Source organism: Eubalaena glacialis, chromosome 10 (assembly GCF_028564815.1).
Source record: "Eubalaena glacialis isolate mEubGla1 chromosome 10, mEubGla1.1.hap2.+ XY, whole genome shotgun sequence".
In the NCBI taxonomy this organism is placed as follows: Eukaryota; Metazoa; Chordata; class Mammalia; order Artiodactyla; family Balaenidae; genus Eubalaena; species Eubalaena glacialis.
The window spans coordinates 11,492,395-11,780,752 of NC_083725.1; the positions used below are offsets into that span (position 1 = coordinate 11,492,395).

Below are 288,358 nucleotides of genomic sequence, written 5' to 3' on the forward strand. Positions count from 1 at the left end.
AAATATAGAGTGAATACAAAGGGCACTCTAATACTCATTAATGAAAATATATATAATTGGTATAATCATTCTGGAAATAAATTTGGGAACATGCATCCAGAGCCTTAAAAATATTTGTACCTTAGTGATTCCTCTTTTATTAATATATCCTAAGGAAAAATCTGAAATGCAAATAATATTTTAAATAAAGATCTTCATGTATGAATCCTTTATAATAAAGGAAAATTGGATCCAATCTAAATGACCAGTACAAGAAAATGGTTTAGTAAATTATGATGTATCCATATGATGGAACACTTTGTAGTCACTAAAAATATATTTCGTCAGAATTTTTAATGACATGGAAAATGCCTCTGATGTTCCATTAAGTGAAAAATGTCATAAAATTATATGCTAAAATTTAATCTCAAAATTATGTACTCAATAAAAATAGAACAAAGTATCTCAATATTGTATTATTATTATTTTCTTCTTTAGTTTTTTTGCAGTTTCAGAATTTTCCACAGTGGGCATCTGCTACTTTTCAAATCAGAAAAAAAGCACCCATAGAAATAAAAAACTAAAATTAAAAACAGCTTGTACGGTGAGACCTTGAGTAGCCAAAATGCTCAGAGGGATGAAATGTTTCAGTGGATTTCATGTTGTGACAAACTAGAGATTAATTAGGAATACTTTCTGAATCTCTTTGCTGAAAATCAAGTCATCAGCCAACAGTTATTTTCCAAATACCTATTACATACTTCCTTCAGGGCCCTGCAGGCTATTCTTGCTCAGCTCAACCCAGGCACCTTGGGGAGATTCCAGACGACTGCGACTCAGTGAGTGCAAACACGTGTCTGTGCAACGGAGAAACCAGGGGAAATACACCAGGTACCCTGCCTGGCAGGACTACAATTCTAGAAGAAGAGGTCTATGAAAATTCACTCTGAAATATAGGTGCAAATGTTTAAAAAAGGGGAATGAGTTTCTGAAGAATAATTGCAGAAGAAGTAACTTTCCCTGGAGAGCTCAAGAAATGATGTCACAGGACAAGAGAAAAGGGAGTCTTGCAGAATGGGCAGGATTCTAACAGAAAATAAGAGAACCACCCCCACCCCCTCCCCAGGCTGGAGAGCCAAGATGGACAAAAGCACAGGGGCAGAAAGGAAGTCAGGGCATGTGTGGGCTCAAGAAGAGGTCTTCGTAGCAAGAGCAAGGAGTTTCTTGGGGAGTGGTGGGGCATGACTTCTCAAGGGCATTTAATTCACCTTCTAAATAGGTAACTGATGGACACAACTGAGTCTTTGCTCAATTATTATAGACGTTTTGGTGCCTCAAGCATCCATGGGAACATTAAAAACCACATTCCATAAATGCACATGTCAAAGGCATAAGATACTGGTCTAAATAATAACTGTAATCCCTTACCTTTGTATAGCACCTTCCAATTTACAAAGCTTTTCCCTATGGTTTATCTCATTTGCTCTTCACAGCCACCCAGTGAGACAAGCATTATTATCACCACTTTACCGATAAGGAAACGCTCAAAGAGATCTGATGAGTCATCCCCAGTGGGTGACAGAAGGAGTAAGTGACAGTTGGGTGGTTTCAAACCTTCCAACTCCATTGCATTGCTTTCCGTACTGCAGCTGCCTTTGAACCGGAGACACACCCTAGAAGTCCAGTTCTCTTTTACCTCATTCGGAACTTCACTGTAATCATTGTCATCATCTTCTTTCTTCTTGGATTATAGAGTACAGAGAGTTCTGTTTAGACTGGGTTTGGATTCTTCAAAGCAATTCTCTACTTTCAAAGTGCTTTCACACCTCATTTATCCTTACAACTTTTCAGGTAATTCAGACAAATTGAAAACTTTAGTCTAAATACACTAACGACAGAATGGGACGCAGAGGAGGTAGGAACCGGGAGGGAGAGGAGTTGCAAGCAGGAAGGAGCAGCCAATCTACTCAACTTTTTGACTCACTCTGTGCTACACAGACTTGGGCAGAAAAAGGCCTTACCCCCACTGAGGATGTTAAAAAGTACTTGTACTTTTGTCCTTCCCAGGTTGACAGACTCCTGGAAATATAAGAGGTACAAAATCCCTCTTTACAAGTTCCATTTCTGTTGCACCACTTTCATTACTGAAACCTTTTTCAACGTTTGGCTCCATAAGAAAAACAGTTCTGTCACGTGGTTCCAAGTAATCCTCACACTTCGAAAATTGAATACGGCTGCCAACTAATATCACAAGAACTAAATAGATGACATCTGGAAAGGAGGAGTTTAAAACCCACTGTTTCATTACCCCCACCTGTGCCTTTATAGGCAGCGTGAAAAGGAGAGGTGAGGCCGCAAAGGGATTCTCTGAAACTTACTTTGGAGGAAAATATCGGGGAAGGGTACATGTTAAAAATCAGATTTATCATCTGTCCACGTTGTCGTGATTTACCAAATGCATTTCCAACAGGGAGGGTGAAGCAGAAGGTTGCATATTAAGCCAGTGAGTTCAGGATGTCTTTACAGCCAATCATCTCCCCCCAGTACAAATCGTTTTGCTCCAAACATCAGGCTGGCTGTGGAATTGAGCTGGAATTTAATGAACAGATAAATCAACGATACTTACTAAGCATCTCCAATGCCCCTGCTCTGTGAAAATCATGGTTCAGTGTAACTTTGGGAAAGCCATTTAATATTTCTTACACCAGGTCTCCCCATCTGAGAAATTAGGATACTAATAATACCAGGTCTTCCAAACTGACAGCATTATTGTGAAGCTTAAATAAGGTAATATATGTGGAAGGGATTTATAAGTGCTAATGTGCCAGGGAAATGCAAAGTCACGTGATGATACGATGAAGCATGGGGTCTGAGCCTTGCTCATGAGAAGCTCGCTGCCGATTTGGAGGAACAAAGCATAAACATATCAAATGTAAGTTAACAGTGTAAGGATTAAACTATAGAAAAGACAACGTGACAGGTAGTTTGGCAAGATAATGTGTAATTATTTGCAAGGGAGAGGTACAGACGATGAGATTTATGAATGTAAAACAGGTAACAATCTCAGCGAGCTGGAGCGATGTGGACAGGCTTTGTGGGAGAAGCAACTCTGGATCTGGCCTTGGAGGGTGGGAAGGTTGAGCAAGAAGCATAGGATACCATCCCCACAGTGAACGTCCCCAGAACCAGGGGGGAAGAACACACTGAGATGGTATTCACAAACCACTCCTGCAAGTGGTCTACTCTCTTGAGAGCAATCAAGTAAGGTTCCACCATCATCAAGACCCAGAGTGAGCTTTAAAAGAAGCCCCTACGAGTTACCATAGAGGTCCAACTTGGAATTATTTGGCTGTCCCATACCCAAAAACCACCCAGACCCTCAAGCTCCTCTTCACCGCCCCCCCACCGCCTTTTTTTTAATGAATACAGCTGTGATTTTTCTTTATTTTTTTAAACTTTTTATTTTATATTGGAGTATAGTTGATTAACAATATTGTGTTACTTTCAGGTGTACAACAAAGTGATTCAGTTATACATATACATGTATCTATTTTTCAAATTCTTTTCCCAGTTAGGTTGTCACATAATATTGAGCAGTGTTCCCTGTGCTATACAGTAGGTCTTTGTTTGTTATCCATTTTAAATATAGCAATGTGTATATGTCAATCCCATCACTGCGCCCTTATTCACACTCACCTCACCCTGTCAAACTGTAGAGTGTCTTCCAGGAAGAGAATATAGTCACCCAGCATGGCATTCCCTACCTGAGGCAATCACAGTGTGTTCCACTGTGGTTAGCAAACTAAATTCCAAGTGGGAAACACAGAAGCAAAGATAAAGAGAGAGGAAACAAAAGAGGTGTCTCCTTTCAAAACCATTCACTTAGCGACGGCTGTGTTAGAAAAGTCTTCTTATTTATGAAGAGAGGTACTAGGTCACAGGCTAAAGTGAGGAGGCTGGGGAGTGTCCCTGAGTTGCCTAGGGCAAGGTGCTAATGCGGCCGAGTTCAGAGGCTCAATCTCCTGCCCATTCATTTCACAGACCAAAAAGCAGTTAACTGTCACCGTTTGCTGGACACCATCAGTAGAATCCCATCCAATCATCCCACTGGTGCAAAGTGTGGGTCATGACATAGTTCAGAACAAGGTGCAAATGGCTTCGTCCAACACGTGGCCGTGCCTAGATGCCTGGAAAGCAAGGCGAAGTCCAGGACACGATTCAATCCCTCCTTCCTCCCTCCCAAATGCTTTTCACCACTGGTCTAGTCACTGTCACCCAATATGTCAAAGATGTATCCACTCCACATCTTCACTCAAGCTCTGCCCCCCACCCTTTTGGCCTTGCATCTCTCACACAGAGCATCGGTTCAAACCTGCTCCTTTCTTCAGGACTTGAATAGTAACTCCGGACTCCTCTGCAGGGCTGGCCTGACGCCCCAGTCCCCGTGGTGTCCCACTATCTGAACTCTTGACACACCCACAACTGCCTTTCCTTTGTACCCTGGGATTACTCCCTTGAATTGGCACAGTGCTTTGTACACAGTAAGCTCTTTTTAAATGTTTAAGAAACAAATTCCAATTACAAATGGTAGGAATAGGGGGTGGCTAGAAAGAGCAGAATATAACTTTGTTTTGAGCTTATCTGTTTGGGGTATAACTACCTTACTGCCCCCAAATAGTACATCAGTAGCAGCATCAGTAATAGTAGTGGTAGTGGTAACAGTAGGAGGTGGCAGAGTAATAGCGTGTTAGCCCTTGGTTTCTTAATAATACTAGACAGGAGGAAAACACCTGGCTCTACCAGGACAGAGAAGGAGAACTAGCTATGGAACTGAAGCCCTTACCTAAGAAATTTGAGTAAACACACTGGACAGGGAAACATAGATCTTCGAGGCATAAAAATGAAAGAATCATCATTTCCTCACATATTTTTTTGCTCTTCTCCAAGATCCAGTTAGTCACAGGTCTTGTTGATTCTCCCTTTAAAATGTCCCCCACATCTATCCCCAATCTTAGATCATCCTCAGCCCTTACTCTACCTTCTCTGGACTATTCCAGAAACTCTTGCCTGGTCTCCACCCCTCTAGCTTTTCCTCTTGCTTAATACATCATTTCAAGGCTGACGATGACTTTATAACTCTCCTGTCTGAGTACGTCACTCTGGGCTTCTAAACCATGAATGCCTCCCCTCCCAATCCCCTAAGGATAAAGGCTGTACTCCTTAACATGGCTTCCTAACTTGGCCCCAAACCACATTTCCAGTTTTATTTCTCCCAATGGCCCCTCACATCCTACTTTCTAGATACATCCAACTGGTCCCCAAGCCCCAAACATAGGGTTTTTTTTGTTTTTGTTTTTTACATCCCCTTGTCTTTGTATATGGTGCTTTCTCTGCTTTGCTACCTCCCAACAAACTCCCAATCATCCAGTGAAGATCAGCTTAAAAGTTACTTCTACTGGGATGCTTCTCCGACCATGGCTCCATCCTGCCCCCTGACTCCTTCCTCAGCTTCCTCACAGAAGACTGTCACAGTTGTCTGCTCATATGACTGTACAATCCCACCAGACTGAGCTCCTGCAGAGGTGGGGCTGGGTTTTCTTTCTCTCCACATCCTGAGGGCCTGGTACACAGAAGGTGCTCAACAAAATGCTTGCTGTGTATTGAATGAATTAACCCAGGTGGGCTGTCCACTCCCATCAAATCCATATCCTACTCTGCTTTGTCCCTGCAACTGTATTCTTTGCCTTCCCCATATTTCACTGTGATGCATTAATAAGGAACGAGAAACGAATGAAAGTTAGACAGTGGGTATGAACAGAGAATACCAGGTCATTAGCAATCATTTTTTTGCAATCAAAGCATTTCTAGATCAAATCTATGTGTTCTGATTCATTGTCCTTTTTCCTCTTTTCCAAAAATCCAATAAGTCCCAGACCTTATTGGTTCTCCCTCTAAAATGTCTCCCACATTTTAGATCACTCTCAAGCCCTAGCCATATCTTATCTGGGACAAACCAGGAGAATTCTTTTAGCCTGAAACTCCTGGAAATGTTTTCTGATTCATAGTCCTCCATTATTGTAGAAACAGTACCTGGAATACTTTCTTGCCTCTTAGGTCTCTTTTAATGTCCCCACGGTACCTTCAAGGCAACAGGATAAGAGAGAGGGACACCGATCATGCATCCAGACAAAGCACTTTTAAGTTCCGCCTCATCTGCTAATTCACTGTGTGACTTTGGTCAACACATTTTCCCTCTCTGGGCCTCAGTTTCCTTTTCTAGTGTCTACTTGAAAAAAAAGCCTCCAAACTAAGCAAGCTTTGAGCTGGTCTTCTACCAGAAGGCACTCTCTGAGGAGTTTTCTAGCTCAAACACTCAGACTCCCAAGTTCTGTCCCTCTCCCTTTCCTGCTTGCTTGCTTCCCCCGCCCCGCATTTGCCAGTACCAAGTCTGACCAAAGCCTCAACATTTTATTAGAATTTATTTCCATGATTACCTTTGTGTCAAGACCTCCTACCAGAAATAGGAAGGGTGAATATAAAAGACCTGTTTCCTTCCCATTGTGTTTCCTCCTCCCCTCTGTAGTGAAAATGACCTATGTGGACAAGCCAAAATGCTTTCGAATTGAATTCACCAAAGTAATATACACAAGGTTTTAATTTACAGTTTGGGGTCTCCAGGCCCCTGCATATGAGTTCTATAAATGAGACATGGTGCTACAATAAGTCCCATTGGGAGAGGCTGGCCTTAGAATGAGAACAGCTGTAGAGCTATAATCCAACAAAGTCAGCTTCTGAATCAGATATGAATTATTGGTTCAGTCACAAAGCTATGGGTACGCTTTCCCTCACAAGCATTCACATATGGCCTTTGGCAGAAATGAAAATATCTTTCCCTCCATTACTGGGTTTGGTTAATAATGAACCTTTATTCTGAATACTTTCTTTTGCCTTAACTTCCTTTCTCTTTGTTCTCATTCTAATTTCCTCTAAGGCCTCCAATAACCAGCTACACAAGGTGAGGCTAAGAGCTCCTGGGAACATTTTAGAGCTAAGGGAAGCCAAGGCAGCTGAGAGAATTGTTCTCAGCCTTGTTTGTACACCGGGAACACATGAGGATCCTTCAAAAATCCCAGCACTAAAGTGATTCCAGTATGTAGTCAACATTGAAACCACTATTTTAAAGTCAATTATGTCTAAAACCACCAGAGCTTTTCTCCCCATCCCCAAACAATATGTAGGAAATATGGGTACGAAAGACTTCCTTCTTGAAGCTGAGACGTCTGAAAGCTTCAGGTCGGAAGACAAAGGCTTGTCTCCTAAACCAAGGTATGTAGCCAAAACTGCAAAAATTTTACCCAACTACCATAACTTCTGGAGTGTCAGCTTTCCGATCCTTGAAGCATTTGGTTGTGAAGTCCCAAGGCTAACAGGGAACAATAAAAAATGTAAAAGAGCAAAAAGCGTTAGGAATGGGAACGTGTGTTTCTCATACTACTGCTACGGAAAGGTGTGCTTCAGAAGAGATGTCTGAGGACAGGCAAGCAAGGGAGGGGGTACCCACTTAGCCAGCCAGTCAATTTATGAGGAGAGGGGAAAACCACATCTCCTTTACATCATTGTCCAGACATTTGTCATGTCTTCCCTGGACAGCTGCAGCAAACTCCTAATTGGCCCATCGTCCAGTACCACCCCTTGTCCTTCTTGAACAAATGATGTACGTGAAGCACCGTGCTTGGTGCCAGGACTCAGAGATAAATCACCCTGGTCCTCCCTTCAAGGAACTCTGAATCTAGCAGATGAGATACAAGTAAGGACATCATTGCCACAGTTAGGTAAGTTTTTTGGCTAGGGTATCAAAGGGGAGGATGCAGCAACTTCTGGCTAGAAAAATCAGAGAAGGTTCCAGAGCAGAGGTGATGTCTGAGTTGAGAGACATTCCAGAAAAAAGGCACAGCATGTGCAAAGACCCAAAGGTAGGAAAGATTCCGATTTATTATTGAAATCGAAAGGACCTCAGTGCAGATAACAAAGTAGCCGGCAGGCAGATAAAAGCCTGTCAGGACCAAGGGCTGAAAAATGAGGCGGGAACCTAATCGTGAAAAGCTACAATCCACGGTGCAGTGAGGAATTTGGATTTCGTCCCATAGTCGATGAAGTACCATTGGAGGAATTTGAGCAGGGAATTCGCATGATTATCCCTTAGTTTTAGAAGGCTCTCTTTGATAGCAGGCTGGAGGATGCCCTGAAAGAGACCAACCTTGGAGGCAGGTGAAGTTGATAGAGAATGTTGCCAAAGTCCAGGTGAGAAGATGAGGCCCAAATTCAGGTGGTAACAGTGGGACTAGAGAGGGAGGAAACTTTAAATGATTTGAATATTTATCCTGATTTCCTCCTGGACTTTGAATCTTGGTTTTTGCTTGTTTGGTTAGCTGTTAGGTTGGGTTTTATTTCTTAAACATGAATTGAGTACTCCCATGTTTTCACTTGTATCAAGCCTCACCACACCCCCTGAAATATAGGTATCAGTATCTCACTTTTACCAAAGAGGAAACTGACTCAGAGAGGCTAAGTAACTTGCCCAAAGCCACACAGCTAAAGGCAGCAGCTAGCCTGGTGCCCAGATTTTCTGGCTCCAAGTCAAGTGCTCTTCCAACTGCACCTCCACTAAATAGCCCCAGACTCTTTCTTGTTCTATTTCTTTCCTATGTCAGACTGAAGGCTGGCAGACAGACAATTTGTCTGGGCGTAACTTCAGTGGCTCAGAAGGCAGCTGAGGTAGAGCCTGGCTTTGTAGTCTGAGCAACCTGGGTCTGATTCCCGGCCTTGAACAAGAACACTGGAGCCTCAGTCTCCCCATCGGTCACAGCATCATCCTGCAGGGTTGCTGTAAGATTGTTGTAAATAAGATCAGAGCCGCCAGTACTATGCCTAGTACATAGTCTGTTCTCAAGAAATGGTACCAATTTTTCCCCAGAATAGTCAGGAAAGAGTCAAGCCATTACCAGAAAAGATGTCGTATATTTGACTTAGGAATATGGTAGTAAGGGCAGGAAAGAGACATAAACTAGGTTATGAAAAAAAATTTTTTTGCATGGTTTTACTATCTCTCCTGTCACCTCTAAGGCAATTCTTTCCCCTTCCATTTGTGTCACTGAGGTAGCTGGTGAAAACACCCCCTAACCCCCTCCCCAAGCAAGCATACTAGCAAGCCCAGGAGATCCTTGTGCTAAGCTACTTTACAGGGGTTTTCTGTTCTCTTTCTTTCCTGTCTCCTTTCACGCTAGAATTAAGGAACCTGTAACTTGCTGCTTATCTCATTATCTCCTGCCTAGCATTTTAATGTGTCGCTTCTAAAAAGACCTCATTGATATTCCAGTTATGCATGTGTTTGTTTGTGTCTCTTGGGAAAATTTGCTACCCATCTTCCAAGTTGAGCACCCGTGTACTCACAGCTCAAAGGTGGAGCTCTCTTTTGTAAAAGAATAAATAAATAAATAAATAAATAAATAAATAAATAAATAAATAAATAAATAAAATGGAGACCGTTTGACGATTTTGCATCTACAAGAAGCTGCAAATAGAGCAGCTCAAGAGTCTCAATCCAAAACCATGCACAAAAAGGCAGGTGAAGAATTGGGTGTCTTCCCGGGATGCTGGGTTATGCTGATGAATAATTCAAGCCTAAAGGCTCTTAAAAGGACACAGTTACCTGGTTTTCCAGATAATTAGAGACCACCCCTGACAAAAAGGTTTTAACCTAATTTAACCAGATAATTAACCAGATCATCCAGAAAAGAGCAAGCTTTTTATCCTGCCTAAATTATCCTGAGTTTCATCGTTATTAGGTAACCGACAACCTTCTCCACTTCGGGCTATGCTGAGTCTACACTGTGGACGGAGCTAAATCAAGCCTCGAGGTAGCAGGTGACATGAACAGGATAATAAGAAATCATCTTACAAAATCTAGTTGCCCTTTTCAAGCATTACAGATCCCGGCTACCTCCACACAAATTACAATGGGAGGCTTAGGGAATTATCTGTAACAAAACAAAAAAATCCTACCATGAGGACAACCTAGACGGGGTTGAGACCCGGTTTTACTGACTTTTTGCACAGATCGAATTACTTAAATAATGGCTTGCTTCATATTACTTTGCTATGTATTAACATTAGGAGATAGAAGTCGATGTAGCATTTTTGTGATGTTACTGCAGCCGATGAAATTTTCTCATTTTATTCATCAGCTTCTTCTTCCCCAGGACAATGCATTGAGATCTTCAAGGAGTTGGCCACTGCTGATACTAATGACATATTTACTGAATACCAAACATGTACATTTATTCAGCGTTTATTATTTCATTTAAACATGGAAAAGGCCCTTCAAGGTAGGTTAAGCTTCCCCCACCTTTCAGGGCAGTGATATATATGGAAATTCTAACTGTAATTTCTTAGGTTCAACCATTTGCCGTTGCTTCCCTTGTGCTAGTTGAATTGACAGCAAGAGACAAAAAAATTTTTCTACGTAACCACGGATTCTAGCCACCCATGGGGTTGAGACAGGATATTCACAAGGGAACTTACTTTGCCTTGACAAGATGTCGTGGAACAGAGCCAGATGTCCCATTAAAAGTCCTTTCGAACCTAAATGAGTTTGTGACGATGTGTGTTTATACGTGTGAGGATAAAACATACTGTGAGCATCCCTTCTCCTAGTGTATAAGCTGTTATCTGAGAATGAGGCACTTCAGGAGGCTAATTGAGCACTGGAGGCTGTCTACACAGGCAGAGCAGAGGGGAAATCTGGAACCCTCCCCATTCCCCACCTCACACGCACACATAAGCAAAACCCTGATAAATTATCCAGGAAAGCCAATTTCATCTGATAATGCATCAACATCAACTTCATGTTGCCTCTATAGACAAAATATTTTTACATTTTTGGGAGCCTGGGCTTCCAGATGCCCAGATACACCTTAGCTTATTCTGTGAAATGGTCCTCACGGTACTTCTGAGCATACCTCTGGCTCTGCCTGGTCTGCTCAGACAGACTCAGCCACGATGCTCCAGCACTGATTTTCAGAGCCTTCCTGTGCTGGCCGCAGCCATTTTGTCATTTAATAACAAGCATTTAAAAGAAAAAATAAAGGTGAAAAAGAATCACGTTAAAAGTCGACTCCGTATTTTATATAAAGATGTTTTTTTTTAATGGTTACTTATGATCGTTGGCCTTTTCAGATTAATTATGACACCGTTTTTGTGAGTCGCAGAAGCAATCTGTCCCCCAGAATTACACAGAAGGCCACCCAAGCTCCGTGTTTCCTGTTATCCGGCTGTAAATCAGTGTAACTTGCGGGAAAGCATGCCACAACACACGGATGGCCGGCCCGGCCTCTGTCACAATCAATGCCGTGCCCACGACTCCCCTCTTCTCGCTCCCCAAAGGGTCCTGAAAGAGGATTTGTCCAGGACCGCCGCAGCCCCGCAGCCTGCTGACTTTATAAAGAGACGAGGTGAAGTAACACTTTTCTTTTTAATACCCCGCGGTGTGGAACTGAAATTGCAGCCTGCTTCTATTTTCAGAGGCCTCCTTGGTAAGAGAATGTTTTTATCTGGAGATACAATGACCGTGGCCCATACTCTGCCGTTCCCATGAAGGCCTTGCCAAAGTCCATGAATGCTCGCTTTATGAATTGGTCTTGCAGGTGTTCAGGGGGGTATGTAATCACGAATGAATGGTCGAAAAACACAGAAAGTCTCGGCAGCCTCTGGCACCGAGAGCTGCTGGGCTTTATAATTCTGTGAGAAAACACACATGCGTCGAGAGCATTCCCTGGGCTCCAGTGTTGCCTCAGGCCAAATATTCGCCACAGTCCATCCCTGGGCTTGGTGGTACATTCCAGAAGAGAAGGGATCTGTATAAGTCGCCCTGTGGACCAAGAAGCTGGTAGCTCTTAATACGATTTTCCTGCTCTGACTTGCTACCGGCATGATTTGGGCCAAGGTACTATTTTTCTGCACACATGTAACCCAGCAGGCTAGAGTGTCGGGAGATTTTATGAAGACCTCATGGATGCCGGCGCAGGTGGGCTGGTCGCCCAGGCAAAGAAGGCATCAGGAGGTGGAGACCAAATGCCCTCGGATAACCTGCACATATCCTCGGGCCGGGGCAGGCCTAGAACTGCGGTGAGGAGTCAAGAATAGAGTGTTTTCTCAAGCAGGCTGCCTAATGGGGGAGGGGACTGGGAAAGACAGTCCTGCTACTGGAGGTCCAGAGAGCCCTGAGGCCTTAATTCTAAGTTGAATCTATTGTATCCCCTCCACCCAAGAAAAGCTACCTGAGAATCAGTGATGATGGAAAGAGGGTCACTATTAGCTAATCTAGCTTGTCCTTCCCAGCCTCAGCCCCAGGGAGATAGCAAAGATGTGGAAGAAAATCTTTGTCCTTTTTCTCACTCTCCCCACCTGCCCTTCCTCTCTACCCTGGGCTCCCTCCGAGCTGGTAAGTGGAAAAAAATCTCTGAGGGGGAACTCCATCAGCTCTCCAGCACTCTGGAAGGATGCAAAAGATGCAAGGGCTTTGCTGAGAGATTTCCAACTTTTTACCAGTACAGACTCAGGGCCACAGAGAAAAACAGGAGCCTAGCCTGGGAAAAACAGGACACTGGGTGGTAATAGGTGATACCTCCCAGAGGCCTCCATGGCCAGGAGCAGCCCAAAGCCCTGGCACCAAGTGCCTCCAGAGGCGCTGGTGTTGCTGAGAAAGAAAGTGGGAGCTGACAGCATGACAAGGTGCTAGCCCGGAGAGGGAGGCTTCTATTGTTCCAGCACCTGGAACTGAGAGCTCTCTCATGTCCAGAGCTGACAGGAGTGGCCCCAGAGCAGAGCTAGAATTGGAGTTCAGAAGCTGAGCTGTGAAGACCACTCATAAACATTGGGAAAAAGAAAACCTCCTGTACTTCAGGGATTAAAGAATTTTCAGGGCTTCCCTGGTGGCGCAGTGGTTGAGAATCCACCTGCCAATGCAGGGGACATGGGTTCGAGCCCTGGTCTGGGAGGATCCCACATGCCGCGGAGCAGCTGGGCCCGTGAGCCACAACTACTGAGCCTGCGCGCCTGGAGCCTGTGCTCCGCAACAAGAGAGGCCGCGATAGTGAGAGGCCCGCGCACCACCATGAAGAGTGGCCCCCACTTGCCGCAACTAGAGAAAGCCCTCGCACAGAAACGAAGACCCAACACAGCCCAAAAAAAATAATAATAAATAATAATAAAAAAAGAATTTTCAGATGTGGGAGCTACAAAGATAGTAGGCTCTCACCAAATACCCACCTTCCCTGGCTTTTCATACCTCTCCTAATTCATGTAACACCAGCATTTCCCATCACCTACACTGACACCCAAAATGCCAAAAGTATCCCATAGGTTAGCCTAGTAGTTATAATTAAGTGGAAGAGGAAGTCTTTGAATTAGTTAAATTTCAGAGGCACAAATGAAGACGTTCTATTTCCAAAAATATTCCCAACTTGGCTCCCTGACACCAGAAATTCCACAATTTGAAATGTATTCCTTTGGTTTAATCCAACGTTAAGCTACCATAAACATTAATTTATTCAGCAAATATCTATTGAATACCTTCTTCATTGCCATGCCCTTTACTGGGCATTAGATAAATGGGGGAAATAACATAGACAAAGTTTCTGCTCTCATGGCACTTAATCTCCATCAGTCATTTAAGAATGAGTTTGTCTAATCATTTCCTGAAAGCACATTTCAATAGAAGAAGGTGACTAAGTGAGACCACCTAAACGAGAGCAAGATGGAGATGGGCTACCCATGAACAGAAAGGCAAAAGGATGAAAAAGTGGTGGAACAAGAGCCACTGAGAATAAATTTCATTCATTCATTCATTCATTCATCCATTCCACAAATACATTTTAAGCATCTCCTTAGAGCCAGATACTGAGGGTAGATAACTGAACAAGAAGGACACAGCCCCCGCCCTCAGGGAGCTTATATCAGGTGTAGTCAGACACAAATCTGACTAGTGCTAGTCAGGGTGGGCACAGGGCACAAAAAGGGCACACATTTGGGGCACATAAAGCAGACTTGGAGAAAGGGGTGGATCAGGGAAAACTTCTTGAAGGGGGTGAAATCCCAGGAGTGAGGGTGGGGCTTCAGTATTCCTGAGAAAGGGAATTGCTTATGCAAAGTCCCTAGAGAGAACCACTGTGCTCCCTGCTCCACTGTTGAAAGGTGGAACATCAAAGTATAGGTGAGGTGAGAGTGCAGGTCACCTGCGGGTCTAAGCCAGAAGTTGGCTATGTTTCCTGTAAAGGGCCAGATAGTAAATATTGCAGGCTCTGTGGCCCATGTGGTCTGTTGCAACTACTCAACTCTGCCATTGGAACAGGAATTCGCCACAGGCGATATGCAAAAAAACGAATGCAACTGTGTTTCAATGATTATTTATAAGATGAGGCATTCTTATAAGTTTGGTCCATGAGCCATAGTCTTTCAACACCTGGTTTAACCAGGACTTGGAGCCAAACAGAGGCAGCTAAGGAAACTTCACCCACTGGGGTAGGCCTCCCTGCAGAGGGTAAAATTTGTGGCAAAAGAGTAACCAGGCAGGGAGCTGGGACATCTGAACTTGGGTCTTGGTCAGCGCACAAACTCTAGGATAATGTCTTCCTCATCTGTAAAATGAAAGAGTAGAATAAGGTGGTCTTTAGGGCCTCTTCTCTGAAAGTACTTAACCTGGGGCACAGGGATACCCCAAGGAGTCTATGGATAATACTGAACAATCCATGAACTTAGATGAAGAAAAAAAACCCCACATTTTTAGTTTCATTATTTTCCAACTGAAATACAGTGTTTGTTTTAATGACAAGTGTAGTCAACCAACCACAGTCATATTAGCAGCACCTATGATTTTGTGTCCAAGGGGAATCACAGTGATTTTCCTATCATGCTACGGTTGTAGCATATATATTGAAATATCATCTGTATTCATCACTTCTTTGAATTTATGGTAGCTACTGGATCTGCAACTAAACTTTGTTATTTAAAATGTGAGTAGATATACATATAATATCTATGGGGTTTTTTGATATTTAAAAACCATATTTCAATATAATTAGTTTTCTTTGTAATCCTATGTAATTTATTTTGCCCTTCAAAAAACAGTGTTCTGAGGAGTACATCTCCCCCAAAGTAGTTAACAACTCCTAGTCTAGAGTTAATGAATTATATTAATTTATATCTATCCTGCTGGCAAAATAGTCTTTCTAAAAAAGCGCCCTTTTCAGGGGAAGATGTGGCAAAGGAGTACTTTCTCACGTAGTTGAAAAAAAATGAGAATTGTAATAGTCTTTTTAGAAAGTAATGTGGCAACATTTCTTAAAAATTTCAAAATGCGTATATATGCTGTAATCTCACTCCTGGGAATTTAGCTAATATAAATAAAAACACCCATACAAAAAAAAGTAGATTGACAAGTATTGTTCAAAAGACCAAAAATGAACAAACAAACCTGGAAACAAAGTGAATGCCTATTGCTAAGGGGAAAGTTAGGAAGTGATGATCTATCCACACTCTGGAATATTATATAGTCATTCAAAAGAATGATTCAGAGCTCTAAGAGCTGCCCTGGTGGGATTTCCTGGAAGAATCATTGAATGAGGAAAGTGATACAATTTTATTTCACTTAAGTAAAATCCACCCTGACAAAGGAATGTTGTATGTGTATGATGTGTGTGTGATTACATGAGCATGGAGAAAAGTGAGGAAAGAAAGATAGTAGGGTATTCACGTGAGTTACGTGGGAGAAGGTGATATGAATGGAGGCAGGGTGGGGAGGAAGGAGCTAAGAAAAACGGAAAAGAAAGACCACACAACAAAGTGTATTATAATTGCATTTTGTGTTTATATGAAATTCTGTTTGTAGGGTTAAAAGAGAGATCATTCCATCCACCCCTCTGAAAAAGCTATGATACCAGATAAATGTAGGCTGAGTTCAGCCTCTCTGGTTAACTGTCAATATACTGAGTATCTTTTGAATCCTGCTTTGCTCTCAGCCGATGCCTGACATCTTCTGGCCGTGTACTCGGGGGTTGAAAAGATAAATCACAACACCCAACATGGTTTTATTTCACAAAGGAATATGTCTATTTTGATACAAACAACTCATTCATTCACTCATTCATTCACTTACACAGAACCATTAAGCGCCAGGGACGATGCTACACTCCGAGGATAAAAAGGATGGAAAGGACAGGAAGGGAGGAGTCTTGGATATTCTTTTCTGTTTCTAGTTTGTTTCTTTATAGTTGTTGTTCACTAAGGTCAAACATGTATTTTTTTCTCATTTCCTCTCCTTACGCCTTTGCCGGCTCACCAAACTCTCATAAAGATATAAGATTGATGCCCACGATATCACAGATACCAGCAGAGGCTCGCAGAGCAATGAATGCAAGTCCACTTGTGGCTCCTTTCAAGGTCAGGAGGGCGTGGTGTTGGCTCCGGCCAGTCGCCATGCTGCCCAGTGACCTACAAGCTCGGGAATCTGATCAGGCCACTTTGCAGAGGCCGTCCACGCCACCGACTGCCCATCAGTTTCTGTTCTGACGGCCAAGAGGGAGAACAAAAGAAGTGAAATGCCAGCAGCTTTCAGTCTCCTCACTCAATTTGATGGCCTTTTTGTTTTTTTACCTCCCCAGATCTATTCTGGGAACTGTTAACCAAAAGATAGACTGACTCTCTCAAACTGCCTCTTCTTAACTCTTAGGAAGACAAAGGCTCTCACCGTTTTCTCCTTGCACAGAGTGGAGGATGAGAAATAACTCGAGACATCCTGGGTCCTCTAGTACAGGTGGCAGGCACTACCGCCTAATAATCATTACAATTCCTTAAGGCCAGGGCCACACATTTCAAAGTGTTTCCATCTGCACATAACATTTCATAAGAGACAGGAAGAACAGGCGGTATAATTGGCAGGAGGCGAAGACGCTGAATCTAGGTATAGATAAGCAACTTGCAGGAGATGATAAACTAGGAATACTGGAATTAGGGGTCCAACCCAGGTGTTTCAAATAGCGACACAGGCGCAATCAACACTTTCCAGAAATTGGTGTAGATCAGCACTGCCCAGCAGGAATAGAATGTGAGGCACACATGTAAGTTACACATTTTCCAGTAGCCACATAACAAACTAAAAAGAAATAGGTGAAATTGATTTTAATGTTTTTATGTAACCCAGTATCCTTTCAATATTGTCATTTCATCATGCAATCAATATAAAAATTTTGATGAGCTTTTTTTGTACTAAGTCTCAGAAATCTAGTGTATATTTTATACTTAGAAGACATTTGAATTCGGACTAGCCCCATTTCAAGTATGTAATAACCACGTGTGTCTGATGACTACCATATATATAGGACATACGGCTCGTAGACATAGAAAAAGGGAGAAAACTAAGATGATAGGTTGTATTGCAAATCCAGTGGAATTCCCTTCAAAATGGAAATGTTTCACCAGAAAATGTGCTGAGGAAAGCCAGCGTCAGCCCCAAATGTGGAACCCGGCATCACGGGTCACCCAGGAAAACAGTATTAGCCCTCGGTAATGGAAGGAAGGCCTGGAAAGGTTAGGGAGAAGCTGCTCCCTCCAGGATGGAAGCAGGAGTAGACATACTGGGGTTTATAAACCCCTGTCAATAAGAAACCAAGCTCCACAAGAATTTTAAAACACAGTGAGTCCTGACAGGAAACTGACCTAGTAAACCAGACAAATTACCGCGGCAGCCCTCCCTGCCTATTTTCCACTCCAAACCCCCTCCTCAGCCCCATGAAACTCGAGCTGTTTGGAAGCTTGTGCTCAGCTCTCTGGAGAATAAGAGAGGGAAGACACACAGAGAGGCCGTGAGAGCTCCGACAGCCCAAGCCACAAGCCCTAGGTCACCTGTCTGAGAGCAAGTACCGGCGCGTGCACTCGGCAGCGGGGGTTAATCCTGATTTGCTGCGTGTCTCTGAGCTGGTTGGTTCCCCTCTCTGATCTCTTAGTTGCCCAATCAGAAAATGGCCATCATAATGCCTGGTCACCTGGGACCACATCCGTTCAGGTGGCGATTTCCTCAGGTAGCGGAAGTCCATTCGATGCCATACTATGTAAACTACCTTTGGATAAAGTGGCCTGCGGTGGTCACACTGGAATCCTTGGGACTTGATTCCTGGCAAGGAGGCCAGAGGGACACAGGAAGAACCACTGGAAAATGAAAATCATAATATAAAAGTCTAAAGCTTGGGACCTTCTGGAAAAATAGATTTGGGAGGCCTCAGCAAGCCAAGTGGGTGAGAAATAGCCTCTGGGGCTGGAATTTACTCCACCTTCATCTTCTGTGTAGACAGGAAGCCTGTGCTCCTGCTTGAGGATTATAAACAACACACCGTAAACTCAGACAAAAGTGGTGTCAAATCAGTCTTGAAATAGGGCACTTGGAATTATTGAAACAGCATGAACCTGCTTAGCTTGGAGCGGTCCCAGCACCTCTCTGAGCCCCATTATGTATCTACAACACAAGTCAAGACGTCTTCAGCCTCCAGTGTCATCTGAATCTTTTTCTGAGCCCTCTGTACATTCTGCCTGTGCCACACGCTCTTAAACACACACTGAAAGGATAAGTCAGTGCTTTCCATGCAGGACAATAAGGGGGCTCTGTTATCACTTTGTCCTTATGCGCGCTCAAAATGCCAAGGTGCTAGAGATCCATCCTGTGGGAAGGACCCGGAAGGCAGGAGCATGCTGGGGCAGCGCAGAGCAGAAGAGAAGGAGCCCCATCATTTAGGGAGCCCCCGAGCCTTTGCCAACCCAGGTATGGCTCCCCCGCTTCTACCTGCACCTGTGTCCTAAGCGCCAGCGCTGGGCCCCTTCCAGTCAATTTTTGTCCCCTCAGTCTGCAGAATTTCTCAAATGCTCCAGATTTTCTGGCTGGTTTAACAGCCTTATGGAGGGGTTAAAATCTCAAATTTAAACTGTCAAAGCTGTTTAAGGTCAAACAAAGCCTCAGTCATCTAACTGAATCCAGGTTCCTCTCAAAGATGCAACTGAACACCACCATCATTTGGTTTTTGCAAATTCCCCCTTTTCTATTGATGTTAAGAAACCTCGACATCATCCTAGAAGACAACTCAACATGCAATGAAAATAAAGGCAATTTCTTAGCAATACCTTACGCTCTAATTCATATCAGTCAGGGACACTCAAAACAGTGATTTCTAAAGAGAGCGGCTCTAACATAAACTGCTGGCACCAGGCTGGGAGAGGCTGTCAAGACACCCACATTTCTCTTGTGTCTTCACCCTGATTTCTGATATAAAACTGAGCAGTTTTCTTGAATCTCTGAGCCTCAGTTTCACTGCCTGTAAAATGGAGATAGCCACTTATTTTCTACCTAACAACATGTATCAATAATATAATATTGGAAAAACTTGAATTGAGAGGAAAAAAAACAGCAGAATAATAAAAAGGACTGTTATACATATATATATGTTCTTTTTAATATTCTTTTCTATTATGGTTTATCACAGGATATTGAATATAGTTCCCTGTACTGTACAGTAAGATCTTGTTTATCCATCCTATATAGGATAGTTTGTACCTGCTAATCCCAACTCCCAATCTTTGCTGTACAGCAGAAATTAAACACTACATTGTAAATCAACTCTACTTCACTAAAATGTTAAATAAATAAATAAAAATCATAAGAAGGACTGTGTTAGGATTATAGATGGATTTTTTTCTATCCCTTATTTTCCAACAGTTTTGAAATTTGATTACGTTAAAGAAAAAATTTTAATTTATTGTAACATTTAACATAAAGTAACTTGAAATTGATGAACTCCATGTGAGGGCAAATCGAAGTCAATTCTTAATTATCCATGTGCCACTGAATTCACAAAGTATTTTGTCTACACTCATTTTTTAAAATCCAAATAGGACTCCCCTGGTCACTAAGAACCCCTCTGTGGCTACCTCGATCAATCCATCCATCAAAACATGTAAATGTATGTGTTTATTTGGAACTGTGAATTCAGCATTGTGGAAAACGCTTGGGTGATATGAAGGGCTCCGGTCCTGCCCTGTCACAATGATGTTAGAAAAACAAGACTAACATGTGACAAAATACAAGTGACAAAACTGTGGCTATGACTAAAGGGCCAAACTGTAGGGAACAAACTCTAGAGGTGAACGAATACCCAGGGTGACCAGTGACAATGTTATAGCAAATTGGGACTAAGTGAAACCTTGAAAAATGGATAACATCTCTCTGTGAGATAGAAGGGAGAAAGGAGAGCCCCGCAGGAGCAGAAACGACAAAGCAGGAAAGAGAAACTAATATTTCCTGACACCTACTATTCAAAGGGCATTGTTGTAGGTACTTCACTAGGTAATCTTCTGGACTCCTTACAGCCGGCATGGGAGGGAGTCATTGTTAGTAACCCCATTGGACAGACAGGCAAACTGAGCCTCCACTATTGTGCTGTGTTCATGGGGTAATACAGGAACCTGCCTGACTATAGGTGGCAGGAGTGCCTGGTGACATAATGAAGCATGACCTAGAATAAAGAGGGACCAGATGATAGAGTTATGCCTTTCAATATGGCAGCCACAAGCCAATATGCCTATTGACGACTGGAGACGTATCTGCTGTGACTAAGGAATTGAAACAGGGTGAAACATTTTTCTGTTAAACAAAACTTTACTGTCTGGTACGACTACATTTTACTTTAACCACTGAAAATGTAGCTTCCAAATTGAGATGTGTAATAAGTATAAAATACACGCTGAATTTCAAACACTTCATGTGAAAAAGGAATGTAAAATAATTCATGAATAATTTTTAAGATAGATTAAATGTTAAAATGAGACTGTTTTGCATATATTTAGGTAAAATAATATATGGTAATAAAAATATTTCATTTATTTCTTTTCATGTTTTAATGTGGCTGCTAGAAAATTTTAAGTTACAAATGGGGCTCTCATTATATGTCATTGGGCAGTATGGATGTAGAGCTTTGAAACTCTGGGCATCGGTGAAATATAAGTTAGATGCCATAAGACATTCTTTTCTAGTGTTAGCCTGAGCTAATATTCCCTTGGATTATAAATTAAAATATAGTCCCAGTGATTTTAATTGCCTGATGTTTAGGATCATATGTAATCTTTTTCATACATTACACTTTGCAAAGCACTTTCGCATATATCATGTGAACCCCTACATCTCTGTGATGAGACAGAGTGAGTGTAATTACCCCATTTTACAGAGCAGGACGCCAAGGCCAGTTAATCCAATTGCTAGTGAGGGGTAGAGAGGGTTTCAGCCAGTTTTTCAGCTCCAATTCCTCATCCTTCCTTGGCCAGAGTCTGCCTCAGGACACCCTTGTCCCTGTCACTTTTGCTTGCACATCCCTGGGAGGCCTCCCCATGCAGCACCATTGCTCAGCAAAGGAGTCCAGATGGCTCTCTAGGAGGTCTTCTATGGACACACAGCCATAGCACTATATCAACTCTTGGTACACAAGAATAGTGTTACAGCCTCTGTGCCTCAGGTGCAGGCCTTCTGGATGCTTATATGTGGATATATATCCAGCTGCACTCCCCTCCCCTTTTCCAGCAGGCGTTGGGAACTGGCTGTATGGCTCCAACAGGCTGTTCAAGCAAGCATCTCCAGACAGCAAGAAACCACCAGCAAAACATGTCTCTGCTCACGCGCTAAGTAGATTGGCTACTTATGCAAGGCCCACTCGGATACGTGCACCAGCTTCCTGAGGACGGACGTGCTGCTTGCTTGCTCAGCTCTCTGCCTCGACAGCACCCTATCGGTAACTCCTGGCACAAGGGACGGGCTTAATAAAGGTCCACCCTGACAGGTAGACAGAGTCAGCAGCTTCTTTCTCATGTCAACCCAGAGAAGGTTAAGAGTGGCCGTGTTGCCTGGTGCTAAGTGTGTGTGTTCTGAAGCCAGACAGAGGCTTGAGTCAAGGTTCTGATTCAGCTGTTTGGTGCATATGTGACCTTGGGCAGGTTGCATAACCTTTCGGAGCTTCATTGTCCCGTTTTCAAAATGGGGATGATGGTAATGGTGGGAGTTGGTACCTATGGCTGAGGAGGTGAGGTGGGGCTCCAGTCTAGCTGGTACTCTTATCACCAGGCCACAAAACATGGTTTGAGGCAGTGTGTGCCAGAAAAGAGGGTCGCCATTCGCGAAACCACACACAGAGATGCTATCTACCCACCAAGCCTGTGCCCGCAAAGCCAAGTCTGCCCAGACAGGAGGTCTTTTTTTGTTGTAAAGATTCATTGTGCTAGATAATGCATGGAGTGCTCAGTCAGAAATGACAGTCTTTCAGCATGCCATCATTTAGGAACTGATGAAGCATTTTCTATCTTCATGGAACTTTCCGTACTTGATGTCACGGAAAGATGACAGCCTGGGCTCATAGCCTGGTTCACCCCTTTCATCTGCGTCTGCTGAGCCTCCATTTCTCATTTGTAAAACCAGAACAAGAATAACAGGACTTTTGTGAGAAATCAAGGAAAGGGTATATGGCACAGTGGTGGGCGTATGGCAGTCTCATGATAATTCTGAATGACCTTCACACTTGCTGAGAGAGAGCGAGAGAGAAGGCTCACAAGGAGAGGGGCCTGAACATCACACTGATTTCCCTGCCTTTGTCTCCTTTACTGATTCTCAGTTCCTACCCTACACCCCAGCTATGGAAAGTGGAGAGGCCTACCACCTTGTATTTGTCTATTAGAGAATTCACCTACTAGCAGGGCTTCAATCTCCACGTCTTTGCACATGGCACCCAACTTTTTCCTTGACTGTAACCACCCAAGTTGTAATCACATTGCTCTAACTGCCTGCTAGGTATTTTCATCTGTGAGATCAATCAGTTCATTAAATTCAAGTCAGGCAGAAACTAACTGACCATCTTCCTTCCAAAACCTCCAACATCTTCTCCCCTCTTCTCTATCCACTGGTGACCTTGCTCCTTATTTCACTGAGGTAGCAGCGATCAGAAGAGAACTTCTACGAGGCCCACCACCAAATCTAATAACCTAGTTGTACCTGTATTCACATCACTGTCTTGACAGCAGTTCCCCCCTTATCTGCAGGGTACACATGCCAAGATTCACAGTGGATGCCTGGAACCATGAATTCTACCAAACCCTATATATACTATGTTTTTTTCCTATACATACATACCAATGATAAAATTTAATTTACAGATTAGGCCCAGTAAGAGATGAACAACAATAACTAATAATAAAATAGAAAACGTATAACAATATACTATAATAAAAGTTATGTGAATGTAGTCTCTCTCTGTCTCTCAGAATATCTTATTGGACTGTACTCACCCTTCCTGTGATGATGTGAGATGATAAAACGCCTAGGTGATGAGATGAAGTGAGGTGAATGATGTAGATGTTGTGAAGTAGCATTAGGCTGCTCCTGACCTGAGGATACATCAGAAGAAGGACCATCTCCTTGGATCATCAGCCATGACAATGCTGAGTTTGGATGTCAAGAGCAGACTGTGTCAATGGTCGGGGATCCCAGGCGGGATGGAGTGGGATAACATGAGATTCCATCAAACTACTCAGAATAGTGTGCAATTTAAAACTTATGAATTGTTTATTTCTGGAATTTTTCCATTTAATATTTCCAGACCATGGTTGACTGGGGATAACTAAAACCATGAAAAGCAAAACCACAGATAAGGGGGGCCTCTGGTATCCCTATTACCATAGTGAACTGCCTCTGCTCCTGTCTCCCAGGCCAACCCCTTCAGTTCTCATCCTCACTTAATCAATCCTGTCCTCTCTCCTTAATATTTCCTTCTCAAATGGACTATTCTCATCCCATCAACCTACAAACTTACCAACAAATCCCCTTCCCATTAAAAAATTCCCTTGACACCCACATCACCCCCATTCCTCTGCTTACTTTCCTAACAGACATCCTCAGAATAATTATGATACTTGTTGTCTCTATTCGTCTCTCATTTTTCCCAGGATCAACTTCTGTTAGGCTTTTCAGTCACTATCAGCTAAAGGAAATATTCTTGTCACCAGAGACCTCCAGGTTGTCAAATCTAGTAGCTACTTCTGGTCCTCATATTAATCAATTTAAGATCAGCATTTGACGTAGTTCATTGCTCTTTCTTGAAACACTTTTTTCATCTGGCTTCTACCATGGCCCTCTTCCTTGGATCTCTCCCCAGCTATTGCCTATTCTTACTCAATCTCCTTTGCCGGTTCTTTATCATCTTCTCAACCTCTAAATCTTGGAACATATGGTCCTTTTTCTCTTCTCACTCCCCTGGTGTTCTCACCCAGTCTCATGGATTTAAAGGATATCCAGACACTGAAAACTCCAAAAACTACATCTTCAGGCAAGAGTGCTTCTCTAAACTTCACAGATCCATATATACAACTGCCTACTTGATATTTCTTCTTACAAGTCTCAAATTTAATATGTCCATTTTAGACACAACTTCTAACACACACACATACACCAGCCTGCTTTTCCCTGAAATATCTCCATTTCAGTTTCTCAGGCCAAAAATCTTAGAGACAACCTTGACATCTCTCTATCTCTTATACTTCAAATCCAAATCATCAGGTCTACCTTCAAAAAAGGTAATTCAGAAGGTAATTCGCACCACTTCTTCCATTATCACCCTAATCTAAGCCACCATCCTGTCTTCCTGTCTGCACATTAGTGTAATAATTTCCAATAAGATCCCCTGCTTCTCCCACTAAAGTTTATCCTCTACACAGTGGGCAGAGTGATACTGTCAAAATAAGTCAGCTCATAACACTTTTCCATTCAAACCTTCCAATGGCTTCCCATCTCAGAGCAAAATTGAAGGCCCTTTCCATAACTTACTAGCTCCCACCTGATCTCCAGAAGAGTCCCTGCCCCACCTCTCTGATCTCATTGCCATGACTATTCCCTTGCCCACTCTACAACTTCCTTGCCACATATATGATCTCCTTGCTGTTCTACAAATTTGCCATACCCACTCCTACCTCAGATCCGTCCTATTTGCAGTTCTCACTCCCTGCATGGTCCCCCAGAAAGTTGTATGGCCTGTCCCCTCCCTGATTTCTCTTCCCAAATGCCAACTTGTCAGAGAGATCCCCCTTGATTACTTTATACAAATAACGCCATCTCACCATCACTCTTTTATGCCTTACTGAGCTTTATTCTCCATCACACACCCACCACCATTTGACATGTTATATATGCATGTGTTTATTGTCAGTCGGTCTTCTCCTACTAGAATATAAGTTCCATGAGAGTAGAGGTTTTGTTTCTGTTCACTGCTGTATCCTCACACCTATTAACTAACTAACTAATTAGTAATTAATTAAGAATTGTAGGGACTTCCCTGGTGGCACAGTGGTTAAGAATCTGCCTGTCGAGAAATTGTTTCTGGGGTTCAAGATGGCAGAGTAGAAGGACATGTGCTCACTCCCTCTTGTGAGAGCACTGGAATCACAACTGCTGAACAGTCATCAACAGGAAGACACTGGAACTCACCAAAAGAGATACCCCACATCCAAAGACAAAGGAGAAGCCGCAGTGAGACGGTAGGAGGTGCACAATCACAATAAAATCAAATCCCATAACCACTGGGTAGGTGGCTCACAAACTGGAGAACACTTATACCACAGAAGTCCACCCACTGGAGTGAAGATTCTGAGCCCCACGTCAGGCTTCCCAACCTGGGGGTCAGGCCACAGGAGGAGGAATTCCCAGAGAATCAGACTATGAAGGCTAGCGTTATTTGACTGCAGGACTTCAACAGGACTGGGGGAAACAGAGACTCCACTCTTGGAGGGCACACACAAAGTAGTGTGTGCATCAGGACCCAGGGGGAAGGAGTAGTGACTCCATAGGAGACTGAACCAGACGTACCTGCTAGTGTTGGAGGGTCTTCTGTAGAGGTGGGGGGGTGCCTGTGGCTCACCGCAGGGACAAGGACACTGGCAGCAGAAGTTCTGGGAAGTACTCCTTGGCATGAGGCCTTCTGGAGTCTGCCATTAGCCCCACCAAAGAACCTATAGACTCCAGTGCTGGGTGGTCTCAGGCCACACAACCAGCAGGGAGGGAACTCAGCCCCACCCATCAGCAGACAGGCAGATTAAAGTTTTACTGAGCTCTGCTCACCAGAGCAACACCCAGCTCTACCCACCACCCATCCCTCCCATCAGGCAGCTTCCATAAGCCTCTTAGATAGCCTCATCCACCAGAGGGCAGACAGCAGAAGCAAGAAGAACTACAATTTTGCAGCCTGTGGAACGAAAACCACATACACAGAAAGAGACAAAATGAAAAGGCAGAGGGCTATGCATGAGATGAAGGAACAAGATAAAACCCCAGAAAAACAATTAAATGAAGTGGAGATACGCAACCTTCCAGAAAAAGAATTCAGAATAATGATAGTGAAGATGATCCAGGACCTCAGAAAAAGAATACAGGCAAAGATTGAGAAGATGCAAGAAATGTTTAACAAAGACCTAGAAGAATTAAAGAACAAAACACATAGAAGAATTAAAGAACAAACAAACAGAGATGAACAATACAATAACTGAAATGAAAAATACACTAGAAGGAATCAATAGCAGAATAACTGAGGAAGAAGAACAGAGAAGTGACCTGGAAAACAGAATGGTGGAATTCACTGCCATGGAACAGAATAAAGAAAAAAGAATGAAAAGAAATGAAGACAGCCTAAGAGACCTCTGGGACAACATTAAATGCAACAACATTCGCATTATACAGATCCAAGAAGGAGAAGAGAGAGAAAGGACCCAAGAAAATATTTGAAGAGATTATAGTCGAAAACTTCCCTAACATGGGAAAGGAAATAGCCACCCAAGTCCAGGAAGCACAGAGAGTCCCAGGCAGGATAAACCCAAGGAGAAACACGCTGAGACACATAGTAATCAAATTGACAAAAATTAAAGACAAAGAAAAATTATTGAAAGCAACAAGGGAAAAAGGACAAATAACATACAAGGGAACTCCCATAAGGTTAACAGCTGATTTCTCAGCAGAAACTCTACAAGCCAAAATGGAGTGGCATGATATATTTAAGGTGATGAAAGGGAAGAACCTACAACCAAGATTACTCTACCTGGCAAGGGTCCCATTCAGATTTGATGGAGAAATCAAAAGCTTTACAGACAAGCAAAAGCTAAGAGAATTCAGCACCACCAAACCAGCTCTACAACAAATGCTAAAGGAACTTCTCTAAGTGGGAAACACATGAGAAGAAAAGGACCTACAAAAACAAACCCAAACAATTAAGAAAATGGTAATAGGAACATACATATGGATAATTACCTTAAACGTGAATGGATTAAATGCTCCAACCAAAAGACACAGGCTCACTGAATGGATACAAAAACAAGACCCATATATATGCTGTCTACAGGAGACCCACTTCAGACCTAGGGACACATACAGACTGAAAGTGAGGGGATGGAAAAAGATATTCCATGCAAATGGAAATCAAAAGAAAGCTGTAGTAGCAATACTCATAGCAGATAAAATAGACTTTAAAATAAAGAATGTTACAAGAGGCAAGGAAGGACACTACATAATGATCAAGGGATCAATCCAAGAAGAAATAGCAATTATAAATATATATGCACCCAACATAACAGCACCTCAATACATAAGGCAAATGCTAACAGCTATAAAAGAGGAAACCGACAGTAACACAATAATAGTCGGGGAATTTAACACCTCACTTACACCAATGGACAGATCATCCAGACAGCAAATTACTAAGGAAACACAAGCTTTAAATGACACAATAGACCACATAGATTTAATTGATATTTATAGGACATTCCATCCCAAAACAGCAGATTATACTTTCTTCTCAAGTGCACACAGAACATTCTCCAGGATAGATCACATCTTGGGTCACAAATCAAGCCTCGGTAAATTTAAGAAAATTGAAATCATATCAAGCATCTTTTCCAACCACACTGCTATGATATTAGAAATAAATTAGAGGGGAAAAAATGTAAAAAACACAAACACATGGAGGCTAAACAGTACGTTACCAAATAAGCAAGAGATCACTGAAGAAATCAAAGAGGAAATCAAAAAATACCTAGAGACAAATGACAATGAAAACACGATGATCCAAAACCTATGGGGCACAGCAAAAGGAGTTCTAAGAGGGAAGTTTATAGCAATACAATCTTTCCTCAAGAAACAAGAAAAATCTCAAATAAACAATCTAACCTTACACCTAAAGGAAAGAAAGAAAGAAGAACAAACAAAACCCAAAGTTAGTAGAAGGAAAGAAATCATCAAGATCAGAGCAGAAATAAGTGAAATAGAAAGAAAGAAAACAGTAGCAAAGAACAATAAAACTAAAAGCTGGTTCTTTGAGTTGATAAACCTTTAGCCAGGCTCAACAAGAAAAAGAGAGAGAGGACTCAAATCAATAAAATTAGAAATGAAACAGGAGAAGTTACAATGGACGCGGCAGAAATACAAAGCATCATAAGAGACTACCACAAGCAACTCTATGGCAATAAAATGGACAACCTGGAAGAAATGGACAAATTCTTAGAAAGGTATAAGCTTCCAAGACTGAACCAGGAAGAAATAGAAAATATGAACAGACCAATCACAAGTAATGAGATTGAAACTGTGATTAAAAATCTCCCAAAAAACAAAAGTCCAGGACCAGTTGGCTTCACAGGTGAATTCTATCAAACATTTAGAGAAGAGCTAACACCCATCCTTCTCAAACTCTTCCAAAAAATTGCAGAGGAAGGAACACTCCCAAACTCATTGTACAAGGCCACCATCACCCTGATACCAAAACCAGACAAAGATACTACAAAAAAAGAAAATTACAACCAATATCACTGATGAAAGTAGATGCAGAAATCCTCAACAAAATACTAGCAAACAGAATCCAACAACACATTAAAAGGATCATACACCATGATCAAGTGGGATTTATCCCAGGGATACAAGGATTATTCAATATCCTCAAATCAATCAGTGTGATACACCACATTAACAAACTAAAGAATAAAAACCATATGATCATCTCAACAGATGCAGAAAAAGCTTTTGACACAATTCAACACCCATTTATGATAAAAATTCTCCAGAAAGTGGGCATAGAGGGAACCTACCTCAACATAATAAAGATCATATATGAGAAACCCAAAGCAAACATCATTCTCAATGGTGAAAAACTGAAAGCATTTCCTCTAAGATCAGGAACAAGACAAGGATGTCCACTCTCACCATTATTATTCAACATAGTTTTGGAAGTCCTAGCCACAGCAATCAGAGAAGAAAGAGAAATAAAAAGAATACAAACTGGAAAAGAAGTAAAACTGTCACTGTTTGCAGATGACTTGATGCTATACGTAGATAATCCTAAAGATGCCACCAGAAAACTACGAGAGTTCTTCAATGAATTTGGGTAAAGTTGCAGGATACAAAATTAATGCACAGAAATCTCTTGCATTCCTGTACACTAACAACGAAAGATCAGAAAGAGAAATTAAGGAAACAATCTCATTCACCATTGCAACAAAAAGAAGAAAATACCTAGGGGTAAACCTGTCTAAGGAGGTAAAAGACCTGTACTCAGAAAACTATAAGACACTGATGAAAGAAATCAAAGATGACACAAACAGATGGAGAGATATACCATGATTTTGGATTGGAAGAATCAATATTGTGAAAATGACTATACTACTCAAAGCAATCTGCAGATTCAATGCAATCCCTATCAAATTACCAATGGCATTTTTTAGAGAACTAGAACAAAAAATCTTAAAATTTGTATGGAGACACAAAAGACCCCGAATAGCCAAAGCAATCTTGAGGGAAAAAAACGGAGCAGGAGGAATCAGACTCCTTGACTTCAGACTATACTACAAAGCTACAGTAATAAAGACGATATGGTACTGGCACAAAAATAGAAATATAGCTCAATGGAACAGAATAGAAAGCCCAGAGATAAAACCACACACCTATGGTCAACTAATCTATGACAAAGGAGGCAAGGATATACAATGGAGAAAAGACAGTCTCTTCAATAAGTGGTGCTGGGAAAACTGGACAGCTACATGTAAAAGAATGAAATTAGGGCTTCCCTGGTGACACAGTGGTTAAGAATCTGCCTGCCAATGCAGGGGGCATGGGCTCATGCCCTGGTCTGGGAAGATCCCACGTGCTATGGAGCAACTAAGCCAGTGCACCACAACTACTGAGCCTGCAGTCTAGAGCCTGCCAACCACAACTACTGAAGCCCATGTACCTAGAGCCTGTGCTCCGCAACAAGAGAAGCCACCGCAATGAGAAGCCCACGCACTGCAACAAAGAGTAGCCCCCGCTGGCTGCAACTAGAGAAAGCCTGCAACTAGAGAAAGACCCAACACAGCCAAAAATAAAATAATAATAAATGTATTTTAAAAAAAGAATGAAATTAAAACACTCCCTAACACCATACACAAAAATAAACTCAAAATGTGTTGAAGACCCAAATGTAAGACCAGACACTATAAAACTCTTAGAGGAAAACATAGGAAGAACACTCTTTGACATAAATTACAGCAAGATCTTTTTTGATCCACCTCCTAAAGTGATGGAAATAAAAACAAAAATAAACAAATGGGACCTACTGAAACTTAAAAGCTTTTCCACAGCAAAGGAAACTAGAAACATGACGAAAAGACAACCCTCAGAATGGGAGAAAATATTTGCAAATGAATCAACGGACAAAGGATTAATCTCCAAAATATATAAACAGCTCATGCAGCTCAGTATCAAAAAAACAAACAACCTAATCAAAAAATGGGCAGAAGACCTAAATGGACATTTCTCCAAAGAAGACATACAGATGGCCAAGAGGCACATGAAAAGCTGCTCAACATCACTAATTATTAGAGAAATGCAAATCAAAACTACAATGAGGTATCACCTCACACCAGTTAGAATGGGCATCAATCAGAAAATCCACAAACAACAAAGCCTGGAGAGGGTGTGGAGAAAAGGGAACCCTCTTGCACTGTTGGTGGGAATGTAAATTGATACAGCCACTATGGAGAACAGCATGGAGGGTCCTTAAAAAACTAAAAATAGAATTACCGTATGACCCAGCAATCCCACTACTGGGCATATACCTAGAGAAAACCATAATTCAAAAAGACACATGCACCCCAATGTTCATTGCAGCACTATTTACAATAGCCAGGTCATGGAAGCAACCTAAATGCCCATTGACAGACAAATGGATAAAGAAGATGTGGTACGTATATACAATGGAATATTACTCAGCCATAAAAAGGAACGAAATTGGGTCATTTGTAGAGACGTCGATGGACCCAGAGACGTCAATGGACCCAGAGACTGTCATACAAGAGTGAAGTAAGTCAGAAAGAGAAAAACAAATATCATATATTAACGCATATACGTGGAATCTAGAAAAATGGTACAGATGAACCAGTTTGCAAGGCAGAAATTGAGACACAGATGTAGAGAATGAACGTATGGACACCAAGGAGTGATAAAGGGGGGGTGGTGGTGGCGGGATGAATTGAGAGATTGGGATTGACATATATACACTAATATGTATAAAATAGATAACTAATAAGAACCTGCTGTATAAAAAAAGTAAAATAAAATAAAATTTTTTAAAAAATTGTTTCAAATTTTGCCTTTATCACCAATGGTTACATAAACTTGTTTTGTAATTATGTCAGGATGATGTAAAGATTAATCTGTTTTTGATGATAATAAAAGTGAAGTAGAACTTTAAAAAAAAAAAAAAAGAATCTGCCTATCAATGCAGGGGACACAGGTTCAATCCCTGGTCCGGGAAGATCCCACATGCTGCGAAGCAACTAAGCCTGTGCGCCACAACTATTGAGCCCGCGCTCTAGAGTCCGTGAGTCACAACTACTGAGACCACGTGCCGCAACTACTGAAGCCCGCGCGCTCTGGGGACCGCGTGCCACAACAAGAGAAGTCACTGCAATGAGAAGCCCACGTACCTCAACAAAGGGTAGCACCCACTCACCACAAATAGAGAGAGCCTGCACACAGCAATGGAGACCCGGCACAGCCATAAATAAATGAAAATTTTTAATATTTTAAAAAATAAATAAAAGTACAACTTGGGCCTTTTAAAAAAAATTGTAAGAGATCTTTTTTGATGTGTCAAATTATTTATAACTCACCCTAATCCATGAATGCTAAGGTTGCTTTTATCCTTGCCCATAACCCTTTAAGGATCCCCCACAAACTACAGGACAAAGTCCAAGCTCAACTTGGCATTCATGCCGAACCATCATCTGGTGATTCCTACCTCATGGTCTCCCCCTTCTCTACATGCATCCCTCCCTATGAATATGCCTTTCTCCTGCTTGCTTCTGCTTATACTGTTCTTCACCCTCCTGGGATAACTTCTCTCATCTATTTACCAAACTCTACTCACCCTTCAAAATCTGGATCAAGACCCACTTCTCCTTCAAGGACTCTCCTAATCATGCCACCCAAAAATGAACATCCTCTGCTCTGTCTTCCCATAGGTCTCACTGTTGGCGTTAGTCATTTGGCATGTAGCACACCCTGATATTTATTGATCATTCATTAATTCATTTAACAGATATTTATCTCATCAGGCCTCTATAATATATTAGCAATATTCTCTTTCCATACTTACACTTCATCTATTTGTTTATGTTATAAATTCTTCGGGGGAGAAAACTAAGATTTTAACCTTATTTGAATGGCCTACCAAAAATATATATATATATAACAATCAAAGAAAATGTGGCCTGTTTCATGCCTCTATATTGTTAAACATATTATCCCATTAGCCTGGAATGCCCTCTCCCCAGCTCTTATTATTCTCATCTGTCAGGCAAATTCTTCCTACTCTTTTTTTTTTTTAATTTATTTATTTATTTATTTATTTTTGGCTGTGTTGGGTCTTTGTTTCTGTGCGAGGGCTTTCTCCAGTTGCGGCAAGTGGGGGCCACTCTTCATCGTGGTGCACGGGCCTCTCACTATTGTGGCCTCTCTTGTTGCGGAGCACAGGCTCCAGACGCGCAGGCTCAGTAGTTGTGGCTCACGGGCCTAGTTGCTCCACGGCATGTGGGATCTTCCCAGACCAGGGCTCGAACCTGTGTCCCTTGCATTAGCAGGCAGATTCTCAACCACTGCGCCACCAGGGAAGCCCCTTCCTACTCTTTAAATAGAAGACTTAGGCTGATCTGTCCTTCCTCTGGGTCTCCTCTACCTCTAACATATTGCTCTTATCTGGCTCTCATGGTTTTCTTGTCTGTCTTGTTTGGTGAATGATTTCCCCTCCTAAAACCACTAACAATCATATCCTATGGTATATTTAAGTACTTTACATTCTTCACAAGAAAAGCACTAATTAAATCCATGCAGGTGTTGTAGTCATTGTTTTGCCCAATATATCTATGAACTTTAAATGTACATTCTCATGATTAGTTCCTTATGTATCTAAAATGTGTTTCTTCCTTTTTTACCCTCACAACATCCATGTGAAGTTGCTATGAAACATCCCCATATTGCATTTGAATTAACGAGTCCCACAGTTTTGTGTCTCTATTTTGTTTTACATATTGTTCCCCTTGCCCACAATGCCCTAAGAGTAGAAAGAGATGAAGTGAATTAGTCAGTAGAACATACTCAATACACACTGAAGGTCCCTATATTATTGCTCATATCTCCCATTCCTTGGGTATCGCAAGTGATATTTAGAAACAAAGAGGAATTAAGAAGCTTGATTATAATACAAATTCTGAGAAATCCTGAAGATTGAGAAAGGTGATGTTAAGCATAGATAGCCTATAGTGGTTAAACTGGCATTTTCTAAGCAAACTACCTTGATTCAAATTCCAGCTCCACCTTTTTCTAGTTGAGTGTCCTTAGGTGTTATTTTATATCTTTTATTCTCAATTCCTTTGTCTATCTAGTGAAGATAATAGAAGAAACTAACTGATAGTATTGTGATGACTCAAAAAGAAACATACATAAAATAATTAGCATGCTGCCTGGCACAAAGTAAGCATTCTGTAAGTAACTAGATGCTATTTATAAATATTATTGTGTCAAAAGACCAGAAATAGACATATATCTTCATACTTAAAAAGAAAAATAAATTCTGGAAACAGCTTAATAGTGAACATGATATAGACAAAATCCTAGAAAATATTATTAAACAATGACTTATGAAGAGAAAGAAGTGATCCCTTTAGGTTAGTATGTGTTCATTATGACTAAGTCAAATCCACCAATCTTATTTCCTATTTGAAAAGGATTATTAGAGTGATTATACCTAATGAAGGTAGTGTATCTTCATTTTTTTTTTTTAAAGATTTTTTATTGATTGATTGATTGATTGATTGATTGCTATGTTGGGTCTTCGTTTCTGTGCAAGGGCTTTCTCTAGTTGCGGCAAGCGGGGGCCACTCTTCATCGCGGTGCGCGGGCCTCTCACCATCGTGGCCTCTCTTGTTGCGGAGCACAGGCTCCAGACACGCAGGCTCAGTAGTTGTGGCTCACGGGCCTAGTTGCTCCGCGGCATGTGGGATCTTCCCAGACCAGGGCTTGAACCCGTGTCCCCTGCATTAGCAGGCAGATTCTCAACCACTGCGCCACCAGGGAAGCCCCTGTATCTTCATTTTTTGTAATGTTTTATTCTCTTTGGTAATTTCTTTAGAAGAATATATACAAAATGAGAATTCTGTTAGGTAAGCTGGTTAAAAATATATCACTGGCCATGATATCAGGTTTGTCCTCCTATGGTAAATAATTAGGAAACTAGACAAAAGCAGCGAAACTATCATTTTCAGACATTAGAAAACAGGCAGTGCTTGATTGTGATCCCTAAGAGATGCAAACTAGATGAGCCCTGTGGTAGGTGAGGCATTCTGTCTGAAAGCACTTCCAAGGCCATGGTACAGAGAGAAGCAGCCCAACCAAAGCATAGTAGTCTGGCTGAATTGAGGAGGTAGAGATCAGTGTTTGAGTAGGCTGAGGCAGCTGGAATTTGTGGAATAGAATACCATAGAAAAGGAATCTACACAAGAAAAGAGATCCAGAAATTTGCATAGTGATCCTCTTGAGTCTTTCATTAAGTACTAAGCTTCATGTGCTCAAGAAGAAGTGCTATGAGGCCAGGCAAAGAACAAATACCGAGGAGACATAAACTAAACATTTCTAGAGCTCACATGAGGCTGGGAGACAGTCAAGTTCCAACCAGCCCCCATGGAGAGAATTTGTTGATCCTTGGGGCATTCAACAGAGACTGAGAAGGGTCACACCTTAGAAATATGGTAAAACTATCCCATGGGTAAATTTATTTTAAAATAAATAAACCTACTTTTTAAAATTATTGAAGCAAGTCTCAAAAGGATCAGGCTGTTCCACAAGTAACCTAACAGCTTGCCACAAGAAAATTCATCACTCCTTAAAAGAAAACAACACAATCTAGACACTAAACTAATGTTACAATCACAATCTCGAACACCAATTGGACACCCAACACCAAGAATTGCTTGATATGTAACCCAGAACCAGTAAAAATTTTTTAAATAATACAAGAAAAACAACAACAGAACACATAGAAACAATGAAGGTAGCAGATGAAGACTTTTAAATAGCTAATATAAATATGTTTGAAGATTTAAAGGAAAACATAAAAGTAATGAAATAAATTAAAGAGATGAAAAAGAAGCATAATGAAACTTCCAGAGCTGAAAAATATTATATCTGAAATTAAAAATTTACTAAATGTACTTACTTAATAGCAGATTAAGTACCACAGGGAAAAAAACAAGCAAACAAAAGAAAACAGTGAGCTTTTAGGCAAGCAACAGAAAGAGAAAAAAAATTGAAAACAAATGTTCAACTCTTAAGACAATATAAATCAGTCTAATACGTGTGTAAGTGGAGCCCCAGAAAGGGAAGCATAAAAGAATATTTAAATGAATAAGTCAAAATTCTATCCAACTTGGTAAAAATTATAAACCCACAGATCGAAAACACCCAACAGAGAGCAAGTAGAAAGAAAAAAATTAGAATCATCATAGTGAAACTGCTATAAATCATAGGTAAAGAGAAAACTGTAAACATATCCAGAGGAAAAAGACATATCCAAAGAAGTAAAGTAAAAATGACTGCAGACTTCCCCCAGAAATAATGCAAGCTAGAAGGGAATTGAATGACACCATTAAAGAAAAACAGTCAACCCAAAATTCTATATTTATTGAGAATATTCTTCAAAAATAGAAGCAAAATAAAGACATTTTTAAAAAAGCTGAAAGAATGTCACCAGCATATCTGCACTCCAAAAAAAAAAAAAAAAAAGTTAATGAAATTCAGGCTGAAGAAAAATGACACCAGATGGGAACTCAGATCTACATGAAGAAATGAAGAACGCCGAAATAGTAAATGTATGAGTAAATACAAAATATATTTAAATATATTGAATTTGTAAATTAAAACATTCCTCCAAATAAACTCCAACCTCAGATGATTTCACTGGTGAGTTCTAACAAACCTATAAGGAAGAAATAATATCCATCTCACAAAAACTTTTTCAGAACACAGAAAAATGCCAACTCATTTCACAGGACAGCAATATTATGATACCAAAACCAAATAATGAAATTACAAGAAAAGAAAATTTCAAACCAATATCCTTCAAAAATATAGACACAAAAATCTTAAAATATTAGCAAATTAAACTCAGCAATGTATAAAAATAACAGTGCATCATTACTAAATGAGGTTTATACCAAGAATGCAATATTGGTTTAACATTTTAAATTCAACCACTGAAATATACCTTAGTAACAAAATAAAGGAGAAAATTTTATAATTATCTACATTTCTTATAGAATTTGACAAGCAGATTCTAAAATTTATATGGAAATGCCAAGGGTCTTTAATATATATAGTGTAATTTTAGATAAAGAACAAAATTGGAAGATTTATACTATCTGATTTCAGATTCACTATAAAGCTACACTAACAATGCAGTGTGGGATTGGTGTGAGGGTAGCTATACAAATCAGTGGAGAGTACAGAGGGTCCAGAAACAGACCCACACATTATTTGGTCAGCTGGTTGTTCAACCTTTTGGTCAGTTAATTCAAACAGTTGAATTACTAAGGTAATTCAATGGAGGAAACAAACAGACTTTTCAAAAAAGTGGTGTTAGAATAACTGGAATTTGTGGGGGAAGCCATAAATCTTGACTTTTACTTTACATCACACACAAAAAGTAACTCAAAATCAATCATCAAACTGAACCTAAATTTACAACTACAAAACTTCTAGGAGGAAACATGGGAGAAAAATCCTATCAATCTTTCGGCAGCAAAAATTTCTTAGGGCAAATAAAGCATTAACCATAAAAGAAAAAATGATAAATTAAACCCATCAATATTTAAAACTTCTGTTCTTTGAAAGACACTGTTAAGAAAATAAAAAGGAAAGGCACAGACTGGGAGGAAGGAAGGAAAGGAAGGAGGGAGGGTGGGAGGGAGGGAGGGAGGGAGGAATAGATTTCTCTTTCTCTCTCTCTCTCTTACAATTTGATAATGAGAAGATGAATACAAACAACCCAATTTAAAAATGGAGAGAAGTCAGGTCAAGCCACATGTGACAAAGCAAAGCAGAAACTGGCAGAGGGACTAGGGGATGGGTTTTTTTTCTTTTGGGGTTCTGCTCTACAACATCAGTGATAGAAAAAATTTTTTTAAATAAAAATGAACACAGAAGATTTGAACAGCCACTTCACAAATGAGGATATATAAATGGCCAGTAAGCTTATGAAAAAAAGCTCAAAATTATTAGTCATCATCAAAATAAAAATCCATTGCACAATGAGATACCACTACACACAATAACAGGTGTTGGTAAGTATGCAGAACAGCTAGAACTCTCATACATCCCTGGTGGAAGGACAAAATAGGACAACTCTCTGGAAAACCGTTTGACAGTTTCAAATAAAGTTAACACATATTTAACTTATACCCTAACAATTCCACTCTTAGGCATTTACCCAAGAGAAGTGCAAGATAATGTTCATGCAAAGACTTGTACAGAAATGTCTGAGACTGATTTAACCACAACACCCAAATGTGGTAATGAGATAACCCAAATGTCCATCAACAGATGAATGAATAAAGAAATTGTGATAGATTCATATAATGGAATACTCCTCAGAAATAAAAAGAACAAACTACCAAACTACTAATATAGGCTGCCACATGAACGAATCTCAAATATATAACACTGAGTAAAAATAGCCAGACACAAAGAGTACACACTGGATGATTCCATTTATATGAAATTCTAGAACAGGCAACACTGTACTAATCAATAGTGACAGAAAACAGGGTTGCGGTTGCCTGGGTCCAAAAGCAGTGAAGATTGCCTGCAAAGAGACATGTTAGGTAATGAAAATGTTCTATATCTTGATTGTGGTGGTGCTACATGGGTCCATACATATGTCAAAACTCATAAAAGTGTCCACTTAAAATGAGTTCATTTTAATGTATGTAATGTATATGTAAGTTATACCTCAATAATGTTGACTTTAAGTAATAAGATTTTATAAATTGGATTAAAAGTATTGGGTTTTGTCCTCAACCTTGCCTGCTTCTGCACTCTTATATAGCAAGATATCATGTTTTGTTTTGTTTTCTCCAAATTTGTATTGTGAAAAATTTAAATACACTGGAAAGTTGACAAAAAATCCAGTACAGTGAGTACCAAACACCTAGCTTATGTACTGTCCTTTTTTTCTTTTTTTTCTTTGGATAGAACACTTGAAAGTAAGTTGTAGACATTTTTTCACTTCACCCCTAAAGGCTTCAGCATGCATCTCTTACCAATAAAGATTCTCTCCTACATAAGCGCAATGCCAATAAAGAAATCATGTTTACCAGATGGATTGGTGACACATAGTTGGGGGAATGTCTTATTTGTTTATTCAGCAAATATTCTTTAAGCAGCTACTGTGTGCTAAATATTTAAGGCTATAATGGTGAAGAAAAAAAGTGAGGTCTCTATTCTCATGGCATAATCGTCTTATGGGTGAGACAGATATTAATCAAATAAGTGGAATGCACAATTCTAAGATGAAGGAAACCAAACAGCTCTGTGAGATAGATCATATAGAAAGGAATCCGACTGGGTGCCTAATGATGAGTGGGTAGGATTTATCTAATGGAGGGGTCCATTTTGCATTAGGAAGTCTGAGTTGGGGCGGGAAGCATTTTGAAGAGGCTAAAGGAATATCCGAGTTCGGAGCTCTAAGAACAAGGCAGAGAGTGCAACAAGATGAAGCATGAAAGACAGGAAGCCGTGTCCAAGTACATCCTGAGAGCAACGAGAGCCCCCAGAGGGGTCCTGGGCAGGAGCGATGAGGTCAGACCCTCTGGTGGTGGTCCAGCGCTGATACAACCGTCCAGGTGAGAAGATTGGCTGCTTATACTAGGCCAATGGCCATGGGGAGGCAGAGAAGTGGATGTATTTGCTAAATAGGGGGTAAAATGGGTAGCTCTTGGTGAAGGTTGGACATGGGGGATGAGGGAGAAGGAGGGGTCCAGGATTCCAGCCAGGTTTCCGCCTGGGACACCTCCATGGGTGGAAGCATTCTTCACTGAGACAACTACACAAAGGTGTAAAAGCAAATTGAGAGGAGGGTGGAGAAGACGGGAGATGTATGGAATCTAAAGTACCTGGAGGACCCTGATACGGGAAGTCCCAATTACTGGCACCACCTGAAGTTTGGGAGAGCTGGGCTGGAGCTGTACTACAGCCACCATCAGGACAGAACAAATCATCAAAACCTCTGGGAGTAACACATATACATGGAATCTTAAAAAAAAAAAAAGGTTCTGAAGAACCTAGGGGCAGGACAGGAATAAAGACGCAGATGTAGAGAATGGACTTGAGGACCCGGGGAGGGGGAAGGGTAAGCTGGGGTGAAGTGAGAGAGTGGCATGGATTTATAAATACTACCAAATGTAAAATAGATAGCTAGTGGGAAGCAGACACATAGCACAGGGAGATCAGCTCGGTGCTTTGTGACCACCTAGAGGGGTGGGATAGGGAGGGTGGGAGGGAGGGAGACACAAGAGGGAGGAGATATGGGGATATATGTATACATATAGCTGACTCACTTTGTTATAAAGCAGTAACTAACACAACATTGTAAAGCAATTATACTCCAATAAAGATGTTAAAAAAAAAAAACCTCTGGGAGGATGAGATCACAAAAGCACAGCTGCGCAGGGAGTAGGGCCCAGGACAGAGCCCAGAAGAGAACCGGTAGATAAGGCCCCGCCAGAGGAAGCAGGTTCCACAAAGAACCTGATAGAAGGAGAGCCCAAGAGGTGGGAGAACAGGCAAATGTTATACCACAGGGGCCAAGGGAGGGAAGAGAGCATTTCAAAGAGGATACAATTGCAGACGGCACCCCTTCTAACTCAAGGTTCCAGACCCACGCAGGAGGCCAGTGGGAGGGTAGTGATAACGTCTCACCCGATCGAGTACTTACTGTACGTTCTAGACACTGTTCTAAGCACCTTCCGGGAATCCTCTGATTTGATCTCTGCAACAGCCGCAGTGGGTGAGAACGGAAATAGCACCGCTCTAGCTCTCCTGCCAGAGCCGGAACTAATACAGGACTCCTGGCTCCCATTCCAGTGCCCCTTCCCCTATGCCTTTTCCTTGGCCCAGACCATCTAGCCATCGATTTCTCCCAACTGCTCCCCTCCCCCCACCCATTCTCTGCACCACGGAACGTGGTGTTCACCAAGACATCTGAGACTTTGGACCTCTAGGTCTCCGTCCTGGCCCACCCTGAAGCCAGCTCACTCTCAGGCCAGAAGAAGAGGCAGCTGTCGAGTAGCTTCCAGGGGAAGAGCATCTATTCCTGCAGACACCGGCGCAGCGCCCCTCCCAGCCCCACCTCCATGATGCAGTTATTATTCCACAGCTGGTGGCAGAACTTCTGCAGGAGTTATTATCTCTGCAACCTGAGGCGGGGGGTTGGGGGGAGGGATGGACAAGGGGGGCAGCTCTAGCTCCGTCCCCTGCACTTCTTCCTCTCCCTAGTCATCCCATCCCTCAGATTGGCATCCTTCTCTTTCCTTCCCGGGCCTTATATAGTCATGTGCTTTCACAAGTCCCAAGGCAGACTGTCTGCCAACCCCTCTAACCACTCCGCTGCCAAGGCGATGGCAGAGGCGAGTTGCAAACTCCGCGTCGGAGCCAGACACCGAATATATCTATTTTCTGCTTCTCCAGCAAGGCACCCGAGACGGCCTGGGGACCCTGGGTCCCTTCCCAGCTCGTGCCACAGGCACTCCACAGATGCTTACAGGGACACCAGGATGTCGGGGGCGGGGGGGGGGCAGGGGCCTTGGTGCCCAGGACTGAGGGAGTCGGGGGCGGGCTGGCTCTGCCCGGTGCACTGGGACGCGAGCAGGTGCGAACCACCGCGCGGCTCCCTCTCCCCGCAGTGCGCGCAGGGCTGCGGCTCTTTGTGTCTGCGGCTCGCCTCGCAGTCTGCGCTAGACTGGGTGGGGTGGGGAAGCCGGAAGCGGCAAATCAGCATCTGGGTCTTGAAAAATGCCTAGAAGTGTGGACATTTTCATTAGAAACCCTCGCACATTTGGGGAGAACAAGTCTGCCTGGCCAGCAGCCTTCCCCTCCCGGGCCCCCTCCCTCCCCCACGCCCACTCCCTATCGCCCGGCCTCCCCCCTCCCCGGTCATCTGGATCTCGTTGTTCTTGCACTTCCCCAGCTGCCCTTCTGCATTTGCAGCCCTGCACGTGCACAGACACACCCGTGCTCATGGCACCCACCCTGCGGGCCCCTTAACCGCCACCACCTCACGCTGCCACTCACAGATCCGTAAGGCAAGGATTCCTTCCCTGGCTCCAATCCCCTTAACAGAATGAGCCCTTTATTCCAAAGGAGGAAGAGAAAGGGCCTTGGGTGTAGTTAACAGGAGCAAGAGAAGCTACCAGGAAGGCTTTTTGTATGGGAGAGTGCGTGGGCAGTTCCTGTGGTTTGGGATGTTTTAATCATTTCTCCCCAAAATATACTATATGAACAATCTATTTCTCCACTTTGGGGGCTTCCCTGAAAGAAGACTGTTAAAAGGAAAGTTCAGAGAACACAGTTAACAGTATGTTTTCCCCTCACTTCACCTAAAGGCCTTTTGCTACATTCAGTTACTGTTCATTTTTTATTTTATAAATGTTAACCGGTGTGCTGAAAAAACAGAGGCAAAAAATCTAGGACATTGTCGCTTTAAGAATCTAGACTAAAACACCTTAAATGAACTCTGCAGCAGACAGATGAAAAAAAAAAAAAAAAAAAGGCCCTTCTCTGGTCCTTGCTGCTTTTGCCATTATTCATGATGTAATTTTTCAGGTGTTAGTTTGGCAGAGAAAGATTGGAACAGGGCTTGTTGCTAGGACATGAATGAAGGAGAGGAACCCCATTGGTTCTCTGGGACTTCACGGGAGCCAATGGGAATGAAGGGGATGTAGGTGGAGGGGGCGGGGAGTCAAAAAAAAAAAAAAAAAAGACTCTCCGGCTGGACTGTTCTTGTATTTGCTATGCTAAAGTGGGGTACTGTAACTTTATGGGGTTTTTTTTAGGTCTGTGTGTAAGGTGTGGGTGGGTAGTGTTGTCCGAGGGACTAATGCTGAAGAGTGAGCAATTAAGAGGCAGCTTTGTTCACACGGTCGTGCGTTTCACTAATAGCTCACTGTCACCAGCAGTCTGGAGCAGTCTGCAAACGAGGTTGGGCACATTTCACACCCTTACCCTGCAGAGCCACACACCGTTCGGGGGATGCAATTATGCTAGAGCTGAGTTGGGAGGTGGGAGTGTGGGTGGAGCGGGGCCGGAAGATTTCCCTGGTCTTAATCACCATACGTGAACCCCAAACAACCTTTGGCAATGTAAGTGAAACAGTTTTGTGTAACGTAAACCGGGGGCTCATCACGTTCCCTGCCCAAGGCTTCGGAACCGCCTCCCGACTCGCTTCCCCTGGCCTCTCAAGGGGTCACGGCAAGATCTGGCCCAGCAAAAGCTCCAGTTCTGATAACAACCACGTGTAGGCACAGTTCGGCCGAGAATGTCACCCGGCTGCCAGACCCGGGCTATAAAACATTCACCCACTTAAGCCGTTTGAGTCTCAGTCTCCTGGCTAGCAAAGTAAGCAGTTTTGTGTGCCAGTCATGCTCAGCGGCTCGATTCTAGGCAGTTCCTTGCAAACCTAGGCAGGAAGAGAAGCTTTGATCCCTGCAGGGCCCCTTCTTTCCCTCCATTGACTGCATAGACTTGACAAGCATCCACCTCCCTTGCCATATTCCATTGTCTGGGCTCTGGCTGTAACCCACACCTTTTCTTTAATAAATGTGCGGTGTGTGTGCTGTTGGGTGACTTGAAACACGCATGCAATAAATTCACTTCTTATTGGGTTATAGACCTAGCCAGTTTATTTACACCCTGGAGGGGGCCCTACCTCTGCCAGATTCCTAACTTAAGAGATTCTGTGGCTGGAATCCAGCAATATAAAAGGATTTCTCCTTGTAATCAGAGCACTTCCTAAGACCACAGGCAGTTTCAACCAATTAACATCTCTGATTGCAACAGAACATTTTAGGAGACTCAGAAGGACCAGGAGGGTTTTCAACCATAAGCCTTTATTGGGTCCATGGCAGGAATTGATCTGATTATTGATTTCTTTCTTGTGGATTTCTACGACTTCTCAAGATTTGGGGGGAAAGAGGGTGGGACATGAGCAGTAAATGGGAGGAGACAAAAACAAAAAGGGAGATTTTTAGATAGGTCTTTCTTATTCTTTCAGTCGCACAAATCCCAGGCTCCGCTCACATCCACCCCTCCGCATTGATAGAGAACACAACTCCAAGTGCAGACCCTAATTGCAGTCCTTCAGGTGACAGGTAGCTTGTGTGCTTCAGTTCAAAGCCAAAGTGGAGGTTGAGTAAATCTGATTTCAGACAGTCAGCATTTCAAAATAAAAGCGTTCAACCTTAAGCCCCAAAACAGGAGGCCTCCTTGCAGCCTTTTACCAGGAATCCTGTGAGATGTACTTCAGTCAAGGTCTCCACTCAAACCTCACTTTGTTCTCAGTCCTCGTAAAACCTCAGACTGCTTACAAAGCTGCCCCGCCTGAACCAAGCAGAGGCTCCAGAGACCAGTGCCAGGGAGTGTGAAATGCATGGGAACGATGTTGCAGCCAGCCCGCATTGAGGGGTGGGGGGCCGGCAGCCCCCGAGGGGGACAAGGAAGGTTACATGGTGTCTTCCTTCCCTATATCTCAATGCATTAATTAATCAGGGGCCCTTTTATATATATTAGGGAAACGGGTAAAAATCATAAGATCTGAGCTCTCCCTTTCATGGAAAAAAGAGAGAGAGAAAAATATGGGTCCAGTTAAACAATCAATATTAGAGCTCTCTCATTTAAGTAATACAGATTGTATTCAAGGCCGGGCTCTAACTTCAAGCCTCTACATAGCCAGTTTATGTATTATTAACCCTGTACAAAAGCTTTGTCATTCCTTGGTGCAAAGAACTAACAAAGGCCCCCGAAAGTTAAGAGATCTGCTTGGTGATCCCCAGGCTGCCTGGGTCAGGAGCCAGGAGGGGACACCTCCACTCTGAGCAGGAAAGGGCCCTCCACCCACAAACTTCAGAAAGGAACACATTTTCATTGTCTCTGTGTGAACTGTAAGCTAATTATGTTTTCCTGCAAGGGCAGCAAATTATATTGATTGTACAATAAAAGCTATTGTCATTCTCAGTATATTCACCATGACTCAGAAAGATGCAAAAATACTGACTTGCTCTAAATAGCATTTTACTTTTCTCTCCAGACAGCAGTTTTTAAGACACAGAATGACCAGAGATAGTTTTGTTAACCAGTCACAGGGAGGGAATGTGTCAGCAGAGATGAGAGTTACGGGTATAACCTAAGCCACCATTTGTGAATGACAGAGCGCCCTCGGGGGAAGGATACACATCTCAGACTTCACGAAAGAGTTAACCTGGACTATTCCATATATTTTTTTTAAATTCCTTAAAACTCCCAGTAGTACCTACAGTAACAAGAAATTAACAAAGCCCACTGACATGTCTGAAAGGAAGGTGATTAATTAAAGTAATTAGGCTGCACTGAATTATTAAGATATGAAATCTTCTGTAGGGATGACCAAAAAAGGCAGAACATTTTTGCAGTTCAAAAATTAAAACCATACTCCGATTCATTAGCTGAGATGGGAACTCACACGTTTTAGCCTACAGTCTTATTCACAGATGTGTAAGTGACTAATATTGCACACTTTTGTAATGGTTCTTGTAAAAAGAAAAAAAAAGGGAAAGAAAAGAAAAGAAACAACAACCTAACTTCAATTATTTGATTGCTTGTAGGACAGAGGAGATCTTTTGAAAGAATGACAACCAGCCTTTCGGGTTTACTTTGAAAATGCCCCCAGGCTTTGAAATGCCAGGTGTGTTGGGGCTTGTGACAAAAGTCAGGCTGGGGACAGTGAAGGGCAGAGAAGCACCTCTTGACACATTCCTCAGCTGTGTCTTCAAAGCAGTCGATGTCTCCTTCCTTCATACTAAATCAAATCGAACTCCTTGGCTTGACATTAAAATCCCTAACTGTGATGCTCTTCCCCAGCCGTCCTGACCCTAGGAGACCAGCTCCAGGTCAGTCAGGCAAATCCCACTCCCTTGTTCCAAACCATACTCACTTCTCCTTCTACATCCCCAGGCAGCTTGTCCCCTGCCTGGAATATCCTTTATTTCTCTCTGATCCACCCTAGTCGCCCCACCTCTCAGAACCCAGCTTCAGATCCCCACAAAGCCTTCTGCTTTCTTCTCCCAGATCTTCACATGCAGGACCTAAGCTGTCTGTGATTTAATTGCAAATCTGACCATGTCTCTCCCCTGCTTTAAAACCTTCTATGGCACCCTCTGCCTTCAGAATAGATGCTCAGACAAATTCGCTCCTCTGGAATCTGGCCCTAGCCTGTTCCCCCAACCAGTGGGTAGTGGTGGTTAACCCACTTTGGAACCAGACCGCCTGGGTGAGAACCCAGCTTTGCCATACCCGGGTGCGACCTTGGGCGATTACTTCACGTCCTTGAGCCTCAGTTTTGACAAAGGATTATTGAGATGATTACAGAGTTAATATATGTGAAGCACTTAGAATGGTGCCTGGCATATTCTTGGCACTGGATGTGTATTTCTTATTACCATTATCATTAATATTATTTCTCCTCATCACAATCCTGCCCTCCAGCAAACTATTCACTATTCTATTTGGCTTTTCCACCAACATCCATTGTTTAAAGTCCATCAAAACCTACTTATCCCCACGCCCCACTCTAATACCACATTCTCCAAAATTCTGTCCTGGATTCAGCCCCACTAATCTACCCAGGGTTAGACTTCCTTAGCACATGATCTGTTTCTCTGATGAGGCTTAGCATCTCCTGCTTTATAACACAGCTTTGCACAGTAATTGAGGGGAGGGGCTATATCTATCTTTATATCCACTCTCCACTTGTAGCAGAAACTGTTAGTGCTCAAACATTCCAGGTGTTCTATATTTTCCAGCCTCTCTTGCATGACTTTGGGGTCATATGACTGGTTTAGGTCAACAGACTATAAGCAAAAGTGGTAGATGTCACTTCTGGGCTGCAGGTTGAAAGCCAATGTGCCTCATCCATCCTTCTCTTCCCTTCTTTGGAAACCTTAGAGGTCACATGTCTCCCCAGAGTGCAACTAGAAGATGGCAAGCTGCCATCCATATGGATCCCTGAATGACTGCGTGGAGGTGATACTCCTGACGACCCTTGTTGGATGTGTTACCTGAGCTAGAAATAAACTTTTGTTGTGTTAAAGCTCTGAAATGTGTGCACTGCTGTTACTTCAGCATAGCCTAGCTTATCCTATTATACCCCACCCACCACTTTTCAACACTCAGGGGACTTAGCACATAGAGAGTATTAAATATTCAAATGCTGAATGAATAATGTACAAAATGACTCTTTAAAAAATGTCTTTTCGTTTAATGTTGCTCAATGCAACTTCAAGCATTTTATTTTGACTCCTTACTTAGAATGCATACCCTTTGTGGGTTTTCTCTGTTGGCCAAAGGACCTACCATAGCACTGAACATGTGCTCAGTAGGACCTGGTGATTAATGAAGGGTCAGCTTCTGTTCACCAGCTCACAAGAATCCACTCCATCTGAGACCAGGGCTTGGTAGTAAGAGCTGTTTCCTCCAGAGCTACTTCTGACTCTATGCCTTACCAGGGTTTAGTGAGATGATGACTGAGCCGTGCAGTGACTGCCCAGCTCCAGAGACCACAGTTCTTCAGTTGAGAGGACAAAAGAGATAAAACTGTTTTTCAACACTTTTTAACCCATACCTCATTAAGTCGAGATTTTATTAGGGCTTTTGCTAAGCAGTTTATAGTGTAAACATTCACTTTCTAAACATGAAAGTATAATGAATATATTTCTGAAGAGTACCCCTTTTTTCCCTCCTTTGTCTACTCTAAAGATTCTGATACACACTGGATGGGTAGAGATGTAGCTCAGCCCCTGTAACAGTGCAGTTTTCTACCATCTTCATCCCAGAAGGATGAACCGGGAATCACATGTGATTCCCCCACCCTCAAAGAGCCTCTGACTTTGGTGGAATCTAAAGAACCAGGTTCAAGTCCCAGATCCACCTAGTGGGTAACTCATCACTTCTATGTCTCAGTTGCCATCTGTAAAAAGGGAGGGGGGGAAAAAGGGTCCTCTTTCCTTCCCTCCCCCTTAGGATAGCAAGGGATGCAATGAGAAAATGTGTTTTCCTGTTGGTTTCTTAATAAAAGCCCCTATTCCCTAGAACATTCATGTAAATATACAGGACAAAATCTACCTTTTAGGGCTGTCACGTATATCTGGAGTGTATGTTTTAGCTGTCAATGAGAATACAACACTCAGAAATCTAGGCATCAGGCTCCTCTTCACTGTCAGGGTCATGGGAAGTTTTCCCACACAAGGAAAGACTAAAATAAAATAGAATAGAGGCAACTCAATTCAGAAGAAGAAGGGTAAACTTTGGGGTTTCTCTATTGACTGGGGTTTAAGAAAAAGCATTAGTTAAGAGGAGGAATATTTGGTCAACTCAGCTGGGGAAAGCTTTCCACTCTGGGGTCATGCCATAAAACCAAGATGCCATAAACTCAAAGCCACCTCTTCCACTTGAAAAAGAAAAAAAAAAATCTGAAATTCTTTAGAGGGAGGATAATTCAAGAATAGACATCATCTGGGGTGAGATAACCCAACTAAACCTGGCTCCCTTCCAGAATATCAGAAGCTTATACAGAGCATCCAGGATTCAGGTAATCACCATCATCCTGACTTGGCCAATCCACCAATGGTAGATTACGCCATGGGGCCCGGGCACCTCTCAACTATCCTCGTAATTGGTTTTCTCCCATTCCAGCTGCTCTCAGAGCCTCTAAATGCCAGTTTGTCCTGTGGGGCATTGCCCCCGAGTGGACAGACTAGCTTAGAGTTGCCAGGGCCACCAGGATGCCCAACTGCTCTAAACCCCTAAATGTGCAAGTTCAGGACATCTCAGAGGGGAAGGGCTGGCTGAAGGTAAGCCCTCTCAGCCAGGAGAGATGGGCTCATCAGGTCACTGCTTAAAATGTAACAGGGAAGCAAAGCTGGTCTCTTGAGCCAGGTGGGAGCCAAGGCTGGTAATTAAGAGGTAAGTGACACTGGAGCCAGTGGGCTGGGAATTAACCAAGCAGATGGTGGAGGTGGAAGTGCAGTTGCTCCCCAGCCGAGTGCCCTTGTGCACAAATGACATTGCTGGTTAAGTGTCCTGCCAAGGCTCCAGCTCTTCGACATGGCAATGCAACTGTCCTGCCTCCTACTGTATGGAGACAAGTCAGACCCACTCCTCCATCTCCCCCAAAGCATGTCAGAAGCAGTGCCTATCACAGCCATAGAGGTCTCTGCTTGGGGGACATCTTATTCTCCTACTTGATCTTTGAGATTTCTTTCCCATTCATTAGACAGTGAGCAAGTACCAATCATGTGTCTGGCTTTGTGCTATACCCTGGGGACTCTAAAATAAATAAGACATGATTCCTACATTCAAGACGTTCAGACTAGTAAACTGCATCATGCAGGTGATACAGTTTCCAGGAGAGAAGCCTGGCATGTTGATAACCGATTTCCTCTGAACACTGTCTTCTCTGGCTCTGAGGATCCCACACTCACCTGGTTTTACTCCTCAATCGGTGGTTTCTCCATTTCAGTTTCCTTTGCTGAATCCTCCTCCTCCATATCTCTACATTTCAGAAAGTCCCAGGGCTCCTTTCCTGGCCCTCTCCTCCCCTGGGTGATGTCTGACCTGGTGGCTTTAGGTACCATCTACTGACAATTCCCAAATTTCTATCTCCAGCCCAGACCTCTCTCCTGAGCTCTATTTCATGCCTGCAATTGCTCCCTGGCATCTGTGCTTGGCTGCCTAATAGACATCTCCAGCTTTCTTATTATTTACCTATTGATTGCCCTCTTCCCCAAATCTGCTCCCACCTCCACCACCAAACAATCGCTCCCTCGGTACATGGCAAGACTCAAGTTGCTCAAATAGAAAACCCCAAAGTTATCTCTGCCTCTGCCACTACTCTCATGTTCTTTCTCCAGTCCATCAATAAATCCAGAATAAAATCTAGCACCCGCTGCTTCTCACCACCTCTTCTGCTCTTATTCTCATAGTGGTTGTGGATCCTATCCCCAGAATATGCATGTATGCAACCTTTTCCATATAATTTCAGTGATTTCATAGGGGGAGGGGTTTAATCAATAGATTCCAGGTTAGGAACCCAGGTCATTGGCCACTATAAATGAGTGTTTCCATCTGTTTAACAGTCTTAGATGTTAAGCTACTTAGGGACAGGAATCCTTCATGTAATTATCTCAGTAGGGCACCTGGCACAGTGCCTCCTACAGCTAATCCCTTAATTAAGTCTTTTTGAATATAATATGGAGAAGAAAATTAAGCATTCATCCAATAAATATTTATTGAACACATACCATGTGCAGGGCCTGTGCTGGTTGTCGTGGGGTTTACAAAGATTCAGACAAAACATAGGAAGAAAGTGAGTCAACAACACAAGAGTGGCATGGACAGAAAGGAGAAGTCAGTTCTAGCTTCAGGGTCCAGCGTTAGCAAAGATGCAGGGGTGAATAGGACAAGATAGGTTTGTTGAAAAGTAAGGCAACCCAGCCTGGCTAGAACAAAGGGATCGTACAGGGACTCAGTGGGGCCGAAGTTGAGAGGTAAAGAGCAGTGGAAATAACTCTCAAGCAAAATCTTCCTGTGGCTGAGCTGGCAGGAAGAATAATTTGTCACTATTCAAAAACCATCAAATCACTGAAAGGTGTGGAGCAGCCTTCTTTATTGCCCGATTTTCGTTTGGAAGAAAGAATATGGTTTAGGTCAAACCACTTAGAGGGTAGTGGGGCATTGGGGTCCTTACAGAGGGCACTGGGGTATTGATGTGCTTAGACATGTACTATGTGTGTCATAGGTGTGTGCCACGGCCTTCTAGCATGACTGTAAGCTCTTTGAGGGTGACTATAATAATAAGCTCTCATTATGGCAGTAGTTAAGAGCTTACAAAACACTTTAACATGCATTATCTTTTCTTAATCTTTAAAACCTCCCACTGAAAGAGCTGTTATTCTATCCACATTTTGCAATGAAGAAATTCAGATTTAAAGAAAGGGAGAAGGAATTCAGGTTATTGAATATCTACCAAGTACCAGAGTTTGTCAAAAATATTTCATTTATTCTTCACTGAAATGCCACAAAATAGTACGAATATTCCTAATTTACAGGTGCAGAAACCGAGGTTCAGAAGAGTTGAATAACTTGCTGATAACACAACAAGGAAGTAATACAACCGGTCTATGAGAATGGGGCTGGCCCCCTTACCACTAGCAATGAGTACAGTGCCAGACATGTGGCAGATGTTTAATAAGTACCACTTGAATTGGTGGATTAATGGACGGCAGGATGGATAGTGGGACGAAGTGGCTAGTGGGGAGCCCCTTCATTATGACACAGAACACAGAACCTTCTAGAGTCACGGTAACTCAAGAAAAAGTCCTTGCAGGAAAAAATCTGGGAAATATGAGCAAAATTGACTTCAAACTTATCACTCTCTTTCATCTAGGGGCACTGGAGCTCCCATACACAAAACTTACCTAGCATTTTCTTTTAGCCACTTTGAGAATCCTGCTTGTCTGTCTTTTAATGGGTCTTTACCCTGTGCCCACAGTTCCAACTCTCTGTTCCTGATGACGGTGGACCCACGGCATCCAAGCCAAGGGAAGAGAAATGTCCCAAAATAATGAAAGTAGACCATTTATAGCTTTCTTATCACCGGACCTCTAAGTGGCATGCAGAAGGATGGCTGTTTCTGAAGCCAGAGAATTTACAGATAATATTTCTAAGGTCTTGGTAAATCGAATTTACAACCACTCTTCTTTTGCATAGCACCTTTCCTTTAAGATATTCAGCTGATTATAATCACTCTCACTCCACCCATACTCCTACTTCCTGGGATCTCCTTCTCTATACCAATGTATCTGATAGCATCTGAGGATGAAATCAGTTCTGTGGTCCTAAAGAAGTGGGAGCAGAGATGAGATCTAGATCTAGAGAGCCTCGAGGAGCAGGATCAACGTATAATGTATAATTTTGTGCTCCCATAGTGCCTGGTACAGTGTCTCATTCATGAGAATTGCTCAATAAATAATCACTGAATTTCATTGAAGTGAACCAAAATGGTTCTATGAATAGTGTTCAGAAGAGGGTATGGTATGTGATTCTTTGGTCAGAGACTTAGTCCCTTGTAGGGGGAGGACTCTTGTGCTTCTAGTTTAGGAAGGTGGATAAAGAGATGAGAAGCTCTCTCTATCACAAGGTGGTGTCCCTAAGCCCAATCAGGTTGCCAGGTGTCCATTCTTGGTCAATGGAATCAGTCACCAAAGCCACCTCATGTTGTCCTACATGGGATTTAAGCTGCTATTTGATCCAGCATGAGACTTATTTTCTACAAGAATCCCACAGACATGGTCAGCTTAGTCCTGAATTCAGAAAGCACTGGAGACTCATTTCCTACCCTTCAGAGATAGAGCCTAGGAGTGGGGGGCAGGGACAGAGGATACTTTGAAAAGAGTAATCAAGGAAACATTGTCCGGACAAAACATATAAGCCAACATAATTACCCGCCATCTGTTATATGGACTAAGGATGGTTATTTAGTGATCAGAACAGACCCCATGTTTCCTGGACAAGGCTCTTCATGGAAACTGCTTTGTGTTCTGAAGTTGGTTCTTTTGATTCTCTGCACACAATTGACTGGTATGTGAAAGAGAGGTGAAATGGCCATGCCTCTGTAGATGTGATGACAATGCATTTCCCATATAGACTGGACAGGAATACAACTCTAGCAATCTTTTGATTTTAATTAGTATTTGCTGCATATTTGGTTGACCTGCTAGTGCAAAGGGCCACATGTAAGAGCAAAGTCTGATTACTATGGTTTATGACTCAACTCCTTTCCCAAGCTCTGTGTTGACACAATTTAAAATCCCACTGCAATTTCAAAGGCAGAGTTGATCTCTTTTACATGTATCGGGAAAGCAGCTTCCCAGAGGAACACAACTGGAGATTCTCACTGTCTTAGGAGCCATACTTAAAACTCACACTGATACAAATAAACCCAGAGATAGAGCTTCAATAAGGTAGACTCTCTGTGACCTGTTTATGGCTGGTGGTTCCTACACAAGTAGTCAATTCTCAATTATGCACTCAAATAAGGGACTAATAGTGCAGAAATCTAAAGGGATGTCAATGAAAAGATATTCCTCTTTGTCCACTGCTTTATCCACTCACTCTTTCAATAAGCATTTTTTGAGGACCTACTACGTACCAGGCAATGTGCTAAGTCCTGGAGATTCAAAGCTGACTAAGACATGGTACTTGCCCTTTAGGAACTCATGATCTAGTAGGGGAAATGGACAAAGAAAATAATCACAGCACAGTATGATAAATACTATATACAATAAAGGTACACAGATTTGCTGAGAACATGAAAGAGGAATGCTCTCATCTTCTGCCCTGGTGACGTCCCACTGAGTCTAATCCAGCTGAGGTGGGTCCCTGGCATGAGCTGAGCAGCAGCCAGGCCACTTTCCTGCAGCCATGATCCATGGAGCCAGCAAACCAAGCTAATTTGAGGAAACCAATGAACCTGAGAACACTGACTGGTTACCGTAGCAAGCAGAGCTTGAGGCAAGGATTGAGAGCTGAATTGTGGAGCCTAAGGACTGGAACTCCAAAAAGGAGATGAATAAGGGGCAGTGGGATAATTCTAGAGAAAGGTGTAACTGGCTGTTGTCAAGAGTGGCCTTCCATGCTACTCACTACATGGACGATGAGCACGAGTGAGTGTCAGGAACAGGAATGCAAAAGGAAAGAGTGACTAATTCTATCTGCAGAGGTTGGAGAAAACTTTAGAGTTGAGTCGCGTATGCTGGTTTTGAAGCATCAGTACAAGTCCGCCATAGAAAATTCACTAATTAGATAACAGTGTTGATGCTTATACGGCAAAGAGTTGTGGATGTAAGATGAAGAATACATTTGGTTTATCTTAAGGTCAGATTTTGAAAATTTTTCCTACGGCATTCAAGGCCACGCATCATCTGACATCAATCAATATTTAAATCCCAGGGCATCCCTTCACATACCTATTATCTTCCAGATACACTGGACAACTTCCGGCTCTGTAACTTTGCTTCTACTGTCCCCTCAGCCTAAAATCCCCTGCCTTGCCCTTTTCCTACTGAAATTGTACACATCTTTCTATACCTAACTCAAATATTGCCCCATCCAGGGAGACTTCCCTCACTACCACCAACGCTTCCCCCACCCCCCAGGCCCCAGGGAAAATGAGCCATTCTTTATTCTGGGCTTCCAAGACTTACTACTTACACCTCCACTGGCCATCCATTCTATTCTGTCTCTGATTCAACATAGTGATTCACATGGCTTCTTGCCCTTGATAAAGAATAAATGGTAAGTAAATGGTAAAATCCTTGAGGACAGAGGCACTTCTTTTTTGTCTTGCTTTTTTATTTTGAAAATTTTTCATCTACAGAAAAATTGAATAATTAGTCAATGAACATCCAATACACTCCATCCTTGATTTACCAATTGCTAACATTCTGGCACATTTGCCTTTTTTTCCCTGAATCATTGGAAGATAAGTTGCCAACATCATGGCATTCATCCTGAAATGCCTCTAAGGATGAGGAGTGCCTCCTATACAAAGGTAATACTATTATCACATCCAAAAAATTAGCAATAATCCCATTATGCAGTCTACACTCAGCCTTCCCTAACTGTCTCAAAAATGTCTTTTACAAGCTTTCCCCCTTGGATCTAGGATCCAGTCAAGGTTCACACATTGCATTTCGTTATAATGCTTCTTTGGTCTCTTTTAACCTGGAAGAGTTGCTCCTGGGTATAAGCTTTTCTTACTCATCTTTTTTTCTTTTTTAAACGTAGTAGGTATTTAATAAATGTTTAATGATGGAAGAAACAGGTGGATGGACAAATGAACCCCAGTGATGCAAGATTCCTGGGCAGTTCGTCCAAGAAGGGACAGAATTCTACTGAAGGGACTTACAAGTGTCCTTTGTGAAACCACCAGGCACCGGGTAGGGGACCAAGTCATCGTCTGCCCATAGCTGCTTCTCTTCAGATTTCCACTTTAATCGTCATGAACTAGTCCTTAGGCCACTGGGGAAATGGCTCTAGAGTAATTGATTTAAGGAGAGAAAAGAATTTGGTCCCTCACATCTGACCAAAGATGGGGAGGTCCCAGAGAGCAGGGACTCATTGCAGAATGTCAGAGTGAGAAGAGGCCTCAGAGGTCATGTCCAGGAGAGAGAACTCAGGCCCAGAGAAGTACAAGGGCTCCTTCAAGGCCACACAGGGAACCTTTGCCCCTGACTCCTATCTAGCTTCCTTTCTACTTGACCTGGTCACCACGATGATATCCAGGATCTTTGCCTCTCTTGTTCCCAGTGACTTATGGTCATTCACTCAACCTATAAGCATCACAGATCTATTCTCTGAAACCCTACCTCAAGGGATGAGCCAGTGACTATTCCTTACCCCAGCAGGATGGAGTTATTTCAGAGGGTGCTTGTTGCCCCCAGTGGGGAAAGACGAGAAGCAAACAGCATCTTAAACAGTCACAGGGAAGGCTGGCAAGAACCAAGCCCTCGGTCTCACCAGCCTGAGAGGGGGGATGGCTCCGCGTTCACTTGGCCTCTGTCATCTACTTAATCCTAAACATGATGCTGAAATTTTCTAGGGTCCTCTTGCCTCACCCATAAAAACAGATCACTGCAGAGCTGTTATTACATGATGGCCTTGTGCAGGCGTGAATTCCATTTGGAAACAGAAGTGATAAATCACGGACATCAGGGTGCGGGGTGATTCTCGTTTCTGAGTGTATGCATTTATTTAAACCAGCAAAACTGAAAATTCCTCAGGAAGTATTTGCTCTTTCCAAATTTCTTAGAAACAACAGTGACACAGGTTTGTGGTCATTGGAGAGTTTCACTGAACAGGGAAAAGTGATAGTAGAAGAGGTGATTGGCTCAGTGATTGGAGGAAGAGGTTCAACCATCACTGAGGAGCTAGAGCTCTTATACAGAAATTCCAGGCTTGGATTCGAACTTGAGTGGCTTTGGCAAAACCTCTTAACTTTTAGGAACCTCATCTAGTTGGGATAGAAGCTCATCAAGTTGGGATAGAATCACAGTGATTTTTTTTTAACTTCCGGGTGTACATTAAAATCATCTGGGGGCAGGGGGACTGCGGGTTAAAATTACGCCGCCTGTCTCCCACCCTATTTCCATTCTGATTTCAGCATCTCTGGGGGAGCATCCAGGTGATTCTTAAGTAGCCAGGGTTGAATAGCTTGGATTATAGAATCTCTAAAAGCTGATTCTCAGAAGGGAATAAAGTTATTGTGGCAGTGGAGAGGAATACTGGAATTTCTCAGCTATTCTTGGTGTACAAAGACTGTGGTAAGTATCGTGCTCACTTGTCTGCTGACTGGATAATCTCCCCAAGAGGAGCATCTGCTAGGATGGAGGTGCAGCTCTCACCACTGACCATCAGCATCTCCCCAGCAACGTGTAGGGACACGTGCATTTTCCAAACTGAGAGGAAAATAGTCTGCAGCTTGGACCCCTAAACATTATGGAGGTGTTCAGCTAGCCGTGTGGAGGTCCCATCACCCTTCCTATGTCTAATCCAGGCAGTGGGGTAGCCGCTGGAGTGGGGAGGGGGGAGTGCGAGGTCCCAACCACATCTAACAAGATGGCCGATCAGCCTGCTTGCCTGCCTGATGCCAGCACCCGCCACCAGCTCCTGACACACAGGACACGAAGCATCTGCCAGACGGGTGCCGGCTTTTGATCAGGAGCGTGTTGAGCCAGAGACCTGCAGGGAGACAGCCAGGCTCCCCGTAGTCGGCTAGCAGGAATCTCTCTGCAACCTCAAGGGAGGTGCTTGAAGAATCTGAGCACAGATGGGAAAGTGGGGTGCAGGCAGGAGGAGGGCGGCCTCATGACGGAGGCTGTCTCCTAATGCCAGGCTACTCCGTCTCCGCTAAGGGAAGCAAGGCACCCTTTCCTGTCTGATGATCGGAGCAGGATTCCTGGGCTGCCTGAGCACATGTGTTACTCTTCCCCAGGGCTCGGTGAGTCTCTTAGCCTCAGCTGACACGTCTGTAATACCCGAGACCAGCAGTGTGGGTGCCCGGTTTCCTGGGTGTCAAGCACCAGGGTGTGGCAGTGACCGACTGCAGCAGGGCTGTTTACAAGACACTGGAGGCCTCCAGCAGGTCCCCTGGCCAGACAACTGCACCATGTCCTGCGTTTTCTAACTGGGTCCTCCAGGGCCTTCTGCTGGTGTCCTTAGGAAACCCAGTCTGGGTCCCTAGCTGGAGACTAGGGGTACCCCTCACAGCTGTGTTAAAATACTGGCCCCTCCTCCCCGGCCCCCTTCCTGAGCTGCCAGGCCAAGTGTAAGCAGAGGCCCATCCACAGGCAGATAGCATTTTGTGTCTCACGATAGCAGCTACATGACTTGAAGGGCTCTTCTCTTAGAAAACCAAATGCTCACCGGTTCTGCTTATTTGCTCTAACCTTCAAAAGCCCAGAGGTCCCTTCCTAGTTCAACAAATAAATCCAGTTCCATTCTAGCAGACTTCGACCCACAAAGTTCTATTGTTACGCCTTCCCTGAATTTCCCCCTGTTCTGTCCCTCTCAGGCACCTCAGCCCCAGGCGGCTCACCCTTCTTTCGTTGGGGGGATAAATCAACCTCTGGGTTTTTGTGCGCATTTTTTTTTTTAAATTCTTTCAAAGGGTAAGGAATGTTGACACCCCCTGAAACATGCCTCTGATGTCTGGTTAGACTTCAGACGGCTGTATTTGAACATGTGCTGACGCAATCGGGCAGATTGGGTTAAACCAAATATTACAATTGCAAGAACTCATCTGGAACTAATAATTTTGAGGCCACCAAAAGTAAAAGGTCCCGGCTTTGGGCCTGGCCAGCGGCAGAGGCCAGGCCGGGCCGATGCTGCCACCTGCCGGGAGCGTGGGGAACAGGGCGCGCCGTCCTGGCCTTCCTGTTTTGTTGGGGACGCACTGGCTCCCACGCACACACGGTCCCCAGCCTGCCAGACCAGGGCTATTTTAAAAAGCTAGCGCCTCTCCCCAGCCCTCGGTGTAAAGATAGCTAGTCTGGCCGCCCTGGCTTTGCTCTGGGGAAGAAAAAAAAAAAAAAATCCTCCCAATTATAGAGCCCGGGCTGGCTACAAAGGCAGTTTGCACTTGGCTCCCGATGAGACATGTGCCCTTGGATTAAACAGATCACGCGTCAGTGGCTCACTTAGGAGGAAGGCTCGTTCAAGTAAGAATTTTTATTTTGCGGGGGATGAAGCGAACGCACATCTCTGGGTTATGTTGGCACACTGCTGAACTGCAAGTCACATGCCGGATCCAGAAATGATGAAAACATCTGTTTTCGCTTTAGACCAGCGAGGCTCCGGCTGCGGTGCGGAGGGGCGGGGCAGGGAAGGGACGGGCTTTGCTCACCAGCGCCATCTGCTGAGCCTGGTGTAGAAGCGCGTGCGTCCCAAGCACACTGCGGCTTGACGTTCACCCCGGGAAGGGGGAGATCAACAGGTGCGGGGGGGAAGGGGAGGGTCTGTGCCCCGGCGATCACTCTCCTTGGAGGACAGCCCTGATTTTGCCCTGGAGACTGTCCAAGTCCGTATTGCCTCGGAGTGTTCACAACAAAGAGCTTTGTCCCTGGGGACGGCTCTGGGGCAGAGGAGGAGGAGGGAGAAGCAGCAAATGAATTCCCAGGTTGGGAGGGAAGGAGGTAAAGGGGGAGGGGAGTAGCTGGTTGGTGGTTTGCAGACACTAAAATTTGCTGTTCCTTCTGGCTGAAATCTACCAGAACAAAGGAACCGCACCTCGTCTCTAGGAAAACTCCCAGCTGCACTTCCCCCAGCCGTCCCTCTTTCCTGCCATGGTGGCTTTTACTCTAAATGTTCCAGTATTCACAGAGACTATTCTGGTGAGGCCGGGCTTGATCAACCCTTGGACGTAAAATCCACCCAGCCCGGTGTGAATGGAGCGCTGGTGATGGGTTCTGAATAGGAGCTATACTGACAGCCAAGCCACCGCATTTTTTCAACGTTCAGCAAATATTTACTGCCTGCCTGCTAGGTGCCCAGCACTCAGCACAACTATCTGTCATACAGTTTTTAAAACAATACAAATATGTCAGAGGAAAATGTATGTTTAATGTCAAGTCAGTGTCCATGACAAATGACAGCTGTGAGTTCAGAGGCAGGGAGGGGATTCCAGACCCTCAGTCGACCTTTTTCTCAGTGTTTGGGGGCAATTCTGAGAAGTCTGATTCTCCCAATCATCGCTTGTGTAGTCTAATCCCCTAAATAACTGATTTCAGTCAACCCGTGTCAGCCTTGACCTCCATTCCTCCAGCTTTAAAGTCAAATCCGTCTCTCCAGTTCCTGGGGAGCTCATTGCCAGAGGACAGCCCTGCTAGGGGACCATTCAAACTGCATCCTATCACCCAAAATCAGAATTGGGTGGGTCCTAGACTTGACTCCCAGGCATCATCCTTGGGAGAAGCAAAATTCCAAGATACAGCTATGTGAACAGAGCTCCCCAACAAGACACAGGCTGTGAGGGGTTAATCTACAGGGGAAAGAACTGTGGTCAAATGTAAAGGTCCAGGCTCGCAGATCTCACTCAGTCCCTTTACCTCCCTTGACACGCATCTGCTGAACACACCCTCAGTTCTCTGCTGCCTACTTTTGAGGTTCCCAGAAGAGGAAAGTCTGCTAATACGGACTGGAGTCAATCTGTCTGCTCATCTTTTCCCACCTTACCTATAAACTCCCCAGTTCAAAGGGAAACTGAGGTTTTCTACTGGGGCTCAGTCCTTCCCATTCTTCCATTTCACCCCCAAATAAATATAGAAAGAGCTGTCCTCTGCATGGGTCTTTTGAGCATGAGCCCTTCTCCTTGCTTGGTGCCCTGCAACAAACACTGTACTTTCCTTCACCACAGTCTTTGTCAGTAAATTGGCTTCGCTGCATGACAGGCGAGTGGACCTCAGTTTAGTTCAGTAACACCACCATCTAAGGGATGAGTCAGAAAGAGTTTCATTTCCATTTCACAGCTGGACAAATAATATGAGAACCAGCTCAGTCTTCACAGATCTTGCCCTTCTCTAGCTGTATCTCCAGTGGCCTTATCTGTTTCCATAGAAACCAAGTTCTTCAATGGCTGGGGCCCAAATTCATCCTCAAAGCTGCTTACAAGTCAAGCCTGCCCTGCTCTGGTGGTGGAAAATTACTAGTTCAGGGGAACCATGCAAATCAATACAATCAACTTCAGTTTTTGTTGCAGGCCTTAAGAGATTAGAACATGAGACTTTGTTTTAGTCTGGTTTGATATTGATCTGCCCTGGAGAGTTCTGATGAATTTTCTTTGTTTTGTGAACTGGTCACCGGCCCATATTTCTTTTCTGGACTCTTCCCTTGACTTTTTCTTCTTTGCAACAGGTGTGTGTTTTGATCCATGGGGGGGCTGGATCTGGAATGTTTCATGCCACAGGGACATCTTTGAGCACAGAAGTTAGGGTGTTTTGGCAACATTCAGCAAAATAAAATCTCTGAACTAGACTCAAAGAATAAAGTAGAAAACTGCGGGTGAAAAGATGTGGAATGAAAATAAACAGTAGTCATTTTGTGCTTTACCAGGTGTAAGGTGCCAACCTCCCAAACTATTCTTCCAGTCCTATCTAAACTCTCTTTTCCTCCTTATAAAAATAAATTCTATGGCCCTACTTCACTCCATACACCTTGGTGTGATTCTCTTCACACAGAGAAATAACCTTTGTTCAAAGCTCCGCTTTTCTAAGCTGTGCTGAATTCTGTATGATCACTCGCCACACATAAGATTAACACCTCCTTTCCAGCTCCAAATAGACTATAATCCAAAAGCTGCTCTTTAAATAGAGGTTTCTCTTATGCTTAAATTCCTAAATAAAAGAAACATCAATGCTACTGCTACTCTCCCCAGTTAAATCCGATTTGCAAGATGTGCTGCCTGCTCAAAAATCTGGGTGTGAGCTGGAGCCTGGGCTCAGGAACACATTTGGGATTCTCCAGTCATCCTCTATCTGGAGGGCCCTCCAGTGGCCAAAATAATACCTGATATAAACAAAGACCACCAAAGCGAGTGGTTACAACAAAGGCGGGGGATGGACGTTTGCCTGCGTTGAAAATGCTGCCTGTAAGCCCCACATTTTGCCCCATAGAGGTGTGTGTCGTTTAAAGAAAGTTAAGACAGAATCACAGCTCATGAAGGGCAGACATTTGCATTACAAAAGGACCCTTCATTTGATAGAGAGGCAGGTTTGAACTCCATGAAATGACAGCTCCCTCTAATTTCTTTAAGATTCTATTGAATTTGCGGAAAACAGATTGACACGTTCCAGAATGCATCTGGGGCATAAAACATGGTAGATTTGAACTCGATCTGCACTACTCAACCCACCTCACCCACATTTCCGTCTCTGAAAACCTCATAAGCACCCTGACCATGAGACACAGGAGAAAGTGGAAGTCAGGTCACCTGGTAAGATCTGAATGCTCAGTGCAAGTTCAAGGTCCTCTGAGCCCAGAGCTGCCTTTCTGGAGCACTGTGAGAAAAACAGGAGGTTGCTCCAATGTGCTTCCCTCTGGACTTAGAGGATACTGCTGGTATTCCAGAAGAAGACTCCAGAAGGTTTTCCAGAAGAAGCTCTGCCATGTATTAGAATGTCATGAAACCGAGCACCCTCCCGGGTACAAAAGCCCCTCCATGCTACACACACACACACACACACACACACACACACACACACGTTTCTTGTTTGTAGAAAAAAAGCTTTAGTCTCCTAAGCCTTCCCTGAGTTCCAAAGAGCAGATTCAAACAATTACGAATTAGGGAAGTGAAGGAATGGAGAAACAAAGGGAAAGCAGCCAGGAGACAGTTAAGTCAGCGATAAAACAGTCCTAGTTCCTCCTCAAGGGATACACACAACAATCTGCTGCAAGTCTTTGAGTTGTTCTGCAGGAACTAAGGCCCCCCTCCACCCCGCCCAGGTGGAGGATGGTGACGACATGCTGACCACAAGCACGCAGACTCCAGACTGTTTGGCACCAGAGGGCTGATTAAGATTCCTGGAACACCGCCCTGTTACCTCACCACCAGCCAATCAGAAGAAAGTCATGCCCCCTGCAGCTCTCACCCCAAATGTTGTCTTTAAAAACCCTTCCCTGAAAGCCACCAGGGAGTCTGGGTCTTTTGAGCACGAGTTGCCTGTTCTCCTTGCTTGGTGTCCTGCCATAAACCATCCTCTGCTGCAAACGCCAGCGTTTCAGATAGGCCTTGCTCTGCTTTGAGCACACGTGCCCCTCACCCGGAACCACCCCCAGCACGGCCCACAGCAGCCACACCCAACTGACTTCCCTCCACAGACCACAGCCTTCACACACCTGCCCTCACCCCACCCCCCATGGGGCAAACTCCTACTCATTCCGCAAGGCCCCGGTCAAGTGCCAACTCCACGCTGGCACCTTCCCCAACTTCCCCAAATGTACGGCTGTTCCATCCCCTTCAGCCTCCATAGCATCGTGTCCCTGCCTCTGTCAGGGCGCTTGGCAGTGCTGGGCCCTCCAGCCTGTGGATGGCGGGGAGCCTGGCTCCTCCTTTGTCTTTGCATCCCCAGTGCTTAGCGTGGGGACAGCTGAGTGGACGTGGAGTAAGGGGGCTGGGGTTGGGGCCAGCATCCCCCCTCCCAGGCCACTGCACGCCACTGCCAGGTGCTGGGGGAGGTGGAGTGGGGGGGTCCCTCCCCCCAGTGCAGTGTGCTGGTGATGGAGGGGGCATTCTCCCCTCTCCATCCCTTCCCTCCAGGTCAGACACCCAGCATCAACCAGTCCCCCTCTGCATCCCAGTGACCTGGGTTCTCTCTTTGCGCTTTCAGCAGCAGCAGCAAACATGGAGCAGCAAGTGTTACCAAATCTAAGTTGAGGCCACTCACCTGCCGTGCCTGAGGCCACTCACCTGCCGTGCCTGAGGCCACTCACCTGCCGTGCCGTGAAGCCCATTTGCTGATGCCCGGCTGTGGTGAAATTAAGTGCAGCGCTTATCGCAGACGCCGAGCAAGGAGAACGTATGACTCATGCTCGGAAGAGCTGAACGCCAAGGAAAGGGTTTTTAAAGGCAAAATTTGGGGGTGGGGCTGCAGGGGGCATGACTTTCTTCTGATTGGTTAGTGGTGAGGTAACAGCGTGGTATTCACGGAATCTTAATCATTAACCTCCTGGTTTCAATCATTCTGGGGTCTCAGTGCTCGTGGTCAGCATGTAATCACCATCCTCCACCTGGGTGGGCGTCTTAGTGCCTGTTTACTCAAAGATATGCATCAGATTGTATATTCCTTCAGGAGGAATTAGAACTCTCATTGCCGAACTATATTACCTTACTTTTCTCACATAACTGCTTTTCCTTTGTTTCTGCATTACCTCACTTCCCTAATTAGTAACTGCTTGAATCTGCTCTTTGGAACTCAGGGAGGCCTAGGAGACTAAAGCCTTTTTCTACAAACAAGAAGCAGGGAACACGGAGGGCCCTGCAGGTTCCTGCTCAGTTTCAATCCCCCCTTTTTTGATACCCCTCAACCTTGAGGGGAACAGAGATGGGACGAGAAAGGGAATAAAGTTTTGTGCAGAGAGGTTAATCATAAACTCGGCAGGGGAACTTGGTTTTGGGGGGACTGTTTCACGAGCATCTGTCTGGATGCTGTGCTAGGCTGGGTCCGGCTCGCACTAGGTCTCTCTCTGGAAAGTATAGAAAGAGGAGCCTGAAGACGGCTCCTCCACACCCTCCACGCCCTGCTCAGCCTACACTAAGCTAGCGTCCACACATCATGCCCCAAAAGCCCTCTTGTGAGGACACCACTGGTCTCATCTAAAATCAGGGTCCGCCTCGCAGGGCTGTGGGGAGGACAAGAGTCGCTCTCCTAGACAGCGGTCATAGTTGTGGCATTTCATAGGCGTTACCTAATGTATCTAATGATCTAATTTCATCCTCGCAGCAACCCTATGAGGTGGTGCTAAAGGATCCTTATTTACAGGTGAGGGAACAGCAGGGCAAAAAGGGGCAAGACACTGAGAGTCACCAGCTCCCCAGACAGGGTTCCAACTCAGGCCATCTGAGCCCAGACCCTTGACCACATGCAACTCTGCATGAAGGACTGCCAGGCACAGAGGAAGTGCCCCGCAGACGCTGGTCATGGTTCCTTGAGGCATTTGCCAGGACTGAATACTCCCTCCTCCGAGGGCACCTGAGGGCTCCAGTCTGGCTTGTCCCAGGCTCCTCAGCTTTGGGTGTTACTTTGAGATCTCTTTTCACTCCCAACATCTCTCTCTCTCTCCAGGCTTTTATCTCCACCGACCCCTCTAACTCTGACCATTCTAGATGTACCTCTCCAGCAACCATCTCCAGCCCAGCTCGGTCTCTGAGCTCCAAAAACTACCTAAACCTACAGCACCTTCCAGCTTCAAAGCTCTTGCACATCTGTTTCTTTAGACCTCCCAACACCCTGTGGTGTCAGCTTTGGTATCACTCCATTTGATGGACAAGAAAACTACGGCACTAGGGAGACTTGACAAATGGTCTCTGTAGTCACATGGCAAGAACTGCAGCACCAGGACGTCACCTCAGCCCATGCTCTCTCCCTGAGTTGGACCTATCGAAGTGGGCTAGTAGTCTTCCATTCATCCTGCCTTCCATTGAGGAAGTCTACATATAAAAAGCAATAGCTCAAAGGAAACAAGGTATGACATTATTAATAAAATGTGGATACACAGCCAATGATGCACTCTTCTCCTCGAAGTAGGGTTTCACTGTTTCTCTTAGAAGCTGAACTGGAGCCTCCTTCCTCCCCCAGTGTAATCATGGGATACCCCAGCACAGGCTTGACCACAGGCTTTGAGAATTAAGATGGGTTAACTCCCTAATTAGCTGAGCTCTTAAGCAAGTCACGTAACATCCTTAGCCTCCGTTTCCCCTTTTATGAAATCACCTACACCATCTACACAAGACTCATAAGTGACTTGCCAACCCTGAGGTTTATTCTCTGCTGTTCCAGAGGGCAAGCATCCTATCTGTCTTCTTTTACATTATTCTCCCAGAGGCTAATGCAGGACCTGGTACAGAGGAAGTGCTCAAAAAATATTTCTTAAATGAATGTTGCTCTGGGGTCCAGGAATCAGGTGCCTGACTGACAGGGAGTTTTGAGTCTTGCCATCCTTGAGCTTGACACCTGACATTAATCTTTGATTTATTTGGGAACTGCCCAAATCCTCGGAATTCTCTCTTCTTCTGCCTGATACCTATCTTAGAGACCTGCAGACATTTATAAGAGATTCCAATGGGGGCTCAGCATCTATTCACATAAAATCCACATGTCCTACCTTCCAGCTCTTGCAAAGCTAGATGCTGCAGTTTAATATTTAGGGAAACTATTTTGCCACTTAACACATCCCCTGCCCAGTTGAAATGGAGAAAGTGTTCACCATCCAACACTAAATATTAATACCTCCAAGGCTCCTTCCAAGCGCTTCTTTTCCTCCTACCCCATCACCCAGAAACACGCAAAGTGATCCCACCACCTCGCTTTAGACCATCCCCTTCTCTTCCTCAGAACTCAGACACATCCCTCTTGACGAGTCAGGTTACTTTGGGACCAAACACATTCATGTGACAACCACGTTTGCAAAGCACCTTGTGCTTATGCATCTGTCTTATGCTCTCCTGTCTACTTAACGCTGTCCATTTTCTTTGATGGGATGCATTGAAAGCTGTTCCTCCCATATTTCCGAGTAGCAAAACACTCAATAGGGAAAAATGAGTGAGCCAGAGATAATGAAGTGACTCCAATAAATCCTCCTATGAGTTTCACTAGTACAGAAGATGAGTCAAAGTACTTCACTGTGATGATAGGTAGAAATGCAGCTGATGGCATGGTGGTCCTCTGGTTCCACTCGTCCTCAGAGTAAGTCTATAACAAAACTGTTTATAGGGACAAAGGGGAAGAGGGTATCAGGCCGCTTTTGAGATCTGCATTCAGGTTCGCCTTTGTGGCGGAACCAGGACAGACAGAAGTAGCAGCGCTTTGGGAAACTCTCCCACGTGAACTTGGTCGTATTCACGACAATAGAACTGTAACCAGATGCAATTGCTCATATGAAATAAAGTGACAAAGGGACACACACCACATGTTAACAGTGGTTGTCTCTGGGATTAGCAGGAAGTCTCATTTTCTTCTTGGTGCTTCTTTCATTTTTCCCAAATTTCTATAGTGGATACAAACTCCTCTTATAATCCAAAAAATAAAACGTTTAAAAAGGTAAACTGGTTAAAATAAATTCCAAATGTATATACCCAAATCAGGCTCTCAAAGGGTCACTTGGAGTGTCTGTGTGAAAGAATTAAAAGCACAGACTCTGAAATCGGGATGCTTGTGTTCAAATCTCAGCCCTGCCTCTTACTAACTGTTGTGTACCTGGGCAAATTTCTTAACCTTTCTGTGCATCAGTTTCCTTATCTATAACATGAGGATAATAATATCTTCCTTACAGGATTATTGTGAGGATTAAATTAGTTAATACACAAGAAACCCCCAGAACAATGCCTGGCATAAAACAAATACTTATTTGCTATTATGACTTATTGCCATAGGACTACTATTGGTCAAAATGTTTAGGGACCATCTTTTGGGAGTATTGTATTCAGGGTCTTAAACACATTCCCTTGAATCATTTCAATGGGATTAAAATTTCCTCCTTTGAAGATGTGCCAATTCTTGGGAGCAGTCAAGCTGTTTGGGGTTCGAAGTAAGGTGTGTTTATGAAATCAAGGGCTCGATATTCTTGTATTGTTTATCTACCGCCTATGAAGAATTCCATAAAACACACATGCACACATACCCCCAGGTAATTCAGCACCACCTAGGGTGTGATCAATCCCTGGGTAACTAATAGGTTCTGCTTCTGCTAGAGAGAGATCGAAAAATAAAGTTTAATTATGAGACCTCTTCATTCAATTGATCTTGAAGGCTTTATGTACTAGCATACAACCAAAGGGCAAATTTCATAAAAGGCTGATGTACATTTAAATTCGAGCCTTTTTTTTCTTCCTCAAAGTTTGCTGATGCTGAGTTTTAAGTATGATATGTCATTGTTTTCACACAAATATTCCCAAACGTTACCAGTTGTCATCTGGCGTTAAATAGGGTTGCGACATGACAATGATAACATTAGCATTTTTAAAAGCATAACATCATTGTTCTTCTGTAAATTGTTGCAGGCTCAAATTACCCTACACATAATCTTTTTGAAAAAATTAATGGGGCACTGGCATCAAAGCCAGTTAGGGTTGTATAAAAAGAATGGCAGCCACCTCCTTTTGCTGGGACCCTACTGGTCTTGTGTGAGCCCAATTAGCGCCCTAATGGGACATGGTGCAATTGTATGCTCCACCGTGTACATAAATAAAGGTGAGTAAAATGTGCACTGGACATCTTTTCCCAAGATGCAAAGGATTTTGATAAAATCTAACTGGGTTGTCGCAAAGCAAAAGAATCCTTCGTGTTTCTGATTATTGAATTCTTAAAAAAAAAAATTCCAATTTAAAAAAAAGGCTTCATTGATCTAGCATCAGTAGGAAATATTGTGTTCCACATAAATGATTTTGCAAAGCACTGAAGTTTACCTTTCTGTCTCCAAATGTCATTTTTAATCTTTCTGGTGGAAATCTTTTAAAAATGTATTACCTCTACCCTTGAATTCCCTAAACAGTATTACTATTACAGACTTCTAATATTGTACCAAAAGGGCAAAGTAGCATGGCGAATAAGAACACAAACTTAAGAATGGAATAAATCTAGGTTTGAGTCTAGATTCTACCACTTCCTACATGTGAGATCTTGGAGGTGTCACTCAGCCTCTTGTATGAGCAATTGTCCTCATCTCTTAAAACAAAGGTTAATTATCTAAATCACAGGATCACTTTTAGAATTTTAAAAAAAGTTTATAAAGAGTTTAGCACAGCAACTGGTAAAGAACAGGGGCCAAACGGAAGACAACCATTATTATTTTAATCAAGTGGGTAATGTAACTTGTAGGACTCTGTACCTTTGGGGCCCGATAGGGTCTATAATAAATGACCCCGACAAACTGCTGAATTCCTTTATCTCTAACAGAGGTTTCTGATAGTCTATATTTTCTGATAGCTTTTCATTTGTTGTTGTCAGGGATTCTGCCTTAATAGTCTTTTTCCATTTTTAATTTACTGTGGGCTAGGGAACCAGAGACTCATAGCTGACACATGTAGGCAGAGTTTGAGGGCTACATTGTCACCCCAAGGACTCATAAACAGTATCCTCCCAGGGTTAAACTTTAAAATCAACACATAATAGGCAGAAAAATCTTACAGAAACACGGCTCTCAAGCCAGGGAGATATTATTATAGCCCAGTCTGAATGCCTTGTTAACATCAGCTACAGAATGTTTTGGTACGGGGAGGAGTGAACTCAACCACAAAACAAAAAGATGACTCAGGGTGCCAGACATGGGCAGTGCCCAAGCCCTGTCCAGGGGAAACTGGCAAAGGGACTTCAAGGATTAAGATCCCATTGGTAAGACCTTCTTAAATAGAAATGGATACAGGGAGTATCTATATCCTGAAGGTTTCAAATACTAAGTTCGTACGGAGTAGATTATTCTTCTAGTGGAACGTCAATCATTCGTTGTCCGTTCAGTATTTATTGGGCGACCACTATTCACGCCCGGACCCCTCCCACTTTTACTCTGCGCCCAAGCTGAACAAGCAACCTTCTCGTCGTAACTGGCTTCTTAGGTAGAGCTCCTTACACGGGGAGAATGTACTGGCCACGTTAACCTGCTAAGAGACAGGGCGATTTCCCGAGGTGAATTAATAAATGGGTGTTATTTTGTTGCATATCAGTCTCAGGAGCTTAAGGTGCGTTTGCCGTCGAGAGAGAACCCTCTATCGTATGTCGACAAAACCCGCTATCTAAGCCTGGAACCTAAGGGCTAGGCCATGACCGGACGGTAGGTATCCCCTTGGGATTTTTCTGGGCGCTTTGCACTAGATTGAGGGTGTTCACCCTGACACTGAATGGTGACAGGAGACAGGGTGGCACAGTGATACAGAACAGGAGCACTGTTCTATTGAAGCTGGTTTTGCCATTTACTTTCCGGTTTCCCTTAGGCAAATTACTTAACTTCTCTGAGCCTCTTTTTCCTCATCTACCAAATGGGATGATAAAACTTGAGATTGATTCTGGCTCAATATTTAAACAAAAGCAACATCCCGGAAGATGCTACACCAAAGCGCCTGCCCTCTCCCACCCGTTCCATACTCTCCAGTCCTGACTTTGTAGGTCCACCTGCCTTTCATCACTGATCAGAGGCAAGCGTGGCATCCCTCACAGACTTCATCGCCTCCAGAAGCCTCCTGAAAGCGCTCTTTGACACAGAGCTCATCATACCACTGTGCTTTCTTCTCTCAGATTTGAAAATTGCCTTCTTAGCAAATTGTCTCTTAGCAAAGGTAGTTACAGCTTTAAGGGAGCCACTTAGTTGTCTGGCAGAATAACTTTATTTACTTCAAAACAGCCACCATACCTCCCCTCTCCTCAGCCAACACAAGTAGACATCGTGTTCTTCGAGGATCCACCATCTGAGACCAGCTTGTTAATAACAAAATTATTCCAGGTCTTAGTGTTCTCTTCTCGATGAAATAAACATGCCTTTAAAACAGACAAATCAAATGGTGTTCGGAGACTGTATTAACCACCTTTATTGCACTCCAAAGAACAACTCGAGACACGTGTAAAGAGTGGATTTTCAAAGAGGTGTTTTCTTGACCCAGTTAAATTTTTATTCAGTGAAAAAAGTTGACATTGAGACAAAAATGATTTAAAACTGTGCGACAATATAGTAAAATCTTCAGCATAAACCAGTGATTTGGAAACTTATTGAGGCAACTGAAATGATAAATATCTAATTTCACTTTGGAGAGAAGCAAGTATACAGTGTTTCACTTTAAGAGCAGAGTAGGCCTTTATTTTGCTGCAAATACTTTTGATTTTTGCCTGTAGGTTCTAATAATTCATAACAAGAGTCTTTAATTGAGAAATGACATGGAATATCAGAGAATACTGTTCTATTCCAGCATTCGTACTTGTCCCATTTGAGCTATTACACATGAAACTAATACCGTTCTTGGGTTACTTGGCTCTGATGATTTAATTCAAAATATGGCTGCTCAAAATTAGTGGGCAGAAACATATACACGACCCATCCTCCCTCAACCCATGTTTGCTGGGGGTACCCCTTCTGAAAACATGCTTGCCATCTGTGTACCCAACAGCACACATAATCTCTCACTATCTGCTCCATACCTCAGTCTTGCATAGAAAGTAATCTATATAAACTTAATGCACTGGCTTTTATTACATAAAAATTGTACCTGAAAGGCAGCACACGCTTCCTTTAAGAAAAATAATGCAATAGGAACGTCAAGATACAATATCAACACGAGTGAAGATTCTGCACAGCATTTTGGAGTCAATCCCTAAAATCAATATGGAAGTGGTATCTGGTTTGCTGACTTCCCTGGATCCTTTCTTTGAGGGACCCCCAATTCTCTGCAAGGAAGAGAAACGTCTCAGGGATTCACTGTGACATTCTTAGTGGGAAAGCGACCAACCAAACCCGACAGCATGGGGTTTCTGCCCTTAAGGAAGTACTGAGAACATGACCTCACTAGATGGAGAGTTACCACTAGGTGAATATTTGAAGGCAGGATTGTCCAGTCCCCCTGCCCAAAAATGTCCACTGGTCTGAGAAGTTCCTTAAATTGTTGGAGAGCTGCATCTAGTGGGTCACACATGTTGGGCAGAGAGAACATATAGCTGTGTGTTGCACATCTGTCCCCCACAAATATCCCCAGTGAAACTACCAGAGATGGAACCCCAGGAACCCCTCTTCCCAAAGTCAGAAGTTTCAACCAGTTACCCAGCTTCGTAACTATTTACCCAGCTTGCCAGGGCAGCCAGCAGTCGCGGGAGCGTCTCACCTGCCTGGAAAAGGGTCTGCATAGGCATGGCCTCTCCCTGGATTCCTCTGCAGAACTCTACTCTCTGTTATTTTATCCACACGGACCCACATCTCATAAGGCTTGAGGGGCATTCAATCCATCAAGGGGCAAAACCAACTTCCAGAGGAAACTTATACACAATCCCCCGCCCGCCAAACTGTAGTGGTCCACTCGTGGTCCATCGACCACATGAATGTGGGCTTCTGAAATTCTAATGCATCCTGGAAGAAAATAAAGCCCTTTCCCTGTACAGTGTGAACTTTGGAGGTGGCATCTCCAACGAGGTACAAAAGCCCCTTCTTCAAAGGCTCCAATTGGTCACAGTGAAGACAATTATCTGGTCACCTTCAAAGGCTCCACGGAGTTTCTGTTCTCATTTGCTCTTGTCACTCCCACCTCGGGACTCTTGCAGACGGCGTATATACATCAAACCTCACAAAGCTATGCAGAGGGAGGTGAGAGTGCGTGCTTCAAAAGTTCATAAAAATAGACAATTTCCACATAGCTCCATTTATCTAGCTTAGTCTTCGGGAACTTAGCTCTTCTGTTTATATAAAATACTCTAGCCCTAAAAGGCTGCTTTTTCTCCAACAGCCCAGTAGCATTTTCCAAGGAGAGGGGTGATGGCCAGTCTATACAGTACGGTGCACTAAGCATTGGCAGGCACTGGGAACAAGACTCGGAAGCTCAGAAATATCTCAAGTTGCCAACTGGAGACATGTGCTCTGTAGAAAGGCTTGCCTATGGAAAAACTGAATATAAAGTCTCAGAGCCTTTGATATCAGCTTTCACAAATGCCACCAAAAAGTTGGCAGAAAAAGAAAAGAAGAAAATAGACTTTCTAGTGGTTCGATTAAATGACTTGCCTCCCACCAGATCATTCATCTTTCAGTTACTTAAAGTGCGTATTTATAAAAAGGGGAGGTGGTAGGGCTCGGAATTTTGAATGAAACTCCACGGTAAGACAAGATAAAGCCAAAGAAATTCCAGTCTTTAAAAACATAACACAGGAAAGAGATAGAAGAAAAACATGCTGGAAGAAGGCTTGTCATTTACCACCACTCACGACATACTAAACGTCTACAATTGAAAACACTCCTCAAACAGAATATATATATACACAAATAAAATGTTTTAACTAAAAAAAACTTTAATTGGCTCTTTGTTTCCCAAACACTCCCCAGGTAGAACAAAACTATGTTATCAGCCAAGAATGATACTTCTGGTTAAAAGGAAGCAAATACTTGTGAGAAGGTGATGCATTGCATCTAAGAGGAGATGGGGTTTTGACAAAGCTTGCAGATGAGGGACACATATGCAGAATCATGGCTCTGGAATATCCCCAGAGCTCACTGCTTCTCGTTCAGGAAGAAGTTCTGCAGTGAGGTGCATACGATAGGCGTCACAACAACGCTAGACACTGCTGCTAACAACACTAGGTCTCGAGAGTGGGCACCAGTCCCCAGTGGATTTCACACACCTGCCAAGTGGCCACGGTTTGAATACAGGGGAGGCATTGAAAGGCAGAAGGATACAGCCCAGCTTATTTTACAGAGCACATCAACTCTAGCGTTGCCACTACCATGAACTGGATCGAATGGTCTCAAATTCACACACCTCCTGTCTCTCTGTAAGAGTGAAGAGCATTTTCTCTTTAAACTGGGCAGGGGTACAGGTGAGGCAGGGGGAAGAAGAGAAGAAAAGAGAAGGCACTGACCCAATTCAAAATGACTGCATATATCAGTATGGATTTTTAAGGACAGTAAGCGGCCACCTCAACACAAACACAAAACTTTACATTCGACATTCTTCAGCGGTAAGTAAAAACAAAACGAAACAAAAATCCCAAAAGGAAAAATTAGGTACTATATCTGCCAGTGTAGCTATCATGGCACAAATCTAGAACTCTCTCCCACAACCAGAGCAATGTTTTGCAATGACAATGACACCAGTGTATAATAAAGCAGTGTTATCATTTTGTAGCTTTCAAAGCTACATCTTGTACAGAGGCGTGTACAGTAAGAATCCATCCATTAATATGAGAGACGAAGTTGTTGCTTGCAGGGCTTCCCGAGCTGCAGCTCTGTTTAACTGAAATGGAGCAATGACTCCACATGCTCTCCTGCCAAACACCGTCGTGTGACACACGAGTGAATAAAAATGGATTGTTTCTGGAATGGCAACAAAACTGCTTCTGTTCCCCACCCCTCAACCCTATAGGCGAGGGGCTCATAACATGTGTGGTGTCAGATGGCCACTAAAGCCTTGCCCTATACAGAGTTCCAATAAATTAACAAAATAACACAAAAGAACCTTCCCCCGTCATACGCCCAAACACTTTCACAGAAACTAAATGCAAAAAAAAATTTAAATTTGAGCATACTTTCGAGGAGGAGGGATTCTACCCGTCACTCTCGAAGTTTTTATTAAATACATTTCTGTGTCTTAGAAAAATAAAAAGAATGGCCAATTTATTGAACCAAAATTATCTCACAGACTTAAAAAGCATGCCCAGTAAGCACAGCCCTGTAAGACTACACTAATATCAAATCAAAGCAATTTGGTTACTAAAATCAACCTGGTTTGAAGTTCACAGTTGATTACGACAAAGTTTATTCATTCCTTTCTTTCCCCCATTTTTTTGTTTTGTTTTGTTTTTTTTTTTTTGGCCCATATAAAAATAACATATTGCAACTCAAAGTGCATCTTTTAAAATAAACCATCAACTATCTTTATCAAATAAAATATTTACACCATTTGGTTTCTAGTGAGGAGAGCTCTTTTAGGCTATCACCATGGGGACGTCGTCCGAAAATCCAGTTATCATCGGAGCGTCTTCATCGTCCTCCCCTAAAGGCAAGACAGTCAGTCCTTGGTGAGTTCCGGGGCACTTCCGCCCAACCCCACACCCCACCACTGACCCTCCATCCCTACAGCACAAGCCCCAGCTGGAAAAGTCAGCAGCAGAGCCAGCCAGGCACAAGAATCGATGCTGAAACCCAGCCCAGCTTCTCTCTGACACTCTTGGGTCACCTGTTCCCCATCAACAGGTGGCCAAGCTTATTTTCATGGTACTTGAAATTAACCAAATAAGAAAAGTAAATCTTTGACGAGAGAGGATCTTATTCCCTACCCCAAGGTCCAGTGGGTGGCTTAGGTGCCCCAATTTGAGTTGTCCACACCCTATGTTAGCACAGTGAACGTCACTGTCTGTTTTCTCCTTTGAACCCACACTGCTCATGAAGAAAAGGATCTTAGAGGAGTTTAAGCATTTAACCAGACTCATGGTCGTCCCCTCGTGGGCCCTGGTACCATCCTGAGCAACTAAGTGCTGATCTGCTTTCAGTGATCACTGCACGGCACCATGGTGGGTGGATTCCTCTTGCCCCCAATAACAGAAGCAAAGAACCCACCAAAGAACCCACCCTATTCACGCAAGGCAGTCCAAGCGCCTGTGATAAAACAAGAAAGGAAACTGAGAAGAAAAGGGAGAAGACCTAATAACGAATGATCAGTGAGCAGGGAATACGTAAATGTCTGCATAAACAAAACAAAACTGTAACTAGTTGACAGAAAAAAATAAATATGTAAACTCACATTCAGCACTCTGAGTTTGGACAAGCCCAAGTTTGGGGAAGGCCCCAAAACACACCTATTTAATTACATTTATTAAGTGGCCTACTTGCTCCATTAGCATTTAGGAATTTGAGCACACAGACATTTATAAAAGGAACATTTCCTTCTCTTCGCCATGCCATATGCCACCGATACGTAAAAGAAGAATGGACACTGAGGTTGTGCTAGCCATCAGAAAGAGAAACAGCAAGATGGGAAGGGCTTCTTTGGACAGAAGCCGATGGGGAAAGCATGGCTTTTTGTCTAGACTAACATCTCCAGAGACGTCAGGCCTCCAGGTCTGTGAAGGATGAGAGGGGTCGGAAATTCTTAAGAATTTGCCAATACTTTGGGAATACCCAAAGCCCAGGGTCTGCCCATCCTTCCTGTAAAAGGCAAGCTCCTATCCGTTCTTTCACGGAACTCCCTGTCTCGGGCACACTATTTAAGAGAATGCTGGTATTTTAATTTAGGAGCAACTTCAAAGCAAAGGGCTCCACCTGATTCAACCCAAAGCAGTGGGATCACTGGTTAGTAAAGCACTCTGCTAGCGTCAAAAGATGAGCTCAAGGCAGGCGTTTCCGCAGCAAGCCCCTGGCTTTGTGGGGTCTGCCCTGGGAGGAAGAACCCTGTGCCCTGCCGCACTCACCCAGGTCATCCCCCGAGGAGAAGACGGCCGAGCCCAGCCTGGAGCTGTAGTGGCTGTTGGCAAAAGCGGTGAAGCTGCTCTGCAGCCTCCGATGCTTCGTGTACAGGATGGCAAACCCGACGCCCAGGCTCAGCAGTATCAGGAACAAGATGGGCACCACCACGGCAGCAACGTCGGTAGATCTGGCAGCCTGGATCGCTGATGCATCCCCACCTGCCAAGGCAAGAGGCCAACCCGTAAGCCTCCCACGTAAGGGCGGGAGAACGGACTGGGCAACCCCTCACTGCCCCACCCACCCCAAAACGCCAAGAGCTTGCAACACCTCCCCGAACCGCCTGCCCGGTGTGGCACGTTCCTGCACGTGACGCCTGAATGTTTCCCGACTCCTTGTCATGAGTGACGGAGGACAGGCCTTGTGCGTGCAAATACGGTAATTACATTAGGCTCCTAATCACGGCCTCGTTGGTTATTTAGATAATCTCTTGGAAGGGAGACCTTTGTTGGGGTACCAACACTGATTTCATTAGCGTTATTACTTAAGACCGCTTGCTTGCCTTACATAAGAGGACGTGAAATCAGACCACTAATTAACGAGATTGCAATTATTTCCCCCTACTTGGCACCAAAGTCACTCTGAACTGCAATTACCTGAAGCTCCATTAAGTGATACAAATGAGATTCCTTTACTGCAATACTGACTTAACAGCTCATGAAGTTTTATGAGGTTTTTTAACTTAAATAAGAGAGAGAGAGAGAATCTTTCCATATACATTTAACATTTTTTAAAAGCTCTTTGCAAAGCCATTTGGGTCTCTATAACCTAACAGTAATGCTCCCTTCCCACTGTTTTAAACAAATACTAGCTTTATCATGATGTACTGACAAAGTTGTAGCAACAGGGCTCTGGGGCAAAGCCATCTCCCTGTTGTGTTAGAGCCAGCCTTCCCGGAAGGGGTAGATTTTTATGTCATAAATCCTGGGAAAGTCTGAACCTGAGGCAGGAACATGGCTTGCAGGAGTCAGTTTTAGCTAAGGAAGCAAAGTGGACTTCCTCGGTCTCCATGAGGAACTTCATCAGGCTTGAGGTTGTTCCCTGGTGCAGGGCGAGGTGGTGCAGGCCAGGGCTCTGCCTTGTGGAGCGAGCTCAGGAGCTGCCCAGGGCTTCATCCCAACAGGTCCTCGTAAAGATGGGCCAGAGAGCAGCCATTTCCTGTGAGCCTGATCTAACAATTCAATAGCCGTGTCGTTAATCTCCTGCACTATTGACTTACTGGAAAAAACTCTCCCAAATCTCGGTTCACGTGTCCCAACCTAATCCCAGCTGTGAAGTGGTAAATTGGGGGAAAGCTCTGGGCTGGATCAGTTAAGAGGAAGCCAGCGCGGTGGAGGCGGCAGGAATGAGTGAGCTCCTGTCCTCACCCCGCCTCCGAGGGGACGTGAACATCAAGGGGCAGGACGTGGCCCGAGAGGTCTACCTGAGACATTCTCCCACCTGACAGTCTTGGTTTTACAAAGGTAGCGGCAGATGTCCTCACAGCAGTTTTCTCCAAAGTCTATTTCACAGGTTGCTAATAGGTTTTACTTAAAAAGGAGGCTCTATTTAAAAAACACTAGGACAACAAGAGTTTGGTTGTTTGTTTGCTGTAGAAACTTCTCAGAACCTCAAACATGCTACAGTTCTCCAAGAGATGTGGTGTGCAAGGTTTCCCTCTTTTAGGGAGATGCCAAGGATAAGGATTCCACCAGAAGCCACGCCGGGAAGCGTGATGGAACATATAACAAGTCTAACATAAGATTCTGAGCTTAAGCACTGGTTAGTTCTTGGCTGGGAATAAATGGAACTACAAAGGCCAGTGGCAAAACATTTGTTGAAATCCTGGCTAAGCTATTCCAATCTGAGCAGAACTTCCATGTAAATGGAAGGTTCCTCTCCCCTGCCATCAGCACGGCCCGACACTACTGTCTGTGAGTGTCCAGAAGACAGAGATCCCAGGTCAACTTCAGGCTTTGATCTGAGGCTGACGGTGAAGATGAAGGGGAAGGCTGGGAAATCAGGGAGTCTGTGATGAGATAATCTACTGACTTGCAGAATCCTAGGGAATATTAGCATATTCGAAGCTCTGAACAGTCCTCCAAAGAATAAAAACAAAACTCAATAAGCTAGTCCTTCCCAAGCAGAATCTCCTTTTTAAACAAAACCTCCCTTTCTTCTGCTTTACATTCAGAATACGGTCACCTTAATAATCCCAGCTCCTCACACCACGCCTGACTCAGGAAGTATTTGTTAAATATATCAGTGTCTGATTAAACTGATGCATAAATGATTTTCCTTTGAGCTGCAAGAATATTTTAAATGCATTTTAGAAGGACACATGTTCATCAAGCCATGCTACATCCTTGATATATTTCCCCGGAATTGAAGATGGAAATGGGCAGCAACAGCAACTTACCAGATCCCAACTCATCATAGAGCAGGACAGCAGGCTCCCCACAAATCTGGCTGCCAAAAAGGCATCGTGCTTGGACAGTGAAAGTATAATTATGACCCAATTTCAGGTTGGAGATTTTGAAGAAATTGTCAGTAGTATTCCCAAGGTAAGCTGTGATATTCATGGCACTATCAAACATGTGTATCTCGTAGCCCTGAAAACAAACACAGGAGGGATTGCTCAGGAAGTTAAATAAGGAATCTGACAGCTGCTATTACTGGTTCCAACTTTGTGAGCTCCTTATTGCAGACATTTATAGATGCTAAAGCAGTGTGTGTTTCGTACCAGTTCTTTTTACATTAGCACTGAGATATCAGATTCAGAAAATGGGAACTTTCTCATCTCCAACATCTCAAATAACTACCCACTTCTGAGCCACACAGTAGAAATGAAAAGCACAGACCTAACAAAAGCCATTTTAACAAATACTTCAGTACAGAATTCAAAGTTCTGGTCAGCAATCCACTTATCTCAAGGAATATTAAATGAAACAAAGGATCCAGACAATACAGTAACAGGTCATTGAAATGAGATTGGACCAATAATAAATCCAAGTTGCAGCGGACTCCAGGCACGGGGTAAAAAATAAAAACAAGACATTTCTCCTTAGAACAGCCTATACAAACTCCACTGCTGGCTTGCAGCTCACTTCCTATCTCCGTGCTTTCTAGCTCATCCAAGCTGATCTCAGCCCCAGACCAGCCTGGCCTTGAACTAAGCAGCACTGCAGCAGCTCAGGCTCTGTTCACTGGGGGAGTGTGAAATAAGCATCCTACTTAGACTGGCTTGGGGAGAGTCTTGGACTCCTGTGCTGGAAAAATCCCTCTTGGAACAGCCCTAACCCAGCATGCTGGCTGGGATCAGGATTGACTCCCAGACTTCTCGGTTGATCTCCAAGTCTTCCAGTGTCATAGCTACCAGCACCTCCCCCCGGGAAAACCCCTCCCGTCCTATTTCTACCCACATATTGGGCCCCACTGCATAATCATGGTCTCCTGGTTCTCATTCTGTTGACCTGCCTCTTCTTTGAACTCTTAAGTCAGGAGGAAGGAAGAAGGACCCATTAAGCTTATGCTGGAACCCTCCACTGGGAATGGAATACTGACTGCAAGCCCAACCTTTATAAAGCTGGGCTCCTGCCACGCTGATGACAATCGGCTGCCCAACTGGGTCTCCCAATAGTACCTGCCTGGAGTCCTACTCCTGCCTTCTTTTTTATAAACTAGTAACTAGCATTTATTACTTTCTATCTAATATATACGTGGTGTAGGACATTTGCAAAATACATAGGGGATAAAGAAAAAAAATGTAAATGATACAAACATCAGCCACCCATAATTTACTTGACCAACCTTCTTCGAGTGGGCATTTAGGGTGTGTCCTCTTTCTTACTGTCATAAATCAAGTTCTTTATGCACACTGTTTCCTTAGAGTAAAATCCTAGAAGAATTGCTGGATCAAACGATGTAACACTTTCAACGTTTCTGATACCTATTGCCAAAGTGCCTTACAGAAGGTTGAACCCATTCATATTCCCAGAGCACTCCTCTCCCCAACTATGACTCATATTGGTACTACCCTCCCCCAAAACTTTTGCCAATTTAATGGGAAAGTGCTGTATCTGTGCCGTTTAGATTACCAGTGAGGCTGAAACTTTATTTTCTTTTGCTCACTGCTGCTTGAAAATTTTTACCTTGTTACCTGTTCCTTATTCAAAATTATAACACAGTTGACCCCTGAACAATGTAGGGGTTGGGGCCCTGACCCTCTGAGCAGTCAAAAATCCGAGGATAACTTAGAGTGGACCCTCTGTATCCTCGGTTCTGCATCCTTGCATTCAACCAACCACAGATGTTGTGGTACCATAGGTTCCACATATAAGTGGACCTGCACAATTCAAATCTGCGTTTTGCAAGGGTCAATGTGTTTCTGTTTTGAATTGATCTGAAAGCTTTCTTTACACTTAAATATATTAACCATTTATATGTCACAGTTGTGAGAGCTGTGAGAATTTTCAAATTTTAATTTAGCTTTGCTTCTGGCATCACACTGGGACGATTTAGAACTGTAGGCCTCTTTGCCAACGCTCTACCCCGAGGTAGCCACGGTTGATTTACTGTGTATCTATTTAGCTCACGCTTTGCTGACAATGGGGCCAACCCAGCTCCACTGGAGAATCCATCCACCCTTGGATGGCAAATCTATTCCCAGGTGCCACTCTCCTCCTCCTCCTATCTCCTGCTGTGAATACAGTAATTGGTCTGCTAATCACAAAATGAAACAAGGTGTTTTTCATATGTCAACAGACTATCTTCAAGCACTTCCTGCTCACTGGAAAGAAACTGGTAAGATTCCAGGTTGACAGTGCAGCTCGGTTCCCCAGTACTGAAGCCACAGCCCCGCCTTCAGGCTGTTTGGGAAAGATGGGGCCCCAGTCCAGCCTCAGGAAGCACAGTGACGACTCCAGCCCATTTCCCTATCTTTCAGGGGACGACAAGTTCAGGATTGAAAAGTGCTTAGTGCAGAGATTCACATCTTTAATGGGCAGTATAAACATTTCACTAATTAGCAATCCCACAGAAAATGGTCCTTTAATTCTCAAGTTCACTCCCCTGCCCTATTCTTTCTTTTTATTCTGTGCCAGCATGCTGTTAACGAGCTCATCTCCAAAATGGCATTTCAATTGGATTTCCAAAGTCACTGAGAAGGAGGGAGGAACTTACCCTGCTTTCATTAAAATGCTTTTCCTTCAAAGCTAGGCTTTTCCAAAACAGAAGAACATGGTCATTTTCTGTTATGATTTTTAAGGCATCAGGTGCTGATAATGAAACTGAAAATTAAAGATGAAGTAGGATGCAGTTAGTGGCTGAACATCTGAGTCTCCGTTTTCTTGTCTGCCAAGGGTTGATTAAATAATGCTCACCTTGAAGGGACGGGTTAAGGAAGGAATAATACACATATACCGCTTAGTATACAGCCTAGCACATTGCAGACACTTTAACTGGCATCTCTTTTGTTGTTATAATATCTTTAGCCAAGAAATTTGGACATTACCTAGACTCAAGGATGGCCAAAAACAAATGGGGTAGGGGGAGGAAGGGATGGGGCAGGATGGAACTATGTTCAAAGTTTACCTGGACTTCTGCTCTGGTTCCAGTCTGCTTTTGTGCTCCAAATGCCAGAGGCCTTAGAGCTCAGGGAGGGGCTAGGGAGCTCGGTCTGAAGACAGAGCCCTGGAATGACCACAGAGTATGGCCCAGGCCCACGGTTCACACTGCCAGCCTCCGTTACTGACACTCCTGATATTGCCTGCTGCTGTCCGAATAACTGAGCTTATTACTTGCTCTCTGAACTTGAGCCTGACTGCTGAGCCAGCCTGGAGCTGGCAGCAAACCCCCCTTTAATCTGCTGCCCAGTTACTGGTCTCTGTCCATTTCTGCATATGATGTTGCCACAAGGAACCATGACGACTTCAGTCCAGGTGCCCAGATGCAATGCTTGGCTTTAAGTGGCAAATATTCAGTTTTATTTCCTAACTCTCTTGGAAATGTCAAAACCAGCTAGGGGAGGGGAGACTAAAGGAGATGGAGAATATGGAAAACGACAGCCACTCCCCAGCCCACAGTGTCCCGGCCACCACCCTGCAGCCCAGATCCTGGGACCCCTGCACGGCTCTGCCCCAGCATGGACACTGCGGGTCGTCTTTGCACTTCCTGTGCAATTACTGATAGAAATCCCATGTCTTCAAAAAAGTAAAAAATAAAAAAGGAAAAAAAGAAATCCCATGCCCAGAGGCGTTCTAGCGGCACTGGGAACGCCTTGCTGGGTGAGGAGGCCTCCAATCGCTCGTCTGCTTACCTGTGGTAATTTTGATACTGGAGTCTTTGCTCATGTTCCCCAGCTGGACAATGATGTGGTATTTCCCTCCAGGCTCCAGCTTGTTAAGGGCGTATTCCATGGTACTGTTGCGGGATTTTACCTTGTAGCTCCTGTCACTCTTCCTTATTAGATCTTTAACTGCAATTGCATACAGCTAGGACAAGAAAAAGACATTTTAATGGCAATCAGGAACCTGGAGTTCTTTTCACTCTTTGTAGTTCAATGGTGGCCCACGTAACATAAGTATGTCAGTGGTTGTGACCCCCGGCAACAATATTTCGAGCCCCAGCGTCTGACTCTGTTCTTTGGAAAGTCTCTGGGGTAGTCATGTCCAACCTTATAACAAGTACTCACTCCCAGATTTGTGCAGAGAATTGTCAGTTTGATCCACCTCCCCCCCTCCCCCCCAAAAAACAACTCTAGGGAAAACCACATTTGTGGTGGCAGCAGCAGGTAGGTTGGAACATGCAAGAAAAACCCCAGTTCAGTGTTCAAATTCTCTATCTCCACCACTGCCATAGTGTCGGGATGTTGTCAGAGGGGAACAATGAATGAAAGTGTTCAATCCCAGCTCTAAGAGACAAAAAACCCCATTTACTTTCTCCCAGGTTGCTTCTTACATCTATGGGGACAGGGAGAAAATAACAGGACAGGGAGTAAGCACAGGCAACTCAATCATCAGGAAGAAGCTGAGAGTCCAGAGGAGTCTTTGTGACCAAGCATTTAAAACCACCCACCCCTGGGATGGCAGGAAGGGCAGAGGGCATGGAGGTCAGAGCAGCCTGGGCAAGGGAAAATGGGAGATTTTTTCTAGAATCAGTGCCTCTTCCTTTAGGGCATGGGCCAGCAAACTTTTTTGTAAAGGTTCAGAGAGCGAATATCTTCGGCCTTGAAGAATAGATGGTCTCTACCACAATTACTCAACTCTCTTGTTTGTAGCATGAAAGCAGCTGTAGATAATGTGTAAACGAATGGGTATAACTTGGTTCTAATAAAACTTTATTTAGAAAAACAGGCAGTGGGCTAGATTTAGATTTGTTAGTGAAGGCAGAGAAAGCAGAGAAAGCAGAGAAAGCAGAGAAGGAGGGACAAACCAGTATGGCAGCCAGGAATACTGGAGATGTGACAATGAAGAAGAGGCACCTGTAAGGACCCCGTCTTTGACCAGGCAGCAATAGGGGGAGACCTCCTGCTGAGCTCCAAGCACCAGGCCTAGGTTTCTTGCCCCATTACAGGACCCACCCGCCCCCGAACCAGACCATGTGTCCCCTCACCAGGTCCTGGTCAGGAGAATCGTATGGGGATTCCCACTTGATGACGGCGGAGGTTTTGCCCGTATGAACCACGTGCAGGTGACGGGGAGGAAGCCTGCTATCCGGGATCATCCTCACCACGACGTAGTCAGAGGACGGCCCCTGGTAGGGCGCCACCACCCGGACCTGAAACAAACACCACTCGAACTCATGCAGTTGTCACCAAACCACTGTTTCAACAAAACAGTGACATATGGATACAATTAAAATTCAATGCATACAAAAAGATGTAGAATAATTCCCCACCTACCCCAGATCTCTAATCCATTTTCCCAGAGGTAGTACTAGTAATGATTTTATGTGCTTCCTTCCAGAAATGTCCTACACAAATATAAGCCCAAATATACGGGTATGTATGTATAGATACGTACTTATATATGTGTGTACTTATGCATGCATGTATATGTGTAGCCTACTGTTCTTAATTTTTTTTTAGACAAATGCGAAAACATTACACATATTATTATGCTCTTCGCTTCTTTTACTTAATAATACAGCGTGGAGATTTTTCCAAATCAGTACATTTGGAGTTTGTTGTATTTGTGTTGGATGGTTGCACTATACTCCATCACAAAGATAAGCCATAAGCCTTTTAACCAGTCTTCTCTTGATAGAAATTTGTTCCAAATCTTTTGTTTTCACAAGCAACAGTATACCAAACATGTTTTTCCATATACCTTGGCACACATGTAAAAGCATGTAAGCTAAATTCCTAGAAGTGGAATCTGACAAAAGCTTTTATTTATTCCTGTGACCCATTCGCCAAGTTCTCAATCCTGCACTAGGGAGCTGTAGTTGGTTAAGTGGCCGTTCATTCTGTGTTTCAAGTAAAAACCTGATGCTTGTGGAAAAGAACCATCCTCCCGTGTCTCTCTCTCTCTCTCACACCCCCTCTCTCTCGCACAAATACATACACACACACGCACGCACACATGCATCGCACGTGGATCCTGGAATCCACATCTCCAGCTCCCCAGGTCCTGGGTCTGAGCTAGGAGGCCAGCAATTAAGACATCCTCAAAAAATAAAACCTTCTTCTGTACTCCTGGCACAGGAAACTTACCAGAAACAAATACTGCTCTTCCCCACTGACAAGGACTGTTTTGTTGTGCTGTGATGTAGTCAAGCTCTTGGGGTTGCGATAGAGGTCAAGAAAGGACGTGGCGTAGAAGATGCCGTAAACCTGGTAAAAGGAGAGAACAGAAAAGGACACCAGTTCAGTGGCCAGTGACCTCACTCTCATGAAAGCCCTAATTTAAGACCCGGGGAACCGCTTCAAATGAGCTCACAAAGAATTCTTCATTCAACATCTACTTCATCAGCATTTACAGAGAAGGCACCCTGGGCCAGGCAGTGGCTTCCCACCTACAAAGATAAATACGGTGCGGACTCTCCTCAGAGCTTGCTTTTTTGAGGAGAGCCAGGCAGAGAAGAAAAACAGAAGTATCAATAACAAGATGCAAATATGGAAGGTTAGATGCTATACTAGAAGACTGCATAATAAACTGGGGAAAAGAGGGGGTGACCAAGGTACGAAGGGGATAGCAAGTGTGCAAGCTCGTGGAGGGGGCATGGGGAGGGAGGGCGGGCACTGCTGGCTGCCTAGGACGTTCCCATCCTCCCCTCCTCCCTCAGTAGAATCCTGGTTCTTAGTGAGAACTGCTACCTGGAAACATGCCTACGCCCACACCTCCCTCCAAGCAGCAGAGGCCACGTGACAGGGCTGGTCAACAAGATGTCAGCAGATGTTCCAGGCAGGACCTCGGTGAGGACACATTGAAATGCAGGGAGCGGTGTCCTTCTTCCGCCCTCCTGCTGCCTGGAATATGCAGGGTGATGTGGTCCAGGAGGCCCCATGGACTGCAAGGTGATGCCACAGGCTGGAGGTGGCAGGGCCTGGGGCCCAGATCACACTGTGCTGCGGCTGTAGAAGCTCCCAGATGGCTGAACTCCAAACTCTGACCAACTTGTAATTAGGAGGGAAATAAACTGCTGAAAGCCACGGTTACTCTCCATTCCTGTTCTATGCGCCCATTCTTAACCCTAATTGGTACACGTGGAGTTTAAAGCAGGAGGTGGGAGTCTGATGGCCTCGTAGAGGGGAAAGTGGAAGCTGAGAGCATGTTTCTAATGGGGGAAGCATGAGGAAGCTTCCTTTGTAAGGTAGAAACAAAGGGCATTTTCTCCAAGAGCATATGAGCAGGCAAAAAAGGGGACTTGAAAAGCGTACAAGTTTGGAGAAGCTGTGGGGATGAAGGGAGCCCATCAGGGACATGCAAAAGGACCTGTGTGTCTCAGATGAGCAAATGGGAATGGAACCTGTTCCATAGGGGAAGGAGAGAGCTCAGATGGGATGGCAGAGGGGGACCCAAGGCGCAGGCAGGCCTGACCCCAGAGAGGACAGGCCCGTGGCCACCATGGGGTGGAGGCTTCAACCAGGAGCCAGGAAAGGGGTCCCTGGAGCCACGGAAGCCAGGGTCTAAGAAGGCCCCACGCAGACAGTGATGGGGGCAGCTCTTGCGGTGATGACGGCAGCCCTGAGTGAGACCCCAGCGTCCGCAGTGAGATGAAGACGGGCGGAAGCTGAGAGCTTCGTCCAGAGGACTCCACCGGCCCCTGACCCTCGGAAGGCTACCATGAGTGTAAGGGGTCTCTCAGCAAGGAGGAGGCCGGGCTAGGCTCCTTCTCCAAGTTCACGTGTGATGAGACACTAAAAATAAGTCACGGGCCAGTGTTCTGTACACGACGCCCCACTCTGTGCAGACAGCTGGGGGTGACAGGTGGGCAGGCTCTGAGTTGGGTACTTAAACAGAGACAAAGGCCCCTCTGTGATAAGGGTCTACTTCCAGGTAAAATGGAGACCAGGGGTGGCTCTGGGCATTCTCATCTCTGTCCCTGCCCCAGAGTCAGGTTCTGGAGCGACAGAAGAGACCAGGCTGTTAAATCAGCTGGACCTGAGCTCTAACTCGGCCTGCTGCTTACTGACCCTCGACTTTGGCCAGTTACTTCGCCCCTTCTGAGCCACGGCACCTCACTGGTGGAGCAGGAACGTTTACCCCACAGAGCTGATGAGAGGAGTAAGTGCGAGGCCATGGATGAAGGGTGGGCATCGTGCCTGGCACACAGTGGGTGCTCAGTTAACTCCAGCCTCTCCTTCCTTCTTCACGGCTGATCTCACAATTACTTGCAAACCCTGGTTCTTTCCCCATGAACCAGTTCTGCCCCCAACGCACACTGAGGATGCCCTCAGAAGACAAGACGCACACCAGTTCCCCCTCACCAGCCACTGACGATTCACTAAGGCTCAATTACAGATTTAGTTCCATATGCTTTTCCATTTGGAAAACCCAGAAAACAATCCTTCCCTTCAAGAACTTACAAACTAGTTAGGGAGATGAGAGTAGACAGAAGATATCAAATCGGATACGTAGTATCTAATGAAACATTATGCTGTATGGCATCAACTCTAAAGATTTAGGAGCTCGTAAGGGAAAGAGATCCAGTAGAAGAGCTAGGATTTGACTACACAGCAGGAGGAGGAGGAGGAAGGATTCCAGGGAAGAGAGAGCAGACGCCATGGTGCAGAGGCAGGAGGGGCATGAAAAGAGGCTTGGGAAGGTGCACCTAAAAGCAAAGGAGGGCGCACACTGTGGAAGGTGGGAAATCAAAACCAGGCTCAAAAAGAAGCACAGATCTAATTCCAGTGAGTCAAAATGCATACATGAAAACAAAAGGCCTATATGCAAGTAGAGCCAGCATCCTGGAATGAACTGGGGCGGGGCGTGTTTGGGGGGACAGAGAAAGCAACCTGTGGGCGGGGGATCCCGTAGGTGAGGAGGGGCTAGAGGAGCCTGAGGCATGGTCCTCAGGTGCGATACTCATTGTCCCTGCAGGTGACTTCTCACCCATCCCTAGGTGAGACTCCCAGCTCAGGAATGTGTCCCCTCCTCACACTAGGTCTATTCAGCAAACAGCAGGGGGCTCTTTGTCTTGGATGCCAGGCCAGGATGCAGAAAGGGATGCTGGGGCAGGATGTCAGGCGCCTCTAGAAGGTAATCCAGAACTGACTACAAGGGTAGCTTGTGTTTGGGGTGAGAAGAAAAACAACAGCAACAGAGGGGGAAGCCCTGGGGGTGTCTGGTGGCCTAGTGCCAGGGGACAGTCCATCCCTGCTCTGCAAGGGTCATCCTGGCTGACTTACCACATTCCTGGGGCCGGTCCAGGTGCATTCCACCGCCGTCTGATTGATGGCCTTGGCTTTGAGGCTCGGGGCGGGTGGGCGGACTCCTCTGGTCGTGACATGCTCAAATGCCAGAGGACTGTCCCCCAAGTCAGTCTTGGCCCAGGCAGAAATCTCGTAGGTTGTATGAGCTGTCAGGTTGCCAACTGGGGAAACAGGGACAAAGGGCTGGGGGCGGCAGTCAGGAATACATATCTTTATACGCACACCCTATTTTTTTTAATGTAATCTCTCCATTTAAGTGAGCCCCACATGCTGTAGAAGTTTTATTGCTTTACAAATTCACTCGGCGTGATTTATTAATGACTACTGCAAGCAACACACTGCATGGGCATGGGAAAATTCCTTTTAAAGCTGCCCATCTGGGGATATAAATTGGTACGACCCTCCTGGAGAGCCATTTGGCCTTGTGAGAGTCTTGAAATCCTTCATAACCTTCAGTGCAGTTAAATGAGAGGGATCCAAAAATTTGTGCAACCAGGATGTCTGTCACAGTGTTTGTTACGGTAGAAAAAAGTATAATCATCTGACTGCCCAGCAACAAGGCAAGAGTTAAATAATGTGCATCCATGAGCTTCACGTGCATTCCATGAACTATTACGCGGCCACTAAAGGTTGTTTCCAAGAATATAATGAAACTAGAAAATCCTGTTATTTACATTCAGTGAAAAAAGCAGGATATAAAATTATATATAGTATTATACAAATTTTATTTAAGAAGATATAAAGAAATCAATGAGGAGGAAAAGTATTAACTTAGGAAATACCCAAAATGTAAAAGTGGTTTCCCTGGGAAGTGAAATGATAGGAAATTAAAAATTTGATTGTACCTTTTTTGTTTTCTGAATTTTCTGTAATAAACATGTGCCCCCTTTCTAATTAGGGGAAACGTTATTAAAAACTAAAAGAGCAGTGAACAAAACGGAGGATGTGCTAAGAGGACAGCCTTCGGAATCAGAAGGACTTGGGTTCAAGGCCCAACTCTACCCTTTGCACTTGTTGAAGTATTCAAACCCTCTAAGTTCATTTCCTCGTTGGTAGGACGGAGGAAAGTGACAGCACTTATACCAGCTGGCTGTTGCAGGGAACAAAAAAAGAAAATGCCTGTAAAGTGCTCAGCATGACGCCTGGCATGGAGCGAGCCCTTCGTGTGTTTCAGGCAAAGGCTGGTTAAGACTTTTGTTCCCGACTCTGCCAATTTCTATTGGTGTAATGTTGAGGCGATGAGACCCCAGCCTTTGGAATTAGAGAGGTGTGGCTTCCCATCCCGGCTCTGCCACCTTCTGAGGGAATCACTCAGTCCCTGCACCTTGTTTCCTCGTCCATAAAATGAGTAGATCCCACCGCACTATTCTGGAGGTGTTATGTAAAACAGCACACACAGAGTGCCCGGGTAAATGCCTGTATACAGTAAGTGCTCAATGTTAGCTACCCTGCCGCACAACCTCCTTAGGCAGCCTTCGGGGCCCTCCCGCCAAAAAAATATACTGTATATAACACAGCGCCTGTCAGGATTGAAAGTACTTTGCAAACAGACTAGAAGCGAAGAGTAGAAGCTCCCATGTCCTCTTCAACATTCACAAGCAGTCTTGGCCAATGAAGGTTTTGTCTCAGAAATAAATTAAAATCCTTCCTTTAGTCCATTTTCAGATATGAGGATTTTAATTGAGACTCACTATCTGTACAGATACAAGAGGAACTGGACCCTCTTCCTTCCTTCTCTCCTTCCTTCCTTCGCTCAGTCTGTTGGTCCATTCGTTCAACGAATGTTTACTGAACGCCAGTTATGCAGCAGGCCCTGTGCTGCCTTGTATCAGCAAAGAAGGAGCAAACCAGGGCAGTAAAAAGAGAGACAGGTAACTAAACCCAGGAACTCTCTCTTTTGGGAGGCAAAAAGCATCTGTAGAAGGTTAAGCTGGTTTCATTCCAGTGTCTCCTCCTTTTTAAGCCTCCAACTTCCATGAAGAGACAACAGGTTAGAAGGGGATTTGGGGAACCACCCAACGGATCCCTCACCTGGACTCAGGAGTCACTGACAGCATCCTCAATGGACAACACCTGCCCACTCAGAACGGCTGCAGAGAAGACCTCCCCACCTGTCCCGGCGCCCCACACAAGCTCTACTGCCAGGAAAGCATCGGTCTAGCCTTCCCCCTTACACACCGACCAGCTCCAGGGCGCTACCTTTGTGTGACAATATGCTTCCTCGGAAGTTCAACGTTCTCTTCTCCTGTCTGTGGGTGTCGAACGCCCAGAAGATGTTCACCACATAGCCATTCACCTGCCAAGAAGCAAGAGCCATGTTACATGAACAGTACACACTCACAGAGCTCACCAGACACTAAAGGAAGATCTTTTCTGTTGTTCCTCGGGTATCTCCCTTCTTACAATGGACGGGCTAGTCCTTTGGATTCTTAAACCAGTTCCATTTGTGCTATCATTGAATACTTATACTCCCTCCTACTTCTAAAAACAAATGTGAGACCATTTACAATACAACATATAGATTCAATGACACAAAAAATTTAATAAATAATAAAAGGACAAGAACCAATTTAAAAAGGCAGAAAGAAGGGAATTCCCTGGCGGTCCAGTGGTTAGGACTCCGAGCTCTCACTGCCGAGGGCCCAGGTTCAATCCCTGGTCAGGGAACTAAGATCCTATAAGCCGCGTGGCACAGCCAAAAAAAAACGCAGAAAGGATAAAAATTGAAAAGGTAATTAGATTACGGAAACTAAGGATCAATCTTAGCTCAGGTGGTCTTTGCAGTCAAGGCCAAGAGGTCAATACAAAGGGGGATTGCTTAGATCTCTTTTGTCTAATAGGAGCAAACATATCCATGGGTCAGGAAAGACTACCTTTTCCAAGTTCTGAGCTCACAGAAGGATTTGATGTAAAGGTCTTTAAAAATATTGGCCAATGCACCAAATTAAAACGTTTTCAAGAGCAAAGACTATAGAGACAAGGTCTACACAAGGTCATTTATGGCATCAGCTGTCTCTGAAGCCAAGGGCATGACACCAAACTGTAGTTTAGTCAATGGCACAGGCTGTTGCTCCCACCACAGCTTCACAGACAGGGAGGGATGTGAGGAGAGACAGACAAGAAAGAACCCCATGAAAGGTGTGTGGCAACTTGAGAAACCAAAGGGACACAGATAATCATGGTGAAGTTGGTCAAGCAGATGGACCAAGCGGAGGTGAGGAAGGTGCTAGAAGGGGAGAATATTAGGTGGATCTAAGTGGATATGCTTCCGAGGTATCTGACTCTCTCCTAAGACTCACTCTTGGGAACCTCTGCATTAGCGCTCAGCACCAGGAAATCCAATAAAGCTGAAAATTACAGGGCATACATATTCTGTTAACACCGACTCTTTATTTGCACTGTAGCTGTGAACCATTTAATTATATGGTAAAAAAAAAAAAAAGGCACCAGGCTGAGGCAGAATAATTACATGTGAAGACTCAAGTTGTTCTTCGTGGTGGGAGGACTCAACCTAGGTGCGGTATTTTAGCTTCGCTGGATCAAGTCATTCACTTTTCTTAATCTTCCCGTCCTCTGCCGTATTGGTTCCCATGCAAAGTAAAGCCCCACCCAACTGCTGGTTTGAAATTTCCACGTTACCTTGATGTCAGTGTCCACGGACAGGGTAAAGCTTAGAGAATTTTCACCATAGCTGTCAATGTGGATGTCTGGGGGTGGGATCACTGAGAACAAAAAAGGGATTCAAAAAGAGAAACCAGGTGATGAAAAGGGAAGAAGGCAGGACTTCACAGTTTTCAACTCAAGAGACAAAGCAATCTTTCAGTTGGGGAAGAAAGGGCATTTCTTTGGCTGCTTCTACTCTTCCCTTTTACCACTGTTGTCCTCAAGCTGAGGTTGGGTCCACAGTTACCTGGTGAACACATAACTATCTTGGCTCGGTCAGCTATCCTGGCAATTAGGTCGAGCAGAAAAGTTCCATTATGTAAATGTCCCTCATTAACCCAGCTTCAGCCTGGTTCTGAAAGGTACAGGGATCACACTGAGAGCCACCTGTATTGGCACCAACAAATTCCCAGAGGGCTCAAGTCCTTTTTGAAGGTTGACGGCAAGCTAAATCTTAAGTCCTAACTTGTAAATGCGCATGTGGCAAAATGGAAAGAATCTGGGCTCTGGAGTCTCACAAACTGGAGTTCAAATTCCTGTTGAGACACTTGCCCCGTGTGACCTGGGGCAAGTCACCTGTCCTCGTTAAGCCTGGAGATGCCCTCTGTACTTCTCAGAGGTGGAAAAATTCACTAAAATAATGCATGTCAAGTGCCTGGCACTCAACTACAGTTCCCTTTCTCTCCCGTTCCCACGACAGATTAAAGAGCTGATGAGCCACTGGCATTCTCAAAAAGATCAGAGCTCAAGCTGGGAGCTGAGGGGACGAGGAGAGGGCAGCAGAGAGAAAAGACCCCTCTTGGCTCAAGTGGTGAGCATCATGGTGGTCACTGTGAAGGTCTACCCACCAGAAACCTGACAGTGTGCTGCCAGGCATAACCTAAGAGGGCTGGATGCGATCAGCATCATCAGAAGATACGATTTAAATGGCCGCTCGTGTATTAGACTCTCAGCACATATGCCTCTTACACTGGCAAGGCAAGAGAGACTCAAAGGAGTGCCTAAGACTTGGTGGCAAAGAGAGGTATCAAAATCTGGAGGAGTCTCTCCAGATGATCAATGAAAGTGGGCTTGAGGAAAACACAGTAACCAGAAGAAGAAAAGACATTAGGAGCTTCAGGCAGCCAGCTCAGAGCAAAATGGTTCGGGTGCTGCTGTAAAGCTGACCTGGATTATAATCGTGGTGGCTGGGGGCAGATCACAATCCTCTCCAAGTTCCCTCAGCTACAAAAGGAGCATAAGAATACTCATAGGGTTGATAAGGATCAAGAGAGATCAGTTCATGTAAAACAACCCGCACGGTGCTTACTACACAAGCAGTGCTCAAAAAATGGTGGCTTTTCTCACTGCTGTTATAATTAATCCACTGCGTTCACCAATGAAGGTGGTGATTCTGGGTGACACCACCACTGTTTTGTACCCCGTCTTCTTACCTTATTAGGACACGAGGTCACAGACAGATCACAACTCACACTTTTTGACTTGGCACACAGTTGCCTAACACATGCCCTAACCAACACACATATGAGGAGTTGGGGTTCATCCTCAAACTCATATTAAGGAAGTTTAAGAGAAGCAACCCCCCAGTGAGATATTCAAATGCAGGTGTGACTTATGACGAGGAATTCAAGGTACTACCTGTTTTTTTGATGACCTTCCAATGTCCCTCCTTTTCAGTATGTATGGTCAGTCTGTTCTGACTGACTTTGTAGAGGAAAGTAATACCACAATCAAAACTCTCGGGGAGTGTGAACTCGGTACACTTTTTCCAATACCCACACACTCCCTGCTCTGCAGACTGGCTGGCTTCACTAAGTTTAGCTGCCCCTGTCCTGATCTCAACGACACCATATTTTACAGGCGACCAGATAGTGACTCTCCATGACCCAGAGCCTATTTCTCACAGGCTCAGATTAAAGTAAAATTCCCCAAGCACGTTCCAGGCGACACTTCTGGCTTTAACACCTGCCAATCCAAAAACGAAAGCCCCAAACGCCAAAGCTACAATCAGGAAGACGAGCTGGTCCGTCTCCCATAGAGTGCCAGAGCCTTCGTTTCACTTGCTTCAATTCACTCACTCATCCACTATTTCATCAGCTCCTACCCGACACCACCCTCGAGGCATGTGTGCAAGGCAAGGAGCCCCGCCCGGCAAGCAGGTGGTACAGTGGTTCAGGGCACAGGCTCTGGACTCAAGAGATCAGGTTCCAATCCCATCTCTGTCACTTGACTGACTGCGTGCAAGTGACATAACCTTTCCAGTCCCTTATCTGTTCTTATAGTTGTTCTGAGGGTTCAAAGAGATGAGCTGGTGTATGCAGAGCAGGTCCATGGCAAGTCGTAAGCCATGACTCTGATCAGCTCAAGCGCTAGAAACCACTACCTAAGCATCGTCGGTCGGTGCCCCTGGGGCAGTAACAAGGGTCAGCATGGCACTCTCTTAAAAACACCACAAATAAACATGGACAAGATCATCTTTATCTTGGCTGGGAAGGAAGGACTCCTCCTATTTTGGCTACTGTGCCTGAGAACAAGGGCATGAAGGCCTCTGGAAATCCCTTTGTATGTTTTTATTATAACAAATGCTCAGTTCTAGAAGGAGGAATACCTTCAACAGTCACCCCAAAAGACTTCGTGTGTAAAGCACTATGGAGACGCCCACAAAAGTGCGTGTGTCGGGGAGAGGGAGGCTGTGTGAAGTTTTCTGGTCTCTGCTTCTTCATTTTCCAGTCACACTGAAAGTTACTTCCAAAGGGTTATTCTATCTTGTCTAAATCTGCAGATGCTGGAATCATTTACCTTTTCCTTTTATGGTGGTAATGGATTTAGAATCGCTCCAGTTTCCTATTCCACGACTGGTCACTGCAGCCACCTTTCAAATCAGAGTGCGAATTAGTATGAAATAAAGGCAACATACCACACAGTAAGAATCCAGAGTGAGCGAAAGTGGTGAGGCTTTGGCTATAAGGGTGGAAGAAATTATACACAGAGGGATTCAGGAGAGTCAGAGGCCCCAGCCACTGAAATAAGACAGGGAAAGAGACAACGGGAGGGAACCTGGGTAAAGGGAATTGTGATAGCACTGAAATTATGAGGGAGTCTGTGTATACACTTAATGGTCTCAAAACATGTTTTGCACAAAATCTCTTTTCTACTGAAGATGTTGATAATATATTTCATAAGAACCCGACAATATCATTTTCTAAATGCTACTTATCATAGCTCTGCATCTCCCTGCAGCTAAAAATAAGCAGAAAAGAGGTGGGTGCAAAAGTAATTGGAGCTGGAACATTAGCAGAATATCTGGGTTAAAAGCAGGTAAAGCTGCATTACCATCAATTGTTGGTTATCTGAGCAAAGTCTGATTTCAAGTTCTCTGTGGCCTTGGTTTACGGGACTGAAAGAAATGACAAGCTTCCAGAGCAACAGGTTGGGCATTGAGCACACCACGAGTAAGCATCTCATAAAGGTAGGCACGGAGTTCTCATGAAAGGCCAACCATCTCCCCATGTTCCAAGACCACCTGGACGGCTAAAACGCGTGCGAACACTCACTCTGACAGTGTACTGAGCGTTGACCAGTAGGTTCCTTATTTCTGTCAAGTTGCTAAGAGCTCTCTGGGAGGCCCACATCTTGGAACCACTCCTGCTGTACTCGACCTGAAGTGAGGAGAAAAAAAATACTATGGACAGGTAACCAAAGGTCTGGGCATCCCGACATCTTGCAAGGAGGCAGGCGGAGAGAGGGGAAGGCGAGATGCCAAACGCTCCAGAGGATGGACAATTATTTACAAGGCGACAGCAAACCACGCCCCTGTCACACAGAGCATGCCTCTGCTCTGCCAGCCCCGGCAGTCTCCCGCACTCACCCGCGCACAGCCCGCTGCCACAGGGACTTACGATGTACTCCCGAATGAGGCCGTGGCTGTGGGCGGGAGGGGCCCAGCGGCCCACGATCACTCCTTCCACTTCCCTGTGGAGCGACAGCTGGAGGCTCTGAGGGGCGTCTGGCACTGGAAGAGAGGCAATTCAGGGTTAAAATCCATCTGCATAGCCATCAACTGGAGGAACTTCCCTGAGCTTAAAACTCGGACGAGAAAGAATCCAGAGCTGGCAGTGGGACCTAGCCACTAGAAAGCGCTGTTAGCTGACTGAACACCTTTCCTCTCTTCCAGAATGCAAGGCCTGCTTGCATTCATCACACATCTAATGGCTGCACATATCGGACCACGGCTCAGCGAGTCTGACGCAGGCCGGGGGCTCACAAGGGCTGCGGGACAGAATCACTTGGGCGGGCTAAGTCACCACTGGCCCTGGGCTTTGATGCTGAGATCTTAATTGTCAAGGATGGCGTCTGCTGTCCTGAACTCTTGTACAACCAGAGAACCACTGGCGTGGCTACAAAGAAATAAAACTTACTTTCTCCCTTTTTTTTGGCCATGCCGCGCAGCATGCAGGATCTTAGTTCCCCGACCAGAGAGCAAACCCATGATCCCTGCAGTGGCAGCCCGGGGTCTTAACCACTGGACCGCCAGGGAAGTCCCAAGACTTACTTTCTAATAGCATGGAACTTCTAAATTCAAATGAAGGGACCCCCTTCAAAGTAGGCTCCTTAATAACTTCAGTGCTGGCATTTCTAAGACCTTTCGGGATCTTCCCTTTTGCGACTGCCTTCAGGGCCCAATTAGAAACCACACAGAAACCAGCTACAGTGCTTTCCAGTCAAACTTCATTTTGACCGCACAGTAGTTATTCATGTTGATAATCCGCTGAAGATGAATATTAAGGGTTGAACTGTATCACCTCCAACCCCAAATTCAGGTGTTGAAGTCTTAACCCCCAGTACCTCAGAATGTGTATTTGGAAATAAGGTCTTAAAAAAAGTCATTAAGTTAAAATGAGGTCATTGACCCTAACCCAATATGACTGGTGTCCCTATAAGAGGAGGAAATTAGGACACAGACACACACAGAGGGCAGACCACGTGAAGACGGCCGTCTGCAAGCCAAGGAGGCCTCAGAATGAAACCAACCCTTGACCTTGGACTCCCAGCCTCCAGAACTGGAAGAAAATAAATGCCTGTGGTTTAAGCCACCCAATCTGGGGTACTTCATTATGGCAGCCTCAGCAAGTGAATACAGTGAATGTTCATCAACAAGCCATGGCCTGCAAGCCCTTGGAGGGCAGGAACTGTGTCTTATTCATCTGATTCTCCAGTGTCTAACCTAATTCCTAAGCAGTAGTAGGGACTCAGCTACCACCTGTGGAAAGAAGATCAACGAATGGGATATTTCAAAAATGGTTCCACTTAGAGTTTAGCTAAGCTAGCCCATGGTATTGCTGCCTCAGCATGCATTTTATTTAGACAAATAGGCTAAGGGGGCCTTAAATTGACATTAGCCCCCAAGCAAGCCCTGGATCACAGCCCAAAGAGTCACAAGCAAATGCAAATCCCTAACATGACTTCCCCAAGGGCCCTTGTGATAAAGTCTCCCCACCTCCCAGGACCTTCCCCCTTGTGCTCCTTAGGTAAGACTCCCAAGAAGTTTACCAAAATCCCCCTTTTTTGGTGTGAACTGGCCAATCCAGCCCTAGCCCAGGAACTCCACGGCACTCCACCCACAAATCCTAAGAAAGGCGTGTGCCCCAGGTGCTGCTGTTGTTCTCTGCCTGCACCCTGCCTTGACCTCCTGCGTGGCCCCTTGAGGCGTGCGTATACCGCCTTCAGAACCTGGGAGTAATAAACTTCTCTATTTCACTTTCCCTGGTGGGCTTTTGCTGACTCTCTGACACTCTCTCTGCTCTACTGAACAAATGTTATTCTAACAAAGTCATAACTCATAGATTCTTTTTTGTTTGTTTTGTTTAGCACTTCCTTAATTTCCTTTTTTTTTTTTTGAATTGAAGTATAGTTAATGTACAATGTTGTTTTAGTTTCAGGTGTACAGCAAAGTGATTCAGTTTTTATATTTATATATATATATATATATATATATATATATATATATATTCTTTTTCAGATTCTTTTCCACTGTATATTGAGCATAGTTCCCTGTGCCATACAGTAGGTCCTTGTTGTTTATCTATTTTATATCTAGTAGTGTGTATCTGTTAATCCCAACCTCCTAATGTATCCCTCCCCCCCAATTTCCCTTTGGTAACTATATGTTTGTTTTCTATGTCTGTAAGTCTATTTCTGTTTTGTAAATAAGTTTGTTTGTATCACTTTTCTAGATTCCACATATAAGTGATATCATGTGATATTTGTCTTTCTCTTTCTGACTTACTTCACTTAGTAAGCACTTCCTTACACTCTGGCACTACCAGATGCTCCAGGCTTATCTTGTAGATCTCCTGCCCCAGGCCTGGATTTGACCATTTCTTCAAGGAGCCCTGTGTCCTTTTATTGAAGAAGGCATTAGAAACCTAAATCTGAATGATAGGTATGCTCAAGGCTATTAAAGTTTTTCTGGGCCTTCTCAGCTGACAAAGCAAGGAAAAGTATGTGTGTGTACTAACCTGTGCACATACACATATCTATACATATTTTACGTGTAACCATCTACACGCATATTAAGATAAACATGAGTTCATGTTAACATCTCCAAATGTAAACATGGTTCTGATGGCAACTGCAAATGAAAAGTTCACAAAACCTGGGGAGCAAAGATCACGGGAATAAGCACAGTCACCCAATGTCGACTACTGTGAAGGGGGAAGAACTAGGGAACTCTCTATGACCCAAGGGTTTTGGTAAATTTCCTTAAAATGAACCCACAATACTTCTGACAAGTCTCATACATTAACAGTGATGATCTCCTAAGTACCAAATACTGGGAAACACCTAGAGATGGAAGGTAGAGGTAGAAAGAGGGCAATGGTGGGCAGAAAAACATTATGTGTGGTGATCATTTTGTAATTATAGAAATATCAAATCACTATGTCATACACCTGCAACTAACACGGTGTTGTAGGTCAATTATACTTCAATTAAAAGAAATCATGTTAAGACATTGAAAACAAACGTATGATAACCAAAGAGGAAAGGGGGAGAGGGACAAATTAGGAATTTGGGATTAACAGATACACACTACAATATATAAAATAAATAAACAACAAGGACCTACTGCACAGCACAGGGAACTATATTCAATATCTTGTAATAACCTATAATCGAAAAGAATCTGAAAAAGAATACATACATATATGTGTATAACTGAATCACTTTGCTGTACACCTAAAACAATGTAAATCAACTATACTTCAATAAAAAGAGTTGTACTGAAAAAAAAAAAAAAAAGTGACATAATAAGAACAACTCAGCCAGGACCATAAAACTTAGCCACATAGGAAGCACAAGTACTTTTATTCCTACGCTCCTGAGCATCCTGGGAAACTCTCTGAAAATCCCACATAAGGTCCTGTCCCTGCCATAAAAATAAGCTGTTGCACTTACATCCTTCTGGAGTCCTCAAGGTCACGAAGTCATTGGTGCTGTGCACCTTGCTCAGACACTGGACCTGGACTTTGACCTGATACGTGGTGTCTGGCTTCAAGACTTTCAATATTGTGTTTGTTTTATTGCTGTGGGTTTCCAGAGTCTTCCATATGCTCTCTCCAACCACCCTGGCCAAGAGAACAAAGATAGCATCACTTCAAAGCAGCATGGGGTGGCTGAGATGTCTGAATCCGTCAAAAAAGAGCTGCTCTGTGCACACACATAGTTTATGGAACATCCAGTGGCAATAAAAACATCATTTTCTCCCACGGCAAAGATGGGACCCACCTGTAGTAGACGTTATACACACAAGATGCAGAGGGCATTTTCTTGGGCCGCATCCAGGTCAAAGTTACATCCCCAGAGAAGTCAGCTGTCCACTGAAGATTCTGTATTTTGTATACATTTAATTCCTCTAAAGAGAGTAAGGGGAAACAAGAGAAATTGATATCTTATAAATCTTGGATTTCAAAGGACCCAAGAGGTTCCTTGGTTTTAGGCAGACCTACTGTGATGTGGTCAGGCCACCAACATTATCTTAAGACACCCCAGAAAAAGAAGAGTTCAGACCTTCCTATATAACCTTTCCCAAGGTCTCCTAAATTTCCAAGCATGGCATTTCTCCTTGCATTTCACCTCCTTGTCTGCACTGATTTAAGCCTGATTCTCAACAGAGAACGCTACAAATCCAAAGAAAATGTCATGGCAGGATCCATTACTGCTATAGATTGAAACGTTTGTGTCCCCCAAAATCCATATGCTGAAACCTCATCCCCCATGTGATGGTATTAGGGGGTGGGGCCCTTGGGAGATGATTAGGTCATAAGGATGGAGTCCATGAAAATGAGATTAGTGTCCTTGTAAAAGAGGCCCGAGAGAGCTCCCTCACACCTTCCACCGTGGGAGGACACAGAAAAGACAGGCTGTCTATGGACCAGGAAGTGGGCCCTCACCAGACCACCGAATCTGCTGGTGCTTCAATCTCGGACTTTCCAGCCTCCAGAACTGTGAGAAATGAGCTTCTGTTGCTTCTAAGCCACTCAGTCTGTGGTACTGTTATAACAGCCCCCAAATGACTGCTAAATGCATTCCAGACAGAAGGATGGAGTTCACCCCACCACAAAGCCTGACGCTCTGTGGGAGCAACGATGCCTCAACACGAGGGATGTCCTTCCAAAGCCAATCTAATATACTCCAATATAAAATAAAAATTTACAAAAACTCCTATGAAAGATCAAGTTAAATTGTTTTATTTGCATAACAGAATGCACTACTGTAATTAAGCAAATCATAATTCTAAAACACTACCTAATTTTTCATAAGTAGTATCTTTTGATTAAAATTATCATTATTTAAACTAAAAAAAAAACCCATTCTAAGATGTAACTATTATATATAGGATGAATAAACAACAAGGTCCTACTGTATAGCACAGGGAACTATATTCAATATCTTGTGATAAAGCATAATGGAAAAGAATATTTTAAAAATAAATAAATAAAAGGATCCAAGTACCAATACAAGGACTAAAGCAAAAGAAAACAGAACAAAAAAACAAAAAAACAAAAAACACCCAATCTAAGACCAACGTTTCCCTGAGAGGGGCGAGGTGGGCTGAGGCTGCATCAGAGGCAGGACTGGGCCTCGTCTCACCCGCAGCTCCAACAGTGAGCAAGAATCTTTGCATTTTCAGACTGAGGAAGAGCTCCAGAGGGTTCGACCTCAGGGCCTACCCAGCAGGGCCGAGGGTGAGCCCGGGGTCCTGGGGGGCCACACTCACCGCTGCAGGCGTGCTCGTCGCTCTCGTCCGAGCAGTCCAGGAAGCCGTCGCAGCGCTCGGAGAGCACGATGCAGGCCTCGCCGTCCTCGCACCGGAACTCCTGGCCTGTGCAGGTCAGGGTGCTGCGCGTGGCTGCAACACACGAGGGGCCACGGTCACCAGAGGTTTCTCGTGTTCGGGAAAAGGGAACTCATCAGCTTCTGCTTCAAAAGACCCTCGGGATGGGGGTGGCGGGGACCCCACGCTGGCTCGCTAATCCCTCTTCATCTGACATTGACCAGGGGAATGTGCCTTCAGGAAGGGCCAGAGCTTTGGCGTCAAACAAACCAGGGTTTACATCCTGCTGTGTATGAGCCTGAGCTAACTGTTTAATTCAGGCGCACCTCGTTTTACTGTGCTCAGCTTTATCATATTTGGCAGATAATTGCGTTTTTTAACACATTGAGGGTTTGCGGCAGAGCAAGTGCCATTTTTCTAACTGCATTTGCTCACTTCATGTCTCTGTGTCACACTTTGGTAATTCTCACACTATTCCAAACTCTTTCATTATTACTGTATTTATTATGTTGCTCTGTGATGAGTGATCTTTGATGTTACAGAAGTGTGGCAAAAAGATTACAACTCACTGAAGGCGCAGGTGATGGTTAGCATTTTTTCGCCATAAACTATTTTAAAATTAAGGCATGTACATTATTTTTTAAACATATGCTATTGCACGCTTAACAGACTACAATATAGTGTAAACAGAACTTTCATATGCACCAGGAAACCAAAAAATTCGTGTGACTCGCTTTATTGCAGTGGTCTGGAACGGAACCCGCAAAATCTCCAAGGTCTCCCTGTAGTGCCCAAGTTCAGTTCCCCGGTATAAAAGTGGGGTGACACCTCCATCTCTATTGTGTCTACAAGGACCCAGTGAGATCAAGCACCTGGAATACGCCTGACTGAGAGCAGGCATCCACAAGGTGCAGCTCTTCCTCTACGGTACTTATTCCCGATCATCTGCTCCTATTGTTAATCTGCAGTCCAGAATGACCCTCTGATTTCTGGTTTGAGTGAGACTAATAAAAATGAGATGAATCACAATAGTAAAAGGCATGTCTATTGTATGTAGTCTTTTTAATTGTTTAGCTTTTCAAAGTATTTCCGCAGACAATGAAATAACGCAAATAAAGAGCACTGATGAGTTAAGAGTTATGCAACTCGTTGGCTAGAAACCATAATTTGATGTTCTCTCCAGTTTGGAAAGTAGATTTAAACTGCATGAGAGGCTCTAAAAAGGAAGCAATGACAATGTAACTGCAAATGATCCTAAAAAGAAGAAAGATGAGAATGGCTACAGAAACCGAATCTGCCACCCCAGGTAGGTCTGCACCAGGTCCTGGCTCAGGTACCTTGGGCCTTCATTATAGAGACTCACACGTGCCCGCTCAACCCTGGACAGGGAGAGTTATATCAGAACCCAACCCCACCAGTAAAGAGGGTCTAAAATTAGTCTTGCTCCTCCACATCAAAGAAGTCTATGTTCAAATCCCTGGAACATGTTAAAGTCACCTTATAAGGCAAAAGGGACTCTGCAGATGTGATTGAGCCAAAGACCTTGACATAGTTGACTTAAGCCTGGGTTACCCGGGCAGGTCCATCCAATCACACAGGCCCTTAAAAGCAGAGACCCCGGGGCTTCCCTGGTGGCGCAGTGGTTGAGAATCTGCCTGCCAATGCAGGGGACACGGGTTTGAGCCCTGGTCTGGGAAGATCCCACATGCCGCGGAGCAACTGGGCCCGTGAGCCACAACTACTGAGCCTGCACGTCTGGAGCCTGTGCTCCGCAACAAGAGAGGCCGCGATAGTGAGAGGCCCGCGCACCGCGATGAAGAGTGGCCCCCGCTTGCCGCAACTAGAGAAAGCCCTTGCACAGAAACGAAGACCCAACACAGCCAAAAATAAATAAATTAAAAAAAAAAAAAAAGAGACCCTTTCCCAGCTGTGGTCAAAGAGGAAGATGTGAAGACCAAAGAAGGATCAGAGAGACGGAATGTTGCTGGCTTTGAAAATGGAGGAAGGAGGCCTCTAGAAGCTGAGAAAAGCAAAGAAACGGATTCTGCCCTGGAGCCTTCAGAGGACCCAGCCATGCCTTCATCTTGGTTTCAGCCAGTGAGATGTCTATCAGATTTCTGACCTACAGAACTGTAAGATAATAAATGTGTGTTATTTTAGGGCATTAAGTTTGTGGTAATTTATTACAGTGGCCATAGGAAACTAATACACACTTGAAACATTGTAATTTGCCCAGATCTTACATTGGGGATTCTACCTCGGTTTCCTGAGTTCAAACTGCAATTTCTCCACTGGGACTCAGAATCAGACTCCTCCTAGCTTGTGCTCCCCACCCCACGGAAATATACACACAATGTTCCATACAATGACTCTATCCATACTAGAAGAAATCCAAACAGACCACTAAACCATGGTGGTTATCCGACAGTAGAGAATCTACAACAGTGGTTCTTTAATAGTCTTCTGGGGAACGTCTAAAACATACAGATTCCTAGGACCTGCCCCAAAGCTACTGAGGCAGAAACACGACACTGGGCGTGTGTCGTATTTACAAGCTCCACAGTGATTCATCAGAATTGGCCAGCACTGAGGACTTCTGTTCTAGAACAAGGTGATCCTGTTTTCTATCTGAAGCACTGCATCCACTTCTGAAAACCACACTTTGAGATGTAGGTAGAGAAACTGGATAATGTTCTCACGAGAGCAACCAGGATGGTCAAGAGGAACAGGTAAAGGATCCTGGGAGCTTTTACTAGAGATGAAAAGATACAAGGTTTGGAAGTGGGAGGCGGGGGCAGAATACTATAACAGCTGTCCTCAACTGATGAGTTTCCTTGTGAAAGAAGGATTAAGACTTCTCTGAATGTCTCTAGGATGGAGGTACAGAATTCAGTTTTTTAAAAGAATGCTCTAATATAGTAACTCTCAATGGGAGAAGGAAAATATCGAAACCACTTGTGAGGCTTTTTACAAATCATAATCCCCCATCCCCTGGAGAATCCTTGTATCATACAGTTCTGTCATTTGTTGAGCAAAAATTGGTTTGCCTGGGGGAGCTTGGATGGGGGGCTCGGTTACATATAAAACTGCATTAGAACATCTAGAAAAGGTTTGAGAACTACTAGTGAACAGTCTCAGAAGCCCAAGATGGAATTCATCCATCCATCCATCCAGTGAACATTTATGGAGGTCCTACCATGAATCAGCTGCTATTCAAGATGTTAAGGATATGGTGATGTGTCAAACAGACAAAGGACCTACCCTCATAGAGTTTACCTTCTATTGAGAGAAACAGCAAATGAGTAAACAAACGAATATGTTACTTTAGATAGTGATGAGAGCTACAAAGAAACAGAAAGACAGTAATAGTAAGAGAGTGATGGGGCCTTTATACAGGAGAGTCAGGGAAGGACTCCACGCTCAGAAGGGGATTGTTTTGGAAAATACCAAGATCCCCATCACAGAATTACTCCACTTGGTAAGATTGTGGTAAAATATCATCAAAGAACAGCTGAACAGTAAAGTTGGAGGATGTTTGAGGTTTCTTTATGAAACATGTCTCAATATGTTAAAAGGGAGAAAACATAGTTTTTAGAAACTGGGAATAAGGCTGTCATTAATCTCCAAAAGTTCTTAAACTGATTATTAAACAAATGATTAATGGGCACTTAGAACAGAATGTAGTGGCCTTCAGGGGCCCGCTTCTCTAAGAAGAGGCATGTCACGTTAATCCCATTTCCTTTGCTGATAGGGTTATCCGATTAATGGATTGAGGAAAATTGTAGATAGAGTACACCTTGATTTTAAGACCCTAACCAAGCAACATCCTTATGTATAAGGCAGATTTGAAACAGGCTAAAGAAACTTATTTAAAGAATACCCATTAATGAATTAATCCCACCCAGGAGGAAGGTCCTATTTCATTTTCTCTTTGTTAATTATGTTTAATGTTCTTCTTACTATACTTATCTGGCTCAGATGTTCCTACTATTATTTTGGTAAGTGTTGGATCAATCTGCCCTGTTATTTTAACGTCCCAAAGGCCCACTTTGTTCACTCTTTTAATGTACGTGCAGGATTTTACACTAATCCCCATTTAATTTCTCCGTGTTATTTTGGAGTATTCCTCCCTACAAGAACTTTCAACACGGTTTGATGAAAAGATCACTATTTTGTACAAAAAAATATTGAATAAATGCCCCAGTCTGTTACTGACGAGGTGACCCTCTTTGAAGCTTAACTTTCCTATCTCTAAAATGGAGATAATACCAGAATTATTATTATGAGAAACAAAGCAGAAGCACAAGACATCCTGCTCTCCAGAAGTCTTCCCTGGGGGAGACAGCCCCGCCGATGACTCACGGCAGTTGGCCTCGTCCTGGCCGTCCTGGCAATCCTGATGACCATCACAGCGCCTCCAGCTGGGGATACACTTCTTCGGTTGCCGGCACTCGAACTCAAATCGGTCACATCGCCCGAGCTGGGTGGGAGTGGAGGCAGCAGTGACATTTGCTAGAAGAAAAGATTTTTAAAATTCACTTTTTAGTACTGAGAGGCTGGCCAGCAATAGCGACCTATTGGGTGTGTTGGAGATCTCGGTGCTTTAGGAATTACGACGGGGACCTGAACAGAAATGTGAGCTCTGGTGAAAGACGGCAGGTTGACGAGACACAGGGATCTCATTCTTCTCGCTCTCAGGCCCAAACTTAGTTGAAGACTTTGAAGACAGAGGTGAGTAAATCTTGCAGAAAGTAGAAAAAGAAAAGATTAAAGAAACATTTTTTAAAGTTTTAAAAAAGTAAGCAGACTAGATCAGGAGATTCAACATATTACTGACGAGAGTTCCAGGAAGAAAAAGAAAAGAGAGAAGAAAATACTAAGGGATATTTCAAGAAAATTTTCCAAAACTAAAATACGTAAATTTCCAGAATAAAAGAGGACATCAGTGTCCACCACATTAGATAGAAAGAGACCCACAGCCAAGTACATCACTGTGAAATTTCAACACTGGTACCAAAAGGAAGATTCTACAAGCTTCCAGACAGTAAAAACAGATTACATATAAAAGATTCAAATCAAAATGGCTTTGGATTTTCCAAGAGCTGCTTTCTGAAGACAGAAATTCGAATGTCTTTGAATTTCTGAAGGATATATTTTTGTTTTTTTTTACAACCTAGAATTCCAAACCCAGCCCAATTACCAATCAGGTCTGAACACGGAAGAAAAACACTTTCAGACAAGCAAGGCCTCAAATATACCTCCCATGTACTCTTTCTCAGGAAATTTCTGGAAAATGTGCTCTACCAAAATGTGGGATTAAACTAAAAACCAAGAGGAAAGACCTGGGATATAGAAAAAAGGAGCTGCAACGTGAGAGAAGTAAAGTGAGTCCTAAGGATGGAGAAGCAACCTCCCAGAAGATACCTGTGCCCCAGACAACCCGCACAAACCAGAGAAACTCAAGACCTAAACACCTTGAATGAAGGCCATCATCACCGTGTCCTCGGGCACCATATCATCATATTCACCTGACAAAGCTACCAGAGGGTGTGCTCCATCAAAAAAAAGGGAGTAAACCAAGAAAAAGCAAGACACAAGGTCCAGGAAAACGGGGAATCTAAATCAGGAGAAAGGCAAAGAGAATTCCAGGGAGGGCAGTGAAGCCCCAGGGTAAGGACAGGCAGCAGGCTGGGAGAACAGTCAGCCCAGATAGGAGAAGCCAAGCTCCTCTTAGAAGGACTATCTCCAAGGGAAACAATGGAGCTGAGAAATCACCTGATACGGTGACCTTGTGGAAAGTTACACCAAGAGGCTGCTGAAAGGGAGGAAGCACCAGCAAAAGATACAAAATAACCTGAGCCAACAAACAACAACAGAAAGCAATGATTAGCTTTGGGATACTGTTTGTATTCCATAGTTGGATAACTGGATTTTCAAAGGGCCTCTCCAACCCCCAGAAGCACTGTGCTAAAACAAAGTGCATGGAGAAGAGTGAGCGAAAAAATGAGGCCAGAGGACTGGGCCAAGGCACATCATGGCGCTTACACCTGGACAGTAAGGGCACCATCAGGGGGGTCCAGGCTGCGAGAGGATATAATTACGTATTAGTATGTATTAGGCTTCTTGGAAGATAAATCGCAAAGGGGGAGACATGAGGCAGAGAACCCAGTTCAGAGAACTGGGTTATCCAGTGAAGAAATAAGATCTGAGAGCTAGATGCCAATTTAACTTTACCTGGGCAACATACATAAAAAAGAATTCAAAAAAGCTGAATGCAGCATCTAAACAGGAATCTGCTCATTGAATTAGTCCGCATTTGCTAGAGTTGGTTAATGTCCTGCTCGGTTTCAGTAACCAACAGGCAATTTTGAGAGAGGGACAATCAAGTTACTACATAGAGAGATGGGCCTTGGGGAAAAGGGCAGAGATAGAAGGGTTTTTTTCCATTTGTTTTAATCTGAGAAGCATTTATGGGGCACTGGCTATTTGCCTATTATTGTGGTAGGCAGAGTGGGAGATTCAGACTAAAACACGAGGTCCGGCACAATCGCTATGGAAAGGAAAGATTTATACACGTGCAATGACCAAGAAGCAACATGTGGCTGTTTGTAGTTAAGCGTCAAAAGGACAACAGGGCAAAGTTCAATGACACTGGAAAAGGGGTGGACATCAGCTAAAGAACTCAATGAAAGCTCTGTGGGGGTGGGTCTTGAGAGGGGGAATAAAACCCTACCTGCCTGAAAGAGGAGCCTCAATCTTTAGGCAACCTACCATTCACACGGGGACCTCCCGGGCTCCAGGCAGAAATTCTGATTCTATAATTTTATAAACACCTCAAGTGATTCCATTACAGGTGGGCTTCATGCTGTACTTTGAGAAATACTGACGACATATTGAGGTCTCCTTTAACTACGAAACCGGTGTCTCTGTCTGCCCTGACCGACAGTGGGTTTCACAGAGAGGGAAAGTAGGGGGACGAGGTCGGGTCTGATAAGGGCAAAAACCCTACTGGAGGAATCTAGGCAGAGAAGAAGCAGGTGTGTCCAGGGTGGGTGAGGAGCCCAGCTTGCAGAAGTGAAAAGTAATGGCAAGCAAGGAAAGGTCAGCTCAAACAGGGCCTTGAAAATAGGACTCAGGGGTTAGGGTCTATCTTCTGGACAAAAGGACAAGTGGAAACCAGTGATGATTTTAAACAGGGAAGAGATGGGATGAAAACAAGTCTTAAAGGAGGAAAATCAGACTATTGACCTCTAAGTTTGCTGAAAAGAATTATGTAAACCATGGCAAGCAAAGATCTATTATTTTACTATAACTGAGTTTGAAATGGAAACCTGTTTAGGAAAGGATACAATTCTGCCTGCAGTTAAGGGTGTGCCCTAGGCGGCGGTCTCACGGTTCACCAAGACCTCCAGCAATACAGTCACTCACAGACCTCCAGGGCCTCTCTGTGTTCAGCCACTAGATGGCAGTGCTTACCCTTCTTTTAATAGGATGGCCGCCAACTAGCAAGCCAGAAACTCAGGTTCTGTACCCCGCCCCAAGAGTTTAATACACACAGACACCTCCCCTATAATTCCCATGGTAACCTCCTGTGGAGAGGAAGCAAAGGAGACTCAACCACAGCCAAGGAGGAAAGCAGGGCGGCTGGCCTTTCCCTGCAGGAAGATCAGAGGGCAGGGATAGATGACTTCTGAGTTCCCTGGGGTCTCCCTGCTCTGGAGGTGAGAAGGGGCCTGGCCACAGAGCAGAGTCCCAGAGGGCAGGATTCTGCCCTCAGCCAGGCTGTGCCCAGGGTGTAGCCCCAGAGGTCCTGTCCTTAAAGCAGGTGCCACGGGCCAGGGCCGGGTCCAGCACTCACCAGGCGAGGGGCAGCCTTCCTCATCCGAGCCGTCTGCACAATCTCGGTACCCGTCACACACCCAGCTGTCCATCACGCAGGCCCCACTGCTGCAGCGGTAGTAATTGGGCAGACACGTAGAGGGCCCGGGAGTAGGGGAGGGAAGAATATGTGAATCTGAGGAAAACACCAAGCAAGGAAACCCAAAATGTTACAGGAAGCTTGATCTCAGACCCAAATGTGTCCCAAAACCTAGTATGGATGTCCCAGATTTAGCTGCACCAGCCCAGGGAGGCCGGTGTCAGGCACAGTTCTGAACAGCGAAAAATCATTTATGATGGGGTGTCAGAACAGACTGTATTCTCTTCCCTTCTCTGGAGTGGGTTCACCTTACCTATTTGATTTGATTTGGGCTAACATTCGGATGAGTTAGTTTTCGCAGGGGCTCCTGCAGGCTGGTGGAAGGACTCGGAATGCACAGGCTGGGTGGGAGAATTGATTCCTACGGAGGATAAACCCTGTTCCGCTTAACTTAACCCCAACCATCCTGAGACCAGCTCCGGGACCAGAACACCAAGAAGGAAAGGGACGGGCACGCCGCCCGCACCAGTGCTCCCCTGGCGTGTGTCACGTACACATAAATGTGTCACGGCCCGTGCCGCCCAGAGCGCTCGTTACAATGCAAACGCTGAGTCAGGAGCGAGGCCTCGGGCGGGGTCAGAGGCTGCGATTCTAACAAGGAGCTGTGGGTCTGCAGGCCACACTCGGGGTAGCCAGGCTCTGAAGTCCTCACTGTGCCCTGGAAAGCGTAACCCTCGGAACAGGAGAAATCAACCGTGCTGATTTCACAGTGGGAGGGGGAGAGAAAAGAACTCAGAGAGTTACCCCCCCGCCCCCCCCCCAAAAAATCCCTGCCTAAGCCAGGCACCAAAGAGACAGAGCTGGATTCTGTGTGAACAGGTGGGAGGACGCTGGCAGGTCTCAGCGATGGGGCTGCCCCGGACCCTCACCTGCACAGACCTTCTCATCAGACCAGTCCCCGCAGTCGTTCTCCCTGTCGCATTTCCACCTGTTGGGGATGCAGTGCCCATTCTTGCACTGGAATTGGAAGTAGTGGGAGCAGTTGGGGGCCTCCGTGGGGTTTTCTGGGGGGTGAACCGCATGGTCAGTCGTCTGCCCCGCACGGTGTGAGCACAGAGCTCCAAGGACACACAGGCCCCTCACCCAAGGCAGCCCACCCGACCCTCCCAGAGAAGGACAAGGCAGCTTCCCGGACCCATCGGGAGACAAGGGCATATCCACAAACAAAAGCCCACCTTCCTGGATTCCATCTCACATTCCCTGACCTACGCCTCTATGTCTTGCTAATGATACCCGAGTTTTAATTTTGACACTTCACCAAAGGAATGACCTAACTACTGATGATAACGTGATGGTGACAGTCATTTCTATTATGTTGTGGCATCTGTAACCTTTACAGGGGAGGGGGAAGCACATTCCAAAATATTTATCATAATTCCTCTATCGTATTCCTTATATATAACGTGAACTTCCTAACTGGGGAAAGAAAAGAAAACGGAGTAAATACTCCCTAACCCCTGCTAGGGGGTAGGTTCTCACTTGAAGACTCAATTCCTTACACGCAGATTCAAGAACTGGCAGGAACTATGGCTGAGGAAGGAGATGGTAAAGCCGGTGGCGGAATGGGCCAAGCGCCCCCTCCTTAACTTCAGGCGCCTTCAACCCGGAGATCAGGGAAGCGAGGAGGCAGATCCCAGGTCTCCTTACCACAGTTGGCTTCATCAGAGTCATCACCGCAGTCATCCATCCCGTCGCATTTCCAGATCAAACTGATGCACACTCCGTTCTGACACTGGAAACTGAACTCATCACACACCTTGTGGAACTCGGGGCCTGGGACTAGGGAAGGAACAAACACCCGAAAAATCCAGATTGCTTCTGCACTGAAGAGTTCAATATAACACTGCTGCTTGGAAACGAGAGGAAAGAACAAATGTCCTCCACCAAGAGATTGCACGGCTGAAGGATCCCTCGAAAGTGAGTCAGTTGAAGGCCTGGCCCCAGCAACTCAGAATGCAACTTGGAGATAAGGTCTTGAAAGGGGTAATTAAGTTAAAGTGAGGTCATGAGGGTGGAGCCCTAATCTAACAGGACTGGTGTCCTTATAAGAAGAGTAAATGAGGACACAGACAGGCACAGCAGGAAGACCAGGTGCAGACACAGGGAGAGGACGGACATCCACAAGCCAAGGAGAGGGGCCTCAGAGGAAGCCAACCCTGCCGCCATCTTAACCCCGGATGTACAGCCTCCAGAACTGTGAGAGATTACCTTTCTGTTGTTGAAGGCCCCCAGTCTGTGGTCCTCTGTTTTGGCATCCCAAGCAGACTGACGCAAGTACCTACTATTGAGTTGGCCCAAAAGGTCGTTCGGGTTTGTCCGCGACAGTACGGAAAACCCCGAACGAACTTTTTGGCCAAGCCAATGTCATACGCGCAGGGCAGTGCTGGGGACAGGGCTGCAGCAGTGAACGAGACGAAGACCTGCTCTCACGCACACACGTTCCAGCTGGGGGAGGCAGTCCACAAATTAAGTGTACAGCGTGCGAAGTGGAAGTGAGTGCGGTGAAGACACTGCAGCAAGGCAAGGGGGCCACTCAGTGATGGGGGCGCAAGAAAGCCTGTGGGTGAAGTTGACATGTGGGCCAAGGTCTCGGTCATCCTCTGTCCTCCCCTTTATCTGTACAACTAACAAGCAAGTTTCCGAAGCAACAAAGGTGAGCTTTCTCAGAAAAGGCAAGACTGGACCCTCAATCAAGACCTTGTAAACTAGATGGAGGCACGTCCCCAGGCAGCCCACCACCCCTTAGTCTCTCCAGTGCCTGCGAGCGACCCCCCCCTCCCCCCGCCCCACTCACAGCATCCCGCAAACACGGCATCCTCGTCCGAGCCGTCGCGGCACTGGATGATGCCGTCACACACCATGGACTGGAAGAGGCACTGCTGGCGGTTCTTACACACGAAGTCCATGAAGCGAGTACAGAGGGGCTCTGGAAGGGTCCAGCAAGGGAAAGAGGCCGTGAGCCCCCGGGGCTGGAGGCCTCGTGGGCTCTGGGAGGATGCACCCTGGCCAGACGCGCATTCGGGAGACGGGAATAACAGGCACAGTCACCGAGCGCTTGCTTTGCGCAAACCCTGAGCTTTAGTACATCGTTAAACTCCCAGGACAATATGATGAGAGGTTTTACTCTCCTGTTTTCCAAATGAAGCACAGGGGATGGCAGTGTTAAGTATTTTGCCAAGAGCACACAGTGGATGAGGGTGGAGCCAAACCTGAATCCCAGAGCTGCCTGATGTCAAAGCCCATGATCTTAACCACTATCAATAAAATACTGACTCTCCAATATGGGGCTTGGCAAACTGTTTCTATGAAGGACCGGTGTTACAGACTGAATTGTGCCCCCCCCAATTTATTGACTGATTGATTGATTTCTTTTTTTTTTTTTTTTTGGTCATGCCGCGCAGCTTGCAGGATCCTAGTTCCCCGACCAGGGATCGAACCTGAGTCCTCGGCAGTGAAAGCACGGAGTCCTAACCACTGGACCGCAAGGGAATTCCCCCGCCCCCAATTTATATTATGTTGAAGCCCTAATCCCCAATGTGACTGTATCTGGAGATAGGACTTCACAGAGGTAATCCAGGTTAAGGGAGATAAATCAATTGATAAATTGATCAAAAGGATCAATAGGAGTGGTGTCCATACAAGAGGCACCCGAGATGCAGGCACAGAGGAGGCCACGTGAAGACACGGCGAGAAGGGGCCTTCAGACCTGAACTGCCACACTGGCTGGTCCCTGGGTCTCCAGCCTGCTCTTCCCCAGGATGGGCACCACTGACTCCAGACAACCTTTCCGGGTCCAAAAAAACTGGGCATAAAAAGGGTCACTGGGCCTAAAACTGTTACCCGAGTGATAGTCAGCAACTAGGAAAACCAATGAAGTAGGAGAAATAAGTGTCCAATTCCAAACCATGGGTCCATTCACAGGACATACTACAGCTGAACAAAGATGATCATGGACCATGACCTAATTCCATAGTCACCCACCACGGCTCCCTCCCTGCTCTCCTTCCCCCAAACCGCACCTCCCCAACTCCATCCCTCTCAGAGCCCTGGTCGAGAACTTGGGGTCACGGCATTTACAAGCTAACTGCAGGCAGGTACTGAGGAAATGAAAGCACTTAGTCCAATGTGTGCCCTTCACTCACAGCCACAAGGCGTCCCCCAGGCAGGGTGAGGACTCACCACAGTGCTGTTCGTCTGAGCCATCCGAGCAGTCGTGCAGACCATCGCAGTGTTTGCTGGACGGGATGCAGGTGCCATTCGGGCAGCGGAATCCGTTGCACTTCTTCTCTGGAATGTGATTCAAGAAGCAGCAGAATAAGGAAACAGGCAGGCACTCACATCATTGTTTGGCCAGGGGGCTGGGGAGGGCGCGGGTATAAATTTGTGCCACCCTACGGAGGGCTATCACTATTACAGATGTATACATACGGTGACCCAGCAATGGCACTTAAGAAAAGTAATCTACCTACACGAGTGAAAAATAACGGAAGCACAAGGTTATTCATTGCAGCACTATTTGTAATAGATTGAAAACCACCTAGGTATCCGTCAATAGGGGACTGTGTGATAAATTACTGTACACAGGAACACTAGCCTGTTACAAAGAGACTGAAGAAGCACTACGTAAAAACAAGTCCTAGATATACAGTTATGTGGAAGACCAAGGTACGTGGCATACCACATGTGTAAAACAGGACAAGAACACGTAGTATATTTAAATTTGTATATATGCACAAAAATATTCTGAAAGGATACACAACAAAGGGAGGGAACTGAGCAGATGATTCTGAAAGGATACACAACAAAGGGAGGGAACTGAGCAGAGTTTTCTCACCTACTCAAAAAAAATATTTTTTTTTTTTTATGAAAAGTAAAAGAAAAGCTTCAAGTGGATGGAAAAAAGGAGGACACTCTTAAATCACTCACCGTCTTAATTCTTCAGGAATTGTAAACCGAAGCCCTTTTGGAGAAAGTTTGTCCCAGAAATGTTAAGAATCTTAGGTTCCACACTTAGCATAGAATTCTTAGCACTAGGTCACCCCTTCTCCTGAACAGAGAGCTACTGCCAGACGTGTGGCTTAAAAATCACTTCCAGCAGGTCAGTTGCAAACCCAGCCCTTGGTGGAATGGTCCCAGGAGGATCAGGGATAAGGCAAGAAAATGCGTTTTAATCCTGTAAAAAGTCATCATTCTTAGGAGACTGTTCAAAGGACATCAAACAGAAACAGTAAAGGAGTACCATGAGTTGGGGAAATAGTTAATGTCACTCAGCATAAAAAGGTTTTTCAAAAGTATAAATTTTAAATTGTACAAGACAAATGACCACTCACTAAATTAGTGAAAACAACTCAAAAGATAAAATCAAGGGAGGCTTGGGGAAACATACCATATATTACTGATGGAGAGCCTTTCAGTATAATCACTTGGAAACAAAATCTGGAAATGCTTAATGAGAACCATGGAAATCGATCAGAACCTTTGACCCAGCACTTCCATATTGAGGGACATACCCCAGGAAGTACCTCAAAGGAAAACGAAGGCTTCATTTCCAAGGACACGAACAGTTTTACTATGCATGACAGTATGAAACTGAAATTACTCAACCAGGGAGGGACTAAATAAAACTACATTATAGCAATACAAAGAGAAAAGGCATCTGCCATGAAAATGCTAACCACAGAAAAATACAGATGTATGGAAACATCTTTGTTTAATATTGTGCCATGAAAGGAGCAGAATATAGAACAGCATGCAGACAATGACTACAACCCCATGAAAATTAGGGATGTATGGTATGAAATAACAGAAAAGATGTATATTGGTCTCTGCCCCTGGTTACTGGCATCAAGCTCCTAAAACCCTTATAATTTCCTGGGTGATAGGAGTGTCTTTTGTTCTAATGAAGTGACTGGGGGGGCTGGTCATCAGAAAAGCCACGCCATGATTAGAGGCTTGGAGCTTTCCAGCCCATCCCCACTCCAGGAAGAGGAGAGATCTGGAGACTGAGTTCATGATGGATCATGCCTAAGTGATGAAGCCCCACCCCCAAATCCCGAAAGTAGGCAGTTCAGACCGCTTCCAGGCTGTTGAACACGTGGAGGTGCTTGGAGGGTGGTGGGGCTTGGAGAGGGCGTGGAAGGCCCATGGCCTTCCCCATACCTTGCCCTGGGCTCTGGGCTCTGGGCTCTCTTCCATCTGGCTGTTCACCTCTCTCCTTTATCATAACCTTTTATAATAAACTGAAAAATGTTGTTTCGCTGAGTGCTCTGAGCCATTCTAGCAAATTATCAAACCCAAAGAAGAGGTTGTAGGAACCCAGATTTATAGCTGGTTGATCAGAAGAACATGTGACAACATAGGACTTGTGACTGGCATCTGAAGTGGGGGAATGTCTCGTGGGACTGAGCCCTTCCCCTGTGGGATGTGACACTGTCTTGAGGAAGACAGTGTCAGGATTGAGTTAAACTGTAGGACACGCTGGTGTCAGGGAATTGCTTGGTATGGAAAACACACATTTGGTGGCCAAGAAGTGTCAGAACTATTGTGTGTACAGAGTATTGAGACTATAAGGACAAAACAGGGAGTCTTTCCCACAGACACACGGCAAGAGGATAAGGAGAGAGAGCTTTAAAACTATTTGGTGTGTTGGGCTTCCCTGGTGGCGCAGTGGTTAAGAATCCGCCTGCCAATGCAGGGGACACGGGTTCGAGCCCTGGTCTGGGAAGATCCCACATGCTGCAGAGCAACTAGGCCCGTGTGCCACAACTGCTGAGCCTGCGCGTCTGGAGCCTGTGCTCCACAACAAGAGAGGCCGCGATAGTGAGAGGCCCGTGCACCGCGATGAAGAGTGGCCCCCCCTCACCGCAACTAGAGAAAGCTCTCGCACAGAAACAAAGACCCAACACAGCCAAAAATAAATAAATTAATTAATAAATTAAAAAAAAAAAAGAAGCTTGGATGACTTAATAAAGGCTGTTCCTTTAAAAAAAATAATACTATTTGGTGTAAAAGGGGAAAGGTAGGGGGAGGGATAAATTAGGAGGTTGGGATTAACACGTACACACTACTATATATAAAGTAATCAACAAGGACCTACTGTATAGCACAGGGAACTCTATTCAATATACTGTAATAATCTATATGGGAAAAGAATCTGAAAAAGAATAGATACATGTGTACGTGTAACTGAATCACTTTGCTGTACGCCTGAAACTAACACAACATTGTAAATCAGCTATACTCCAATATAAAACAAATTTTTAAAAAATTTGGTGTGAAAAAGCATTTTAAGTATTGTGTTTGTATGGCAGCTATTTTGTGGTAAATTTCGAATGATTATCTCAGAATCCTTTTTTAAATAGATCACACTGAAAAAGGTCTGCCTTAACGAGTGGTAAGCCATTTTCCCAAGAGGCCATAACAGAGACCTCTTAGCCATAAAATATGCCATTTATATAGGAACTGTTGGCTAATTTCTGGCAGAGCACTGGTAATGTGACTGCATTTAGCACTCCAGGTGGGTTAGTGGGTTTCTATTTCTTTTCTTCAAAGTTGTTATGGACAAGCAGTGAGGCAACCTGCTTGCCCAAGAATTAAGACTACATAACCCAGGCCTACACATTGCACGGCAGTGCCACACAGAAATTGCGGGCTCACTAGTGGTCAGAGTGGGTACCCGGGCACAGCAGGACACTAGTCCATTTCCTGGCCTGTCTGTTGTCTATTTTCCTGAACAGCAGACATGGGAAATGCTCTGGGTGGGGGCCAAAGCATTTGCATTTACCACAGTTGACTGGATCTTCATCAGAACCGTCTTGGCAATCCATGTCACCGTCACACGCCCACCGCTGGGGGATGCAGTGCCCGTTGTGACACTGGAAGTTGGAGGCCTCACAGGTGTGATAGATGGCTGCCAGCGAAAGAGAAGAGAGAAATGGTCAAGACGTCCCTCACCTCTGTGCTCCCATCACCATCAGGGGCCAAGTGGAGAGGAGGCTTGTACTAGATCACAGGTATGACCTGGGGCTGCCCTTAAGGTGGAATGCAGCCTCCTGAATGGGCAACAGCTTGAGGCTCTGAGTTTATCAGTGTTACAAGCACAGATATACATGTTAAAAAATCAGTCACTTTCACAACAACTTATGAGGTAAGAAGGATTCCCCCTTTTACAGATGAGAAACAGGCTTAGGACACTAAGAAGCTCCCCCACATTCACAAAGATAATGAAGTCATAGCACCAGGGCTGTCCAAATCCAAAGCCTGTGCTTTCTCCACTCTACCTGGCTACTTTACCTTCTCACTCATCCAGATTCTGCAGGATAAGGACAGGCAGTGTGTGCTCAGGGGGCTGGGTCCTAAAGCTGGTCCCCACTGTGTGGAGGCCTCAATTTCATCGTCTAGATTCATATCTAAGGACCCCTGTAAGTTCTGAAAGGCCATGATTTTATAATTCTAAATAAACCACCCAATTTGAAATGTGGAAAACCTCAGGTCTGAGGAGAATAAAAGATGTACCCAAAACCTAGAATTATCTAACTTTCTGGACAGTTGAGAGAGACATCTACCAGCCAATAATACGTGGCGTTCTCTACAGTCATTAAAAGAAAAAAAAAAAAAAAAAGTCAAGTGAAACAGAGCCACTGTTATAAATTAACAGGTTCATCTGCATACATGGGCTGAGGCCACCTGGAAGTCGTTTAGAAAACGTCCCAAAACCTCAGTCAAAGACTATTTCAAATGCATAGTATCTGCTTCAACCCCAACCAACACAACTAAGGGCCTTCTGCATCAGATTTCCCTTTCCTCCTCTGACACAGAGAGCAGTTTGTGTCTGTTTGTTGCTGAAAGCCAGGGCTGGCCTTGTTTACAACTGGCATAAAATAATATAACCAAGACAGACGGGCTCTCTTGGTTTAACTGTGCAGACAGGACGTTCTAGCAACAGAAGGAGGCAAAACAAACAAAAGTGGGTTGTTGAGTGCACACCATAGTTATTTATTCAATCGAGATGGCTGGTAATAGTGACTCAAGGGTTGGGAAAACGGGCTTCCAATGCCCTCTAGAATTTCTACTGCCTTTGAGGCTATTTTTTTTGCAATAGTCTGAAATACAAAGCACCTGATTTTTCAAACCACTTTACAACAAACAGTTGTCCATCATCTGTTGTCTTATCTCCTCAAAGACCAAGGCTATATCCGGTAGCATGCAAATAAGTCTACAGGAAGTTTCAATATTTTACAGCCTTTGGCAATCAGAATCCATTAAACATCTTTTTAAAATATACTTATCTCTGATAAGAGGAATAAGTGTATCATGCATGTTACATGAGCTTTGCCCCAGTAACAGCCATTGCCTGGAATACTTCTGATTTATTGGTTTTACAAATCTGACAGCCCTTTAAAAAATTCCTCACCAAAGCCTTGTTCGCTTTCATAAAAGATACTGTCACCTAAACTCATTGCCATACTGATGTACTTGTTATTATTCAGCCTATGCATTTTAATTCCAGTTGAAAACAATTTCAGAGCGTTAGTAGAGTTTCCAAATGACAATTCTGGGAGGCATGTTTGAGATCTCCAGATTCCATCACAGAAGCTGAGCCAAGAAAGACTAATTAATTTGCACCATTTCATTCAAGTGGCCAGGTAGGGCTGGAATGCTTAACATATTCCCTTTTTCTGAATTTTTCTGTCTTCTGAGTAACTTACTAGCTCTCTGACATTGAGTGTCTGATGAATGATACATGCTCAATCGATAATATTTTTTAATTACAAGGATGAAAGAGATGGACTTTAATACAGACTAAAGAATTTGGGGACGATGAAGAATCCTTTGCATAGCAGGATTCATTGTGACTCTAAGAATAGAAAGGCTAATGGGGCAAATGATCATGAAATTAGAATACCAGGGTTTCTAATAGAGACCATTATCCTCCTACCTATTCTCTGACTTGGGCAGATCTCTCCTGACTCAGCAAGACCCTCTGTGACACCTGATCCAAAGCATTAGCCAAATAAAAGTGGGGCAGAAGAGATGAATTAATTACTGTGACAACAAAAGCACTGCCTTATTATAAAGCACTGGACTATTAGGAATGAATGAGGAAAAAGAAATGCTAATATCAACACAACTTGAATGATTAATAATGTAAAAAAATAACATAAAGCATAAAGAAAAGCGCACTCAAAAATAAAAGGCAGAATTTGAAAAAGAATCAAATAGAGGGACTTCCCTGGTGGCGCAGTGGTTAAGAATCCACCTGCCAATGCAGGGGACGTGGGTTCGATCCCTGGTCCAGGAAGATCCCACATGCCGCGGAGCAACTAAGCCCGTATGCCACAACTACTGAGCCTGCACTCTAGAGCCTGCAAGCCACAACTACTGAGCCTGTGTGCCATAACTACTGAAGCCCACGTGCCTAGAGCCCATGCTCCACAACAAAGAGAAGCCACTGCAATGAGAAGCCTGTGCACTGCAACGAAGAGTAGACCCCACTCGCTGCAACTAGAGAAAGCCCACACGCAGCAACGAAGACCCAATGCAGCCAAAAATAAATAAATAAATAAATAAATTTAAAGCACACATATAGTACACCAAAAATTATATACACACAAAAAAAGAACCAAATTGAAATTCAAGATATAAAAAACATAGCCATGGAAATAAAAACAGCTCAGTGGATGTGTGAAACAGCAGATTAGATCCAGCTGAAAAGAGAACTGTTGAACTGGAAAAGAAATCTGAGGAAGTAACTCAGAGTCTAGCACAGAGTCATAAGGAGACAGCAAATATGAAAACCAGAGGCATGAACACCAGAATGAGACAGTCCAGCAAATGGCTGATAGTTGCTGCTGAAGACAAGAGTAGACAAAGTAGCAAACAGATATAGCTGAAAAGATAGTGGCTGTAATTTCCCAGAATTGATGAAAAAGATTAAATCCTCAGATTTTAGAAGGAAAACAAATAGGATAAATAAAAATACTCCCACACCTAGGTAGGTGAAACTGAATAACAAAGACACAAAATGCAAAAAACCTAGAGACAACTGGAGAGAAAAGAATGTCAGACTGTTGTTTGAACAGATAATCTGAGAGGAGAATTTAAATCAAGACAAAAGAGGCCAGAAAGAAAGGGAATAATTCCATCAAAATACTTAGGGAAAATTACTACAAATCTAGAAACCCAGATCCATCAGAATTCAGTTTTGAGATCAAAATGAAGACATGTTTCTATAAACAAAAACTTGAAGTTTACTACTCACAGATTCCTGCTACAAGAAACACTGAAGGATGTGCACAGAAAGGAAGCATTAGGTACAAGAAGCAGAAGTGGTAGACAGGTAGGTACCTATAAATAAGTTTGGTTACTAAAAAATAATGATGACTAATTTTAGGATTTTTAAAGCGTAAAACTAAAATACGAAGTATTTCGTGTTTTAAAATACTAAATATATGCTAAGTATGTCAGTATTGAAACTGTGGTCAGAGACTGGAATCAAAGCAGGTCTAGGGGAGGGGAAAGATATTAGGAATACACATAAGATGTCTAGGGCAACAGCTAAAAGAACAGAAATGAAACGTTTACGTTCAAAATCAATGTGGGGGGCGGGGGGGCGGGCAGAGGGATAAAGGAAACTCAATTCCATGGAAAGCAAAACAGGGGGAGGGGAAGAGCCAAGAAAATGCCCGGCACAGACCATGCATGAGAGCTGAGGCCCACAGGAAGTCAGTGGACCCATTTTCTTTGGCTCTGCAGGTGACTTAATTTACTAGGCCAGGAAATGAACTAACCCGCCACACATCAAAATGAGCTCACATCTGACCCCCGACTATTCTGAGATGACGAACAAGGAGAATCATCTTTAAAAGGTTTGGAAGCACAGCCATTGGAACAAGGCTACAGTTGTGGTGCAAGCACTCTACACTTCCCCAGGTAGCCCTGCCAGAGAAAACCAGAGATAAGACGAGGAGTCTGCAACAAGCCCACCCACAGAAATGAAGCTGTTCATTCTTTGTGGAGGATCGACACATGCACCTAAAACACAAGTTTGACTAACATGCTTGTGCTAACAAGATGTTCAGTCTCGTTCAATACCTCAATTTACAAACGGAAATGCCCAGGTGCATCCCTCTAATTTATTAACCAACTATCTGCCCAACTCAAAGCTTCCGAACAGCACTCATATGCTTCCTGGGCTGATGGCAGTTCCTCTACGGACCTTGGTTATTCTTCCTTCTGCGGGCCAGGCTTGCACCCGGAGAGAAGCAATCGCCTGCAGTCCTTCCAGAAGCAGAGGCGCAGACTCCAAGACTGCGCCAGAAAAGATACGGGGTTGCGGGGGGTAAGTTTACGAGGGGGTGGAATCTGGTAACATCACAGATCAGCCGGTGTGATGTACCTGGCCTTTGAGGAGCCCCGTTTACTCCTTAAAGCCATGTAAGGTCACCTCTAAAGTAAAATGAATGGAGAGTTACAGTTGTGTACAATTACCCAATCAACAGAGGTTCTCTGAACTGGGCACTGGGAGAATATAGAGGAGTAAAAGATCATTTCTGCCCTTCACAAACCAAATCTAAAGCAAAGCATAACACACTGATATGTAAGTGTGGGACATGATAACAGATCTACTTTTTATTTGCTTTTACAAATTAGGAGGCATGCTTTGAGCTCCCGGATGCTGGGCGGTGTGTAAGAACTGCTGGGGTACTGTGGGGGAAAGGGAGATTAAGACACGGGACTTAAGGGATTTAATTCGCGAGAGTGAAGATCCATTAACAGTGGATGGCAAAATGAAGCCTGAATGACCAGATCTGCCCTCGCCACAAAAGGGTTAAAGGAAACATCTTTACCTCCATCACTGAAGGGATTTAGGGTAGAACCGAATGACAATTTCTAGAGGAGGCTGCAGAGAAAATTTACTCATCAGAAGTGGGCTTTGTTTTCCTGCCTCCACAACTTCCCCAACGCCTTGCTCTCCCCGAGTCCACCATGATGTATACGGCCCGCGTTCATTCATTCATTCACAAAAAGCAGTGGAGTGAACGTGAGTGAACTTAACACCCAACAGAAGAATTACAACATTACTTCTACCTTACACCACCCAGCCTTCCTCTCATACTCTAATGTCGTTCCCAAATTTATTTTCAATAAAATCTTACCCAAAACAGGTGCAAGCACAATTTAAGCTTTCACTGTTTAGGGAACCCCTTGATGCTGCATTCCAAAACACGAGCTAGTTCAATGCTACTCAGTGTATGGTCCCCAGACCAGGGGTCAGTCTGTAAACTCTGTTACTGGTCCTAAGGAAATAAGCTTGAGCCAAAATGTAAATCAACTCTATCACTCAGGAGACTGTTCAGTTGAACATGTTTTCATGGCAAGACCTTCTCAGTGAAGGAGGCAGAGAGTTGGTTAAATTTTCGGCACAAGCTTATCATAGACCAGCTCTCTGAGAAGCACTGATATCGTTGGTTTCTAAGGTCCGTTTCTTAGAGCCTAGATTCTGCGATCACGCAGGGCTGCAGTGCTACCCAGCACACGAGCAGGTAAGTGCCGCTCAGGGAGTCCAGGGAACACTGACCAGTACAGTTGGCTTCGTCAGACCAGTCTCTGCAATCGTTGTCCCCGTCACACACCCAGGAGGAGCGGATGCACATGCCAGAGCTGCAGCTGTATTCGTCAATCCGGCACTGGTGCATTTCTGCAGGTGAGACCACAGACAAGGATCTGAGCACAAAAGCTTGCCTGGAATTCTGTCTCTGAGGTCAAAGTTCCTAAGGGTTAGAGATGCACCCAATATCCCTATTATCACTGATGATCCAGAACGCACGCATGAAGACTTTAACCAGGGATGGGAAGTCCTCGAGGATGGTGCCCAAGTACAGTTGGCCCTCTGGATATTCACGTTTTGCATCCACAGATTTAGCCAACTGTGCATTATGTACTACGTTTACGATCCATGGTTGGTTGAATCCGTGGATGCGGAATCCGTGGATATGGAGGGCCGACTATGGGACTTGAGCATCTGTGGATTCTGGAACCCACGGTGGGTCCTGGAACTGATCCCCTGTGGATACCCAGGGATGACTGGAGTGCGCTGCAAATGGGGCACAGGTGTGCTGAGATCCTGACACCTCACACGCTGGCCACCAGTTGCCTCTAGGCAACAGCGGCCTTGGCCATTTATCTTGGTGCACTTTACAAATATCATTTTCTATGCTTCCTATGTTGGGAAGAAGGTTGGGAAGCAATGCTCTGGCTGCCCAGAAAGCCAAATTTTCAAGAAACAGAGGACTTCCAGAGACAGAGCCTGTGGTTTCAGAACAGGAGTAATGAGAATGCCGAGTGTGCTGATCAATGTGAGATGGTCAGCTCAGGGAAAGAGAGATCACTGCTGAGCTCCCAAAACAGAAAAGCTGGTGACTTCCTGTGGGTAGAGCTCCTGGGATGCTGGTCGGTGGGGCTGTCTCAAGAAGGGTGGGGGCCGGAGACAAATGAACCAGGGCAGTCTGACCAGGACAGGAGGGGCAGCTACACTGACAGCATCTTTTGTAGGCCCTGGGGATACTAACAAAACAGAATTTTCACATGGAATTGTAAAGATTCTAGGAAAACAGGAGTAGCCAAGCCCGGGGGCCCGGGGTGGCTGCCTCAGTGAGAGAGGTTGATGGTGAACTGGGAAGCAGATATTCATGAGGAAACAGTCTGGAGACTCACGAAGAGGACCTGGATCTGAGGTAGGGACCACCTGAGACCTTGAGGTGGACTCAGGCGCACCAGCGTGAATGGACCATGAACAGAGAATCTGAGGGACGGACACCGTTTAATGGTCCAACATGTGTCCAGTGAGTGGGTGAGAGGACACATTAGAAACAGATAACCACGTGGTGATTCCTCCCGACGAGAGCAAAACTGGCTGCACACGTTAACCCTCTGAGTGCAGAGGGGGACGTGGGAGGAATGAAGGGAAAACAGTGCAAACCCCAAGGACTGTTTCCTGGAACTTCGTATTTTTACAAAGATGAAGGAAAATTATGTAACCACTCCCCCCCCAGAAAAGTGCTCTCAGATCCAGGCTAGGAGCATTTCCCCCACTCTCCTTATTTGAGTCCCAGTGAGTCAAACCCCCCGCTTGTGATGATGCAGGCCCCGTCCGGAAGCACACGCACAGCTGGACTGAACCTGCCCCTGTGTACAGGCAGGGAGCCCACGGGGCCTCACCGACCCCTCGCAGCAGCGGGGTCAGCATCCGGCCCCCACTCGCACTCCCCTCCAGGCTGGGGCACTCTGTGTATTGTTCCCTCCCGTGACAGTCAGCAGCTACGGGTTTGGTACCCAGAGCCCATCAACAAAGACAGGGCTCGTGAAACTGACAGGGGAGGATTATGCAAGAAGAAGGGCGTGGGAAACACGGTCCCAGTTCCCTTTTCTGACACAAACTAACTGTGTCACCTTGAATAAGCCCCCTGACCTCTATGGACCTCAGGTGTTTCATCTGGAAATCAAAAGGACTGAACTAGAGAATTCCCACCACTCCTTCAATTGCAACACACTATTTCCCTAAATAAAAATTTCCATTCAGAAAACAGATGCTAAAACAACGTTTGTACCATCCACTGACTTCTAACAGGGTTTACTGAATTAGATCAGTTAAAAAAAAAAAAAGAAAAAAACAGTTCACAAAGGTATAGCTCTGAGTCTTCAGGAGGCTAACGTCACAGTTGCCCAGAGGCGTGCATGGGCTAAGGCTGTATAGCTGTTAATAACTGCCTGAATTCATTTAGAAATCTTCCTAATTCTCACACTCATGTGTACAGCATCTCTGCAAGGAAGCAGGGTCCATCACTTTATGAATGAATCAATCCTACCATGTGAATGGAGGTGGCCATGCAGCTGATGTCATAAATCCCTCAATGGCTTTCAGAAATCCTCCATTTCCAACCCGTCCCATGAGCCAGGGTGCTGCCCCCTCTGGAAGAGGATTCCTGGACATCACGTCCCCTTACCACAGTGACTTTCATCGCTATTGTCGCCACAGTCATCCTCAAGGTCACATTTGTAGGAGAGTGGGATACAGGTCCCAGACTCCTGGCAGCGGAACTGGGTGTCCAGATCACAGATGGTAGTAGCTAGGATGGGAAAGAGAGACAACATGCTCATTAGGTCCAGTCAACTCCCCCCGAATACAAACATCCCACTGGAAAGCCAACTGAAAAAGAGAAGGAAGCAGATTTTAATTGTAATATGAATTTCAACAACAGAATTGAAACCTAGACTTACAGGAAAAATAAACTGCGTGAGAACCTGAAATTCACAACCAAGGGAGATAAGGGCCTATCTTTCCATGGACGGCTTCCAGGTCCGAACAGGGCTGGGAAGAGTGAGAAACCGTCATTGAGCTGGGAGACAGCATGATGCGGTTACATCAGGGGTCCCTGGTTCCGGTCCATGGCCTGTTAGGAACCGGGCCGCACAGCAGGAGGTGAGCAGCGGGTGAGCAAGTGAAGCTTCATCTGTATTTACAGCCGTTCCCCATCGCTCACATTACCGCCCGAGCTCCGCCTCCTGTCAGATCAGCGGTGGCATTAGATTCTCATAGGAGCACGAACCCTACTGTGAACTAGGCATGAGAGGGATCTAGGTGGCGCGTTCCTTATGAGAACCTAATGCCTGACGATCTGAGGTGGAGCTGAGGCAGTGAGGCTAGCGCTGGGGAGCAGCCGCAAATACAGATTATCGTTAGCAGAGAGGTTTGACTGCACAGAGGCCATAATAAATCAATGCGCTTGAATCACCCCGAAACCAGCCCCCCGCCCCCTGTCCATGGAAAAATTGTCTTCCACGAAACTGGTCCCTGGTGCAAAAAGGTTGGGGACCGCTCCACTAGATAACCTCCTAAGATCCCCTCAGAAGTGACGGTGTCTTCCTAAATAAATGGCAGAAATACCTTCATCTGGAAAACTACCATTAGGAGGCCCAGTTTTACACACGAAGCTGGGTCCTCACCATACAGATGACAGAGGGAGGGTGAGGTAAAATTCTGCAGCAGGAACAGGGGCCCTGCAGTCAGGCGAGACAGGGTTTCAAATCCTGGCTCTGCCTCTTCCTCTAGCAATTAATTTTAACCTTCCTGAGCCTCAGTTTTCTCCACAGCAAAAGGAAGATAAGGTAACGTGCGCAAGCACTTGTGATGACAGACACAAAGACCAGACAGGGGTCTTAATTCCACCAGCCACAACTTACTTCGCCCAACCCCCCTGGGCTTCCGTTCCCGCTACTGTAAAATGGAGAGAATACCTACCCTCCTGGCATTATTATGAAGGTCAATAAGAAAACAAGTTTGGGACCAGCACCCATCCTTAGGATGTGAATATAATGGGCTCTAAACAAATGTCACTTCTCCTCCCATCCTTCCTCTCGCCCTTCTGCCTCAGAATGTGAACATAATTCGGTTTTTCTCCCCCTTCTAAACAGAAATTATCTGGGTTTAAGCATAAGCCCTAGAACCTTCCAGAAAAGGCTTTGGGAAAGAAGGCTGCTCCTAGAGCAGCCAATCCACAAGGAACGGCGTGACAGAACAGAATCCTGGGATGAGGGTGGGGAGCACCAGGAAGTGAGAGGCGGGCGGCAACCCTGCAGTCAGACGTGCCCGGCCGCTTTTATTTGCGGCTCCGTTTCTTCTCCGTAATTGAATTCATGGTGGGAGGCAGGGGATGAATGCAGAAATGACAAGACTGCAGGGGATTCACGTCAAAACCCCCAGTGGCTGACAGCCACCCAGGGCAGGAGTCTGCTGAAGAGGAAGGGGGATCTGCCGACAGCATCCCTCCCACGTCTGCCCTTGTTGCCACGCCTCTCCTCTTCCCTGGCAGCTGACGGGATGCCTCGTTTAACTTCCAGACAGCATTGCCCAGCCACGGCCTGTCCCCTCCTGCGGCCCTGCCCAAAAACAGGGTGCCTGCCCCCTCCTCGATAAGGGAGACCCTCAGGAAGGCTCAGATAAGCACCACCCTCCTGGCTCCCAGGCTCCACGTTTTATACCCTGCACCCCTCACCTCTGTCACATCTGACTAGTCCAGGACCCGAGCCACGGGGAATTGCAAGAAAGCAGAGCAGAAAGCAAGTCTCAGGGGCTCGGGAGGGTCAATCCCGGCTGACATTTGCACCAAACCAGGAGGAGCGCAGAGCCAGCTGCATACTTCACTCCGAGGAGAAGCTTAAACTCTGCATGGGAACCTGTGAGGTCACAGCTCAGGGGCTGTGGGGAAGGAGATGGAGGGAGGTCTTCCTCGCAAAACACTGAACCAATATGAGACCCCAGCTCGTCCATCTAGTAGAAACCAAAGCCCAGGAACCCAAGGAGGAATCCCGAGCTACTGGACACGAGGTCACCTAGTTTACAGCTCTCTGCTTCAGCTACGCCTCATTATGTCTGGGCAGTTTTCTTGCAATGTGTTAACTCTAAGAAGTGTCTCCTCGCCCACCCTCTTCCGTAACAAACTCCTTTGCAGAATCTGCTCCAATGATGTTAATATCAATTAATGTTTGTAAGGAGCTTTGGCTATTCCCTCACAAATATCACACCTTCCTGAGACCCTAGTAGGTACAGGAGGTTTGATCAGTGTCCCTTTTGCAGAAAAGAAAAACACATGGAGAGGCTAGTGCTCTCCCAAATCTGCTGTTGGTAAGCTCCTCTCCTTCCGTGTGAAAGGCAGCCACCAAGGAAACCAAGGAAAAATGATAAAGGTTTGGTAATAACCTCCTATGAGCCAGAAAAGGCAGTACATAGGATTGCAGGGCCCAGATGAGTTAATGAGTTGACTGTTTCTAAAGTTGCTTTCTGGGAGGAGGGGCATAGGAACCGGCATGTGCTCTACAGATGGCTGGCAAAATATCTTCGCCAGAGGCAAGGTGGGTACACAGAGACGGGACACACCCATTAATCTGTCCTTATAGCACAAAATGATAAATGAGCTTCTGGATTTCCAAAGGAAAATATGTGAAAGAAGAGAAGCCTTCAGACTGGTCTCTGGCTTCCCTGCTCTGGCCTTTCTCCCACCTCATTCATTCTGCCCACGCCTTTATCTTTCCAAAGGCAAAATCTTATCCTGTCATTTCAACGGTTCCAAACTGTTCTTCTGATAAAGTCCAAAGGTCCTTGCTACTCTGGGCCCCAGGCACCCGTCCACCCTCCCCTTACCCCATGGCTCCCACGCAGGTTTCAATAACCCACGCTGCTTTCCTGCCCATGCAGCACACGCTGGCCTCAGGGCTTTCGTCCATGCTGCTCCCTTGCCCGGAACTTTCCTCCCTCTACCTCTGCTTGGTTCACCTCTGCCCACCCTTCCTAAGGACCTCCCCAAGTCTGATGGGGGCACCCTTCCTGAAGCTCATGGCGCCGCCCCATCACAGCACTCATGGCTCGAATGTACCTGGCTGGTTACTTCTCTGACCCCCGCTTCAGACTGTAAACTCTGTGTCCACTTTGATCACCAGTTTATCCCCAGGCCTATCACAGAGCCTGGAACACATGGTCCTCAATAAACACGTGTTGAGTGAACGGGTGAACACATTACTGACTGACCCCTCCTTAGGAGAGGATGTCGAAGCTACTAAAAATTAACTGAAGAAAGATGGCCAACTTCGCGGTAAATAGATTATCCATTATAAGTAGTTATTTGTTTGTCCTTAAACCCTGCTAAACAGAATCACATACTTTTGTAGTTGGACCTTAGAAATTACATAGTCCAAAGATGACATCTACGTGCACACATACCAATGTTCCCACAACCCAGGCCAAAGCTGGCATCACCAATTAGAACAACCTCTCCTGAGCCTGGCAGGTAGCCGGCACCAGCTGATTGCAGGTAACAAGGTAAAGCCTGTTTCCCATCTCCGAAAAGGCTAAACATTAAATTTATAAATCAAGGACTATCACCTGGTCACCTGCCCCAGGTCGCCAGCTCTATTCACAGTGGAAGAGCCACAGTCAGAGCCCAGACTGCCCGACTCCCAAATCAGCTCAGTTCCAACCATGCGACGCTTATTTGTAAATCTCTTGCAATGAGTAGCTAGCTTACTTAAGTGGGTTTGCTTTAATTAATAATAAATATCTAATATGGAAATGTGTTTTCTCCAGCCGCTTCAATGGGCATCACTGATCATGGGGGCCCCAGACTGCAGGCCCCACCCAGGCGCGGACCAGCCTTCTGAGTAATGGGAAATGCCTATCATCCCGAAAACTCAGCCAAGCGGGGACTCACGGCAGTTTCTCTCGTCGCTCATGTCCCCGCAGTCGTTGTCAAAATCACACCACCAGATGCTGTTGATACAGTTCCCATTGCTGCACCGATACTGGTTGCGGAGACAGGTGTTCTCTGGCCATCGGGGGAGACAGAGGAGGAAACGAAACCAATATCATCCTTCCTGCTGGACCACAAGGCTTTCTCTTTTGAGTGTCCATTTGTCTTACTCAAATAACATGCCTTAGACGGCAAAGGGGAAGGGGGATGCCGCACACACGTGCCCGCCGGGAAGCAAGCATCCAAGGAGGCCCCCTTCTCTCCTCTTTTAATTAAAATTGGAGAAGAGGCAGCTAGGAGCGTCAGAGGGGGTTACGATGATGAGAAAGGAGAGTGATGGTGCCAGGTGGGTCTAGTGGATACAGTGGGTCTAGTATCAATGTTATAATATACTAATTTCACAAGGAACTCCTTAAGGGACTGTGTACAAAGATCCAAACATATATTCAGTATACCTATATAGTTTATACATACTATGGTCATATATATTCACATATATTCCATTTATTAACCAGGAGGGTTATGGAGATTTGCTTTACATATTCTTGAGGATTTTTTTTCTACCCCATGACTTCTTCAAAGCAAGCAGTTACAATTCCTCACACTGAAAAAAATGCACTGTTTAGTCGACTGGGTCGAGAACACGTGATGACTGGCCTCCCGTTTGGATAACCAAAGGCATTCTGACAGGGATATAGAGAGGCCCTCTTCTTCCCCTGCTGGAATTCAGTGTTCACTCCATTTCTTTCCAAACAACTTTAAGATGATGTCGAGAGCCTGAAAGAGAGTCTCCTGTGTCTTAGAAGAAAAGGTTCATTTTCTTTCCGTTTGTATTTCTTGAGAGAGCCCAGAAGGCCACTTTGGGTAAATGGAAAAACTAGACAGGAAAGAAAGATTTAGCAGGTTTTCAGGGGGAAAATGTTAGAATCCGTGTTGAAAGGGGGGGTGGGATGAGGCCGCTGCAGCCACTTGGCCAGGGCTTGCGAGGAAAGACTCGAAGTCCTCTGCACTATCGGCTGGAAAGTTCAGACGTTTCCAGGCTGGCAGGGGGCGGGGGGCAGGGGGCGGGAAGCTGCTGGATGAGACGTGGTGAACTCTGAAGGAGTCTGACCAGTCCCTTGCCCAAGTCAGGTGGTCCGACTTACGGAAGCTGGAGAAGATAGATGTGGGGCGTGGATGAGAAGAGGAAGAGGTGGGAAAAAAAAAGAAAGGGGCACTCAGAGGAAAGCCTGCATCTCCTGACATTAATCCTAAAAGCAATTTTTTTTTAATTTTTAAAAGAACAGCATGGGCCTGTTCTGGATGAGGACTGAGGGATCACGGGCCTTGGAACCTGAACCAGGATGTCTGTATCTAGGGGGGTTTAATTTCTACCTTGGGCATTTTTAATAACCCCAAACATGAGTGCATCGAGGACACCCGGCGCGGGGACAGAAGGGAAGGGGGATGGTGGGAAAAGGAAAGGGACACACCTTCTTTGACACATGTGTGGTTCTTCAGCTGATAGCCGTGAGGACACTCACACATCAGGTCCCCGGACGGGAGGATACTGCCAGACACACCCTCTGGACACCTGCAGCTCCTAGTGTTGTTGGCCTTGGGCAGACACAGCAGGCTGCACGGCCTGGACGCACAGGTGGTGCTTCCTGGAAAGGAGACAGATGGCGGTGGCCAGGTTAGTAAACACCAGGGTGCACCAAACGCAGGCCTGAGACCCAGGGCGACCTCCTCCTTTTACAGACCCAGCAACACGAAGCTCAGGAAGAGAAAGAAGTGGCGAGTGTGAGCCGGGCCCCAGCTGGACCAGATGGCCCCGGAACCAAGCCAGGCACCCACCAGTCCTCCTGGGAATCTGAAATCGGGATGCTGAGACACCACAGGGTAGGTGGGGAGCTGGATCCGGGAGGAGAGTCATGCCCCATGGGTGTCACAGGTGCTGCAGGGCATCACAGGTGCTGCAGGGCAAGCCAAAACCTGTACAAGTCAGAGCCATGCAGGTAAGATCAGTCTGCAGCGTCAGGAGGATGAAGCCGACTTATGGAGAGAAGAAAGGATGACACCAGGACGAGGGAAGAGGGAGGGGGAGGGAGGACGGCTTTGCCAGGCGCAGCCCCAGTCCCCACTGGCGCACCTGCACCTCCTATATTGGGTTCCTTCCTATCCCCCTTCATTCTTTCCACAGCACTTTTTACTTGAGTTAGCTTGAGTGAGTTTACTATACCTTGTGACCCAAAAGCCCTTAATTAGAACATACACCTGAGAAACGACAGGGCTCGGACAAAAATCTGGGCCTGCCCTTCTCGATTCCTTTGAGCCAGGGCACAGCTGCTGAGCTCAATGAGGAACCAACCAGAGACCCATTAGGCAATAAAGCCACATGCAATGAATCCACATAAGGACCAGTTCCTGTTGATCTAGCCCACTATTTCCCATCTTTTCTCTGGTTCAGCTTTCCAAAGAGAGAGCCAGCTGGAGTCCATACAATCCTCCACTGCACTCTCAAGGGAGGACTTTTGTGGATGGGCAGCGATGGAAAAGGTGTTTTCTACCCTCCACGTCTTTCTAGGAAGGGGAGAGAGGACCCATAACCATTTCCGAACAACTGAAAATATGATGCAACTATAAAGCAACGTGAAAGCCACGTAAATTAAGAAATGTATTTTTTCCTTTTGCCTGTGACTACTCATCACCAAAACTGGGAAAAATAAACATAAATGCTTGGATAAAACTCAACTGATAAAGATTCTTCAGCTGTGCCATCTCATGGACAGAGAACCCCACCAGAATCAAATCCAAGAAATCGGTTTTCAGCCAGCCAAGATCTGAGCTATGCCACGCCTCTGCTGGCCTGCTGGTTGGGAAACAGGGTTCATTAATGACAATCAGTACTCAGATGGGTGATGACACACTCAGAAGCCTTGGATGTGTTGGCACCTCATCGGTGTTTAACTGGCATTACACATAAAAATAAAAACCCCCATGGTACAGCAACAGTATTGCTTTCATGCTAAGGATCCAAGAGCACAAGGCATTACCAAGTAGATAAAATACACACATCCACAGGGGGAGATCTGTATGACGAAACATTCAGAAGGGGTTTGCAAGTGACTCCATCAACCTATAGGCTGGATTATCATAGTGAATAACCTGCTGACTGGAGCAGAAATGCCAGAAACCAGCTCCCCCTCATCTGTTCCGTGGGCAGACACTGTCCCTTTATCTCAAATACACCTGCCGTGGGCTGCAGGAGGGAATGTTGAGCTGCCAGTAACGAAAACAACCCCATCTGAGGTTCTGGAACATGTTCTTTGTATTCAAAGGATGCTGTACTGTTTGACGTTCCAAGAAATTGAACAATAATAGAATATTTGAAAAATACTCAACGACAGGAGTATTTTCACATGCGTCGTGTCTGTAAAATAACACAACTGACATTTTCACATGCAGGGCAAATGTTCCCACCCAAAGAAGCAAGAGGCGAAAGTACAGTGCCCAAAGGGAGATGCAGTAATTCAGGAGATTGGTCTCAACAGACTTGAATGAATCTGCAGCCTGAGAGGCAGGGCCAGGGACAAACCCCAACCTAGGCAGCCAAGTCAATGACCCCAAGAGTTAGGCAGGGCAGGAGTGTGTGGGCAGGTCCAAAGCCACAGTACAGAAAATGGGAGTGCTAGTTACAGAGAACCCGTGAGAGCACGGAAGGAGGATTCAGCAGAGTTCCACCACAACACAGCTAGAGACCCCTCACCCAGGATGCCACAGCCTTTTGTGGGCAAGGTGGGCAATGTGAAGAGTGGACAGCTGACAGCCTTCATCTCCAAAGATGTTCCTTTAGAAGACCAAACACTTAGCCCCACAGTGTCTTCACTAGGCATAGTCAGAACATTTTTAGACTTCCTCTTTGGAAAATTCCCCCAGAACCAGTTTAGGAGCCAAAATTGCTATTATCTTGGTTAACTATCTACATACTTGACAATTACCAAAATCAAATCCACCCCACATAATAAACATCTGCCTTCATTATAGATATTGAAAAGCATGTACTTACTGCAGGCTCTGAAGGAGAATTCCAAGAACTCCAAAATATTTTAACCCATTATAGCATCAGTTGCATACATTAATAGCCTTGCAAAGTAAGCTGTTTTAAGGAAAAAACACTCTCTATGAAGAGTTAATTTTCCAGTAACGCTGTGTAAAACACAGCCAGGTATAAAGACAAAAAATGCATCTGTTTATAACCAAATATCCCAAAGAGACACTTTGCAAGTGAACAAAATTCTTATCCTAAACAAGAATCAATCAAAATCTAGTACTTCTCGATCACCGTTGTATCCCACGGCACTGCTAATCCAACAACAGATCATAGACGGAACAGAGCCTGATGGTTTTATTGAAGTTCAAGCTTTGAAGTCAACTAGGCCATGGTTCAAATTCTCACCACTTACTATATGTGTGATGGAGAAAATGTACGGAACCTGACTTCCACATTCTCATCTATAAAATGGGAATAATAATACACGTGGACTTGGGAAAGGTTAACTGAGGTTATATAAGCCCACTGAGCAAGTCACTGTGGTGCTTATGACACAGCAAAATTCCTTAGGGTAAATGTCGTTATCACTTTACACATGACTAGTACAAAGTCCTGTGTGTGTTAGGAGCAGACAACAAAGTTAATAAAGCTTGACTGGCACCAGGGATTGCCAATATCCATCGTGAACTTGCAATACTCTCAGTGTCTGACAAAGCAGACAGGATAGAGCAAACAAGTTCAAGGCCAACAGGCACCCACTGCACACAGGCAGTGCTGGCAGCCAAGTGCCACTGCAAATGCTTTGATTTAACCCAAACCGGCCTGAGAGATGACAAACTGGCTTCACTGGCCCTGTGTCTGCGGGCAGGAGGTCCCCGGGAAGCAGGAGACAGGCCATGATTTCCCCTTTATGTCTCAAAGAGTCACCTTCCTTTAAACTAGCCAGAGTAGCTCCGGGGTCACAGCGGTGACCGCATGGCAGCTGGGATGAAGTGACCGGCCAAGACTCGGGGTGGGGAACCGGGGTTTACAGGTTCATCGGAACACAGTGTTGCAGGAGCTGAGGCTGTGTGATCAGCCGACACAGGCTGACAAGCACATGTCAAAATGCAGACCTGCTTTTCTGGACGGGGAGGTAACTTGAAGAAATGCTGAGAATTCCCTCGGCTTGCCAGCGGGGCGAATCAGTAGGGCTGGGTGTCCTCCGTCAAAGGCCCTGAGACTTCAGCCCCTGGAGCTGGAAAGCATGATTCCTTTCTCTCTCCTTACTTCATTCTTTTTTCTTTTTTCATCTTTTTCTTTTTTTTATCTCTGCATGTGCGTGTGTGTGTGTGTGTGCCCGCGTGTGTGTGTGCGTGTGTGTGGTGTGTGTGTGCTTTTTTTGTATTTTGTCTCTCTGCCCTATTTCAAAACAGGCACCTCCTCTAAGAAAGAATGTGACTTCTCTGTCTTGTGGCAGAACTGGAACAAAAGCCCAGCTCCTAAACAAGGGAGGGGTCCTTTGGGAAAGCTAATTCACATCTGAGATTTTGTTCCCTAATCTAGAAACCATGGATCATAATACCAGCCCTGCCCACCTCACGGGTCAGCTGTGAAGCCATAACAATAATGCAGACTTCCATTTCTAGGATACTTTATAGTTTTCTAAGCGTGTTCTCATGCTCTCTTCATTAGTCCCCAAAGGATAGCAATGATATCTATAACCGTATTATTTCCCCTCGTCAATTTTCTCTTAGCACAGGGCCAGCCAAAAACCACAAGACAATATCAACGTTCTAGTTCAAAACAGGAAACCTAGCAGTCTGTCAATAAAGGAGAGTCAGCAGACCCAGGATGCTACTTAATCCTGCTGAGATAAAGAGGGCTCTTCTTAAAGGGACTATTCTTCTGGGGAGTGCCCAGATCCCCCTCCTCTAGAATCAACAGTATGGCTGGGAGATAAACAAGGGGCAAGGGCAGTGCAGTAAGGAAGAAGGTATCCTACTGAATAGTCTCGGACCCCAGGACCAGCCAGTCAGAGCCTTGCAGCAGTCCTTGAAGCCTCAGCCCACAATCTTTCATATACCCATTCTCCACACCCACCAGCAACACTCCCCACCCCCATCCCTTCTTCTTTCAACAAGTATGAATTGAGCAGCTACTGAGTGCTGGTCATTGGTAAGATTACTGAGCAAAAACAAAGACAGAATCTCCTTCTTCATGGGGTTTAGAGTTTCACAGTGGGGACAAGCGAATTAAGTCATCACATAACTAGATCTCGCATTGTGAGGGAAGTAGGGCTCAATGAGCAATTGGTCATCTGAGCAACCAGAGAAGACGGGACTCCTGTCGGAAGCTATGCACCCAGCACAGCGTCGCTCCCTGTCAGGGTGCCAAGCGGGGATTAAGTGCACACTGGGCCTCTCCAGCTGCAACAGAAGCCACACCACCCATCAGTCTGGGGCCAAAGGCAGGAGGAGGGTGTAATTTACCCACCGAGCACCAGCGTTCCAGGCAGGCAAAAACATGCTGTCTTCCAGCTCTTTGTGTATCATTAGAAAAGAAATTAAGATGTCATACGAAGAAATTAAATAATGCACATGTTGTCATGACAGGCTGCCAGATGCTGCTTGATCAGAGACTGCCCACACCCAGCCCCTTTCAAGAGATCAACTCGATAGAGATTAAGGAGGAGATGCTGCCTTACCGGTTGTTTTTCCCCGGTAGAAAATCTTCAGGTCCATGGGCCCCGTGAGCCGGCTTGCCAGAATCGCCATCTCAGATCCACTGTATTTGGAAGCTCGGAATATGCTGAGCTGTGACCAGTCATCCCAGTAGATCTCATTCTAAAAAGGAAACCTTTGTTAGTCAGCTCTTCTGTCTTTTTTCTGGACCCTCATTCAGAACAAGAGCTCCATCGTGCAGCGGACACCTAACATTCACTGGCTGAATGATCAGCCTGATCAAGATTTGACTTAAATGCAAGAGTCAGCGATTTTATCCAAACCTCACCAAATAACCACACTGAAGGAACCACCCAAAAGAAACTATCCAATAAGCATCCGATAAGTTTGACCACAAGTTGAACCCTTCCATAGAAAATCTGAACAACAATTTTGTGTTCGAGAGTCAAAGCACAAGTGACAGGTCATCCCCCAGGAGGCAGAGGTGGGACAGGGCTCATCTCAAGACATCAGGGAATGAAGAGAGCAAACCTCACAAGAGACCAAGACACAGAGCCAGGGACTTCCCTGGGGGCGCAGTGGTTAAGAATCTGCCTGCCAATGCAGGGGACATGGGTTTGATCCCTGGTCCAGGAAGATCCCACATGCTGCATAGCAACTAAGCCCACATGCCGCAACTACTGAGCCCACGTGCTGCAACTACTGAAGCCCGCACACCTAGAGCCCGTGTTCCGCAACAAGAGAAGCCACCGCAATGAGAAGCCCGCACACCGCAATGACGAGTAGCTCCGGCTCACCGCAACTAGAGAAAGCCCGCGTGCAGCAACGAAGACCCAATGCAGCCAAACAATAAAAAATTAAAAAGAAAGACACAGAGCCAAAATGAGGCTACCGACCCTGAAAGGCAAGCCAGGAATTTTCATGGGATGCAACCTCAAACTTTGAAAGGTGAACAGTGAGTACCCTGGACCCCTGGCAGCTCTGTCTGGCATCCCTCCCAATGGGCAGAAAGAAACCGCCTCCAATTCAGAAATGAGCTGATTTTCTAAGTTACATAAGCATCTCTGCAGAAACCCGGAGACAGCAGCCTCTACAACTCAGTCTGCTCCTCACCTACACTGACAGGTTGCCCAGTGCTGGGACAGGTGAGGCCCACCTTAAAGACAGCAATGGCGTAGGGGTGTGGGAGGTTGTCCAGGATGACGGAGCGCTGCTGGCCGCCGAAAGTGATCCGCTCGATGCAGTCCAGGTAGGCATCCGTCCAGTAGATCCACCGCTCGTCCACGGCGATGCCATTGGGCCACTTCACATCCTCCCACACAAGACGATAGGCAGCCGAACCATCCATGTTGCTCCGGTAAATGCCAGGCCTCAGGTCCCCCCAGTCGGTCCAGAACATCACCCTGGCCAAAACCGGGGAAGAGCACACATCCCATCAGAACTGGGGAAATGGGAGCTCAAAAACTGCTCCGAAGAGATAAGAATTCAGCCAGTTAGTTCAGCATTGTTATTGTAACCTCTAATTCTAATACGTAAAGCCACTTAATTACTTGACCCCCAAATTCTTTTATTGGAATTTATCTATGGATATAATCAAGTTATGCAAAGACAATGTACAAAGATGTTCATCACAGCATTGTTGTTCATACTAGCCAAAAAACTATATAGGTGTGTATACACATATATATTTAGGTGTATATACATGTATACACACAAAAATGTTGATCTATAAAGTGATACATTATGGTACACACAAAAGAATATTATGATGTCTAAAGATCTACATGTGGGGCTTCCCTGGTGGCGCAGTGGTTAAGAATCCGCCTGCCAATGCAGGGGACACGGGTTCGTGCCCCGGTCAGGGAGGATCCCACATGCCGCGGAGCGGCTAGACCCGTGAGCCACAACTACTGAGCCTGCGTGTCTGGAGCCTGTGCTCCGCAATGGGAGAGGCCGCGACAGTGAGAGGCCCGCACACCGCGATGAAGAGTGGCCCCCACTTGCCGCAACTGGAGAAAGCCCTCGCACAGAAACGAAGACCCAACACAGCCAAAAATAAATAAATTAATAAAGATCTACATGTGCTCACATAAAACAATCTTCAAACCATATTAAATATTTTTAAAACACGCAGAATAGTAAATATCCTATAATCTTTTCTGATACGTGTGTGTGTGTGTGTGTGTCTGTGTGTGTCTGTGTTTAAAGGGCATACACGTGTACATGGGTAAAAATAAACTCTGAATGATAATTGTTAACCAAGAAACTGTTAACAATGATTACCCCTAGGAAATGTGAGGGTGAAGAGTTAAGAGAATGGAGGAAACAAATATTTTTCATTTCATAAACTTCTACTCTCTTTTAATATTTTTAATCAAATGCATATCTTATTTTCAGAATTTTCTTTTAAAAATCGATCTAATTCTCAATCATAAATGCTAGAAAGCCTCATCCAGAATTTCCCTTTTAGCTCTGTTTCCTTAAGTTAATAATAAATTAATAAAAAGCACCTCTGCATTTCCCAAGTGCATACAAATTGCTGGTAAGAAAACACAAGCTGGGGGGCAGAGAAAAGAAGCAAGGGGTTAAATGTGTGCATCACACGTTAAGCTCAAGATAAAGACTCCCTACAATATCCAACCAGGCCTGACTATGTCCAGAGAGACTTTTAATACTACCTTTTGTTAGAGAAACACCCCACAGCTGTGAGACATCTGGGTGCCTACAGAGATTCTGAGGCTTGCTAATGGAAAGGGGATGGAGTTAGCTGCCCAGGATGACTAAGCCATGGTTCCAAGACTTGCAGGTCATAGATTATTTCAACCACAATCATTAGAAACAAGTTTTTGTAAAGCAGTTTGCCTTTCCATGAGAATCTGTCTGTTGCAGCATTGGACACCCATGGATTTTCTTTGGGACCACACTTACCCGTCTTGGGGCACGAGGACCAGAGCCCTGGGCCGATCAAGCACAGAGGAATTGACGATCGTGAGTCGGAAGTCGCCATCTGGATTCCCCACCTGACAAATAAAGGAGGGGAAAAGGCCAAAATGGGTCTGAGCTCCTTAAAAGACCCACATTGCAAAGTTTCCTACTTGGCTCCCGCCTACAGATGGGTCCTTTTACGGCCACCTGATTCCCCTACAGACTGACCTGGAAACCTGCCCTGATCTCCAGCCAGAATGAGTTCTTCCCTCCTCTGGCTCAGGTGACAATTCTCACACAGTCTGACAGCGGAGCCAGAGCCACCTGTGCCCCCAGTTCTGGGGGCTTGATGACCTGCACGAAGTAAGTGCTCGCTGTGTGTTTACTAACTCCACCCGCCTCCGGGGCTCCAAGCTCCAAAGCCACCAATGGCTCTGCTTTGTCCACAAAACAAATTCTCAACGTCACCGCCTTGCCGTTTAAGAGTCTCCACAGACTCTGCTCTCTCCACATTCTCTCCTCCACACAGGGAGGCTGGTCCTCTCATGGCTCCCCAAGCCTGACATACCTGTCTGCTCCCGCCATATCCACCCCCAGGCCCACCTCCTCTGCTGACCCTTCCGAGCTGCCTCGATCAAGGGGCAGCCACTCTTCTTACACCGTTGCACACACAGTGTTTGAGTTCTACCCTGTGAGCGTGTGGACACTGAAGCTTTACCTGCACCCTTCTAGCAGAGCGCTGACCACACTCAGTTAAAAAAAGGAGTGGAAGAGTAATAACAAGACCACCGACGCACCGCTCAGCGCGTGCCCGGCGCTGTGCATCTTTCCACGCCCTTCTCTCAACCGCCCCGTGAGGGGAACACTCCAATGATCCCCTCCTCGATCAGGGCTCAGCTCAGATGTCCCTTCCAAGACACTTCCTCTCCCCAGTCACACAGTCACATTGCCCCATCTGACGTTCTTTGCAGCACGTGGCACCAATAGGATGGATGGACTTATTTCTTCATGATTTTGCTTCCTCCACTAAAACCTAATCTCTCTCAGCACAGGGACGTGTGTGTCTTGCCTCCTGTGGTATCATCATGACCTAAAACCATACCTGGCACAAAGCGTGCCCGAAAACAGCAGTTGTCAAATGATTGAGTGGATAAAGGAATCCTCATCTTACAGATGAAGAAACTGAAGCTTAGAGGGGATAAGAAACTTGCCCAAGTCACTTAGCTACTAGAATAAAGACTGAACCCAGGTCTGTCTCTCGAGTTTGTGGCTTTTGTCATGCAACTTCTCCCATCTCTCTGGGTCTCTCTGCTTCTACTGTGCCTTCCAGTAAACCACAGGTCATGTCTCCCCAGTGAAATCAGTATAAAGAGGTGCGGAGGCAGTGCCCCACTGCCTCAGCAGGAACATGCAGGAGTTGAGCATGCCCAGGAGACCATGACTTCTTACCTTCCTAGTGCCCTGCGGAGCTCAGGTGCAGACAGGTGAAGTGAGGATACGAGAGCACCTACCTTACAGGGTGGCTGTGAGAAGTGAATCAAATAATTCATGCAAAGTGGTTCCAGCAGGGCTCCTCATCATTAATAACAATGATGAGGATGGCAATCATGATATTATCTTCATTATGCTAACTGATGGCATAATACTCGAGTGTGGATGTCATGGCATTATAATAACGCTACTGTATTATTATCATCATTACTGTTACTACTCTATGCTTCTGCTAGCCCAAATGTAAGTATTCAGGTATCTTAATGAAATCTGTTTGACAGATTCAGGCACCCTGTTCGCACACGGGACCTCCATTCTCTGCATTTCTCAGGGAATCTCCAGAGGAATTAGACACACTGGCTCCTGCTTCTGTGTCAAATCTGGCTCACAGCCCAGGGGCTCCCCTGCTTGCATAATTAAGGACATACCTCAATCTTTTTGAAGCCAGAATCCACCCAGTAAAGTAACTGGCTGAGGGGTTCAAAAGCCAAGGCTTCTACTGTCTCCAGGCCAGAACTGATGATCACCTCTTGCCCTGTACTCCCGTTCAAACAGAGGCGCTGATGAGAAAGAAAGAAGAAGAAACGGTGTGCAATGTTCAAATGACCTCCAGCCAAATCAGTCCCTTTGATGGGAACCCACTTATTCAATTGGCTTGAATGGTGAGGGCGGAGGTGTTTTATATTCGTAAGTGTTCCAGATGCACGAAGCTGGTTTTTAATAAAAGCATTTCTAAAATGGATTATGGCTTCCTGTTTGAAGCAGAATAACTAAACAGAACTGAATCTTTTATATCACCTTGCATTATCATCGTGAACACCGGTCACTGAGCTGTGCTGTATCACAATAACGAGGTGGAGATGACCGAAATGCATGAGTCTGTCTGCTTTTAAAATAAACGAAACCAGACTGCTGTTATTTTTAAAATCCTGTGTCTGCTTTTTATAAAAAGTCTTTCCTCCCTCGGGAAGCTCCTAGCCATCAGGTGCTATCGCTGGGACAGTAACGGGCAGTAGTCACTGCCACCCCTCCACCAAACCCCTCGGATACCCGGGCCCTGTAAAATTTCTGTTGGGTTGGAAGTCCAGATAAAACTTGCTGGAATTGCTTTTCTAAAAGGATTAAATAGGCAATGAATAAATATCAAATAGCTCTCCTTTAAAATGCATGGGTCTGAGTGTACGGCCATCTATCTGGCCTGCATGGCGACCTTTACAGCTTACTTCCTGGTTCTTGACCGTGCTCAGAATAGCTGAAATGGATAATTACGTGAACTATGGAGAAGTCAAGTGTTACTATACCACGGCTTGGAAAGAAGGATGCTAACGAGGCAGTGGGTACGATAGGGAGGGACTAATAGTGCTACATACCGAGTCCTAAAATCTTCCCAGCAGGTAAAGGGAGACCTCACTTATAAGCAAGACCGCACACTGGGGGCTCCCTCTGTCCTTCCTACAAGGACAGAGGTAGGTAGGGAAAGAACATACTAAAACAGAAAACTGAAAAGTGTCATCCGTTGGCCCTGAGAGGAGTTACAACTTAAAAACCTCCACTACCCATCTCCTTAGGCCACTCTGAAAGAAGCTTACCAGGACCGGGCAGTCACGAGGCACAGCCCCCCGAGCAGACCCAGAGTGGACGCACCTGGATGATGTCCAAGGCCAGGTCGGACCAATACAAGCAGTTGCGCTCATAGTCAAAATCCAGGGCCACCGCTGCCCGCAGGCCGGTGAGAGGCAGCTGCTCGGTGGCTCCGGAGGTCAAGTCGTAGCGGTGGATGGACTTACGCATGGCGTACAGGATGAACTCGTTCTCCTCTGCACAGACACACAAAGATGACAGGGGGCTGGACCTGGGGATGCTGAACAGGTCCTCGCACGTCTGACCCTCTTTTTTCTCACCCATAAACCTCAGAGCCACTGCACATGGCGTGGGTCAAGTGAGAAAGTAGGAATCCAGACTCAGAAGGTGGGTAAAGGAATCACATTTCTGCCTTGGGCAAGTTTCTTAAACTCCCGTGAATCTCTGTTTCCTTTGCAAAGTGTCTACTTGCTACATTTTTAAAAAATCTAGATTCCCTCCAGTAATCATGCTCCAACAGCTATTCTTCAGAGCTCGGCCTAAAAGTTTTGGTCACACTTGACAAAGTAATTACACAGATCAGCACGTTCCTCCTCGTCACAGGACTGCATCACGTGGCATCGTAATCTTGTTGACTAGAGACCCCAAGTCGCTGAAGGCTTACAGCTAAGTTTCCTAATCTATTTACTCACCCATTCAATATTGTTCACAATGACATAGAGCAATTATATCACCCTACGATATTTTCAAAGCAATAATACATTCTTGGCCACCTACAAAATGTTTTACAACACAATCATCACAAAGATTCTATTTCTACTTAAATACTTACACAACGTACATACTATGTACCAGGCATTGTTTGATCCCAGTAACAACTGTATAATGGAAGAGCTACTATTAACTTGATTTTACAAATGAGAAAACTGAGAGCAGAGAGGTTAAGTAACCCACTCAAGGTCACACAACTAGTAAGTGGCAGAACCAAGACTGGAACTCAGATGGTCTGGATCCAGAGTCTATGTTTTAACACCCAGTGGTGTAACACCGATGGTGCCATTTTTCAAGACATAGAAATAGAAGCCCAGAGTGCTTAACCCAGAGACTGACTTAACGTCAGACAACTAGGAACGTGAAGAGCTGGTGCTCTATCTCTTCCACTTAGGGAACAGCCTGGAAAACATCCAGATTCTTCCAAGGGAATGGAGATGAGCGACACACCTGCATCCATATCTGAGGCATCCGTTGTGACAATATGTTGCATCTGGGACCGAGTTGCAAATCTGGATCCCTCTGCTACATGCCTGCACGGTGACTGTGGTTGTTTTCTCTCTCTCATCCCATTCATTCAACGAGTTAACATGTCCTAGCCACCTCTGCTTTATAAAGGCTTCAATATAGGTAATGCACCCCCAAAATATAAGTCTACCTACAATTTTTTACCAAAGGTAAATTTGCCTTCTTTTCCTTCAGTATTACTTCACTTCAAAAGTATCTAAGCTACCACCACATGATAACAAACCCCTCCCTTTGGTTTGCAAGAAAACCTGCCCACTGTAATTCCCAGGGGATGGAATAGTCAAGATGAAAAGTGCCGAGCTTGTAAATGACGTTGGAATCAAGGATTCTCGTGGCAGCTGCCACGTGGAGACGCGGAGACACATTCACAGCAGCAAGCCCTTCACCCCACATCTCTCTATCATCTAGAAACCTCATTCTGTTGCTTTGGGTTTTTTTTTTTTCTTCTTCTAACCAACTAGTGCCTTTTGAGTAGAGTTTGAGTCCTGAAACACCTGCCTTAGGATTGGGTGTAGAAGAACAGACAGCATTTTGTGTGCAATTCTTAACTTAGAAAAGAAATAGAATTCTTGGTTAATCCCAGCCATACACGAGCCCAGCCTAGAGATGTGCGTTATTATCCTAATCTCAAAGGAAGAAAAATTACTTCACTTTTAAAAATCCTTCCAGATGACCAGATTACCTCATCTTTGCAAACATATTATGGTTCCACATTAGTCCTATAAAACCATCTTTTCCTTTCTTGGTACATCCCTGCCTTCTGTTCCATGCTTTAAAAAAAAAAAAAAAAAAAAACATTTAGGAGGTAGCCTACACTACAAATGAGATTTTCCCACTTCATTCCCTATTCTATCTTCTCCTATCAGAAGAGAAAATAGCTTTCCTACCAGTTTAGACAGTTTTAAACAAACTGTTTTGTCCCTCGCTGAATTATCTTCAGAAATATTTATTACCAAAGTACCTACTCCAGCCCCTTAAGAGCGATCACTCAAACCCTGCTCACCCAAGCCCTCATCAATAACAGCTCTCGTGAGGGGACTGTCTGAATATTATCTGCTCATTTGGGGGAATTTGCTGAAGCCGTGTTCTTTTTAAGTCTCCACAGTGAGGATGTTAATTACTCGGTAATGATGGAAGATTAAATTAAGGGACTAACGAGCTTAGCATGAAAAACACCAGGGCAAACTGGCGAGCAGTGAGCGATGGAGAGGGCTGCTCTCCCCTGCCCGCGGAGGACAAGGCTGCTCGCTCATGCTTCCTCTGGCGCTGATGGCTCTTCCATCGGACGCCACCACCACCAGTGGAGCCAGCTCCAGTCACGCACCTTCCCCGAGAGGCATGAGCAGGAGGGAGGGCTCCGCGGGAAGAGAAGCCCTACGTGAACAAGACTAGAAACAGAGCAAAGAAAGGAAAGATGCTAAGAGATTAGCTCTTTGTTAAGGTATCATAATTTCACGTCTGTATTACAAATACCTCAACATGTGCCATCACCACCAAATCAACTTGAAATGTTTGGAACACATTATACCTTTATAGCATGTGCACCTGCTCCAAAAGTTTCCCCCAATGAGCATGCATATGATCACCTCAAAGAATGGGAATGATGCTCATCTGCCACTTGAGTGATGGCCAAGGAAGAGCATGAGGCTTAGAGTCTGAATTTTAGCTTTGTCACTTACCAGGTGTGTGACCTCAAATAAATTGTTTAACTCTCTCCTCTGAACACGCTTCCTCATATTAAAAAAAAAAAAAAAATGGAGCTAATAATAATATCTGCTTCACTGGGTAGTTCTAAGGACTAAACTGCTAACGCATGGAAAAGTACATTAAAATGTGTAAAATTCCATTAAAATATTAGTCATAATTATTGTTATAAAAATTAAGATAGATCACTTAGCTATTTCCCAGAAAGCCATGAGTCTCTTTCTATGACAAACAAACAGATCAAGGAACACACAGAAGGCCTAAGGGTGCCCTCAGCCCCCCACGCCTAGAATACAACAGATGCCAAATAAATATTTTTCAATGAACAAAAGGGATGTCCCTCCGAAAATGTCTTCCATTCTTATAAAAACATAAGGTTATAAATAAATGTTGTTTGGATACCATGCTTAAGGGGAAACGGGAGCTCTGAGATGCCCGTAACTTCCATTCTTTCTCTCCAGGTAGTTTGAAGAGCTGGGTTGAGATCACGGGAATGCTTCAACAATGTCTCGACAAGACAAAGGGAAGAAACCACGTCTCACCTGCCAAAGGACATGGCACCAGCTCTCCTTCCAGGCGTACTTCAACATCTCCTCCACTGCAGGTGTCCCCAGAAATCTTCCGATAGCTGTCACCCACCCCCCCAAGAGCAAGAGGTCAGAAACATCAAAGAATAGTCATAAAGGAACATTTTCCCATCCATGGACAATACAGCTTATCTATTCATTTTCCTACAGAGCAAGAAGAAGGAAGTTGAATCATTCCGAATTGTTTCTGCCTGTAAATAAATTAGGCAGCCCAGACAATTTGGAGCACTGTCCCAGGCGAGAGTTTCGCATATACCGTTGACCCTTGAACAGCTCCAGGGTTGGGGGCACCGACCTACCCCCCACTGTAGGTAAAAATTCATGTAGTACTGCTACCTCTACCTCAAAATCATAAATGACTCACCCAAAGGCAGGAACTCAAATAGTCTGAATAGAATCAGGACTAGAGCCCTAGTTCTTTTGATTCTACATATTGTGATCTCTCATCGAACACAAACTTTCCCCCACCTTAACTTAAAGATCCGTACAATGAAAATACAGGTATTGTATTTACTGAAGAAAATCCACATGTAAGTGGACCTTATATTCATTTCAAATGTGTACTGTTCAAGAGTCAACTGTATCTCTTCAACACAATGCTCTGAAGACGTGCACTGGCTGAAGTTTATGACTTAAGAAACAACTGGAGGGCTTCCCTGGTGGCGCAGTGGTTGAGAATCTGCCTGCCAATGCAGGGGATATGGATTCGAGCCCTGGTCTGGGAGGATCCCACATGCCGCGGAGCAACTAGGCCCGTGAGCCACAATTACTGAGCCTGCGCTCCGCAACAAGAGAGGCTGCGATAGTGAGAGGCCCGCGCACCGCGATGAAGAGTGGCCCCCACTTGCCGTAACTAGAGAAAGCCCTCGCACAGAAACGAAGACCCAACACAGCCATAAATAAATAAATAATAATAATAATAATAAAAAGAGAGAGTACATGGAAGGGGAAAAGAAAGGCTTATTTAAAAAAAAAAAAAAGAAAGAAACAACTGGAGTTGCAGAGAAGCTTACAGACTTGCATTTTTTTCCACGGGGGCTAGGGTGGGGAGAAGAGTTTGCAAACATTGCAGTTTTAAATATTCCCCAAGCTACCTGAAACCTGTTACCTTGGAATTCTGTCATTTAGAATATGAAAGGAACCCAGGTGGTCCTCTGCACCCCCCATGCCAAGTACAGACCCGCTGTGTCCCGGACATGGCAACCTCTGTGAGACGTACCCTCTGGTTCTCCTGTAAGCAGATCCCACAGGACAAGGCACAGGAGGGGAGTATGACTTCCCAGAAAACTCAGGATCTGGAACACAAACCTCTAATAACAAATCTTCACTCATCTTGAAGCCGAAGTCACTGAAAAGGCAATTGGGGCTCGGTAAGGCCGCTGGTTGACACACTTCAGGTATTTTGGGACCCTCCCTTGCGACGTCCACCCTACTGCCCACCACCTGTATTGTAAGTTACTCAACGTGTCCCTTTAACGAATACTCACTATTTTACACTAATGCATTTTCAAAAGAAACTTTATAACAGAGCCGTAATTGGAAAACCATTATCATATGCCATAAATAGACAAAAATGAGACAGATCATGATGCCAAAGACAAAATAATACTGAATTTTTTTAGCTGGACCCAGTTCCCTGCCCAGAGACTCTGGGCCTGCCCTCTCTTTGTTAAAAGCAATTGGCAAATGTGAAGAATTACTAGCACTCAGTGAGACTTTCTCCTTGACATGACTGGAGGGATTACAAGAGAAATTTAAAGGAACCGTCTTTTTTCTAAACTAAGGATTCAATGTTATTTAAGAGCATGTCCACCTACTCCCTAAAATCACCGTGGGGGCCTCCTCGTGCACTTTGGGACCTAGACCTTGAGTCCACAGACCTTCTGCAATTTGGGGACCACATCTCTTCCACACTGGCCAGCTAGCCAGGCAGAGCCCTGGGGTAGGAAGCAGGGGTCCCAGGTCTAGTCTTGGCCCTGCCCTTGTCTGCGTGACTTGACGGCTCTAAAACGAGGCAGCTGTACTTGCCAAGGTCTGGCCCAAACCCTAAACTCGTAATCCAGTGGGACTTTCCATGTTGATGTGCTTTACCCAAAAGCCTTCACTTACTCTATCAAGTATAACACCTACTACAGGAGACGTATTAACAGGTACAGGGCAAAGCGGTTCGTGTACATATTACATCACAGTCTACATTTAGCACCCTGTAGAGCATTTTTCAGAAGGGAGCAGTTTTATTACTGTACCAACCACGTTCCATTCATTAAATCCGGTAAATTTTTATGGAATGGCTGCTTTAAACCTTTTGGGGGACCAGGCAGAGCATTAATTACTCCAATGGCAAGGTACTCTTCTTGGGCAGTTTTTTCAAACTATAGGTCATGACCTAGTGGGCTGTGAAAGCACATTGGAGGGTCCAGACCTGCTTCCTCCCCTCCCCACAAAGAAATTGCAAAATTCTTCGCACTTGAAAGTAAATCTTACCTCATAAAACTTCTGTTTACATAGATGTGTGTACGTGTCTACATACACAAATATGTGTAGGTACAGGATCACACTATAAAATACATTGCTTACTAGGAGTTGCAGTCAAGAGTTTGAAAACCACTCTTATTGGCAACCTGGGGGAATATGAAGATGTAAAAGAAACTACTCCTGAAATCAGGGAACATACAGGCAAGTAACTGTGCTTCCCAGGGAGGCCCGAAAGGACTCCTGGAAGTAAGTACAGCTGTCCCTCAGGAGCAGGACTAATGGAGAGACACCGGGAGCTCGCCGAGTCTCACTTCCTCTCTTCACGTCCATGTCCAGACCCTGCCCTCCCCACTGCCACAGGCCAGTGCCACCAAACCTTTCCAAGAGCCATGCAGTCAGGCTGGTTCCTTTCTAGAAGCTACAGCAAACAGAGGAACTACAGGATGCCCTGAAACACACCCTTCATCATTTGCATGGTCATCACCCCACAATCCCATCTGGCCCAAAGCCCAAGTCCAAGAGGGGCAGGGCAGGCCGTTCCCTGGTCTCAGCCTCCAGTGGGTTTTAGCTGAGTGGGTGTGGTAGACCCATGGGGGCCAGGCCCCTGGCTTTTGCTTTTGGTTGTTGCTATTGCTGTTTTGGGGGGATTTTAGAGAAAAATGATGATGATTTTAGAGAAAAAGCATAATAGTGGTCATCAAAAGAAAAATCAAGATTTGTTAGATTTTCTCACATATTTTTCATTTTGTCTTATTTTCAAGTATTTAACGGGGATAAAAGAGGGAGGAGAGAGGGCTCGTAATCTTTTCCATGATCAGGGCCCCCAAAGTCTCAATCCAGTCGGCAGGGATACCTCACACCAGCAAAATCCCTCCGATTAGCATTACCATTTAGGGTTCTCTAAGGGAGGGCAGAAGGCAGCAGAGGGGCACTAAGCGGACATCACTGGGAACATTGAACAGCTCTGCGCTTCTGCCATGAAAGCGTCTACGTTGTTATCTTAGGGCCACACAGCTTTCGGAGAGGATGCTCGTCTTCAGCTGTCTAAAGCCTTGCTGCTCTGAGGGTAGCTTTGCAGAGAAGCAGCCTCAGGGTCACCTGGAGCCTGGGCGACTGCAGGGCCCCAGGACAACCAATTCAGGACTTGCATTTTAATGAGATCCAAGATGATTCACATGCACCTTCAAGTTTCAGAAGCACTGGTCTAGGACCGGAATTGCCTGAATCTGGTTGGCTGTTTTGTAAATAAAGCTTTATCGGGTCACGGCCATGCCCATTCATCTAGGCGGCAATCTCGATACATAGGCAGAGCTGAGTAGCTGCAACGGAGACCACACGGCCTGCAAAGCCTAAAACGTTTACTCTATGGCCCTGTTCCCACCTCTGGACTAGAACACATCCGAGGTTTCTGGCTTCAGTCAAGGTAAGTGTGGCTTCCCAAAGCAACCTTTGGTTTCTTTATGCTTCGGCAACCACTGAAAAACGAGTTATGTGCTTATGATCAGTGCCCATGCTCTACTGAGAGCCCTGCAAATCTGGAATGATTTCACGTTGGATCACAGACTTGGGGGATTGTCTACGGGCTCTGAGACCCTATGTCTTTACTGCTAGCATCATCTTCCTAAAGCTAAGCTCTGTTCCGGTCATCAACTCTCCTCAAAAGCCTCCAAAGACACCCTCCTGCTTACAGAATATGGTCCACGCCCGAGTCTCCACCCCACCGTATTCTCTCTCTTCTCAGCCTCATCTCCACTCACTGACCCCCAGTCATACACCCAACAAGGCATCCAAACTAAACCACCAACTACACTTTCCTGTTTCCACACCTTCACGCTGCCGCTGCATCTTCCTAGAACGCTCCAGTCACGTATCCAGATGCTTCTTCCTTAAAGCCCATCTCAAACAGTGTTGCCTCCAGAGATTTCCTGATTCCCCAGCAGCAAATCACAGTCTCCTCTTTCCTATCAATAATCCCAGTAAAAGCACCCGTTCTTCCTCCAAGGTACCTGCATCTTCCCGTCTCCTGTTACAATGATTTGTGTGCATGTCATTTCTTCCACAATGTCAAGCAGTGCCTTGGATATTTTACTCAAGGACTAATGAATATACAAATATAAATATATATAAGACACTAACCTCCCCTCGTTTCAGACAAAGAAACAAATTCCCTCTAGAATAGGGCTCCTAACAAAAAGAAGTTATCTACAATTGAACCTTCAGCGTGTTCCTTTCTTGGGTTGCCCTCATAGAAACAAATCCCAGAGTGATCTATTCCTGCATAAATCACTGCAACTTGCCTGGGTGTCACACCTCCACCATATCACACGGCTGTAACAACTAAATGGAATAACCTACATAAACAGTGCCTAGCACGGTTCCGGGTTCATAAGAGATGCTTAATAAATATTTGTTTCCTATGATTCCCTCCCTTTCTTCAGGGGAAGGGACCACGCCCTAGTCTGTTTCCCACACCGGTGAGTGACCAGAATAGAACTCAGTCCCTGGCATGGATGTAGAACCCACCATTCATAGTCCTGTCGGGTACAGGAGCAGTTGGACAGGACCACCGGCCGGTCGAAGTCTTCTCCGTTAAAGCACGTGGCGTGGGGGATCCTTCGTTTGAAAACAGTCTTGTGCCCCAGCAGACACTCGCTGCCCCGCTCATCAGACGGGGACCACAGCTTGTAGTCGTTCTCTGTGCAGGGGACCCCTGAGGAGGAGGAAATGCAGCATTACAGGCAGACCCACGCAGGGTTTCCTGCCCTGCCCGCCCCGCAGCCCAGCCAACCACTTCCCATGTCTCCCGTTACTGCCCAGCGGGTGTGCAGGCCTCCGGACCCAGCCCGCCCCTCTAATCAGCCGGCTCTGAGGCCGGGCAGCAGCCCCTGGTGTCCCCTGAAACACGGACGTCCATCTGAGAAAGCTGGGAAGAAGCAAGCATCTTTGGTGCTCGCTGTCTACACTTCTGAAAGATTTTAGCAGATTCTGCAGTTTCCTTTAGAAGTAGGTGCCCAGAGGCGTTTATCTCCAGGGAGTTAGGTAGAGGCTGAATCCCTGAGAGATGGTATCACTCAGGAGTACCGACCCCTGCCTGCTTCCTGAGGCAGCGTGGACGCATCTGGTAGTATGGCCCACGAGCAAGAGAATTCACTGTCACTGCTCGGAAGGTATGGGATCTTCATGAAAGGAGGCTGAGAATTGGTCAGACAACCTGGATAGTCACTCCATCTACCCAAATCCACTCGAAATTTAAGTAGAATGGTTTCTACAGGAATTCCAAAGTACATCAATGTCTATACTGGTAGTTTATGTCTTTTTTCATATGTGTGTCTTTGGTCAGATTAAATGCTGCCTGAAACTGATGAACTACTGTCAACTCAACACCATTCCAATCAGCAAGCATTCATTAAACCCTTACTGACAATAAGGTTATCAGGCTGTCCAGTGGGTAGAATATAAATATGCACAGGGCAGGTTCTTGTGTCTAAAGACTGTGATCTAGTTGATGGGAGAGGACACACCCAGAGTGACAGACACAAATTTGTAATTCAAGGTGTGATGAATACACGTATGCTAGGGACACAGAGAAGAGGGGAGAGATCTTTTGGTTGGGATTAGCAGTCAAGTGCATTGGATCCTGATCCATGAGAAGGATTTCAACGAGTGGAAACTGAATCCAAGGGGCCTTCCAGGCAGCTGGAATAATGTCAGCCAAGACAGAGAAGTTGCAGAGGGCAGGGTTACGTGGGGGTGGGGAAGGAAGAAGTATGTTGAGGAGGTTCACTCTCCCTGCTCACTTATTTACAGGTCCTGGGTCTGGGCTAGCAGATGGTGACGAGACCCCAGACAGCTCTGAGAGGACCCTGCATCACTCACTAGGAGTAGTTACCCACTGAATTGGCCAAACTGGAACTGCTAATTTGGAAGAACGTTTTCCAAGCATTCATTCATCCACATGTTCAGCACACATATACGTAAACCTGCCCTGTGCCCGTGACCACACAGGAAATGAGGATACAAAAGACAACACGTGGCCCTATTAACAGCTGCCCGAGCAACTGCCTCTGCATCTCTCATTCACTTACTGCATACGTGCCCATCTTCTTCAATGGATCACAACCTCTTCCCAGGGCACAGTATCTACGCTGATGCTTTGGTCAATAGGTATTTCCATGCAAAGGGCCGAGGAGGCAGCAGCTTACCCAAGGCATCCGTGGCATTGACCTGGAGGATCAGCCAGCTGTGGATGTTCTCTTTGTTGGAGCCAAAGATGGTAAAGACAGTGCTCTTCTCGCCAGGCTCCGTGAGGAGCCCGTACACAAACACCGGCTTCTCGGAGAAGACGAATGTTTTCCAGGTCTCCCCTTCGTTGGTGCTGTACCTGCCCAGATGCAAGTAAAAGGATCCTTGCGGTTAAAGTCTCCGGGGCAAGAGCTTGGTTTCCAGATAACATTCATCTGTAAGAGGAACCAGGGCTCCTTGGAGAAGTGGCTGATCCTGGGCTAAAGCCGGGCAAGTTTAAGGTTGTGCCAGAAAGGGGGGAAGTGCTCACAGATGGATGCTGATGACCCAAAAGGACATGGGAGCCACCTTGATGGGGCTCCAACTGGCCAGTCTGGGAAAATATGAACTTGACAAAGAGAAACGATGGTAACAGATAATACACTGAATGAAAATAGGGCATGGGTCTCTAAATGATACCAAAAGGGAAGAGAAAGGGAAGAGGGATTTTTTTTTTTATTATACTACAATGCTACCTAATAAATGTTGAAAACAATGACAGAATGGGAAAAGTGACTGTACTCTAACCCCCACTGTAACAACCGAGTCAGACAAGAGGACCAGAGTGTTCACACGGTCTAAAGATATCAACTCGCAAAAAAAAAAAAAAAAGATATCAACTCGCACTCACTGCAAAGGGGGAAATGTAATTTACAGTGGACAATCTGAGTTACAACCCTCGACAAACTTAGCATCACTCACAGTGGTTCAACCTGACATCGTGTACCTCCTGGATAAAGCACTGAGGATACCACATCATCTAGGCACCACTATTCCATGCGATTGGACAAATTCAGAATGTGGAACTTTCTACATGACAACTGGTCTGGATTCTTCAAAACATCAAGGCCATGAAAAACCAACCAACCAACCAACCAAAGAGGCAGAGGGCTTGTTATAGATTAAAAGAGACTAAAGAGGTATAATAACCAAATGCGATACGTAAACATGGACTGAATCCTGGATTAGAAGAAAAAACAGCAGCTACAAATAGTAAAGGACAACTGAGAAAATATAATAGTCTGTAAGTAATACTGAGTTCATGATCATTTTCTTGGGTGTGATAATGGCATTCTGATTGTGTAGGAAAATACCCTTACTTCCTGGAGATACGTATATGTTTAAGTATTTAGCTATAAAGGGGCACAATAGCTGCAACTTTCCTTCAAATGATTCCCAAAAAAAAGGGTGGCTGGACAGATAGATGGCTGGACGGATGGATGGATAGAAAGATGACAGACAGGATAAACAGATGGCAAAAGCAGAGCAAACGGACAAAATGTTAACAACTGGTGATTGTTACGGGAGCTGTAGGGGAAGGTTACATGAGTAATTTTTATACAATTTTTCCAACTTTTCCCATAGTCTTAAAAATTAAAAAGTTGGAGGAAAGCGTGTCCTGAGAAAAGTCTCCAAGACAGACTACATCAGAACGAGAGAGCAAGCCCTTGAGAAAAAAAAAAAAAAAGCACCACTGAAGTAACTGTATTGATTTCAAATTATCTTTTGTATTGAAGAGGAGAAGGAGGAGAAGGAGAGGAAAGTGTGCCTGATATTTGCTTCATCACCCAGTAAGCTGGTGAGATGCTCACCATGAGAAACCACTCCATTAAGAGGGGGTTCATTAGGGTCACAGAGCTACTGGGTCTCTCGAATCCAAATTATATACAAAACTTTTCTTTCACTTTTCCCATGTTTTTGAGATATCAGTTTTACTCACTCAGGATCTTAATACTTGATGTAATTCTTTTTACAACATCATTCAATCCAAACACTTCCTCTTGTCTTGAGATTACTAAAATCGGTACTTCTGCAAGAAGTGCTATGGGTTAAACCTAGTGGTGGGGCTACAGGGCAATGGGGACTAAGCAATCTCCTCCACAGATCTTCCTAAGAGGAGAAATTCTCTTCTGGCTGATATGCTTTTGGTTTCAGCTAACTCTGAAGCAGATACGGGGATAAGGTAACTCATTCAATCTCTTTCGTGTAGCAGGGTGATGAGCTAAAGGCTTAGCGCCATCTTTAAAGCAAACTGAACCAGCAGAGTCAGCGTATTAACCAGACACTATGGGAGCTATCCGTGTGATGATGCCGGAAGTCTGCCTATTTGCACATTGCCTAGGTAATTCTACTTAAAAGCTCCTCGAACCCGAGAGAACCTCAGGAAATGAATCATCCCATTTCTTGAGAAGTTCCCAGCAGACTCTGACCATAACATATTAACGACACTAAAAAGCAGGTGCATGGCCGAGTACAGCCTTAAACCTAAGAATAAACTGTGCATTTAAAAAACAGCGCTTTTTCAAAATTTTGGAGACATGGTAGTCACATTATCAACTGCCAACAGTTAAGGGAACATCTGTTCTGGACCAACTTCTGACCTCCAAAGGAGAACTTGTGCTGGTGAAGTGAAAGTGACAAGAACCTTGCAAGAAAACAAACCAAGCCATCTTTATATGCCTAATAGTCGTGAAAGAGGACGTAGGGCCCCAGCCCTTAGGAACGGAGAATTCAAAACGTTCAAACAGAAGTATAGACATAATCTCATGGCCAAAGCTCTCAAGAAGATGGGACTATAATACAATAATAACATAATACAACCAAAGATACACTAAATAAGTGAAGCAGTGGTAGACACTCAATTTAAAACACCAATGTGTGGCTGGAGAGAAAGGTCCTTGATGAGCTCAGACTTTTAAAAAAACATATTCAAGATGAGCAAAGAGTCATATTAACCAAGGGCAAAAACTTACAGAGCAGTAGCGATCTGCTAATTAATCCTAGCTGTCATTCTTACAGCTAGTAATCTGCAGAAACAGTGGCCAAACAACTCAAACTCAAAGTAAGTCAAGGATTATGCTTCAAATTACCAAAATAATTGGGAGATCAGTGGGCAGTGAGACGTGGCTTGGTTACCCAGCAAGTTCTATAAAGAATGAGAAATGGAATAGGCTCATCCATCTGACGGTTAATGGTATAAATAGGAAAGACAGAAAAAGAGGCAGAAGTAGTTAGTCAACTTCTATTTTGGTTTTGTCTTTTTTAAAGAGAATGATCTTCAAACTGGACAAAGCAGGAAAAAAACATGGAAGTTAAAGGAAAATGAATGCAAAATAAAGCACATTCTAGGGAACTGAAAGATTTAAAGGTATGATTGCAGAGCTCCTTTTAATAATCTCTAAAAGAACCACGAGAACAGGTAAAGATCTCAAGACTAGATGAGAAAAAGTAGTTTTATTTCCCTTAAGAAGAAAAAGTTGTGTCAAGAATGGAGTATGAAATAGTTGATTGGAGAGAACTTAGACACGAAGGAAGTCGGAGCTGGGAGCTCAAATTGTTTCACACACAAGTCACAATAAATGAATCCCGTTTCCTTTTCTCAGGGTAACTTGATTTCAGAACAGGGTAATGATATAGGGCAAAAAAAAACTGTCTTAGGGTTTTTATTAGCAGAAATTGAGTGTCTAGGATCATGCTGGTATCAACGCCAATGTGACGCATGTTTCAGGCTGCTGGGGACAGATCTGGGCTCTTAAAGCTCTGACATTGTGAGGAGGGCCCAAAGGAGAAGCTAGAGGGTGTACATTCAGGATCCTGCAGCACAGGAGGGAAGGAACAGGGGCTGTTTGCCATGGAATAGGAGATGCTCTCAAGAGGAGAGGGAGGGGTCCTCATGCATCTGAAAGGCTTTCAGGCAGAAGAGAAAATATCTGTTGGATGTATCTCCTGGAAGCTGAGCCCACTGCATAGCAACGGGAGTGAGGAGAATTTGGGCTTTCTCTGACCTGAGAACTTTCATTCATAAAGGAATGGATGAATAAATACTTAGTGCGTGAACAAATGAACAACAAATTGTCCGAAGTGAAATGGAAGCTCCTTTTGATTTGGCAAAGTCCCCATCACTACGATTATTCAAGCAAAGACTTGGGTGATCATCCATCACAGATGACAGAGAGAAAATTCCTGCAACGGGCAGTGGAAGACAGAACCAGATGATGTAATATGTCCAGATCCCTGCTGGGGATCTCCCCGTGGACATCCCACAGCCACTTCAGTTCAACTTGTCCACATCTGCACTCATCCTATGGCCCTTCAGGCCAACTCCTTTTCCTCTGCTTTTCTATGAGTGATATGATCATCTTGCCCTGTCACCCCCCCAACCCCCCGACACCGTCTAGTCAAAAAGCAAGTCCTGAACGCTTAGTCCTCAAAACGCTTGGTCCCCACCTAAGCAGCATCTCTCACCTCCAGTCTTGGTGCTTTTAAATTCATGCTCCTCAACTTGCCAGAGCCATCTTTCTACACTAGCAGTGTCATTCCCCTATTTTTAAACCCTCAGAGGGACCCTGTCATTTCAAAAGCAAAGTCTAATGTCTCTGGTGCGGCGTGTAAGGTCCTCAGGGGACCTGGCCCCTGACCACACAGCTACTGCAAGCCTCATTCCTCACCCCCCCCCACCCTGAGATTTACATTCTGTCAATACTAAAGAGCTGCACCTTGCACTCTGATTCATGCTGGTCTCTGCTCAAGCTCTTTCTAAACCTGGGGTGGCATTCCAACATTGCTTTTTACCCTTGAAGTCTCAGCTCAAGTTTCCTCTCCTCCCAGAAGCCTTCTCCTGTCTCCCAGATAGCATTACTGGCCCTCCTTCTGTGGCCGCCCCGCACCCTGTGCTCACCTCTATCTTACACCTGTAATGGAGCAGGACCCTATGGGACAGACCCCTCCCCTTGGTCCTCTGCTACAGCGCCTCTCTGACATATCTAGATAACAGTATATGATGCACATTTCCTGAGTTGTTTTATAGATGCTAAAACCACCACCAACTGGAAGACGTTAACTACTTGATGACCATGAGCATGGAGTCTACTGGAGCCTAAGGATTGATAATGTTAACCCCTGTGGCACCATCCTGTTACCTCATCATCAACCAATCAGAGAACTGTGCAGGGCTGATCACATACCCTGAGACGCCCCTCCCTCACCTGGCCTTTAAAAATGCTTTGCTAGGGCTTCCCTGGTGGCGCAGTGGTTGAGAATCTGCCTGCTAATGCAGGGGACACGGGTTCGAGCCCTGGTCTGGGAAGATCCCACATGCCGTGGAGCAACTAGGCCCGTGAGCCACAACTACTGAGCCTGCGCGTCTGGAGCCTGTGCTCCGCAACAAGAGAGGCCACGATAGTGAGAGGCCCACGCACCGCGATGAAGAGTGGCCCCCGCTTGCCGCAACTAGAGAAAGCCCTAGCACAGAAATGAAGACCCAACATAGCAATCAATCAATCAATCAATCAATCAATCTTTAAAAAAAAAAAAAATGCTTTGCTAAAATCCATCAGGGAGTTCGGGCTTTTTGAGCACTAGCTGTCTCGGACTCCTTGATTGGTGCCTTACAATAAACGCTGCACTTTCCTTCACCACAACCCAGTGTCAGTAGATGGGCAAGTGGACCCAAGTTTGGTTCAGTAACATACCTACTATATTTAAATGACCTGATTTTGCGAGCATCTTCTACTAGGGCTGCTGTTCATCAGGAATAAGACCTCTTACTCACTTTTCTGCCCCTGGCACACAGAGGGGCATTAATTAATGCTTTTTTGTTAAAGGAAATTAAATGAACTGCACTGTATTTTCTTTTTTTTTTCTAACCCCATCTCTCAGTTTCTCAACAGTTAAAGGTTGATAAGAATACCTGTTCCTCTATAACTCACAGGGCCAAAGACACCACACGGGGGTGAGAACGAAGTGGGGGCGGGACTGGCTCTCTCTCCAACCATCCAGGTAAGTTACTAGGAGAGGAGGTTCCGCAGCCACGAGGACAGGTTAACCGCCATCTCCCACGTTCCAGAACTGTGAAGCTGCTTCCAGAACTCAGATCCAGAAAAGACAGCTGCTCTGCTGGGTCTAGTCTTCGCAGTGGCTTTTCAGGACTCCCCAGAGGGAAGCCCTATGAAATCTGAAATCTCCTATGAGGAAAGATGCTTTGGGGAATGTCCAAGGTATTATTAGTAACTACCAATATCATTATGCTGACAGGCAAACCGCCAGGAAGAAACGGAGACTGATCTCATCCCTCACTATCAAGCCGACAAGCTTGGGTCTGGGTCCGTTTTTGGTCAGAGTGCGAAAACACAACAGCCCCTTCTCCGAAAAACACTGATTCTACACAAGAATGATCTGCATCCCCTGAGCAGGTTCACGGTGACAGCATGCTGAATGAAGGGGTAAGTGACTCCCAGAAGAGGTTTCTTGTCTATTCATTTCAGACATGTAGAAAACAGGAGCAAAACAAAGCGTTCCACTTCTTACTCTCAATTTCAGTTAACAGCAACAAAGAAAACAGCCTCAGTGGAGAATCAAGGCAGAAGCTGAAACAAGTAATCATGAACTCTTAGTTAACTATACTAATCAGGGAGAGAAAGACATGAATTATTTAAAAGAACAACCAGGGACTTCCCTGGTGGCGCAGCGGTTGAGAATCCGCCTGCCAATGCAGGGGACAGGGGTTCGAGCCCTGGTCCGGGAAGATCCCACCTGCTGCAGAGCAACTAAGCCCGTGAGCCACAACTACTGAGCCTGTGCTCTAGAGCCCGTGAGCCACAACTACTGAGCCTGTGCTCTAGAGCCCGTGAGCCACAACTACTGAAGCCCGCGTGCCTAGAGCCCATGCTCTGCAGCCTACAACAAAGAATAGCCCCTGCTTGCCACAACTAGAGAAAGCCCGCATGCAGCAACGAAGACCCAATGCAGCCTAAATAAATAAATTAATTAAAAAAAAAAAAGAAAAGAACCAAAAAAAAAAACACCCCAAAACTTAACTCTTACGTTAAGCAATGTTCCACCCTCTGTCCCCACTAAACCTCTCACTAGGGTTACTGTTGTTACGGCTTCCTCCCTAAGGTTGGATAAGCTTTGGGTCGGAAAGCTCTTCCCCCAGCCTCTCCTTCCAGCTGGCTCAGAAACATCTCAGAGCCACAGTGGGGCTGGACAGCTCCCAAAGGATGCCTCATTCACCTCTGCATCCTCGGTTCCTAGAACAACATCTGGCTCCTTGTGGATATTCAACAAATGTTTGCGTAATTGACCTGAAATGATGCTTAACAGAAATATGTTCCATTTCCATCCAGCGTGGACCTGAACTCTTGACAGTCACATTCTCACCAGATTGCACACATCCGGGGACCCCTACTCACGTTTGAGCTCCAGGGACTATCATTTACAACAGAGCATAACGGAAGTGCCCCCACCCCCGGGGACTGTACGATTGCCATGCTACCCCACCCTTTCCAGTTTTATAAACCAGGAAAAAAATAAGCAATCTTGGAAGACTAAGTGTGCATGACCTATTTATTTGAACAATCAAATATTTACTAAGTGCCTGCTAGCCTGCATAGAATAGAAATCCTTGTCTACAAAGACCTTGTTAATGAGTTGAGGAAACCAGGCATATAATGAAAAGGTAACTAACAAAAGGAGGCAGCATGCGATGAATGCCAAATCAATGAGACAGCCGCCAATAAATACTATGAGACTCAAAGGAGGGAGCCATGGCCATGGCTGGGGAGACCAGACTTAGACGTGTCTGAAGTCCTAGACCAGCAATAGAAATCCAGGTGAGTCAGAAGCAGCCTTCACTCATGTGGTTTAAGGATCTGAATTAATTACAATATTTATTTCCTGCTTCTCTTCTGATGAAGCTGATAGCACACAGGTCAAAAGCAGAGCAGCATGAGAAGCAAGAAAAAAAAAAAAAACAACTCTGTGAGCAATATACAAATGCCAGGTGGCTACACTACACAGATTTTGGGCAAGCTCAGACTGATATTTGGGACACATGCACCTGTCAATAGGAGGCCTGAACATATTCTCATATTTGCAAATGTTTTATTTGAACCATACCTACAGACACCTCCACATGACCTGTGCAAATAGAGGGATGCTAGAGGGTCCATATCCTTAAAGTCTACCACCCCAAAATCATTGTTCAATGTCTGCCGAGGGCACTGTGATTTTCTGGCAGCAGGTCTATTTTCCTGATCATGTTTTCCTGCAGCTAGCTAGCAATGACGCTGCGTTCCCCGAGCACACATGCACCGACAGATGGTGTAAGAGGACCAGAATCACATTAACTACTCCAGAGAAGCCAGCTTGGAATGCAAATGTAATCTGGAGGAGAGTTAAACAGGGAAAATCAGGAACTGTCTCTACAGTCTGACTGCCACACACAGAATGAAATGTACTCCTAGGGAGCCACACTACGTCCCCTACCATACTTCTCAAGGAGCGTCCCGAACATCACATTGTGTACTTGTGTATCTCACCACTAGTGGATGGACTCCTTGAGAGTGAAGGAAAACATCCTATGTCTCTTTAGATACACATCACCAGGCACCATCAGTGCTCGCGAAATGTGTGAGATGGGAATTAATAAATTAATGGATAAATAAATGACGACACAAATGTGGGAAGCATGTACCCTGTGACTGTCCTCATTTGAACAAACGTCAATCTGAATGGGGACACAGTCTGTTGCGTACAAACAGGACTTCTTCTGACTCCTGGCTCTAAAGCAGCCGCTGACCAGAGCTGCACAGACCAGAGACCAGCCAGGTGGGGCACAGAACACCGGGACTTTGCTTCTCTCTGCTTCTTAGAGGCCAGGTCGCTCAGCACATGTCCAATTAACCACAGGGGAAACCAGCTAAGAGCTCTTTTTTCAAACCACCCAACTCTCTCTCTTACTGCTGGCCCTGTTTCTAAAAGGAGCCAAGGAAAAGAAAGCTTTCTCCCTTGCATTAAACAAGATGATTATAGGAGCCCTCTCCCCCTCCTTTAGCAATCTGTCTCATGGGTTCAGCCCAAAAACAAGGAGAAATGAGAGATAGTCTGCCCCGACCGAATGTTAACAAAATTAACTTCTGTCCTAGCTCAGACAAAAGTAATGAAAGAATTGGTTCTGATAAAATCAGACTCAAGAAAGCAGAGCTTACTAACTGTTGACATTTTTGCTTTTCAGAGGAATATACTGCAAAGAGTACAAAACGTGATTTAAAGACCTGAGTGCTAGTCTTGTCTGTTATTAACAAAGGGGAGGATCTTGGGCAAGTTACTTTACCTTTCTGAGCCTCAGTTTTCTCATCTAGAAAATGAAGTCATTAACCCCAAATGTCCTTTCCAGGTCTATCTGCAAGCACCCCAAAACCAAAGGTATCACAGTAAAAGTCACTTGGCTATCAAGTAATATGTATTCTGAAATTACTACTCATGTATCATTATTATTTATTATTATCATTACTCATTCTATGAGTAATTCTGTGTGTCACACACAAAGCAAAGAAAGACAAGTTGAAGAGACTCTAGTTAATTTTTTAGTCATTATTAATTTATATTTATATAGAGTTGTGCTTTTTCAAATCAGTAAAATTATTTCATTTGTTCTTCTCTGAGATAGGAAGGGCAGATTATCATTCCCACTTAATAAACAAGAAAAATTTAAGTAATTTCCCAAGGCACAAATTGTGCTGTCAATAACCTAGTGCTACAGAGATAATCCACTTATAATCACAGAGTTAAATTTCTGGGAGAACAGTATGATGTTAAAAAGCTTCATCAGAAACACTTACTTCAGCTCGTTGGTTTCCATGCCTTGGGCGATGGCCACGATGATCCCGCCATGGTCTCCCCATGTGTAGTAGTGAGGTCCAGGAAGAGCCTGAAGAGAGAGAGCCAGTGCTGATGTCACTGCCATGGAGATGGCCGGGCATAAATGGTACACACCACACACACACGTGAACACACACTCAGGCACACACATGCACACACACAGCAGGGATATCAACCACCTGAATACAATTTTTCCGTTTCCAGAGAACTTCACAGCCATTATCTCATCTGATCCACACAACCCTGGGGCTGGGCAGAGCAAGTTCTCACGTCCCAATATTTTTTTGCCAAATGAAGAACCTGGAGTTCCTATTAAAGTGGCAGACTGTAAACTGCAGAGGCAGGAGTCAAACCCACATCTCTGACCCTCACCAAGCAGCTATTAAAAATTAACCAACTAGAGTTCTGGTTTGACTGTGACAGTATAAGCCCACTACAGCCCATCCTTCTTGTTAATTACAACTAAAAAATTTGGACAAAATATTCAATACAAAAAGACAGCTACCCGAGGATGCTGAAAAGTAAACAAAATAAGGCAGCTTATGAAGGGGATTTAAAACCTGGAGAAACTACCCAAACAATTGGGGCTTCCTGGTACACCTGTGCCCTGAGGGAATGCCCCAGCCTAGAATACGTCAGTCCCAGCCAGGCAGCTAAACCTTCAATGGAAACTTTCTGCCTATGGAGTCAGGAAAAGAAGCCCCTGCATGACGGAGAGAATGTAGATGGAATCCCAGAGGGGAGAGCATGAGGAAGTAAACCCTCTAATTCTGTGGATGGACTCACATATGTTTCAGCCTAACCCCTAAACTGTATGTGTGTGGAACAGACCCAAACTAGCACAGAAAAGACTTAGCAATCTGAACTGAGATCTCCAAAGAATGCAAGACAGAAGTTACAGTCCGAATCTGCACAGGTTCATTACATGCTAAAACAAAAACAGCAACATCCTCCAGAAGATTTCATTTCATGTCCGGGATGCAATCCAAAATTACTCAACATACAAACGGATCGGTAAAAAGTCTCCAATTCTCCAGGGAAAAGACAATCAATGGGTGCCAATTCCAAGATGATCCAAACGTTGAAATTACTAAAGACTTTAAAACAGTTCTTATAACTGTGTTCCCTGAGGTAAAGGAAAACACACCTGAAATGAACAAAAGACAAGAATTCTTCCCAGAGAAGTGGAAACTATTTTTTTTAAAGGAATGAATTCTAGAACAGGAAAATAAAATATTTGAAATAGGAAATTCACTGATGGGCTCAATGACAGAATAGAAATGACAAAAGAATTAGTGAATTTAAAGATAAATACAGAACAGTAGAAATGATCTATTCTGGGACTTCCCTGGTGGTCCAGTAGTTAAGAATCCGCCTTCTCAACCTAAGTGTCCATCATCGGATGAATGGATAAAGAAGATGTGGCACATATATACAATGGAATATTACTCAGCCATAAAAAGAAACAAAATTGAGTTATTTGTAGTGAGGTGGATGGAGTTATAGAGTCTATCATACAGAGTGAAGTAAGTCAGAAAGAGAAAAACAAATACAGTATGCTAACACATATATATGGAATCTAAGGAAAAAAAAAAAAAAAGGTCATGAAGAACCTAGTGGCAAGACGGGAATAAAGACGCAGACCTACTAGAGAATGGACTTGAGGATATGCGGAGGGGGAAGGGTAAGATGTGACAAAGTGAGAGAGTGGCATGGACATATATACACTACCAAACGTAAAATAGATAGCTAGTGGGAAGCAACTGCATAGCACAGGGAGATCAGCTCGGTGCTTTGTGACCACCTAGAGGGGTGGGATAGGGAGGGTGGGAGGGAGGGAGATGCAAGAGGGAAGAGATATGGGAACATATGTACATGTATAACTGATTCACTTTGTTATAAAGCAGAAACTAACACACCATTGTAAAGCAATTGTACTGTAATAAAGATGTTAAAAAAAAAAAAAAAGAATCCGCCTTCTAATGCAGGGGACATGGGTTCAATCCCTGGTTGGGGAACTAAGATCCCACATGCCGCAGGACAACTAAGCCCGCATGCCACAACTAGAGAGCCTGTGTGCTGCAACTACAGAGCCCACGCGCTCTGGAGCCTGCGTGCCACAACTAGAGAGAAGCCTGAGCACCGCAACGAAGAGCCCTCACAGCTCAACAAAAGATCTCACGTGCCACAACTAAGACCCGACACAGCCATAAATAAATAAATTTTTTTAAAAAAAATGATCTATTCTAAAGAACATACAGAATAAAAGACTTAAAGGAAAAAAGCCCCAAGAAACTGTGTGACAATAACAAAAGGTCTATGTATAATTGGAGGCCAAGATGAACAAGAGAAAGGGACTGAAGCAGAAAAAATATTTGAAAAAATAATGGCTGAAAATTTCCCAAATTTGGTGAAAAAGATAAATTTATAGATTCAAGAGATCGGTGTCCCAAAAAACAATCATCACGAAGAAAACCACACCTAGAGACATCAGAACAAAACTGCTGAAAACCAAAGATAAGGAAAAAATATCGAAGTGTCTTAAGGAAAATGACACAATACATACCAGAAAATGGTAACAAATGATTATAGATTTCCCATCGGAAGATAGCACATCTTTAAGGTATAGACACACCTTGGAGATACTGTGGTTCAGACCACCACAATAAAGCAAATACCAAAATGAAGTGAATCATATGAATTTTTTGATTTCTCAGTGCTTATGAAAGTTATGTTTGCACTATCCTGTAGTCTATTAAGTGTGCAATAGCATTATGTCTAAATAAAACAATGTACATACCTTAATTAAAAGTGCTTTACTGCTATTAAAAAAAAAGCTAAGCATCATCTGAGCCTCCAGCAAGTCACAGTAGTAACATCAAAAATCACTGAACATATATCACCATAACAAATATAATAATAATAATGAAAAAGTTTGAAATATTGCAAGAATCACTAAAATGTGACACAGACACAAAGCAAGCAAATGCCATTGGAAAAATGGCACCAATGGACATGCTCGATGCAGGGTTGCCACAAACCTTCAATTTGTAAAAAATACAATATCTACAAAGCACAATAAAATGAGGTATGCCTCTATGGAAAGAAAATTACTATCAATCCAGCATACAGTATCAAACAAACACATCCCCCAGGAATGAAGGTGAATTACAGAGATTCTCAAATGAAGGAAAATCAAGAAAAGGAAAACCAAGAGAACACATAGCTAGTAGATCTGCTCCACAACAAATGCTAAAGGCATATCGTCAGGCTGCTGTGAAATTTACCGAGGGAAACAGGGATTTTCAGGAAGGAAGGAAGAGCAAGGGAAATGGTAAATATCTGGGTGAATATAAAAGACTGCTTTTCCTCTTAAGCTCTTTAAAATCCATATGATGATTAAAGCAAAAACAAAGACATTGCTGAGTTTTTCAATATGTGTCAATGTGATAAAAAATGAAAACAAAAAAGTTGGGAGAAGAGAAAAAGGATTTATTTGGTTGCAAGGTTTCTAAATTTTATGTTAAGTGTAATGTTATGTTAAATGCAGTATCAATTCAAAAAAGACTATGAAAGATTAAATATATATGCTGTAATCCTTAGAGCAACCACTAAAAAAATAATAATACTACAAAGAAATATAATCAAAAAGATAATACTTAAATAAAAATAGAATACTAAAAATACCTAAATAATACAAAAGGAGGCCATAAAGGAGGAACAGAATAATTTTTAAAAATGAAATTTAAATAAACTAATACATAAAATATTAAACCTAAATCCAACCATATCAATAATTATATTAAATGTTAATGGTCTAAGCATTTAGTTAAAAAGCAGAGCTTATCAGTATAAATTAAAAAGACCCTCACTATATGCTGCCTATAAGAAACACTTCAATGTAAAGACACAGATGGGTAAAAAGTAAACGGATAGTAAAAGATATATTATCCAAACAGTAAACATAAGACGGTTAAAGTGACTTTCAGTAACAGATAAAAAAGACTTCAAGACAAAGGGCATTACCATAGATAAAGAGGAATATTCCATAACGATAAAAGGGACAATAAATCAGAAAAAATCATTATAAATATGTACATAATAACAGAGCGTAAAAACACATGAAGCAATATTGATAGGATTTAAAGGAAAAAAAGACAATTCCACAATCATAGCTGGAGATTTTACCACCAACAATTTACAGAACTGCAATATATAGCAATTTATGGAACTAGCCCCCCCAAAACTGCAATATATAGCAATTTATAGAACTAGCCCCGAAGTATGTAGAAGGTCTGAACAAGTATCAACCGCCTTCATATAAATAACATCTGTTGAACACTGCATCCAACAACTGCAGAATATACATTCCTTGCTAATGCACATGACATATTCACCAAGACAAACCACATGTTGGATCACAAAACAAGTCCCATTAAGTTTAAAGGACTTGAAATCATATAAAATGTATTATCTGACTATAAGGAAATTAAGATATCTATGAAAATATCAAATATCTGAAAACTAAACAACCCTTTTCTAAATAACTTATCAGACAAAGACAAAAAGCAAAAGGGACATTATGAAGTGATAAAAATGTTCTGGAATTAGATAGTTGTGATGGCTGCACATCACATCACTTGTGAATATACCTAAAACCACTCTACCATACACTTTAAAATGGTACATTTTATTGCATGTGAATTACATCCCAATTTTAAAGGGAGACATTAAAAAATATTCTGAACTGAATGACAACAAAAATACAACACATCTAAATTTGTGGCATACAGCTAAAGTAGTATTTACGGGGAAAATTAGAGCTGCAAGTGCCTACATAAGAAAAGATCTAAAAATCAATAACCTAAAGTTATACCTTAACAAGCTACAAATAGAAAAGCAAAGTAAATCCAAAGTATACAAGGATAAGGGAAAGGTAATACTACAGAGGAGAAATCAACAAAATAGAAAACAGACAACAGAGAAAATTAAAGCCAAAAGCAGGTTCTTTGAAAAGATCAATAATATTGACAAACCACTAGCTAAACTAATCAAGAAAAATAGAGGAAAAAATACACATCACCAATAACAGGAATGAAAACAGGTTATTACCACAAATCCTACAGACATTTTAAAACATTAGAAAATACCTTGAGTAACTTTAAGCCAACAAATTCAATAACTTTAGATGAAAGGACAAATGTCTAAAAATATACAACTCACCAAAACGGACATAAGTAGCAGAAAATCTGAATAGTTCTCTATCTGCCCGACAAACAATTTCTAAACAAAAACATTCCCAAGAAGAAAACTCCAGGTCCAGATAGCTTCACTGGTAGATGATTCAAGAAAAAAAAAACACCACTCTTACACAAACTTTATCAGAACATAAAAGAGGAAGAATTGCTGCTCAGTTTGTTTTACCCTAACACCAAAACCTGACAAAGACGTTTCCAAAACAAACAAACAAACAAACAAAAAAATTACCGAGCAATATCTCTCATAAGTAACACAAAAATCTTTTAAAAACTACTAGCAAATCAAAACTAACCTTACAGGGGCTTCCCTGGTAGCACAGTGGTTAAGAATCCGCCTACCAATGCAGGGGACATGGGTTCAAGCCCTGGTCCGGGAAGATCCCACATGCCGCAGAGCAACTGAGCCCGTGCGCCACAACTACTGAGCCTGTGCTCTAGAGCCCGCGAGCCACAACTACTGAGCTTGTGAGCCACAATTACTGAAGCTCACACACCTAGAGCCCATGCTCTGCAGCAAGAAAAGCCACTGCAATGAGAAGCCCGTGTACCACAACAAAGGGTAGCCCCCGCTCGCCGCAACTAGAGAAAACCTGCGTGCGGCAACAAAGACCCAATGCAGCCAAAAATAAATAAATTAAATTAATTAATTTAAAAAAATACTAAACTTACATTAAAAGGATAATACATTGTAACTAAGTAGGGTTCAAGAATTATTCCAGTAATTCCAGGATAGTTTAATATTGAAGAACCAATTAATGTACTACACCATATTACATATTACATTTGTGATACTGTGATATAAGAAGAAATATAAACTTTGGTCTTTGTCTGGGCTCCTGGTGAGAGGTCCTAAAATCTTTGTAATTTCCTAAATGATGAAGAGCAATAGGAGCACCTTTTGTTCTAATATTTGGTCTTGGACCCCAGTTCCTGACACAGAGCTCCTCAAACCCTTGTAATTTTCTGACTGATGGGGGTGACAGGAGTGTGCCTTACACAGAGCTCCTACAGCCCTTGTAATTTCCTGGGTGATAGGAGAGTCTCTTGTCCTAATGAGGAGACTCATGGTGGGCTCCTGGACAGTATGGGGGCTGGTCAACAGAAAGACTAAGCATGATTAGAAGCTTGAAATTTTCAGCCCCACCTCCATCCTCTCAGGAGGACAGAGGGGCTGGAGAGTGAGTTAATAATTAATCACGTCTACGTGATGAAGCCTCCATTAAAATAGATAAATAACAAGGACCTACTGTATAGCACAGGGAACTATATTCAATATCCTGCAATAAATCATAATGGAAAAGAATATGAAAAAGAATATATATATATATATATATATATATATATAAAAAACTGAATCACTTTGCTGTACACCAGAAAATAACACATTGTAAATCAACTATACCACAATTTTAAAAATAAATACATAAAGTCAAATGATTAGTAAAAAAAAAAAAATCCCTAAACTGCAGGATTCAGAGAGCTTCCAAGTTGGTGAACACATCCACATGCTGGAAGAACGGCACACCCCAACTCTACGGGGACAGAAGCTCCATGGTTGGGACCCTTCTGGACCCTGTCCTATATACCTCTTCATCTGGCTGTTCATTTGTATCCTTTGAAATATCCTTTATAATAAACGGGTAAATGTAAATAAATATTTCCCTGAGTTCTGTCAGCCATTCTAGCAAATCACTGAACCCGAAGAGTGGGTCGTGGGAACCCCCAGTTTATAGCTGGTCAGTCAGAAGTACAGGTGACAACCTGAGACTTGCAACTGGCATGTGAAGTGGGGTCAGGTGGGGCAGTCTTGTGAGACCGAGCCCTTAGACTCTGGGTCTGTGCCAACTCCAGCTAGCATGTGTCCTGACTGAATTGTAGGACATCCAGTGGGTGTCTGGAGAGTTGGAGTACTGCTTGCTGTGATGGGAAAACTCCCACACATTTGGTATCAGAAGTATTCTGAGAGTAAGGAAAAAGAGTTTTTCCTTTAACATAATACACCATGTTACATATTACCATATTATTACATATTAGGGAAGGGAAGAGAAGGAAGAGAGAAAAGGAGAAATAAAACAAGTAAAGATCAGAAAGGAAGAAATAAAACTGTTCCTATTTGCAGATGATACGACTGCTTATACTGAATCTACAAAACAACTACTAAAACTAATGAATTATTTTAGCAAGGTTGCAGAATATAAGGTTAATATATAAAAATCAATTGTCTTCTTATATACTATAGCAAAAACTGAAAAATGAACTTTAAAGAAAGTCCCATTTACAGTAATACCAAAAAATAAAAAATCTCTAGGAATAAAGCTAACAAAAAGAAAGTATACAAGACCTCCACATTGAAAACTATAAAATATTGCTAAGGGAAATTTTTTTTAAAAATGGCGTAACACACCACATTCATGGATCAGAAGACCCAGTAGTGTTATGATGTCAATTTTCCCCAAATTGATCTATAAATTCAATGTGATCCCAGTAAAAATCCCAACAGGAATTACAGAAATTGACAAGCTGATTCTAAAGTGTTATGTGGCAACAAAAAGAAAAAAATACCTAGGAATTAACCTACCTAAGGAGGTAAAAGACCTGTACGAAGAAAACTATAAGATACTGATGAAAGAAATCAAAGACGACACAAAAAGATGGAGAGGTATACCATGTTCTTGGATTGGAAGAATCAATACTGTGAAAATGACTATACTACTTAAAGTAATCTACAGATTCAACGCAATCCCTATCAAATTACCAATGGCTTTCTTCACAGAACTAGAACATAAAATTTCACAATTTGTATGGAAACACAAAAGACCTCGAATAGCCAAAGCAATCTTGAGAAAGAAAAACGGAGCTGGAGGAATCAGGCTCCCTGACTTCAGACTATGCTACAAAGCTACAGTAATCAAGACAATATGGTACTGGCACAAAAACAAACATTTAGACCAATGGAACAGGATAGAAAGCTCAGAGATAAACCCACGCAGCACCTATGGTCACCTAATCTATGACAAAGGAGGCAAGAATATACAATGGAGAAAAGACAGCCTCTTCAATAAGTGGTGCTGGGAAAACTGGACAGCTACATGTGAAAGAATGAAATTAGAACACTCCCTAACACCATACACAAAAATAAACTCAAAATGGATTAAAGACCTGAATGTAAGGCCAGACACTATAAAACTCTTAGAGGAAAACACAGGCAGAACACTCTTTGACATAAATCGCAGCAAGATCTTTTTTGACCCACCTCCTAGAGTAATGAGAATAAAAACAAAAATAAACAAATGGGACCTAATTAAAGTTAAAAGTTTTTGCACAGCAAAGGAAACCATAAACAAGATGAAAAGACAACCCTCAGAATGGGAGGAAATATTTGCAAACGAAGTAACTGACAAAGGATTAATCTCCAAAATATACAAACAGCTCATGCAGCTCAATATCAAAAAAACAAACAACCCAATCAAAAAATGGGTGGAAGACCTAAATAGACATTTCTCCAAAGAAGACATACAAATGGCCAAGAGGCACTTGAAAAGATGCTCAACATCGCTAATTATTAGAGAAATGCAAATCAAAACTACAGTGAGGTATCACCTCACACTGGTCAGAATGGCCATCATAAAAAAAATCTACAGACCGTAAATGCTGGAGAGGGTGTGGAGAAAAGGGAACCCTCTTGCATTGTTGGTGGGAATGTAAATTGGTACAGCCACTATGGAGAACAGTAGGGAGGTTCATTAAAAAACTAAAAATAGAACTACCATATGACACAGTAATCCCACTACTGGACATATACCCAGAGAAAACCATAATTCAAAAAGACACATGCACCCCAATGTTCACTGCAACACTATTTACAATAGCCAGGACATGCAAGCAACCTAAATGTCCATCAACAGAGGAATGGATAAAGAGGATGTGGTACACATATATGATAGAATATTACTCAGCCATAAAAAGGAACGAAACTGGGTCATTTGTAGAGACGTGGATGGACCCACAGACTGTCATACAGAGTGAAGTTAAGTCAGAAAAACAAATATCATATATTAACGCATATATGTGGAATGTGAAAAAATCGGTACAGATGATCTTACTTACAAAGCAGAAATAAAGACACAGACATAGAGAACAAACATATGGATACCAAGGGGGAAAGGGGGGTGGGTGAATTAGGAGATCGGGATTGACATATATACACTATTGATACTATGTATAAAATAGACAACTAATAAGAACCTACTGTATAGCACAGGGAACTCTACTCAACGCTCTGTGGTGACCAAAATGGGAAGGAAATCCAAAAAAGAGGGGATATATGTATACGTATAGCTGATTCAGTTTGCTGTACAGTGGAAACTAACACAATATTGCAAAGCAACTATACTCCAATAAAAATTTTTTAAAAAAGACACATGCACCCCAATGTTCATTGTAGCACTATTTACAACAGCCAGGACATGGAAGCAACCTAAATGTCCATCGACAGAGGAATGGATAAAGAAGCTGTGGTACATATATACAATGGAATTATTACTCAGCCATAATAAGGAATGAAATTGGGTCATCTGTAGAGATGTGGATGGACCTAGAGACTGTCATAGAGTGAAGTAGGTCAGAAAGAGAAAAACAAATATCATATATTAATGCCTATATGTGGAATCTAGAAAAATGGTATAAATTATCTTACTTGCAAAGCAGAAATAGAGACACAGACGTAGAGCACAAACGTATCGATGCCAAGGGGGAAGGAGGGTGGGATGAATTGGGGGATTGGGATTGACATATATACACTGTTGATACTATATATAAAATAGATAACTAATGAGAACCTACTGTATAGCTCAGGGAACTCTACTCAATGCTCTGTGGTGACCTAAATGGGAAGGAAATCCAAAACAGAGGGGATATATGTATACATATAGCTGATTCACTTTGCTATACAGCAGAAACTAACACAACATTGTAAAGCAACTATACTCCAATAAAAATTAATTTTAAAAAAATTTAAAAAATAAAATGTTATGTGGATAGACAAAGGACCTAGAATAAGTCAACGTAATTTTTAAAAAGAACAAAATTGGAAGACTTACCGTACTTGATCTCAACCCTTACTCTAAGTCTTCAGTAATCAAGACAATTTGGTTTTGGTGAAGAGACAGGCATATAGATCAATGGAGCAGAACAGAAAGTCTTGAAAGAGACCCACACATACGGCCAATTGATTTTCAAACAGGTACCAAGGCAGTTTGATGCGGAAAAGAGAAGTCTTTTCAACAAGTGGTGCTTGACCAATAGCATGTTTATAAGAAAAAAATGAGTATCAACCCTTCCCTCACACCATATATACAAATTAACTCAAAATAGATCATAAACCTAAACCTAAAGCCTAAAACTATAAAACCTGTAAAAGAATACATAGGGGACAATCTCTGCTAACTTGGGAAGGACAAACATTTCTCAGAACAACAAAGCACATAAAACATAGAAGAAAAGAACTGATAAATTAGACTTCACCAAAATTAAAAACATTTGCTCTTCAAAAGACACCATTAAGAAAACAAAACAGCAAGACACAGACTAGGAGAAAAAACTTATAACACACATAAAAGACTTAAATTCAGAATATATTAAAAAAAAAAAACCTCTTACAGCTCAATAAGAAGACAAACACAACTCTTTAAAATATATAAAAGATCTGAACGGACACTTCACAAAAGAGTTTTAAATAACCAATGAACACATGAAAAGAAGCTCAACATCAAAAAGAAAAAGAAAAAAAAAAACAGAAGCTCAACATCATTAGTCATCAAAGAAATGCCAATTAAAACCATAATGAAATATCATATGCAGTTATTAAAATGTCTAAAATTTAAAAGATTGACCATATCAAGTGTTGGCATGCACCTGAAGCAATCAGAACTCACACACTGCTGGTGGAAACATGAAACAGTACATCCACTTTGGAAAACAATTTGATACTTTAAAATAATCTGGTAATTCCTTTAAAAACTAGACATATCTACCAGGTTGCCCACTCATTCCTTCCTACAGTATCTACCCAAGAGAAATAAAAATATATGTCCACCTCAAAACCATGTAATTAAATGTTTATAACAACTATATTTGTAATCAGCAAAAACTAGATTGTCCATCAATCAATGAATGGATAAAGAAACTGTGGAATATCCCCACAATGGGATACTGATCAACAATGAAAAAGGAAAGAATCACTGATAAATGAAACAACATGAATGAACCTCAAAGCCAAAAGACTGCATCTGTATGAGTCCATTTACACAGAATTCTAGAAAATGCTAATAATCTGGAGGGATGAGGGTAGAGACCGGAATGAATTACAAAGGGACACAAAGAAACTTTGGTGGGTGATGCAACTGTCTTAACTGTGGTGCGGGTGAAGGTGTAGTGATGGTGATCAATCCTGATCAAATTATATACTTTAACTATGTGCAGTTTACTGTACCTCAACAAAGTTTTTTTTTTTTTTAAGTGCAAAAATGGAACTCTGTGGATCTGAGAATTTGCACAATTTATTAGTAGGAGAAGGAGGACAAGAATTCTAGTCATCAGTTTTCTAGGCAGCATCTGTCAACTGCATCCCATTTCCTCTTCCCTGGCCACCATCTATCCCCCTCACACACCCGAGACTGTCCCTCTAAAGAGAAGGCTGCCCATGGGGACTCAGATGCCCGCTCACACAGACAGTCTCAACCTTTTCATCCCCTAGTTAGTCCCTGCTAGCTCCAAAACTAAGGTCCCTGGTGCGATGGCTGCCTCTTGGCGGTGTGGAGCGTGCCTGGCGGGAGGCGCTGACAGCTGCCCCAGCATTAGCCAGACACCACTTCACTGGAGGAGCAGCAAGACACTGCTTTCTCCCCAGAAGGAAATCACTTGCAGACGTTCAAACCCCAGATTACACCAACATCAGAAGGTACAAACCAACCACCGGCCTATCCGCAGAGGAGAGGACACCCAATTTCAAGAGGAATGTCCAGCTCCAGGGAAGAGGGAAGCCGCTGCTTAATCTTTCCCATGGAAGCTGGACAAGGATGCCCCGAAAATTCCAAAGTGTTCACACTTTTTGACTACTCTGGCCTTAACCATCTCCCTCATCCGAATACGTAATTATGTTCCCTACCATACTGTACAGCTGTGTAGTCCTTACACACAGACACACACACACACACACATATGCATGCACATACACGCACACACACACAATCTATGGAGGGACAGAGAGCCCTACCTCGAACGAGATAAGGTATGTGACAGGCCAAGACCCAAACAAATGTTGGGTATTACTACTGCTTCACATACTATGTATTTCACTATGAAAGTGTAGGTATTGCATTCCCAGGAAGGGCACCATGAGGATGGGAGCTGTCTGCTGGTTCTCCTGAGAATCCCACAGCCCTCCTGACATCACGTCTGGCCCGTGAGAGATCTGGTGAGTTCTACCCCAGCAGTTCCCTGCACACACAGCAGAGCATCACTGAAAGCAGCCCCTACAGAATGAGACCAGATGCCTGTCTCCCTGATGGGAGACTGGTGAAAAACACTTTTTTTTTTTTAACAAGTTTGGGAATTCTCTCATGTCCAAGGCTTAGTTAGCATTTGGGGACTAGAGAACTAGCCCCACCTTCAGGATTGGTACAATCAGTTCCTAAGGATCCAAGTTAGTCACACAACCTTCAGGCAAAAACAGGCCCCTTCCACAGCACAGAGTCTGCCATAGCACGGAGTGAGATGGAGGACCCCTGCGCAGTACAGCCAGTCAGGGAAGCGGGCGGGGCAGGGGCTTGGCTTTAACCTCGCTAATATGCAAAAATAAGTAAGTAACCAGGGTCAGACCTGATACCACTACAAATACATTACAATCTGCTGATGGATTCAGCAAACAGTTACTGAGCACCACGTGTCCGTGCCAGACGCTGCTAGGTCCCAGGAGTAAGGAAGTGACAAAACAGACACTGCCTTATCCTTACGGAACTTATAATCTTGGGATATTTACACAAATTCACAGTTGTGTTTTAAAAAGTCTGTTTCGGATTCAAAGTAACATTTTTGGCAAAATCACAAGCCCACATCACGGGGTGTGAATACACATCAGAGCAGCCGACCCCGTCAGTGTGGCTCTGGGTACCTCTCTTTATTTTATAACCATACTTGGCGTCATTGGCGTCCACCACCAGCCATGTGTGTCCTGGAAATGTCAAGGCACAGTCCACATTCTCCCACAAACAAGGGCAGGGGTTGTGGAGGGAGGGGGCTGACCTCTCGCCACCGGGCTCCAGCACTGCTGGAGATGTACACGTTTGTCTTGCTTGCCAAGTTCTTTCCCACCGAACCTAAAATGCAAGAAGAGTAATTATTTTTAATGTCAAGAATACGTCAGATAATCACCTTGCTCAACCAGAAATTCTGAGTCATCTAGCAGCTAAGATGTCTCAGAACCACGAACAGCCAGTATTGCCCTAGGTGGCAGCGGTCACTGTGTATCTGGCTGCACGTAAGCCAATAGTTTAACCCGTCAGTGAGAACAGGCAAAGCCAACTTACCCGTGGCAATGACGAGACCGGGCGCCGACTCCTTGGACAGGATGGGCATCCTTCGGAGCTGGAGGCTGAGCAGCTGGCTGAGCCGCTGGGCCAGGTGGAGGGAGCAGCCCTGGGAGAGCTACAGAACGCAAGTTCAGGAGCCGTCAGCACGCGACACGACACGGAGGTCTCCCGTGAAACGCCGAGGCCTCCTGGGCCCACGCTACCGTCGGCACAGAGGAAGGAGATCTGGCCCAAAGGAGACCCGAGCCACAGCCTGGCTGTCCCCACACTCCCCCAGGTGGACGTGATCATCTGAACCACGTAAATGCCTCTCATGGAAGAAAAGAGAAAAATCCTAAGACGGAATTCCTTCTGAGGCTCTCAAAGAATAGCAATTAGAAATCAGTGCCATATATAAAATAGACAACCTACAAGGACCTTCTGTATAGCACAGGGAACTTCTGTATAGCACAGGGACCTTCTGTATAGCACTCAATATCTTGTAATAACCTATAATGGAAAAGAATCTAAAAAAGTGCGTGTGTGTGTGTGTATATACATATACATACATATATATATATATATATACATATATATATATAACTGAATCACTTAGCTGTACACCAGAAACTAACACAACATTGTGAATCAACTATATTTCAATCAAAATTAAAAAAGAAATCAGTGCCAACTCAAGTAGATAGGAAAGCTATCACTCTCTCATGTTACCTAGAATTTCTCTCATGTCATTCAAACGAATGAAAGAATGAAATGATTTCATGGTACTTATTTTCTAAGTCAGTGAAGATGTATTTCAAATGTGATTTAAGCAATTCTGTCAGAAAAAAAACTAAGACTCAGAAGTCAGAAAGTCTCACTGATAAGCTCCCAGATGTACAACACATATGAGATATAAACACCAAAAGAGTCACATTAAACTTTTTTAAGCAGTCTGCATTTGTACAACAAGTCTTCAGGTGTCCTCTGCAAGACTTCAGGTTATTCAAACTGGCCTCCATCACTTATGGTCAGATTTTAATAGTTCTGCAAACAAGGCCTTTTGCTATAGGGTCATACCTGATTCTCCTGGCCAGAAAGTGACTGTCAAATGTTACTTAACCTTGTCTGGTGTTCTAGATAGGGTATCTCTATGTGTGCTTATGTTACAGGTAAAAACTGACATGATTTGCTAGACATACTTATTTTTTTAACAAAAGGATCTCTCTAAAAAATATCTGTCTTGCTAGCATCAAAGTTCAGCAAATGAAAACTGGAGCAAATTAGGTTGGGTCTCAAAGAAATATCTGCCAACTCACCTTTTCTGTCACCACCTAAAATCAGAAGCAGAAACTAAAAGCTGATTACTAATTGTTGTACAGTTCATAAATAAACTGATCAGTCAGGGAAATAAGCAGCTGGATTTTAACAATACTATTCATTTTATTTAACCAAGGTTTGGACCCCTACCACATGCTCCAAAACCTATATCCTGCAGCGAAACAACACCTAGGTGTTTATCTGCACCTGCTTATAACCTGCCTCTCCCCAAAGCTAGACTCGATGTGATAAGTCCAGACCTGTTGCCAAATAGGGAAGAAAAATCAAGAAGTACAAAAAAAAAAAAAAAAAAAAGGAAAAGAAAAAAAAAATCAAGAAGTACATCCTAGAGCAAGAGTCTCCAAAATAATTTTCCCAAGGACCACGGATACAGCATACAAGAGAGTCAGTATATTTAACCATGGACAAATGAAATTCAAAAATCCAAAAGACCAGGTAATTGTCTAACTAAAATGTTTTGGTTTCTCCAAAAATGAGTACTACTGTTTTTTTCTGAGTTCCTTCCGCCTGCCTACTTTACACACCCTAGATCCCCTAGAGAAATGAAAATGGAGGTGTGGGGTGTCACATGAAGCCGAGGACCACGATCACAGACTTCTCCCCAGGGAAAAGGAAGGAGCCACTTAAGCGAATGGCAACACTGAATGGGACCAAATAACACATTTTAGTATCATGAGCTTTTCAGATGAAGCCACAGGTAGGGAAAACTGTAGAATCCTAAATTATATTCAGGGAGGAATTTTTAAAGACGTTCCCCAGCAAATCACTTTGCTGTACAGCACAGGTCCCCAGACTTTCTTGGTTCCCAGCACAACTGGTATCTCAGTAATTTTTTTTATAACAGCCTCAGGTCAGAAGAAATACCAATGTTTGTTTTTTTACATAGTTAAGTCCTAACAACTTAATAAGTATATGTCCTAATAACTTAGCAGCAGTTTGAAATAATATTGTGTGTGTGTGTGTATAAATTGAAAGAAAACATAAAATTTTATTTCATTCTTAAATAACCACAATTACTTAATAATAGTAAGTAGACACCTTTTGGGCACTGCACATCTTCTCAAACTTTGGAATCTAATCAGATATCACTACCATCATTTCCTGTGCCAACCGGATTTTCTTACTTGCTTTTTATCACATCAACTGCCAAAAATCCAGCTTCACAAAGATATGTCAGCAAAAGACATATAGCATGAACTAATGTTGAAACTGTGAACTAACTCAAGATAGTAATTCACATGGTGACCAACAGACATGAAGTATCACAGTTTTTCCCTCGAAAACTTAAAATATCCCATGGTGCCCCTGTGCGTTCACTATGGCACCCCAAGGCATCTTGATGCAGAGTTTGGGAACTGTAAGAGTAGAACTACAGTAAAAAATGTGTATTAACAATCCAAACAAAAGCAAAGCATCTATACCTCACAATTGATTTTCTCTCCATATCCTGTGAAGGCTGGGGCCTGAAGGAATTCCCAGGTCCCCCCTTTGTCAAAGGTGATGACTGATCTCATGTTCTCTTCATTCATGGAACCATTAATCAGAGTAGCAATGTAGACTCCCTGTAACCCCTCCACGCGGTGGAAGTCAGCAAATGGTTCATTTGCAAAATACCTACATTAAGAGAAAATAAACAGCTGTGAGCGTGAATTCATCATTTGCTTGGCATGTTCTTATTTTAAATAACATAAAATTTAACCATTTTAAAGTACACAATTCAGTGGCATTAAGTACCTTCCCAATGTTATGCAACCATCATCACTATGTAGCCCCAGAATATTTTCATCTTCCCAAAGGGAAACCCTGTACCCACTGGCAGTCATGCCCCACTTTCCCTTTCCATCCCAGACGCTGGCAACCACTGATCAGTTTTCTGTCTCTATGGATTTGCCTCTTCTGGATATTTCATATAAATGGAATTATACAATTTGTGGCCTTTTGTATCTGGTTACTTTCTCTTAGCATAATGTTTTCAAGGTCCATCCATGTTGTATCAGTACTTCATCCCTTCTTATGGCTGAATAATCTGCCCTTTTTAAAAAGTGATGTTTTGTAATTTTGAAGGCCAAGATGCTCATCTGACCTATCCCTCCTCACGTGGGGTTCAGAATGATGAATACAACACGGAAAAGTTGATGTCAGAGTCACATTTATTTCTCCACTAATGAAACTGACCCCAAATCCTCCAGTGAGCCCTGACAAACTGGAAACGTTAAACCAAACTCACTAGATACTAATTATAGTGCTGGCCTATTCACAATAGCCAAGACATGGAAGTAACCAAAATGTCCATCAACAGAGGAATGGATAAAGAAGACATGGTACGTATATACGATGGAATACTACTCAGCCATAAAAAAGAATGAAATAATGCCATTTGCAGCAACATGGATGGACCTAGAGATTATCATACTAAGTGAAATAAGTCAGAAAGAGAATGACAAATACCATATGATATCACTTACATGTGGAATCTAAAATATGACACAAATGAACCTATCTATGAAACAGAAACAGACTCACAGACATAGAGGACAGACTTGTGGTTGCCAAGGGAGAGGGGGTGGTGGGAGAGGGAAGGATTGAGAGTTTAGGGTTAGCAGATGCAAACTATTATATATAGAATGGATAAACAACAAGGTCCTACTGTATAGCACAGGGAACTATATTTGACATACTATGATAAACCATAATGGAACTGAATATAAAAAAGAATATATATATATATATGTATAACTGAATCACTTTGCTGTACAGCAGAAATTAATACATTGTAAATCAACTATTCTTCAATTTAAAAAATTACAGTGTTGAGGCTTACAATCTAACCCAATCTATAGGAATATAGCTAAGGGGTTACACAGCCACTGTCCAGATACTTACAACTAATTAGCCAAAACCCTGATCAGACAGAAGCCGATAGGATTTGTCAGGGAGCAAAGCAGAACCCCTTTCCCAAAGGCGTGGTATATCCAACAAGGATGGCTCTGGAAACCTTGAGGTTATGCTTATTAACAGTGAAGCAGAGAAGAAGACCCTTCCCAGACTTAACTGCTAGCCCAGATACTGTAATTTCCCTGGGAAGAAGTTTTGTTCTAACATGGTACACACGTTACAAACAGATCTCTCAGAAAGGGTAGCCACGGTTCACACGTGGCTTGTAAAACTGGAAGCGGGTCGTTTATTTGGAGGGTTCTGAGCCACTGGGCTTTGTAAAAAAGCACAGAACTGCACTTTCCCTTTATCTGTCATACAGATCTCGAGCTGGATGACTGTTGGCCACCTCAGACAGAAAGATGCACACAGAAGTGGCAGGGCCACCCCAGCTGAGAGACGGAGCAAGGTCCTCCAGAAAACACCAGCGCTGAGACCAAATGTTCTGACACGTGGTTTCCTTAGGTCTGTTTTAGTTGTTTTTCAGTTGCGTCCCTAGGAATGGGCCCAAGTCTGTTCCCCCCTGCCCTCCATTCACCTCGGCTCTCCTGCTTGTGATCCTAGCATCGTGAGGTCCCCGTGTTGGCTTCTTTCAATTTATCTGGGAGGTCTGAATTTCTCTTGTTTTCAGGAGCCCTGTTTCTCCCCCTGGTCTCTCTCCTGGTGTTTTATTTTTTCAGTCCAAGCAGAAGCCTGTCCTCTGTACGTCCCACGCTCCTCCAGGCCCCAGCCCACCCTGTCATCTCCCACTCTGACGCCTTGCACCCTACAACTACCTGACTCACCCAAGCATCTCCCCCGGAGGGTCCGTTTTCTTCCGTATTCTCTCCCTGGCTCTCACCACTTGCTCTTCCCCTCACCAGGCAGCTCACCAGGTCCCCCCTCGACCACCCTCAGCCCAAACCCAGCACATCCTCCTCAAGATGCCCTGTGGGCCCACCACGTCTGTCCCTCCATCTAGACGCTGCCTCCACCTGGCACCTCTCACAAGGTCAGGGTCACCCCCCGTGAGAATTCCTTCTCCCGGTCTCTAAGTAAAGAGATTCAGGTCCTCGGCACCACACTTTCCCACTGAGCTCAAGGAATAGCTCGTTTGGTTTGGTGTGGTTTTCTTTTTTTTAAGTTAAGCCAGCCTGCCCACATAATCTGCTCCTTCACCCTTGTCCCATGTCATCGTGCTAAGATGGAGACGCAGCTGACAAAGGTCATTCAAGTGAGTACATCTGAACATCTCCAGTCCCGAGATAAAATCTGAAGAAAAAATATAAGAAGGCCGAGGAGGACGTCAGTCTATGAATCTTGACATAAATCTATTTTCATTTTCCTAACTAGACCGAGTGGTCAGGCAGGGCAGGGAGTCGGAGGGGGGGAATGTTTGTAACTGCATAAAGGGCCATCTGTCCGTGCGCAGTGGTCGTATGGCCACGTCCCTGAGGCTCCCACTTCCCGGGGAGCCGCTCTCTGCAGCTTCGGGCTCCTGCTCTGCCCTGCCATCTCCATCCTGAAGAGCTGACAAATGCAGAAGTCAAGGAAACCTTGGCCAAGCCGTGACTTATCAGCCCCATAGCTGGAGGCTCTCAAAGGTGACAAACAAAGAGTCGGCAAAAGGCCAGAGAGACAGTGGTTCAGGATTTTAGTTATAAAAAAGTAAGGCCACTATTACTCACCCATACAGAGAAATGAAGTATTGATTGACACGTGTTACATGTGGATAAACCCTGAAAACATTACACAAAGTGAAGCAGACACAAAGGCAGACACAAAGGTCAGGTGTTATGGCATGATTCCATTTATATGAAATAGCCAGAACAGGCAACTCCGTCGAGACAGAAAGTAGCCTGGTGGCTGCCAGGGGCTGGAGGAGGGGAGAGTGGAGAGAAGCTGCTGAACGGGTACGGGGTTTTCTTTGGGGGAAGTACAAATGTAAATGTTTGGGAATTAGATAAAGCTGGTGGTTGCACAACACTGGAATGCGCTATATGCCACTGAGTTGTTTACTTTAATAAAATGGTTAAGATAACATCATGAGAATTTCACTTCAATAAATCAAAAAAAAAAAAAGCCACAGGAGCCAGCCGGAAGGGGCAGTGACTGACCACACCAGAACAACCTGAGGATGAATCACGGCAGGAATGGTTTATAACACATTATAAGACACTGAATAATAAATAACCTGTGTGGGGGGGGGGGGAACCGGAATAAATAAATAAATAAATAACCTGTGAGTCTACACTGGGGAAAAAAAAAGTAAGGAGTAAAAGATGACAGCACCTCCAAAGGAGAAGAAACAGGGCGTAGAAAAGCGTATCAGAGACCACACAGAAAGTTCTCTGCTTGGTTATCTAATAGGCATCTCCAAACCAGAACTCTTGATCTTTTCCCCACACCTGCACCTCGCCCAGCCCTCTCCGTCAGTCTGAAGCCATCACTGTACCAGCTACCCCGGCCAAGCAGTGGTGGGGCCCTGACTCCTCCTTCTCTCATACGCCATGTCCAATCCATCAGCAAATGGTCAGAATTTGACCATTTCCAGCATCTCCACTGCTACCGCCCCGGGGTCCAGCCAACCTCCATCTCCACTGGCCTGGATTCCGGCAGTGCTCTCACAGCTGGGGGTCCCCCCCAGACACATCAAAGTCTGCTTCCACTCATGTCCCCACCAGACACATGAAAGTCCGCTGTCTAATTTCCACACAGCATCCAGGATGGCTTCTTTAAAAGATAAGTCACATGAGCGTTCACTGAAAATTATTTATTAACACTACCCATTTATGTTTTATGCACTTTTCTTTACATAATGCAATTCACAGTTTTTAAAATGGTGTCCAAAAAATGTAACAGGTTAAATCAAATAACGTCCAGCTTCTGGTCAAAACCCTCCATCGTGCTTAGAAGAAAAAATAGGGAATTCGCTGGCGGTCCAGTGGTTAGGACACAGCACAAAAAAGAAAAAAAAGAGGAAAAGGAGAAAAAGATAAAGTTCTTTCTACGCCCTTGAGGGCTCTACACAACCTGACCCCTGCGCTCTTGGTTCCTGTGTCTTGGGGATGCTCTCTCCCCTCCACCAGCTGTTTGATCTACCCTGGCCTCCTCACTGCTCCTAAAATAAACCAACAAAGTCCCACCTCAGAACCCCTGTGCCTGCTGTTCCCTCCGCCTGCCATGCTCTTCCCCGGGGTACGTGCCCGGCTCCCTCCCTCGTGTAATTCAGGCACCCGTTGGAATGTCACCCTCCTGAAATGGCCTTCCACGACCAGCCAATATAAAGTAACAACCTCGTAACCCTCTGTCCTCTTATCTCGCTTTATTTTTTTTCTCAGCACTCACCATTATCAGCAGATCACATATTTGTTTACATTCTGTCTTCCCCCAGTTAGAACAAAAGCTCCATAGAATGGGGGCCTCGTCCTGAGTTTTCCTCGCTGGACACAATATTTCATGGCTGTACACGCAACATCACCAGGCACCAAGCAGCAGCATACTTTGCTGAATGAACTGATGACTGAATGAACTGGCAACATGAAGAGGGACAGTGGGCAGCAAGGACATGCCCTCTGACCTGGTGGTCACGGCCTTTGGGCCAGACCTCACTGCAGACCAGTCAGTCAGCTCCACCAGATGGCTCTTCCCAAGAGCAGAGAGTAAACGTAATCACAGTCAGACACACACAAGCCTGGTCTGTCACAGGATAAGTGAGAATAAATGGCCTTGTGGCACTGATGGATCACAGTGCCACCCACAGATTCGTGGCATCCACCCCTCCCAAACCCCGGACTCCTCCACGACCCAGAGAACACCCGTTACCGCAGGACCACTCCAGGCATGTGATTTACTGACAAAGGATCAGTGATGTTGGTGTCTTTCCACAGACACCACAGAACAATACCTTGCAATTACTGAAAAAAAGAGTAATGATGTCAATTAACCAGAGTCACACAGAAGCAGGGCCTTGCGGCCACATATACCAGCTGGTCCGGAGTGGATGATATTTTGCAAGTGCTCTTTCCCACTGGCTCTGAGACCACAAAACCAGGTAACTGAATGAAGGGAACCCAAAGGAGTGGTTGACACTGTGGCGGTGACCCTAAGTGTCACCCAGGCAGCAGTGCTCAGCCTGTGCATCACATAAACGTCACCTGGGGAGCTTTTTAAAATCCTCACACACCCATCACACCCCAAACCAGATAAAATATAATTTCTAAGAAGGTGAGCCAGGCATAGTCGGAGTTTCTGAAACCTCCCTGCCGAGGTGAGTCCAAATGTGCAGCTAATGTTGAAAACCACCCAACTAGAGGTCGTGCGGGGGTAAGAAAGCAGGGAGGGCCTCCCGGTCTCCTTACCTCACCAAGGTGTCACTGCCTGCCCCTGCTGGGCTGTAATAGAGCACATTCTCCAAGGACAGCGAGAACTTCAGCCCCTCTGCCTCCGAGATGTACAGGTTGGTGTGGTTGTTACTGTGACTGACACACACGAACACCTGGTCCTCGGAGGCATCCGCAATGTAATATTCCTTTGGCATCAGAAGTCAAAAAAGACACAAGTCAAAAAAAACCACATAGGCCCTGTGGACTGTCCCAGTGCACACTAAAAGCAATGACTTCCAAATGTCCCAGTGAGGAGTGTGGGCTCGGAGCCCACGGAAAGCCTCCCCATGTTGGGAAAGAAGCTTGGCCGACTCTCTCTTTGGAGACCCTGAGGCTGCCTTACGGCCGGAGCAAACCCCTTCTTGGCAGGTGGGACACAAAATAAGAATGGGCCCTGAACTCCAAAAATGACCCAGAAATCGCTTTTAGTTAATAATGTCTCCCTATCATTAGTACAAAGTACAATATGGATTAATGTGCATTTCCTTCCCTGTCATTTTCTCTAAGGTGACTACAGGAAGGCAGAACCCAGAGAAAGCAAAGAACCGACAAGCGTGTTCTCCATCACATCCTCCTCTTAGCTACTAACCTTCCATCACACCAACGCCTGGCATCAAGGCCTCCAAATGCCACCTCCTCCCCGTGGTCACTTCTCTGATGACCCAGCCCACACTGACTTTCTCTATCGCTCTGTATGTTCTAACACGTACTGCATAGTCAAGCCTTTGACTGTACATGGTTTCCTCCTCTGCTCTGCTCTCAGGCTCTCCAACCCATCTGTTTCTAAAAGGGTGAGACTCAAATCCTATCCCCTTTTGGAACCTCACCATCTGCGAGCAACACAGCAGGTACTTAATAAATAACTACGGCTGTCACTAACCTCCCATTCCTTCAGCGCTAGCACACTGAGACCATTGACTCTGGTTCCAAACCTCTCTGCCAATCCTTCTCCACTTAAAGCAAATTAAGGCTCCCATTCAGCTCCACTTCAAAGAGTGAAGAGGGAGAAAACAGACCAAGATGCCCAAAGCATAATGGTTCTCTCTCTCGAGACCAATCTAGAAAGTGACTTCAGGGAGCCTCCATCAGGTATCCACCCCCCATCACCCTCCCTCTAACCTCTGCATGAGGACAACGGCACTCCTTCCCACCCCGGCGTGGACCCCACTCACATTAATAGGATATCTTGTGACAAACTGGGCTGCTCGCATGGGCTTGCGGCCAAAGGAGACCCAGAGCTGGACAGAGGATGGCTGCAGACTGCCGAAGAGATGCTGCCAAGGAAGAGGAAAAAAAAATCAACTGTACTATATTATTGCCACTCAAGATGAGCGAAAAAGGAAACAGAAAAGTCAGACCCCTCTGATTCAACTAAAAACACAAAATAGAGAGTGTGACCGCAAATGCACATTTTTGCAACGTTTGCTGTCACTGGGCAGCTTGGGCTGTACCACTTTATCCTAGATACCTGGTCTGCAGTAAATATTAGATACGCTAGATACCACATGAAGAGGAAGGACAATGGTATGATGGGAGAACTTGAGCTTGGGGAGGGGGGCGGTGGCTGCCAAAACTTAAGCAGAGAGCGAAAAGGGAGAGAATTGTCTGATGGAGAGACAGACGGGGCGGAGGAGCCTACAGCCCCCAAATCACCACAGGGTGAGGTCAGCCACACACCTGCATGCATAAAAACATACCCTCTTCCTCCTTCTACTCTTATTTGCAGATCGCTAGGATCCCCAAGTCACAGGGCTTTAATTTGTACCAAGAGTTGAAGGGGATTTTTATTGATTCTATTTTTCAATCTTTTAAGACTTCTCAATGATTAAGGTCTTTTGCTAGAATATGCTTTCTTTGGTAGCATACAGAGTACTCCACATGATGCTGTACGCACATGATGCACTCACTCCACATGATGCTGACCACATCACGTTGCATTTTAGAGATATTAAACCACAGCTGGAAGCTTGAAAATGTATATAAAAGCACTAGATTCAGAGCTAGCTCTAAATTTCTCTAGGTTCTAGTTTATTCATCTATAAAATGAGAAGCTGATTTGAATCAGGACTTTGGGTATGGGTTTAAGTGGTCCTGGAACCCCAGAAATATATATGCAAATTTTCTGTGTAGATGTACTCACTCGTTTTGCTAGGGAGAACGTCTCACCAGGTTCTCAAAAGGGTCAATGATTCAAAAAAGGATAAGAAACACTGTAAAGGCTCTATGTGGCTTTTTCCAGCTCTACAAGTCTGTGACCGGGAACTGAAGGCAAATGCTGCACATCTACAAAAACAGTCAGGGAGGCCCATCCTCATGTGGACATCCTCGCAAGCATGACTATCACCCAACTGATTAGAATGTCGGGATCCCCAGCCAGAAGGCTTCAATTATCCTTGGCTATGTTGCTACTGTTTATTATAGATTTTAAATTCTTATAGAGTATGGAAGATGCCAATTTCTCTTAACTGTAATATAACAACTACTAATACATATGCTCATGTATGTCCAATAAATACTGTGAAGAGCAAGCTGATGAACATGAAGTTATTTTCTATTCATTTGAGCATCAGAATGTGGGTGTGTGTACACACACACACACACACACATTTTTTTTTCAAGCCACCACTGAACACTGGTTAAAAGTAGTCTGTTTTAAAGAAGCCAGGTAGAGAAGTATAGAAGACTGCCTTTTCAAAATGGCACCCTGAAAACCACATAATAGCTTGTCCTCAGTATGGGGCTATAGAAATGATGGATTGATTAAAAACACAAAATGTATCACCTGAATGAGAGAAGAGTTCCCAGCAAAACTGCTATGTATAAATTCCAAAAGCCCACCTTAAGTCAATAAAGTTTTATAACTATGTATAAAGGTCAGATGATTTAAGTCACCCTATATAAATTCTTATGAATATATATAAATACACAGATATCAGTGAAACACATATTTTTTATGCTTTATGTTTTGTCACTACTTCCTACTGCAGTTATACCTGAGAAAGGAGCCACTTTTCTCAGTGACATTCAGGCCCATCATTAGTTAAATGTTCTTAATGATGGCTGCTGGGAGGCTTGAGAATTGAGAATGGATAGCAAGGCATAAATGTAAAAATCACAGAATACTAAGGTCATGAAAAACCTCTAAACACATCCATCCCACTTCCTTCCAAGAGAATTATTCCTAAATCTGGATAATTAGGTTCATTCCTAAAGCATTTGTAGACGAGTTACTGTGATATTTTACTACCACCAAGAAAAGTATTAACAATGAAACTATGGCACACTATTGATTGTAAGATGTATTTCTTAATAAACCATGGGTTTTTGTTGATGTTGGGTTTTCCTTTACCATTATTATAAAAGTAAAACATACTCATGAAAAACATCTCACAATACAGACAGGTATAAGGTAAAATGCAGAAGATCTGTTTCCGCTCTGCTCCCGAGTACTCACTGGTACCAGGCTCTGGGCCATTCCTTCAGAAATGTTCTGTGCATTCACCTATGAGCATATTCAGAGAGTGACAGACACTGCTATACTTACCCCAACATCCATTAATCCCTTTCATCCTTGGCAAAAGGACCCTGACGGCCACCTGAGTAAAAGACCAAGGCTCTCTTCCTTTTGTACAACTCTGTGTGGTCATGCGACTGAGTACCAGTCAATGAGATGTAAACAGACTATTGTGTTGGGTTTCAAGGAAAGCTGCTTAAAGAGACTGAATCAGCTAGGAGGGGTCCTATTTTGACCTTTCCGTCTGTCCTTAATTCTTCTTAACTCCAATAGACTTGAAGGCTAGTACAAGTGTCGTGGACCATGAGGGAACTTTGAGAATGGAAATCATTTGTTTGGATGGTAGAACAACAAGATAGAGGCCTGCGACCCCAATAACACCAGGGCACCAACATGCCAGCCCTAGATTGCCTACCTCCGGCAGCACTGATGAGGGAAAAATAAACCTCCGTCTTGGCTAAGCTGCTTTAATTTCTAGTCTGCTAGCCAAGCACAGTGTCAAATTGATACATCCAAATTTCTTTTTCACATACAAATTAGATCATGATAGAAATACTGTTGTGCAACTCAACTTTTTCCATGAACAGAGTACTGTTCTACAGTTAAACTTTTTCCATCAACGGTGTATCTTAGACATCTTTGATTTAACAGCTATTAATGGCCATTTAGGTTATTTCCAGAAGCACTCTTCAATGAACGTACCTGTATGTATTACCTTTTTCACAGCTACACAAGAATATTCGTAGGATGCATTCTTAGAACTCCTAGGTCAAATTTTCCATTTTTGATCTATAGTATAAATGGCCTTCCTGAAAGGCTATTCCATTAATACATCAACCAGCACACATACCTTCACCAAAGACTTGGAATTATTTAAATGTTTTTAATTTACACCAATATTATAGGGTCTGAGAATTTATAAGATTTTTTTTCCATTTGGTATTTTCATTTCTGATAAGTAAAAAATAAATTAATATAAGATTCTGAATAATCTGAATTTCAGAGAGTGAGTGTACATTTATGCTTGAGATTCTGTCAATAGCAAAAAGATATGGGAGGGCAGGAGAAAAGAGCAGAAAGGAACTAAATAAATGACATATTCTTGCCAAGTGAAGGTCAAAGGATGTCACAATGAACATTCAACTGAAAGTTTCACAGAGAAAATTGGTGGGAGAAATGAGGGACCCAAGGCACGTGGTGGACAAAGACATTGGTTCAGAAGCACCTGGGCTGTAAGATTCCCTGCCACCTTCTCCTTCAAAGCAGTAACAAAGTTTCAGCTAAATATCATCCACATTCATGTTGTTTATACCCAATTTATGGATAAAATGATATATCTGGATTTGCTTTAAAACAGTCCAGGAAAAAAATAAGTAGTGCGTAGACAGCTGAAAAGAGATTAGCAAACGTAGATACTATTGAGACTGAATGAAGGCACAAGGGGAGGTCATATCAGTACAAACTATTCTTTTATGTAGATGTGAAAATGTCCATAATAAAAAGTTTGCAAAGTTAATATTAATTGAAAGCACTTCTGGAACGGCAAAGTAAGGAACTCTAAAAACCCACTCATCTGTGAAAACAACAAGAACACTGACAAAAATTCTCAAAATCAACTTTTTCAGAATCCTGAAAATGAAATAAAAGCTTGCAGAAACTCAAGGAGCATTTATTCAAGACAACGACCGAAGCCCGGCAAGAATAGCTAACTTGGTGATGTTTTAACTTGTTCTAATCCCCTCCCTTTTCTCTCTAGCTCTGTGGTAGCCTGGGAAACCCACAGCTTCACAGCTACAACAGCTGTGAAAACCAGCAGCCCAGCAGCCACTGCAGAGGACAGAACAGGTTTGGAGCTCCCCAAATGCCCCACAGCCAGAGGACTGTCAGATCTGATCTGCCTGGTGACTCGCTTGAAAGCTGCATTCTCAGGTCTTCTCTTTATATAACATGACTCAGCTCACTGTACACACAGACCTGTAGCCAGGGCATTTACGGGGAACGGTGACAAGTGGCAAATGTTTTAACACCACAGCTGCTGGAGAAACATTATCACTTGGAACTGCAAAAGGTGAACTAAAAAGCATAAAAGGAAAAACTGGGGAAGAAGATGTCCGTAAGAAGCTTTGATAAGCTCTGAAATATTCCAAGACATTTACAAGGTCACACACAAAACGGCTGTGCTATGCTCAGGAAAGAACCGAAAGGGCCTAATCTCTCACATCCAGCTGACAACCTTGAGTCTCTACACAAACAAGAAGCAGAGGCTAAGGCAGGGTAGTAGAAGGCGTGCCACCAACACACACTCAGAGGCCCTCAGCAAAGGCTGCCAGACAAATGGCTCAAAGTACTTAAGGAAATCTCTGTTCGGTCATTAGCTGACCACTAATGGTCAGTACTTTACTAGCCATACCCAACGAGGGATGCAGACTTTACAAAATGAATGCAGGAAACTCACAAAACAAAGGCAACAATAATACCAACAAAAGGCAACAAAAAGCCCCTCCTGGGAATGGGTTACTCTGATATGAGGAGTTGTCACATTATATCACTTAAAATGTCTGGTTTTCCACCAAAACAATGGCAAGCAAACAGCAACGTATCACCCATACACACGACACACACACACACCAGTCAATAGAAACTGTTCCTGAGGCAGGCCAGATATTGGACTTATCGGCCAAGAAATTTAAATCCCGTATCCTAAACACATTCAAAGAACTAAAGGAAATCATGTCTCAAGAATTAAAAAGGAACGTATAAGAACACTGTCTCACCAAATAGAGGATATCTATAAAGAAAACAGAAATTATTTTTTAAAAAAAAGAAACAAATAGAAATTCTTGAGTTGAAAAGTACAATAACTCAAAACAAAAATTTGCTAGAGGGGTTCAACCAGAGATTTGATCTGGCAGGAGAAAGAAGCAGCGAACGTAAAACTACGTTGATCATGATGATCCCTGTTTCAACACGCATGAAACTCGAAAACACGATACTACGAAAGACAACAGTGACGAAAGGTCGCATATCATATGATTCCCTTTACATAAAATGTCCAGAATAGGCAAATCCATAAGGCAGAAAGTAGATTCCTGGTTGCAAGGGGCTGGAAGGAGAGGAGAGTGGAAAGTATTGCTAATGTGTATGAAGTTTCCTTTGGGGGTGACCACAATGTTCTGGATTTAGATCGTGGTAAGCATTACGTGACCTCGTGAAATAAACCACTGAATTGTGTACTTTACAAGGGTGAATGTTATGCTGTTCAAATTATATCTCAATACTGGTGTTATAAAAAATTAATTTTAAACATATTGGTATTATAGTTTTATTTTTAATCCGTAAAAATGTTTGAGCTTTATTGTTGTATGAGTTATAAGCAGTGAGTGCGTATACCTAGGTCTATGTTTGGAGACATTTAAGTGATGTCATAATTAAACTAATTCGTCAGTAGTCAGATTTTGGTCAGTTATCCTAAAAGTCACATCCCAGCTGTGGTCAGCTAACCTCCCATGTAGAAGCCCATAGTTCTGAGGCAATAACTAAGTTTTTCCATTATCTCTATCAGCCTTAGAGACTTTAAATTAGCATAATGATGGTTAGAAATTGGTTTCCAATAGTGAAATTAGTGGTTGGTTGGTCAGAATAGTGAAAGTCCAAATGAGCTCTCTCAGGAAATCTGCAGAATGCAAGGTATCTGAATTAGCCATAATATCCTAAAGATAACACCCTGGCATGAAAAGGGCACAGCAATTTAGGGAGGCCTGTCACCTGAACTCTTGGAGGTTATGCCTCAGATTTATCAAGCTCTTGCATTGGAGGATTCTAGCTGCCTGATGCCAACTGAAAGGCGAACAGAATCCTGCCTCTAAAACAACGGTTGGCAAACTTTTTCTGTGAAGGTCTGTATAGAAATACTTTAGACTTTGTGGGCCATCCTGCCTCTATGCAATGATTCATTTCTGCCACTGTAACATGAAAGCAGCAACAGGTGACACATAGCAAATGAGCATGGCTGTGTTTCAATAAAACTTCATTGACAAAAACAAGTGAAGGACCATGGTTTGCCAAGCCTGCTCTAGAATCCTGTGTCTGCATCATCCGTAAGAACAGAGAGGAGACTCCATCAAGCTCATGCATCAGGTGTTGGCTCACTGCTGCACGTCTGTGCAAGAAATGTCTGAGCCTGGCTTTCAGGAGGGGCTGGGAGTGCAGCTGGAGACCAGCAGCCAGCCCTCACCTCCCTCCAACTGTTCGGCAACTACTGTTATCCACCAGGAAGTACCTCGCAGCTGTGTCTCACCAAGTTCACACACTGATGTCGGTCCCTTTGCAGAGGTGCCTCCCTGTTGCGTTAATGGCCCTATGATGTGGACTATTAAGTAAGTGAATTTCATGTCAAAAACCAAGGAATAAAACTTAAACTTGGGTTAAAAAAAAATTGAAGGGCATCCGATACAAAGCACATGTGAAGTAAGAGCCAGGCCAGGAGGGTCCCAGAGAGTTAGGAAGACTTGAAAACCAGCTCCAGTCCCAAACCCAGATGGCTGCCCAGACATGGTCCAAAGTACTAACTTGCAAAGAACTGGAATCATTCAGTGTCGGAAAAAAGCAAAAGAGTTAATCGCTCAAAACCAATTTTCTGTCGTTTTACAATTAGTTTCTTGACTTTCCTAATTTGATCTGAATCCATTTAACATTAAAGTCACTCAGAATACCCCAAAACCAGCAACCAGAGTGCTAGGCACACCCCAGATAAGAAGTGACACTTGCAGGCCTCAATACTCCTACTGACAGGGTTATCCAACCAAGGCCAATGCTGTTTATCCTTATGGCTTAGGACTCTAATGTATTAAGGAGAAAAATACCCATTTTATTACCCACTGCCAGTTGCGTTTCTTCTCTCATCAACCTATCCATTGAGAAACGTTCCTTTGATAATATAACTATCATTGAAAGCTTCTGCACATAGAAGACTTTAGGGAAGAATGTCTCAAATTTTGGAGACTCTTAGGCATCCTAGGGATGCTCAGGGGAAAAAATGCATTTGGGCCCTGCCATCTGCATTTGTAACAAGGGCCCTTGCTGATGCTGCTGCAGGTGACCCTAGGACAACACTTCCAGGAGGTGGCCTAGCTCATCTCACCTGGAGCCTCTAGCTAACACCACTGACCTTGGAATCTGGTGGTCCATCCATGTGCTGAAGGAAGAAGCCAACACAACTACAATTTTGCCACCAATACCATATAAATCAATAAGCCTCACACAGAGTTGAGAGTTGACAATAAAAGAACTAATAATTTAATATCCCCCAATCCCATTCCCCCCCCAAAAGAAAACCCCAGTAGCCTAATCTTTCTAAATTAGGCAGACAAAGATTCATTCAACTCTACTGTACATCTGCTATGTATCAAGCATTGTGCAAGATACTGGGTACCGCATCAGTGATGATCAAACAGACACGGCCCCTGATCCTACCACTGGCCAGGAATAGTAAAGAAATTACCACCGGCACTCTGCAAATCAGCTATGTCTACAGAACAGACATAGCTGTGATGGCAGAACAGAGGCACAGAAAGCTCCAAATGGGATATAACTTATTCTCAGGTGTGAGATCTAGAAATAATAGGGATAAGGGAATGCACAAGTGCTCTCCACCTCAGACCCTCCCAGCTCAGTCAGTAAAAGAAATCTGGGAATCAGTCACTGGGCCTTAAAACTGAGAAATTAAAATCACAAAAAGCACAGGCCCAAGAGACTAAAACAAAAAAGACCTATGAGCACCAGAGGACTGGAGGCAAGGTTTTAAACACAACTGGAACGTGGGGTCACCCAACTGGATGTCACAAGGTACCAGTCCTCAGGCCTGACCGCTCACCTCTGCACTCCCAGCACATCCTTGCCTGAAGCAACTCAAGGATGCTTGTGTCCTTGGGCTGTTCTGTGTGCACGCATGTGTGTAAGAGAAAGAGACAGACGGGCAAGGCAGGAAGCAAATGATCCAGGGAGTGACTCAAGGCAAACAGCCTGACAGAAGAAAACTTGTCATAGTTTAGTGGTTTTAAAAAACATTTTTCAAGATGTGTAATGGGGAACCCCTCTGGCCTTTAGCCTCTCGCATCTTCTCTTCTGATTCCAACCTCGCTGCCTGCTTTCCCTTTTGGGGAAGTCCTCTCTCCACCCTAGAATCCTACCAAGGGGGTTGACCTGCTTCTGCCTGGCCAGCTACCAACATATAAATAAGTGAGAACCTGGAGGAAAACATGACATCTGATTTTAGTCCCTAAGGTTAACAACAACAGAAAAGAGCAACCGCCCAGGCACCAGACAGACCTGAGGTCAAGGAGGCAATGGTCGCGTTATGAAAGCAAGCTTACGCCCCCCAGCAAGAGCAGCCCAACCTACTCTTGGCCAGGCCTGGTTTTTTCCTTTACACAAGGGCAGTATGGTTGCAACTTGATACAGCTGCAAGGCAAGTCCTGTTAAATAATCAACTGTGGTTTTAAATGAGCAAGCCCTCCATTTCAGCATGTGGCTCCAACACATAAAATCAAGGAGAAGATTTTCCCAAAGCCTGAGAGTTAAGCTACTTACTGACAGCTGGAAGCTTAAGTACTGCTTTTCTTAGAGCATTAACTCCCACTAGCCAATGACTACACATTCTATTAGCCATGTAAATGAACATGTGTCCAAATCTCCCAAAGAAATCGGCCTGAGCTGCAGGGAAATCAGGTAGTGGGATTAAAGAAAAGAAGCCACTTAGCCCCACCTCTCTTTTCTGTGTTCTTTTCATTGGGACTTCAAAGAAATGTGTGTTGGTCAAGGATGCTTGGACCAGGAAAGGACCAAATTCCTAGCACCCAGAGACACTCTGAGTGGTTGTCTAAGCTTTTCTGCTCCTTGACCTCCCAGAACCTTCCAGGCCCCTTGGGAGTGTCCAGCTACATCCAGCACCTGCAGTCAAGCTCCCCCAGGCACGTGCATCCCGTCCCTGCTTGCGTGGACCCTCCGTGCCTGATCACAGAACGCCCACCCTCAGAAAGGACACGCAAAAGCAGTTTACTCCTCGAACTTACCACCACCTTTGTGGCAAACATGTACTTGTCCCGCAGCTGGAAGTCCCTCACTTCCTCCAGGATCACCTCCAGGTTCTCCCGGGACTGGAAGAAGTCTGTACTTCGGAAAACTGTGGAGTAGCCAGAGGGTTCGTGCCGTTCAACGTAGACGGTGTTTGGCTTGTCGTAGGGATCGATTCCCCTGGAAGAAAAAAAAAAAAAGTGGTTGTCATCATCTCCACATTGAGTCGTTGGAGGCGTGGAGGTCCTGCCATGCAGACCATCAGTGAGAACTCAGGGTCACCATGGCAACAGCTACAAGTGATGCTCTCTCTCTGTGCCGCAAACACATCCCTTTGGTGGCTCCTTGGCTCAGTAGAGAGGGAAAGGAATTGCCACTTGTCAAGTATTTTCTGCTGGTACTGTTGTTTACAATGCAGCCTGGGTTTCACTCCAGGCAAGCTCCGGTGGGGCTAGAGAAGAGGGAAAAGAAGGAAAAGTGAAAGGCAAGTGTACCGATCCCCTTGACGTCCTTCAGAAACGCAGGGCTCAACTCTCCCTCTATGCTTCTGTCCACACTATCCCCCTCTGCCTGGATGCCCTCTGCATATACTCCGATCTGCACATCCAAATCCTGCTCGTCTTCTGAGATCAAGTGCAAGTCCCCCTCTTCCAGGAAGCCTTCCCCCATGCCCTTCTCCCATCACTAGCAATGCGTCTCAATTCCAAGCCTTTTTTATGAGTTCAAGAAAAGGGAGGAAACTGCCTTAAGTGGATTTTGGAATCAGTCTTCTCACTTTATACAATGGAGCTTCTTACCCACTATATTATACCGTTCACCATAATGTGTCTGTCTGAGCTTCCTAGACAGAATACAGATTCCATCAAAAGCCATGTCTTACATTTCTTTTTATCCTATAGAGTTCCTTGCTGCATTGATCTTTGCTGCATGGATCCATGGACATATTACAGAAGCTCTTCCAAACTGAAAACTGCAGAGTGATTAGATCAAACTACCTCAGAGAAGAATCTCTGCCCCGGTGTGTCCCCAAAGAAGGGCCCTAAGAGCAGCCTAGGAGGACAACTAACCTGCCCGAGGTTTCCTAACATGCACAAGAACACCAAGGCCAGGCGGACCATTTAGCAAGAGGGAAAAACAGTTGGAGAAATGTGGAGGAGAGCTTCACAGTGAGGGTGCAGTGATGACCCAAGGAGAAGCAGGAGGACTCATTAGTGATTAATTCATACAAACCATCTGTGTACGGTTCTATAGACACAATGGCTCTCGGGATAATGAAGGCAATGACAGGAAATTCCTTCCAAGATATATTGTCAGGAGCAAGTTCCAAGACAGAAGGGACGGGGAGGAAAAGAAAAGAAAGGAGGGAGGAAGGGAGGAAGAAGAAAAGAAGGGAGATAAGAAAGAGAAAAACAAAAAAGCGTCATTTTGTAAAGGGGGAAGACTTGACTTTGGCCCTACAATCTGGAGTCTTGGTCGGACACTGGAGAAAGCAGCCTGTCCCAACGCGAGAAACTGATGTTCACCGTGAGATGCTCTGTGTGCAGAGCAGGGGAGGGGTGGGGAGGACGTGTTCTCTTCTTTTCCACAATTAGAAGTACTGATTAAAGTACTTCCTCTACCCTAGAGGATACGCAAATTAAAACACGCTGGATATTTTTAAAAAGGCAGAGAGGAAGGGACCTTTACCCAGATATTGAGGTGGCGCTCACCTCTACTATTCCTTCGTAACCAAAAGCAGCAGCCAACAGCTAGCAACAGAAAGAGCTGTGAGGGCTTCCCTGGTGGCGCAGTGGTTGAGAACCTGCCTGCCAATGCAGGGGACACGGGTTCGAGCCCTGCTCTGGGAAGATCCCACATGCCGCTGAGCAACTGGGCCCGTGAGCCACAACTACTGGCCTGCGCGTCTGGAGCCTGTGCTCCGCAACAAGAGAGGCCGCGATAGTGAGAGGCCCGCGCACCGCGATGAAGAGTGGCCCCCCCTCGCCGCAACTAGAGAAAGCCCTCGCACAGAAACAAAGACCCAACACAGCCAAAAATAAATAAATAATAAAAAAATTAATTAATTAAAAAAAAATAGAATCTAGGCAATAAAATAAAGTCTAACCTTAAAAAAAAAAAGAAAGAAAGAAAAAGCTGTGACGTTCATCACAATTCTCTTCCGTAATCCACATCTGAACCTCTCGTTTCTGAGAGCTGCTCCCCCAACAAATTCCTGTACTTGGCAATCGCTAGCCTCCCACTGCCCATGCTCACTGACACTGACTTCCTGTTCTCTTTACCCTCATTTGGAAATTCCAAGCCTTGTTCTGTCTCTGAGCACAGTCATTGGTCCACACTTGGCCTCACCCACCTCACTTACAGCCTTTCAGGGGTGCTCCACAGGGCATCCTTGAAACCCGCCCTCATAAGCTCATCCTCTGTCCTGTCTTGCCAATCTCCAGCTCTGGATAACATAAATCACTGGTTTTCCTCACCCCTGCTGCTCCTAGGCTGCCAAGCATCGTTGAACAAAGTGTGCCTTTATTCTCTGAGAGGATAGATTACACTCTCACGTATTATGGGGAATCCTAGGAGAAATCCCCCAAATAGCCTGAAATTCCCTGACACCAGACATGTAATTATCTACAATAAGACAGGCCAGCCCTTTCTCCTAGGATATCTATCTGCATGTCTGCACAGAGACAGAAGGTACAACACACAAATTCCCAAACGTGAAGCTTCTTTATTTAGTAATCCTGCTGGTTTGCCCTGTTAATATATGATTCTCTAAACAGAAAAAAGAGCAATTTGACCATTTAAAGTTCAAAAAAAGCAAAAAAAAAAAGTTCTAATGGTATTCCCTGGGTAGAGGTTGTACTCGGATGAGAGTGTGGTTATAATCTCTCTAAGACTCTACAACCTCTGCCCAAGGAAAATAATGAGAGTCAGAAAGAGCTGCCCTCTACAAAAAGGAAGTCCACTGGAGCCTGAAGATACTCAGCTGTAAGGCCCCTCTCTGCTCCATCCTTTACTGTCCTTAATTACTAAGGAAGCAATACGAACTCAAAGACATTCCTCTTCAAACAGACGGCTAAAAGACGTACAGACAGGATCTACATCTTGTGGGGCCACTACATTTAATGAGGACTAAAACTACATGTAAAAGTCAAAAAACAAATGACAAACTGGAAAATATAAATATAAATGAACAAACACATACAAGCTCTTTCATATCACAAAGGACCAATCTCAAATATATAAAGAGCTCCTGGAAATCAGTAATAAAGAGATGAACAATCTAATAGAAAAAGGGCAAAGGGCAAGAAGAGACATGTCCCCAAAAAAGAAGTAAAAATGACCCTTAAGTTAAAAGATGTTCAAACTCATTCATAATAAGAAAAATGCAAATTAAAACTATACTGAGGGACTTACCTGGTGGCACAGTGGTTGCTCCCAATGCAGGGGGCCCAGGTTTGACCCCTGGTCAGGGAACTAGAGCCCACATACATGCCACAACTAAGAGTTCACATGCCACAACTAAGGAGCCCACGTGCCACAACTAAGGAGCCCGCGAGCTGCAACAAAGACCCGGCACAACCACATAAGTAAATAAATAAATAAAACAAAATAAAAAACTACAACTATACTGAGATACTAACACGTTGGCTGTGGAAAAAGGCATAATTCTATGTTGTTGAGAATGAGTGCAAAATTTGACACTTTCTATGCAAAATTTGGCAAAGTTACAATTTCAATGCTTTAGTCACTGGGGATGTATCAGTGCAAAACTGAAAAAAGTCCTTGCCCTCGTGTAGTTTTATTCTATTGAAGAAAGACAAATAATAAGCATAATAAGAGTATATTAGGATGTGATGAGTGCTGTGCAAAAAAAGAACAGATCAGGCTACAGCAGATTGGGAATGACAGGAATAATTGCAATTTTAATGGGATCCTTAGGATAGGCCCCATCTGGAAGATGTTATTTGAGCAGACTTGAATGAGGTAAAGGAGCAAGCCACAAATATATCTTTAGTAAAAGCATTCTAGGCAGGGAAAATAGCAAGTGCAAAGGCCCTGTGGTAGGAATGTAGCTGGCATTTAATCTGAGAAAAATAATGATGCACATGAAAGGGTTCAAAGCAGAAGAACAACATGATCTGACCTGCTTTTAACAGGATCAATACGGCCATGCTGAGAATCAGTTGTAGAAGGACAAGAGTAGAAGTAGAAAGACCAGTTGGATGATTAATGAGTGACAGCAGTGACTTGGAGTAAAGCAGTAGCTGAGTAGTGGATCCTGGGTATATACTGAAGGTAGAGCCAAAGGGATTTCCTGATGGACTGAACGTGAAGCATGAAACAAACACGGAATCAGTCATGACTCAGAGTTTTTCACCTGAGCAACTAGAAACTGAAATGGGGAAGATTATGTATGGGTAGAGCTGATCCAGGGTGGTGAAGATCAAGAGGTATCAAGTTTGGTAGGTGTGAATGGTTTGACTTTTTCCCACTGACCCACCAAGTCCACTCCTGGGAATCTGCTCTACACATTCGTCTGCATATGTACAAATTCAAGATTATATACATCATCCCCATAACAGTAAGAAACCAGAAGTGACTAAGACCAGAAACAACCTCTTAAAGGTTAGCCCTGTTGATTTCACTTTCCTTCTCAAAAACCTACAATGGCTCCCCACTGCTTTCAGAATTCAGTCCAAATTCCTTTATCAAGCACTGCAGATTCTGACACCAACACCCCTTTCCAAATTTCACCCAATACACTGTCCAAGGATAAGACTCAGGGCTCTCCACCCCAGCACCACGATGCCTCGTCTCTGCCTTGGGCCGTTCTGTTCCCATCTGGAATTCCCAGCCTGCACACCTCCAAACAGCCACACCCTACCTGGTGTGCGCATCCTGGATCAACAGTAACCGCCTCCGTGGAGCTGCCTATGACCCACCTGGAAGGAGCGTGGCCCTCCTCTGGCTTCTTATGCTATGTCCGTGGGACTTCGTGCTTCTTTCATGATGTATGTTACATGCACAAAATGTCTTTTCTTCTCTCCTAAACTGCAATCTCCTTAATAACTATATCCATCAGTTATTCAACTTCTTACACCCTAAAGCATCTGTTTTATATTCAGCAGACATTCAAAAAAAATATGTTATGAATGAACAAATGAATGAATTTTAGAGAAAAATCCCCACTTCTGATATGATGCTCTAAAAATGAAGGTCTTTTAGAAATTCTAATACATGCAAGAGCTTCAAGATTCCCCTGGATTCCCTGACGGATTGAAAAATGCAAAAGCTCTGTCACTCCTCTCACAAGTTACCTTCCTTCCTCACCTCCCCCAGACCCCTGGGGAGTCTGTAATACCTGCAGCTCTCATTCCTGGGTCTGGAATGTGTCTTTCCTGAACCAGGTGCTTCACATTTCAGGGGAGGGCAGATTTGCCCTGCATGAAGGAGCTAGAACTGAAGCAAGGGGATTATGTAACTCAAATTTCTCACATGGCACGACTTACCAAGAAACGGACTTCACATGTTCCTGAATCATGATCCAGGTCTGGCCAAAATCATCTGATATCCATAGCTGCAAAGACCAAAGCGACAATCGGTCACGATGCAAGAGGCGTGATGTAAGATCCCTGAATGGCATCGCCAGCACACACCCATGGAAACCCCATCCTCAACAATACGTCACCTGTGAAGACAGGTGGGGAGATCACAATACCCAACTCGGTTACCCCACGTGCCAACAAGGGCAGGAAGGGCAGGACAGTTCACCTTTGCTTTCCTCTCCATGCAGTTACTCAGGTCTCAGTACCTCAGTATTGGAAGGAAGGAAAAACGATTGTGACTCGTCTTCCTTTTATGGATTATCAGAAATTATATTTTACTCAAGACTGACCCTCAAGTGGTGGTGAAAACAAGGATTATACTCAGTACTTCTCGCCTGGGAAACAGTGTCCTTGAAAACCCATAATGGGACACAGTGATGAAAGCTGAATGGAGAGGACTTAGGGAATCCCCTGAATACACAGGGTGTGGCCATGAGTAATTGACTTGCTGATCTTTGCCCCTCAACTTCCAAAGACAAAACCTGAGGGTTCCTGTGGCCCTAGGGACCAGGGAGTAAGAAGCAGGAGACTAAAAACAACAATAATCCACCCACACTGGTAAACAGCCCATACTTGGGTTACTCCCTAAGGCAAGTGAAGATAAACAGGTCATGTTTTGGTTAAACAACCTGCAAAGAAAAAGAATCGTTCCAAGGTTCCTCTGAGCAAAGCCATTTGAAACTCATCATGAACCCAATCCTACAGGGCCAACAGGTTTCACAGGATTATGCCAGATCAATACTCTTGACTTGGCAAGTTTTAATCTTGAGATAGAAACTTACCTGGGCTCTTTCCCTATCTCTCACCTTTCCTTCAAATCCCGGTTAAAGGAAGAAAATGCACACATTTATATTATATTCACGCACACACGTGCGCTCATGTGCACACGTGCACACACACACACACAGGAAGAATATTTAAGTGAATGGTAACTTCAAATAAATGGTAGGCAAGGGCAGTATGTTTAAGGTAGAGGATGGGAAAGGTAGAACAGAAATTCGACAAGAGGTCCCAGCACAGCTCAGATGCCAGCCTTCCCTACCTGGCTCTCTTTGATTTAATTCCAGAGACCCGATTTACCCCCAGGACTAACAGAGGTGTCCCTGCAGCAAGAAGGGCCTGATGTGTAACTAACAGGGCCTGCCAGGGCTAGGTGTTGCTCCCTGGCTGGGATGCAGACCCAGGGTGCCAGGGGGATATAGTTTTCCGCAGCCGTGGGAAGTGAAATAGTAGCTACAAAGGCTCGGCCTGAGAGAGGAGGAGGGAGGGGCTGGGGGAGGTCACTCGAAGGACAGGCGATCCACTGGGGCAGAACAGAAACCTCAAGGAGCCCCAGCTGACCATGTTCCGGAAGCTCTCTTACCTGCTTGTTGGGGTGAGACCTGTCAAAGCCCAGGAGGAGGTTAGAGGCCTTGCTGTGCAGGAGGAGGTCGGCTGCCCGGAATGGGATGGAGAAGCCTTGGATGGTGTTGCAGAAGTCAAACGTGGTCCAGAGGTACTGGGCATAAGCATCTGCAAAGATGTACTGCAGGGGAAGGAGGAGAGCTCAGGGCAGAGCCTGGCCGCGCCCTGAACACCCCTTCCCCAACAGAGTTTGAGCGCCCACGCATGCAGAGGCCAGGGGCCGGCACCCTCGCACATGGCTTTCTTGCCATCTCCTGGCAATGAAGAGACCCCGGTGCACACCACACGAGGCTCGGCGAAGGAAGGGTGCAGACGGGCTGCCCTGAAGCCAGATGGTGCTCTTGTTTACCCAGGTAATGAAGCGAGTCAAGCCTTTCTATTTTTTCTTTCAACTGACTTGGCCTTTCTCACTCCCTGGGGGGTCACCCGGTCACAATCTGAGGGTGGCTCTAGGAGGCCGGGCAGAGAAGGCCTGCTCTCCAGACTGGCTGCACACGGATGGGCCCGCTCACTATCCGTGCATCCTCCGACACACCTTTCCAGGAAGACCCCTGACATCACACCCACCCAGGAAGCTTAGCTTCCCCTTCTTGCCCCCGTGCCAGGTGACAGGGCAGCTCCGAGGACCCAGCTGCCACTGGGGCAGGCAGACTCACTCTGGGGCACAGCGGGCAAGCAGGGGCCTCAGCTTATTTTGCTTCTCCACGGGTGAGTGACTCTGAACAAGTCAGGCTGGAGAGTGACTGCAGGCCTGAAGAGTTCTCAAGGGGAAAGGATCAAAGCAATTCAACTGAACAAACGCGCACCGAATATTCACCCTGGACCAGATGCCAAGGGTGCCCCAGAGAAAGCAGAGGATCCTTCCCCTTAAGCACCTTCCAGTCTAACATGGGAGAAAGACGCGTCTACAGCCAACTACAATGCAAGGGGAAATGAGACTAACTGAGAAACCATGGACAGAGTCCTATGAGAGCACAGACTGTAGATCAGTTCCAGTTTGGGAGATCAGATATGACTCCACGGAAGATTTGGGCCTTGAAGGGCAGACAAGACTTCCACAGGGAAGGAACACGCCAAGTCGAGGGCAGTTTGAGTTTGGGAACAAAAGAGGAAGGAAAAAAAATACAGTATGGGTTTGATGGCAGTCTTGGGGCTTGAGGGAAATATCAGGAAAGAAGGCTGGAAAGCCCGGAAGGTGGCAGGCCTTGCGTGCACACAGAGAGCTGGAGGACGTGCCCTGCTCCCAGGAGCACAGGGCAGCTCAGAGGACGACTGTGACCCAGAACCAGAGCCGGGGGGACCCAGCGCCACCAAAACTCAGCCACTGACATCCTAGGAATCAGTGATGCAAAGGAATCAGTCCAAGGACGCTTTCCCTAATTGATTCCACTTGCTCCAGACCCAGCTTCAGCTCGGAACCCTTTCAGCACTAACAGCTTCAGCCTGCAGAAACAATTCGCACTTGTCTACACGTTGCTTTCTTACATTCCAGCTCCTTCTCCTTCATGCTCTCTCCCCACATCCAGTCTGTAAACTCCCCAGTCGTGTGTTTTATGTGTTCTCTCTCCTCTGTTTCCTCCACAGCATCTAATGTAAAACTCCAAACTCTGGAGAAGCCTAATTAAATCTAACTCTAAAGGGTAGTAAATGGTATGAAAACAAAAACTAGCGGAACCAAAGGCAAAGTGATAAAAACAATTATGACCCTAAGAGGACCATCAGAATTTGGGGCATAAAAGTGTCCCCTAGAAATAACACAGCCCATCTTCCTGCTCTGAAACCGTCTTGGTTATTGGGGGAGGGAGTGTTCTCTCAGTTTGAGAAGTTTTCTCCAGAAACCCCTATCCCATGGCTGCCTGCAGTTTCACATTTGAGGACCTAGAAATCACATGTCCGGCCTCAGAACGTATGATGTTCATGACAGTACCTATGATTTTTCTTTTTTCTTTTTTTTTTTTTCCTTTTGGCTGCGCCACACAGCATGTGTGTCTTAGTCCCCCGACCAGGGAGTGAACCCGTGCCCCCTGCACTGGAAGTGCGGAGTCTTAACTACTGGACCACCAGGGAAGTCCAATAGCTACAATTTTTCAAGAGGCACTTAGTATGTACCAGGCACTGGGCTGAACGTTTGCACACCTTGCCTCTTTTCACTCACAGCGTCCCCGCAGCAACTCCAGGCTATGACACTGTCATCTCCTCTCTTACTAATGAGGACACTGATGCTTACACAGGTCGGCTGCCCAAGGTGACCAGGAAGAGGCAGCATTCGTATCAGCGTCTGGCTGGTTCATCAAACCTTACCTCTCTCCTTCCAACAAAAAGGCAGCCTTTCCCGAATTGAATCCATAGGTCTTGGCCTGGACTGCTGGGCTCAGTGAAATGCCTCCTCTCTTAATCCAGTCCCCAAGCTTCCCTGGAAACGCTCTTGCCTTCTGCGACACTGTCGCATCGACGCTCCACGCCCCACCCCTGACCATCTGTCTTTGACTCTCTCTTGCCAGCCCCTCTGTCTTCTTCAGCTCCTTGCCCTCAGGTGACCTTGACTCCTCCATCCTTGGCTGCTACCGTGGTTTATGGCTCATCCTTCCAAAAGCTTCCACCACTGCCCCTCCAGGAGTACGCATTCCAAGACTCTCAAATCTCCACGCCCATCCTGATGTCTTCCCAAGAGTCTAGTTTTCATGACCTTCTTTACCTTCTCAGTCAGCATCTCCACCCGGATGTGCCCAGATATTGCTCTCTGTCCAAAACTGAATTCTTCGCCACCTTCCCCCCAAAACCCACTTCTCCCTCCCCATGTCCCAAGCCCTATACACGCGACACCTTCCCCAGCCCCATTACTCACCATTAGGGTCTGGTTTCTACTCCACTGCCTTCCCTTACTTTCCATCGGCCACCTACCCTGTTAGGTTTTCCTCTAAAAGGTTTTTCACAATCAGTGCCTTCCTTTTTCTTCCCAGTGCTACTAGCGTGGCCCGTGGTCCTACTAGAGACTATGAGGAAACTTGGGTCGGCACTGGGTTTTACTCATCCTCCTGGCTTCTAGGACCAGCAGGGAGTGAGACCCTTAGAGGGTGGATATTAGGTTTGGTAAAGTGACTGGGCAACTTCACGCCTATAGTAACCCACGGGCTCCCTTTCTGACCGTTCTCTAACCTTGCCCTTTCCAGCCCATCCTGCATGCTGCTGGCAGACCAGACACAGGTCCCTAAGGAACAGTATTCACAGTAAGCCGCCAACTCAAAGGTTCTTCCATGGCTCTCTCCAGTCCTCAAGGCAGGGGGCAAACTCCTCCCTCTTCAGGTGGGGCCCCAATGACATCATTAAGCCATTCAGTGCAAACCCTACCCTCTCCGCCTGCAGAGAAAACACATTTGGCCCCCTGAAGCCTCTGCCCATGCCCTTCTCCTCCCTGATCCCCTAGGGTTCCCACCAGCTCTGCTCCAGCTACAGAAATCTGCCCATCTGTGAAGCTCCAGCTCTAGTCCCGAGCACCCACGAAGCCTTCACCTCTCTGATCCAACGTTACCCTAATGACCTGCAGCTTCCATCCACCCTTAGGCACATGTGCTTCCTGCTGCTAAGTAACCTCCTCAAATGTGCACAGAGTAGGAAGGCATGGGACGTGCTACTCTGCTTTTAGTCCCGGGACGCCTGGCTGTCAAGTCTGCTCGAGGCGACCCTGCAGACTGGCCAGCAGAGCTGATCTATTAGATGCTTCCTAACCTGGGCAATTTCAGGAGCATCCTCACCACCACCCCCCACCTCTCCAAGCACGTCTGCAATCACTTAATATTCCAGACGTGCTTCATCTTTTCCTTTAGCTTAACGCTACGTTCCCTCCTAAAACACAAAGACCTCCGGAGAGATAACAAAAGTCGCTACAGAATTCACCCCCATGTTAGCCTAAGTGACTCTCTCCAGTTTCGGGTGAAGAAGCCAAGAGTACCGTGAGAGGAGGCTGGGCAGACGAAGCAGTGAACGAACTCACCTCCAGGAGGTGGGAACCAAGGGAAGAAGAGAGAGCGTTTCACCATCTCACCCGGGACCAGCCTCTGCCTGGAAAAAGGCAGGACCAGCTCTCGCATCTGTGGAGGCTGGGAAACCTGACCACACATCCAGTGACCTTCAAAGAGCCCAGACATGTCTGGACATGGCCGACTGATCTCGGGTGCACTGCGAGGCTGGTGGAACTGTCAAGGGGCTGGAGCCCCACGCCGCTCCAGGCGGTGGCCCTCAGGGGACCACAAAGAGGGAAGTGGGACAGCGGGCTGATTCGAAAATAGACCCAAACTCTCACATGACCCCACAGCCACTCCATTTACCTAAGCAGCGCCTTCTTTCCCCTCCTGCAGGCCATGCCCCCCCACACTTCCACGTGGCCCTTTCATGACATCTTAGCCCTTCCGAGCAGCTGCGAACAGTCATTTCCACCATTTCCAACTGCCCTCCGTGGCAGCCACGCTAACAGCTGTGCACAGGTGATGTGCCTGGGCCCAGCACCTTGGTGTAGAGGGCAAAGCACTCAGCCATGGGGGATGTTTCTCAGGAAGTGGTAGGTCGAGTGGGGCAATCTGCCTTCCAAGGGACAAAGGCAAGAGTAACCAAAGTCATCGGCACAGTAAGAGTCACTTCCTTCCTGAGAAGTCTGAGGAGGGGTAACAGACAGCCTCCTCTGGGGAAATACAAACCCAACAGGGAAGGCAGCAACCCTAACCTCACTCAGCCTGCTCCAGGCCCCAGGTCCAACAGCCACCAAGTTATCCAAGAAGGCAGCCCTATGCATCCTCCCACCAACTCCAAATCATCCCCAACTCAGCCCTGAGAAATCGAAGCAGCCCTCCTCTTCAAGGTGACAGCACTGAGGCCGCGGGCCCGCGGCTCGCACCTCACCTGCAGCACCTAGAGCTCCTTTATTGCAACCATGCCCTGGTTCTCCTTCCTTCTTGCCCTAGCCCCTGCCCTGCTCCTTCATCTGCTCCAAAAGCCCCAGATCCTCTCCCTGCACTAAACCACCCCCCGCCGCAAGCCCCTAACTTCATCTTTCCTGTCTTCTGACTCTTCCGTCGGGCGGGTTTAGCAGCTGCTCACCGCAACCCGCGACAAGCAGGAAGGGAGACGGAGCCTGCTTACAGACATCTGTGCCCTGTGGTCAGAGGTGAGGAGGGGACGAGATGGGGCTGAAAGGGACAACAGAGCAGTTTCAAGGTGCTTGGTCACCTTGGAGTTAGGTTAGAGGAGGGTTTGTCCTAACTGCCCCTCCACTTTGAGACCATCGGACAGGGCTGATATTAACTAGTAGGTACCAGTAGCACCTATTCTAGTCGTTAAAAAAACAATTGCTTAGGGCTTCCCTGGTGGCTCAGTGGTTAGGAATCCGCCTGCCAATGCAGGGGACACGGGTTCGTGCCCCAGTCCGGGAAGATCCCACATGCCGCGGAGCGGCTAGGCCCGTGAGCCACAACTACTGAGCCTGCGCATCTGGAGCCTGTGCTCCGCAACGGGAGAGGCCGCGACAGTGAGAGGCCCGCGCACCGCGATGAAGAGTGGCCCCCGCTCGCCGCAACTGGAGAAAGTCCTCGCACAGAAACGAAGACCCAACACAGCCAAAAATAAATAAATAAATAAATAAATTTATTTTAAAAAAAAATTGCTTCTGTTAGTAAATAGCCAGTTTAAACCCATGAGCGGCCCCTCCTAAAGCTCCATTGGCCTGGTCCCCTCCCCAGGACCAGCCCACAATCCAGCAACTGAAAGGTTAATGCCTGCCTCAGCAGGGTGGCCTTCAAAACCCAGCTCCCTCCAGATTGGGTCTGTTCTGATTGGTCAGGGCCATTCCAGTGGCTAAATATTTTGAATACAGCCCCTTCTAACAGACCACAGGCAACCTGAGAAGCCAGCACTGCAGGGGGGTGGGGGTGGGGGGGGGACCTGGTCAGAGGACCCTGTGGATTTCGCTCTCTCCTTCCTTTCTGGATGAGCAAAAAGCAGCAGCTACCCCGTACCTTCGCTTTTGCTTCTAAGGAGCTAGTTTTCGAGCATCCTTAGAAGCAGCCATCCTATCCTGGAAATGAGCTGGGGATCGCTAGAGTGGGGAAGAAGGCAACCAAATACAACTCTCCAAGCTAAAGCTACCTAACCAACAGGAAAGCCTTGCAGGCTGCCTGATTCCTGCACCCCCCTCTTCCTCCCTGGGGCCCAGGGCCATCTCAAGTCTAGGCTCTCTCCAAATCAAACTGCCCGGGTTCGACTGCAGAAACAAAGCCCCAGGGCAGACAGCTGGGAAAACAAATCAGGAGCCACAGCAGTATCAGCTGCCCTGGTTTTCCCTTCTAGACCGGTATAGGCTGGAGGGAAGGGGGGGTACACATGCACACGCAGGTACACACGTGTGCACACACACTGGTGATACCCATGAAACCAAGACTTCAGCAGCTGCCCTGGAAGACCCAGAGTAGACCCCAGTGCAAGCCCCAGTGGCCCTGGGTAACATTTTTGCCACCTATGAATCAGGCAACTTATTTGGCAGTTGGCAGATTCTTTGGGCTTTAACCTGCCCTTGTTTGTCTAGAAATCCTGCCTGGCCAGGACCTGGCCTGTTTGATTATGCACAGTTCTGCCCTGAGAATGACATTCTGTCACCGACTCCTAGGTAAGCAGAAAAACAGTCCCCGGCTGCCTGTCACGCTGCAAAGACGCCCAAGCGCTGCATCTCCCAGCCCTCCTGTAGCGCAGCCATGGTCCCAAGAGACAGCCCCACGCAGTCACGACAGGTGACGTCCTTACACGCCTGTTGTCCGCAGGACTGTGGTAGAACTGGGCGATCACAGCTTCGCTGCTGTTCCCCTCGCCAAAGTTCAACTTCTCTGAGATTCTCTTGAATGATCTTCCGTAGTCGTAAGACACGTAAACCTAGAAGATGGAGGTGGGAAAGAAGAAAAGGATCGGTGAGAAAAGTGGCAGAAAGGCGGCTCCCTCCGCCTCCACTTGCAAACGCGTCCCCTGCATCCTGAATGTGGTTCCCAACGGGTCCCTGATACCATGAAATTACAGGTGTGAAGACAACCCACAAAGGAGAAGCAGGCCACCTCTGTGTCTGTCCCCAAGCCGGTGGCCTCTTTTCTGAGGCCACAACAATTCCCTGGAGGGGGAGACGCGCAGACAGAAACCATGATAAGCTCCTCACCACGCCGGGTTGAGTGTTTAACAAATTACATCCAGAGGCTGAGAAAATGTGATTGTCTGAGGGGAAGGGATTGAGAATTTGTTTTGCCATCTGTTGAAATGTCCCCAAAAGTTAATCTAATTCTCATCTCTCTGCTGGGGAGTTCTGTCCTTACAGCATTCCAGACGATTAAAAAAAAAAAACCCTCATGGGTTTTCACAGAGTAGCCCCAGAGATGAAAAAGAGAGCAGTGCTAAGTGATTAAATATGCGCAGAGGCTACACAGAGGGGTCCCAGAACCCCCCTCCTCCAGCACCCGACCCTGTAACATGGGAGATTCTGAGTTTAGAGGAACGGCAGGGGGGGCCATACAGTTGCCAATGGTATTTACTTCTCTCCTGCTTCCAGGTCTCTGGCTCCCCGGTAACCACAGGTATGAAACAGAAGAATAACTTGTGCACTGAGTGTCTACCAGGTGCCCGGAAGCTACCTGAAAGCCATCAAACCTCAAGAAAGGGATGGAAGAAATGGAAGCTGTCAGATAGTTTGTCCCTAGACTTTACTACCTAGGCACTGTGAAATTAATACAGTCAGTGGGTTAAAAATGAGCCTGACAGATGAATATCACACTATAATGTCAATACTATGAATATAATACTGAGTTAGAATTGGGGAAAGCGTTAAAGTAAAAGGACAGGTGAATCCCAAGAAGAATGGGAACTCGGGACGAATCGCATCGACTCAGCAGCAAACACGTTCTGAGAGGTTCATGTGAGCCAGGTACTGCGCTAGACGCCAGGCATACAAAGACACGGCCCTCCACACAATGGGCATGTAAACACGTCACTACTGGTAAACGATGCCCCCACGTGAACAATGAACTACACGACGTTTGTGCAGAGAAAACTGAGCGCACATGCGGGTTATTAATATTTATTAGATGTCGAGGTTGGAAGAGCACAGATAGAACCTCTGCCAATATCTGGAAGAATTGCTGTTACAAACACACACGCTTAAGCACAGCACGTGTTCCCCGACTACCAAACACACGGTAAGGGGCTGCCACAAAAACAGCTTCCTAAATTCAGCAGGTTGAGAGTTCACAGATCATTTGAGTTGTAGAAGACCAAGCGGTACTTTCTCACTTCCATCCTCCAGGCCAAGAACAGACATGAAGTGTTCCTTGTGACATTCAAAGTCACACGCAGCAAACTGACGGCTTCTCCAAAAGGGAGCTCAGGCCCCTTCCAGCCCTAGCATCCCCTACATGGATAATCCACTCCGAGTTACCTCCTCAGAGGCACAAGTGTGATAATAAGCTCACATTGGGGCAGCATTTTTCAGTAACAAAACTCTTTTGTATACATCAACTCTCTTCATCTTTAAAAACCCCGTGAGTGAGTCTCTCCTTTGCCACTTTCCGTGGACCTGGAACATAGCAGGTGCTCAGAAAAGAATTCTGAAATGAATAAATTTCATTATAAACCACAGCATGAGTAAATGCATGTGTTCTTAAGTGAACAAAAGAGAGTGAAATGAATGGATCCCTGACTCAGTGAACAACTGTTTACATTTAAGAGAGAACAAAACTCAGAGAAATGAACGACTAGCCCAAGGTCATGCTGCTAGAAACTGACAAAACTAGGATGGGTTCCTCCAAGCCCAAGTTCAGCTGACTTTCCACTCTCTCAAGTCAACGTTCTGGGTGAATGTTCTCCTCTGCACGCTTACATTTCTCTGCTAAAAGAGGAAGATCACGCACCAAAGCTACAGCCCAGGCATTGAAAGGAACACCGGATGGAGAGAGAAAACACCACCTTGAATGAAGCCCGGGGCCTTCCCCAGACACCCCGCCACACCTCTGCATCACCCACTGGTGGTGGAGGTACGGCCACCCTCAAAACCAGAAACCTCCCCCTTAACGTTCTCGTCCGTAAGCAAACTCCACCCCTTTGGGGCTTGTACGAAACAGAAGTGAGGAAGGCATGTGAGGGTCCACGCTATGCCTGAGGCTCTCAAACTGCTCATCAGCCTTGCCTCCCTTCTCCAGGCTGAACAACTCCAACACGGTATTTTGATCCTATCGTCACAATTCTTATCCTTATTTGATCAACAAATCAATAGGGCAAAGGCAAGCTCGGGGCTGTGCACAGCTACCCACCTTCCTCCACGGTGAATAGCCCTGGAAGGGCCTCTTCCAGTGTTCAGACGAGGCCAAGTGGGCTGACGACCTCACGGCCTCCACGCAGCACCCCCGTTGGTACATTCTGGGTCAGGGTTTCTTTCCCTAGCATGCTGCCTCACTCACTGCCCACAGTGAGCTCCAGGTGAATTGAGGCAAACGCCCCCAGGCTCACTCATCCTGTGCTTCTACCCTTTGCTTTGCATCCAGACACAGGTTTCGGCACTAATTAGTCTTCTCTGGCCTCCACAGGACACTCCTCCCTTAACTAAATAAAGAAGGAAGGAGTTTCTTTTTTTTTTTTTTTAATTAAAGTATAGTTGATCTACAGTATTATATGAGTTTCAGGTAGTCAACATAGTGATTCAATATTTTTATAGATTATACTCCATGTAAAGTTATTACAAAACAAGGGCTATATTTCCCTGTGCTGTACAATATATCCTTGTGGCTTATTTACTTTACATACAGTAGTCTGTATCTCTTAATTCCATACCCAGTTTCTAAACTGCCAAAAGTTGCTAGTTAGATCAGTCTTACCTCTAAAGATGGTCCTCAAAGTGAACGGTTTTAAATTATTTCCCCTGTACTTCAAAACCATATAATAATAATGAGGAGGAGGAGGAGGAGGAGGAGAGGGGAGGGGGAGAAGGGTTAAAATGTCCAGAAAACATCTCCGTGTCTGGTGCTGTTCTAAGTACTTTACACCCGTACTTCTCAAACTGTAACACGCCTACCAATCACCCAGCAGGACACAGGTCAAAATGCAGACTCAGATTCAGGAAGTCTGGGGTGAGATTAGAGATTCTGCATTTCTAACCACCTCCCATGAAACCCGCACACTGCCGGTCTGCAGACCACCCTTTGGGGAGCAAGATTTTACAAGGACGATCTCACTGATGGATGAGAAAACCAAGGGGAAATGAAGGAATTGGCTCAAGGTCGGACTGCTGATGGATGGTAGAGCCAGGATTCAAACCCACGCATTCTGCTCTCAGACCTGGGGCTCAGCTAGACTCCGGCTCCCACAGGCTACCAAGTTCTGCCCTGTCGGCGGGCACAGGCCCTGCTCCCCTGCCAATCCCCAGGGGCACCAATCACACTGTCACACCACTCTGGGTACGAGGGCAGTGAGTCCTACCATTCTTGGTGCCTCCCCTGGTTGATTCTGATCTTCTGGTAGACACTATCTCTGGAAAGCTCTTTGGTCAATTATGTGGCAACTGAATACTTGGTAAAATACGTCAGGAGGGTGCAGAAAGGAAGAGGCGGGGACGGTCAAGATAAACATCACCTTCGGTTTCCTTTCATCTACAGACTTAGCACAGAAAAAGACAGGTCCTGCAGGAGCCACGCTTCATGCACTCACACTGGCTACAAGTTCATCCAGATATTCTTTCTTTTTTTTTTTTTTTTTTCTGTTTAAGAGCAAATCTTCCGGGATTCCAGCTTCCAGATCCATCCCTTTTTTATATACTGAATATGTATGAGTTGGCCGTTCTCCAACTCACACAGTTCCTAATTTGTATAGGTTCCGTTCCTTTTGGATTGCTGACGGGTCCCTGTGAACCGTGCTTCCAGTCTTTAAAGAAAATTTAGATTGTTACTACTCCAGCACCACCTACTCCTGCCTCTGAGTCAGAATTTATTTTTGCATTAACTTTTCACATGAGAACATCTCGGTTTCATCTGCCAGTTCTTTAATGTAGCTTATGCATTGATGAGGGAAATCTCTGCCGTCCCAATTTATTATCTCCAAGCACGAAGTTTCCTTTCCACTTAATCTTAGCATATACTTCATTCCAGAATAGTTTATCGTTTCAAATGTTCAATGGGTCCTTAGTAAGAATCACCCAAATATTTAGGCAGAGTGAGAATTGGGTTTGGATAGACTGGCAATATCTGTAGGGTGACCAACCTTCCTGGTTCATCCAAGACTGAGGAGGGTCCCAGGATATAGGACTTTCAGTGCTAAAACTAATGTTGGTCACCGTGGCAACACTATACTCTCACGCACTGAGTACATGATGGGGTCTTAGCCCCAACGCTGCCCCAGACATGCTGAGTGACCCCATGCAAATCACTGAATGCCTCTGGGCTCCTGTTTGTACCACAAAACAGTAAAAAGATAGGTCTTCGCCAAAAATACTATCTGCACAAAGAATTTTTAAAATACATAAAAACCCTAAGGAGGATTTCTTAATACAGTAGGGCAGAGAGCTGTCTCCTGTGCTCAAAAGAGATGCCTCTGGACGGTGACGATGCTGAATACAGGGGCCTACGGACTCTCACAGGCCAACAGTCATCGACACACTGCCATCTGCGCTTGCCAACCCTGATCGCATTTATAACTGGGCCAAAGTCATGGCCCCAAACAAGCCTAGCCCTGCACCAGGTCACTGCACCCAGACTGGCTGTCAGCTGCAGTGGTTTCCCACCACCACTGCTCAGCACCCACCCTGGGCCAAGTTACACATCATGATGGCCAGCCCTTCGTCTGCCCTCCCCAACTGCCCCCATTCAGCCCACCAGAAAACAGCCCCTGGGGCACCCTCTGGTCCCCTATCTTGGAGCACATCCAAACCAGATGGTGGATACAGAGTGAGGGGCCTCATGGAGACCAAATCTAGGCTCAAGAATTCCAAATGTGTCCTCTAGGCTGATGGGACAGTGCTAGCCAAGTCATCAGGGGCTTTCCTCTGGCCAGAGTGCAGAGTGACTGAAGCTCCACAACGTGGTTTTCTGTCCACAGCCTCACCCTGACCCGAGGCAGGGGCTGTTCCTCTTCCCCACAAGGGGAGGTCCAGAGAAGGGGCCACAGACTTTGGACCCAAGGGCTCACTCCGGCCCTCATATATGTTTTACTTGGCCCACACAGGGTTTGTAAAAGCTATACGTCAGCTGCCAACTTGTAAGACTCAGCAGTTTTCATGTAAAAATCCCCACCTCTGAGCTTCTCTCAAAAAATCAGATCAAGAGGCACTGGGCCCTGCATGGCAACCAGAGCTGAGAGCCAATAACAGCCCAGAAGCTCAAAGTCCCTCCACTTCCCAGTGTCTCGTACCCTGAGACCAAATAGCATCCACCACCATGTTCAAATCAAGATACTGGTGAATGTTTCTTGAACCTGCATCTCTATCAAAAGTGGGAAAAAGTCCCAGAGGGCCACATACTTCAAGAAAAACGGGAGAGACCCTTCCTCCTTGTGGAGGTGAAGAGTGTTATAAACGTGGAGGCAGCTTCGCCCCTGCCCGTTACCCACCTGGCCTCTATCACGGGTCTTTGAGTGTGTGACCCTTGGTCTAATGTCTTCAAAGCACCTAGGCTATTAAACACTGTCAGGTGCCAACTGTGGAAATTAAGAGTCTGAGCGATTCAGATTCAAGGACTCACCCAACTGTAATGGGTTAGAAGAACTCAGCACATGGGAAAGACCCATTCGGTTCCATCGGGCTCCACTGCCGACAGACAGCTCTGCCCAGGAACGCACCTCCGGCATTCTGCGGAGCAGATGCAACGATCCAGATCACACCCTACCACCGCACAAAAGTCACCACACATCACACAGGTCTCTTTGCAACACTGACTGCACCACCCCGTGTTCCGCAAATAAGGGATGTAAGTTATTTTCCAGATTCTCCCAATTACCCGATACTTTGTCTGGCATGATAACCCCGATGGATGAGAAAAGGGCGTCCTGGCTGCACAGAGGAATGCGCAGAGTGACACCAATACTTACATCGCTGCTCTTGGGCCTCGCCAACGCCAGGCTGTCCCGGGCCAAGGCCACGATGACGTTGCTCTTCTCTCCGGCCCAGTGCACCACCATCTGATTGTGGGAATCATTCAGACTAACCTGAAAGAGATCAAACCAACACAGAAATTAGGACCCATGATGAGTGACGGCCACCAACTTTCTAAAGCAAGACTCTCTCCCCCTCTGTCATGACTAAGTGCTTACACTTGGAGCACCGGGCCAGGGTGGCCTGTTTTCCCCTCTCTGCAGATTCCACCAGACTCAACTTCCCCAAGAAGAAACACTAGCCCTCTGCTGTTCGGCATTAACCGGATTGCAAAAAATCTTCTTCTCAGGCTCTCATTGGCATAACCAATAACTTGGCTTATTTTTGTCCTTTGTGAAATCAACCTCTGGTTATTCTCATCCTTACTCCATACATGGGACATGCACTCTTCAGATTTGAAACCAAAACACTGAAGCATCTTCCTCATTTAAAAAAGGGACACAATGGGGCTTCCCTGGTGGCGCAGTGGTTGAGAATCTGCCTGCCAATGCAGGGCACACGGGTTCGAGCCCTGGTCTGGGAAGATCCCACATGCCGCGGAGCAACTAGGCCCGTGTGCCACAACTACTGAGCCTGCGCGTCTGGAGCCTGTGCTCCGCAACAAGAGAGGCCGCGACGGTGAGAGGCCCGCGTACCGCGATGAAGAGTGGCCCCCGCTCGCCACAACTAGAGAAAGCCCTCGCACAGAAACGAAGACCCAACACAGCCATAAATAAATAATAAATAAATAATAAATAAATTTAAAAAAAAAAAAAAAGGGACACAAGCCAGAAAGATCACATGCTTTCAAACTTCTGTTCAAACTGGTTCTCTCTGGCCTCCAGGTGACGTTGCTTATCCTTAGCTCATAACGAGGAGGAACAAAAGGAAAACATCAGCTTTATTTAGTTTTGAAGTATTCCAAGTAAGGAAATATTTTCCAGGACTCCACAGAAATGACCTTCGGTTTATTGCGAACAGTAGTTCCCAGGCTTCTGGGTTTTGTAAACCAGGAAAATGGAGATGAATTAGGCAGGCCAACAGAGGATTGGTTGGCCACCTCTACTTTGCCAGGTAAGAACATTAATGAAAACAGGCCACCGTGTCAGAGCGTGGCTGGCTGTTCTCTGGATCTCTGTCCCCGGCCTCCTGAGGACACAGCAGACTGGTGGCCCAGGCCTTACGATGGGGTGTGGCCCTACACGGCCCTGTTTTCTTTCCCTACCCGCAGGCTGCATTCAGGACCCCAGAGTCCCAGAGGAGAATGGGGCCACAGGACAGAAGGAGCCCAAGTCCCCGAGGAGAAGGCCCTCCACTTGTTTTGAACTTCTCATAATTGGGAGATGCATTCACACCACTGAGCTCCTGGGATTCACCTGTTATGTATCCGCCCGCCTCCAAAGCCACACAACCACCATCTAGAATCACCGTCATGTTTCAAAGAAAGGACGTTTTAACACGGAAAACTGAGGAAAAGGAAAGATAGACTCTCAGAATCAAGAACAGTTCTTTCCGATAGGTTCTGCTTTATGAAAAGCTAACTCCATTCCTCTTATTTTTCCTTTCACCCGTCACTGACGGACAGTTCAAGGGCTGGCATCTTGGCACACCTGAGGCAACCGTTTCACCACCCCCCCTCCGTGTGGGAAGAGCCAACTGATGACCACACTCACAAAAATTCTGAGAGCTGATGTGAACGTTCAGGACAAACCCCCCCCCCCCCAAAATCCGGAGCACAAGCAATGCCTGGGAGAAGCCTATTCCACCGGCCCCTTCAACCTCGGCTTGTCTCGGGCACAGGAGAAGGAAACCGAGCTTCTGAACTCCCAGGAGCCTCTGCAGAGTCCACCTGCACGCTTCCCCACCCCCACCCTACCCCGCCCACCCCACCTCCCGGACTGATGCAAAGTACACACCTGAGCTGATAGGCCCTCAGAGCAGTAAACCCTCCCCTCCCCTCCCCCTCCCCCTCCCTCCCACAGCTGCTTTCTCCTTTCCCCGCCTCCTCCCGCCCACTCCTTGTAGTGCTCTCAGAGGTCTGAAGGGAGAAGGGAAACACCTGTGCCACCAACTTGGCTGACAGAATAACAAAAGAGCTAATCCTTAACTACATTGCTTTGGGTCTTAAGCACCTGCACCTAATTTGATCCAGGACCCAAGCTCTTTGGGGAAACAGGTGAAATGAGGCCTCTTTAAACAAAAAGACCCTGGACTTTTTTTTTTTTTTTTTTAGGAAAATATGTCATTCCAAAACATTCCTTCTCACTCCCAGAGAGGTAAGTCCAGGCAAGCATCGACAGAGACGTGCAAATAAAAAATAGAAATAAGTAAATTATTTAGCCCAGATGCTAAGGGGGAAAGCAGCTAAGGGAATCGCCACCAGCTGCGGAGCCTTCCTCCAGCCCTCCCTCTCCCCCTCTCCTGCCGGCCCTCGCCCCTGGGAAGAATCTGGAAGCATCAACGGATCAGAAGCCCACCAGGCAAAGGTGCCCTGGGAATTCAGGCTAACAGCCTTCTCCCTCCAAAACAGCCTCACCCTTAGAACCAGAGGGGAATAAATTGAGGATTTATGCAAATGTCAATCGATAAAGGAGTTGGAACCTGGAAGAATCACTAAGTTCATCCAGGGTCTGAGATTTAAAGCCCAGCAATGCTGCACTCGGGCAACCTCAAAACAGCCCCATGGGCAGGTTCACAATCAAATAACGCTAACGCTCGGAGCAGGTTACAAAGCCTACAGTGATCAGAGCGGGAACAAGGACTGAACACAACTTGCTCAAGTCTTTCTATTCAGAGGACGTGAGATTTATGGGGCCCCCTCAACCAATCCTAGGAGAGGTGAAGGGGTGAGAGCAGCACAAAGGAGGCATCCGAACATCCAAGGGCTTTTTTACAAAGGAAGCCCAGAAGGCGAGCTTGGTGAAACACCTTTAAAAAAAAAAAAAGATTTTATTAGATGTCCCTTTCACTCCTAAAAGGGTAGCCCAGTGGGGAGAAAAAAAAAATCTCAGGCAAGGAACGGCTTGTCCAAGGGCCACCAGGCAACTCACACGACAGCTCAGCCCCTTCCCTTGGTGGGGTGTCAGCGCCCGCACCTCCTGGCCAGGGAGTAACTCCCTGGGGAGCTGCCTGCCTGGCTGAGGCTGATCCCCACGAAAGCCCAGGTGCCCATCCCCCCAGAGCACAGTGCGGAGTCAGCTGCGGGAATCCACCACGCACCAGGCAGGCTGGCAAGTTGTCCGGTTTACTAAGGCAAAGACATCATCGTGCTCTCTGGCCTCACTTTCCGCCTCTCCATCCCCCCTTGGTCTCCATCCCCTCGTCCCCACCCCAGGAGAAAGGGAAGAAGGCAAAGCAGGCCCTCCATGGACGGGGACCAGGCAACCAGAGGTGCAAGAGTAGCCCCCAGCGATCATAACACCTGCAGGTGCCAGTGCTGGGTCCCCGCACTTTGTGGGTGGTTTCCGGTTCGTTTGGGTCCTCTTCCATCCCCAGGGATTTCCTCCCGGCTTCAGCCCCTAGCCTCCCCCATCACCAGCCCTCTTGGTGCAGCTGCAGGCTTCCCGATTTCCAGATCACTCCTATCAGCCTTGCTCACTTGTGTCCCAAAGACCGCATGGAGAGGAGTGGGCACACATGGACCCAGAAGACACCAGTCTGGGAGGGAGTGAGAGCCGATGGGAGAGTGGCTTTTCCAGAACGTAACCTTGATGTGCAGTCAGTTGTTACAACCCCAGGGCGTGAACAACCTTCCCTCTCCCGATCTCCAGCTCACAGGGCGTAGGTGGAGCTTGATAAATGAGCCACAATTAATTGGAGCTGTAAAAAAGCAGCAGGGAGGGAGCCCAATGCCTCCCCCTCAGAAGGCAAACAGGAAAATCACATGCCACAGCAGTCTCTGCACAGAGAAACTGCCTCATAAACAACAAACAGCATCGGGGTCGGAGGTTCAGGCCTCTGCTAGGATCACAGGCAGATCGTTAAGAGTCAAGGTAGCCCCCCAGAAGTCACCCGGTTCAAGGGTCCCAAACCCAGCTAACAACCAGAGTCCCCAGAGAGGCCCCACCCCAGTCCTACTGATTCAGAACCCTCTGACTGGAGCCCAGGAATCGGTATTTTTAAAGGACACACCCCTGGTGTCTCTCATGTAGCTTATTTAGGGAATGATGAATCTAGTTCGCTCCCTTCCTCCTGGCAGAACCTGGGGCTTGAATGACAGTGGCTGGAAGCCTCACTCTTTCCGTGAGGGTTTGTCTTTGGGTGCCCTGGGTAGTTGTTAAAACCCTATGATCTACTGATGTATGCCACAACGTGGATGAGCCTCAAAAACACTACGTTAAGGGAAGGAAGCCAGACACAAAAGTCACATGTTACATGATCCCACATATATGAAATATCCAGAACAGGTAAATCCATAGAGACAGAAACCAGATTGCTGGTTGCCAGGGGCTGGGGGGAGGGGGGAATAGGGAGTAACTGTTTAAAGGGTAAGAGGTGTTATTCTGGAGTGATGAAAATGGTTTGGAACGGGATAGAGGTGGTGGTGGCATAACATCGTGAATGTACTAAACACCACCGGATTGAATTGTTCCCTTTAAGATGGTTACTTTCATGTTATGTGAATTTCATCTCCATTTTTTTAAAAGCCTCTGTCTATGACCTGCAAAGAACATTATACTTCTCAATTGCTGATGCAACACCTAGGAGCTCCCACTCATAAGAAATGCTTCTTTCCCCCACCTCGATCCTTCATGCTATCAAAATATGCAGCTCGGGTGAGTCATGGAGAAGGCAGGCTGAGGAGTGGGTCTCTGGTCAAAGCAATCCTTCAAAATGCTGTCAGTGGCATCTGCAAAGCCACAGCATCCCTGCGGGCCTGGTCCCTGGCTGGAGAAATGGCCACAGCTCAGGGCTAGCATCCACTTCCCAGCTCACAACAGTCATCACCTGGGTCCCCGTCAACCCACCCATTGTCTCAGTCTCCTAGCAGGCCCCGGCGTTCCAAAGAGGTTAAGTGTTTTGCTTCACTCTTCAGAGAGGGGGAAGAAGCTGCTGCCACCCAAGCTCCAAGCTCTGGGTTGTTCGAAATAGAAGGAGGACAAAGAAATTGCTTGTTGTGGGAAGGTGGTGATTGCTTATACACTGAGGCCCACTAAGGGTTAGGTACCCTTTGGGGCTCTTTACTCACTTCTCACCTGTCAAGAGTACACAGAGCACTTCTGGGGGAAATCAGCACGACATGTCTGACAAGTAATAAGAAATTTACAATAAAACCCACCAAACTCTGTATAGTCATTGAGTCTTATTCAGAAGGACGGGGGCCCTTAATGGAATGGGTCTCGTGCCATCTCCATTCATTTCTTCTGCCATTACGTCTCTCAGATTGGTCAAACCCAAAGATCAGGATGTCCTAGACACCCACAGCCTGTAGTCCTCTCCACTCCTTCTTTCCAGAACACAGGATGAGAAGGACAAATAAGGCAGACTGGTTCATTCCTCTGCCTCACTAGCAGTGAAATACAAAGAAGCATTTTTAAAATTCTACAGTGAAGTATAAAACAAATATCCTGTCCTTCAGCTGCGAGGACAGAGGTAGCTGCTAAATCCTCGGTGCTGCAGGACGGACCTGAGGAAACCAAAGACAGACACCCAAGGTCCAAGCATAACAAGGTTTCTCAGACCATCTGTTTGCACGACCTAAATGCTGGTTATGCAAATCGCCCCTCCATGTCCCCTTTTGAGACTGTGTTCCCACTATATTTAGTCAGCTCATTTCCCTCCCTGGACTCTCCACCTCCGAAGGAGAGCTGAAATCTAGTTTAAGAGCTCCCTGCAGAGAGGCCCTGTCCTGGCCTCTCCACTCACTCCTTTGACTTTTCTCACTGATGCTTCACCCAGAGAACCTGTTAACTACTTCTCTGATCAATGCAGGCTGCCCATTTCACAGACAAGGAAACAAAGGGAGAAAGACCTCGGACTAAAAAACTTAGCATTTCACTATAATCTCCTTAACTAGAGTAATGAGCTCTCTTGAGATTTATTTATATGCCTCTTCCTGACTTAAAATATCAGCTCAGAGAGACCTTAGTTCTGATTAATCTTCGGCAAGTAGAATCCACCCGCCGTTGACCTCTATCTGCCACTCCCTCCTGGTGAAGCCCACTTTGTCATTTAGCAAATAGCCTGCTCTGCTGTTCTGGGAGGGCTCCCTATAAAAAAAAAACAACTGTGAAAAATCTCTTTGTCATGAAAATAATCACCCCTTAATTCACCAGTTGGCAAGTAAGAAAAAGAAGAAAATATCCGGGCCAGAAAGAACCTCAGGGAACATCTAAACCACCTTCCACACCTTGCAGATGGGGTTAAACCCAAAGAAAGATCTAGAGGTGGGGTTCCCATCTGCCTTAAAAACCAGGACCGCAGAGTGGGGCACACAGCACTGAGAGCACAGCAAGCCCCTCACCAGTGTTTACTGGCTGCTGGACACCCTGAACCAGGACTAGCCTTAAATCATGATTCACCTGTGTAGGATGGTTCCAGAACATCCACTTTCCCTGACCCTCCACTTTGGCTCTGCAGCTCCACCATAAATAGCCCCCCACCTCATTCATTCAGTACAGATTTACTGAGCACTTACTACATACCAGATGCTCTACTAGGTGTCAAAAAATCAGCAGACTTCTAGGTCCTGCCTCATGACTCTTAAATCAGTAGGGGAAACAAACGTTAAACAATTAATTTCATGAATAATGCTTACAGATGTTAAATGTGGGAGCCGGGGGGCATAACCAAGTGCAGGGCTGCACTGAAGACAAGACCCCCAGTGGGTACCATAAGGATGAAGAGGGAGGAGTCCAGGGCAAAAGGGATGGAGAACAGAAAAGACAGATCCAGAGGAAGAACAGAGCGAAATCCAGGAACGGGGAGGGAACTGGAACTTGACAAATTTGAAAAGTTAAAAGTAAACTGGTGTAGCCAGGAGAGCCAAGGAAAGGGTGGCATTATATGAGATCTCTAGGTTTTGAAGGGGGAACAAAAGAGATCACAGCCACCGGACCCATGGCTGAAAGGAAGGCGTTCACTGGAATATTTACAAGAGGGAAAGGTGCCACCGTAAATCTGAGACAAGTCAGAGGCTTGGGTTTGAGTCCTGGTCCCGACGATTGATGGGCTGCACAACTTGGGGGACGTCCCTTTGCGTTTTGGAGCCTCAAGATACTCATCTGTGAACAGAGAATAATCTTACCTGAAGATGTGTGACACCACAGAGCCAGTGGAAAGTTCTGCTCGAACCATCACCACCCTATGAGCAACATCCACACAATTCAGGGTCTTGCCAACCAGAATAGCAGCAACAGCCCAGCTGCCCACCAGCCTGGCCACAGAAGGTGCCCTGGATACTTCTGCTTTACTACTAAAGGAGGGAAAATTCACTGTGTTGACATGTACTGGAAAAGCTCTGCAGGGGGAAAGTTATTCTTTGGCAAAGTGGATTTCTTAGGGATGTCAAAAGGGGAGAGAGACAAAATTATTACAGAATAAAAATATGTGCTGGGTTTTTTTTTAATGTATGGATGCCTCTTATTAAGATTTAGTCTTTAATAGTGATCCTGGCTACTAGTCCTCCCTAGAAAACAAATAAAGACTTCCTTTCACATTGCTAAAAAAAAATTTAAAAATAAATAAAGAAGGCTTACCTTCAAATCAAACGAGATCTTATCCATGAATATATTTCATAAACTTCAAAATGCTAAAACGTTATTTCCTCTTGTTACTGGTATGGTCTTTATACCAAAATAAACCATTCTTCACAAAATGGCAGCACATAAAAAATTACCGTGAGCATCACCAGGATTGGAACACTGAGGCCTAAGAGCAGGAAGTAACAACATACATACATACACTGGTGAAACACTGCACGTCCAGGTCAAGCTCAGAAGCCAGTCATGGAGACTTGCCTAGTGGCGCAGTGGTTAAGAATCCGCCTGCCAATGCAGGGGACATGGGTCCGAGCCCTGGTCCGGGAAGATCCCACATGCCGCAGAGCAAGTAAGCCCGTGCACCACAACTACTGAGGCCATGTGCCACAACTATGGAGCCCGTGTGCCACAACTACTGAGCCTGTGCTCTAGAGCCCGCGAGCCACAACTACTGAGGCCGTGTGCCACAACTACAGAGCCTGCACTTTAGAGCCCGCACTCCGCAACAAGAGAAGCCACAGCAATGAGAAGCCCACGCACCGCAACGAAGAGTAGCCCCCGCTCGCTGCAACTAGAGAAAGCCCGCGCGCAGCAACGAAGACCCAAGACAGCCAAAAATAAATAAATTAATAAATAAATAAATTTATTTAAAAAAAAGAAGCCAGCTGTGGCCAAGCCCTGCGCTCAGGCAGCCTTCCCGTCACTCCACACCCAAGATTCGAAACCTGGGGAAACCCAAGCTCCGGTTCCCAAGGCTCCAACGAACCAACCAACGCAGAGGTGGCACTGATTTCTAGCACTTCCCTTGCCCCAAGGGGAAAGTATTTACATGACATCCCAGAACCAAATGCCTCAAGACCTCACCTTACCAGTGATTTAAACCCAACAGCAAGGCCAACCTTTCAGTCCTGTAAGATGCCTCTGCTACCAGGAGGGCAGGAGAAGCCCCTCGGGCCACCCCCCCACCCAGCTTAACTCCCCAACCCTGTGATGACAGCCTTTCTCCTCCATCCAGCTCTCCACATCCACTCCTGAATTCCTCCCCTCTCCAGGTCCGAGGCTTGTTTCTGCAGGAACCCCTGCATCACCTCCACAGCAGCACACTTCGCCCAATCCAGCAAACCACGTGCACAGTTAACTGCAGGATTTGTTTAAAAGAACTATTCAGAGAACTTCAGGGAACTAAATACATACAGATGAGGTAAGTTATAGGTACACAGTCTCATGTTACCCAATTAATGGAGCACAGCTTTAAAACATTTCAAGTCTCTTCCAAACCCTCCCCCAGCCTCACAGGCCCCACCCAGCCACCTCTGTCCCCACTCCCTGCCATTGGCAGCTTCCTCTGCTGGGACCCTGGGGCAGGCCTTCTCCCCAGGCCCCTGGCGTAGACCCACATGGAAATGTCTTGCCTGTATCCTCTGGGCTAACAGAGAAATAGAGTCCTTTACTATCTGGGCCCCTCCCCCATACATGGCTCTTCTCAGATGCACCCACACCAGGCTCCCCAGAGACAGTCCCTAAACTGGCTTTTACTCCCAGGGTTATTTTTAACCCCGGCCCTCCAAGCTCCATCAGATTATCCCAGCTTCTCCCAATTTCTTCTGGACGCAGAGGTTTCCTAAGAGTGAAGCATTTCACCCTGACACTATTCAGCTCCCCAGACCATCAAAGTAGACTGGATCTCACCTCAGTCCCAACTAACACATTAAAATCTCCATTCAGGACCCACCCATTGGCTCAAACCCTCATTTATTTATGTAAGAATCAACCCAGCCATCTTCCCCGCTTCGACCCAGTTATTTGGGGGAAGAGGGTTTCTATTCAACAGGCTAGTCTCTTTTCTAAATAAAAGATGCAATACTGGTTACTTTCCTCATTTAAAAAACAAAAACAAAGGGAGGGGGAGGGAGATAATAAACCACACGTTGGTCCCTACACGGCACAAAACAGGAATATGATACAAGTACATCTTTTTATTGCCCTTGTCTGCCACTCCAATTTGGGACGTAATCACATCAGCCTGCCTTTCTGAGAATTTGTAGTGGTGTTTTGAATCTAATTCAGGGGACTGGAGATAAATCATGGTGAAGGGTCCCGATTTGCCGAGCCGAGCGCCTGCAGCGGCAGCGGCGTGCGGGGTTAGAGGGCCGGCGGGAGGCGGGGGTCCCAGGCGGTGATGAAGACCCCACGCCCACGCCCACGCCCACACTGTTTGTCTTCATGCCAGCCTGCAGGGCTGCAGGGACGGAAGACAGACCTGGCTGCATTGAGGGAAGACAAGGCGAGCCCAGGAAGCGGAGGGCAGGGGTGGGGAGGTGGCCCCCACGTTAAGGCACCAGGTACAGCTTTCTCGGCTAAACAGATGCGCAGGGTCTGCACACCGCCCGGGCCACGTGGGCTGTCTGGGCAAAGCCACATCAAAAGTGAAGGCACACAGGTCAGCCTCCAGTGCCCGGGTCCCTGATGGGAGGAGACAGCTGTGCAGAGGCAGCTGCTAAGATGAACAGGGCACCCACGGCACCCTCCACCACACCCCCTGATGCAGCCCTACCCGGGAAAGAAAGGCCAGGGTTTCCCCACACTCAACCTGGCAGCCAGCAGCCACCAAAACCTCAGGTTCAGACAGCAGCCCTCAACTCTCGCTTTCCCTCCCCCGTTTGTGGTGGAAACAAAGACAGGCCTTGCTGTGGCTACAAGCTTCTCCCCTGGGTGAAGCACCAGTTGCCACCACTGGGAAACGGAACTTCACGCAACCGGTTAAAGCTATGCTGTCCAAGGGCCACGTGGGGCCATTTAAACTTAAATTTAACTCGATGAAAATTCAATGAAAGGAAAATAAATTCAATTCTTCGGTCATACCAGCCACATTTCAAGCCTCAACTGCCACAGATGGCTAGTGGACACCCTGGCCAGCACAGATCCAGAATACTTCCGTCATGGCGGGAAGATCCGTTGAAGAGAAGCCCTGACACGACGTCAGGAAGATAAACCCTTCCAGCTCCTGGCCAGAAGCAGTGACGTGACCATGGATGTTACCATTATTATTAACAATTACGCAGTGGATAACAGAATTTTGTAATTACTTTTAACTCCCTGTTGTGGTCATGACTACAAAAGTCATGTAACTTATGAAGTCCTATTTTTATGGAACCCAGCCCAAAACGCTCAAAGCATTCCTCATGTGACAATAAAAAGTTGAGGGTCTCACAATAACACGGGAGGAAACCCGAATCTTGATCTTAATCAGCAGTCCACCCACCTTCTCTGATTTACGGCATCATCAGCCACTTGGATGCTAGAAGGCTGCCCGTGCCACTTCTTCGAAGACCCAAGGTTCACAGGTCGATAAACCAGTAAATTAGGTCGAAATTAACTGCAGCTCATTTTAAACTGAGGGAAATGGATTTTTGCATTTACATGGCTGGACTGAATATGCCATGTGCCAACGGATTCTGGCATACCTAGGGAACGCACAGGAAGGTTTTGTGCTCGACAAAGATGCCTCAGCCCTGCAGCCCAGACCACTTCTGCTGAAATACTAATGAATATTCAAACCAAAATGCAGTGAGCTCTCCTTTACGTTCCATCACACCTGAACCTAAAAAAAATGGAGGAAAGGTTACTATAATACCTCGTTTTAATATATTTCTACGTGGTCAACTCTCAAATTATCTACATCTGAATTATTATCAAAAATTCTAAACTCCAAACTGGCTTTCCCTAACACATGTATGCCGGCCATTTTGCATATCAGCTGCTCAAAGAATGCAAACTCATTTTAATATTCACCTAAGCAAAATTTAATTAGGAAGGTAAACTCATCCTTAAAAAAAAAAAACAACAACAACACTAAATAAGTACATAGCAAAGGCAAATAGGTTATTCTTTGGGTTACCTGCTCTCCAGATTATTTGCATGCTCCTGTGTCTGTCCATTACAGGGGACAGTACAAGGCTCGGCTCCATCCATCCTTGGCCCTGGGATTAAACAATGACACTACCAAGATGGCCGTCATCTCTAAGGAGGAACAGCCCAAAATACAACAATGAAATGTTCCTACAGCATCCATTTTTTGCTTTGGGATGTTCATTGCAGTCAGAATCTGCCTCCTGGATCCCAGGTCTCAAAGTAGTTTATTAAGCATACTATTAACTCCACTTTACAGAATCTAAAGAAAACATTTTCAAAAAGAACATGAGTTAAAGCCAAGATCCGTGACCTCAGTATTCTGATGTTCTCACAAACCTGGGCTCTACATCTCTAGGGAACTGCCCTCCAGCACCTTTCCAGGTGACAAGAGGGCTACATAATGCTGCTCTCCTGGCCCTGGCTGGCCGGCATCCTAGAAGTGGACTGGTATTTTCCACCCTGGCCCGGAGGAGAAGTAACAATCTATTTTATACTCTGACACTTCAGGTAGCTCCCTTCCTATTGACAGTAATTATGCCATAAATATATTTTGGAGCTGATGTCATTATTCATGATATCAGGGGCTAGGGATAATAGAAAGCCGCTGATATTTCAAGTTTCAAATTTTATGTCCATATATGTTACGTATGTGTAGAACGTTTTTGGAAGGACGTACAAAAAACTGATGACCGTGGACACTGGGTGAATGGGGTCATGTAAGGGAGAGAAATTTACTTCTCACTACATACTCTTTTGTTCAAATATTGTTTTGCAAACATGCATTACCTACTGGAGGCTAAATAAACGGACTGGATGGCTTTCCATTTCATCCCTTTCATTCTCCATCTCCTCACTCCCCTTCCCTGTCCCTTTGCCTCCCATCCCTTCCACCTCTCAAAGCCTCCACCTGCCACGCCCCGAGACAGGCCAGCTATTAAACAGTGGCCAGAGACCGGGCCAAGAACTGTGCCAAAGAAGAGATGCCAAGTGAGACCAGGAATTTTTTCAAGGTCACACCCCTGATCAAGCCAACCCAAAACGCCAAGGAACCCTTCACCTATGCAGAAGAAGTCGACTTGAAACCGCAAATGCTTTGCCTTCTCATCTTTTGGAAGCATACAGGTCAAACATCCTAACTTCAGAATCAACCAGCCAATGCTTTCCCAAGCAAGTGTATCATGCAAGAATCTACCCCAAAGAGATCTAAAGCTACACAGTCTTCCACCCCCAAAGGAGGCTCTTTGTCTCAGGGCCTTGTGCTGTAACAGATACTTTATTTTCAGTCTCAAATCAGGACACTGAATACTCCCTGGACTCTAAAAAGCAGGAATTATGAAGAGAGAGCTCATTGGAAGGAAAATAAACCTGCAAATCCTGTTAGGCTTTGCGCTTCATTCCAAAGGATTTTTCCCCAAAACAATACCATTAGCAATACCATGATAGCCCTAAAAGGGAGCATTCTGTACGATAGAATCCCAGCTCTTCATTCAAAATAAACCCCAGAATAGCACAGGAAAATCAGGGCTCCCCGACCCACATCCTGAGCCAACTCATTTCCACTCTCCATTGTGGGCTCACGACAGTCCTCCTTATAAATACCTTTTCTATAACTTGGATGTGCTTCCTACCCTCTAGGCCGTTCTCTTTCCAGGTGGGCAGCTGGTCCACCAATATTCATTAAGGGCCTCCCAAGTGCCAGGGACACAGAGGAGAGACTTGATCCATGCCCTCAAGGAGCAAACAGGGAGATGAAACAGTTAAACAAGCAATCAGAACACCAGGCAGTCAGTGCTGTAACCAAGCTCAAAAGAACTCTTCCCACCAGAGCCTGGGAATACTAAGAGGTACTCCTTGGATGCTGAAAAATGGAATAGGGGTTTTGCAAGCAAAGAAAGAAACAGGGGAAAGACCACTTGAGGCAGAGGGAAAAGCAGGTGGCACAGAGGCATGGAGCTGACATAAAATCAGGAGGAAACCCAGTGTGACAAGAATTCTGGAATCCCCCTTCTTGGATCTGGCCTGTTTTAGAAGGGACACAACTAAGCCTAGTTTACTCCATAGGTTAGCAGAGCCAGAGAAAAAGAACTGACACTGACTGCAACACAGGACTCTTTCTCAGATGCAAAAGCCCTCCTGCTCCCCTCCCTGGAGCTGGTGGCCTGAACGTCACCCCTGGGGCTTCTTCCGTCAGGCAGCTTCTGCTTCCAGCCCTAATCTGTGCTGCCAGGCATCCTCTTAACCTCACTCAAAGGTCAGAGAGCGAGAAGCTGCATAGTGTCTGAGCCCACTGACCCTTTATCACTCCATCTCCCATGCCCTCCCATATCAAACAACCCTCTCACAGCCCACTGAAGAGTCGTGGCTGGTGTATCACGTCCATGTTTCCTTGCCCCTGTCTGGTACATTTCCATGCCTGTATATTTGCATCTGCTTTATCTCCTCCTTAAATTCTAAGTTTTCTGAAAGCAGGGATGAAAACTCTCCCCACCCCCTCATCTGCACCCCCATCCCTATATAGAATCACACTGAATTCAAGTGACACTATGGAAAAACATGGCAATTCCTTACATTTCAAAGTTAAAGGGCGGGGATTGGGGGGAGTATAACGTGGGAATTGGCTTAGGGCTAGAAGCAGAATGGCCATCTAATTTATAGTCTGCATCCCGACACTTTTTTGAGTGAACACAGCACTTTTCATAACCATCAGGGACAACGTATAAACCAGGTCTGTCCCAGGGAAAACAGAGGCAAATGGACATCTTTGCTAGAAAGATTGTTCCAAATAGCTGGGCAGCCCTCCAGAGCTCCAAGAGGGACAGGCCAAACCCCTTCAGTTACTGATTCCTGTGCTTGCAGTCTAAAGGGTCTGCACCAGACAGTATTTGTAGCAGAAAGCCCAGGACCAGGAAGTCCTTCCTTCTATCTAACTCAAATCCTTACAGATTCAAGTTAATCCCAGTTTTATTAACTTCAGGGCAACCAAGAACAATGGCACAGGGAGGAGGCCTCAGAGAAGAAAAAACACTGCTCTGGGTCCTCACCCTTGGTGGGAATTCCTCATTATGAGTCCGAGGGCTAGTTCTCCAACCTTCCACTGAACCAAACTCAATCTGGCTCAGAAATATAAAAGCCGAGGGTTTTTTAGTCACTCCCAAGAAGAACACAGTTCATCTTTAACTGGCCCCAAATCCCCAGGAGCTTTCACAAACCTAACCCAAGGAAGAAATGGCACCTGTGTGCATATTTTTGTGACCAGGAAGCTCTTCCCGCAGCCCAAACTATAGATGTTAGGGACCTGAGCTCCGGAAGGGATCATCTCCCGAGGCTCTCCGCTCCCAGCCCCAGAAAGCTGACTCAAGCCCACAGCAGAGCTGGGCTGATGGGGAAGCCTCAAGGAACAAGGGAGCCTCTCTTTCTCCCTCCCCCATCCTCCATCAGGATGCTGGCGTCCCTGTGGGGAGCAAGGACCTTGCTGACTTCTTTCAACAATACAAAAAAGAAGTTTCAGATGGGGGTGGGGAAGGGAACAAGGATCAGGACCCACGAGGGAGCCAAACACGCGACTCCCTCCAGCAGCCCATGCCCACCAGCAGTTATATGTCCAGTGGCACACGCTCTTGCCCAGGAGCTGATGGTGGATGGAAGGTAAATGCTCCCATCCTCTCACCTCCATCCCTATCCCCTCTCCTACCAATACCTTTTACTTTAGAAAAAAGTTATTTAAGAAGCACTGTATAAAGAGAGGGCGACGATTTGATCACTCGAAGGTCACTGAGACAATGCAGACAAAAACAAAAGAGCAGGCAACCCTGCCCCATGTGACCTTGGGCTAGTCACTTCACCTTTCCCAGCTCTGGTGGCTTCATCAACAAAATGGCACAATAGGGGAGATGGTTTATAACGTTCTTCCTGGCTCCAAGGGTTGAACATTTAACTCTGTATATTTCCTGAAGAAATGGCTAAAGGAAAATCAGTGAAGAGATGCAGAATTCAGACTAATCTTTCCATTTCTACTTTGAAGGGAATATTTTGACTCTAGAAATCATGTAATTGACCACCTCCACTGTTCCCACTTTTTCTCCCCCACCGACCTTCCAGTTTTGCCGATGTCAGTCTCAACCATAGGACTGCGAGTCTCATGAGGCAATAACACGGACAAATTAATTTTGCCAACGCTGATACTAACCCACAAACTCGCTTTGTAATTGCCAGAAGTAAGTCCTGCCATAAAAGTGAAATTCATGTTCCTTATGATCTAATTAAACCCATTGCCTAGATAGAAATAAATCACTTACTGAATAATAATGCCCACCAAATTCTTGCAGTCTTTCAAATTCCCAAGTGTCATGAGGGATATTCCTGTCCAAAATAAAGTCAATATTTTGAAAGGCGGGGAGGGGGAGGGGTGTGGAATGGATAGAACCTCACCCCTCACCACCAAAAAAAAAAAAAAAAAAATTCAGCCCTTACACACACACACACACACACACACACACCCCTCTTGCTTTGACTATACCCAGAGAGTAAGCTTTCAGGTTTGCCCACCTTAATTGTGGTTAAAAACGGTAAGTGTGGAAACCCCCTCCTCTGACTGTTCTGGGTAAACGTACTGCATCTGCAGGGCGCTCGCCTCGGCTGCTAACTGATGCTACACGAAAGAAAGCCCGTCTTTTATCCACACGGAAAATGAAGCTGCACCCCTCCGATACCTGCCGGAAACTCCACCGGTGAGCACACACCCTGGGGAAACAGGCAGTGCACCCCGCGAGTGCCCTGGAATCCGTTTGCTAAAATCGACAGGAAAAAGGAAAGATCAAGGCGATTCAAGTGCTGACGGTTGTACTCCTATGTGAGGAGGGGAAAAAAACAAACGCCAGCCGGGAAGTCCCCAGCGGTGCCTGCACCTGGGAGGCGACAGCCAAGGATGGATGCGGGGGTGAGGCGGCGCAGGGAGAGGAGAGAGCCGGGGGAAGGCGGGGGCCGACCGCTCACCTGTCCGTACACCTGGATAGGCTCGTGCTGCAGGGCAGCGCTCCGTCTCCTCCGGAGCGGCTTCTCGTCCGCCCCCCGGGGCACCCCGCGCGCCCCACGCCGCAGCTCGAGCGGGTCGCCCCGCACCACGAGGAAGCCCCGATCCTGGGGCCCGGGCGCGCGGCCGCCGGGCAGCGTCTGCGGCCAGACCTCGCCGAGAGCCCCGGGCGGCAGCAGCGCTATCAGGGTGAAGAGGAAGGGGAGTCGCGACTCCCTCCTGCTGCTCCGTGTCGCCATGTTCGGGCGAACGCGACCGCAGGTGGCGCCGCCGCCAGGAGAGAATGTGCAGCGCGAGGCCGGGACGCCGGCCGGGCCGGGGCCGCGCGCGCCGCTCCCGGGGCTCCAGGCCGCCCTGCTGCGCCCGCCGCCGCCGGGTCCCGCTCTGCTCGGCGCGGCCCCGTCACGTGGGAGGCTCGCCGCCGCGGCCCCTTCGCGCACTTTCTCCGCTGCGGCCCCTCCCCCGCGAGGGGATGGGGAAGTCAAGGCAGCGGGCGCGCGGCCCGGTTCCCTGGCAGGCGCTACTCGTCGCCCGTGCGCCCTGCGGCAACCGGGAGTCGCGTGGGGCTCGCCCGTCCTCCCTGGAGTTCTCGCCTCCTCTGCCGGGTCGCGTCGAGGTCGTCCTCAACCGCGGCCAGTCTCCTCTCCCGACCGCACAGCCCCCTGTCCCGCCACACGACCACCTCGCCCGCCCCCTGTCGCATCCCCACCTCTGGGGGAGCGCGGACAGCCAGAGAAAATTAGCTCCGAGAACGCGGCGGGCACGTTAAAGTCCAGATGAACCCGCCCCCATGGTGCAACTCACACAGTTTCAATAACTCTGGGCACCAAAACTACCCTTGATCGAGCTGAACTGCCCCTGCCCGGAGCACAGTAAATATACATCCGGCACAGAGGCAGTAAAAGCAAGGGCACGTCCGACAAGGGACTCGCCACACCTCAACAATCACACAGTTATACAATGGTTCCTTGCACACAAAATACCCGCGTGAGACACATGGCCCCAGCACAGTGGCTTACTTGTGACCCCCTCCTGGGTGAACGAGCACTGAGCCACCCTACCTCACCCCCAAAACGGGCACACACACCAGTCCCTTCAGCCCACAGCCAACCCTGCTTGCTGCAAGTCCCCTTCCCAAGGGGGTAAAGCTTGCCACTGGGGGCAGTGGGGGCAGACACCCAAAGAGTGGGGAGGACGCACTTTAACTCAACCCTACCTGCAGCTGGAACATCCAGACCTTCTCTGAAACACAAGGAGATAAAAGTGCTGTTGGAACTGCAGAGGCAAACCTAAGGTCAATATTTTTCTGCAGGTTTGTGGGAGCAGCCAAGGCCTGTCCTCTGTTTCATTTTATGTTTCACTGTGCTCTGGACTCAAACCCTGGTTTTTGATAAGACATAGGAAGCAGGGCTGAAGGAGGGACTACTTCTAGAGTTGCATGCAAGCCCTTGGTTTAGAGGGAGGAGGGGATGGTCATTTCAGTGCCCCCAAAATGCTCCTCGTCCTACCCCTGCCCTCTAGGACTCTCCCGTTAGCTTAGCAGACCCCCTTCCCCTACCTAGCACCACCCCTGGTGACAGCCTGACAAAGGAAAGACAGCCTTTCCTTGCCTCCCTAAATCCAGCCTTCTACCACCCTCCCGTACCCCATGCCAGACTTGCTGGGGACCTGGCGTCGCGTTCTGCAGTCCCCTACCTCCTCGCACTCCTGCTTTTCTCCCCCAGCTTTTCTGTCCATCTCACCAAAATCATAGAACCACCCGGTTCTCCCCACTAAGCAAATCACTTATCCTCTGGGAAAGCCACTGAGCCACTGCCAGCTCCCACTCCCCATCTGGACCAGCACTGCCTTGTCAGTATCACCTTACCAGGTGCGGACCACCCTGTGGCCTCCCCAGACCAGCAGCAAAGACACATGGACCCCTATTTAACCCCCAAGGGAAAATGACGGGAACATGGCTAGAGTCAGAACGCCCTGCAGATGGTTCAATTATTGTTTATTTCAACATATATTTAATGAGAACCTTTTCTACAAGAGCGAGTGTCAGAGTCCCAGCAGAAAACATGTGTCCCCTAGGTGTGGATTTGAAGATAGGGAGCTGCTTTTCCCACACAAACTGCTGGCTTGAGGTTCAGACGGCAATTTGTAGGGAAGGATTAGTAGGGCAGGACCAGCTACTTGCTGATTTTGATTTTGATTTGCACCGTGGATACTGGAGAACTGGCAAGAATGCTTAAACATGGTTAATTTACTCCTTGAAAGCCCTCCTCTGTAATCATTATCTACCTTCCAAGCTGTTCTAAGGTGGATAATCAGCAAACCCTGAGACTGTGTGAGCCTCATAACCAAACAATCTCTCCGAGCTTCAGTTTTCTCATCGGCAAAATAAGGATCTTAATTCCTGCCTATCGCACGGAACTGCTGAGAGTATCAGAGGAGATAATGTATGTAAAATAAAATTACCATGCAAATTGTGAAGGCCCCAGACAGAAGTACTGGACACAGGTGGCATTAGAGACATGGATTCTAGTCCTGCTCTGTAACTAAGTTACTGTGTGATTTTTGCCCTTGATCGTCTGGTCTCTCTGGGCATTGGTTTCTTCCTACGTGAAATAAAAAGAGACTTTGCAGCCCTGACCATTCCCCACCCCTTCAGGACCCCCACCTGGGCATGAGATGGGAGCAGCCACAGGCCACGGCTGAATTGTGCAATTGAGCAGGATGTTCCTCCTACCTTCAAAACCGGATCTGGGTTGTAAACAAGCCGCCACTTCCTCCATGCCTCCAAAACAACATCGACATTGGGGTGGGAAGGTAGATCGAGAGAAGGCAGGATCCCCCTCCCCCTCCACCCCAACTTGCATGGCCTTGTTCTTGATGCTGCCCAACACCAGGAGGAAAATCAAGATGCATGGGAATTTTACACTAGACTTATAACTGTGTAAAAAAATGTCTTGAGCCTAGGGTCAGACTTTAAACTGCCCTCCTCTGTCCTTCTGCCCCATCTAAGACATCCTGAGCTAAAGCTAGAGATGGAGCTAAGGAAAAACCACCCAGAGGTTACCAGTGTCCCACATTTTTATCCAGATGGAGTCACAATTAAAATAGCAACAAGGACAGTCACAAAGAAGAAGGCAGAAGAAAAAATCCCAAAAGCCTAAGTGGACTTCTTTCTGTTCTCTCTCTCTCCCCTCCTGGCCTTCCCTAATGCTGGCATCTGTCTCCTCACCCTCCCTCCCTGCCCAGCCCCTGGCCTGGCCAAATTTTATGCATCCTTCAGGTTCCAAGAGGCCTCCCTCTGCACCTAGCCTAGGTTACACCACCTTCCTCTAACGCCCTAGGTCCCCTGCAGTCTTTGATACTTTCTCTCTGGTCACATTACTTATTCAACCTCATTTTCCTCTTAAACTACAAGCAGCAAGAGGGCAAAACCAGGTTCAACTTGCTCAAAGTCTATGCTTCCAGTGCTCAGCATGACCCTGGCACACAGTGGGTACCCAGTGATGTTTATGGAACATCTGTGTATGAATGAAGGGAGGGCAAGACACCCTATGCCTCGTGGTGAGAGTTGGGGAGTGGTCAAGGGGCAGATGTGCTTGAATCTCAGAGCTTGACCACCATCTGCCCTCCACCACTTCTTTCTCCCGAAGCTGCCCAACCTGAGTCACAACCGGACCTCTGAGTCGCTAAAGCAGAAAAGGTACCGCCTTGCCAACGCTTAGAGTGGTAAACTTTATTCCCTCTTCCACACCATTTTAGCCAAGTAACTACCATTTACCTCACCAGCCAGGGTGAGCTAGAAATACCCTCCAGCCCCAAAGAAATAACTTTCTCCTGCTGTTGCTAAAAATGCCTCTACTTAAGGCAAAGTCCAGGATAACTGATGAGGTTTAAAATACAGATGCACCCAGAACACAGAACAAGTAGCTTAGATTCTCACTCTTGAATAAATTAAATCCAAAGAGGGGGTCCTGAAAATAGTAGTAACTTACTTTCACACAGCAGTGACTTCTATTTGCATTATAACAGCGTTGTCTAACGGATTTCATCTCACAGCAACCCTTTAGAGGGGACCAAAGCGGGCATTTTCAACAGCCCATTTTACAGATTTTGCGAATTAAGGCTCAGAAGGACGGACTTGCCCAGAGTCACGTAGTCTGTAAGGTTTACATTCAAACCGAGGTTCTCTGACTTTTTCTACCACATCTGATATCTCCATTAGAAAGAGAGAAGAGCTGGTGTTTCAAGTCCTGGGTGGGGTGGAGCAGTGAGAACCAGCACCGAAAGGAGAAGACAGTTGCCCAAGTCCTCACCTCTTGCACAGCTCAGCCCTGCCTTAACCCTCCGTAAACTAACACTGTCCACCTGGGCGCCTAGCCGAGGCGCGATGCTCAAGTAGAGAGTAATGTTACAGAGCTCACGAGTTAAATCCTGTTTTCCCTGCTCTGCTGGAAGATAAATGGAATGAGGGACTTGGTTTCAAATTTTCAAAAGAGGGCTTTGGGTTCAAGACCTGTGAAGGAGGGCAGGTTTTAGAGGCTTCCCTCGAGTTCTGGCCCCTAGCTCTCAGAAACTCAACTTCTTGAGCTTCTGTAAGAAGAAAGCATTGAGAACCTTCTCACAAAGCGTGTGAAACGAAAACCTGGAAATTTCCTGATTGTTATGTAGACTCCAGGACAAACCCTCCAGTCGGAAGACAATGGGAGATTATCCTCTTCCCCAGGAATACAGAATAGGGCTCACCCTCCTGGGTTTGGAGTGAATGGGAGGAACTAAAGCTGGAAATTCTCTGAAAACCCCTGAATAATTACATATCTAAGGCTCATGCATCCTTCCCTTGGAGCCTGTGCCATACAATAACAGGGCGAGCACAGCTTTAGGTGCTAGAGAGCCGAGGTACCACCGAGCCAATAGGAAAGGACTCGGTTTAATTGTGTGATGCTTTAGCTCAACAGATGCCCTGAAGCGGTCCCGGGGCCATCCAGACAAGGGAAAAAGGCAGGCTGTCTGGCCTTTTGGCCCACCTCTCATTCTAACAGGGACATAGGATCCCCAGAAACCCTCCGTCCATTTTCCTGCACCAGTCGAAATGAGATAAAAATGCCCCCCACCCCAGTCATTGCTCACTCTTCAAGTAAAAAGTCACTTCTTGATTCTGCCCAGATTCCCCTCAATCACCCCAAAGCCCTGCTACCTTGATTTATGCCTCTCTTGAGATGTTGATAATGTTCTACCTTTCATTACAGCAGCTATCTTGGTACTTAAACTTCCTTTTCTAAATGATAGTTGTGTCTTCTGACCTATTCTCCAGTCTTGCACTTAATAGATTATATCCTGCTGAGTTGAAATGAACAGCTTGGTGGGGATGAGGTGGCATTGCCCTCACCCCTGCTACTCACACCCATTGACAGTTGGTTCTGTACGGAAGAACAATTTTGTGTGTTTTTTATTTAATTTTATTTATTTATTTATTTAGGAAGAACAATTCTGAATTAAGTCTCTTGGGAGATGAATTTCCCATCCTAGTGTCCACATCAAAGGATACTGGAAAGATGGCTGAGGGTTCTCTCAGCACCCTCAGGTGAGTCAGCATAGCTGAGAAGTGAGTCCTTCCCTTGACATAGTTATACATATGACCTTGTCATTACCTACTGCCCAAGGATGGGGATAATAGGGTATAAGTGTCTGTAAAAATCCAGCCACCACTCCCAAGGAACTTGAAGAAAGCAAAGACACAAATAGCAGAAATGTGTGAAAACAGCGTTAAATTAATTAAACAAGGAGGCCATTAGGCTGAAGTGGCTCGAATGCTTTGGTGACCTTAGACCAAAGCCTAAGCCTGTACATGCCTTGAGGTTAAAAAATGGAAACCTAAGGACAACCAATCATAAACAGCCGACTAAGCTTTAGGCTATAGCCAATCAATAATTTCCTTTCTTTGCTTCCTCACCTTCTCTATATGTCTTTCCAGGCTCCTGTGACGGAGCTCTCCTAACCGTTTCCAGTTGGGCGCTGCCTGATTTGAACCAAATTTTGCTCAAATAAACTCTTAAAATGTGTCACATGCCCCAGTTTATCATTTAATAAGAGAAAGAGCTCGGTTTTGAAGACAAAGACGATCGATGGATTTGGGGAGAGTGAACTGGGGAGAACTTTCTAGAGAACCAGACCTTTGGAGCCGTGGTCTCTAGTGTGTGTCTGCGGTTGGGGTGTGGAGAGGGAGAAGGCTGAAATTGCTGTGTCCAGGAGAAACAGGAGGTTATTTTATGTGCCTGAGGGGAATGAGGAAGAGCTTCAAAATAAGAGGATGATGGCAAGGGAGGGTATGGGAGCAAACAGGTAGGGTGGTGCCTGCTGCCAGAGGTAGTGAAGGCAAAGGTCAGAGAAACCAAGGAAAGCCCCATCTAATTGTGTCAGGACTGTGGTCCAGGGGATTTACGGATGCGGTGCAGCAAGGGCGGCTGTTTCACCAGGACCATAACCTATGCTCCACAATCACTGCTTTGTATACTTCCTGCTACCGGGAGGCACCTGTTTATCACACGTGGGATCCTTCGTGGGGCACCACGGATCATACCTCTCACTGTCTGCCATCTCGAAATCCATCACACTGGAGATTTTACATGGTGTCATCACCTGAGTTAGCACCTGTAAAAATGATCACTCCCATTGGACTTAAAACTGCAAGTGCTTTTAATGAGGCCCTGGATAAAGGAATACATTTTCTCAGAGCCCTTGAACAAATTCTATTAAATCCTCCACACCAAATAAATGATTGAAACGGTGATTAGGGTTTGGAGGCATACCATATGCATCATACCATGCATCCACTCAGAGGCAAATACGTTCTCATCTGAGGTTTGACCCAATGCCAGAGTTAGTCCAGCCACCTAAGCTGAGCGCTAAGCGAAAAATCCTTTCCCTTTCAGTGGTTATTTCAACAAGAACTTCAATGCCAAATTAGCAGTGGATTTTGTGTATGAATTTTCTTTGCATTCTAACATTATGTAAATGAAAAACTCAACGAAGTGCAAATTAAGACTATTCTTAATTCTAAAAGGCTGCTATTCTGTGATAATGACGCCATGGAATATTTCACCGTCTGCCAAGCACGGTGTGTGCTTCCTGCTCCCCCATCTGCCTTATTTGCCTCCCAGCAGGGGGACACCCACTGTGTCCTCAGTTTTTTCTGCCCACTAAAGTCAGATCTGGGGGACTTCCCTGGTGGTCCAATGGTTAAGACTCTGCACTCCCAGTGCAGGGGGCCCAGGTTCGATCCCTGGTCGGGGAACTAAGATCCCGCATACCACAACTACCGAGCCCAAGTGCCACAACTAGAGAAGCCTGCACGCCACAGCGAAGACTCAGCACAGCCAAAATAAATAAATAAAATAAAGTAAAATAAAATAAAAAATAAAGTCAGATCTGGCCCTCTGTCCCCCTTCCTCCTCATGGTCTAATCTTGCCAAGATCATTTAATCACATAAACAGAACGAGAGGTTGACATGGGAGCAGTGTGGAGAGACTAGAGGCCTGAGTTTAGACAGTAGGGAGGCAGCTCACCTGGGTTTATACCCCAGCTCTGCTGTGCACCTGCTGGATCTTCTCAGGTACCTTCTCAGAGCCTAACTTTCTTCATCTGTAAATGAGTTGCCTACCTCTGCAGGTTTAAAGGATTAAGTGAGATTGTATATGTCAAGGTTTCATGGTACATAAAACATGCTCACTAAATGATACCTACGGTTATTATGGAAAATTCAGATGAGAGATTGTTGCTAAATCAGTTGGCCATTCAGCAATTGTCAGGGTTTTATTCAGGTTTGTCTGTGTCCCATCCACCCAGGGACACGTGGCAAAACAAGCAAGTCCCACATCCGGTTCAGCCATACACACAAGCATTTCTTAGCAAACAGGCACGGAGGCCTTCCTGCAGCCTGTTCCTGGAGGCTCAGGACGAGCCCTGCTCTCACCCCCCTATGCCCCTTGCAGGAAAACAGGGACCCTAGGAAGATGTCGCAGTGTTCTGAGGCCAGGGATCCACCAAACTCCTGGTCAAATCAGTCAACAGAGTTTCCCATTAAGCAGAGGCACAGGAGACCAGATGAATGCCACCTGGTAAGCACAGCTCTGGAGGAGGAGCTGGCCTGCCATTTGCTGGATTCTTACAGCTTGTCCACTCAAGCCCATTCGAGACAACCACGTTTCTTAAGCAGCATCAATTTCACCAATGAAAAATTATTCCTAGTATCCCTTATGCTAATTCCTGCATCGTCGGATTCAGATTGAGATCATGATGCTGCAAGTTCTGGGTGGAGGGAGCCACCTCTGCAGCGTGGATTCACATGCAGACCCCACTTAGGGTGTAGATTCCTGACTAGGACCCTTTAAATGTTAACTGTATGCCCCCGGCAGGGATTAAAGTTAATTTATACACTCATACATGACACTGTTTATATTAAAGTAGTTAAAAGTCAATCACAGACAATAGAGCAACTATGAATAAGCAAAAGCTTCCATCAGCAACAGAATAGGAGACAGATGTAAGCTATTGTGATTGATAATAAGAAATATATATGTGGTCTTCATCCCATTTCTAACACAGAGCTCCTAAAACCCTTGTTCCTAAGCGACAGGCTCAATAAAGTTGTCTTTTGTTATTCATAACAAGCCCCCTTCAACTGCACCAGAGTTTATGAGGTGACTTTTGGAAAGCCCCTAAGGTTGGGGGCTGCTTTCCAGGGGAAGCAACCTAGATTAGAGGGTTGGAACTATCAATCCCACCTCCCCGCCCCAATCTCTGGGGAGGGGAGAGGCGCTGGAGGTTAAATCAACTGTAGATGGCCAATGATTTAATCAACCATGCCTGTGTAATGAAGCCTCCAGAAAAACCCAGAAGGATGGGGTTCAGGCAGCTTCTAAGTTGGGGTACACGTAGAGATGTGGGTGTACCTAAAGAGGACATGAAACCTCCGTGCCCTTTCCCCATGCATTGCACTAAGCATCTCTTCCGTGGCCTGTTCCTGAGTTATATCCTGTTGTGATAAACTGGTGATCCAGTAAGTAAAATGTTTTCCTGAGTTCTGTGAGCCAATTAATCAATTTGTTTCATTTGTGTAGCAAAATTAACCAGACTTGAGGAGGGGGTTGTGGGAACCTCCAATCTACAGCCAGTTGGTGAGAAGCACGGGTGACAACCTGGATGTGGGCTTGGCATCTGAAGTGGAGGAGGGCAGTCCGAACCCTGAACCTGCGGATCTGATGTGATCTCCAGGTAGATAGTGTCAAAATTGAGTTAAATTGTAGGACACCCAGCTGGTGTCACAGAATTGCTCAGTGTGTGGAAAACCCGTGTATCTGGTATCAGAAGTGAAGGAGTATTGTAGCCGAGTGTGGAGTATAAAGTAACACACACGGGGAGAATGTTTTTCCTTTAGAACCACGGATTCTCCTTCGGTGGGAATGCTCACGCCTGTCTTTTATTTAAGAGTCTCCAGCCTGAACGGTGAGATATTCAGTGTCATTTGGGCAGCGCCCTAGGATAGTCATTTGCCCTCATCAGGAATGCATGCCTCTGGGGTGGTCGGCTAGGCTCTCATCAGAAAGCCCACACTCCAGAGGCGGCTATTACAAGTGTTTTGGTTATTCTACTCTCAATCAATACACGTGATTTTCTTTTTTACTAATTAGCATAACAAATGTTAAAAATATTTTTTCATTAGCGGCTTATTAATGAGCTTAATGAGTATTCGAAATGGGTTCCTGGTAGTGAATTCAGAAGTATTTAAGACATATGGCTCGTCCAAAAGATTTTAGAGACACACCCATTCATTGCGTGAACAGGTGTAAGAATATAACAAGTGCTCCAGCCTCAGAGCTGGCAGATTCTTGTTCTCTGACTCATCCTGTGTGCTTGGTCTGAGGATTCTGGTTGCCTGTTACCAACGTCTAGTAAAGCACATTCAAGTAAAGTGGGATGAGAGTACCTAAAAAGAGATGTCTCTTAACGTGCCCTGTTACTCACAGATGCGTAATAAATGCCTGCGTGCGTGGCAGAACCAGCTGTGAGATTTCCTGTCGTTAAAATCTGGCAGTGAGGTTATGGGGAGTATATTTGTTTGCTAAGGCTGCCATAACAAAATACCACAGACAGGGTGGCTGAAACAACAGGAATGTACTCTCTCACAGTTCTGGAGACTGGAAGTGCAAAATCAAGGTGTCAGCAGGGTGGGTTTCTTCCGAGGCCTCTCTCACTGGCTTGCAGATGACTGTCCTCTCGCTGGGTCCTCTTATGGTCATCCCTCTGTGCATGGCCACCCCTGGGGTCTCTGCCTCTTCTTATAAGGACACCAGTCAGGTTGGATTAGGGCTCACTCTAAAGGCCTCAGGTAACATAATCACCCCTTCAAAGACCCTATCTCCAAACATAGTTACCTTCCAAGGTGTTGAGGATTAGGATTTCAACATATAAATTGGTGGGTGGACACAATTCTGCCTATAACAGGCAGTAAATAATCTGTACCTGCTCTAACTTGGTGGCTACCCTTATGTATCAAAAAAGCTAATGACTAGGCATAGCTAAACAGATTGAGACCAGTTTTCCCATGTGGCTCTAGAGTGGCCCTGTTGGGAAACTAAGCTGAGGTTGGAAGTAGCAGGTCCAAGGTTCTCAGGATCAGTGCATGAGCTGTAACAAAATTTCAGTTGCCTGTCACAGAGACCCAAAACTGATGGTGGCTCACACAAGACTAAAGTGTATTCCTCTCTCTTAAACTGGTATCTCAGCCTCGCTTGGCGAAACTGCCAGGTGTTCAGGCTGCTTCCGTCTCATTGCTGTGCCGTCCCTGGGTACCTCCTTCAACTGCATGGTCCACGATGGCTCGGGTACCTCCTTCAACTGCATGGTCCACGATGGCTCCCAGGCACATCCTCCTTCCAGACAGTGGGGAGGAGAAAGGGCTCAAACCCAAAGTGCACACATCACTTCTGCTCATGTCCTCTTGGCCAGAACTTAGTTATATGGCCACACCCACCCACAAGGGATGTTGGGAGGTAGAGGCACTATTTTGAGCATCCCTGTGCCCACTTACAAATCAGGGGTTCTGTTCCCAAGGGGAAAACAATACTGGGGAACAACCAACAGTCACTTCCAAAATTAGAGCGTAGTCATGGAGAGAACACAGCTGAGAATCAGCAGGCAAGCTCCAGTACTGGTACCCTGCTTCTAAAAAACATCAAAATATTTGCATATTTATTGGCAAATTGTCACTGCTCTAGCCCCTGAGCACCCCCCTCCCACTGCCCCTTACCATCCCAGTTCCCCTCCCCCTCCCCCGGGACACCATGGACTTCCCCTAGGACCCAGTAACTAAAAGATTAATGCGTGGTCCACAGGGCCTCCCTGACCCTGATCCTGCCCAATGGCTTGTTCCCAGTCTGATTGGTTCATGCCCTTGTCTTACTGATTTTTTAATATTTCAAATATAACTTGTGGGAGCAACGTCTGGAAACCAGATTTTATGAAAAAGTTAAAGAACTAGGGATATTTAACCTAAGATAGATTTGGCAGGGGGAAGAGCTCAGTCATCATCTTTAAGCATTTATAATAATAGTCACTACCTTTAAATTTTCCTTTAAGTGTCTATTATGTGCCAAGACCTGAACTGGGCTCAGTGCTTTATATGTACTCTTTCAAATTCTCAAAGCAATCCTGTATAGTGGGAATTATTTTCATTTCATTGACAAAGGCACTGAAGATCAGGGACGTTGAGTTACTTGCAGAAGACATACAACCAGAGTCAAGATTCAAACCCCTGGATGTCTGGCTCCAAAGGGGAAGCTTTCTCCCCAGCACCATGTTGCTTTCTCTGTGAAAGAGGAAGTAGCCATATTCACATTTCTTTATAGAGCAGAACTAAGACGTTACAGGAGAGCCAGGAAAGATAAGTTCAAATAAAAATAGAACTTCTAACAATTGAGTTATTAAAAAATGAACTGTACTGGTGAGCTGATAGTAAATTTTATATAGATATATAAAGGACCTAGAATAGTCAAAGCAATCTTGAAAAAGAACAAATTTGAAGGACTTATACTACATGATTTCAACACTTACTGTAAAGCTATAGTAATTAAGAAAGTGTGGTATTGGCATAAATAGATAGACAGATAGATGGGAAAAAATAGAGAGTCTAGAAACAGAATCATACACATAGAGTCAAATGATTTCTGACAAAGGCAATTCAGTGGGGGAAAAATCATTTTTAAGTGGTACTTGATTAATTCAATATTTATATGAAATCAATGAACCTCAACCCCTACTTCACATCATATACAAAAATTCATTTGAGATGGATCACAAACCTAAATGTAAAAACTAAACTATAAACCCTCTAGAAGAAAATATGGGAGAATATATATGCAAAGACAGGGGTGGGCAAAGATTTCTTAGGCCATGTAAAAACATAACAATAAAAGAAAAAATTGATTCAATGTACCTTATTAAAATTAAAATTTCTAATCATCAAAAAGCATTGTTAATAAAATGAATAGGCAAGCTACAGACAGAGATATGTCTCTGACAAAGGACTCATAAACAGAATATACAAAGAACTCCTATAAATCAACAATAAGAAGACAAACAATATTTTTAAATGGGCAAAAAACATGGACTAACGCTTCACAAAAAAGAATGTGTGTGTGGCCAATAAGCACATAAAAACGATTCTGAGCATCATTGTTCAACAGGGAAACGCAAATTAAAACCACAAAGGGATACCATTACACACCCACTGGAAGGGTTAAAATTTTTAAATTCTAACAATACCAAATGCTAGAGAAGCTGTAGAGCAACTGGATCTCTTGTACATTGATGGTGAAAGGATAAAATGGTACAGCCACTTTGGAAAACTGGCATTTTCTTATATTCACCTCTCGTGATCCAGGAATTCCAAAAGAAATGAAATCATATGTCTACTAAAAAATTGTGTAAGAATGTTAATTGTGGCTTTATTTCTAATAGCCAGACCTCGGAAACAATGCAAGTGTTCATCAGTAGGAGAGCGGATAAACAAATTGAGGTATATTTGTACAGTGGGATATTGTCCAGCAATAAAAAGGAATAAATTATTAATACATACAGCAACATAGATGAGTCTCAAAAATATTACGTTATGGGAAAAAAGCCAGACACGAAAAGAGTACATACACTGAATGACTCCATTTATGTGAAGTCCAGGAACAGGCAAAACTCATCTATGGGAATGGAAATCAGAACTGTAGTTACCAGACTTCACTGGTGGTCCAATGGTTAAGGCTCCACGCTCCCACAGCGGGGGGTGTGGGTTCGATCCCTGGTCAGGGAACTAAGAAACTGCATGCCGCACAGGCTAAAAATAAATAAAAGGTTTTCAAAGAGGAAAAAAAAGGACTTCCCTGGTGGCCCAGTAGTTAAGAATCCGCCTGCCAGTGCAGAGGACACGGGTTCCAGCCCTGGTCTGGGAAGATCCCACACACCACGGAGCAACTAAGCCCACGTGCCACAACTACTGAAGCCCATGCGCCTAGAGCCCATGCTCCACAACAAAAGAAGCCACCACAATGAGAAGCCTGCGCACCTCAACGAAGAGTAGCTCCTGCTCACCGCAACTAGAGAAAGCCCATGGGCAGCAACGAAGACCCAAAGCAGCCAAAAATAAATAAATTAATTAATTAATTAATTTTAAAAAAAGAATTGAGGTTACCTGTGGGAGGGTGTGGAGAGGGAGGGTGGAGGGAGGGTGGTTGGATCATGGGGAAATTTTCTGTGTGATGGCAATTTTCTACATTTTGATTTAGCCATTGGAAACACAGGTATATTTGTCCAGACTCATCAAATTGTACACTTAAGGTCTGTGCATTTTACTGTATGTAATTATACTTCAATTTAAAATAAATTTAAATAAATGAAAGGATGAAATTACTTGCCTCTCCCAGTATTATGCTCCTCGGTATTGGAAGTATTCAAGCTAGAGTAAATGCTTGTCAGAGATATTGTGGAGGGTTCAGATTAAGTCATTTAAGAAAAAATAGACTCAGATTTTTAAGACCTTGGTATACATGATACCGTACTAATCATATATTTTGGAAAAGACAGTACCTGTGTTTGTCTTCTATTTTCGAGCAGTCAACATAGATAAAGAAATTTATGTTGCTAAAAACTTTAAAGCACTTTAAAATGTTTTTGTTTCTTTTTCTTTTCTGAAACTCTTCCCCTATCTGGCCTTATCTTTTCTTCCCTCCTGACACCCAAGCTCTTAGCCATGCTATGTTCCTATATCTTACAACCCGTGATGTTTGCACACTTCCTTTGTTAAACATGTTCCCCACCCCCATTTCTCATCAACTTCTGCCTCTCCTTGAAGATTTTATGCAGAAGTCACCACACCTCTAAGACTTCCCTGTAAAGACCACTCCCCACAGTTTGAGTTCTGTGCCCATGCTAGGTTTACCTGTAACACAGCGTTTACCCCAGGTTAAACGATGCCAAGGTTCCTCCCAGCTCAAAGAGTCTAGCTTTTTTTTTTTTTAATAAATTTATTTATTTATTTATTTTTAATTTATTTTTGGCTGTGTTGGGTCTTCGTTGCTGCGCGTGGGCTCTCTCTAGTTGCGGTGAGCGGGGGCTACTCTTCAATGTAGTGCGCGGGCTTCTCATTGTTGTGGCTTCTCTCGTTGCAGAGCATGGGCTCTAGGCCTGCGGGCTTCAGGAGTTGTGGCACGTGGGCTCAGGAGTTGTGGCTCGCGGGCTCTAGAGTGCAGGCTCGGTAGTTGTGGCACACGGGCTTAGTTGCTCCGCAGCATGTGGGACCTTCCCGGACCAGGGATTGAACCCGTGCCCCCAGCATTGGCAGGTGGATGCTTAACCACTGAGCCATCAGGGAAGTCCCGATTCTAGCTCTTTGAACAAGCAATTCTAGACCGGAATGAAGAGAAACAGTCAAGCCACCAGCAGTAACATCTCCATGAGGTTCTACAGGAGGTAGACGAATGAAAAAATAGGACCTGGGGACACTTTTCTATGGGAACTACAAGACAGTGTTAGATCGGAAACTACAATCTCTGCTGACTGATAAGAGACTTGTAGCTTTGGGGCTGGATATGAAGGAACTAAGCTCTGTTCTTGCACAACAATGGGCCCGCATGGGTGCCATGGGCATGGGGGTTTGAAAGAAAAGGATGACTACAACTCAAGGCTAAATGCAGAAGCTAATGTTTATGAAGTACCTTCTCTGGTGCCAGATTCTATACTAAACACTTTGTATCCATTAGTCTTATTTAATCCTCATTATAACTCTCTGCAGAGAGGTAAAGTAATGTGCCCAAGATCTCACAGCTAGTAAGTGATAGAACTGGGTCTCATTTCCAGGTATGTTTGACTCCAGAGTCCATGCTCTTAATCATCAGGCTCTCCTGTGTCCCGGGAAAAGAAGTGCCAAAATCATTTTGCCCTGTCTCTTGGCTCTAGGTACCTCAACCAGCCCAAATGACAATCTTCTTTCCCATTATTTTTAGGTTATCTGGGAAGAGGAGTCTACAGCATTCTTGTTCCAGTACTTCTCACGTCTCCAGCCAGGGAGCCCTTCTTTTATGTAATCTCAGTCCCCCCTACTTTCGTTGCATCATTAGTAGATGAGCTGAAGGCTCCATTATACTTATAATTTCAATGGAAGCAGAAGGAGGCAGAAACTGCTGCAGTAAGAACTTTAACTATTCTTTATCTATTCTATTTGTCTGAGTTTTGTCAGGTTTCTATAGCGGGGTAGTCTAGAGCCATATGAAAGGAGACTGATGAGGGGACATGATAAGACAAGAAGCAAATGTTCATTAAAGAGATGGAGAAATGGATTTATTCTCATCAAGGTGGAAGCACTGTAGCCCATACAGTAGATCTCATAAAGTGAAGCTATGGTCTAGCCAAGGGAAATGCAGGCATACTCTAGTAGGCATGGGAACCAGGAGCAGGAAACTGTAGCAATGTTATGCTGACATTTTGCAATAGTCTTTCCACCTTGGTCGCTTGGTCTAAATAAACAAAAACCATGTCAAATACATTCAGCACTTACTAGGAACTCATTTCTCCATCCTCACCTCTTCCTTCTCTTGAGCGCACGTGACCGTAGTAGGGGGAAATCTTTGCTTTCAAAAGAGCGCTGTGTTTACCCAGAATTTGGCTCTTCCTTGCTCAACAGCCTAACCTCAGTCCTCAGAATTGAAACCTAAGACGTCTCAGCCACTGAGCTGGGGAGCGGGAGGCTTTAAAGCTACAATCAAAAAGCTAGTATGGGGCAGAGCCCACATTGAGAACAACATCGCTAACTTAGCAACAGATAGTTGGTTAGTTTTCTCTTTTAATCTCTTCCCATTTTCTTCAACCCAATGTGAGAAATGATACTCGGGACAAGTACAGTTGACCCTGGAACAACACTGAGGTTTGGGAGGCCCACCCTCTGAGCAGGTGAAAATCCTCCTATAACTTAGAGTCAGCTCTCCATCCCCACGGGTCCCCCGTAGTCCACGTTTTGCATCTGCTGATTCAACCAGTGGCAATAGTATTTGCTGTTGAAAAAAATCTGCCTTTGAGTGGACCCGTGCCATTCAAACCCATATTGTTCCAGGGTCCACTGTACATTTTTACAGAGACCAGAGCAGAGAGGAAGAACCAGTGCATCGAGTATCATCCAGGAAAGCAAAGCTGAGCCAAGCATTAGAGTGGGGCATCCTGGTGGGAGTGAGCCATATGAGATCAGGTACCATTGAAGGAAAAAAGGATGAGTTATTCATGTGTAATACTTGCCTCAGGTGGTTTCTAAGTAAGGATCAAGAAGGGAAACTGAGCTGGGCTAACATGTTGACACTTTCCCTCACCCGACGGCTTGAATAAATATACCACCTCCAGCATCTCTTCTGGTTGCCTGTGCAGCAACTACATGTGCTTTGCACAAGTCTGGGAACAGGAGCCAGGTTTTCTGGTTGTTGCTTAAGTTCGTAACCTTTCCAAGCTTACCTCAGGGCAGATATCTGTTGAGCAGACACAATTGTGAAATTTCCCTAGGAAGCCTTTGGCAAGAACAACAAACGGGGCCACCCCAGAGGTCAGATCAAAGTGTAAACACTGAGCTAGCATTTGAGCTCATTGGAGGGACCTTCAGAACTCTACACCTCATTGTGCCAGCTGACTGGGAAGGACATGAAGGGGACCAAGGTGGGGGGCTGATCCAACTTGCGTAAGAGGCCTTTTTGAATTTAAATGATAGAGAGGGGGATTGAGAGAGGATTACAATAGTCAGAGTGACCAATTAGTTAGGCTGGTAAAGGGATCCACACTTGATAGAGATTCTCTAGATCCAGGAGCTCGTTCTTAATCTGGCATGCTAGGAAATTCAGTTTTAACAAAGCACATGTACTGAATTGGGCCAGTATCAATTTCCTGGATATGGTCCGTTGACCTTTAGGTCAGTCTCCATCCCTACTCACCCTGCTCAGTGCTCCCAGAGCCTGGCAGTATGGACCACTTCAACAGAACCCCTGACCCTCTGGCTCTCAGTTGTCTTTGGCCAATCGGAAGCGCTGGCAGCAGATCATAGTGTGGTAAAGAAAGGCAGTCAGCGTAGTTATTCCCCCAATTTCCTACCCTCCAGGTAGCTGTGGCTTAGCCTCGTCCCAGCTCCTGTCAGGCAGCTCTCTTCCATACAAGCCTAGGGAACATAAGAGTTTCCCCATGGTTATTAGCCCAGAATACTGCACTATTCCTTGCAAATTTTCCACACTTTGTAAATCATAGCTTTATTAAACTCTCCTTAAAATATCGAATTGCATGTGTCATCTCAGAACACTTCTGATGTTCAATCAACCTGATATTTAATCAACGTCTGTCAAACTGACAGCATAGAAATGAAGATCAGAATAACTGTCCCCAAGGCAAGTTTATATACTGACTATGATTTTATCCTCTAACCTTATGAGTTTGGCTTGTTGCAAAGAGAACTTTCAAAAGCTCTTCATTTTATCCTGCATACTATGCCTCCAATTTGAATAAGCTGCCTTCAGATGGATGATAGTACTTGGTAATAATCTTGTTAAATATGTATTAGTGTTAGATATGCTTGCTTTTTAAACTCAATTATGTGAGAATATGAAACTAAGACTGTACGAAAACAGTAAAATGTTAAGAGTAACTGAGTATTAATAGGTATAGTACAGTAATTTAGAACACAGGCTTTAAAGTTAGATATTCAAATCTACCACCTATTAGCTGTGTGGCTTTTGGAAAGTTACTTAACCTCTCTGTTTTGTTTTTTTACCCATAAAATAGTCATAAAAATTGTACCTATTTCTTACGATTGTTGTAAAGTTAAATGAAATAATGTATATAAGGTATGAGTACAGTGAACACTCAAAAATGCTAGCGATTATAATTATTACCATTAGTAAAATGTTGTTAAAATAATGACATGCTAACCTTAAGGTAAATGACCTCATCAGGTTGTTCTGAAGGTTAAATGAGTGAATATTTTTAAAGTGCTTAGAACAGTACCTGGCACATAGAGCTATATGGTGTTAATTAATACATAAATACTATTTAAGTACAAATACCTAGGTATAATCTGATTTCTTTCTCTCTGCCTTTTAATTATTCTCAGTCTCTTCTCAAACTACTTTTGGATTTCCCTCCAGGCTTAAATAGAAAAGAACCGTTTAACTTCATCCTGAAATTTTTCTTGGAGTCAAAAACCTTCTTGAGCACATGCATGGTTGTTTCAAGTTCTGATTTTTTTTTTTTTTTTTTTGGCCATGCCACGCGGCTTGCAGTATCTCAGTTCCCCAACCAGGGACTGAACCCAGGCCGCATCAGTAAAAGCCCAGAATCCTAACCACTAGGCCACCAGGGAACTCCCCAAGTTCTGATTTTAAGCATCAAGTCAGCTTAGGGTCAAAAGCAATTTTAAGCCAGTTTTCTTGAATATTTTATTCCTCACAATCCTGAAGGAGATCTTAGATAATCTTTTGCCACAATGGTAGAGAAACTGACATTTTTCTTCCCAGTCCAGCCTCTCAGCTTTACCTGCCCCAGAAATAGAACACGTGGTCTGGAAGGAGTGGTCTGGGCCCAGAGCTGTTTAATGTCTGCTTATTCTGGGATTTGGGTCCATTAAAGTAAGATATAACTCAGGACAATAAAGGGATAAATGCTTTCTTCATAAAATGAGGCCAGGATTATCACTCTCCCAGTGTCATTATTTATGATAATAGGTGAATATGCATTTCTTTGTGAGACCAGATGAAGATTTTTATCTTGAATTAGTTCTTGAATCCATGACCTGTGTTTGGTTACAGATGCTCCAGGAGGAAGGCACCCATAGCCCAGTGTGGAATAGTGCCCTCCTGCTCCCACCCCTCATCCTCAGAACTGATGCTAAGCTGCTTCCTTTCCTGGGGAAGCCAGGGAACCCTAAGTCTGGAACCATCCCTCCTTGCTTCAGAGCAGTCCTACTGAGTGTACAAGTAAAACCACCCATAGCCGTAAAGACTGATGATGTGAAATTTACTATATACAAAAAAAGCCTTGAAATTTAACTACTGCTCCTGGGAAGGTAGTGGAATCCAGGAGAAAAGGGGATTGGATGGGGAAGGAAGAGGAGAAAAGCATCAAAGGGTCGAGACTAATAAAAATGAGAGAGAAAGAGAGAGAGAGAAAATGAGGTTCAAAGGACTATCCACCAGGGACACCCTCTGAAAGCTTAAGCACTAAGGTCCTACTCTTTGTAGAGAGTTGCTACAGACTGAACGTGTGTTGCAATTCATATATTGAACCCTAATCCCCAGTGTGATGGTATTAGGAGATGAGGCCTTTAGGAGGTGATTATGTCATGAAGGTGATTAGGTCAAGGGTAGAACCCTTGTGAGAGATTAGTACCTTTATAAGAGGCCTCAGAGAGCTCTCTTGCCCCTTTCACCACATGAGGGCACAGCCAGAAGGAAGCGTCTGGAAGCCAGGGAGCTCTCACCAGACACTGAATCTGTTGGGGCCTTGACCTTGGACTTCCCGGCCTCCAGAACTGTGAGAAATAATGTGTGTTGTTTATAAGCCACCCAGTCTATGGGATTCTGTTATAGTTGCCTGATCAGACTAGGACAATTGCACACAGGAGCAAATTAGAATAAGCCCAATACTGGATCTCGTGCTGTCCCTTGCCCCTGGATGTAAGCCATAGAGCCGTAGAAACTGAAACTACCTTCAGTGTTAAAGGGCACTTATTGGCTTCTTTGTTTTGGCCGTGCCACTCAGCTTGTGGGATCCTAGTTCCCCAACCAGGGATGGAACCTGTGCCCCCTGCAGTGGAAGCGCGAAGTCCTAACCACTGGTCCGCCAGGGAAGTCCCCTTATTGGCTTCTGGCAAAGGAAAATCTCTGTGTTTTCCTCCCCTACTCACCCCTGCTACCACATTTCCGGTCACTGAAAGTGGGAGGTGGTTTTCCCACACCAAGCAATTCTGCAAGCCCAGCTGGGTGTCCTACAATTCAATTTAGTTCTGAACTATCTACCTGGAGATAGCGTTAGATCCCACAGGTTGAGGGCTCATCTCACAAGACTGCACCCCCATCCCTTCAGATGCCCTTGCAAATCCAGGTTATTATCTGTGTTTCTAACCGACTGGCTATAAGTCAGAGGTTCCCATGACCACCTCCTCTGGTTTGTTTAATTTGCTAGAGCAGCTCACAGAACTCAGAAAAACAGTTTACTTGCTAGATTACCGGTTGATTAAAAAGGATGTTAAAGGATACAAATAAACAGCCAGAAGAAGAGATACATAGGGCAATGTATGGAAGGGTACTGAGCACAGGAGCTTCTGCCCCCATGGAGTTTGGGGTACACCACCCTCCAGGCACATTGATGAGTTCTTCCCCAACCCGGAAGCTCTCCACGCTCCATCCTTTTGGGTTTTTATGGAGGCTTCATTACATAGGCATGATTGATTAAATCATTAATTGTTGGTGATTAATTCACTCTCCAGCCCCTCTCCCCTCCCCAGAGATCAGGGGATTGGAGCTAAAAGTTCCAACCACCTAAAGACATGGTTTGTTCCCCTGGCAACAAACCCCCATCCTTAGGGGCTTTCCAAAATCACCTCATTAACATACACTTAGGCATGGTTGAAAGGAGCTTGTTATAAATGGCAAAATACACCTTTACCTCTCCTACCACTTAAGAAATTCCAAGGATTTTAGGAGTTCTGTGCCAGAAAAGGAAACGAAAACCAATTATATCTTATTATAAATCGCGATACTACACTTCTATAAATAAGAAGTCCAAGAGGCGATCTAAGTTCAGGTCCAGCTGAACGCAGGGGCTCAAATTACAACATATGGACTATGGTTTTCACCACCCCTTAGTTCCACAGGCAGCTACTTCTGTTGGGTCCAGGCAAATTTTCTCCAGATGATAGCGAACATGATTGCGAGTTTTCCCTGGCTTGCATCATCCATATGCATAAAGAGAAAAGAGAGTACCTTCTCTCCCTAGCATAACATTCAGTCTGTATCAGTTCCTGAAGAGGACCCTGATGAGGTCACACGCTCATTTTTCTCTATCCAGGAGGATGGGGTATTCCGATTGTTTAGCTGGAGACACGTACCCACAATAATCACATAATGTGATTTCTATGGGCATTTCTCAGAAGGAAGGCTTGGAAGACAGCTATCCACTATAGCCCCTAAGTCCATTTGGCTTGAACATTCTTCTAAACTCCCCAATATAAAGCTGTTTTCACACCCATGGAGTTTAGTGTGTATTCAGTTTGGAAAAAAGGAGCACTGCAGGTTTGATGGCATCAAGGACAGGTCAGAGGTCATCCTCTCTGCCCAGTCACCATGAGAACTCTTTGTACATCCTGGTGGACCACTGGTTGATGATGATCATCTAGCGATTACAATCTAGATTTTAAAAACTGGAAGGGTCTGGACTTCCCTGGTGGCTCAGTGGTTAAGAATCCGCCTGCCAATGCAGGGGACATGGGTTCGATCCCTGGTCCGGGAAGATCCCACATGCCGCAGAGCAACTAAGCCCGTGTGCCACAACTACTGAAGCCCGTGTGCCACAACTACTGAGCCTGCGCTCTAGAGCCCGCGAGCCACAACTACTGAAGCCCGTGTGCCACACCTACTGAGCCTGCGCTCTAGAGCCCGCATGCCACAACTACTGAAGCCCGCGTGCCTAGAGCCCGCGCTCCGCAACAACAGAAGCCACAGCAGTGAGAAGCCCGAGCACTGCAACAAAGAGTAGCCCCCGCTCGGCGCAACTAGAGAAAGCCCACGTGCAGCAACGAAGACCCAGCGCAGCCAAAAATAAATAACTAAAATAAATAAATTTATTTTTTTTAAAAAAAAGTAAAAAAGTAAAACTTATTATTAAAAAAAAACAACCAAAACTGGAAGGGTCACTCTGCTGCACCACCTCCCCAACTAACCCCCCCGCCTCCTCAGATAGTAACTAGAGATACACCTGTGAGACAGAAAAAGAAAGTGTCTTGGCACAGATTGGTCATGAACAACAGCCGTATTTATTCTTTCCTACTCTCAGTTCCTTAATCTGCATTTTCTTTCCATTGGGGTAAAGCCAAAAAGACAATGAAAAGAGAACACGGCCATATTATTCATCATTCTTCTGTGACAAATTCATGATTACCCCTTATTTTTCAGTGAGGGTGTTTTCTGACAGTTGACCTTTATAATTCATCTATTAGATAGTTTCAATTCAATGACCAATTTTTAAAAATAACTTTGGCAGGCCCCCTGGAGTTTCAGCCATTTAAACAAAACATAATAGAATTTTCCAAAAAAATAAAAGGTGATGCCTTTATACAGCTTCCAAACAGTCCATCTGGAAAACTAGAACTAATAAACTTATGAATGAGATTCTCATTTTCCTGTTCTCAGAATCCCTCCCCCCATTGTTTCATTACTCTTTCAAAACCATAATACGAAATTATTCCCTCTAGGAAGTCTTCCTGATAAATCACTTCCAGATCTAATTACATGTTGTTCATCATATAAACAATAATTGTGGGTACAGTTTCAATTAGGTTCACCTTCTCTGGTTTGTATATGGATTTAAAACTTCATAAGTCTTAGGATATGAGTGTACCTCCTGCTTTCCTAAGTGACAACTCACGGGCAGGGGATCTTCTCTTTTGTGTCTGTATAACTATCCCTTTACTCTCCCCTCATGCCCAGGACTGCTTTAAGCAAAGACAAAGGAGGAACTTATTTACTGGTGTAGTGAAAGATCTTGGGCTCTGCAAATCGCAGAGGTGAAATTCCAGCTCTACTATTTACAGCTGCTTGGAGGGAAAGAATCTATATTTAAAAGCTTAATTTTCTTACATGAAAGCGTGATAATAAATTCTTGAGAGTTTGTGTGATGATTAAGTCAGATATATGTTCAAAAGCACTTAAGGATGCTTGTAGATCCTTCAAAAAGTATTTGTTTCCTTAGCGATATGATTGTAGAAGCTACTGAATCTATGAGATGTATTTTTCTTTTGTTGGTGACATTTGAAATTTATTTCCAGAAGCAAAACCTTTTATGCCAGATTAGAAATAAGACTGAGGGAATTCCCTGGCGGTGCAGTGGTTAGGACTCTGTGCTTTCACTGACGAGGGTGCGGGTTCAATCCCTGGTCTGGGAACTAAGATCCCTCAAGCTTTGAGACACAGCCCAAAAAAAAAAAAAAAAAAAAGAAGTAAGATTGAAATTGTAAATAATGTTGGAGGCAAGGAACAATCAAGTCAAATATCTTCACTCTGCCAGGTCTGATAAATATATGGCCACATACCCCAACACTGCTCCTTCCCTAACCAGTGATGCACACTGCCCATTTGTCAAAGCAGAGTATCCCATTCAGCTTGTGATACATCTGAGAACTCTCAACACCGGACTCAAGACAGACACTGGCAATCAACTGGAGTTTGTCCACTCATGCTAACATACACCCTTGACACCTGGCTACTTTCAGAAGGGCAGGATTTGATTAAAGGATTAGGGGACAATTGGAGGAAGAGAGTAAGGGAGAATTCATTGCTGGATGTAGAGGTGAGAATGGGCTCCAGGAGAGGAAAAAAGGTGCAAGTTCTCTGCCCTGATATATTTTCTAAGATGTTACCATTACCAACAGAGTTACTTCTCAGGGTCCAATCGAAAGAATTGTCCCACGGACAACTAAATAAAATTATTGCTAATTATGAGGTGTTCAGCGGGGTGGTGCGGTAGAAAATAGCTTGAGGAGTCCCGCTGCAGACAGACTGGTCTGTGGAGGCCCCTCTAAGAAGGTGACATTTGGGCTGAGATGTAAACAATGATCTTCAGGAACCAGCCATTCACAAAGGAGCAGGAAGAAGCAAGTAAGAAAGTTTCAGGCCAGAATCAACTTGGGCTCCTCAAAAAGTCTGAAAACCAGGAGGTCTGGAGCAAAGTGAGCAAAGGACAGTGACAAAGGATGAGTATAAAAGTGAGCAGGGCTGGATCATGCAGAATTCTGGGGCCCATAATAGGAAGCTTGGAGAGACACTGAAGGGCTTTTAGGGTAGTTATATGATCTTAGGTAGATTTAAAAAGCCCTTTCTGGTTACTGTGTACGAACTGGATGGGAAGTGGGGATGGGTCAAGAGATGAAGAGAAGAGATAGGTTAGGAGACTAGGGTTAGAGAATCAGGGTTTAGTCTGGAGAAGGGGATAGTAATATGTGTCCAAGAGGTTGCTACTCTAGGACTTGCTGATACACTGACAAGGGGGATGAGGAGAAAAGAGGAGTCATAGGTGACTCTGCATTCTTGGTGATGGTGCCCTTTACCCAGATGAAGGTTAATAGGAGGAGTAACTTGTGGGGAAGGGGGGGCGGTGATTTTCTTGCAGAACAAGCTGTGTGTCATTCAGTAGCCACTTACTCTTATCCAATGGGAATTCTGGGCATGAAATTGAGGGAAAAAAAGAGAACAAGAGGGAATGTGTGCTCTTCTTAGGGTCATTCATTGATTCAACAGATATGTATCATATGCCAGACCCTCTTCTAGGTTTGGGGATTGCCAAAGTTCTTGGTCTCATGGAAATTCTATTCTACTAGGTGTGGGGGGTGTGTGTGTGTGTGTGTGTGTGTGTGGTACGTGCACACAGAAGGGTACATAATATACCAAATGGTGATGAGTGCTATGAATAAAGTGAAACAATATAAAGGATAAAAAAATTAAGTGTATGTGTGTGTAAGGGGGGTGGTTTGCTCTTTTATATATGGTGGTTGGAAAACCCTCTATGATAAGGTGACATTTGATTAGAAAGATGAAGGAGCTGACAAAGAGAGCTATGTGGCTATCTGGGGGCATTTCAGGCAAAGGCAGAGGAAATGCAAAGGCCCAGCTTGCTGTGGCCCAGGAGCTGCAAGGAGGCCTGAGTGACTAAGCAGAGTGATGGAGGGAGAGTGCACTGAGAGAGGAGGCCAGAGAGGTAGTGGGGCCAGGTCTCATATGACCTGCCATGGCCACTTTAAGAAATTTGGACTTGACTGTGAGTGACAGGAGGAGCCACCGCAGCATTTCTACCTTTTTTGAGGACACACCAAATATTCCCATTTGCAGCCCCTATTCTTATTAAATGAGGAAACATTTTTTATATCTGGCTACTTTGTGGTGAAGCATAAAAAACACATAAAGAATAAAATGAGTATGGAGGTACCTTCTAGCAAAAATTGCCTAAACCAAGAAGATATCAACATTTCTCTGACCCAGGCCATTTCATCACTGAGCAACTTGGGATAAAATCTCTGCAGCTGGCAAATTCTGCTATAGGAGGGGCATGATTTAGGGAAAATAGGGAAGTTTCTCAGCTACCAAAAACCTTATCCATCCATCCAACCAATCAACCAACCAATCAATATTTATCGATCTTCTACTCCATGTACAGTGGTGAACTAGGCACTATGAATATATACGGATGGATAAGACTCCCATGTTCTGTGTTTTCTTAGATTCTGCTTGTCCTTTTGCATCCATTAATCACAGGGTCAAGCTAATAACCAAAGTAGTTTATGTCTCCCCTGTGATCCAGCTTACGTGGGTGCACAAAAATCATATTATGAACTAACCAACCGATCCTGAGGCCATACTACCAACCACCTCCTTTCTCTAACTCTCACACAGCAAACCAATATTTCCCCTGCCTTAAATCAACCCAGGGCCAGGTACCAGGAAACTAGGCACAGTCCCTCTGTTCCAGAACTTACGGGAATTATTCAAACTAGCCAATCCTCAAGCTGTTTACCTTGTCCAACCTCATCTTTCCCACAGAAACCCCAATAAAGACTGTGGCCTGTGCTTTCCCCTACATTCTGCTTCTGCCTTCTAACCAAACCCGGTGCTTCTCCATGTGGCCCTGTGTGGCACGGGTGCCCCCTGCTCTCAGGAATTGTAAGTAATTACACGTCTTTCAATGGCATTAACCTCTTCATGTTGTCACTCAGTCACCTTAAAACTTCCTTCCCGGAGAGACCTTCAAGATGGCAGAGGAGTGAGACGTGGAGATCACCTTCCTCCCCACAAATACATCAGAAATACATCTACATGTGGAACAACTCCTACAGAACACCTACTGAACACTGGCAGAAGACCTCAGACATCCCAAAAGGCAAGAAATGTACCTGGGTAGGGCAAAAGAAAAAAGAAAAAGCAGAGACAAAAGAATAGGGACAGGATCTGCACCTCAGGGAGGGAGCTGTGAAGGAGGAAAAGTTTCCACACATTAGGGAGCCCCTTCACTCTCAGAGACGGGGGGGGAACTTCGGAGCGACGGAGGAGAGCGCAGCAACACGGGTGCAGAGGGCAAAGCAGAGAGATTCCTGCACAGATGATGGGTGCCGACCAGCACCGAGAGGCTTGTCTGCTCACCCGCTGGGGTGGGCAGGGGCTGGGAGCTGAGGCTCTGGCTTCGGAGGTCGGATCCCAGGGAGAGGACTGGGGTTGGCTGCGTGAACACAGCCTGAAGGGGGCTAGTGCGCCACAGCTAGCCGAGAGGGAGTCCGGGAAAAAGTCTGCACTTGCCTAAGAGGCAAGAGACCATTGTTTCGGGGTGCACGAGGAGAGGGGATTCAGAACACCACCTAAATGAACTCCAGAGATGGTGTGAGCTGCAGTTATCAGTGCGGACACCAGAGACGGGCATGAAATGCTAAGGGTGCTGCTGAAGCCACCAAGAAGCCTGTGTGCGAGCACAGGTCACTGTCCCCACCTCCCATCCCGGGAGCCTGTGCAGCCCGCCACGGCCAGCGTCCCATGATAGAGGGACAACTTCCCCGGGAGAACACACGGTGCACCTCAGGCTGGTGCAACGTCATGCTGGCCTCTGCCGCCGCAGGCTCGCCCCGCATCCATACCCCTCCCTCCCCCCGGCCTCAGTGAGCCAGAGCCGCCGAATCAGCTGCTCCTTTAACCCCGTCCTGTCTGAGCCAAGAACAGATGCCCTCAGGCGACCTACACGCGGAGGCGGGGCCAAATCCAAAGTGAACCCCAGGAGCTGTGCGAACAAAGAAGAGAAAGGGAAATCTCTCCCTGCAGCCTCAGGAGCAGCGGATTAAATCTCCACAGTCAACTTGATGTACCCTGCATCTGTGGAATACCTGAATAGACAACGAATCATCCCAAAATTGAGGCGGTGGACTTTGGGAGCAACTGTAGATTTGGGGTTTGCTTTCTGTATCTAATCTGTTTCTGGTTTTATGTTTGTCTTAGTTTAGTATTTAGAGTTTATTATCATTTGTACATTTGTTTATTGATTTAGTTGCTCTCTTCCTTCTTTTTATGTATAGATATATATATATTTTTCCTTTTTCTGTTTTTGTGAGTGTGTATGTGTATGCTTCTTTGTGTGATTTTGTCTGTATAGCTTTGCTTTTACCATTTGTCCTAGGTTCTGTCTGCCCGTTTTTTTTTGTTCTTTTTTTTTTTTTTAGTATAGTTTTCAGCTGTTGTTGTCATTGGTGGATTTGTTTATTGGTTTGGTTGCTCTCTTCTTTCTTTCTTTTTTCTTTTTTTATGACTTTTTAATATTTTTATTTTTAATAATATATTTTTTTATTTTAATAACTTTATTTTATTATTATTTTTTTCTTTCTTTACTTTTCTCCCTTTTCTTCTGAGCCGTGTGGCTGACAGGGTCTTGGTGCTCCGGCCGGGTGTCAGGCCTGTGCCTCTGAGGTGGGAGAGCAGAGTTCAGGACTTTGGTCCACCAGAGACCTCCCGGCTCCACATAATATCAAACAGTGAAAGCTCTCCCAGAGACCTCCATCTCAACGCTAAGATCCAGCTCCACTCAATGACCAGCAAGCTACAGTGCTGGACACCCCATGCCAAACAACTAGCAAGACAGGAGCACAACCACACCCATTAGCAGAGAGGCTGCCTAAAATCATAATAAGGTCACACACACCCCAAAACACACCACTGAACACGGTCCTGCCCACCAGAAAGACAAGATAAAGCCTCACCACCAGAACACAGGCACCAGTCCCCTCCACCAGGAATCCTACACAACCCACTGAACCAACCTTACCCACTGGGGGCAGACACCAAAAACAACAAGAACTATGAACCTGCAGCCTGTGAAAAGGAGACCCCAAACACAGTAAGTTAAGCCAAATGAGAAGACAGAGAAACACACAGCAGATGAAGGAGCAAGGTAAAAATCCACCAGACCAAACAAATGAAGAGGAAATAGGCAGTTTACCTGAAAAACAATTCAGAGTAATGATAGTAAAGATGATCCAAAATCTTGGAAATAGAATGGAGAAAATACAAGAAACATTTAACAAGGACCTAGAAGAACTAAAGAGCAAACAAACAATAATAAACAACACAATAAATAAAATTAAAAATTCTCTAGAGGGAATCAATAGCAGAATAACTGAGGCAGAAGAACGGATAAGTGATCTGAAGATAAAATAGTGGAAACAACTACCACAGAGCAGAATAAAGAAAAAGGAATGAAAAGAATTGAGGACAGTCTTAGAGACTTCTGAGACAACATTAAATGCACCAACATTCACATTATAGGAGTCCCAGAAGAGGAAGAGAAAAAGAAAGGGACTGAGAAAATATTTGAAGAGATTATAGTTGAAAACTTCCCTAATATGGGAAAGAAAACAGTCAATCAAGTCCAGGAAGCGCAGAGAGTCTCATACAGGATAAATCCAAGGAGAAACACGCCAAGGCACATATTAATCAAACTATCAAAAATTAAATACAAAGAAAAAATATTAAAAGCAGCAAGGGAAAAACAACAAATAACTTACAAGGGAATCCTCATAAGGTTAACAGCTCATCTTTCAGCAGAAACTCTGCAAACCAGAAGGGAGTGGAAGGACATATCTAAAGTGATGAAAGGGAAAGACCTACAACCAAGATTACTCTACCCAGCAAGGATCTCATTCAGATTCGACAGAGAAATCAAAACCTTTACAGACAAGCAGAAGCTAAGAGAATTCAGCACCACTAAACCAGGTTTACAACAAATGCTAAAGGAACTTCTCCAGGCAGGAAACACAAGAGAAGGAAAAGACCTACAATAACAAACCCAAAACAATTAAGAAAATGGTAATAGGAACATACATATTGATAACTACCTTAAATGTAAATGGATTAAATGCTCCATCCAAAAGACACAGACTGGCTGAATGGATACAAAAATAAGACTCGTATATATGCTGTCTACAAGAGACCCACATCAGACCTAGGGACACATACAGACTGAAAGTGAGGGGATGGAAAAAGATATTCCATGCAAATGGAAATCAAAAGAAAGCTGGAGTGGCAATTTTCATATCAGACAAAGTAGACTTTAAAACAAAGACTATTACAAGAGATAAAGAAGGACACTACATAATGATCACGGGATCAATGCAAGAAGAAGATATAACAATTGTAAATATTTATGCACCCAACATAGGAGCAACTTAATACATAAGACAAATGCTAACAGCCATAAAAGGGGAAATTGACAGTAACACAATCATAGTAGGGGACTTTAACACCCCACTTTCACCAATGGACAGATCATCCAAAATGAAAATAAATAAGGAAACACAAGCTTTAAATGATACATTAAACAAGATGGACTTTATTGATATTTATAGGACATTCCATCCAAAAACAACAGAATATACTTTATTCTCAAGTGCTCACGGAACATTCTCCAGGATAGAACATATTCTGAGTCACAAATCAAGCCTTGGAAAATTTAAGAAAATTGAAATCATATCAAGTATCTTTTCCGACCACAACACTATGAGGCTAGATAGCAATTACAGGAAAAAATCTGTAAAAAATACAAACACTTGGAGGCTACACAATACACTACTAAATAACCAAGAGATCACTGAAGAAATCAAAGGAGAAATAAAAAAATACCTAGAAACAAATGACAATGAAAACACGATGACCCAAAACCTTTGGGATGCAGCAAAAGCAGTTCTAAGAGGGAAGTTTATAGCAATACAATCCTACCCCAAGAAACAAGGAAAATCTCAAATAAACAACTTAACCTTACACCTAAAGCAATTAGAGAAAGAAGAACAAAAACCCCCAAAGTTAGCAGAAGGAAAGAAATCATAAAGATCAGATCAGAAATAAATGAAAAAGAAATGAAGGAAACAATAACAAAGATCAATAAAACTAAAAGCTGGTTCTTTGAGAAGATAAACAAAACTGATAAACCATTAGGCAGACTCATCAAGAAAAAAAGGGAGAAGACTCAAATCAACAGAATTAGAAATGGGGGGGGGCTTCCCTGGTGACACAGTTGTTAAGAATCCGCCTGCCAATGCAGGGGACATGGGTTTAAGCCCTGGTCTGGGAAGAGCCCACAGGCCACGGAGCAACTAAGCCCATGAGCCACAACTACTGAGCCTGTGTGCTGCAACTACTGAAGCCTGCGTGCCTAGAGCCCATGCTCCACAACAAGAGAAGCCACTGCAATGAGAAGCCCATGCACTGCAACAAAGAGTAGCCCCCACTCACTGCAACTAGAGAAAGCCCGCATGTAGCAACGATGACCCAATGTGCCCAAAAAAAAAAAAAAAAAGAATTAGAAAGGAAAAAGGAGAAGTAACAACTGACATGGCAGAAATACAAAGGATCATGAGAGATTACTACAAGCAACTATATGCCAATAAAATGGACAACCTGGAAGAAATGGACAGATTCTTAGAAAAGCACAACTTCCTGAGACTGAACCAGGAAGAAATAGAAAATATAAACAGACCAATCACAAGCACTGAAATTGAGGCTGTGAATAAAAATCTTCCAACAGGGGCTTCCCTGGTGGCGCAGTGGTTGAGAATCTGCCTGCCAATGCAGGGGACACGGGTTCGAGCCCTGGTCTGGGAAGATCCCACATGCCGCGGAGCAACTAGGCCCGTGAGCCACAATTACTGAGACTGCGCGTCTGGAGCCTGTGCTCCGCAACAAGGGAGGCCGCGATAGTGAGAGGCCCGCGCACCGCGATGAAGAGTGGCCCCCACTTGCCGCAACTAGAGAAAGCCCTCGCACAGAAACGAAGACCGAACACAGCCATAAATAAATAAATAAATAATTAAAAAAAAAAAATCTTCCAACCAACAAAAGCCCAGGACCAGAGGGCTTCACAGGTAAATTCTATCAAACATTTAGAGAAGAGCTAACACCTATCCTTCTCAAACTCTTCCAAAATATAGCAGAGGAAGGAACACTCCCAAACTCATTCTATGAGACCACCATCACCCTGATACCAAAACCAGACAAAGATGTCACAAAGAAAGAAAACTACAGGCCAATACCACTGATGAACATAGATGCAAAAATCCTCAACAAAATACTAGCAAACAGAATCCAACAGTACATTAAAAGGATCATACACCATGATCAAGTGGGGTTTATCCCAGGAATGCAAGGATTCTTCAATATATGCAAATCAATCAATGTGATACATCATATTAACAAATTGAAGGAGAAAAATCATATGATCATCTCAATAGATGCAGAAAAAGCTTTCGACAAAATTCAACACCCATTTATGATAAAAATCCTCCAGAAAGTAGGCATAGAGGGAACTTACCTCAACATAATAAAGGCCATATATGACAAACCCACAGCCAACATTGTTCTCAGTGGTGAAAAACTGGAACCATTTCCTCTAAGATCAGGAACAAGACAAGGTTGTCCACTCTCACCACTACTATTCAACATAGTTTTGGAAGTTTTAGCCACAGCAATCAGAGAAGAAAAAGAAATAAAAGGAATCCAAATCAGAAAAGACGAAGTAAAGCTGTCACTGTTTGCAGATGACATGATACTATACATAGAGAATCCTAAAAATGCTACCAGAAAACTACTAGAGCTAATCAGTGAATTTGGTAAAGTAGCAGGATACAAAATTAATGCACAGAAATCTCTTGCTTTCCTATACACTAATGATGAAAAATCTGAAAGAGAAATTAAGGAAACACTCACATTTACCATTGCAACAAAAAGAATAAAATACCTAAGAATAAACCTACCTAAGGAGACAAAAGACCTGTATGCAGAAAACTATAAGACACTTATGAAAGAAATTAAAGATGATACAAACAGATGGAGAGATATACCCTGTTCTTGGATTGGAAGAATCAACATTGTGAAAATGACTATACTACCCAAAGCAATCTACAGATTCAGTGCAATCCCTATCAAACTACCAATGGCATTTTTCACAGAACTAGAACAAAAAATTTCACAACTTGTATGGAAACACAAAAGACCCTGAATAATCAAAGCAATCTTGAGAAAGAAAAACAGAGCTGGAGGAATCAGGCTCCCAGACTTCAGACTATCCTACAAAGCTACAGTAATCAAGACAGTATGGTACTGGCACAAAAACAGAAATATAGATCAACGGAACAGGCTAGAAAGCCCAGCGATAAACCCATGCACATATGGTCACCTTATTTTTGATAAAGGAGGCAAGGATATACAATGGAGAAAAGACAGCTTCTTCAATAAGTGGTGCTAGGAAAACTGGACAGCTACATGTAAAAGAATGAAATCAGAATACTCTCTATCACCATACACGAAAATAAACTCAAAATGGATTAAAGACCTAAATGTAAGGCCAGACACTATAAAACTCCTAGAGGAAAACATAGGCAGAACACTTTATGACATAAATCACAGCAAGATCCTTTTTGACCCACCTCCTAGAGAAATGGAAATAAAACCAAAAATAAACAAATGGGACGTAATGAAACTTAAAAGCTTTTGCATAGCAAAGGAAACCATAAACAAGACAAAAAGACAACCCTCAGAATAGGAGAAAATATTGGCAAATGAAGCAACTGACAAGGGATTAATCTCCAAAATTTACAAGCAGCTCATGCAGCTCCATATCAAAAAAAAAAACAACCCAATCCAAAAATGGGCAGAAGACCTAAATAGACATTTCTCCAAAGAAGATATACAATTTGCCAACAAACACATGAAAGGATGCTCAACATCACTAATCATTAGAGAAATGCAAATCAAAAGTACAATGAGGTATCACCTCACACCAGTCAGAATGGCCATCATCAAAAAATCTACAAACAATAAATGCTGCAGAGGGTGTGGAGAAAAGGGAACCCTCTTGCACTCTTGGTGGGAAGGTAAATTGATACAGCCACTATGGAGAACAGTATGGAGGTTCCTTAAAAAACTAAAAATAAAACTACCATTCGACCCAGCAATCCCACTACTGGGCATATTCCCTGAGAAAACCATGATTCAAAAAGAGTCATGTACCACAATGTTCATTGCAGCTCTATTTACAATAGCCAGGACATGGAAGCAACCTAAGTGTCCATTGACTGGATAAAGAAGTCAATGGATGAATGGATAAAGAAGATGTGGCACATATATACAATGGAATATTACTCAGCCATAAAAAGAAATGAAATTGAGTTATTTGTAGTGAGGTGGATGGAGTTAGAGTCTGTCATACAGAGTGAAGTAAGTCAGAAAGAGAAAAACAAATACCGTATGCTAACACATATATATGGAATTAAAAAAAAAATGGTTCTGAAGAACCTAGGGGCAGGACAGGAATAAAGATGTAGATGTAGAGAATGGATTTGAGGACACGGGGAGTGGGAAGGGTAAGCTGGCATGAAGTAAGAGAGTGGCATGGACATATATACCCTACCAAATGTAAAATAGATAGCTAGTGGGAAGCAGCCGCATAGCACAGGGAGATCACCTCGGTGCTTTGTGACCACCTAGAGGGGTGGGTTAGGGAGGGTGGGAGGTAGACACAAGAGGGAGGAGATATGGGGATATATGTATATGTATAGCTGACTCACTTTGTTATAAAGCATAAACTAACACACCATTGTAAAGCAATTATACTCCAATAAAGATGTTAAAAAAAAAAAAACAACTTCCTTCCCTCTTCTCCCTCTCCTTCTTCTTCTTTCTTTGAGTCAAAAATCTCTTCCTTCCCTTTGTCTCTTACCTAATTTCCTCTTTGCTGTGCCTAAGATATGGTTTCTTTGCTCAAGCAGCCTGATCTGTGTTCCTCCTGCCCTCTGAGACCTGGAACGTGGGCGTTGGTTGGTTCTTGCTTTTCTTAGGTGCACTGTACTTTGGCCCCGTCGCTTGTGGACAGTAGGCTCCCTCTTATTTGCGTTTGAGCAGTGCTTCAATTCCCCTTGCTCCTGATAGACCTCAACGAAAATCTAGAATATCTTCCGGCCACTGCTCATCCTTAGAAATACATTTCTACTCTACTTAGTGCCTTTGAGTAGTTATCATGGTTAATGTTTGTACTTTAATGCTCCCTCTTGAGCAATGGTTCATCCAGCTAAGTCACACATTTGTGATAATTAGAAAAGAGGTGACCGACATGGTGATTTAATTCTATGGCTTAGTTTGGGTGATAAATTTTTTTTTATTGTTAACTTATATGACAGATCTGGGAGGCACTCTTGGCTAGCATTCATTTATTTTAAGGGGGTGAGAGGTTGTGTTTTTCTAACTCTTTAGTTGAGCTTGCTGACCTTTTTAAAGTCATCAAAATCCAATAATACTGTTTAAGCATCCTTGTAGAATCTATGCTAAACACTAGCAATTGAGTTCAAGTGAATACAATCAGTGTCCTCTGATATTTATATTCCAAAGCTGACACAAACGCAAAACAGTTTAACACAGTACCGTGAAATATGCTCATGTGTTATAATGATTCATTCACAATTGCTTCCTAGGTAAAGTTTTAGCAACTAAGTGCTGAGCCTCCCCTTCTACTAGACCTACTGAAATACACTAGAAATAAATGCCTGGTGCTCAGACACTGATTCCAATAACAGTGAGAACACTCAGTGAAAATTTTAAGCTTTCAACAAAAAAAGCTTAAAATTTGTTATATTCCCCATCCCCAGAAAAACGTCTTAGGCTTGTTCCTCCAACTGCTTTTATTCTGGATTTCCCTCCTTAGTGACTGGTAGCTTGGTGTTTTGATTCAATATTAGGTTTCAGCTGGCTATAATGTGTCAAGTAACTCCATTCTCACAGTGTACATTTATTGAGCATCCTCTTCTTATTTTTCAGGCATCTCTTGAGAGGCCCTGCGGTGACACGGAAAGTCCATCTGGTTTCGCAGCACAAATCTGCATGCATCTTTCCATCCCTCAGGAGAACAGAAACCCTCCAACTTTCCCTAATGCCAGTTGGAGCAAATCTTAACAACAACTTAATCCTGCATTTTACAGGTCAACTAGCACTTATCTAAGTAATTAACAAGCCTAGTTCCCTGCTGTGTGAAAGCTTTCAAAATCCTACAGAACTGGACCTGTAAATTCCTAATCCCATGACCACACCCTGGCACAGAGCTTGATGGCAGTCACTTTGTGTGGGTTTATTCTTTAGAGTGCAATAGGAAAATCATTCTGGACTTCGGGCAAGAACTCTCAAGACAAGAAACTGAGATGGGGGAGAGAGATGTCCTTTGTGCATCCACTAAAGAAAAACCTCAGGCTGCACACTTCAACTCTACAGGGAAACGGGGACTATGCCAAAGAGAGACGGATTTCAACCCTGTGTCGGCTGAAATCTAAAACGCAGTCATTCATTTGAACTGCAGCTAGGAGTTAGTTCTATGTATCTGTGACTTTGAAAAGGCAATTTCCATCGTGGTGCTATTTCCCTTGGACTTGGGGCAAAAGGACTTGAGCGGAAGGTTCCCATCACTACAGAGACATTTGAGGGAGGGAGGGAGGAAGAACAGTACGTCTCTCGTCTCTCATTTGGAGATCTCTCCTCCTCATGACTGCTCTTTCTTATTCCTTATGTAGGGGTTTTGCAAACGGCCCATAAAAAAGAAAGCCTCGCTATTTCTTATTCTGCCATCAACTCACACTTTGAAAAGAGAAAAATTGCCTTTACTGGTTTGACGTTAATTTATTTTACTTCATTTATCGTTAGATGAATATATATATCTATCTCCTCTCTCCAGTGGATTGTAGGCTTAGGGGAAGGCAGTAGCTCAGTAATAGTTATTAGCACTGCGGGAGTAGTGACTATCAGACTGTATATAAACAAGAGTTGGCTGCCAGTCACCCCTGGAAGTGGTCATCTTGACCACTTCCTTCAAGTGTCTCTTTCACTGATGGTGAATAATAATCACATTCCTTGGAAAGGTATGATCATAGCTTCATGACTGTACACATGTAAGTGTGTGGATTTGTACACCCAGGGGCAGGATGATGAGTGAAACCAGCCCCTCCATCATCAAAATAATCTGATAACACATACCATATATTCTAAATGTTCAAAACACAGCTAACAAAAATATTCCTGATATTTCACTCCTTCAAGATCACAGCCCTTCTGTTCTTCAATAAATACCATGACTCCCTTTCTTTTAAAACGTATACCTGAATCTCTCTTCAGACATATACCTCACCTTGTTTATTACCCTCATTTTCAAAGTGCTACTATTGCCCAACTGATTCTGGAACTTTGGGAGGGGGGATTTTCTAGCTCTCTCCATTTCCCACATTTACTTTAGAACTGGTTCACAAGTCACCCCTAAAACCAGTTTGGATACTTTATAATCATTGCACTTCATTTATTTTTTTAAAGAATTATTGAGGTGTAATTTACATAAAACTCACCCATTTTAAGTGCACATTTCAATGATTTTCAGCAAAGTTACAGAGTTCTACCACAATCTAATTTTAGAATATCTTCATCACCTGTTCCCATCCATAGTCCTAGCAACCACTAATCTACTTTCTGACTGTATAGATTTGCTTTTTCTAGATATTTCGTATAAAAAGAATCATATAATATATGGGCTTTTGCAACTGGATTGTTTCATTTAGCACAATGTTTTTGTTTTTAAGGTTCATCTATGTTGCAGCATAGATGCATTCCTTTTTATGGCTGAATAATATTCTGTTGTATGTGTATACCATACTTGTTTATCCACTCATCAGTTGATGGATATTTGGGATGTTTCCAGTTTTTGGCTGTTACGAATAGAGCTGCTCTGAATGTTCACAGTCTTTGCGTGGACTTTAGTCCTTTTTTATCAGAAAATGTATTTCTCAATTTTATCTTGCATTTATTCTCAGTAGCTTTACAACATGAGACTATTCAAAAGAATGTATCACAGACTCTGAAGGTGATGCACAAAGAAAAGCTTTTCTGAAAATACTTCCTACACAGACAACACCATTGGACTAAGATGTGATTGTACTGAAGAAGACAATATTTATTTGATATATAAACATAGGGGTATTGCTTATAAAATAATCTCATATGTACAGCTTAATTACACCACTCCTGTGAGTCTACAACAGTTTAGCTCAATACCTTGCAGATAGTAGCTTCTTGATAAATATTTGCTGATTGATTTTAAAATGCCCACAGGGTTCTCCTTGAGAAGTAAAATCTCAAAAGCTTCAATGCTCAACAGTTGTTTTTTTTTTTTTTTTCTCATTTTGTGTAAACAACCAAAACCCCCTGACAGAACATGACAAGCTATCCAAAGACCCCCAAGTCACATTTATCTACCAGGCAGCCGCATTGATCTTCCTTCATCTCAAGAGACCCCCGTCAGAGCAATTGCTCTGCAGGCTTGGAGAGGCAGGAAGCAATTGCTCTGCTGGACCGGTGGCAGCATTTGGTCTGCCAGGGCATTATATCTCCATGAGAAACAGTCCCAGGAGGCAAGCTTTCTCTTGGCAAGTGGCTCCCCTGCCCCTTGCTGGCACATGTTTTCAGAAGGTTGACTGGCCTAGATCCAGTATTGGCTCACTTCCCCTCACTTGCTCCCTGTACACTGTTCCAGGCCTATGTGGTCAGATTTGGGCTGTTAACTCAGCAGACTCCGACCACTCTGTGGAAAGTAGAAGCACTCTGTGGCCTTGCTTGCTGACATTTTAGATGCCTTATTGGCTCTGGGGAGCCACTAATACACATATGCCTGTGGTCTGTGGGCTCTGGGGTGGCACTCAATGAAAACCCATCATTAATTGGACAAACGAAGTGTTCTTCTTTGGGTTTTTCCGGTGCTCAAGAAAACAGCATATTAGAAATGCAGTCTGAGCGTCCGCCCACAGCCCATGCTCTGTGCGCCTCTTCCCTAGGAGCGCTGCCAAGGGCAGAGAATGGCAGGCTCTTTCTGCCAGGTTCTACCACCTCAATGGTCTGCTCTTTCCCACTTTCATGTGGTCACAAATTGTTTCTGGTTTATTTTTCAAAGCACCTTCATACATGTATTAACTCATGTCATAAGCACAGGTTTTAGAATTTAACATAAAGTGTATTTAAATAAGTATAATTCTTTTCCACCAAATTTCATTTCGGTAGACACAATTAAAATTTAATATACTCAACGTTTTATTGTTTGCTCATTACCCATTTATCTCCCTTCAAAAAAGAAACAGCTATATATGTAAGGGAGATTAAGAGGTACAAACTTCCAGTTGCAAAATAAATGACTCACAGGTATAAAATTTACAGTGTGGGGAATGTAGTCAATAACCTATGTAATATCTTTGTATGTAGTTGATTTACAAGACTATGATAGTTCCATAGCCATTCAATATTTCTGTATGTTTCAAAATGATCAGATTGTGATTAGACTTATTGTGGTGATCATGTTAAAACATATAGAAATATTGAATCACTATGGAACTAACATAGTGTTGTAAACAATTGCACTTCAAAAACAAATAAGCAGGGGCTTCCCTGGTGGCACAGTGGTTAAGAATCCGCCTGTCAATGCAGGGGACACGGGTTTGAGCCCTGGCCCAGGAAGATCCCACATACCGCGGAGCAACTAAGCCTGTGTGCCACAACTACTGAGCCTGTGCTCTAGAGCCTGCAAGCCACAACTACTGAGCTCACGTGCCACAACTACTGAAGCCCACGTGCCTAGAGCCCGTGCTCTGCAACAAGAGAAGTCACCGCAATGAGAAGCCCGCACACCGCAACAAAGAGTAGCCCCTGCTCGCCGCAACTAGAGAAAACCCGCGCGCAGCAATGAAGACCCAATTCAGCCAAAACAAAACTAAACAAAAACAATAACAAAAACAAAACAAATAAGCAGACTCATAGAAAAAGAGATCAGATTTGTGGTTTCCAGAGGCAGGGGCTAAGGGGAAGAGGAATTGAATGAGGCAGTCAAAAGGTACCAACTCCCAGCTATAAGATAAATAAGTACTAGGAATCCAATGTAAATGGTAAATATAATGAACACAGATGTATGTTATATATGAAAGTTGTTGAGAAAGTAAATCCTAAGAATTGTCATCACAAGGAAAAAGTTTTTTTTCTTATATCTTTAATTTTGTGTCTATATGAGATAATGAATGTTCACTGAACTTACTGGGATAATCATTTCATGATGTATGTAAGTCAAGTCATTATGCTGTACACCTTAAACTTATACAGGGCTATATGTCAATTATATCTCAATAAAACTGGAAGAAAAAAAAAAGCTGTATATGTTACTCATTAGCTAATTAAAAAATTTTTCCCCAGCATTGCTGCTAATTAACTCTATCCATATAATATGGTTACTGTCTCTCCTCTTCCTTTGAATATTTTTTTTTATAAATTTATTTATTTATTTGTTTGTTTTTATTTTTGGCTGCATTGGGTCTTCATTGCTGCGCGTGGGCTTTCTCTAGTTGCGGTGAGCAGGGGCTACGCTTTGTTGTGGTGTGCGGGCTTCTCATTGCGGTGGCTTCTCTTGTTATGGAGCACGGGCTCTAGGCACGCAGGCTTCAGTAGTTATGGCACGTGGACTCAGTAGTTGTGGCTTGTGGGCTCTTGAGCGCAGGCTCAGTAGTTGTGGCGCACGGGCTTAGTTGCTCTGCAGCATGTGGGATCTTCCCGGGCCAGGGTTCAAACCCGTGTCCCTTGCATTGGCAGGCAGATTCTTAACCACTGTGCCACCAGGGAAGCCCCTTCCTTTGAATATTAATCCTTAGTATCTTTCTTTGACTGTTTGGCCTACCCACTGTAGGGCACACCTATTTTTGTTTGCCCAGCACCCTCCCTTCTGAAAACAGTGCTCACTACCCACCCTTGCTCCTCCAGCCAAGGGATCCCGGTAGAACTTTCCTCTTCTTACCCAACTCCGACTGGCTGGCCCAGGGATGGACAATGACCGACTTTAACCAATCACAGTTCTTTCCTGGAACTATTCCAGCTGAACTGAAGGGGAAGTAGGGTCTTTGCTCTCTGATCAAGATGGTCTCATGTTTGCTTAAGAAAGTCCCAGATGGGTATTGTCATTTGCAACCAAAAGGTTTGACATATATACCCACTATTTTCCTATAATCTTAGCTGCAGTCTTTCTGGTTGTATAGCTTTATTACCAGCTTTGTGGTCAGCAAATTAAAACAAAACAAAACACATGCTATAATACTTTTGCATTGTCCTATTTCCGTTTTATAACCTAAGGATCTTTTAATAGCTCTAAGGGTCACGAGAGAGAAGAGACGAGTATAGGAAGGTGTTTAGAAACCACATCACTACGGAACATGGCAAACATTTGAGTATTCAACTAGACAAACAAATAAACAGCCTCTGGGGAAGGAGTGGTGGAAGTAAAGCTCTTTGCGATTATTTGAAAAGTTATGTAGAGAAGGAAGTAAAGTTTGTTCCTTGTCATTTTTATAGAGGCATCAGTCCCCAAGACTGGAATTAGCAGAGTCTGATTGTTGTTCTTTATAAAGAGAAAATACCTTCTAATAACTAAAGTGTACCAAAAATGTAACAGGATTCCATTCAAAAAGTAAGATTCCTTGCAGCGCAACTTGCAGGATCTTAGTTCCCTGGCCCCAGCAGTGAAAGTGCCAAGTCCTAACCAATGGACCGCCAGGGAATTCACCTCCCCCCTTTTTTTAAATATATTGGAGTATAGTTGATTCACAAGGTTGTGTTAATTTCAGGTGTACAGCAAAGTGAATCAGTTATACATATACATATATCAATTCTTTTTCAGATTCTTTTCCCATATAGGTTATTACAGAGTATTGAGTAGAGTTCCCTGGGCTATACAGTAGATCCTTGTTGATTATCTATTTTATATACAGTAATGTGTATATGTTAATCCCAATCTCCTAATTTATCCCTTCCCCCCACCCTTTTGTCTTTGGTAACCATAAGTTTGTTTTCTACATCTGTGACTCTATTTCTGTTTTGTAAATAAGTTCATTTGTACCCTTTTTTTTTTAGATTCCACATATAAGCGATATCATACGATATTTGTCTTTGTCTGACTTACTTCACTTAGTATGATAATCTCTAGGTCCATCCATGTTGCTGCAAATGGCATTATTTCATTCTTTTTTCATGGCTGAGTAATATTCCATTGTATATATGTACCACATCTTCTTTATCCATTCCTCTGTCGATGGACATTTAGGTTTTTCCATGTCTTGGCTATTTTCAATAGTGCTGCAATGAACACTGGGGTGCACGTATCCTTTTGGATTATGGTTTTCTCTGGATATATGCCCAGGAGTGGGACTGCAGGATCATATGGTAGTAGAGGTGATTGTTTAAGGCCTCCTGAGTGAGGTATATTACTTGGTGTTGAAGTGGAGATGGAGATGGGAATATTGCTGGAGAGAGAGGTCAGAAACTCGGAGCTCTGCCTAGGATTAGGACCAGGATTCATCTGAGACAGGAATAGGTTCTCATCCTGTATCCTGCCATGCTGGAGCGTCTAATCATTAATGTCCCTGACTGCATTCATTTAAATTATTTAAATGGTAGCTATATCTGGCCTCTCTGGATCTTGGTTCTCTCAAATACGAAATGGGAAACTTGGACTAGCTTAGAAGTCTCCAGACATTCTTATTAGGGATCAGAGAGGGAGGACTGACAGGAAATTCTAAAGGTTGGAGAGGTGAGGAGATGCAACGTCCAATATTCCACATACAATGCTCTCTCCCTCTCTCTAGGCATTGGAATTGTGTTATGGCTGAAGAGGTAAATGGAGGGAGAGAATGATGGGGAGTGAGGGGGTATAAGCAGGATTGGTGACATAATTTGTAGGGCCCTGCATAAAATGAAAATTCAGAGCCCCTTGTTAAGAATTTCAAGATAGCAACAGTAGAGCATTAAACAAAGTGCAGTGTCCTTCTAAGTGCGGGGCCCTGTGTAACTGCACAGGTCATGCACCAATAAAGCCAGCCCTGGGTGTATGACAACACCTGTATCAATTGGAGCAATTTTATTTGAGGCTCCTTGTCTAGATAATTTCAAAACTCTCCTTTGGCTACAACAGGGGATATTTCAATCAATAAATCAATCGAAAGCTTCACTGATCATCTATATACTAAAAAATTTGGTAATTCTATAAGTAAACAATAGAAGGAACAAATAAACGCCCAACAATTACTAAATTTCTCTGAATTTTCTAAAATTGGAATGACTGTGGATTTGGCTCATTATGACAATCTGTTCCCAAACAGGCCTGTCAATTAAGGGGATTTGTCTGCATTGTTTACCATGCATTTTATCCCCGTTTGTCTTTATTCGGAATCAAGTGCATACAGTTATCCTTTCCTCTGGGATTGGTGTCAATGAACCATTTTTCTTCTCTTATTCATTAAGCAACTACTTACTGTACCTTCTGAGCATTATATGCCCCACACTGTGCTAAGTATTGAAATCACTGGGGACAAGTCTACAAAGAAGGATGGCTGGTGTGATGGGGTGAAGAGTCATCTAACTCATCTAAAGGAAGACAGTAACATGAGCCAAGGCATGAAGGTCAAAATCTTAAATTGGTCATTTGGTGTTCAATCCTTTTATGGGTCACCAAAAAAAAAAAAAAATCGTCATTTGGTGACCTTTCCAAGTTGTTGGATGTGGGGTTTTGGAGTGGCCTGAGCCATTGGTTCTGCACAGATATGCTTCAAAGCCTTATTAAAAATGTTTGAGGAATTACCTGGCGGCTCAGTGGTTAGGGCACTGCGCTCTCACTGTCGAGGGCCGGGGTTCAATCCCTGGTCGGGGAACTAAGATCCCACAAGCCGCGCAGCGTGGGCCTCTTTCCCCCCTCAAAAAAAAGTTTGGATCCCCAGGAAGCCCTATTATATACAAGTTTACCAGGAAATCTGGGGAGGAATGGGGTTGATGGGCTTCGTTTATGAAATCAAGAGTGCTGGTAAAAGAAGTAATGCTTTGAAAGTTTTGAGTCCTGAGTCTGCGCATGGTCATCATTAACCAACTTTACTTGGAGTGCACATCAGGTGGAACATCAGTCTGTCTGTAAATTTAAGCAAGCTCTGTTAGATGGGAACATGGAACGTAACTCTACACATGGCATGAAGAAATGTACCTGTAAGATGCCAGAAAAAAAAAATCTTAAATTGGGAAATGGCAAAGAATCCAGTGTTGCTGGAGTGTAGGATGTATGTGGGGGATGACGTGGGAGGTGAATATAGAAAGGGAGCTTGGAACCAATAGTGGAGGGTCTGGGAATGTCAGAGGAGTTTGTCATTGATTCTATGAACAAAAAGGAGTTTTTAAGCAGGAAAGTACCAAGATCAGAGCAGCCCTTTTAGGAATTTAATTTGTCAGTCACACCTGGCACTAAGTGGTAGCAATTATTATTATCTTATTATGTAACAGTTTAAGCAGTACGTATTTAGAAAAAGTAACCACAAACAATGTACAGCAATGCCATTTCCCCATAGTCTCCCCAGTCTGTTGAACTATCGACTATCATGGTCTAGCTCTCCATGTATTTAGGCCTTCTTCAATTTCTCAGTAGTTCTCAATCATCATTCACTAACTTCATCCCCAAGGATTTTTCTTAATACTAGTATAAATAATACTTAAAAATTATTTCCAATTGTTTATTGCTAGTGTATAGAAATATAATTGATTTTTAAATGTTGAAATTATATCCTGTGACCTTGCTAAATTCACTTATTTCTATTAAGTTTGGGTTTTTTGGGTAGATTTTTAGAATCATTTTCCAAGTACACTATCATGTTGTCTATGAATAAAGTACTATTATATCTTCCTTTATAATCTGTAAGTCTTTTATTTCTTTTCCCTGTCTGTTTTCCTGGCTAATACTAAAAGAATTTTCAGAATAGACATTCTTGCCTTGTTTCCAGTCTAAGGGGAAAGACTTCAGCCCTTTAGCATTAAATATGATGTCAGCTGTGGGTTTTTATAAATGCCCTTTATCAGCCTGAGGAAGTGTTCTTCTTTCTCTAGTTTGCTGAGAGTTTAGTTGGATTTTGTCAAATTCTTTTGCTGCATCTATTAAGGTAATCTTATGATCTTCTCCTTTATTCTTTTTTTTTTTAATTTATTTATTTTATTTTTTGGTTGCGTTGGGTTTTCGTTGCTGCGCACGGGCTTCCTCTAGTTGCGGCGAGCAGGGACTACTCTTCGTTGTGGTGCATGGGCTTCTCATTGCAGTGGCTTCTCTTGTTGCGGATCACGGGCTCTAGGTGTGCGGGCTTCAGTAGTTGTGGCGCGTGGGCTCAGTAGTTGTGGCACACGGGCTTAGCTGCTCCACGGCATGTGGGATCTTCGCAGACCAGGGCTTGAACTCGTGTCCCCTGCATTGGCAGGCAGATTCTTAACCATTGCACCACCAGGGAAGCCCTCTCCTTTATTCTTTTAATGTAGTGAATGACATTGATTGATTTTTATTATTGAACTAACTTTGCATTCCTGCCTGCAACCTGCTTGGGCATGATGTACTATCCTTATATATAGCTGGATTCAGTATGCTAATATGTTGTTAAATATTTTTTCTTTTATGTCTAAGAAGGTTACTTATCTATAATTTCCTTTTATTATAATGTCCCTGTCTTATTTTGATATCAGGGTAATTCTAGACTCATAAAATGAGCTGGTAAGTGTTCTCTCCTTCTTTTTATTCCTAAAAGTATATGTGAAAAATGGGTATTGTTTCTTCCTTAAATATTTAGACCACTTGATGTTGTCTCATAACGAATGCACCAAGGCTCTGTTCATTTTATTTTCACTCTTTTTTTCTCTCTGTGATCCAATTTGTTTAATTTTTATTGCCCCATCTTCCAGACCACTGATTTTTTTCCTAAAGTGTCCAATATCCTGTAAATAAATAAAAATCCAGTGATTATTTTAATTTCAAATATTTTATTTTTCATTATTGTTTCACTATTATTTTCATTTGCTTTTCAAAAATAGTTCTCATTTCTCTGTTGAGCTCCCTCTGTATTCCATTATTGTATTAGTTTCCTGCAGCTGCTGTAATAAATTACCACACACTGGGTGGCTAAAAATAGCAGAAAAGTATTCTTTCACTGTTCAGGAGGCCAGAAGTCTGAAATCAGTATTACTGAGCTGAAATCAAGGTGTTGACAGGGTCACACCCTCTCCAAGACTCTAAGGGAGAATCTGTTTCACGCTCTTCCATCTTCTGGTGAATTTCTTGGCTTGTGGCCATATCACTCCATCTTTAGGGCCCATATCTTCAGATCTTTCTCTACTCCGTCTTCCCTTATCTCTCTCTCTCTCTCTCCTCTTTCTATGTGTGTGTGTGAGAAATCTCCCTCTGCCTCCGTCTTATAAGGATACATGTGATTGCATTTAAGGCCCACCCAGATAACCTAGGATAATCTCCCATCTCAAGATTCTTTATCACATCCACAAAAACTTTGCCATGTAAGGTAACATTCACAGGTTTCAGGATTAGGATGTATAAATCGTTGAGGGAGCTATTTTTCATTCTATCATACTCATTATATCCATTTTTTTCATTTAAGTTTTCTAACACATTTATAATAACTCTTTTTAAAGTTTTTGTCTGCTAATTCCATCATCTCAGTCTTTTCTATTGACTTTTTTCTTCCAGCTATGAGTTATATTTTTCATCTTTTTCATATGTCTAGTTATTTCTGATTGTCTGTTTGGATACTGTAAATGCTACATTTTTTTTAGAAGGTAGATTTTGCTATCTTTTTACAAAGAGTCTTGAATTCTGTTCTGAAAGGTAGTTCGTCTGTTGAGGGGTCACTTTATCTTGTTCAGACTTGTTTTTAAGTTTTATTAAAATGGATCTAGAATAATCCTAACTTTGGGCAAGAGTAGTCTTACTCTTAAGGCATGGTCTCAAGTGTTGAGCAAGGGTTGATCAGCAAGATTTCTGGCTGGTTGGAATTCCAATATCTCCCCCCAGTACTGTGTGACCTCCAGAATCTCTGATGATCTTACTGATCCCCTAGTAGCTATTCTCTGCCAGGCCTACATTAGTCTTGCAATGTACATATTTAACTTTGTACTTGGCCAAAGACTCAAGGTTACCCTAGGCTAATTTCTGGAGCTCTTTCTCTGCATGGTTTGCTACCTACCCTCTAATGTTCTGCTCTGTAAAATCCAGCCACCTTCGTGGCCCCCCACCTCCAATCTCTGTTTCTTCCATCTTTCTTTTCTCTCTCATACTGTTTGGAAATAACTCCCATGCAGAAAGATGTGATGAATGTGGAGCCCACTTAAAGTTTTTATTTTTTAAAGAATCAAATTCCTCCTGTATCTATTGTTTAAAGCTTGAATATAACTTTTCAAGTTCAAAAAGTTGGAACACAACTTTTAAAGCTTGAAGGTAACATATCAGTTTTATAATTGTTTACAATATAAAGATAAACTTGATATCTCTTGGTAAAAACCCTAAGTCCATCCAGAGAAAACCATAATTCAAAAAGATCCATGCACCCCAATGTTCATTGCAGCACTATTGAAAATAGCCAAGACATGAAGCAACCTAAATGTCCATCGACAGAGGAATGAATAAAGAAGATATGGTACATATATACAATGGAATATTACTCAGCCATAAAAAGGAACAAAATAATGCCATTTGTAGCAACATGGATACAGATTATCATACTAAGTGAAGTAAGTCAGACAGAGAAAGACAAATATCATATGATATCACTTTTATGTGGAATCTTTAAAAAAAAACAGTACAAATGAACTTATTTACAAAATAGAAATAGAGTCACAGATGTAGAAAGCAAACTTATGGTTACCAAAGGCAAAAGAGTGTGGGGGAGGGCTAAGTTAGGAGGTTGGGATTAACATATACTCAGTACTATATATAAAACAGATAACTGGGCTTCCCTGGTGGCGCAGTGGTTGAGAATCTGCCTGCCAATGCAGGGCACACGGGTTCGAGCCCTGGTCTGGGAAGATCCCACATGCCCCGGAGCAACTGGGCCCGTGAGCCACAACTACTGAGCCTGCGCATCTGGAGCCTGTGCTCCGCAACAAGAGAGGCCACGATAGTGAGAGGCCCGCGCACCGCGATGAAGAGTGGCCCCCGCTCGCCGCAACTGGAGAAAGCCCTCGCACAGAAACGAAGACCCAACACAGCCAAAAATAAATAAATAAATAAATAAATTTATTAAAAAAAAAGTCACAGGCTGGCAATCCTGCACTCCAGCAATATTTACCATAGCCAACACACACACACACAAAAAACAAACAGATAACTAATAAGGACCTACTGTATAGCACAGGGAACTCTACTCAGTATTCTGTAATAACTTCTATGCGAAAAGAATCTAAAAAAGAATGGATATATGTATATGTATAACTGATTTACTTTGCTGTATACGTGAAACTAACAGAACATTGTAAATCAACTATACTCCAATAAAAATTTTTTTAAAACCCTAAGTCCAATATTACTTTTTTGTTTTTTGGGTTTTTTTGGCTGTTCTGCGCAGCCTGCAGGATCCCAGTTCCTCAACCAGGGATCAAACCTGGGGCCCCAGCAGTAGAATAGTGGAGTCCTAGCCACTGGACCACCAGAGAATTCCCTTACTATGTTTTTTTTAAATTAATTCATTTTTATTGGAGTATAGTTGCTTTACAATGTTGTGTTAGTTTCTGCTGTAAAGCAAAGTGAATCAGCTATACCTATACATATATCCCCTCTCTTTTTTGGATTTCCTTCCCATTTAAGTCACCACAGAGCACTGAGTAGAGTTCCCTGTGCTATACAGTAGGTTTTCATTAGTTACCTATTTTATATCCCTTACTATGTTTTTAAAGCTTGCCATTTACTAAGTATTTGTGTGGAAGGCTAAACACTTTACATGAATTTTCTCATGTAATTTTCAAATAACTCTATGTGGCATATACTACATTTTGTAGATGGGTAAATGAGATTTGCAGAGGTTTAAGTAGCTTTCCTAAGGTCACAGATTTTGTAGGTGGCATATTCAAGGTTTGAATTCGTCTGTATCTGATTAAAAGCCCAAGGTCTTAACCATTACATAATAGAGTACACTTAAAAACACCAAGACCCATATCTGGCAATATAGTTGAAATAGTTGAAATTCAATGAATCAGTAAAGCAGGCCTATTCAAATTTCTAGTAATGCAACTATACAAGTGTTTTAGAGTAGTTGGCGAGTCATTTGCCTGTTTGATTTTCCCCACTTCTCCATTTTTCTCTTTGCTGTTCATTATTGAAGGAAACCACTTTTTTCAGGCTCGCCTTTCCTCTGGGTTCAAGAAATAATAAAGGAACTTCTTCAGGATAAAAGCAAGTGACACCAAGAAGTAATTCAAATCCTCACAATAAAAACAAAGAGCACCAGTAAAGATAATTATGTAATTTTAAAAGGCAGTGTAAATGCCTTTGTGTTCTTTCGTCTCTTAGCTGATTTAAGAGACAATTGTATAAAATGGTATGTATAAGATTGTCTGGTTGGGCCTATAACATATAGAAATAAGTGTGATATTGTGATTTATAATAAGAAATGTATATTTGGTCTTCATTCCTATTCTTGACACGTAGCTCTCAAAACCCTTGGAATTTCCTAAGCCGTAAGAGTAACGGGAGCATATTTTGCTATAGTATTTGGTCATTTGCCCTTGGTTCCTGTAATAGCTCCAGAGCCATAAAGGTCACAGGAGTGGCTTGTTATTCTTAACAAGCCCCTTTAGGTTATGCCTGAGTTTATGAGTTTAATCATCAGTGGCCAATGATTAATCAATCTTGCCTATGTAATGAAGCCTCCATATAAATCCAAAAGGACAGGGATCAGAGAGCTTTTGGGGTTAGTGAACACGTGGAGGTGCTGGAAGGGTGGCGTGGCCAGAGAGAGCATGGAAACTCCACGCCCCTTTCCCCATACCTTGCCCAATGCAGCTCTTCCATCAGGCTATTCATCAGTATTCTTTATAATACCTTTTATAATAAACTGGTAAATGTAAGTAAATATTTCTCTGAGTTCTGTGAGCCACTCTAGCAAATTCACTGAACCCAAGGAGGGGGTTGTGGGACTCTCCAGTCTATAGCACATAGGTCAGAAGCACAGGTAACTGCCTGGACTTGGGGCTGGCATCTAAAGGGGGCAGAGGGAACAGTCTCGTGGTACTGAGCCCTCAATCTGTGGGATCTGATGCTAACTTCAGGTAGAGAGTGTCAGAGATGATTTAATTTCTTGGTGTTGGAAAAAACAGTGGAATAAGGGGAAGGGAGGACTCAGTGATGACCTCCTGAAGACCACTGTTTGGAAGGCATCTCCATTATTTAATATACAAGTTACAACTAGTACGACAAAGATCCAAACATGTGGCTTAACCAGGTAGAAATTTTAACTGGATAGAAAGTTTCTCTCTTAGTTAACAGTTCACGTAGTTCAAGGCTGAGAGAGGGGTGTTGGATATTGGTACTGGGAACTCAAGCTCCTTCCATCTTGTTGCTTTGCAATTTCTCGGTTTGTCCACAGGATCAAAGATTTGTCATGACCACATTCCAGACTGTAGGGAGAGAGAGAGAGAGGAAGAGGGAATGCTCCTTTCCTATTCAGGGCACTAGCAAGTGGTGGTATGCATCATTTCTGTTCACATCCCACTGGCCTGAACCTAATTTCACAGCCATACCAAGGAAGAGTAAAATATGTAATCTTCAGTTGATCAGCCAAGGGCCCAGCATAAAGTGCTATTACCAAAGGAAAAAAAAAAAAGAAAAGAGAGAGAGAGAGTGGATGCTGGAGGGAAAAAGGCAAGGTCCCCCACAAATGTTAGTAGATCCAGTTGTTAGAAAGTTCTGTGCTCACCTGAACTGAGTCTGCCTCTCTGACAGTTGCCCGTTGGTCTTACATCTGTCCCTGGACTCAAGGAGCATAAAATCTATCTCATTTTCTACACAATAGCCCTTCAAATATTTGAAGACAATTTTAACTTCCTCCTAAGACATTCCCAGGCTAAACATCTCAATTTCCTTCAACTATTTCTCATAGGACGTGTTTTTCAGATTCTCATGACCGTGGTCAATGTATTCTGTATACTCTCTTGTGAGTTTTGCTTTTCTTAAAAAATGGAACCAGAATAGGTTGCTTATGTAACATGAATAGATGAGGATTATCATCTTTCTTGTTCTCGAGAGTATATTTCAATGAATATAGCCTAAGATTGTATTTTAACAACGGCATTATACTATTGACTCCTGTGGAGTTTGAGATCAGTGAAAGAATACAACTCTCTTTCTCTCAGACCCTGAGTCTCCATCTTATAGTTATGCAAATGATTCGATGAACTTAAATGTACTACATGTGCATCTATCCCTACTACTTTTCTTCTTATTACTTTTAGCCTAAGGTTCTAGAATGCCAATAGGATTTCGTCACCTAATCTATTATTACCTATAACTTTCGGCCTAGATTTTTAAAATTTAAGCAATGAAAGAACCAAAATAATTATTAACTCTAGAAAAAAAAATTATACAACAAGGAAACAACAATACCATACTACTCTTTAATTTTTAGTAGTATACTACTCTAATGAATAGTAATAAATGCTATAATAATGTAAGTATTGAATACGGAATAAGAGCATGAAATCCTCATCTCCTGAAATACAAAGATGAATAGATATTACCTAAAATTGTCAAACCAAGATATAATAATATAAGCAAATTATTTACAAGTACAGAAATAAATACCAGAATAAACAGCTTAAAAATTGAAAGTCAATGCATCTGAGGAGTGGAGCTAGGGACAGGAATTATGCAACAAATTTTTCTTCTGTCCGTCAGTACCATTTGACTTTTTTTTTTTTTCATTTTACTCCATACATTTATTACTGTGTTAAAAATAAACATTAATTAAAAAAAGAAACTCGGTTTAATTTGCACTTGGTTCAATAAGTCCGAGTTTAGGAATCTATTAATTACTTTTTATGTGTCATTACCTAACATTTTAGAACAGAAAGGGGAAAGATGCCATTTTCTACACTACATAACACTGCATTTGGTATGGAGTTATCACTTGTGTCAGGGAGATAAATTTAATCACCCCTCTGGTGTCCTATTGTTATGAAGTGACAAAGTTAATGCAATTTATTCAGTACTCTTGTTCCATTATTAATGTGTCACTCAGAGTAAGGCTCTAATTTTGTGAAATAATTTTTGTTCTAGGTTTTAAAAATCATCATTTCTGCTAGTTTGCTTCCAAAAAAAAAAAAAAAAAATCAGACATTTGAATGAGAAGTAGTTCAGATCCAATTCCCTGAATTGTTGTAACTCAGGGGGAACATTTTTCTTGGTGAGAAAATTTGTTATTTTCCCCCTAAAAATTACATATTACACTATAAAACCCAAGTGATAGAAACCTTAGTGGTTACCTGATCTAGACGCTTCAGCCATGTAAACAGAGGCAGCGAGAACGGTCAGAATTATATGAGTATCATGATGATGCTAAAGTAACCGGTTCTTTCAATGACACAATTTTCTAACTACCTCTCCTATTACTGTGGTTTGGATTTTGGATCAGGTGGTAAGAGCCTGGATCCTTTCCTTTGGTTTGCTCCACATGCCATGGGTGCGCAGTCAGTTTTCATTATTTAGCAAATATTTACTTGGCTTCTCTAGTGTATGCAAGACAGTGGATGAGAAAGAGAACACAGCGGTTTAGTAAGACCTGGGACTCTTTACTCTTTTGCTGCCCTTTGCAGGGTGCAGAAATACTCCATGTGCCCAGGCAAAGACTGAGTGTTCATGGCAATCTATACCTGCCCATCAGCCCCTGGGGAGGAGGACGGCAATTCATCAGAAGAACAATGGACGACTGTCCCCCAGATGAACTCCCATTTGTTCAAAACAGGGTGGCTTCGGTGGGTGGGAGGCATGGGGTTTTGCCCAAAGCACCAGACACGTGAAGGTAAGCAGGTGCTTTGGGGTCTTTGTAGCTCTGAACATGCGCTTGCCATTGGGGCAGGGCAAACCGCCTGATGCAAACCCTCTCCCAGGCATCTTGGTACGGAGAGGCAGAAGGTGGTAAAATGATTACACAGAGAGTAATGCATTACATACTGTGAAGAATTTAAAGAAACTCCTGTTCAGATCTCTGTCTCTCTGCAGTTTGACCATGTTACCGGGGAAGCATCATGGAAAGAACACATACTTTAGAACCAGACACACCTGAGTTCAGACCCCAGCCTCACGCCTTACCCCAGATGACACTGCACAGATCACGGACCGACTATGAGCTTCAGTTTCTCTTACTTTGAGACAGATAACTATCCACCTAACGTGTTGTGTAGAAAGCTCCTGAAACACAGCAGGCATCCAATTAACAGGAGCTATTAAAGTTCTGTTTGTGGAACACCAGCAGGATTCAATATAAAACTTGAAGGCTGGAAAAATGTCATTGAGATCACTTGACATTTTTTTTTCTGAAGAAATGATCATTTTCTTAACTCTTGTGAGCTCTTGCTCCTGAGTACTTGCAGATGCAGCACAGATTTCAGGCAGGGGCCTCTGAGTAGTCATTGCCAATAAGAGATCATGCCCCATTTTATCACCCATCCCCAGAGTTCTATCAGCTAAACAAATGGACACCTCCATGAGCTGGGAACCAAAAGGGGGTCAATCCTCTTTCTGCCCGTGAAGTACTTTTTGATTGTCACTAATTGGTATTTATCCTAAGCCAGATTGGTGTACAGCATCTTTTAGTCCCCATCTTTCACACAGGCTGCAAGCCACCCTTACCATGGGTGGGCGAAACCATACCCAGGAGGCAGGAAGAACGCTGAGGACCCCCAGGCAGGAAGAGGGATGCAAACTGTTTCTAGAGGGTGGAGAGGGCACAGAAAGGGCTAGAGGACAAAGGAAGTTGCTGTTCAGCTGGTTTATAGAATGGAAACTGTTCCGAACTTTCCTAAGAATTGGACATGGAGAGAGAAAGAAACCAGACATTTCCCCAGAACCTATCCATAAAGGGAAACTTGAACAACATTTCAGCTTATGTAGGTTGAGGCTAGGTCAAGGCTGGGCCAAATGCCCCTGCTTCTGAGAACCCATGATATCCCAATGTTATAAACACTTGTGCAACAGGGATACTCACTCTGGGCAGCCCCAGCTCAGAGCATGCTAACACGCCCTAGGCCAGCACCACCGCCAACTGTGGTGACCCCCTAGGGTTCGTGAGGGTCCTGGGGGATTGTGGGTGGAGAGTTGGCAGGCGAGCACTTGAAGCACAGACAGGGCCACAATCTCATTCATGCCCTGACGAAGGGCTTCTAGGCTGAGGCCCTGGAGTTCACAGCTCCCAGACATGCACAGGACTCTCACGCATTACCGCTCACCATGCTTCTCCTTGGGGTCCACTGACCCTGGCACTTTTTGGGCCATGGTCCAACCTGATCCAACTCTCAGGAGTAGATGCCCCCATACTCAGGGCCCCTCTCCTTATTTCCTCTTCAATTTTCCACCTATTTTCTTTTTTGGCCTCACTCTCAAAAGCCCCTATTCTTCTAATTCACTTTTTTTTTTTTTAAACCATACAAGGGCTTAGTGGTCCTCCTAAAGAGCTTGGTGGTTGATGGTGGGCTGGAAAGTTTGTCCACCCTTTGCAATACCCTAAACCTTGTTTGCCCTCACATGGGGGTAGAGAGAACCCGACTCCTAGAAACATAGTTGATTTCTTCCCAGAGTAAAAACAATGTTTCCCATCCTTTCTGATGAATCATCATCTACCAGGGATGGACAAAATGACTTTCTGATAGAGTAACAAAACATAAACAAAATAGAAACAAACCAAAGAACCCCCATAAAATAGGTTCTTAATGGTCCATCCTGCAAGCTAAGTGGTGGGTTACCTTGTATACATTTATATAAATGCCCCCTGGCCCCTGTGAGAAGAGAAGACAAGGAATCTATCTTTCTCATTTTTTCTACCCCATCTCACTTGGCATTGTGCCTTAGAGCAAATAAAGGCCCCTCTTGTATCTTTTTTGCTGCTTCTTCAACTCTTTCTTATATGATGTGTACTCAAGTGCCTCCACCATTTCATTACCATTCCTGACGTACTCTCCTATATCTGCAGTCCTCTACAAGTGAGACCCTTGGAAGGAAATGAAGCATTTCAGCTGTGGTCTGTCCTATCCAGAGCGTGGACGAGGCCATAACTTTAAGACTTCTCTGTAGAGATTAATACCAACCTACTAATCTCTACCCTTATAGTCACTCAAGCAGTTATAAACCCACCTAATTATGGCTTTAATCCATATTTCTCCAACTTGAGTATATTGAAATCATAGGAGACTTTGAGGAATGTTGCTAAAGTAACAAAACCCTGTCAGTTATAGTTCCCTGGTCTTCTAGAATCCTGTATCAAGTCGGATATAATTCTTTCTGCAGAACTTAAACAAGACAGAAATTTATTTTGCTCTCATGTAAAAGTCCAAGCTGGTATGCTGGCTTTGCTCCAAGGAATTAGCAGGGACATAGGCCCTTGTTGCTGACCCACACTTACATACAGCCCTCATCTGCATGGTCCAAAAGGACTCACTCATCCACATTTTAGCAAATAACATGAATCTTTGTTTTGGGACATGACTCAGAAAAGGCATACTTCACTTTTGCCCATAGCCATTCCCAGAACTTGGTCAAATATTCTAAATCTAGCTGCAAGTGAGGCTGGGAAATTTATTTTTTATTTGGGGTAGCTCAGGTAGGCTGAATAATGTCCCCTTCCCACAAGATGCCCATGTCCTAATCCATGGAACCTGTGAATATGTTACCTTATATAGCAAAAAGACTTTGCAGATGTGATTAAGTTAAGGATCTTGAGATGGGAAGATTATTGTTGATTTTCCAGGTGAGTCCAATGTAGTAAAAGGGTCCTTTTAAGAGTGAGGCAGGAGGGACTTCTGTGGTGGTCCAGTGGGTAAGACTCCAAGCTCCCAACATAGAGGGCCCGGGTTGGATCCCTGATCGGGGAACTAGATCCCGCATGCACGCCACAACTAAGAGTCCACATGCCACAACTAAGAAGTACGCATGCTGCAACTAAGACCCTGGGCAGCCTAAATAAATAAATATTAAAAAAAAAAAAAAGAGTGAGGCAGGAGAGTTAGAAGGCAGAGGATGGAAGCAGAGGTCACTGAGAGAGAGAGACAGAGAGAGATTTAAAGATACTATGCTGGTGGCTTTGAGGATGAAGGAAGGGCCCACAAGCCAAGGAATGCAGGCAGCCTCTAGAAGCTGGAAAAGGCATAGAAAGAGATTATCTCCTAGAGCCTCCAGAAGAAATGCAGCCCCGCTGACACATTTAAACTTCTGGCCTCCAGAACTATAAAATAATAAATTTGTGTTGATTTAGGCCACTAAATTGTGGCAATTTGTTACAGCGGCAACAGGAAACTAGTATAGTATCCATTTGCTCTGCTAAAATTTCTGTTACTATGGAAAAAGCAAAGACTAGATATTGGGGGATAACTGGAAGTGTCTACCATGACTTTTTTTGTGGTCATCTTAGGCCTATTCCTAAAGTTCACCTCTTTCTCTTCCAGTAGCCCCAAACATTCTTTTGAAAATCGCATTGTTTATCTTGCTTGGGCTCATTGTCAAACTCACAGGCCTGTAGTTCTAGGAATCTTTTCTATTTCTGAAAATAATTCCGTCTTTCAGTCCTTCTCTCATTGCCCCTGATGCATCAAAGATAAGGAACTAGAGCTTAAGTTACTTGTTCTTTTGGTGTAAGTTTCAGAAGCTCAAGATCCGAAGTCAATTAAAGCATTAGGGTGTTCATGCACTTTGGAGAACCTATCCCCAATTAGGAATGGTCATTCACCCTTTCAGTGGGGAGCTCATCTCCTTGAGACAGAATTCAGAAACAACATAGGTGCTGAGAAGTTCTGCTTTCTTTATGTCATCTATCTGCAGTATACCTTCAACATTCAGTAACAGACTTTGAAATTCTGGCTTAAATTACCTTCGATGATATTAGTTCACCTCCATGGGGTTTATGGAGGCCTGAGCCATTGCTGCTCTCTCTTGCCTAATCAGAAAAATGCAAAGAATTCAGGTTTCTCCATAGGTCTCTTAGCAATTGCTTGATTGCCTTCCAAGAGAGATCAAATGCCCACGTTTCTGGGCCTCCATCCCCTTAGGCCTCTGCTCCGTATTCCAGCAATAATTCCAGGGTTGCTAAAACTGATGCATCTGCTTACCTTGGCTCACCCAAGATCGGCCGCTTCTTCTAAGAGCAATTTGCTCTCAGACAAGCAACCTATGGGATGACAGCCAGGATAATGGGGGAATTAAATAATTCTAAGGCTTAAGGTTTCCAAGAGATGTGCACATTTCTGTTTTTTCTCCTCACCTGCTCCATGTCTCTCTGCCAACCCTCCCTCTGCCCCAGATTCATTGGCAGTCAAGTCAGGAGCCAACTGC

The 288,358-nt window shown here is 44.6% G+C and overlaps 1 protein-coding gene across 1 annotated transcript; it reads right to left on the bottom strand.

Moving 5' to 3' along the window:
- Nucleotides 1–72,241: 72,241 nt before the first annotated feature.
- Nucleotides 72,242–231,681, bottom strand: SORL1 (sortilin related receptor 1). Its single transcript, XM_061203301.1, has 48 exons — nt 231,042–231,681; nt 214,395–214,511; nt 208,095–208,220; nt 201,268–201,429; nt 199,809–199,876; nt 194,301–194,481; nt 184,889–184,990; nt 183,693–183,862; nt 177,840–178,032; nt 175,099–175,216; nt 174,815–174,888; nt 161,216–161,304; nt 151,517–151,695; nt 149,838–150,024; nt 146,059–146,187; nt 144,795–144,880; nt 141,313–141,485; nt 140,097–140,228; nt 138,181–138,272; nt 136,409–136,655; nt 135,276–135,414; nt 130,029–130,202; nt 128,518–128,631; nt 124,261–124,383; nt 121,836–121,955; nt 116,040–116,165; nt 112,436–112,543; nt 111,051–111,182; nt 109,904–110,035; nt 109,126–109,260; nt 108,137–108,292; nt 104,641–104,790; nt 100,222–100,353; nt 98,730–98,856; nt 98,400–98,569; nt 94,844–94,956; nt 94,499–94,603; nt 93,744–93,816; nt 90,921–91,003; nt 89,481–89,577; nt 87,258–87,442; nt 84,120–84,239; nt 83,018–83,182; nt 81,723–81,897; nt 80,588–80,694; nt 77,826–78,018; nt 75,376–75,588; nt 72,242–73,961 (listed from the first exon to the last, which is right to left on the bottom strand). The coding sequence occupies exons 1-48, from the start codon at nt 231,315–231,317 to the stop codon at nt 73,894–73,896; spliced, it is 6,636 nt and encodes a 2,211-aa protein (XP_061059284.1). The 5' UTR covers nt 231,318–231,681; the 3' UTR covers nt 72,242–73,893.
- Nucleotides 231,682–288,358: the final 56,677 nt, after the last annotated feature.

Excerpts from the sequence above, each read along its gene's own strand:
- SORL1 (XM_061203301.1), bottom strand. The coding sequence starts at position 231,317 with ATGGCGACACGGAGCAGCAGGAGGGAGTCGCGACTCCCCTTCCTCTTC. Across the intron at positions 150,025-151,516 it reads CAATGCCACGGATGCCTTGG|GGGTCCCCTGCACAGAGAAC; the intron begins GTAAGCTGCTGC and ends CCTCCTCCTCAG. Across the intron at positions 136,656-138,180 it reads GTCCTCGTGCCCCAAGACGG|GGTGATGTTCTGGACCGACT; the intron begins GTAAGTGTGGTC and ends GGTTTTGGCCAG.